The 288,358-nt window shown below is 40.8% G+C and overlaps 4 protein-coding genes and 2 non-coding genes across 17 annotated transcripts; 2 read left to right on the top strand and 4 right to left on the bottom strand.

Moving 5' to 3' along the window:
* Positions 1-72,050: 72,050 nt before the first annotated feature.
* Positions 72,051-72,157, bottom strand: LOC132016993 (U6 spliceosomal RNA). The gene has a single exon (XR_009404083.1). It is a non-coding gene; the product is annotated as a U6 spliceosomal RNA (small nuclear RNA).
* A 32,884-nt stretch (positions 72,158-105,041) lies between these two features.
* ADRA2A (adrenoceptor alpha 2A) lies at positions 105,042-107,916 on the bottom strand. The gene has a single exon (XM_059398566.1). It carries the CDS (start codon positions 107,826-107,828, stop codon positions 106,431-106,433), a length of 1,398 nt encoding a protein of 465 aa, XP_059254549.1. The 5' UTR covers positions 107,829-107,916; the 3' UTR covers positions 105,042-106,430.
* A 30,747-nt stretch (positions 107,917-138,663) lies between these two features.
* SHOC2 (SHOC2 leucine rich repeat scaffold protein) lies at positions 138,664-233,511 on the bottom strand. 2 transcript variants are annotated; one of them, XM_059398550.1, is made up of 9 exons: positions 233,423-233,511; positions 191,057-192,001; positions 166,755-166,892; positions 154,488-154,618; positions 149,992-150,180; positions 145,521-145,643; positions 142,727-142,864; positions 142,293-142,410; positions 138,664-140,754 (listed from the first exon to the last, which is right to left on the bottom strand). In XM_059398550.1, exons 2-9 carry the CDS (start codon positions 191,757-191,759, stop codon positions 140,546-140,548), a joined length of 1,749 nt encoding a protein of 582 aa, XP_059254533.1. In that variant the 5' UTR covers positions 191,760-192,001; positions 233,423-233,511; the 3' UTR covers positions 138,664-140,545. The 2 variants fall into 2 exon arrangements, with proteins under 2 accessions (XP_059254533.1, XP_059254534.1); XM_059398551.1 differs by lacking the exon at positions 233,423-233,511 and adding an exon at positions 232,713-232,797.
* LOC132016989 (U6 spliceosomal RNA) lies at positions 143,206-143,312 on the top strand. Its single transcript, XR_009404079.1, has one exon. It is a non-coding gene; the product is annotated as a U6 spliceosomal RNA (small nuclear RNA).
* BBIP1 (BBSome interacting protein 1) lies at positions 233,124-276,838 on the top strand. 10 transcript variants are annotated; one of them, XM_059398560.1, is made up of 5 exons: positions 233,124-233,276; positions 234,201-234,297; positions 246,334-246,411; positions 247,184-247,353; positions 276,459-276,838. In XM_059398560.1, exons 3-4 carry the CDS (start codon positions 246,366-246,368, stop codon positions 247,348-247,350), a joined length of 213 nt encoding a protein of 70 aa, XP_059254543.1. In that variant the 5' UTR covers positions 233,124-233,276; positions 234,201-234,297; positions 246,334-246,365; the 3' UTR covers positions 247,351-247,353; positions 276,459-276,838. The 10 variants fall into 10 exon arrangements, with proteins under 10 accessions (XP_059254543.1, XP_059254542.1, XP_059254540.1 ...); XM_059398559.1 differs by lacking the exon at positions 276,459-276,838 and adding an exon at positions 260,403-260,423; XM_059398557.1 differs by lacking the exon at positions 276,459-276,838 and adding an exon at positions 253,643-254,028 and having other exon boundaries at positions 233,125-233,276.
* Positions 248,593-277,879, bottom strand: PDCD4 (programmed cell death 4). 2 transcript variants are annotated; one of them, XM_059398553.1, is made up of 12 exons: positions 277,790-277,879; positions 273,455-273,561; positions 267,491-267,793; positions 265,391-265,485; positions 262,272-262,385; positions 259,818-260,039; positions 258,115-258,212; positions 257,080-257,194; positions 252,846-252,953; positions 252,494-252,604; positions 251,292-251,431; positions 248,593-249,365 (listed from the first exon to the last, which is right to left on the bottom strand). In XM_059398553.1, exons 2-12 carry the CDS (start codon positions 273,495-273,497, stop codon positions 249,305-249,307), a joined length of 1,410 nt encoding a protein of 469 aa, XP_059254536.1. In that variant the 5' UTR covers positions 273,498-273,561; positions 277,790-277,879; the 3' UTR covers positions 248,593-249,304. The 2 variants fall into 2 exon arrangements, with proteins under 2 accessions (XP_059254536.1, XP_059254535.1); XM_059398552.1 differs by having other exon boundaries at positions 277,716-277,805.
* Positions 277,880-288,358: the final 10,479 nt, after the last annotated feature.

Below are 288,358 nucleotides of genomic sequence, written 5' to 3'. Positions count from 1 at the left end.
CACCCTCAAGCAATGACGTCTGCATGAGAAATGAGATCTCATGGCGGGGGGTGGGGGCACGCAGGGTCTGCCTCTCTCTCCAGCTTGAAAACGTCTAAGCAGCTCAGGAGCAAACCCTCCCAGATAATGTGCACGTCCAGCTGAGCCAAAAAAGGGGAGAGAGCTGTAAAACAGACACCCCGTGATCAACGGTGGGCTGCTTTTCTTCTTGAGGGGTTCCAAGCAGAGGCAGGAGACATAAAAACGAGACTTGCAATTTTCCAGAACCACTGAAATGCGTGACAGGTGTGAGTAATGAGCCATTAAGATAAGTAAGAAAGTCCAGGAAAGTTCACTCAACAGAAGAACAGACAGAATGAAGATGCTTCTTTCAAGGGGAAAGACAGAAGTAAAGACTATCTTCTGGTCCCATGAGCATTAGCAGAGGAAGGTAACATCTCTCTCCAGTGTCTACTGTGACTCCAAAAGACATGCTGGGATATGCAGCAAGAACCATGTCCAGGTTCTTCTCTTTTATCCAGAAATACCTTTCCAAAGATTTTTCTAAAGGAAATCAGTACTGAAACAGAAAGCATATTATATGGGGGGGAAAAAGGACATTTGTTAAAATATGGTTAACCTTTGAACAACACAGCTCCACTTATATGGGGATTTTGTTTTTTTAAATAAAATACAGTACTATAAAAGTATTTTCTCTTCCTTATGATTTTCTTAATAACATTTTCTTTTCTCTAGCTACCTTGATCATATATACAATATATAGTATATAATACATATAACATACAAAATATGTGTTAAGAAGCTATTTGTGGGGCATCTGGGTGGCTCAGTGGGTTAAAGCCTCTGCCTTCAGCTCAGGTCATGATCCCAGGGTCCTGAATCAAGCCCCGCATCGGGCTCTCTGCTGTGCAGAGAGCCTGCTTCCTCCTCTCTCTCTACCTCTCTGCCTACCTGTGATCTCTGTCTGTCAAATAAATAAAATTTTTTTAAAAAAAGGAGCTATTTGTGTCATCAATAAGGCTTCAAGTCAACAGTAGGCTGTCTGTAAAGTTTCTGGGGAGTCAAGGTTACATATGGATTTTTGATCACATGGGAGTTGGTGTCCCCAACCAAATGGAAGTTAGTCATAGTGGTTTGTATTTGCATTATAGACTATCATCCAGCCATAAAAATGACAGTTATGAAGATAACATAGAAATATGAAACAATGTTTATAATGCAGGTTAAGGCTGCTCTGAGCACTATGTTATGCGATGTACATGCATTTATCTCTCCTCATCCACACAGAACCTTATGGGTGGGGAGGGTACTACTACTATCCTCGCTGTAAAGATTAGAACATTGATACAAAGTTGCTTAGTAATTTTCCCAAGTTCACAGGAAAGCCAGGATTAAAACATAAGCTCTTATTAAAGCCATCTCTCCTCATCCAAAATGGCACACAAGCCCTAGAGGCCAAAAGATAATAAGGAAAAGTGGGAGGGGAAAGGGCTGAGGGAGAGGAAGAGAGAAACTCAAGCAGACTCTGCACTGAGCACAGAGCCTGACGTGGGCCTCATTCTTACAACCCTGAGATCACACCTCAGCGGAAACCAAGAATCAGACACTTAGCCAACTGTACCACCCAGACACCCTTCAAACTTATTAATATATGTTCACAACAAACAATGGGAAATTGAATTTCTAAATACCGTTACAACAGCATGAAAGAGAAGAAAGTACTTAAGAATTAAACCTAACAAAATATATGCAATATCTGTACCCTGAAAACTACAAACTTTACTACGATAAAAAAAAAAAAGACCTAAATACAGGAATTAGAAGACTCGATATTATGTAGATGTCATTTCTCAACAAATTAACCAAGAGATTAAATATCATGTCGATCCCAGTCATATTTTATGCCGTAAATGGCAAGCTGATTTTAAAATGTATAAGCAAATGCAAAGAAGCCAAAACAATTTTGAAAAAGAATAACAAGGTTGGAGGGTACCCATTAACAGACTGAAAGAACTTGTATAGAGTTACAGTCATCAAAACAGTATGTCAATGGCATAAGAATAAACATAAAAATGAATAAAACAAAGAGAAGCCACTTGATTTTCAATGAAGACCCCACAGTAATCCAATAAAGAAAGGAAAGTCTCTTCTCAACAAATGGTACTAGAATGACTGGGTATCTATAGGCAGGCAGACAGACAGACAGAAAGAAAGACGCCCTTATGTCACACCATCTACATAGACAATCAAGAACTAACACTACAATGTTTTTGAAATGTACCATTTTTTGAAGAAAGCAAAAAATTTTACAACTTTAGATTACTCAAGATTTCCTAGAAAGGGCAAGAAGCATGATCCTTAAAAAAAAGAGATATAATAAACTGGATTTCACCAAAATTTTTAACTTCTATTCTTCAAAATACTGTTAAGAAAATTAAAAGAACAAGATGGGGCGCCTGGGTGGCTCAGTGGGTTAAGCCGCTGCCTTCGGCTCAGGTCACAATCTCAGGGTCCTGGGATCGAGTCCCGCATCGGGCTCTCTGCTCAGCAGGGAGCCTGCTTCCCTCTCTCTCTCTCTGCCTGCCTCTCCGATTACTTGTGATTTCTCTCTGTCAAATAAATAAATAAAATCTTAAAAAAAAAGAAAGAAAAAAAAAGAAAATTAAAAGAACAAGAGCATACTGGGCAGAAAATGTTTGAAAAACACATATCTAATAAAAGATATGAATACAGAATACACAAAGAACTCTCACAACTCAATAATAAGGAAAAGAAGGCAATAAAAATGGTTAAGATGTATAAACATTTCACCAAAAAAAGATACCAATAGTCAATAAACTCATGAAATGATGCTCATAGCACTCACTTAGAGCTGAAATTAAAAGTCCAGCAACACCAAATGTTAATGAGGGTGTGGAGTAACAGAAATTCTCAGACAATACTGAGTAGGAATGCAAAAGTAGCCACTTCAAAAAACAATTTGGCAATTTCTTATAAAGTTCAACATACACATACTGCCCAACCCCGCTACAAAAATGTCCTTCTATTATTTACCTAAGAGACATGAAAATCTACATCTAAACAAAAACCCGTATGTAAATGCTCACAGCATTTATTTATAATAGCTGAAAACTGGGAACAACTGTCCTTCATCTAGCAAATGGATAAACAAATTTTACGATATCACTACAGTGGCGAACTAACCAGCAATTAAACAAAGAACTACTGATACATGCAATAGCACGGATAAATCTCCAAAACATTATGTGAAATGACACCAGGCATTGGAAGATTCCATGTATATGTTACAATCCACAAAAGGTAAAACTAGAGGGACAGAAAATAATGCCTGTGGTTATTGGGTCTCAGAATGTGAAGATGGGTCAGATTGCAGAGAGACACAGGGAATAAAAATTTTCTATATTTTTAGTGTTGCGGTGGCCATACAACTGTATACATCCATCAAAACTTACCAAATTGCACACTTTAAAATAATGAGTTTTATGTAAACGATGCTCCAATAAACCTGACATTTAAAAAAAGAGAGGGAGCCTGTCAGGCATATTAAATATAAATATCACTTTACTTAATGGCAAATAAAATGAAAATGAGAAGAGCTTTTCTTTTTTCTCCTACCTTGGAGCTCTCTTGAACCTTCTCAATCATGAACCTCTGGGCTAAACACTCACTTACCTTTGGGCAAAGGAGCTTGCTGCCTGCTGAAACCTTTCTGCCCTGCCTCCCAAAACAGGCTTTGCAGATCCTTATTTCTCTAAATGCCACCTACTAGTCTACAGAGTAATGTGGTGCCTAAATAAATCGCCAGCATGTAGACTGAAATGCCTCCTATCAAATGGAGACTGATACTTAAAAGGAGAGAAAAGAAAAAAAATGTGTGTCGCAAGGAAGTGTACAGAACTTATGTAGCAAGTGAACCATGAGCGAATGCTATGGGAGAACAACTGGACTGTTCCACAGAGCCCCTCGCCCTGCCTCTCAACTCACCCCAGATGAGAAGATGCCCATAGTGTTGAGCGGGGGGATGCTGACAGGAATGATATGATGACAGCAACGGCACAGCATCAGCACACCGTAAGCCTTCACTAAACTTTCACTCAAGAGTTTGACGTACATTCTCATTCAGACCACAAGACAACCCTATGAGTCATCGCTTTCATCATCCCACTTCATGGAAGAGGAGAACGAAGCACAAAGATGGTGACTAACTTGCTCAAGTTCATGCAGCTCCTAAATAACAGCATTGGTGTCATAGATTTTATAGATCAACTTGACTGGGCCAATGGCTGCCCTGATACTTGGTCAAACATTATTCTATGTGTGACTATGAGGATGTTTCTGGATGAGATTAACCCTTGAGTCAGGACAGAGGAAAGTAAGTTGCCCCCCATAATGTGGGTGGGCTTCAGCCTATCAATGGGAAAGCTGGACAGAACAAAAAGCCTAGGGAAGAGCAGACTTCTCCTGTGTGACAGACTGAGCTGGGATATTTCATCTTCTTCAGCTTTCAGACTCAGACTGAAACACTGGCTCTTCTTGGGTCTCAAGCCTCCCAGCCTCCAGCCCGGGACTACCATCATTGGCTCTACTGGGTCTCTTCTCGGTGTCCATAATTATGTGAGTCATCAACCTCCAATATAGGGTCTTATTAGAAGGCATTGACACACATGATTATGGAGGCCAAGATGTTCCAAGATAGGTAGGTAGATAGAAAGACAGACAGATAGACAGACAGAGAGCTGATAGACAGCCTATTGGTTCTGTTCCTCTGGAAAACTCTAAGTCAACTGGGCTTTGAATCCAAGCATCTCTGACTCCAAAGCAGGAACTCTTAGTAATGTTAACCATTCTTAAGTCATACTATATCAATGCAAAGTCAGTTCGCTTTCCTAAAAGTTGAATGCCTTCTGCAAGTTCTAGGAAGTCCCGAGTTTTGTTGTTATCTTACATCTATCCTTTACGCTCCACTGCTTCTAAGACTAAGACATAAAATACTCTGATCCTACCTGGCTGTCCTCAATCCTTTGGAACCATAATTTCTCATCCATTTGTAATCACTGCAAAGTTCTCCCTAAGTCCCAAGTCCTGAAAGAAATGAGGGCCTCTGGTTTAATTTGAACTTTTCATCAAAGCAAGCACATAATAGGAAATCAAATACTAAGACAAGGAGGCAAGTGATTAAGATCAAGGGCAATAAAATTAGAAAAGAACTTGAACAACAACTCCCATTCAGCCATCTCTGAGCTCTGTGATCTATAATCATACCCATCAATCTCCATCCTCCCCATCAGGATATATATGAAGGCAGGAGAAGAAAAGAGATTAGAAAATGTTCAGGAAGTGATCCAGAAAGATCACAAAGCTCAGTTTATCACCTGGGTCTCTGATCATGAAACATTTTCATCTCTTCCAGATCCCCCCAACGTGGTTCCTCCAACCAAGGAGGCCTCTCAGCTTTCAAGGGTGGGAATCTATTATTCGTGAATATGCCTGCCCCTTCGGAGAGGGCCTATTTCTGGACACTCCTACTCCTTAGGTCGTATGCTTCCTGTTGACTGGATAAGGCTGCACCTGATTTAAAATACCTTGAAAGAGCCACTGAATCTGTACAGTGCTTTACCGTTCTCATTTCTGTGTGCTCTTACTGCCTCTTCCCTGTGGCTGATGTGACCAGGTCTGGCCCATGATTTATAAACATAAAAGATGCACCATTTCCAGGCCAGAGCATTATACTGCTGGGCAGGACGTTCCACAGCTCTTCTGCCCTCTGCTAGGAAAACTACAGTGTTCCTGATGGGCTGTTCCATCAGCCTGAGTCTCAAGAAACATGGAACCAAGTTCCCAGAAGTTACATGCGATGTGAGTTGTTACAGCCATTAAGATTGGGTGGAGAGGGGATGTTATCAAAGCAAAAAAGAGTCTCTAGCTTAAATGGTACAAGTAGTTGCAACTATATGTTTTTATGCCTCAAAGGGTGTATTCAGAAATTAAATTAGCTAATCTATGTTGACTTTTCTGAACCATCCATGCATTGTAGGGATGGTTCCATTCCCTCTCAGCTTTGGTATTTCCAGTCTGAAGTACTGTGGCGTGAGAATCCATCCTGATTCCTCTGCCAATATCATGACTAGCACACTCACACATACATACACTCTCACACACACACACACACACACAAACACACACACACACATCCTACATCATTTGATTGTGCCAGCTTAGCAAGGGCCTGGCAACCCAGTACCTTCCTTGTTACATTGTTTGAAAGTCACTTCATAGCCCTACAGACGGGATCTAACAGAAAAGGAGTGACCTCCTGTTTTACAACTATGTGGCTAAAAAGGAGAGACCACGAAGATGGGGCATGGACTGCTGAATCCGATAAAGTGGACAAACTGTTGGAGGACGAAGAGGAGCCCCGGAGTCCAGGGAAGACACAGGACTACAGCTGTGGAAACTTGAACAAATTCCTAATTGGGAAAATCGTCCGTATTCCCACACCAGGCTGGCTGTCAGAAGCCCTAGCTAAAGCTGGTTAAAATGCAGACGCCAGGACCACATCCCTGATGTCTGGAATCCGGATCTCTAGGAATACACACAGGGAATGATAATCCATAGATTAGGGGAACTCTCAAGCCCTTTCTGATTGTGCAACCTCATAGTCTACAAGTAAAGCCGGGAATACAAGGAAATCAGTCTTCCCCCATGTGAACACAGGTGCTAGCTAGTCCGTGCTGTGGTGAACCCGCACTCACTAGATCCGCTAATGAGAGTAACAAAATCTTTGGAGACAGGGTAAGAAAAATGGCCTCTCTGAGCCCGGATTAGACATGAGGATGAACTTCCTGGTAGTGCAGATGGTCTAGCAGAAACGAAGTTAGGCTGTATGTGGTCAGAGCCCACATTCCCTCAATTAGCCGTCTTCTGTATGTCTAGGCAGGGCCGGCTTGATGTATGTAGGACCTGTGCAGGCAGAGAGGGACCCTCTCAGAAGGAGCCCAGGCTTAGTTTATGCTCTACCATTGCTGTCTTGAAATTCTTACGATTTTGTCTCTCCACGTGAGTTATGTAAGTGAAGTCTAAGGAGACAACCGAGCATGCATATGAGCAGAGAGGACTCACGGGGCTGCAATAATACACGCAGGCTCAGGGCTCCGGGTATAGCAGGCTGCGGCAGCCAGCACCAGAACCTAAGCCCAGGTGGGTGGCAGCAGTGGCCATGGCTGGTGGTGGTGGGGGCGGGGGCAGCCTGCCTGTCAGAGTCTGGAGCCCATCCCTGTTACATTTGCATAAATATGAACTCTCTGTCCTGGGAGCCAGGACAGAGACTGCTGGTGTTCAGGCAGTAAACTCTGTCAGTAAATTACTATGGAAGAAAAATGTGCCCAGGAACATTGCATTACAGCATATCCAGGAGCTATGAAGATTTGTTAAAGACTTTAGAATTTCCAGTTTTGAAATCTACTGCAAAAAAGCAGAGCAAAGATCCACAGGCTTAGAATTAGAAACTGAATTTAAAGGTTGCCACATGCAACATTAGAAAAGAGGACCATTTCATAATGAAATGCTAAGTGAACCACTTATGAGCAAAAAAGACAGTTTTAAGTAATCTCTATACCCAACATGGGGCTCGAACCTACAACCGTAAGATCAAGAGTTGTATGTTCCAACTAAGCTAGCTAGGTACCTCAAGAAAGATAATTTCTGGGGCACCTGGGTGGCTTAGTGGGTTAAAGCCTCTGCCTTTGGCTCAGGTCATGATCCCAGGGTCCTGGCATCGAGCCCCGCATCGGGCTCTCTGCTCAGCAGGGAGCCTGCTTCCCTTCCTCTCTCTGCCTGCCTCTCTGCCTACTTGTGATCTCTGTCTGTCAAATAAATAAATAAAATCTTAAAAAAAAAAAGAAAGACCATTTCTAAATTAATTTTTCCTTGTATGAAGAAACACACTGGACTACATAAACGAGCATTTTTAATTACATACAAATCACGAAGGTACTTTCAACTGCTCACAGGACTCATTCCCGGTTACAGGAAATGTCAGAGAAAACTTTCATTAAAATGCTCTTATTTAAAATTAAACTCAAACTTACACAAGACTGATTTGTATGAAAAGTTAAATCTTTTTTTTAATTAAATTTATTTATTTTCAGCATAACAGTATTCATTATTTTTTCACCATACCCAGTGGCTCCATGCAATCTGTGCCCTCTATAATACCCACCACCTGGTACCCCAACCTCCCACCCCCACCCCGCCACTTCAAACCCCTCAGATTGTTTTTCAGAGTCCACAGTCTCTCATGGTTCACCTCCCCTTCCAATTTCCCCCAACTCCCTTCTCCACCCCTTGTCCTCCATGCTATTTGTTATGCTCCACAAATAAGTGAAACCATATGATAATTGACTCTCTATGCTTGACTTATTTCACTCAGCATAATCTCTTCCAGTCCCGTCCATGTTGCTACAAAAGTTGGGTATTCATCCTTCCTGATGGAGGCATAATACTCCATAGTGTATATGGACCACATTTTCCTTATCCATTCGTCCGTTGACGGGCATCTTGGTTCTTTCCATAGTTTGGCTACCGTGGCCATTGCTGCTATAAACATTGGGGTACAGATGGCCCTTCTTTTCACTACATCTGTATCTTTGGGGTAAATACCCAGGAGTACAATTGCAGGGTCATAGGGAAGTTCTATTTTTAATTTCTTGAGGAATCTCCACACTGTTCTCGAAAGAGGCTGCACCAACCTGCATTCCCACCAACAGTGTAAGAGGGTTCCCCTTTCTCCACATCCCCTCCAACACATGTTGTTTCCTGTCTTGTTAATTTTGGACATTCTAACTGGTGTAAGATGATATCTCAATGTGGTTTTAATTTGAATCTCCCTGAGGACTAGTGATGATGAACATTTTTTCACGTGTCTGATAGCCATTTATATGTCTTGATTGGAGAAGTGTCTGTTCATATCTTCTGCCCATTTTTTGATATGATTGTCTGATTCATGTGTGTTGAGTTTGAGGAGTTCATTATAGATCCTGGATATCAACCTTTTGTCTGTACTGTCATTTGCAAATATCTTCTCCCATTCCGTGGGTTGCCTCTTTGTTTTTTTGACTGTTTCCTTTGCTGTGCAGAAGCTTTTGATTTTGATGAAGTCCCCAAAGTTCATTTTTGCTTTTGTTTTCTTTGCCTTTGGAGACATATCTTGAAAGAAATTGCTGTGGCTGATATCGAAGAGATTACTGCCTATGTTCTCCTCTAGGATTCTGATGGATTCCTGTCTCACGTTGAGGTCTTTTATCCATTTTGAGTTTATCTTTGTGTACGGTGTAAGAGAATGGTCGAATTTCATTCTTCTACATATAGCTGTCCAGTTTTCCTAGCACCATTTATTGAAGAGACTGTCTTTTTTCCACTGTATATTTTTTCCTGTTTTGTCAAAGATTAATTGACCATAGAGTTGAGAGCCCATATCTGGGCTCTCTACTCTGTTTCACTGGTCTATGTGTCTCTTTTTAAGTGCACGTGGAAACTTCTCAAAAATAGACCACATACTGGGTCACAAATCAGGACTCAACCAATACCAAAAGACTGAGATTATTCCCTGCATATTTTCAGATCACAATGCTTTGAAACTGGAGCTTAATCACAAGGAAAAGTTCAGAAGGAACTCAAACACCTGGAAGCTAAAGGCCACCTTGCTTAAGAATGCTTGGATCAACCAGGAGATCAAAGAAGAACTGAAACAATTCATGGAAACCAATGAGAATGAAGACACTTCTGTCCAAAAACCTATGGGATACAGCAAAGGTGGTCCTAAGAGGGAAATACATAGCCATCCAAGCCTCCCTCAAAAAAATTGAAAAATCCAGAACACAGCAGCTTTCTCTACACCTTAAAGAACTGGAGAATCAACAACAAATCAAAGCAACTCCACACATAAGAAGGGAAATCATCAAGATTAGAGCTGAGATCAATGAGGTAGAAACCAAAGATACAATAGGACATATCAATGAAACTAGAAGTTGGTTTTTTGAAAGAATCAATAAGATCGATAAGCCACTGGCCACACTAATTCAAAAGAAAAGAGAAAAAACCCAAATTCATAAAATTATGAATGAAAAGGGAGAGATCACAACTAACACCAAGGAAGTAGAAACAATCATCCGAAGTTATTATCAACAGTTATATGCCAATAAGCTTAGCAACCTTGATGAAATAAATGGATAAATGGATGCATTCCTGGAAAACTATAAACTCCCAAAATTGAACCAGGAAGAAATCAACAACCTGAATAGACTGATATCTAGTAACGAGATTGAAGCAGTGATCAAAAACCTCCCAAAAAACAAGAGCCCAGGACCTGATGGATTCCCTGGGGAATTCTACCAAACTTTCACAGAAGAAATAACACTATTCTCCTGAAGCTGTTTCAAAAATTTGAAGCAGAAGGAAAACTTCCAGACTCTTTCTATGAAGCCAGCATTACTCTGATCCCCAAACCAAGCAATGACCCTACCAAAAAGGAGAATTTCAGACCAATATCACTGATGAATATGGATGCTAAGATTCTCAACAAGATCCTAGCAAACAGGATCCAACAGCACATTAAAAAGATTATCCACCATGACCAGGTGAAATTCATCCCTGGGCTACAAGAATGGTTCAACATTCCCAAATCAATCAGTGTGATAGAACAAATTAATATGAGAAGAGAGAAGAACCACATGGTCCTCTCAATTGATGCAGAAAAAGCATTTGACAAAATCCAGCATCCGTTCCTGATTAAAACGCTTCAAAGTATAGGGATAGAGGGAACATTACTGAACTTCATCAAATCTATCTATGAAAGACCCACAGCAAATATCATCCTCAATGGGAAAAAGCTTGCAGCCTTCCCGTTGAGATCAGGAACAAGACAAGGATGCCCACTTTCACCACTCTTGTTCAACATAGTATTAGAAGTCCTAGCAACAGCAGTCAGACAACAAAAAGAAATAAAAGGTATCCAAATTGGCAATGAAGAAGTCAAACTCTCTCTCTTCGCAGATGACATGATTCTTTATATGGAAAACCCAAAAGACTCCACTCCCAAACTACTAGAACTCATACAGCAATTCAGCAACGTGGCAGGATACAAAGTCAATGTGCAGAAATCAGTGGCTTTCTTATACACTAACAATGAAAATACAGAAAGGGAAATTAGAGAATCGATTCCATTTACTATAGCACCAAGAACCATAAGATACCTGGGAATAAACCTAACCAAAGAGGTAAAGGATCTGTACTTGAGTTACTACAGAACACTCATGAAGGAAACTGAAGAAGACACAAAAAGATGGAAGACCATTACATGCTCTTGGATCAGAAGAATAAACATTGTTAAAATGTCGATACTGCCTAGAGCAATCTATACTTTTAATGTCATTCTGATCAAATTTCCACCAGTGTTCTTCAAAGAGCTGGAGCAAATAATCCAGAAATTTGTATGGAATCAGAAGAGACCCCAAATCACTAAGGAAATGTTGAAAAACAAAAATAAAACTGGGGGCATCATGTTACCTGATTGCAAGCTTTATTACAAAGCTGTGGTCACCAAGACAGCATGGTACTGGCATAAAAACAGAGTTAAATCTTTTTAGAAAAATGGTTAAACAAGAATCATTAGCCCTAGACTCCTGAAGTCTGTATTCCAAAATAAATTTTTTAAGAAATTTATCCTAAAGCTGTTATACCCAAAAGATACTCTTAAACTGCTATAACAATTCCAATAACCCCAGTAACTCAGCAGAAAGATCCTTCTCAAAATTAAAGTTATCGAAAATTATTTGTGATTTTGTACTTGCAAAGAGATCACTTTCAATTATATCAAATGAAAATGAAATTGCTGAGAGTATAAATTTTGATAATCTCAAAAATGAATTAGCAAAAAAGAGAGCCAGAAAAATCTTATAGCCAATCAAAATATTGCACTGATGAATTATTTTTATTATAGTATATAAAATTATGACCACAAACGTATTTTTTACTATTTATAATTTTTGTTATTCCTCTATCACAATTACTCCATTAATTTATAAGTAGTAAAATATTTTTTTTAATGTTTATAATTTAATATCTTTAACTATACTCTTTTGAACAAGCAACCCACATTTTCAATTTGCCCCGGGCCCTAACTGTCACATCCTGCTTAAAGGGTAACTTTGTTGGAAATCTCAGCACAGGTCTGTGATCCCCATCTTGCCCAAGATTTTTAGTGATTTTAGCAAGTCTAAGAGTCCAATGTATCCTATAACCCAGAGACCAGGAGTATTATAGCAGCTACCTTCTCAGTGTCTACATTCTTAGGAGTTCTGGGACATCCTTGACTTTGTGTTCCTCCTTTTGGACTAAGGCCCTCATCTCCTAAAACAGAAGGAACTATATTTCAAGCTTTCACCCAATGATTCATGAGTGCAAAATCTTTAAATAAAAACAGGGCAGGGAGGGGAGGGAGCATCAGACTTCTTTGAATTTGGGCCAGTGTTTCCAAATGCAAAATACTCAACAGCCAATTTCCCCTGGCTTTGTAGATAAACAACAAGATGACCTTTTATGTCAGAAAGGAGCAATGAAATTTCCATTTCCTTGTGGAATGTCGGGTTTGGAACCAACTTTTTCTGTATTTCTTCTCAAGATAACAACCCACAAAATGCCCCCAATAAATGCAAATTATGTGACTCTGTTGCCAATTCAGATGTTCAAACAAATGATCTTGTCTCCTTTCCAAAGAAAATATCATAAACACATCTTTAGGAACTTTTCCGTGCAGGAGTGGAAATCTCCCCTTTCCCTGTAATGTTGCATCCTCAGGCTCCTGGGAAAGGATGCTCTGGTACTCCGGTAACTGAGTACTGTGAAAGCAAGGCATAACTCCTCCCCACCCCATTCTCCTACCAGTCATTGCAGAAGGAACTGAGACCATTTTCCTGAATCCCTTTGGGGACAGGCTGGGGTGAGACGGTGGGTGTGGTGAGCCAGTCTCCCAGTGGAAAAAAATGAAGCCAATAAAGCCATCATCCATTCTTCACAGAACTTTTGATCCACTTTCTCCTCTTTCACTATTCCCAAAGTTCCCTAAGAATAAAGTTGTTTCCCAGGATCCACCAGTCTGGAGATAAAACCAGGATGGCTGTAAGAGTCATGTTCCCAGCCTCTTTTAAGAAATCTGCTGCCCCTGCTGACTCCAACTTTCAGGGGCTTCTGATTATTCTTTTTACAAGGTTGCTTTAAATAACAACTCTTTGGAGTGAACCTAAAATAGAACTTGAGTTACAAAATGTTGGTTTACATGCAATCTTTCAAGACTGGATCGGTACATGCTAGGAGGTCCACTTAATGATCACTTTGCTTTTAAACTCCTGTAAAACATTTAGTTCAATAATACAGTATGAAGAAAAAAATACTTTTCAGAACCTTTTTGTGCTTCTGTTTAATTTGCCTTTAAAATATCCCTGGTATAAATGCTCTTTATCAGAGCTGAAAACACAAGGAAGATCTCTGCCAAATTATCCAACGGGGAGAGAAAGAGAGAGAGGAGGGAAAAGATCTTGACCTTGACCTTGGGAATATGAGGAGAAATGGATAAAAGTAGACTAAGTGGCTGTGTGACTTTCTCTGACTCCACAAAGGAGTGGTGATCTTGACATTCATTCTATCTGCATCATCAAGATCAACATTCCTTGCAAACCACTGGACCAAAAACCTTCTACGACCCTCCCATCGTTAACACACGAGCAGTGATTCAGGTACTACTGGAAGGACAATGCCCATCTGTGGAATTGCCAGAGGTAAGTGGACTCTAGATGAGCAACAGGCATTGCTGTGACGTGATCTCCATGTGACCAGATGGGAACAGTGCTTGGCCCGGAGCAGCTCCAGAGTATCTACTCATAGGGTGAATGAGTGGGTAGAATTTTAAAGAGTTTACCATCTAGTTGAACATGGACAAACTCCTCCCAACATTTAGATTCAAAGACCAACAGATGAGTGGGTCAGACAAGAGCTGTGTCAGCTCAAGGAAAATAGAACTTGGAAGACGTTTCAGAAGGACGAAGCCCAGGGGCAGTTCCAGACCACCTTCACTTGCCTTCTTGTCACACAGAGAAGAAGGATAGAGAGTATCCCTGAGGATTGCAGTGAGGTAAGTCTCTTGGGTGGCCATATTTATCAATGCCAAACAAATTGCTCTGTTGGTGAAAGTGACCCCAGCATTTTAGTTCCCTGTTCACTTTTGGTGCCTGTGTAGAACTGTCTGAACTGGACCATTCTCTTACACCATACACAAAGATAAATGCAAAGTGAATGAAAGACCTTAATGTGAGACAGGAACCCATCAGAATTCTAGAGGATAACATAGGCAGTAACCTGTTCAACATCGACCCCAGCAACTTCTTTCAAGACATGTCTCTGAAGGCAAGGGAAATAAAAGCAAAAATGAACTACTGGGACTTCTTCAAGATAAAAAGCTTCTGTACAGCAAAGGAAACAGTCAACAAAACAAAGAGGCAACCCATGGAATGGGAGAATATATTTGCAAATGATATTACAGATAAAGGGCTCATATTCAAGATCTATAACGAACTTCTCAAACTCCACATTAGAAAAACCCAGTCCCCAAAAATGGGCAGAAGATATGAACAGAAATTTCTCCAAAGAAGACGTACAAATGGCCAACAGACACATGAAAAAATGTTCAACATCACTAGCCATCAGGGAAATACAAATCAAAACCACAATGAGATGCCACCTCACACCAGTTAGAATGGCAAAAATTAACAAGTCAGGAAACAACAAATGTGGGCAAGGATAAGGAAAAAGGGGAACTCTCTTACACTGTTGGTAGGAATGCAAGTTGGTACAGCCCTGCTGGAAAACAGTATGGAGGGTTCTCAAGATGTTAAGTATAGAGCTACCCTATGACCCAGCAATTGCACTCCTGGGTATTTATCCCACAGATACAGATGTAGTGAAAAGAAGGGGCACCTGCACCCCAATGTTCACAGCAGCAATGTCCACAATAGCCAAACTGTGGAAGGAGCTGAGATGCCCTTCAACAGGTGAATGGATAAAGGAGATGTGGTCCATATACACAATGGAATATTACTCAGCCATCAGAAAGGATGAACACCCACCATCTGCATCAACATGGAAGGAACTGGAGGGGATTATGTTAAATGAAGTAAGCCAAGCAGAGAAAGACAATTACCATATGGCTTCACTCATATGTGGAACATAAGCAACAGTATAGAGGACCATAGGGGGAGGGAGGGAAATCTGAAGGGGGAGAAATCAGAGAAGGAGATGAACCATGAGAGACTGTGGATCCCAGGAAACAAACTGAGAGTTTCAGAGGGATGGGGGTGGAGGTATGGGGAAACAGGGTGATGGGTACTAGAGAGGGCACGTGTTGTGATGAGCACTGAGTGTTTTACGTAACTCATGAATCATCAAACACTACATCAAAAACTAATGTTGTAGCATACAGTGGATAACTAAACATTAAAAAAAAAAAAAGCACTGTCTGAATCTTCTAATGCCCAGAAGTAGCAACAACAACCACTCCAACTGTGAAAATCTGGAGAACATACAAAACATAGAAAACGATCTTCAGAACCAGCATTCTGGCTGCCCCCCCCAATGGTAGAAAGAGGAGGCCTAAAGGAAAGAGCCTTCCTTCCCAACCTCAACTGAGCAAAGTACCCTACACAACCAGCTGCCCAGACACATCTGTGCACAGCTACAGGATGAGCTTGCCGAATTGGCCTATTCTGAGGATGGGCTGCTTTTTTAGCCAGAAAATGGTCCTAAGAGTTCAGGGGGGAAAAAAATTCAGGCGTTCCCATGAAATTTTTTCTGCCTGCCTAACTGCCACTTACCTGTTTGCAGTGCTGCGTCATCTCCCTCTTTGTGAAAACAGATGACATTTCAGTATCTCTAAGGACATAAAATCATAGGGTTTTAGAATGAGAAGACCCCGAGGGACCCTCTAAGGCTGATCATTCACTCTCTTAAAAGGATCAGCCATGGGGGTCCCTTAAAATGACAAGCTCATCATGTGCCTTGAAAGTGGAATTCCATTACAAAAATTAAGTCCACACAGACACGCTCATGTCTCCAGGAACGTGACCACCACATATCAGGAGTTGGACCCATAACACTATTTGATTTGGGTTGATCTTGTAAGAGCTAAAAATGCCAAAGAATAAACTCCAAAACAGAAGTTCTGGGGTCACCTTCTCATTTAGAGAAACTATAGTGGTTATTGTTACCAAGCCTGCTCCCACCCCAGGGCCTTTTCCCTGCCATTCCTCCAGCCCCAAATACATTTTTCCCCAGATGTATGAATCACCGACCCTTCCCTCCATCCAGGTCTCTGTCCAAATGCTCTCAGAGAAAGTTTCCCTGCTCCCTCGAGCTCAAGCACTTCCTCCCGCCTCACCTATCCCAAATGCTGCTTTATCTCTGTTCATCCTGCTTCCCACCCTGTGGCTTAGCAAGTCTCTTCAGCCGTTAGCAGCTGCCCTGACTAAAGTATATGCTCCATAAAGACAGGCTTTTTTTTTTTTTCTGTTTTGTTCACTAGTTTCATTTCTAGTCTCTATAACAGAGTCTGGCACGTACAGGTCAGTAAATACTGAGCAGATGAGTGAAGGAAGGAACAAGCAGGCACATGAGTCCTTGGCCGTGTCTCACACACGTTCTGGAGAACTTTCAGAATCTTGTCCTGCCCCCCATCTGTGGCTAACTCCAGTGTGACGCTCCTGTCGTGTGAAGAGCTCTCTCCTTTGGCAAGCCTCTCCGGGATGGCATTGGGGACGGAACCGGTTGTGTAATCCCTCCAACCCCTGCTGCATGCCAGATACCACGCGTGAACAAACATGGAATGACTAGACAGTGTAAGAGTGAAGGTGAGAGCAAATGGCAAACGTGACCCCACGAGGGCCACAGTCTAAAGGATGAATCAGAGTAGCCAGACTGGGATGAAGAGAGGGGCATTCCAGGAGGAGAAACCAAAACACATGGAGGTCTTAAAACAACAGAAATGACGGAAGGATCAGGAAGGAAACTAGCTAAAAGAAAAGGCAAAAAGAACGCTGAATGAAACGTGAGGTTCTCGAATGAACGAAAAGCCTCCCGTGAACAGTCTCGCGTCCCCCATTGCCTACAGCCCAGACTCTGCCACGAGCCCCACTGGCCTATTACAGGCAGCATCCGCTGCAGCCTGTCCAAGGAACAGCCGCCGGCAGCCCTCGTGGGAAGGCTGGAGGGCGGTCCCGCCACGGCTGCCGGCGAGCAAGGGACAGAGACAGCTGCCAGTGCAGCCAGTCCTGAAATTGTCAGATGGAAATAAGCCTCACCTGGCAGAGTCACTAGACTTTCACAACCATGAATTTGATGATAACCTTGGTAGAGATCATCTGCCTAGTTTCATTTTCTGGTTTGTAAGCAAAGAGAGACAAGAACTGATAGAGAGAGTCACTTGAGCATTCAAGGTCCCCCTGCACTCACTTCAGACCTGGACACATCCAGCCCATCGTTTTATACTTGATTTTTTTAAAGAAACCCAAAGCCAACTAGAGGAAACCTATCGCGTATCAGACATGATACCCATACTCTTGAAAATATTATCCCCATCGGACTGAATGATAGCCCTGAGAGGCCATTATACACATTCTCCATCTTACAAGCGAGCAGACGGAGGCTCTGAAGAGGTACCGTGACTTTCCCAAGAGCGTAGACCTACTGAGTAAAGCTAAGCCTTAAGCTAAACATGTCTGACCTCCAAAGACCCAACTCATATCCACTGATATCCAGCTACCTGGATGTAAGAAACTCATCCACGGGTGGAGGTATTTATTGGATCAAACGCAAACTCAAGCCATGATTTGAGAGAATGGATGAAAGTGCCCTTGTAATGGAGAACTTTCCACAGCCCTATTCCCCCTATCTGCCAATGCCTTGTCAAGACCAAGGTCAAGTTCCAGGGCCTGAATCTATCCCTTGCTTTGTTCTTCAGTCAAAATATACAGGGCTCTTAAGTGGCTCAGTCGGTTAAGCATTTGCCTTTGGCTCAAGTCATGATCCCAGGCTCCAGGGATGGAACCCCGCATCGGGCTCCCTGATCAGCCCGGAGCCTGCTTCCCTTCCTCTCTCTCTGCCTTTCTCTCTGCCTACTTGGGATATCTCTCTCTCTCTCTCTCTCCTTTCTGTTAAATAAATAAATAAATAAATAAAATATTTTTTAAAAAATAAAACAATGTTCCTAAGGAGTTTTGAATGTTGAGAAAAATGTTTTTGAAATAAAGTAAGAGAAAAAAAGCAGATTCGAAAATCTAGACACCATGGTTCTTAACTGTATCAGGACAAACAGGTATGCCATGACAGCATAACTGGGAATGCACAGTCCACGTACTATAGCAACTAGAAAATAAAAATAAAACTACACCAACAATGGTTTCTGAATACTGAGCAGCAAACAGTCATTGTAGGACTATGATTTCTGGAAAAAAAAAAAAAAAAAAAAGGAGACATGGTAAGCCTTATTTTTGCCCTAACTGTTGCCTGAACGAAACTTACACACCGTCGGCAGGGAGAAGAATCCCAAGCAAGTTGGCCATCTTGCTGGTTAAGATACAGAGCTCTGATCTTGAGAAGGCCGAGACAGTCAGACTTCGTGGGGGCAAAATTCCAAAGAAAGACCTATACTGAGAAAGCGCTTCAGAAAATTCATCAGAGTCCCCTTGAGCTTGTTGCCAAGTACGAAGGGTGAAGCCCCGCAAAGCCAAGAAGGTAATGGCTAGGGATCTGTAAGCTGAGCACTCTCCAGGACTGAAGGGGCTGAGAGGTATTTAAGTTTTGACCAGACAGCGTAGTGACTCATCATTGATCACTGAGATCATTCAGTATGGAATCTAGAAGGGCCACACCCTGGTCGTGGGGCTAAATTCGAGCCGGGGTAAAGACTACCACAGAATGACCCCAATGAAACAGGAAACAAGCCCTCAAAGGAATAGGCTGGTCCTCAAGGAGCACAACTCCCTGCCAGGACAAAGCCTGGCACTTCTTAAAGGAAAAAACAAAACAAAAAGCAAAACGTCAATGTTACAGACAGAACTGTTTCATCCAAATTTACGTGTTGAAACCCTAATCTCCAAGTGACTATATTTGGAGATAGAGGTTTTTTAAAGGTAATTAAGGTTAAATGAGACCATAAACCCTAATCCAATATTATTAGGGTCCTTATTAGAAAAAGAAGCTACATCAATGAAGCATGTACACAAAGGAAAGGCCATGTGACTCAACTGGAGAAAAATCAATCAAGTGAAACACATCCAGAAATGATGAAAATGGCAGATAAGAATTTTAAAAACATGGGGCTCCTGGGTGGCTCAGTGGGTTAAAGCCTCTGCCTTTGGTTTAGGTCATGATCCCAGGGTGCTGGGATAGAGCCCCACATCGGGCTCTCTGCCCTGCAGGGAGCCTCCTTCCTCCTCTCTCTCTGCCTGCCTCTCTGCCTACTTGTGATCTCTGTCAAGCAAATAAATAAATAAAATCTTTAAAAAAAAGAATTTTAAAAACATCTCTTATAAACATGATCAAGAATAAAGAACAATATGAACAGAAGTGCAGATATTTAAATGACATGAAGAAAAGAACCAAATAGAACTTTAAGGCATGAAAGTTATATCAAAAATGAAAAAATTACCAAATGTAACTGTATTAGTGTTCTCCAGAGTCACAGAACCAATAAGATATATATTAAGAGAGGGAGTTTTGGGTTGTGTGTTTTTTGGCTTGTTTGTTTTTTATGTAGGCTCCACACTGGGCATGGACTCCAACTCAGGGCTTGAACTCACCACCCTGAGATCAAGACCTAAGCTGAATCAGATGCTTAAGAGTCAGATGCTTAATCAACTAAGCCACCCAGGCACCCTGAGAGAGATTTATTTTAAAGAACTGCTTACGAGTGCCTGCATGGCTCAGTTCATGGTGTCAGGGTCTTGGAATTAAGCTCTGCGTTGGTCTCCCTGCTCAGCAGGGAGTCTGCTTCTCCCTCTGCCTCTCTGCCTTCCTCATGCTCTCTCTGTTTGAATCAAATAAACAAAATCTTAAAAAAAAAAAAAAAAGAAAGAAAGAAAAGAAAAAGAATTGCTTCACATGAGTGTGGAGGCTGGCAAGTCCAAAATCTGCAGGGTAGGCAGGCAGCTTGGAGACCCAAGGAAGAGCCAATATTATAAATCATGGATAGGGTTCTCTCATGGAAGAATTCCTTCTAGCTCAGGGGAGGTCAGTCTTTGTTCTGTTAAGGTTTTCAACTGATGGGATGAGGTCCACCTTCATTATGGAGGACAATCTGTCCTTCTCAAACCTCATCACTTCTTCACCATTATATCAAGAAGACATAATCCTTAATGTATATGTACCCAATAAGAAAGATTCAAATTACATGAAGCTTCAAATAACTTAAAGAGACCAAAAGGAGAAATAGACAAATCTAGAATTATAGTCAGAGATATTAACACTCGCCTCTCATTAAAGTAGCAAAAAAAAAAAAAAAAAAAATCAGGAAGGCTACAGAAGATTTGAACACTTTGAACCAACTTGAGCTAATTGACAGTTATAGAGACTACCCAATAACAACAACAAAATACTCATTGTTTCCAAGTGCTCATGGAAATTTTACTGAGATAGGTCATCTTCTGGGCCATAAAATAAATTTCAATAAGTTTAAAGGAATTGAAATCATGCAGAGTATGTTTTCTGACCACACTGAAGTCAGTAATAAATAAGAGAAAATATCTGGAAAATCTTCAAATATTTAGAAATTAAACAAAGACACTTCTAAATAACTCACGGGCCAAAGAAGAAATTACCAAGGAAACTAGAAAATATTTTGAACTAAATGAAAAGAAAAACCAACATATCAAAAACTGTAAGATATTGCGGCAGCCATGCTTAGAGAATTTATCATTTTAAATATGTAGACAAGAAAAGAAGAGCAATTTTAAATCAAAGACCCCAAACTTCTGCATTAAAAGTTAGAAAAGGAAATGATAAGTGCACAATAAATGGAAGAAGTGAGAAGCAATATGAAAATTAATAAAAAAGTAATGTAAAAAATAGAGAAAATCAATGAAACCAAAGTCTAGTTCTTTGAAAAGATACAAATAAATTAATATTTTAAAAGGAATATTCAAAAAATCCTAATATGTGTTTTTCTTGGTTAGATTATAATTGTTTAATTTTATTATTTATATTTCATAGTTCCTAAATCTTTTTAATGAGCACAAAATCAGATTCTAATCAGAAAACCAAGGCACTATTTTTTTGAACTGCCACTCCTGTGTTAATTTCAGAAGCTCTACAGTGATATGTCCTCTAAGGAAGGATGCTTGTCCTTCTTCAAGTCTGTTGAGTAAGTAATGTAACTATTTGAAAGAGAGCACCTCCCACCCAAGTTTCCACTGAAAAGAAGAGAGCGGTACTCCTTTCTAGATGGCTCCAGACCCAGAATGAGCACTCCTGTTTCTGACCACAACACACTTTAACCTTCTGGAGAGCCTGAAATCCAAGGGGTCCACGTAACCCATTGGTCCTTTAGCGTAGAACTGATTTCCTTCTCTGCCTTGCCCTTCTCCCTCCTATACCTTACTCTCTGAATCAAGTCTGCTTTCTTCCTTACCTGAATAGGCCCTTCCTCACCTTCCCCTCCCTGTACCCCCACTGCAGGTAAGACCTGCTGTTTTCCACCTCTGCCTCCGAGCACTTGTGAAATTGCACCTGATAGGAAGATGCCCCACTGGGTGCTCCAACTCATCTTCATCAGTATCAAACATGAGACTATGATCTAATTCCCATTGGGCAACTTGTGTCTATTTCCAGTTGGTTAGAATCTTGAGAAAAGGAGAGGCCTTAGCCTACTCTCCCTTTCAATATATTGCTGCATCCATAATCTGTTTCTATGAGATAACATAAGCCTTTTCCTGATTAAGCCATACACATGTGACAAATGCACCCAACTGTGTTACAAATGAATGACATGACCTCTGTGATAGGGCTGGAGAAGAAAGGAACAGATCTAAATCACCCTGGAAAACAAGATTTTATCTAGATGCTGTAAAGTTAAAGCCATAAAACCTGTCAAAAACACAATATTCTGGTTGGTAAATTTGTTTTCTCACAGGAACACAGGTTAGATGCCTACCTATACTAGGATTGGACAATAAATATATTGCACATAATGACAGCCAGGTTTTTCACCATGAAAGAAAGAAGAAATGAAAGAAACATCTAAAATGAGCTCTCTGAAAACTACAGAACACTTATGAAAGAAACTAAAGAAGACACAAAGAAATGGAAAAACATTCATGCTCACAGATTGGAGGAACAAATATTGTGAAAATGTCCATGCTACCCAGAGCTATCTACACATCAATGCAGTCCCTGTCAAAATACCATCAGCCTTTTTCACAGAGCTGGAACAAACAATCCTAAAATTTGTATGGAACCAGAAAAGACCCCAAATAGCTAACGAAATATTGAAAAAGAAACCAAAGCTGGAGGCATCACAATTTCAAACTTCAAGCTCTATTACAAAGCTGTAATCATCAAGACAGTACGGTACTGGCACAAAAACAGACATGTAAATCAATGGAACAGAATAGAGAGCCCAGAAATGGACCCTCAACTCTGTGGTCAACTAATCTTTGACAAAGCAGGAAGAATATCTAATGGAAAAAAAAGTCTTTTCAACAGAGAGTGTTGGGAAAATTGGACAACCAAATGCAAAAGAATGAAACTGTACCACTTTCTTACACCACATACAAAAATAAACTCAAAATTGTGAGATACCACCTCACACCTGTCAGAATGGCTAAAATTAACCAGACAGGAAATAACAGGTGTTGGCAAGGATGTGGAGAAAGGGGAATGCTCCTACATTGTTGGTTGGAATGCAAGCTGCTGCAACTACTCTTGAAAACAGCATAGAGGTTCCTCAGAAAGTTGAAAATAGGGCACCTGGGTGACTCAGTGAGTTAAAGCCCCTGCCTTCAGCTCAGGTCGTGGTCTCAGGGTCCTGGGATCAAGCTCCGCATCCAGCTCTCTGCTCAGCAGGGAGCCTGCTTCTCCCCACCCCCCCCCCCACCTGCCTCTCTGCCTACTTGTGATCTCTGTCAAATAAGTAAATAAAAATCTTTTAAAAAAAAAAGTTTAAAATACAGCTACCCTACAACCCAGTGATTGCACTACTGGGTATTTACCCTAAAGATACAAATGTAGTGATCTGAAGGAGCACATGAACCTAAATATTTACAGCAGCAATGTCCACAATAGCCAAACTATGGAAGGAGCCTAGATGTCCATCAACAGATGAACAGATGAAGAAAATGTGGTATATATATATATATATATATATATATATACACACACACACACACACACACAATGGAATACTACGTAGCCATCAGAAAATAATATCTCGGGACGCCTGGGTGGCTCAGTTGGTTGAGCCGCTGCCTTCGGCTCAGGTCATGATTCCAGGGTCCTGGGATCGAGTCGAGTCCCACATCAGGCTCCTTGCTCGGCGGGGAGCCTGCTTCTCTCGTCACTGCCTCTGCCTGCCTCTCTGCCTGCTTGTGTGTACTCTCTCTCTCTGTCTCTGGCAAATAAATAAAATCTTTAAAGAATAAAAAAAATTTAAAAAAAAGAAAAGAATATCTCATCATTTGGAACTAGAAGGTATTATGCTAAGCAAAATAAGTCAATCAGAGAAAGATAATTATCAGATGCTCTCTCTGATATGAGGAATTTGAGAGGCAGAGCAAGGGGTTGTTGGGGGAAGGGAGAAAAAAATGAACCGAGGTGGGACCAGGGAGGGAGACAAACCATAAAAGACTCTTACTCTTGGGAAATAGATGGAGGGTTGCTGGAGGGGAGGGGGGTGGAAGGGATAGGGTAGCTGGGTTATGGACATTGGGGAGGGTATGTGCTATGGTGAGTGCTGTGACTTGCATAAGACTGATGATTCACAGACCTGTACCCCTGAAATAAATAATACATTATATGTTAATAGAAAAATAAAATAAAATAAAATAAACTCAAAATGGATGAAAGACCTCAACATGAGACAGGAAGCCATCAAAATCATAGAGGAGAACACAGGCAGCAACCTCTTTGACCTCAGCTATGGCAACTTCTTGTTAGAAACATCTCCAAAGGCAAGGGAAACAAAACCAAAAATGAACTTTTGGGACTTCATCAGGATAAAAAGCTTTTGCAAGGTAAAGGAAACAATCAACAAAACCAAAAGGCAACCCACAGAACGGGAGAAGATATTCACAAATGACATATTGGATTAAGGGCTAATATTAAAAAAAAATCTATAAAAGATTTATCAAACTCAAGAGCCAAAAAACAAATAATCCAATCAAGAAATGGGCAGAAGACATGAACAGACATTTCTCCAAAGAAATGGGTTAACAGACACATGAAAAAAAATGCTTCCCCCCCAAAATGCCCAACATCACTCAGCATCAGGGAAATATAAATCAAAACCACGATGAGATACCAACTCACATCAGTCAGAATGGCTAAAGTTAACAACACAGGAAACAACAGATGTTGGCGAGGATGCGGAGAAAGGGGAACCCTCCTATGGTGTTGCTGGGAACGCAAGCTGGAGCAGCCACTCTGGAAAAAAGTATGGAGGTTCCTCAAAAAGTTAAAAATAGAACTACCTTATGACTGAGCAATTGCACTACTAGGTATTTATCCAAAAAATACAAACATAGTGATTCAAAGAGGCACCTGCACCCCAATGTTTATAGCAGCAACATCCACTATAGCCAAACTAAGGAAAGAGCTCAGATGTCCATCAACAGGTGAATGGATAAAGATGTGGTATATATATATATATATACAATGGAATATTAGTCATCAAAAAGAATGAAATCTTGCCATTTGCAATGACATGGATGGAACTAGAGGATATTATACTAATGAAAACGAGTCAGAGAAAAACAAATACCATATTATTTCACTCATACACAGAATTTAGGAAACAAAACAGATGAATATGATAGAGGAAGAGAAAGAAAAATAAAATGAGATAAAAACAGAGAGGGAAGAAAACCATAAGAGACCCTGAACTATAGGAAACAAAGTGAGGTGGTAACAAAGAAAGCAAGGGGATGGGGGGTAGGGTGACTGGGTGATGGGCATTAAGGACAACACTTGATGTAATGAGAACTGGGGATTATATGCAATTGATGAGGCACTAAGTTCTACCCCTAACACTAATAATACAGTGTATGTTAACTAAATCAAATTTAAATTAAAAATTTATCAAAAAATTAAAAATAATAAAATGAGCCCCGTGGCACTAGATTTGAGTCAGGGATATCAGTAGAAATACATTTTATTCAAACATCGATACAAATGGATACATAAATGAATCTAGATATGGATTCTTACAAGTGTATACATGTGTATGCTGTGTAATTCCTCAGCTATGTCTACTGAGAAGGCCTAGAAGCTGTGACATCCCAAGAGCAGTGAACACAAATAATACCCAGATCTTGATTTCTAAATACCATTTCCCAATAAAAAGAAATGGTTGAATTTAGGTCTGAAATCTAAAAGATCTCATAGTGCCAGAAAATAAGAGAGTACTTAAATTTAAAAAAGCATCTGAAAAAAAGCATCTGAAAAAAAGTAAAAAAAAAAAAAAGCGCCAGACCTAAGGCAAATATTACCTGATTCCACTTATATGAAGTATCTTAAATAGTCAAGTTCATAGACTCAAAGAATCGAACGGCGGTTGCCAGCGGCAAGGCGAGCAGGAAATGAGGACTTACTAATTATCAGGCATAAAGTTTCAGTCAAGCCAAGATAAATAAGCTCTAAAGGTCTGTTGTACAATCTTGTGTCCATAGTTAACAATACATTATTGTAGACTTAAAAAAAAAAATGTTCAAATGGTAGATCTCGTGTTAAGTTCTTACTACGATTTAGAAAAATGAAAAGCATGTCGAGGGACACAGGAATGTACCTGAAAGAGCTCCCAGTACCCAAGCTTGAAAAATATGAGCAACAAAATAAGTAACAATAGTATGGGACTATAATCCAAAGAATAAAGATTCATTTTTCCATACTGATTTAAATAAATAATACAAATCTTTTTATAAAAGAATTCTAAGCAAAAAAAAGCAGAAGGAAAGACAGAAACAGAAAAACACTATGAGAAACCACAGGGATAACTGCTACAGCCAATATCCACTAAAGAATGCTAAAATTAGGGGTGCCTGGGTGGCTCAGTGGGTTGGGCCTCTGCCTTGGGCTCGGGTCGTGATCTCGGGGGTCCTGGGATCGAGTCCCACATCTGGCTCTCTGCTCAGTGGGGGGGGCCTGCTTCCTCCTCTCTCTCTGCCTGCCTCTCTGCATACTTGTGATCTCTGTCAAATAAATAAATAAAATCTTAAAAAAAAAAAAAAGAATGCTAAAATTAAGGGGTAACCCTTGAAGGACAAACAGGATATTTGTAGGGCCTCAAAGTATGTTCCCTAAAATATATATTAATTACTGTGGAGGTTTTAAGATGTCCACATAGCCTCTGATACTTCTCCCTCCGGGAGGTGGAGCTTTCTTTTCCTTACCTGAGCGACAGCTGGACTGAGTGACTGACTTCTGAGGACAGAGTATGGAAAGGGGAAAACCGCAGTGGAGAATACTGGGCAGACACTGCCTTCACTGAGTGATGAAAACCACTATCCACAGTCCTACTTCCCACTGATCTGTGGAAATGTGTGATAGCATGTAATGAGGAGGTGCCACCTCTGTGACATTCTTCCCCAGTATCCATAACCTCAAGCTAAGGATGAGAAAATAGCCCCAACTCCAAACCGAGAGGCACTCTCCACAATTCCCGACAGCACGCATCAAAAGTGGCAAAGTCATCGAAGACAAAGACAAGAGGCAATAGGAATATTCAAACTACATGGGCATCTGGGTGGCTCAGTCAGTGAAGCATCTGACTTTGGCTCAGGTCATGATCTCAGGGTCCTGGGATCGAGCCCCCGGACAGGCTTTCTACTGGGAATCTGTTTGTCCTTCTGCCTCTCCCTGCTCAATCTCTCTCTCTCTCTTTAAAAGATAATCTTTAAAAAAAAAAAAAAAAAAAAAAAAGAATGTTCCAACTACAAATAAATGTATAACAGATGAATGTCATAAACATGCTATTGAGCCAAATAAACCAGGGGCGCCTGGGTGGCTCAGTGGGTGAAAGCCTCTGCCTTCGGCTCAGGTCCTGATCCCGGAGTCCTGGGATGGATCAAGCCCCACATCAGGGTCTCTGCCCAGCAGGGAGCCTGCTTCCCAACCCCCCTTCTCTCTCTGCCTACCTCTCTGCCTACTTGTGATCTCAGTCGAATAAATAAATAAAATGTTTTTAGAAAAAAGTATAATTCCATTTATATAAAGTTCAAAAATGGGCAAAACTGCTCTAAGGCATTAGAAGTGAGAAGAGTGGGTTTCCCGTGGTAGAGGGGGTGGACGAGGGAAGGGCGGATGTTGACTGAGGGAGGCTTCTGGCTGCTGCTCTCCTGCGTTTTGATCTGAGTGTTGATTAGACCAGTGTGTTGTTTGTGAATATTCATCAAGTGATACAGGATTTGTGTACTTTCTAAATGTATGTTATACATAACAATAAGTTTCCAGGGAGGGGAGAGAGCTACATACATGCCTCTAAAAGGTCCTTGAGGAGGACTGTGGGGGAAGAAACAGATCAACAAGAGAGATGTAAGCCCCCTCCGGGATACACTTTCCTGATCAAAGGGCAGCCCAGAGGCTGTGGAGGGAGCCAGCCAGTGGTAGAAAACAGAAATTCCCAATCAGCCCGGATGCAGATCTCTGGCTAGGTGCAGCTCCTTTTAGGCTTGAGTCCTTGGCTCCGTTCCCATCAACATTCTCATTTCTCTCACTCCTTTTCCCTCCCTAGCTCAAGAGCACCAGAACAGAACTGGAGAGAGACTGCTCACGCTGGACTCTGCCTTGAACTGTATCTCTTAACCACCTCACCAAGTCAGGCTGCCAAGGTCTCACAAGAAATTCATGGGGAAAGGCAGCAACAGGAACGCCATCTCTAAAGGCTGGAGAACATGGAGGCTGGCCACGAATGTGTCCACAAGAGCTGTTCCTGGGACGAACGAATGTGAGGACATCAGGAAAACACAAAGTTCTTTTTGTCAGCAAGAAACTTGACGCTGTGTCCTTCACCTTGCTATCAATCAAAGGATCTTGGTGATTTCATCTCTAGATAAATACTCATTCCAGTGACACTTGTGTCTTGTCTCCGACCATAAAGTCAAGATTTAAGAACCATGTGATGCGGGAAGCTTAAGGATTAATTAGGATTGTCTAGAATTTGTCCTTAGATCACCAGCTAAGTTCTGATTTAATGCCAATTTTTTTCAAGTGTGGGGGGACGCCCTGAACCATGTGACTCGTCTGTAGTAAACTTGAGTTGACCCTCTGTGCCTCCCTTAGACCATCTGTCTTTAAAATGTCCCCTGCCCCGTCTGGCCTCCCATGGCATTTCATGAGTCAGAGTGTCCAAAGGCCTGAGCTACTTCCCAAATTACCAACACGCTGGTGACCATGTCAAATCATGCCTTGGCACTTGTTGACACAGTGCCTGGCCATTCTGTATATCCTTCCAGATCATGCTGGAAGGGAAGAATTCACCTTCTCTATTACCCCTTCCCTCACCCTGCCCTAACTCAAGAGTCCCGACACCCTTTCCACATGTCCCTACACACAGTTCTGCCATTGCAGCGTTCACATGGTGGTATAATTCCTTCCGTGGCTTTTTCCCCTACTAGACCTTGACCTTTACAAAGGTGGGAACTGTTAACTTATGCATCATGCTATCCACAGCTCCCTACACAGCGCTTAATATCTTTATTGCTTTTTCTGATAATGTATGTAATACAAGGCAATAAATTCAGATAACACAATAAAGTTCAAACATCACAGAAATACAAAGTGTAGACAATGAAACTGCCCCCAGAATCTTCAGTCATAAGACAACCATTGCCAGTATGATGTATATTCTGTCAACAATTTGTGTATAAAAAATATATTAATTATTAGCATTACAATTTTTCCTGAAGAGGAAATCACTGCCTATATGTTGTTTTGCAACTTGCTTTCACCACTAAGCAGCATAAGCAGCAGCATACTTCCTTGATGAAGCACGTGGCCTTACATAAGTTCATTTTAACAGCTGCATAATGTTCCACTGTGGGGAGATACCATCATTTATATACCCACTCTTCTATGGAAGGACTTTTGTATTACATTCACTTTCCTTGCTATACAAACAATAGCACCATGCATCTTTTTTATACATATCTCCTTGCATCCATGAGGAAGTCTTTTTCTGGGATAGCTTCTAGAAGTTGAAATGCTGGGTCCTTACCACCTTTGTCTCCCTCTGCAGAGAACCAATGTGGTATCTATAATCAAGAGTGCCTCCAAAATGATTGTTGACTGGCTGAACAATGGGAGTTGATAAAAGAAATGCTCTTAAAAAGGCAGGTTCTATTTCTTGTGTAAATAGCTTTAGCAAACTACCTGGCCCCTTAGGTAAGAATTCTGACACTACAGTCTTCCCCACTAGGCTGAAGGCAAAGTTCATGTCTAATTTGTATTGGTTCAGTTCACCAAATATTTTCTGAGTCCACCCTAAGCTAGAAGCAGGGGTGAAATTATCAGCAGTAATTTCTGGTAAAAAGATGATTTCTCCTGATGAAATACAGAACATCCTTTATTAGTTAATTTCCCTTTATGTCTTCTCCGCCAGGAAGTTCAACACTCAGTGCTGATAAGAGCTCTCCTCTTTGGGTTTCTATTTACAATCAGCCTTCTTAGAATTCCATTCCATTGTTTGTTACTTTTTTTTTTTAAGATTTTATTTATTTATCGGGGGGGGGGGGGGGCATAGAGCAAGCACAGGCAGACAGAGAGGCAGGCAGAGGCAGAGGGAGAAGCAGGCTCCCCGCCAAGCAAGGAGCCCGATGCGGGACTCGATCCCAAGACGCTGGGATCATGACCTGAGCCGAAGGCAGCTGCTTAACCAACTGAGCCACCCAGGCATCCCTACTTTTTTTTTAACCTAAAGTTCTACTGCAGGTGTATTTTGTTGCTAACTACCTCAAACTAACGTTAAGGGTAATTACAGTTACTAGTTTCTTTATACGGAATTTACAAGTGTTGTTTAATTTAATCTTTTTTTTTTATGGTGTAATGAAGGTAAGACAAGGATAATCACTGTCATCTCAAAGTTTTGGCAAACTGAGGATCAGAAAAATTAAGTGATTCACTCATAACAACACAGCCAGGAAAACAATGATTTGAGACTCTAAGTGGGGTCTCAGGATTATATCATGGGAAAAAAAATGAAAATTAAAATGAACTATGCACTGAGTCAAATGAACACCTAACTTCTTCCTTCTCCCTCTATAGTTAAATATACTCATTTTCACCCAGACACCCCCATCCTCAAAGTAAACAAAAAAGGAAGTTCTTGAGGGAAGGGCAGGTGAAGCAGAATCTTACCTCGGTAACAGGTGTGTCAAGATTAACAGAGTCACCCAACCAGGACCACCATAAATGTCACTGTCTTCAACCTTCATTTCTCACTTTGCTCCAAGACACAACTATTTCCCTTATGTCTATTATGATTCCTGCATAATTTTTCCAGGATCTTCCAGAAGTGTTGAATCACATGACAGAGGGAGTGAGGAAGAAGGGCGGTTGGGTGAGGAGAATATGTGTAGGGAAGGTGGGGAGAGAGAGAAAGAGGGAGGAACAGGGAGAGAGAGACAGAAATGTTAACTGTTGAATAGATTAAGCCCGTGAAAGACCCTTTCCAGTGTCCAGTAAAAGCGCTCCCTTTTCTTCCTAGCTTTGCTTTGCTTTTCTATCCTTCCTAGGGTGGGGAGGACTGTTGCAAAACAAGTAGAACCATAAGCTCCATTTTACCATTTATGTAGTGATTTCAAGTCATTTGGAGTTGTCTTAGAGTTCCAACAGCTACAGTTTTTTTTTCCCCCTCTGGGGAGAGCCTGAGAGGCAAAGACCCTACACCCTTCCCAACACCACCTATTTATGACCCATACCCTGGGCATTTCACAGGTTAGTTTGTAGCGATTCTCCACACCAGCTTCTCTGAACACCGGATTCAGGGCTTTCTCCCTGCTCATTCCTGGTGTCACTGAGATGACTTTGGGAACCCATGGGTCATTCTCTAGCTGAGACCTTCAAGTGTGTTGTCCCCATTGGCTTCCTAGCCCATGACAAGCTGTGGTACCACAGTGCCTTATGATCACTGCTTGATGCCCCGCTCTACGGACACTAGTTAGTATCTGATGGTGATGGCTCATTTTTTACATCAGCTACACTGGGCTAAGGGATACTCACATAGCTGATAAAATTCGATTTCTGAGTGTGACTGCGAGCGTGTATCCAGAAGAGATTAGCATTTGAATCAGGAGACTAAGTAAGTAAAGAAGATACTCCCTCATCAAGAACGTGGGCAACATTCAGTCCCTGGAGCCCAGACTAGAACAAAAAGGCGGAGGAAGGGCAAATTCACGCTCTCCCTACCTGAACTGAGATAGCCATCTTCTCTTACCCTCAGACATTGGGACTCTGGCTTGGGGGCTCTTAGACTGAGACCAGGACTCACACCTTGGCCTCCTGATTCAAGCCTTTGGACCCAGAATGAATTACACCACCAGCTTTCTTGGATCTCTAGCTTGCTTCTTGGCCTCCATGTTTGCATGGGCCAATTCCTAAAATAAATCTCCTCATCTCGATCTGTATCTCTACCATCTACATCAACTATGTCATTATTTATCTGTGTCTCTAGCTTTTTGGCTCTGTTTCCTCCAAGAACCCTAATACACTGACTGGCCAACAGGAGGGGCGGGAAAAGAACAATGTTAAAAGGTCTCCACTCTGAAGGGGTTTCAGACTCCTGTTATTCAAAGTCCGGGGAGGTGGAACAAGTGTGTGGCGCCTTGTAAATCCTGCACAGCAGCTGAAGGGGTCACGTTCTTCAAGCAAGGGACACTCAGAGTCAAGAAAAATCTGTGCTACCAAATCGTGGAATTTCAAAACCGTCTCTCTCTGGAACAGATCTGTGTTCTGAACACCAGCGCCACACCTCACCTGCCTTCTTGGTGACTCCATCCACACGGCTCAGGCAGCTTCAGCTTCCCAAGTACAAAACTGAAGCCACCATATTCCCCGTCCCCGCCCTCTCCAGGTTTCCCATCCCGGGCAGTTCCGCGTGTTCCAAGAAGAAAGGCTAGAGCCATGCTGACATCTCCATCTCCTCAACCATTGACAGGTTTGCCTCCTGGGGATTTCTCCCATATATTCCCCACAGCTCTGCTACCACCACCCTGCCCATGATTTTGTGACCAGGCTAACTCCTTACTCTTGACTGTGTTCAATCAGCTTCAACAGGAGAGTAAGTTTTAAGAACACAAACCATGGTACAAACAATGGCTTCCTATTGCTTTCAGAATTAAGTACACACACTTGGCTTTGGCTCATGGAGACCTGCACAGGTCTGACCCCTGCAAGTCTCTCCAGCCTCATCTCTCACCAGTCTATACCATACTAGCTTTCTTTTGGTTGCTCAAAGGCACTGTGTCCTTCCCTGCCCCACAGTTTTTGCACACGCCGCTCGTCAGTGTCTACATGGAAACCTGGGTACCTGCTCATCTTCACTTGGCCAACTCGTGATCCCCCAGGGCTTGGCTTTAATGGCACCTTCTCAAGGAAGCCTTCCTGACCCTCGGTAATGAGCTCTAGATCATCCTGTGTTTTAGTCACAGTATTTAGGATAATGGTAATAAATTATTTTTTAATTATTTATTAAATGTCCATCTCCCCTTCCCTCACCCCCATCTCCAAACCAGAAGTCCAGTGAGGGCAGAGAGGACGATCTACATCCTTAGATGATCTATGGCATTCTCAGTCTGCAACTGCGAAATGCTCAGTGAGGGTCTGTGGTAGGGCAAATGGAAATAAGTGGGGAAAAGAGGAGGACAGGACAGTTAATTCGTTCTTTTCTGAACTGATTTCTCCTGGTGTTTGGAACAGAGGGAACAATAGTTTCCTAGAAGATTTAAAGGAAAGTGGTTTTTGAAAAAGTATGTGCATAGGTGTATGTATAAATATATTTTCTTCTTTCCTGACTACTTTAATAAGGAAAGAAGCCTAGGCTTCCACATAAACCTTGACAACAGTGGAACCATTTGAAGAAAATGTGTCAGTTATAAATGAAGACTGTGTATGGAAAACTCAACTCAGTATGGCCAACCACCATTTTCCTGGATTCCAAATAACTGGAATGTGTGATAATCTTCTTTTAATAACATTTTTTGCCTCTTTCCAAAAGTTACACAGGTCCCTTGGGAATATTAAGGATTTTCAACGTCTTTGGCAGAAACAGTACAGTTCTAGAATCCATTGCTCTGGGAAACCACCAAATCTGTCAACTATCGATGAGAAATGCCTGAATCCAGCCACCAGACTTGAAAGTTTGAGCAACAGGGTTCGGCACAGTACCCGCCCTGCAACGGCAGTCCCAACCTTCCTGGGTTCATGGTTGCTGTGGGCCATGAAGCTATATGACAAGCCCACCCACCCCACAAATAGCATCCCTCCCAAAGCTGTCATCCTAGGAGGTCATACCCTTATTCCTAACACCAAGCTGCCACCCAAACTAGTTCTGTAACTACTTCTACATATCTGCAGTCAGGGCTACTTCTACCTGGTGAGGTTCAAAGAATGAGGGGTTTGGGAAGTGTCTAAGAGACATGTGGGGTCACGCTTGGTGCATAAATGGAAAATCAAGCTGAATACTTTTTTTTTGGTGGGCAGGGGGACTTCACAACACCTTCTACATATTATCCAGGACATAGAAAGCTTCATGTCATTTGGCTTTTTTATAGGCACTTCCCAAAGAACTATCTTGAGTGGACCACCATGTAAGAAAATTGTACTTATGTCTTCAGTGAAAGTACGGATCACCTACATTAGAATTGCAGAGTCTGGGGAGCTTGTTAAATGGCAGATCAGAGCCCCATCCTGAACCTGTGAGGAAATTAAACTGAACCCTCTGGTGGAGAATAATGAGCGAGATTGGCAAGACCTCTGACAAGACCCACAGTGTAAGAGGAGCCAAAATGGGAGACGCAGCAGGCAAGAAATTGAACCCAGGAAGACTCTGCCATGGGGCCATGCTTCAGGGACCAGAAAGGAAACCTTGGTGGCAGAAGCCCCGGGAGTGAGGCAGAGACCACAGGAGATGGGGTGGAAGGGGCAGGCTTCCCCGGGATGGGGAGTCCCTGAAGAATCTTAAGCAGTCGAGTCCCCGGGGTGACTGGTGTTCTCTGAAGACTGCTCTGATGCCGTGTGGAGAAGATATTCGGCAAGGCAAGGAAGGAAATCAGAAGACCACTTGGCATTGGACTAGGTCAGTAAAAGTGACAACGGAGAGATGTGCAAGTCTGAGGTACACCACAGAAGTGGGCTCACGGGCTGAATGAAAGCCGAGGGGAGAGCGACTCTGGGATGGCGCTGGGGGAAAATGGGGAGTCAAAAAACCCCCTTGGACATGATCTGCTTGGGAGTCTGATCTATAAAGTGGAGATAACTCCACCAGCCTCCATGGCTTTTATGATTAGAAATAATATATGCAAAGCACCTCAAGAAACGTAGTAGCAACCCAATGAGTGGTATCTATACTCTTATCTTGTGATTATCAAACTTAAGAATATTCGTTGCTACACTGCACACATTTAAGCTGCCACGTCTTCCCTTTTTCCTCCTGAAAACGCCATTTATCGAAGCTGGACTGAACAAGGCCCACCACACAAGCCCAGCCTCAGAGATTTACCCAGAGGTTGGCTCTCCTCCGCCGAACACCAACACTTGATCCACTTTGCACCGCTCGCCTGACAGGAAATATCCAGAACCATAAGGATTGTGTTCCCAAGGATGCATATGTGGGGCAATTTGTACGTGTTCAGTCCCCAGGCCACTGCTTATTCCCCTCTTTGGTCTCACTCTGCCCCCTTCAAGCCTGTGAGTAGAGAAGATGCAAAGAAAATCAATCCTGCCTGAAAATCAGCAAGCCCAAAGAGATTCCCCTGGCGATGAGAGGAAGTGAGGGGATGGCCAGGAGCTCAAATCCCCAAAGTACATTCTAATGCCTTAATGTGATCAAGAATACAGCCCTGTTGTCACTAGGAGCATTCTGAGGGACTCTGAGGAATTAAGTGATTCCAAAAATGTCTGCAGGAGGAATCTGAAGAGACTTAGGGAGCAAGCAAAACACCACTCTGAGTAAACTGTCCCCGACACCAGGTGACAGCTGGCCCGCTGCAGCCACCCGGCGGGTTCGGGAAGTGAGGCTTGACGTCAAAAGTCTTTTGCTGCCAGAAGAGCAGGAAGGTAATGATTGTGGCTGACGGGGCAAGGAAGGCCAGAAAGGGAAACAATATGATTGGGGTCAGAGACTGGGAGCTCATCATACCAGCCTCGCAAGGAACAATCAAGAGTGTCTACTCCAGGGCCACAATCAGATGGGGCAGGGGGCCGGCCACAAGCCCGTGGCACTCTCAGGAGCTGGAGAGCTCAACCTGAAGGAGGGGCCGGTCCCACCAAGTGGTCCCACCATTTACGATCCAGCCAGGATACAGCCAGGGAGGTGGGCGAAGGGTCAGAGCGGGCAATTAAGAAGGTGCTAAAGGGGGTGCCAGCCCCCCCCCACCCTAATGGCGGCAGACTCCCCAGCTTCCCAGGTAGACCGCCTGCATGCTGGCCTCTCTAATCAGGGAAGAGGCAATCGTCAGGCTCAAACAACCTCCAGCATTGCTGGGACTGGTACAAATGTTTATCTCAGAGGGTAGTCACTTGTCAAATACCATCCTTCTCTTTCTAAAACTTCCCCCACAGGGCATTGAATCCCAGCCCTGGCCCACAGTGTTGCCTCACCAGCACTGGGCTAGACAGAAGGATATCATCCCAGTGATAAAATACCTTCCAGCCACAAGCTATTGGAGCACGTGGTCACCCTGATTATCCACCCCCCGGCAGGATCTCGGCTGAGGAGGGAGAGGAGCGTGCAAGCGAGGAACAGGGGGACAAGGCTTTCCATCGCACGGCCATCGCCAAAGAGCAGGCCAAAGGAGCAGGCCTTGCGTCTTCTCAGATGAAGTTTAAAAGAGGCAGGAGTTGAGGCGTTTTTTTGTTTTTGGGGTTTTTTTAGGTTTTAAAAAATTTATTTTTAAAAGTTAACATGTGCATAAAAGGAAACTGAAAGCAAAGAGCGAAGTCATCCATAATCACAAGCAGTGTACAGTTTGACTTTTAGGTCCCATATGTTATCTACAAAAGTCAGCATTTTAATGTAATTGAGATCATAGTTATATGTCAGGCTTTTTTTATACACCATGAGTATTTATCATTTCAAAATCCCCAAACTATGAGTATCTTTATATCCAAGAATACACTACACCAACTCCATCTGAAAGAAAAAAAATGTAATCCTGCCATTCTTGGTGACAAAAATTTCATAAAAGACAAAAATGGCAACAGGCCTCTAGATAAAGGTATTGGCAGGCTTACAATTAAAATACTTCATTCCCTTAATGTTCAATTAAAACTGAGACATAAAGGGGGTGCCTGGGTGGCTCAGTGGATTAAAGCCTCTGCCCTTGGCTCAGGTCATGATCTCAGGGTCCTGGGATCGAGCCCCGCATCGGGCTCTGTGCTCAGCGGGGAGCCTGCTTCCCCCTCTCTCTCTGCCTGCCTCTCTGCCTACTTGTGATCTCTGTCTGTCAGACAAATAAATAAATAAAATCCTTTTAAAAAACTGAGACATAAAGTAAGAGTATACAATGTATTATGCTTCTAAACGAGTTCATTTTCCAACCTATACTATTCAAATATTAGCAAGGAGGCATGATTCCATTGAATCACTTAATGTATTCCTATAGTACAGCCAAAGAGACACACACGAGACACACACACGCAAAACAGTTATCATCACAGTGTAAGTATGAACACATCCACATCCATCTCTCCCTCTGTACTTCCTTCTGCCCCCCACTGCCAACCTAGTAAGTCCTGACATTTCTCAGAGAAAGCGTAACAATTCCACGTCCAAGATGCTTCTTTCTTATCAATGATAACAAAAAGAAACTTATAAATTGGCTAATTCACTAGCTGTACATTTTATCATATATTGTCACTTCAGGACAACCAAAAAGCTCAGAAGTTACAAAATGATGAAACGTGTCCACAACAAACACAGGTACTTCATAAAAATGCACATACGGACCTATGGTTATAACCTAAAACAGTCTTCTAGATGTGGAGAGAGTAGCAAGAAGCCTTCCCTTCACCCCTCCTCTGCTCCCTCCACCATTTTAATGACTAAGTACAGGACCACATCTAGCTCTAAAAGATGGATTGACAGACACTCCCAGAACCGACCTTCCTAAAAACGAACAAAAGGGCGTTCATAAAGGGAGTATTTGACTATCTCTACTTTTAATATATTTTGGGTATTCGGACTTGTTTATACTTTGACACCCAGCAATATTAACTAAAATGCACATACAGAACTTTAAGGACTCATGGGCACAGAACCCTTCTCTCCTCCCTTCCCTACCCCTGCCCCGGTCCCCTAGTGAACCCAGAGAACACTCAGCATAATCTCCAAGACATCAAGTTTAACTCCATTCGCAAAATACAAACATTCCCATGATATAACAATAGTTAAAATGTGTTGTTACTCTATCTACTTCTAACGTGTTGTTCACTTCCAAACATCCAGAAGACTAGATTTTTCAAGTCAGGATTTATTTAAAATTTGCCCACTACATACATAGTAGCACTGAAAGAATACTCTGGCTTAGAACCCTCCCTCTTCTCATCTTTGTTAGTCTACTGGGAGTACAAGCATCTGCAATGCTTAGAGGGGATTGTAACAATTTCACTTCCTCTGGTTATTTTCAGAATAGACTTTCCTATGAATTTAAACACAAAGTAAACACAATGTACTTGTTTACTAACTACTTTGGTATACACTGGTAACCTCCTGGACATCTAGAAAGACTAGATGTTGTAAATTAGGACTCATTTATCCTTTATATACACAGCTAAGTAAAACAAAATGCAGACATACAGGACAATGGTTAATCCCACCTAACTAGAAACATACTGGTATAAAGCCCTTTGTGCTTTCTTCTCCTTCCTCCCTGAACCAGTACAAACATCATATAATGTGCACTGCTCTGAGAGGTGGTTTGATTACTTTGATCATTCCATTTTCAAAAGACAATATATCATATGAATTCTAACAAAAGGATTATCGACAAAATGTATTAATATTACTACCTCTACTTTTTTTTTTTTAAGATTTTATGTATTTATTTGACAAAGAGAGATCACAAGTAAGCAAAGAGGCAGGCAGAGAGAGAGGAAGGGAAGCAAGCTCCCTGCCAAGCAGAGAGCCCGATGCGGGACTCGATCCCAGGACCCTGAGATCATGACCTGAGCCGAAGGCAGCGGCGTAACCCACTGAGCTACCCAGGCGCCCACTACCTCTACTTTTAACATACTTTGTGCATTTCTAAACATCTAGAAAGGCTAGATGTTTCAAATAAGGACTTAAATCTGTCCACTATGTACACAGTAGTGTTGAGTAAACCACACACATGTAACAATGGGTTACATCTGTAAGTGTATTCTGCATGGGAACATTCCAGTCTAGAACCCCTCATTTCTCACAACTCTTCTCTACCACCAACCCAGTGGATGAGTGCAAATAGGCACGTGTCACTTAGATTTGACTACAATGTCATCTCTATAGGTCCTTTTCAGAAGACAGCTTTCAATGAATTTTAACACAAAGTGTGCAGAAAATTGGTTAGTTTACGAACTCTACTTTTTGTCATACATTGGCAACCTCTTTAATATCTAGAGACTAGATATTATAAAATTAGGACATACTTGTCCAGTATATATACAATATATTCAGTCAAGTTAAATGCACAAAACATACAGGGCAATGGATAAGCTGAAATCCCCTAGCACATAGAGCAAAGCATCTTCTGCAATTTCTTTCCTCCCACCTCCCTCAAACCAAGGAACACATATATTGTTCATAAGGGTCGTGTAGCAATTCCATTTCCAAAGATAATATTTCCCATCCGTTTTTAAAAGCTATGCATAAGAAGCATTACTCCACTTCTACCTCTAAATACATCAAGCATTTCTAAATATTGAGAAAAACTAGATGTTTCGTGTAAGTACTTGTCCACTATGTACACAACAGCACGGTTAAATGAAATTGCACGCACCTAACAATGGGTGTAACCTGAGGTATCTTCTAAAGATGCCTTCCGTCACTTCCTTCTCTCCACCACCAACCCAGCAGATAAACACAGGCAAGTATAATGCTTAAAGGTGGTTGAACAAATTCATATCCAAAATTCATTTACAGAAGAAAAGCTTTCCTTTGAATTTCAGCACAGTGGGTACAGAATGTGCTAATTTTACTACTTTGGCATACGCTGGCAACCTCTTTAACACCTAGACACTAGATGTTGCAAAACTAGGATTCACTTGTCCATTATATACACGATATACACAGCAAAACAAAATGTACAGAACATACAAAAAATGGTATTGTCTGAAAATGTTGAAGCATGAACACACCAGCATATTATCTTCTGCAATTTTTTTCCCTTCCACCTCCTTCAAGCCACTGAACAAAAGATACATGACAGGATACTGCTCAGACAGGACACTGCTCAAATTGTTGGTTAACAATTCCAACCCCAAGATGGTTATTTCCTATGAATTTTAGCAAAAAGATATTTATTTTCCTACCTCTACATGTAACAAACATTGAGTACTTTTAAACATCTAGACAGACTGGATGTTTTAAATAAGGACATAATTTGTCCACTATACACACAGCAGTCTTGAATAAACTCCACACATATAACAGTTATAATCTGAAAGTGTCTTCAAAATATGAACATTCTTGCCTAAGACGAACCCTTCTCTTCTCTCCTTCTTCCACCAACCCAGTAGGCTCTAAGTAGGCTCTATGAGGTTCAAATTTCAGAAGACAATCCTTCTAGGAATTTTAACACAAAATGTACACAATGTATTAGTTTACTAACTCTATTTTTGTCATATACTGGCAAGCTCTTGAACATCTAGAAAGACTAGATGTTAAAAATCAGGACTCATTTGTCCAGTATATACAGTATATACACAGCTAAGTAAACCAAAATGCAGGTACACAAAGGACAATGGTTAATCTTCCCTCGGTATAAACACACTGGCAGAGCTCTCTGCACTTTCTTCTCCTTCCTCCTCCTTTGAACCAGCGCGCAAACACAATGTGCACTACTCAAAGAGGTGGTTTGGCCATTCCCCCTTAATTACACAGCATTTCATATGAATGTTAACCAAAAGATTTTTACAAGAATGTCTTTTTACTACCTCTATTTTTTTCCTTAGCATGCTTTATTTTTTTTTCTTTATTTTTCCAGTGTTCCAAGATTCATTGTTTATCCACCACACCCAGTGCTCCATGCAATACGTGACCTCCTTAACACCAACCACCAGGCTCATCCATCCCCTTACCCCCTCTCCTCCAAAACCCTCAGTTTGTCTCTCAGAGTCCAGAGTCTCTCATGGTTTATCTCCCCCTATGATTTCCCCCAACTCACTTCTCCTCTCTAACTCCCAATGTCCTCCATGTTCTTCCTTACGCTCCACAAGTAAGTGAAACCATATGATAATTGACTCTCTCTGCTTGATTTATTTCACTCAGCATAATCTCCTCCAGTCCCATCCATGTTAATACAAAAGTTGGGTATTCATCCTTTCTGATGGCTGTGTAATATTCCACTGTAGGTATGGACCATATCTTCTTTATCCATTCATTTGTTGAAGGGCATCTTGGCTCCTTCCACAGTGGACATTGCTGCTATTACTCCCTCTATTTTTAAGATTTTATTTATTTATTTGACAGAAATCACAAGTAGGCAGAGAGGCAGGCAGAGAGAGAGGAAGGGAAGCAGGCCCCCTGCTGAGCAAAGAGCCCCACATGGGACTCAATCCCAGGACCCTGAGATCATGACCTGAGCCGAAGGCAGCGGCTTAACCCACTGAGCCACCCAGGCGCCCACTACCTCTATTTTTAACATGTATCAGGCACTGTAGAACATCTAGAAAGACTAGATATTTCAAAAAAGTACTTAGCATTGTCAATTATATATACAGTAGTTGAGGGATAAAATGCAGACACAAAACAATGGTTATAATATGAAAATGTCTTTCAAATATGACCAGTCTGGCACAAAACCTTCTTTTCTTCCTCCACAAGGTCATCTACTTCATGTCCTCTTACCCAATGAACAAACGTGGATGCATGTCGCTCCTGATATCCCTTCTAGAGGTGGTCTAACAACTTCATTTCAAAGTCATTTCCAGGGGCACCTGGGTGGCTCAGAGGGTTAAGCTGCTGCCTTCGGCTCAGGTCATGATCCCAGGGTCCTGGGATCAAGTCCTGCATCAGGCTCTCTGCTCAGTGGGGAGCCTGCTTTCCCCTCTCTCTCTGCCTGCCTCTGTCTACTTGTCATTTCTCTCTGTCAAATAAATAAATAAAATCTTAAAAAAAAATTAAAAAAAAAACAAAGTCATTTCCAAAACACATTTCTTTTCTATGATTTAAAAAATGAAAAAGCAAATAGGCATTTGCAAGACGTGTGATTTTACTAACTCTACTTTATTTATCATATGTTGGCAACCTCTTTACATCTACAAGGTCTAGATGTGGCAAAAGTCTTTTGAAAGGTTGGGGGGGGAAGCTGAGAGCTGCTTTTTCATATCATATACACAGGCCTTCTAAAAATGGCCACTAAGTCTTCCCAAAGGATGGTCTTCTTATTGACCAAATGTGGTACTTAATTCTCCCATTTCGATCTTCCAACATTAAGGTCTGGTGGAACGAAGACCAACCGCCTATGGCTCATTAAACATTCCACCTGTCGTCCACCGGGGCTTTCCTCACCTTCTGGGCCCGCTAGGGCCTCTGTCCACAATTCTCCATAGAAGGTGAGGTTTCGTCCAGTGGGGATGGAGCAGTGATCCCAGGGCCGGACCTGCAGGGCTCTAAGGCCCAAGGGTGGCCGAGCTCATGTCCAGGCAGACCCACCTTCTTGGCCCTCAGCGGCCCCAACAGCCATCCATAGCATTCACGTGGCTGCCATTCTTCTCACCCGCCACACCCAATGTCCAAAGGCACCACATGACAGCTGCCTGGGCAGGGCTTGGTGGAGGCCCCGCGGAGCTGGGCTGGGGGAGTGGGCAGCAGGCGAGGTCTGGGCTCCAAGAGGCGAGTGCCAGTGGCACCAAGGTGGCGCTCAGGGTGGGGGTGGGGATAGAGAGAAGCTTACAGCTTCACAGTCTGGGCCTAACCGGTGGGCAGCCGCGGCGAGGGCACCAGGTCTCTGCAGGTCAGAGCCCGCAACCTGCCCCCGAGACCCCCAGTTCACCCACTGGCCTCAGGTCAGAGGGCCAGGAGGGCCCCAGGACAGACAGCCACACTGCATTTCTCGCCTCGCTCTCTGCGGGAACTGAGTTGAGGAGTTTTTAATGTATTTTTCATTTTAGTTGTTGAGACACAGCAGGATGTAATCAGCTTATGAGTTAGAGACATCTGCCTGTTTCTACCTGAGATCTCCCAGCTTGCAGTACATGGCCCCGAATGCTTTTGAATAAAGCAACAGGATAAAGATACATAAACACGTACACACAGAAATGCAGAGTGCAGCCAGTTCCTTTCCACAGCCCTCCCACGCCTCCCCTAGGTCAAGGATTCCCTGGCCCCTAAGAGTAGGCGCCTTGCGTTCTCCCAACAGGTGAGACCGGCCGGGCTGCCCATAGCCAAACTTCATCTAAATGTCATGGCAGCTACAGGGGCACCTTCTGGAGAAAACAAAAAAGTCCTTCCAGACTGAGGTGTTCCCCATACTGCCCTGGTTATGGATTCCCAATCCTGCTGCCACCGCTGGACACAGACGACCTGGAAAAAGCACTCAGTGGGTCACGCAACAGTGATTCCCTGAGCACCTCCTTTGTGCTTAGCAGGCAGAAGACAAAACAGGACAGATCGCAAAGTTATGCGCAAAAGGGAGGAGGAAGAAAAGCACACGCATGAGCGAGAGCTGAATGCGGAAGGTGAAGGGCCGTGAGGAAGATACGGAGGGCCGGGGAAGACAGGGCCGGCGGGGCAGTGCGTTTGCTGCAATAGCCAGGGAGGGTAAATCTGAGGACATGGCACCGGGTCGCAACCTGGAGGTGATGGAGAAGGCAGATGCCAGCAAAGGGAGCAGAGACTGTCACCACGGCACCAGCAGGCTCGACGACGAAGCCAGTTCCAGCCACGCGAGGTGAAGAGAGAAAAGCAGCGAATGTAGGAACCACGCACAAGGCAGCTGATGGTTCTCACACACACACACACACACACACACACACACACACACACACACCTGTGTGTACTTGCACACAAGACACCCCATGTTCCACCCACCGCCGGAGGGCCTGTCTGGCTTTCCTCAGCAGGCCCCAGGCACAGCCAGGAAGTGGAAATGAAGGGCCAGAGGGACACATCAAGCCAGTCTGAAGGCCATGGGAAGCCACCCCGCACCTGCCATCAGGGTCACCTGTTTGCTCCAAACGGAGCTTCCCCAGCTCCTCCTCCGCGCTCTTAGGGAAACCTGTGGTCACCACTGGAAGAGAGGCACGTTTCCCCCCAGACGGTCTGGACCAGACAGAGCTCCCTTACATTTCATGACAAACTCAGGCCTGAATTTATGCCAGGTCATTTTGTTCCATTAAGGTTGCCATGGTTACGCCTGGCCTGGGGTACCTGGACTTCAGATGTTCTGGATGCAGGGGCGACAGCGGCTCTGCCGCTCCTGCGATTTACCAGGAAAGCAGCTGCCTTGGGAGAAGCTGTCCCGGCCACTCTGCGCTGGATAGGACCCCAGAGTTCAGAGAAACTGCAGGCAGGAAAAACGCACCACTCACCCTCAAACACTAAGGTTCTTTCCTAAATCCAATAGCCTGTGAGCTCCAGCCGGGTAAGGACCCAGACTGATCACCCCTGGTGTCCCCCAGCACCTGGTACATAATGTCCCCATAGATGTGACTGGTTCATTTTGTGGAAAGTGGGGGGAAAGATCACAAAAGAATTCAAATAAAGAACCCATCTTAGGTTCTGACCTCTTTAGAAGTCAAGGGGTAACGAGGAGATGACAAGAACTGTGCCCCTCTCGTGGTAAACTGGAGACCACAGGGTGACTCAAATGTGAGAAGAGAAGCTTAAGTCAGTCCCCCAAGAAACAGATGCCAAGATAGCATTAGACAGGGAAGAGAGGTGTTTGGGGAAAATGCCTATAAAGGAGAAAGGGGGAAGGAAGTGGGAGACCACACTGTAGGTCTAACACTCATAAAGGGAGGAAGGGGAGAAGGAAGATTGGGTAGGAAGAGCCTCGGACTCCAGGGAAGCTCTGGAAAAGTCTCAGCCAAGTGAATGGAGAGCCTCCGGGCAAAGTTAGAGGAGTCCCACACGGAGCAGAAATGGCCAAGCCTAGTGTCCCCACTGCACCCAGTCATGGTCTGGGCAGGGTCCAGGAGAAGGGTGATCTTGACATTTCTATAATGGGAAATTCAAAGGTAGGCAGCTGAGGCCATCCAGCAGATGTCCGCCCCCTCCCATCCCCAGCAAGGAGACCTGGGCAGGGCACCTTCACTGCCATTCAGGGTGGGGGTGTTTGGAGAGGGTGTCAGGGAGGAGAAGACGCCCCCCAGGAGGGTAGAGGCTGGCACCCGCGCGGCTGGACATACGGGCCACGTCTTCGGGTCACAGAGACAAAAACGGGAAATGGCTGGGAGGCTGATTACCTACTTAGTGTCTGCCCTGCCGTTCCTGCGCCAGGACAGAGCCAACGTAGGTTCCCTTGCAGCGAGGGATGGCCACGTAACCCCCGCTTGGCTGGTGAGGCGGAAGCATGGCAGGAGAAAGCTGCGGGATGTTCCTGATAGAAAGGGCCTGGCTCCCCTGGCCTTTGCCTCCTGGCTCCTGGGAAGGCGGGCCTGAAGCCTGCAGGGGCAGCAATCCTCTTGCCGGCGTGAGAGGATCACCCTGAGGACGAAGACCACACAGCAGAGCCTGTGGGGCACAAAGGACCCTGACAACGCGGGGGGGCACTGCCCGGGGGGCGCCCAGCTCCAGAATTCTGGTTACATGAGAACAATGAGCCCTCATGGGATGAAGCTGTGAACGTCAATCTGGCGTTCCACGTTGTCAAACCCAAACCCAATGCAATCCAGAGGAGATTCAGATGGAGGCTGCTCTGAGGTGAGCAGGGGGACTCCCCTCCCCGTCTCTGTATAAGACGTTTGAACAGCTTCGTGAGGAGGGGAGGGTCGGGCGGGGGGCCCCCCGGGGGAGGTGGGCATGACAAAGATATTCTGTGTTCAGAGCCTGCCACAGGACAAGAGAAGAGGCTGTCCGAAAGAAACAGTCACCTACGTTATGAACGGACGAGTCCTAAATTCTACCCTCAAGCAGCTTACAATCTCACTGAAAAAACAAAGCAGAGAAATTCTACCTTCATCCACATAGCAAGCCTCTGTGCCACAGCTCAGTCACTGCCAGCCGGCTCTTCTGCCCATGCCCACCAGCCATGACAGACATCAGGGACAGTCAGGTCACTCTCTCCCCAAGTCCCGGCCCCCTCCCTGCCCCTGGGCAGCCCCCACCACTCAGGTGCGGTCGGCTGCTGGAAGGAACCTGATTTACCTCTCTCGATGTCATCATCTGCAAACCTAAAGATCGTAGGCCGCAGAAGAGAGAGTTGAAATACACTTTTTCTCTCATCTTGATACGACTTAAATGAAACAGTTTTCCCCTAGGGAGCCCCAGAATATATGTGCCGCCCAGGTACCAGGGAACATGAAACAGGCACCCCAACCTGCTCTCTCACTCTGGCCAAGGTTCACAAGTGGCTCGTCCGGTCCAACAGAGGGAACTCCTACTTGCGAACCTCGGGGAGGAGGACTGGCCCAGAGCAATTGCCCTGACAAACTTGGTGCAGTGAGGCGGCAGAGGAGAGAGCTCCAGGTCACACTTCACTTGTCAGCACGCCAACCTCAGAGTGTCAGCAGGAACCGACGCTTACCACCACCGCTCCACGGGCCAAGCGCGGGACAGCGGATCAACCCTCCATGCTCCATGAAGGCAAGGCACACGGTCCAGAAAATTAATTAAAGCCTCTAAAGGAAACAGAAAATTCCGGTCTTTAGAAAGTGAACCAACCCCCCCTCTTCCCTTCTCATCCCCAAGAGACTTGCACAAAGTCAATCTTCTCATGTAAGCACAAGTCCCATAACCTTTTCTAACGGCCTTAATGAGAGAAAGTTCCCCATGGACCACTTCCGCTATTCCTTCAATCTGGAGAAAATACATTTGATTAATAATCATGTAATTACATTTCCAATTCAGTGACCATTCTCACTGGATGTAGATCAAGATGAAGTCCATCAGTAACTCCAACAGCAAAGTCTTCATCAGAGTGGGGTCATTGGCGATGGCAAGGAGGCTTTGCAAGGACCGCAGTCACCATGTCCTTAAATGATTGGACTCTGACCTTTCTGCGGACTTTGTCTAAAAACAGACCTCTGCTAAGTCCAACAGATGAAATTAGGAAGATAAAGACACACAGAAGCGGGTCCCTTAGGAAACGTGCCTAAGAGGAGGCAGCGGAAGGCGGACCACTGGGTTCTGCCTACCCAACCCCATTTCCTGCCCTAATACCAACCCCCGCCCCCAAGATTGCTAACACATCCTCAGCAAATCTAGGAAGCCACACTCCCGGTCCTTGAACCCCCAACTCCGTCGCTCAGGACCCATCATCCCAGCCATTTGCCTCATTTCTGTGGCTCAGGTGTGCCAACTGCCCATCACCTGCTTATCTCTTACACACCTGATCTCACCTGGGTGGGGCGAGCTAGCTTTTTCAACAGATCTTTGGCTACAAATCTCCTCCTGCCACTGTTTATTTGGTTGAACCCTGACTGATAAAGCTAAGATACATATAATTTAGAATGTTCTCTCTCAAGCACTCACCTTTTTTTACTAAAATAAATAATATTTTGCACACAGAAGTTGTATCTCTACCATAAGTAGGAAACTCATACCACCTGCCTGAATGGAAGGAAACCATGAAGACAAATACAATTTTAAAAACCCAGTGATGCCATGCAATTCCAGCTGGATATCATCGCCTGCCAAAGGCTCTGAGCATGAGGTCTGCCCTGGCAGCGTTAAAAAGATGAGAGAGTTGATTTGATGCTGCGGTGTGTCTCCATCAGGGACAAAAGTCTCAGGGAGACGCTGATTGGAAAGAGAGATTGCTAGAGAACTGAGAAGGGAATCCATTTCTCACCCCCGTGCTCCCTGTGATTTAATGCTATGTCTGTGCACGTCTGTCTGAAATCCTATCCTGTGCAACCAGAAGTTTCCATCCAGCACTTGCAGACCCAACACAGCAGGGCTGTGAAGAGAAGCCTGGGAGCATACAGAAGGAGTTCCTTCATGGTGGTTACTTGGGGTCCAAAGCAACTGGTCTTGGTTTAACCACAGGAATTGCCAAAACCGGTCAAGAGGACAGTGGAGTCTATCCATGGATTTCATCTTTCATATGGGCTCTGAAAAGAGGGCCCTGCAGAAGGCTCCCTAGTGATGTATTAGGGTGACAAGGTCAGACCCCTTCTCAGTAATAAAAGCAGCAGAAGCCACAGTAATACTGTCCCTTCCCCCAAGGAGGCATCACCCCCAGATTCTCAGGTGTGACTGCTGGGGTTCCCTGTGCCAAAGGGAAAAGTTCCTAGGCCCCAGGAAGCAGTGTTGAGTGGGAAGAGGCTCTTGGTGACCCCTCAGCTCCCTATGGAACTCGCTCTGTGCCTACCCCAGTGCTACCATCCTTCGGGTCCCACCAAGCACATAAGTAACCAAATTCATAACACAAAGAGGAGCTCTTTCCAAATCCCCCACCTGTGTCCCTGGCTCGCTTCCTGTTTGACAATAGGCTTCCTTTGTTCACAAGTAGCCTGTCGGACTCTCAGCCTACAGAAAGACAAAACAGGCACTCTTGAAACAGGACAGACCCAAAACGGGCTAAATAATGCAAAGAAGATGAGGTCAGGATTCAAATTTCAACTCTGGTACTCCCCAGTGGTAAGATCTTGGAGCAAATTACATAATTCTGTGACCCTCAATCTCTTCATCTATGAAATGGACCCAAGAATAGAACTGGAATAGACGTCTTTTTTTTTTTTTTTCCTTTGGATTAAGGAATCCTGATTTTCTTTGGGAATGCCATCCCTCCCACTCACAGTCCATGGGCTGTCAGTGGGTGGACCTTGATCCCTCCCCCTAAGCACCTGCAGGACATACATGACCTGGCTCTTGCCAACCAACCCAGTCCACCTTTCTGGTTCAGGAATGAGAATGCAAGCAAAGGTAGTCCAGTGAGGCAAAGCCCATTCTTTCCACTTGGCTGTCGAGGCTGCAAGGACTATAATATAACATAATCCTTGGGGTCCATGAGGAGTCTATACCAATTAGAACTTTCCAGTCAGGCAAAATCTGGAATATAAGCCAGAGCTACTGGTGGCCATCTTTGCCATGTCACAAAGAGTTCCTGGTGAGAACAAAGTCAGTATAAAGGAAGGCAAGGCAGTATGAGAAGAGACAGAGACAGAGAGAGGCAGAGAGGCCCATCATATTATCTGAGCACCTGGGTTCTGCCAGGCCTAAAGCTATTACGATTTATCCCAAAGACTTTTTTTCAGTTTCATCCTCCAATGACACTAGCCGGGACATCCATGGAAGCTGAATCAAGTGAACTATTACTTGTATCCTCGCTAGGCATCTACATCTCATAGGATGATATGAAGAGTGAACGAGAATGCCATAAATAGTAGGTGCTCAATAAACACTAGCAGTCATGCGGTGGGGGGGGGGGGGCTCCCTGAAATAATGCCACCCACTTCTCCAGCTGCTTACACTGGGTGAGCACTCATTCAATACATGACAGTCATTACTTCTCTCCGTGGCAGCAGTGGTAAAAGCCAATGCATTCACCCAGCAGCCAAAACAAGTAAGAAAATTCTTGCAAAGCTCCTGGTGGCCACAGCTCCGTGCTGTGTAGCTTCGTGGACCTTAGCAAAGCTCTTCAAACAGAAAAATCATTTTGCTACTGGTCAAGTTGGACAAGCTCTGAGAAGTCATCATTATATGCTGCCACAGAAGCTGAACTTTCTTGAAAGGAAAAATGGTAGGGGTGAGAGAAAAATTCATCTTGCTTCAAAAATCCAGATTTAGATGCTGCCAAGAGTTACGCATGACACACAACCCCACTACATCTTGATGACAAGAAAGATTTAATAATTACTTTTTTTAAAGGTTGACATACTTAAGCATTCTTCCAAAAATACCAACAGAGAGGGGAGGGGGAAGAAACAGATGGAAAGTGACAAAAATGCATCAATTGCCCACACCATTTCTTAACACCAGCAGTCAGAAGGAGAAGTCAGTCAGCAAGTGATCAAACTGCCATCTTTAGATCCAGCTGCCACTGGCAGATTTCATTTGTACCTGCTGCAGATAAGCCCCAGCCTCTAAAACACACAAACACACACACACACACACACACACACACACAAATATATATACACATATATATATAGAAGGGATGTTGCTGGATAAACTCTTTAAAAAATGATTTTTTTAAAAGATTTTGCTTTATTTATTCAACAGACAGGGATCACAAGTAGGCAGAGAAGCAGTCAGAGAGAGGGGGAAGCAGGCTCCCCGCTGTGCAGAGAGCCCTATGTGGGGCTCGATCCCAGGACCCTGAGATCATGACCCGAGCTGAAGGCAGAGGCTTAACCCACTGAGCCATCCAGGCGCCCCTAAAAAATGATCTTTTAACGGTTCTGAAATCTTCCAAGGTCAGTGTCATGGACAGGCAACTTATGACATGGGTTTTATCCTGTTGGGGTCAGGGCAAGAGGGCGGTAAGAAATAAACTTATTGAGTGGCCACTGTATGGGTTCCCTTTTAATCCTCATCCTCATTCCATAAGATGCTTAATTAGTAACCCCACTGTACAGATCTTGAGTTTGAAATGATTAAGCAATATACTTAAATTCACACTAGCAATGACAAAGGACGGGTCTGCATACTCTAAAACTTACATGCCAAATACCACTGCCCACCCTATGAGTCCTTCCTTTCTCTCTCCCTCTCCCAGTTTTTATTGTGTTTCTCCTTTTATTCCCTCTCTATAAGAACTGGAGCTTGGGGAGTATATGGACCAGGTCTATCCTGTTTACTTAATTTACTACATGACAGTTATTATTCTCCATGTAACCATCTTATGCACTGGTTCATTTATCCAGCAGCCCAAGATGCTACTTTCACTCTAGGCAGGTATAATCTGTTCAAAAAAAAATTTGAGGAAGGACCCAGGAAAGAAGGAAGGAGAGTTGGTCTAGCCAGGTACCTTCTGACCCTCAAAGAAGCTCAAAAGCTAGATAGAAGTAATGGTAACCACTATTTGAATGGCTTTCCTCTGTTCTGGTCTTTCAATCCCTTTGGGGTCCATGAGGAGTCTATATCAATTAGAACTTTCCAATCAGGCAAAATCTAAGAAACAGGAGGAGGCACTTGAGGTCACAATATAATTGCTAAGATTTTTTTACCTATGTCCTTCCCATCTGACTGACCTCCTTTTAATCATTTCATTTACATTACCTCAGAGACTCCACAGCAATGCTGTGAGCTACTGTCATCCCTTGCACTTTCACCCAAAGAGGCGAAGCCGTGTGACCAAGATCAGCCAGCTGATAGATCGTACAAACCAAAGCATCTGGCTCTGGAGCCCGTGCGGGAATCTACCACACTGGTCCTCAGTGGGGAAGCGTGACCCATCACCTATGTGTCTCCTCGGTTTCAGGCACATCTGCACAAGAGGACTTTGCCTGAAGAAACAAGGAGTCCAGGGAACAACGGACGTGGAGCTGTCCAAGTCCTCCCCAAACATAAGAAGCCAGTGTCAGGATGAGGAAGGAGTTTCAGACCATCTCCCAACCCAGCCCCCAAAGACTCAGAGGACCTTGGCAGTCGAAGGCAGAATAACAGAGGCAGTAACATGAAAAGTGCTGGGTCCCTGAGTGGATTCAGTGGCTACTGGAGGCAGCCCCCAGACACAGACACAGTCCTCCTCCTGGGTGACGCTCAGCGGGGCACAGAGCAGACATCAGGAGCTGCCACAGGCCTGGAGACAGAGCGGCGGCTGTCGGCATCCCCCCAGCCAGGAACAGCAGAGCAGGAGAGCCAGCAGATGTGGCAGGTTACCCAGAAGAGAGCAGACATGATCACGACAAGTTTGAGGGGAGCTGGCATTTTCATAGATCACATGGCGTAGAGACAGAGAAACTTCATCTGTCTCTATCATCAAGACCCTACTTTTACCTCAGTCTGGTTATCATCTGGAAAGTGCAATGATCTTCATCCAGGAAAAAAAAAAAAAAAAACAATAAATCAACCATCAGATGGGTATATACGTATATATACACACACACGGATTTTGTATGTGGGTATATGTACGGACAGTTGTGTACTCACACTTTCTTCATTTATAATTTTAACAAGTGTGTATATTTTCTTCTTCCCTAAGTCACTGAGTCATTTGAAAACATAGAGAAGTCATACTTAACTCTTGTAGTGATTTCTTCAGTTTACCTGAATGAAGAACTTCTTAGAAGACCTATTTGGAGCAAACATCTGGAATTCAACTCATAAAACACAGTTGCCTATTTTTAAGACCCAACAACAGCAATGAGCAATGACCTTCATTCCCACAGCCCTCTTCCTCCATACCACACATGCTGCTCCTTCAGATCTCGGGGCACCTGCTACACCTCCTCAGCCTGCTTTTAAATCCCTTTGGCCAAGAACTGGCTCCCCCACCTCTCTCCCTCCCATCCCAGGGCCCAGAGAACAGCGGTGAGCCCTGCAACTCTCCACTCAACATGAGGAAGTAGAGATTTGAGAAGCAGAGCCCCTGGAATCAGCTCTCCCTGTGCCATCCTGCCTTCTTGGGAAAGCCACAGTCTCCAGTTCTGGAATGACCCATAGAGACGGAGTGGGATGTAGACCAAGCCAAGAAGCAGTGCTGAAAAGGTACCATGGAGGTTTCTCAGTCCCCCATTCATCCAACAAATGTTAACTGAGCATTTACAGGACGACGAGCAACTTCTAAATCCTGACAGAAGGAGTACAGGTCAGCTTATTTCCGCAGCTGTCAATCTCTTCTTCTGCTATACAACTCCAAATCATTAGAAATTCTACTCACATACTGTATCAAAATCTGCCACCCCAAAACTTACCTCTTCGGATTTAGGTGTCAGTTTAAACTGCATCGTAACTAAACTATGAGGATTTAAATGTAAAAACAAAACCCAAAGGGTATTGGGGAAAAAATATAGAGAAACATGTAATCTTAGATCAGGAGAGATTTTTCTAGATGCGACACCAAGAGAGAATTAAATAAAAATTTTTGACAGATTAAAAATTAAGGATAATTTTTGATGGATTTGCTAATAGATATACCCCAAATCCGTATACACCAAATCAAGGACAAGAAAGAAACTGAAAAGAAACATTTGTAACCTAGATGGCAGGTGGAGGCTAAGAAGCTGAATATTAAAAACTTATAAAGTCACTAAGAAAAATATAATACAGGCAGGGAAAAGTGGACAAAAGATGCAAATAGGCAATGCATAAGAAGATACACAGGTATGAAAAAAAAGACACTTAACCTCACTAATAACCAAAACATGCAAATTAAGTCAAGATGCCCCATTTTACTCACCAATCTGGCAAGATATTTTAAGATCCTAATACCCAGTACCAGGGAGGATGTGGGGAGACAGGTGCTCACAGGTAGAGCTGCCTGGGGAACCATGTGGCCACACATACCAAAGAAAAAAAAATGAAATATCTTAAAATGTTCATGATCCAGGATGCCCGGATGACTCAGTCAGTTAAGCCACTGCCTTCAGCTCAAGTCATGATCCCAGGGTCCTGGGATCGAGTCCCACAGCAGGCTTCTTGCTTATCGAGGAGTCTGCTTCTCTCTCTACATCTGCCTGCCACTCTGCCTGCTTGAACTCACTCTCTCTCTCTCTCTCTCTCTCTCTCTCTCTCTCTGACAAATAAGTAAATAAAGTCTTTTAAAAAAATGTTCATGATCCTTCACACGTCAAGGACTTTATATTAAAGAAGTACTCAAGGGTATGCACAAACTATATTCCCAATGCCATTCATCCCAGCATTTGCTGTATTAGATAAAAATTGAGGGGGGAACATATAAAAGAGAATCTTATAAATAAGTCATGATCAATCTCTGAAGTAGATACTTTGCAACACTTGAAAATGGTATTGTGGAAAAATATTTAATGACTTTTAAAGTTACTTAAAATATTTTGTTGTAAAAAATATTTAGTTGTAAATATATTTATAAATATAGCTTTATATATACGTGCGTGTGTATGTATATACATATAGTTTTCAAAATATGTTCTTTCAAAAATGGTACCCTCATGTATACAGGATGTGTATTTGCCTAGAAAAAATAATAGGTTATAACCCAATGGGTTCACTGATAATTGTGAAAGAGGGGACTCACTCTCTCTCTTCTCTTTCTCATTTCTTTGTAATTTTCCAATATTTTGGCAACGAGTATCAGCTTCATTTCTACTAGTAAAAGTCTGCATTGTAAGCTAAGATTACATCTAGTGTTTTAAGAAGCTCTACCATACAACGTGTTCATGTTTAATCTTTCATTAAAAAAAAAGAAAAAGCCAAGGGACATTTTTTCCCCTGATGTTACCTAGTTGATTTTTTAAATCAAAATGCCTTTTTTTTCTTTCTTTTTTTTTTTTTTTTTTTTTTTGGCATTTATGCCTGCAGAATGTCACCATGTTGCCTGGGACTCTGACTTCCAGTCTGCTGGGGTCCTCTGTACTCCTGTTTCTTTCATGGACACCTTAGCTGCCTGGCTCTGCACCTTTGGGAGATTGAATGAGTGTGCCTTCTTCTCCCTCCTGCAGTCCCCCTGCGTACAGAATCAAGGAGGGGCCACTGTGAGGTCATCCTCCCCATCGAATCCTGCATGGGCAGCAGATCAGGAAGAAGCAGAGAGCAAGACTTGCCATATCAACCCTTTGGACGCAGGAGCAGAATGGCAGAGAGGAAAATAGCATCAAAACAGAGACATTCTATGAAGGAGCCACAGAAAAACATTCGGCCTCCAATCTGATTACAGAGCCAAAGAAGTAAGACCTCCGGGGCCAGCTCTCCTGGCTGCTGCCTCGTCCGCAGACCCAGGCACTGTGGCTGACCCACTCGGCATCACTCACTTAAATGGCAACGACATCTGACAGACAGAGCATCGAGCCATGGCCCCGTGTGTCCCTAATGTGGTTAGAGCTGGAGAAATTATTCATCAGAGAATATGCTAAAGTGTTTAGTGTCCCCTGGATGCATTAGGGGCGGGTTCTGTCAGCCTCTGCGCATCACCTCTGTGTGTTTATCCTGAAAACCCCTGAGCTGGCTCCACGCTGCCCTCATTACTCATCTCCAGAAGCCCAGCCAGTCTCCGTGACTCAGCCAGGTGGCCCCATCATGGCCCCTTTTCTCTCTTCATTTCCTTCCAGGTCTCTTCTGGGTCACTTGCCTCCCTCTTTCCGAGAAGCCACTGTCCCCAGCCAAGCCATCAAGGGCTCCCACTTGATGTCCTCACCGTCAGCCGCCCATGCCCACCCCCACCCCCACGGCCCCCAACTGTTCCCTGCTCCCCAGCGTTCCTGCCTACCCTTCCTGAGCTTCAGGGCCTGGCAAAGGCCACACCTTCTCCTGAAGTCTTCTCAGCTCTTCTTAGCCAGAATTAGGAGCGTTCTCAAGTGCCTGCAGAGAACTCTTATTTCTCTCCAGCACTTCCGAAGCAAGCATCGAAGGACAGGAGGAGAGGTGGGGGGCTATCGTAAGAGAGATGGTCAGCTCCTACAGAGAGGAGAGACCACCACCTCCTGAGCTTTTACACTTTTCATACAGCATGAAACCAAGCATGTGGGCTTCTCCTACTATATAGACCACATTATACTCCATTATACTCTCCCCGTATAGAGAGAATACATTATACTCTACTATCCCTATGCTCTGATTTCCTGTGAAAAAGAAGGGCTTACCATCATTCCCAAGGACCATCATCACAGAAACACCTGCCTAATATTCTGAAGTCTGAGTTTAGGAAAAGATGTTTACTTTACAGAAGCAACTCATTACAATTACAACATTGTTATTTTTGCTGCCATTGTTAATCACCTTCATTTATTACACAGCTTTTATGAACCACGTCCTGTTCTATGTGTTCTGCACATGCTGTTTCTAATCATTACAATATTACCACAAGGTAAGTCCTAACGCCACTATCATCATCAAGATCATTAAGATTCCAGCAATACTGCCCATGTGACCAAGAAAACTGAAGACCTCCGTGAAGGATTTTCTTGCCCTGTTCTCCTACATAACCCATGTCAATCAACAGACTTTTCTCAAGTCTCAGATATAACTCCCTTCCTTCTGCAGTCAGTGCGCTAACCACATAATAGCAAAAGCACAAAGACCATTCAAAGGCTGACCTACTGCTCTTGCAGGAACACATAAGCCTACGTCCACAGACATAGCACACAGTAGGTACTTGCTAAATATCTGCAACATGATGAGTATTTATGGTGGAGGCAGCTCTCCTGCGGTGCCAGCTTGACAGTCAACCATCCACACTGCTCTGATTCGATCACCTAGTTATAAAGGAACAGGTGGTAGGTATTACAAGGAAGAAAAGCACTTAGTCAGAAGACCCAGGTTTAAGTCCTAGCTCTGCTGCTTAGAAGCTGGGTGACTTTGGGCAAATCACTTGCCTCTCTGGGAAACAATTTCCTCATCCATAAAAAGGGGATAATTTGCCTTGCCTTATTGTGGGAACTCCATATAATCAATGCATGAAAACTACCTAACACAGGCCTGATGTGGTGGTTCGTGGACATCTGTAGGATATGAACTTGTTTCTGTAGTTTTGCTAGGCTTCTTTCCTGACCCTCAACCTCAGGACCCAGAATTTTATTTGTATCCATCTTACCAGCATCCTAACTAAGAGGAAGGAAGAGTAGAAAACAGAAATGAAAAAGTGACTCCTTGGGAGAAATGGGTGCCTTATCCAATTGGACTAGGGGTGGGGCTGAGGGAAAGCATGAGAGGAAACCATCACAACACACACACACACACACACACACACACACACACACACGTATGCAACCAGATGCTGAGTATGATAATGTGGAAAAACTTCTTTATTTTAGCTATATAAAACTTGACCAAGTATACTCCTTTATGGGAACCACTTACTATTTCTGCCCAACTGTATCCTTTGCACATTCTGAAATATATTTGGTTTCCCGTGGCTATATGCATGCCAGCATCGTCACCAGTGTGTTAACTATTTGTTGGAGTCAGACAGCTACTGTTTGTAAAAACTTAAAGAATACGTTGCCTCTTATTCTTGTGACCAAGAAAAGAGCAACTTAAAAGAACATATATGGACGGAACCATTAGAATGCAATTACCAACAACAATAAAATGGAAAATGACAAGTGTTGGTGAGGATGAGGCGAAACACAGAGAAACTAAAAGCCTGTGCTAGTGGGACTTTAAAATGGTGCAGCCACTGAGGAAAACAGTATGGTGGTTCCTCAAAAAATCAAACATAGAAATACCGTGTAATCTAACAATTCCGCTTCTGGATTTCTACTCAGAAGAAGGAAGAGCAGAGACTGGGGGATATTTATCCAACACTATTCACGGCAGCATTATTTATAATAGACAAAAGGTGGGAACAACCCAAATGTCTACCAAAACATGAATGAGGAAACAAACACATACAAGGAGATACTCCCCAGCCTTAACAAGAAAGGGGATTCTGATATAACACTACAAATGGACAGACCTTGAAGACGTTATACGTAAAAGACATAAAAGGACAAATACTGCATGATTCTACTTATATGAAGGAACTAGAAGAGGCAAATTCATACAGACAGAAAGTAGAGTGGTGGTCAACAGGAGCTGGGGGGAAGGAGTCATGGAGAGTTGTTTAATGGGTACAGAAATGATGCTTGAAAACATTGTCATTGTACTTAATACTGCTGAATTCTACACTTAAAAGTGGTTAAAATGGCAAAGATTATGCTGTGTTATATTACAATTAAAAATTATATACAATAGAGGCACCCGGGTGGCTCAGTGGGTTAAAGCCTCTGCCTTTGGCTCAGGTCATGATCCCAGGGTCCTGGGATCGAGCCCCCCACCCCCCCCACATCAGGCTCTCTGCTCAGCGGGGAGCCTGCTTTCCCCTTTCTCTCTGCCTGCCTCTCTGCCTACTTGTGATCTCTGTCTGTCAAATAAATAAAATCTTTTTTTAAAAATTATATATAATATATAGAGAATTATTATAATATATAATCTGTAATTATAATATATGGAATTATATGTTATAATATGTAATAATATATATGGAATTATTGTGTATATATTATATATGAATACAATACACACATATATACATATATGTATTAATATGCATATATATTTTATGTATCCAATTTTATGTATACATGTATACATTTATATATATAATATATATAATATATATATTATTTATATATATATATATATATATATAAATATATATATATATATATATATAATGCATTTCTCTGGCATGGTGTTCGGGTTGGTTCTCAATTTCTCCTTAACTGTTCCAGCATAATAACTGGCAAACTGGCAATGGAGGAAGTATCCCAAGCTGGCCAACTTCAGTTCCTTTCTGGAGACCGGCATTTGGAAGAATCCTGAAGGAACACAATTTTCAATTCTTCCTCTTGAGTGTCCAAAACCCCGCCAACAGGGCTGGCAAAATGCTGAACTAGGCCACTCTCCTTCCGGAGCCTGGGACTCCCTGGCAGAACCTTGACTGAGAACAACCCCACCTAGAGTCCTGTGCTGGGCTTCTGTACCCAGTCCCCAAAATGACCTGCCGGGGCTTCCCAGGAACCACTTAAGTAACCAGAACTAATTCAAGAATCTGGTGTTAGAGACTCAATAGCTTAGCAGGCAGCCTCTCCCAGAGAACATATTTGCATTTTCCCTGGGGTTATCTGGACACCATCATTTAAATCAAAGAAGCAGATAAAAATCCATTCTCTCAACAAATACTTGTGGGTTCTAGGACACACAGCTACACAATATTTGTCCTTTCAAGGATATGCAGGTAGCATCAGGGAAGACCAGAGTTCACCCCCCACACCCATCCCCCCCACCCCTTCTACCCTCCCCCAGGGCCTCCTACCACCACTACCATCACCACCCCCACCCCAGACCACCCCACCCCACCCAGTGGAAAGAACAGAACGCTGAGCCCGGGCAGAGAACCATGGTCTCCCCTCCGTTTTGCGGGGGTCTCAGCCTATTATAGTGATCCTGTAGGCTCAAAAGGCCTGAGAGCTACAGCCCTGGGTCCAAGTTCCCTGCAACCAATGCGGTGGCAGGACCAGCCCTTGTGGTTCTTTTTACGATTGTGAGAAGCTCTCAAAAATAACCGCCTGGAAACTTTGGAAAACAACACTTAGTACTCACAGGTCCTGGGAAGTACACAGCACAGCCCGGGCCGCGCAGCGAGGTCATGGGTAGAGAGAGAGGGCACACAGTCCTGAGGTTCTGCTTTTATAAGGGTCAAGAGTAGAGGACGTGGGTTTTGCAGATTCACTCTTTATTGGTGAATAAAACATTTAATTCTCACCTTTAAAACATAAAGGTGAGAATTTAAACACAAGAAGAAGTGGGGCAGGGAGAGGGGAGTAGTCAACAGGTCAATTCTCTAAGTCAACCAAAGACTTCTAAAAACCGCTGAGGTTGGAGCAAAGGGCAGCCTGGATCTTTACTGGGTGGCTGGCCGGGTTGTTACTGAGAGAGCTGTCTCTGAATGGCTGCCCCAGCGATCAAAGCTTAAATCAGGCACTTGAATTACAAAAAGCAAAACCAACTGTCCAAGCTCACCCCATACTCTACGCATGGGTCCCCTCATTTAAAAAGGAGATTCTGGGCTGCTTCTCTCTCTCAGGGCCAGTCTGTTTCTAAATGACACAATCACGCTCAGCTCCAGCCACACCAGCCTCTCCGGTTACTCACCTGAGCCACACCCCCAACCCTAGGGCTTGGTAAACGGGTAACAATGCCTTCCTACCCAGTTAAGCCTATGGGTCACCTGAACAGGGCCAGGCCAACAGCAGCCTTTATCCTCAGCGCTTGTGGTTATTGGATCACCCCCCACGTTTCCAGCTAAATTCCTTTAACTTGAAGCTTTACTTTTTTTTTTTTTTTTTTTCCTTAAGAGAGGGTAAATGAAGGAGGAGCAAAAGGAAAGGGAGACAGTGAATCTAAAGCAGACATGGGGCCCGATCTCATAACCCCGAGATTATGACCTGAGCTGAAATCAAGAGTCTTAACGGATTGAGCCACCCAGGCACCCCTCAGGATTTATTTTCCAAGAGTTATTTATTTGAGAGAGAGAGAGCACGCACGAGTGTGGGGTCGTGGGGGACAGAGGGAGACAGAATTTCAAGCAGACTCCTGAGCATGAAGCCTGATGCGGGGCTCGATCTTGGGACCCTGAGATCATGACCTGAGCAGAAATCAAGAGTGGGACATGCAATCGATGGAGCCACTCAGGCACCCCTCAAAGCTTTACTTTTGAACCAGACTGACATTTGTTCCCAAATGAGCAGGGACAAGGCCCCAGAGACTACCTTGTTCTCTCCCACAATGAGTCCTCCAGACCGGCTCTCAGTCCACAGGGGTAAGGGGCTCATAGTTTAGTGTCTCTGAAGGAGGCAAGCAGGAGCAGGAGCCCCCTGCGGAGGAGGAGCCGTGCCACCCGTCCCTCCTCTCGCCGGCCCTCCAGGTAGCTCAGGCCAAGCCATCCTCAAAGGGCAATTCTAGCCGGAAGGGGTCAGGACTCTTGGTGGGAAGCATGGAGGAGAGGACGGAAGGGAACAGTGGGCTCAGGGCCTGCCTCCCCCCGAGCCCTCCGCGGACGGACTAACCCCGCTCAACAGCGTCAGCAGCAGCCGCTCACGATGGAGCCCGTGTGCACTGTACAGTGTATGGGCGTGTGTGACCTTCAGGTGACACAAACTGTTATCTCTTCTGTATAAATGGTGGGACTGACTTTACAGGAAAGCAAATCTGTAGCTCCCCTTGGCTCCTCATGGCAAACCTTTTGCCCCCTCTCTGTTAAGACTCCTCATTTCCTCAGGGAGAGGTAGACGCTTCTCCGTGGCCCCCCAACCTGGGACAGCCCTTTCCCCTGCCTCTGTCCTTAGAAACAGTCATGAACATCCGCCGCGCTCTGCGCTGGAGGGTCAGGCTCGAGCCTCGTCCATCTTGGATCCCAGCTGAGCGGACATGACACCCATGTGGGTTGACACAGGAGGAAACCCTAGGAACCTGGCTGTCTTCCAAGGCCTTCCAGGGATGCTGACTTTGAAAAGACCATGAGACACCCTGTTCCCATCCTCCAGGACCGAGGGACACCACGCTGACTCTTGCCTATGGTCTACAAGTAATAGCAACGCCAGAATTTGCAGTATTTTCTCAGTCTTAAGGAGTCATTTCTTCAAAAATACCCAACAGCTGTGCATGCCACAGTCGACTGTCCATTAATCATGCATCACGGGGGAACAGGCCGTCGCTGCTTCCAAATCTCCTGTGAACACCCAGACGGGCACCCAGTTTCTAAGCCGCCAGGGAATAGAGACAGGCCTCTAAATTCCAGCTGGCCCTCTCTGAGTGCTGTAAAGCCCCAGACATCTGGCTAGAAAGATTGGCAAGTGTGCAGTCCGTTGGCAGTGGAGCACATGGTTATTATATAAGGGTTTGAGCACCATTTGGTAAAGTCACATTCACTCTCTCCAGCCCTGCGATGGTCTGAGATACCACCTCAGCTCACGCCTTTTCCTTCTCCCTCTCTGTCTCTCTCTTTCTCTCTCTCTCTCTCTCAGCAGTTCAGGGCAATGCATGTTAGAAATAATTAGATTCACAATATTAATTTAATAACAATGAAGCCATTGTATTTGCTGAAGGCCTACTGTGTGCCAGGCAGGGCCCCAAGCCTCATGCATTCCCTGCAGGCTGGGCCGAATCATCCCCATCTGCAAAGGAGGCAACCCGAGCCAACGGAGATGGAGATACTTCCACACGTCACACAGCCGGGAAGTGGCAGAGCCAGGATTCAATCCCTGATCTGGCTGATGCCCTCAGCGCATTTTCTCTTCTTTCCCACAATCCTGTAGGGCCCTCCTGCAATCTCTGTTACCTGGTCAGGATCCCGAAGCCCAGAAATGAAAAATGATTCACCAGTGAGGCCCGGGCAGCTCAGGGCAGGTCAGGGGCCAGGAGGGAGAAGGGGAAGGAGGAAGGTGTGGGAGCGGAAGCCGCCGAAGAGGGAGACGCTGCAGAAGGAAAACTGTTTGTTGTGAAACGTTTAATTATTGCACTTGGGGGTAATTTATTATCAGGGAAATTAAGTGATTCCATTAGCCTCCTGTCGCTTTCCAAAATAAATCTGTCAGAGTGGGATGAGGGGGAAAGGAGATGAGAGCTGCTCTGTTTTAATTTGTTTTTCTGTCGATTGCCAAATGGAGGTCCAGACTCCATTTATCTATGGGAAGGGAGTTGGCGGCCCTCCTGTGTGAGCCTCTATGCTACATTCAGCCCCTCTGCAGCCGCATTTCCATATCAGAACAACAAAAAAGAGCCCAGCTTGGAAAAATGGGGCAAGTGCCCAGTCAGCACAGGAAGAGACAAGAGGCCTGAGAGCTGGAGCCAGCCCTGCCCCCCCTCCAAGACCTTGAGCAATGCGGTCCCCAGCTCAGAAATGAGATTCTCCAGTGGTAATGCCCCTTCTCCCCCCCCCCACCAACATCCCCTGAGCATGAGCTGATGCCAGCTTCCAGGCACTGTCCTGCCTCAGTCCCACAATCAACTTCTAACAAGGACTCGGTCGATGCAGGGCTCTCCTTCGCCCGCCCACTGGGTACCGCCACTCTCTGGATCCAACAGGTACCGCTCTGAGGGAACCAGAACCCGGGTCTGAGCCTCAGCCTCGACCAGTGCTCTAAGCCACTGGCCTGCACGGCCACCTGACTCCACGGGGGCGTAGGGAATGTTCTTCATGCACGAGCGGAGCAACACCTGCCCAGACTGTGAGCGATGGAAGACAAGGCGCTATTGTTTGCTTCTGTGTGTCGGAATGACTCCAGCGCCTAAGCAAATCAGAAGTGCTTTGTTATTCTTCGTATTCTCAGGGCCTGGTACTCAGCGGGTACCCGATATATACTTGTTGAATTAATCGATCTCCCTGTGATATAAAATCTCTCACTTAGCTGAATGGATAACCAGATCTTAACCAAGGGGGAGGAAATTGCAGTTTTTTTTTTATTATGATTACAGAAAATCTAGCTATCTGGAGAGAGACGAGCTGAGAGCAATCTAGTAATTCCAAAGGGGAGAAGCCAAAGTTTGCTGCTCCGCCCCAAGAGCTCTGATTTCCTCACCAACTCCACTGTGGCTCCGTGAAGATAAATGTCCCCCACAGAGAACGGTGCCAGAGGCCACTGGCTGAAGGAATCTGCTGTTCGCAGATGCCTCTCCCTGGTCATGGACCCGGGGAGCTGCAGACTTCCTCCTGGCCCAGGTCCCTGGCTCACTTCCTCATCTAGAACGTGACAACAGAGCAGCATCACCCAACCCCTGAAGACAGGGCCAGGAAAGCCAGGCTACCAAGATTGTGTTTAGGCCATTGGCAGACCCAGGCACTGAATGAGCCCTTCTGGAAGGTTCAGCGCCTGGGAGTCAGACCATTTCATGGTCAAGGCAGGCACCAAGCTCAAAGCCAAGGGGGCCCAACACTGCCATTTCACAGAGGCACCAGGACATGGGGCTGCCCCTATCAAAGAATTGTTCCAGCTCCCGGGTCACAGATCATGTATTGGAAGTGAGGCTTCCCCACCACGGATACTGCGTGGGACCTCACCCCAGCCCACCACCGGTGTTCACTCAGTGGTCCACTGAGCTGGAAGGAACACACACACAAGCCCTCACACACATTCTAGGTTTCCAGAGGAAGAAACAGCTGTGGTTGAAGATGTGAAGCCAGTGAATGCAGGCTGGGGGAGAGACCCAGGTCCCTGACCTAAGTGCCCTATGTCCCTGTCCCCACCTCCTCGTGTCGGGGGTTGGGGGAAGAACCACCCCGTCTCCTCAACGATGACTGCCTAGGTCCCTTATTCGTATCTTCCATAAGCTAGCTAATGTCAAGCAAGTTGCCCAGATCTGTGGGTCCTGAGCTTTAATGCACACATGAATCAACTGGAGACACAGGTTTTAGTATATCAGGATAAGGCAAGGGCCTGAAATCCTGCATTTTTAGCAAGCTCTCGGGTGATGCTCAAGCTCCTGGTCTGCAGACCACGCTTAGAGCGGCAATGCCCTAACCTCCTGCATCCTCCATTTCATCTGTAAAATGGGGCTCACACTAGCTACCTTCCAAGTTAGAGAGACTAAACCTCATCACATCTGTGAAGTGCCCAGCAGAGCGTCTGGCATATAACGGGCGGTATAAGCAATAGGAGTTTCGCCTTCCCTGTACTTCCACATCTTTCTAGCTCACCCCCGAGCCAGTGGCTCTTGCCCTTGTTTGGCCAACGGGTCCTTCTGAGACCCTCATGAAAACTAAAGGTTCTTGAGCAGCCATGAGCTAGACTGTGTTGTGATAATGAAAAGTCCCAAATCTCCATGGCGTAACTCAACCAAAGCGTATTCCATGCTCCTGCTACACGTCCAACTTGACTCAGGTTGGGCTGTGCTCCCTATCGTCATTCAAAGACCCTGATGACAGAACCTGCATGTCCACATATTAGTGCCTGTTCCGGCTCTGACACTGACTGTAACACCACCTGCTCAGAAGGAACCTGTGGCACTTCTCCTTTTTCAGAGACCAAGACAAGTTCCTGCACAATGCTTCATTTCAAAGGAGCCGAGGACGTGCAGGTCTGCCCTTGCCTGGAAGATGGAGATCCAGAAATATGTGGTGAAGAATGCTCATGATTACCCCCCACCTGCTTCCCAGGGAAGAGCATGCAGTATGGAAGCTTGCTCATAATTCCAGGAGGCCCACAGACCTCCCAAGCCCAGTCCACCCTTTATACGTTTTGAGCATGTTCGAAGGAAACCAGGGAGGAGGAGGGCTCATCCAATAAATGTTTTGAGCATGTTCGAAGGAAACCAGGGAGGAGGAGGGCTCATCCAATAAATGTTAATTGAGCATCTACAATATCAGGCACATTCTGGGAGGGAAACAAGGTAGAACTGGTCCATGCTCTCATGGGTCTCATCCTCGAGAGGGGATAAACACACAATAAGGGGGGAATGACAGCAGGTAGTAAGTACTATCGAGGTAATGAACAAGAATGGGCTGTAACAGAGTAACCAGAAGGTTGGGAGAGACCTACTTTAGATGGAGAGGTCAGGGAAGGCCCCCTCTGTGAGCTAAGAGCTGAAACCAAAATAGAAGAACCAGAAGAAGCCAGACGTGTGGCCGGGTACAAGAAATGCATTCCGGGTAGAGGAAGCCACAAGTGCAAAGGCCATGTTTCTGGAAGAGATCAGTCTGCTGGGTGGACGGACAGAAGGCCAGTGCGGGGCAGTCTTCGTGAGTGAAGTGGGCAGCGGTAGAAGTTGAAGTGGGACAAAGAGTCAGGGAGCTCAGCAGGGGCCAGATCACAGGAGCCCTGGCTATGGCTCATGCCGCCTAACCTCAGTCCTGGGAATCCTTCCCCCATTACAAGGGGAGCTGGCGAGAACCTGAAGGCCAAAAGTGGAGTCAGCTAGAACCTCAGGACAAGACAGCTCAGTCCAGGGCCTACAGGACAGATGGTCCTCGTGGTAAGTCCAGGAGCCTAGACAACAAGACCCTCCGCTAAAACGCTCCCAGTCCAGTCTTCTCTCTCCCTGCAGCAGGACCCAGCTTGAGGGCTTCCTTCTAGAACTCAACACATCTCCCTTTGCTCTTGTACAAAGACCCATGCTGCCCTCCTCTCCTGTCCTCAGCTGTACCCGGCAGGCCTCCCTGACTCCAGAACAAGTCTCCTGCATTCCTACTTCCAAGATGTTATGATATTCCTTCCTTAAAATGCTATGTAATGTCCTCTGTACCTGAAGAATGGTCCTCTCGGCAGAGGGCCATTCTTCCTTCAGAAAACAGCTTAAATCCCACCTTCTTACTGACAGCTCTAGGGACCACGCACACGATGGAGCCGCTGACCTCTTCTTAAATTCTTTAAGCTGCAGTGAATCGGCCTCATCGCACAGTCACTATTTCACACGTAATTCTCCTCTCTCAGGAAACTACGAGCCAGCAAAGAGCAAGAATGACGTCATCCCGTTGCTGCTCCTCATCTCCCACAGCTGGTACTCGGGAAACCGTTTGACTTAAGACAGAGGTAGTGGACTGGGAAACGTGCCAACATCGCCCTCTTGACCCAGGCCTCCTGGAGAACAGGGATGGGCCCACGGCTTGCTCATCTCGGCCTCCCGGTGCCCTAACGCAGGACCTGGAGCTGGCCAGCACTCAGGGGATGTTTGTGAAATAAACCACGGGACTCAGTTAGGCTGGGGATTTTGAATCAGTGACTTGCCATAGCTCAGCCTTGGTTTCCTTATCACTAAGCGAGGGATGATGAATTCCTTCCACATCAGCTTGTTGTAAAGACCAGGTGAAACGTAAGAGGGAGAGTGGAGTCCTCACGTATTACGAGGGGCTAAGTGGCTCCCTGGTCAACAGACTTGGGTCACTCCCAGGGAGCACCACACCCAACAGAGAAGGATGTGAACCAGAAGATTGACTGATATGTCCTGTTTCCTACGAAAGCAGGCCAGACCAAAAGCAAAGAACGAGGGGCGCCTGGGTGGCTCTTTGGGTTAAAGCCTCTGCCTTTGGCTCAGGTCATGATCCCAGGGTCCTGGGATGGAGCCCCGAGTTGGGCTCTCTGCTCAGCCTCTCTGTCTACTTGTAATCTCTGTTAAATGAAAAAAATAAAATTAAAAAAGCAAAGAACGACAAGGTTGTGTTTCAAGGGAGAGCATCAGTGCTTTGCAAGATAAGGATCTTCTCCCCCACCCTGTCTGGTATCAACTCTGCTTACCCTCTGATTCCCTCTCTTGGCTTGTGGGGAGAGCAGAGGGGAGCTTGGGCAGCCGGGTGTTATAATCATGTTCTTGGTCTCCAGGCTCCCCTTTATTTGCTTCTCGGGGGGCTGGTTGGAGTTGGGTTGCCCTCCAGAGGTCTGCTCTGGCTTCCCACACATTCCATACAACAAAACAGTCTCTTGGGAGCAGCAGCAAAAGTCAGTGAGTCTATGAGATGTGCAGACAAAAGGTTTAGATCCCACTAAGCAGTGAATGAGGCAGATCGGAGGGCCAAGACCACTTTCAGCCCCTGCACACCCAGCTAAGGTTTCACAGGCAGACAGGGCTGAGTGGAATTCTGGCTTCCCATGTATAGCTGTGTGACCTTGGACAAGTCCCCGAAGCCTTCAAGATTCACTTTCCTCCTGGTACCTACTTCAGAAGGCTTTAGTAAGATGGCATCTGGATAATGTTTAATAAAGAGCCTGGTCAAGAGCCACACTTGGGGATCTCCTCTGTGGCTCGGGCACCCCCCTGACACTCTCAGAGACGAAGGTGTCTGAGCCTTGTGAGCTTCTGCTGGACAACACAGGCAGAACAAACTGGAAAGTGTCTATGCTGGCAAGGTCCCAGAACATGATCATTCACAGAAGGACCACATGTCAAAATTCTCCTTTGGATTATGAAGCAAGAGAACTGGCAGAAGGCTGAGCTCTCGAACATTCCTTTATCAAAGCCATGCCAAGGCAGGGCACACAGTACCACCGGGGATGTCTCACCTTGTCAACTAGTGGATGGGGAAGGAAGTTTCCCTCCCCACCGCTCCCCCCCCCGGGGCAGGGAAGTGATGTGGCGTGGGTCACCGACCTGCCTTGTTCGCCTCACCCATTTCTGAATTTCTCAAAGGCAGAGATAAGCCTATACATCTTTAGAGGGCCAACACCTGACAAAGGGCATGCACCCAATAAATGCTTGCTTAATTCAACTGAGAGGAGAGAATCCTTTTTCTCTGCCCACAGGTGCAGAGAGCAACCAGCCTGACCTAAGGAGGTAGCTTCCAGAGAACTCCACCAGTGTTCCTGGAGCAGACGCACATCCAGCCTGGTGACCCACCTTCCCTGCACCATACCGGCATTTCAGTCTTGGGCTTTTGTTACCAGTGGACATCTGCCCCTCTACCTGAACATATGAGCTTCTGAAGAGTAGAGACACTCTGTCTTCTGGTGCAGAGGGGGGACAAGCATTATTAGTATGATATGCTGGCTACTCTTCATTTGCCCATCCAAGTCCTTCCTCCACTTTTTTCTGCTGTATTCTGTGTCATGGGAGGCTGAACTCCATGAACTGCATCAACAAGGTTTCCTGGTAGCTGGCTTCCAGATGGTTTCAGTCAATGGGAGGCACTAACAGATGATCAAAAGTTGAAAGGAGAGCACAGGGTATTTATTTCCCCCAAAAAACCTCCCTGATGGACTGTGGCTCGGCTAGTGGCTCTACTCCCTTATGCAAGTCCACGGCTTCTGTTGGGTGCTCCTCTCCTGCACTATTGCTCTCTCCAGGTTCCATAACTGGTTCCATCCTTCCCTTGAGCCCTTCAGAGGCAGGTGGAAATGGCATTCTGCTGTTACTGACCCTGGGGTCCTTCATCATCCTTGTCGGTGCCCCCTGAACCCCGCCCATTGCTTTATAAACAGTCCCCTCATTGAATTCCCCCTCATGACTAGCCTAACTGTGACATCTGCTTCCTAAAGTTCAACAGATAGGCCTGGAAATCCCAGAGGAGGGAAGCTCCAGTCCTGGCAAGTGGGACAAGTGACCACAGGCCTTTGGTAAGGCCCCGCCCCTTCTGGGTTTCAGTCTTTCCCTCTGAATGATGGAGGATGATTTGACTAAGTGTCTCTAAGTCCCCTTTATTTTACAAATTGTTCCCATGTATTCTCGCAGGATCCCTGGGACAGTACGGTGCAGAGCTGGTTAGGAAACTACTTGATGGAAGGTTGCCAAGGTGAGGAAGAGAGAGAGTAGATGGGGGAGGGCAGGGACATAGGGGAAGGTGATTGAGACAGAGATTAACGTCAATACGATGCTGTTCGTTGACAGAAAGGTGAACAGTCTGCAGCAGAGGAAACTGGTTTCCTGTGACCTGGGTTTTGTGCTTTATGTGGCTGCAATGGCCAGTGAGGAACAACGAGATTTGGCTCAGGGGAAGTGTGTAGAAACAGAGCAACTAATGTAGAAGCATCCAGCATGGGATGAGAGAAAAGCGTCCTGAATTCAGGTCTCAACTGTGCCATTTCCCAGCTCTGCAGCCATACTCGTTCCACCCTCTAACCTTCCATCCCTTTCCTTAGAGTGAGGATTATATGAACAACTTCCTCAAGGAACAGATGTGAGAGTGAGAAATGCATGTGTAGCATTTGTCGCAGTGCCTGGAACGCAGTGCTCAATAAACATCACCTATCCCAATAGACAGCACCTATCCTGTGACCGATCAGCCGGACTGGGAAGCGGGTACCATCCAGTATGAAAACCAACAAGGCCGTAGAACACATTCACCCCAACAGCCAAGCTAGGAGACAGGGAGTGACACCCAAACTATCTTAGGGGGCAAGTCAGAAGAAACAAGATAAGAGCCTGTAAATACCCCTACTCTCTTTCTAGCGACGATTTCCCAATTTTGATGCCATGAACTTGAATCTAAACAGAGCATGTCAGTTTCAGTAAGCTTAAGCAGCAGAGACTAGACTCCAAGACAGCAGAAGACGCTGACATCTGCAGGACAGGGTGCACACATGCGGGATGAGCCTATCTAGTCCTGACCAGACAGTGACTGCTGCAGGTTCAAAGGCTGAAGAGACATATGAGCTGAAGAGTGCTGGGGGACACTAGAGCTCTGACCCAGTCAGAGGGCGAAGAGCTCTCAGATTCCTTGTTAACATGCCATGCACCCAGATGAAACACCAGCATTCAAGGACTTAAAGGAAAATATTGCCTTAATAAATGCACAGATGGGGAATCTCATAAGGAAGAAAAATAAAAAGTATTTAAATAAAGAATCAAATACAAATTATACAACTGAAAATTAGCACTGCTGAAGGGTGCTTAGGTGGCTCAGTTAGTTCATCGTCTGCCTTTGGCTCCGGTCATAATCCCAGGTTCCTCCCGGCATCAGGCTCCATGCTCAGCAGGGAGTCTGCTTCTCCCTCTCCCTCTGCCCCTCCCCCCCAACTCATGCTCTGCCACTGGCTCTCGCTCTATCTCAAATAAATAAGTAAAACCTTAAAAAAAAGAAAATTATCACTGCGGAAATGAAAGTTTCACTAGATACGCTTAACTTGAGATAGCAGAAGAGTCAGTAAACAAAAAGACAGACATACAGAGATTATTAATCTGAAGCATAAAGAGACAAGAGATCAAGGAAAAGTAGAGCTTCAAAGATCAATAGGGCAAAATCATATGGCTTCACATATCTGTAATTTCAGTGCTAAAAGAGAAAATAATGAGATACGGTTAAAAAAAAAAAAAAGTTAAGAAATAACAGGAAAGGGATACCTGGGTGGCTCAGTGGGTTAAGCCTCTGCTTTTGGCTCAGGTCATGATCTCAGGGTCCTGGGATTGAGCCCCATGTCAGGCTCTCTAATTCCCCCTCTCTCTCTCTGCCTGCCTCTCTACTGGCCTGTGATCTCTGTCTCTCTGTCAAATAAATACAATAAAATTTTAAAATCTTCAAAAAAAAAAAAAAAGAAAGAAAGAATAGGAAAAAAATTCCAAATCTGATGAAAACATACCAACTTAGAGAACCAAGGAGCACAACCCGATGCGTGATAGTCTCATTTGCCTCTCTCCTGTCCTGGCCCTTCTCCCTCTTTAACGAGTCTGACTTGAACACTGGTCTAACATCAGATCTTCCCAGATTGAGAAGACAGAGTCAAGGGGGAAGCATCCTTGAGTTGGTCAACCAAAGAAAAAGGGGGCTCAGGAGGATGTAGAACCATGGACCCAGAAGGCACGAGTGTAGGAGCTGAAGTGTGACTACCCAGCCAATGTGTGGGTCCAGATTTGTGCCCTGGCTACACTCCACAAAGTGGAACACAGAGTGAACTATATGGTGAGGAACATCTCACTATTTTCTACCGAAATAACCATCTCCTGGACAAACAGCCAGGATCTCCCTTTGCCTGTATCCATCTCTACTGAAATGTAGAGCCAAGTCTTCCCCACACTCTGAATCCTCGCTCCCCAGATGAGAAAAAGAACGTGCTGTATCTGCCCAGGGTAGCTCATGGCTTTAAAAGCAGGACTTCTCAGCGTTTATGGCTGGAAGTTCCCTGAGATCTAGCAGCAAAGAGAGGACCCTGAATCCTCCTCCCAAAAGGTATTTTTCAGATATGTTAGGAGATGCAATCCTGCTAGGAGATGTCAAGTTGAGCATCAAAGTTAAAGCATAACCACCTAGTTCAGGCCTTGTGTCTGAGCAGCCCAGAGGCTCAGTGGGGCCAAAGCTTCCAGAGAAGAAGACTTCATACCTCCGTGCCCTCCTGCTGCTTGCTGCCTGAGGCACCCGAATCAAAGAGGAAGTGGGAGGGTAGAGCTGAGGGTGAAGGTCAAGCTCACTTGTAAGACCAGAGAAGAGATCAGGTTAACCCAGGCAGCTGGCCAGGAGCTGCTCTGGAATTTCTGAGTAGGAAGCACTCAGGAGCAGCAGTCACATGGAACCCGCCCCTGGGAACATGTCACTGCGCATCAAAGACGGGGAGGTTGATGGGACTAGTCTCCAAGGGCCACCTAATGCCACTCGCCCTCTTGGCACTGAATCCAGAGACTGTGGCTGAAAGGGGGAAAGTTAGGGGGGCTTTTCCCCAGATGGTTTAGAGACTAGACAGACCCCCCAAAACTAGCTGCTCACAGTGGTGTTTCAGGCATCAGTAAGAGAGTCTGTGGGAGGACAGGGAACATTCTCTAACTCTTCAACTCACACTGCCTGTTGTACCCACTATCAAAGCAGGCCCTGGCTCTGGGTTCAGCTTGGGGAAGAGAGAGCAACATAATCAGAGGACCTGACTGGGTCCTTGGCTCTCTGTGTCAGTCAGAGTTCTCTGAAGACACAGAACCAAGAAAACACACTGTGTGTGGAGACGGACAGACAGAAAGACTGATTGATTTTATGCCTCTGGTGGGTCCAGCGAGACTCAGCTCTGCAGCGAAGGCCGGCGGGCTGGAGGCCCAGGGAAGAGCTGAGCCCGTGGTCTCAGTCAGAAAGCCGACTTCTGCAGAAATTCCTCTTCTTTGGTCTTTTTTACTCGGGAGGAAGCCAGTCGTTTTGGGGTTTTTTTTTCTGTTTTTTGTTGGTTTCTGTTTGTTTGTTGTTGTTGTTGTTGTTGTTTTTATGGAACCCTTCACGAATTTGTGTGTCATCCTTGCGCAGGGGCCAGGCTCATCTTCTCTGTATCGTTCCAATTTTAGTACATGTGCTGCGGAAGCGAGCACAAGGCCAGTCATTTTTATTAAGGCCTTAGGCGGACAGGATGCAGCCCAATCCCATTGGAGGGAGGAGCTAATCTGCTTTACTCAATATCTATTGATTCAAGTGCTTATCTCATCAAAAACCTTCACAGCAACACTCAGAATCATGTTTCACCAAACACCTGGGTCCTATAGCCTAGCCAAGTTGACACAAAATTAACCATCACACCATCATTCTGACAAGCGGCACCTGCTCCGGGAAGGACCTGTGCAGGACGCAGATGAGCCTGAGGACAAGGTCAACCAGGGCCGACGGGGGACTGAGACTACCAGATGTGACTGTTCTCTTAGACAGCAGCCATAGAAGTCACGGGACCGTTTCCTTTCAGGGAGGCTAGACCAGAGCATCTCCAATTTGAATGTGCAAGTCAGTCACTCAGGGATCCCAGGATCTTGACATTCAGCATTTCCCATGAGGCCTGAGCGACTGACTGCCTGCAGGTCTGTGGGCCACACCTAGGGTCAGGAGCACAGGCCCGGAGCTAGACTTCCAGGTCCAGTCCCAGATCCACCCCCTCACACGCTGTGTTAAATTTGAACAAGGGAAGTACTTACCCTGCTTGAATCTCATCTATAAAGGTGGGTTGGGGGTGGGGGGAGGGGAACCAACAGTATGAACTTCAGGAGGTCTTTGTGAAATTAAAGAGAAAATAAACAGGATGTATTGGGGCAAACAGTTCAATCTCAATAAATGCTCTTGGCTACTACATTAATATGCGTAGAAGATTTTAAAAGAATCCATGTCAGGTAAGATAAATAAATCTTATATCCATTGATTAGCTTGGTAAAAGGACCTAGACATAAAAACCACAGGAAGAACAGTTAATAAAATTGAGAACATTCTCCCTAGAGAAGAATGGATGTCGGGAGGAGGCAGGAGAGTGGAGGCACTGAACATCCTTGAACTAGAGTATCCATGAAAACAAAACGAGAATGACCCTACAAAGCTCTACTAGGTTAAACTTCTGAGGAAGTCAAGATGCAATCAGTAATAGGACCTGGGAGCCATCGAAGTTATCCAAATGTGAAGCATGCTGTGAGGACCGAGTCATCTGTCCCCTATCTGGAAGACAGCCCAACCAGCAAGACAGTCAGAGACAAGATATTGGTGCCACAAATGCACGTGACAATTCCCCCAACCCTCCAAGCCCTTCTAGAACTCAGAGCAGCTTATATCGCTGGCTCCCCCTGGGGATGGTCTCCACCCTGCAGTCCTGGCGCTCCAGACCTGTTGTCCAAGGACCTCTCCTGGGGGATACTTGGCAACCTGCAAGCTTAGTCATGATGCATCAAGCAATTCATTCAGATTTCTCCAATTCCATTACCCGGCCCTTTGGGAGCCAGATGGGAAAAAGAATCCGTTCATGTGAGGGCCAGAGAAGCAGCTGTGTCCAAACAGCCTTGCTCCCATGAAAACACTAGCCTGTCCTCCTGCAGCCTCCCAGACCCGAGCTGCCATGGTGCCAGAACATTCCGACAACCACCCTGCGGGGTCATATGTCAACCACTTGGCACACCCATGGAGACAGTTCTCCCCATACCCTCTACCCCAGACCCTACCCCATGACCCACTGGATTGCTCCACAGTCTAGGGACCCAAACTTAAAACCTGGCTCAACAGGGGCCTGGGTCTTCCCAACATCCAGTCACCAGCTGTGCAATATGTTGACATCACCCCATACATTCTAGCCATGCCCCCCAGGACCCAGCAGTCGGGTGCTCCTTGCTTCTTGCCTGTGTCTGAGAGTTCCTTCCAACCTGAGCAGAGGCTCCCCCGGAGCTAGAAGGACAAGGGAAACCACTGCTTCCCCAAACACACCTAAATTTGTGTGCTCTTCCATGCCCCCCATCACCTTCCCCTTGCAAGAGAAGAGAGCCTAGAAGAGAAACAGAATAAAGAGGGAAGACCCAGGCTTGGATGAGAGTACCCGGGCCTAGCTATTAAGTTAGGTGGTTGGACCATCGGCGGGCAGGGGCGGGGTACTCTTTGCCTCTACATTGGAAGAACCAGCCTGCTTTGTCCTCCAAGCCCCTGAGAATGGAGAGTATATTTGTTCTTCCTGCAGGAACAGTGAGGTCATCAAGAACAAGACAGATGTGACAGTCAAGCAGACAGACCTGACCTCAAATCCTGGGCCTGTCACTCACTACCTATGTATTGTGGGGTAACTGCCTCTCTTAGACTCTCCATTTCTCTATCTGTAAAAGGGAGATGAGAATAAAAACAGTGCCTGCCTCACAGGGCTATCATGAGGTTAAAAGAGATTAAAGCCCATAAAACACTTAGTCTGCTCTTGGCTTTCAGTACTGAATAAATGTGGGAGTTAGATCTCATTAGAGACACCCCTGCCCCCAAGTGTGGTCCCAAATCTGACAACACTCATCAAACTGAGTAGAATTGGGGTCCATCAGGCATACTCGCCAGCTCCCAGGTCCATCTGCATGTGGGCTCTGGGGTGGACGCAGCTGTCTCCCAGCACCCCCTCACCTCACCTGTCAGCAGGAGCCAAGGTCAAGGAGATGGGGGTCTCCCCGTCTAAGGTCTACCAAGGGAGACAAGAGCTCTGCAGAGTTCAAAGAGCCCAACGCTCGTGCTGTGGAGGTGCTTCAAAGTCATAGTTCCTTCAGCAGAAAGGCAGGGGGTGGGCAGGAATGAGGAGGGAGAGGTAGGACCCCCCACCCAGGAGGCCTTGCTCCCATCTCTACCAGGCCCAAGCAGCTTTAGCCGGAACAGTCTAGCTTCTCTCTGCCAGATATCCTCCCCGCCCCTCCTCCACAGGGGCTTCTTACTCTAAATCTAGAAGGGAGTTGGACCCACATCTGGCACCAGCAGCCTCCCCTGAGAGCGGGACAACCAGAGACAGGCCGACAGGGAGGCTGTGGCCTTGGATGCTCACCCCCAGGCAGCCGAGGTTCTGGAGGTGAGCCTATCCTGATAACTCAGTGAACAGTGGGGCATCTGTTGGGTGCCAGCCTCTGTGCTCCTTAGAGGGGAAAATGAGGCATTCCATCTGCGGAGGGAGCGGGGAGGGGGATGGCTGCCCCAATGCCCATTGACTAAGGCAAAGGGCCACGGGGATCTAGCTACCTCTCACAGGGGCTTCCGTGGGGACGCAGGACCAGCGGCTTGTCCTTCAGAGAGAGGCTTACAGACCAATAAGGAAGTGCCCAGGGGCCGAGGACAAAGACCACAAGAGAACGTGGGTCATATCCATTGAGGTGGGGTCACAGAAAAGCAGGGAGGAACACCTGAAGCAGAGGGACAGGAGAAGGTCTCCCACCTGGGATCTGAAATTAGCACTCCCAGGGACAATGGGAGAAACACTGACTGGGAAGAAACACACCTGCAGAGGTCAGTGGTCAGGGGTCCAAGGAGAAGACCCTGGAAGCTGCTCTCAGGCCACGTTGTCCCCCACCCATAGAGCAGGGGGAGATCTCCGACCCTGGAGAACCCCAAGTAGCCTGGGTACCCACTCCCTTCTCTGTAGCAAGGCTTCTGAAGAGGCCAAGCCCCAAGAGGCGGGTCTGATTGGCTTCAGCCAATCATGGTGGTCCCTTGGTCACAGATGTGTGATTCTGGCCAACGAGATACAAGCCTGCTGGAGGGGCGCTGGTCAAAAGTTCCTCACAGGGAAGCAATGGGCGCCAGATGCAACTATATGGATGTGGCACCTGGAGATAGTGCAACCATCTTGTGACCATGAGGAGCGCCAACATGAAGGCCAAGCTGAGAGAACCTCAGAGCAGGCAGAGCTGGAGCTCATGGGACTCCCTGCATCTGGACTCATGACCAATAGCAAATCCCCTTACTGCCCAAGCCCATCTATCCACTCGGGGTTTTGTTAGCTGTGGGCCTTCTAAGAGATTTAGAGACCCCATTTTCTCTCTTCTCCCCACATGCTGCTTGAGAACTATCCAGAGCTTAGGGTTGCTGAAGGAAACTAAGGTTAACAAATAAAAATACAGGGCACCAGTTAACTGAAACTTCAGGTAAACTAGAAGTAATTTTTCCAGGATAAGCGTTGTATGCCGTATTTGGGACTCACACTAAAATATATATATAAATATCCATTGCTTATGTGAAACCTAAATTTAACTGGTCATCCTATATTTTATCTGACAAACTATTCCAAATCCCCCGTTTTCTCTCACTCAGTAGTAAATTATCCTCCAAAATGGCTTCCCCACCCTGAGGGGCTTCTGGGACAGCCGCAGTACACCCCCTCACAGAGTCTCACACACCACCCTGCATCCCCCTCTTCCCTGCCAGATCCTAACAAATGGTGACAGAGGAATGAGAAGGAGGGGGACCAAAATACCGCCTCCATGACTGAGAAAGCTGTTGTGGGGGAATCTGGCCAAGAGCGGCAAGCAACTGGGCTCCTAATACTGAGTCCCAGAACAAGACAGAACCCCTACCCAGTCCCAGGCAGCCTGGGACTCTCCCAATCCTACTATGGGTAGGGTTGGGGCCATCCCCCAAGTAGCCCCATGACCAGAAACAATGGAGACTCGGGCAGAGGTCTAAGCTTTGCGCTGGCGGAGACCTTGCTTCCAATCCTGACACCCCACTTAGTGGCCATGTGACCCTGGGCAAGTTGCTTTCCCTTCCTGCAATCCCTTCAGATTGAAATACGTCCCTATTATGAGATATATTATTTACTTTAAAATACTTAAGTAGAAACAATGTGATGTAAATGCATATGTGCATATTAATTTATTTTCAACTTCACCCTAAGGCAATTATTAATCACTATAGTTCCCTATCAGGGATCCACATTCTAGTAAGTACTACTAAGGGCTTCAAATATCCTTATCTAAATTTGTACCCCAAGGTCAGTAGCCTAACCTCCTGAAGGTCAGACATACTGGTCATGGGTGAAATGACAGAGGAAACCGGGCAGCTGGAAAGACTGTGCAGCCTTCTAACCTTCGCATGAACAGGGTTCAAGAATCCAAAACCCCAGCCGCCTAGCCCAGTGCTGGCACTCAAGTTCCTTTGGTCCCGTGTGCCCCACCTCTGACTTCATGGAGGGGTCTGTCATCTGATCTGCCTCGAAAGGTGGCAGGTGCTACCATCAAAATACCATTTCCTCCCCATGGAGCGGTTTTTATGCACAGAGCTTGTCCAAGTGCCAAGGTCAACGCCGGGAGCATGCTGAACTTGTAGGAACAGGTGTGCCGAGTTAGCCATCACTTACCTGCAGCTCTTCACGTGGCAGAATCTGAGACTCACGCTCATTGCCATGCACATCCAAGCAGCAAGAAGGTGCAGAATTCCAGCCCAGGGGTGATCCCTGGAAGCTGTGTGCTAACAAAACAAAACAAAACCCTGAGAGTTGCTACATGGCCAAGTTGATTTAGACTTCCTCCCCGCTTCTCCTTCTGGCTCGTTGGGAGGATTCCTGATAAGAACATGAAACACGTGAAATACAAAATTGATATACTCATCATTCTTTTTCTTATTCCAGCCTCCCTCTTCTTTAGTCAAAGAACCTCTCTCTGTCCTGGGGAGATGGACTGAGAAGAGGAGGGAGGAGGGAAGACTGTTTGCTGAGATTTAAAAGACCACAGAGCACGTCCCGCCAACATGTCCCCCGAGGTCGCACTGCCAGCAATCTCAGGGCACGTGGGGCTCGAAGAGGCTCTCTCATTGGTGACAAGAGCCCACGCAGGGTCCTCTGCAACCAACGTCATGAATTCGCATCACTCTAATCTCGTGGTCTCGTGTGAGCGGCTGGAGCCCGCGACCCTCCCACATCGGCCAGTGACACATGACTCTGAGACACAGCTATCTTGATGTGGGCACATTTTGTCATGGAGATATTTTGATGATTATCATAATAACATCAGAAATAACTATCGTATTGTACCTAGCACATAGTAAGAGAAACAATGCTAGCTGAGTTCTTCATGTGAATGTTCTCATAACACAATACCTTATGAAGTCTACAACAGGGAAGGCGAAACTTTAAAAAAATTCCCAAACTCCTGGAGTAAAGGGTAATTGGGATTTTAACTCGAGTGGTCTCATTCTGAACCTGTATCCCGAACCACTGGTTTACAGAAAACACACAGGATTGGGGGCAGAAGGTACAGAAGTAGAAAATCACATCCTAAAGTTCAGAAAGAGCCCTAAACAAACTAAAATATCCATGGAAGCTCCGAAAAAGATGATCTATGAAGAATATGCTATATATTCCCCAAAATTAAATCAGTGTGTCATGGCATATGTGCAGACAAATATCCCAATCAAACAAAAGAAAATGCAAGAAGCAGACCCCACGATGTATGGAATTGAGTACGTGATCAATGTGATGTCTCGGATCAGGGAGGGAAATAGCGATGATCGATAAGTGATAAGGGGCCAACTGGTGACCATCTGCAGAAAAAGAAAGTCAGCTCCACGCTCCACACCGTATACAAAGACAAGGTTCAAAGTGATCAAAGATTTAGATTGAGGGGCACCTGCCTGGCTCAGTGAGCTAAGCATCTGACTCCTGGTTTTGGCTCAGGTCATGAACTTGGGATCATAAGATAGAGCCTCGCATCAGGCACTGTGCTCAGCGGGGAGTTTGCTTGAGGTGTTCTTCCTCCCTCTGCCCCTCCCTTCTAATTTGCTCTCTCCCAAATGAATAAATAAACCTTAAAAAAAAAAAAAAAGACTTGGGGCACCTGGGTGGCTCAGTGGGTTAAAGCCTCTGCCTTTGGCTCAGGTCATGATCCCAGGGTCCTGGGATCGAGCCCCATGTCGGGCTCTCTGCTCTGCTGGGAGCCTGCTTCCTCCTCTCTCTCTCTGCCTGCCTCTCTGCCTACTTGTGATCTTTGTCTGTCAAATAAATAAAATCTTAAAAAAAATAAAAATAAAAATAAAAAAGACTTAAGAAAACATGAAATCACAAACTGACTGGAAGAAAAAAGAATTTCTATACAGCCTGGTGTAAAACCCTCTAACCAAGACTCAAATTTCAGAAGTCATAAAAGACAGACCAATTTGACTAATACAAATTAAAACTTCTGCATGGAAAAAATGATAAGCAATAAAATTCTGGGAAGAAATATTTATAACTCATATCACAGATAGAGGGCAGTTCTCTCTAAAATGTGCAAACTCTTACAAGCTGCTAAGGAAAGACACCACTAATGGATATGCGTAGAGCGTTCATAGAAAAGGAAACAAAAATGGCCCTTAAATATATGAAAAGGTGGGGCGCCTGCGTGGCTCAGTTGCTTAAGTGTCTGCCTTTGGCTCAGGTCATGATCTCAGGGTCCTGGGATGGAGCCGTTCTTGGACTTTCTGCTCAGCAGGGAGTCTGCTTCTCCCTCTGCCTCTCCCTCCCCACACTCGTGTTCTCTTTCTCAAATAAACAGAATCTTATGTATATACATATGTTTATATATACACATACATATGTATGTATATATATGAAAAGATGCCCCACCTTCTTCATAATAAAAAAAATGTGAAGGAAAACTTGAGATAATACTGTTTATCTAGCAAGCTGGCCAAAACCCAAACATGTAACTCTCTGCTCTGTTGGAGAGCCCATGGAGAGATAAGCTCCCTCACACATTACTTACAGGAGAACCCCCTTGGAGGGCAATTTGGCAACATCTGTCAAAATTATGAATGCATGGACCCCTTCACCAATAATCTCACCTCTGGGAATGTATCCCACACACAGACTTGCAAATGTGAACTAATGTACTCACAAGGTTATTCACTGAAACATAATTTGTTATAGTAGGAAAAGATGGAAAACAGTCAAATGCTCGTCAGTAGGGAATGGCCAAGAAAATCATGACATTACGGTATATCCACCCAATGATGTGTTGTGCCGCTGTTTGGAAAGAAAGAAGAATGAGGAAGCTCTTTATGTCCTGATACAAAAGGAACTCCAGGATATGTAGTGACTGGAGGAAAGTGCAGAACAATGTTTGTAGTATGCTACTTTTGGTGTAAAAAAATGGGAAGGGAGTATTTTCTTAAATTCACTTATATTTTCAAAATAAACTAAAATTTACAAAAGAAACAAGAATGATCCTGCATTAAAGGTAGAGGGCAGGAACTGCGCACAGAGGAGGGCTGAGGCGGGAGGGAGAATTTGCACCCTCAACCTTTCCTTGAACCATGCGAGTATATATGCCCTACTTCAAAAATCAACATTTGTAGAAATTTTAATGTTACATTTTCAGCTTTTTTCATGATTTACCAAGTGCTATTTGAAAAGAGACATCCTCCCCTACTCCCTTGAATGAGGCTCAGGGACCATTTAAATAACTGCTGGGTGTGTTCCTTGGAAATTAAAACAGCGGTTTTGCATTTTGATGAGACTATCAACATGCCCCACATCCGGTCACACAGGTAGAAGGCTGCAGAGAGCACTGTGGACACTGGGACTTCCAGAGCCCCTAATGAGTCCCATACGTGCACCGGAGAGGAAGCCATCACATGGAGAAGTGCCCTGCAGGAGGTCCAGCCTCACACTTGGCCTTTCTCCTCGGACTGGCACAAAGGAATCAGAACTGACTTCCAGGCTCAGCCTGGCACGGTGCCACTGGACAGGTCCCCCAGACCCTCTGGGCCTCCCTCTCCTCACGGCCCAATGGGGAGTCATACCTATGACATGGGCTTTCTGTGGTACAACTTGTAGACCAACAGACGTCATCTGGAGCAAATAAACCGGACCCCGTGACTCAAACCAGCGAGTAAGGCAATGCCTGGGAAGTGGGAAGTCCTCCCGCACCTCTAACATTTTCTCTCAGGTGGCTTCTTGGCCATGGAGGCATTAAAAGTCCTAGAGAGCCAGAGGGCAGGGACCAGGAGACAAAGGCTTAGCAGGAACGACCACCGAGGTGGACAGAGGAGCCAAGTTTAAGGAAAGTTGCTTTCTTGAGGGCTTCAGACAATGGTCCACACAGGTATGTGGAAGAGAAGGAACCGCATGTGAGGTGCTCAGAGTATGGGGCCCGTGGGGAGTACAGGTGCCCTGGAGTGGATCCCATGGCCAGTTTCTCTCTCTCACCCTCTTCGTTCCAAGCCAGGGTCAGGGTCCCTTTCAGACCCAGAACCTCAACTGATACTGATTCCAGGAAGGCACATGTACCAAAAGCTTTCCGACCCTTTGTGTGTATGACCTCCAGGTACTCCTATCATCCCCACTGCACAAAGGAGGAAACAGAGACACAGAGAAGGAGTCTGCCCCGCATCACTTGCTGAAGGCTTTTAGTCTCAGCCCCCCAACACCCTCACCGCTCCTGGGATGTGCTGTAGGCGCAAAATGCACTGTGGTTTAATGTACCAGGAAAACAATGTAAAATACCTCATTAACAATTTTTTTAATAAATATATTTGTTGAGAGGAGAGAGAGAGAGCACAAGCAGGGGGAGCAGCAGGCAGAGGGAGAAGCAGGTCCCCAGCAGAGCAAAGAGCCTGAAGCAGGACTCGATCCCAGGACCCTGGCATCACGACCTGAGCCGAAGGCAGAGGCTTAACCAACTGAACCACCCAGGTGTCCCCTTGTTAACAATTTTTATATTTTTTATACTTTGGATAGTGTTGTGATATGTTGGATAGTATTGGGATATGTTGTAAAAATACATTTAAATGTATTAAAATTAATTTCAACTTTTTTATGTTTTTAATGTGATCACTAGAAATTTTCCAATTACATGTACGGCTCCCGCTATATTTCTATGCAGCTGCGCTGCTTCGGGACCTAAGTGGGGGGAACAGGGCAAGGCAAACATTATTTATGAGCGACACTCGTTTCACATAACTTTCTGAGGGCATACCTGTCTCCCAGCCGGCTTCAGGCCGTATCCAAACTGTGTCTCAGTTGACTCCCACTGTGGGTCCCTTCTCGGTCCTGAGCACCGAGCGCTCAGAGGGCAGGCCCTCGGGGCGAATGCCGGAGCACGGTGCCAGGTGCCTAGTGTGGCCTCGGGCAGGGTCGGCGCAGGAAGATGATGGCAATGAGGCAAGTGAAATCCACACCGGGCCCCCGCGGCTGGACGAGGTGGGAGGCCCCGGGCCGCTCAGCCGGGTGAGGCAGATGAAGGAAGGGTCCCCGGCACACACGTGGTGCTCCAGCTCCTTCTCTCTACTCCGCTCCCGGGGACCCCCAGGCCTCCCTGGCTACACTCCTCTGAGCCCGCCGCCCTGCTCTCGATAGAACAGGTGACGGGCTAGGACGGTGGCTTTGGGAGAGCTTGCCCTGCCTCCCTGCCCTTCCAGTTCATCGGAGAAGCTGAGTGTGAGAATGACATGGGGCCTGAGCCCCCTCACCTCCAAAAGACGCCGCGTGTCACCCAGACAGACACACAGGAAGCCAACAGGCCCCCAGGGAAAGAAACATCAGCAGGCCACGGAACAGCCCACCGTGTTCCCCACAGTGGCCACACTGCACTGGGCACAGCGGGGACTCAGCTTCCCGGAGGCGGGTGTCAGGCAGAGAAGGAATGACGGTGCCCCTGCTCAGCGCTGAGCTCCGGCTGGCTGACCGGCTGGCTGACCGTCTGTGCACAGGGCCCCACAGGCCGCACGTGCTCTTCCTTGCCTGGAACAGCCTCATCACCTGGCACACCTTCCACTCTTCCGTCAACGTCTTGGCTCCGGCCTCTCCTCTGTGACACCGCCCCTGACCCCCCCACCCCCGTGACAACGGCACCTCCCACCTCTGTCCCACTGCCACCCCTGGCACTGCCCTCACCAGGGCGCCCCGCGTGGTGCCAGCGCCCCCCCTGCACCGCCCGCACCCGGGGAGGATTAAAGACACAGGCCCTGCTGGCACAGCCAGCCCCGCGGTGTCCCCCACGACACCAGACAAGCACTGTTTTATCTCCACCTTCCCCTTTTTATTCCGAACACGAAAGAGAGAAGTTTTATCAAGCACATTTAATCACCGCTCTTCCTCCTCTCCTCTCATGACAAGGAGGGTGACTTAAGCTGTGTCCTTGGCAGGCTGGAACAAACAGGGATAAAAATTCAAGTCACTTCCCGTCACATCCCAGAGTTCTTCCTCCCCATGTCGGCTCATTCCAGAAACCTTCCCCCAGATGCTCCGGGAGCCAGGGACAGCACCACACTGCCGTCACACGGTGGTCCCCAGCCACGGAGGTGGACAGGCTAATGGAAGGGACAGCCTGCTGTGTCTCCAAGCTGTTGGAGCGTCTGTTTCTACACACTCTTCTAGAGCAGGAGATGAACAGAATGCTATGGGGAAGCAGGCGATGGAGGGGCAGAATCTGTCTGAGGAGCAGGGAAGACTGGCCAGAGGAAGGGACATGTTAGCTGCGTCTTAAAGGATGACAAGGGGAGAGATGTCCCGGGCAAAGGCAACAGCATGTGCAAATGCCAAGAGAAATGAAAGTACACGTGCTGCTGAGCCCAGGGAAGAGAGCTGGGCCCAGAGCTTGGAGGGCCACCTGTGTTGCTGTAGGCCATGGGGAGCCACAGGGGTCTAATCTGTAGGAAGTTCACGGTGGAAGCTAAGTGGAGGCCAGACCATTCTGGAGCATGTGCTGGGCACGGCGTGTTCAACTCTTGTATAACAGAACAACTGACCTGTTATTTTAAAGGTCTTAGGACTACAGACTGGCCAGGTAGGGGGAGAGGAAATTTAATAGAATTCCCAAACACGGGATAACACAAGTGCCACCACTCCTCTGTCCCTGGCAGGCATGGCTAATCAATCACAGCCTCGTCTTCATCGTACAACCAAGGAACCAGGAAGAGGCGGAAAGGCAGGCCCAGGGCCCCGCCACGCAGGAGGTTACAGAGCCAGGGCTGGCGTCCACACACAGCGGGGTAGGCCCTGACGGGCCACGGATTCAGACAAACATCGGTGTGTATCCAGGTTTTTCCATCTGCTGGATGAGTGTCTGCATGGTCACTCACCCTCCCTGTGCCTCAGTCTCCTCAGCTGTAACGTGGGGATAATAATACCCCTTCACAGGGGATGACAAAGGCCAAGTGTGAGTTCAGAGCTGGGCATGTACTAAGTGCTCGAGGAATGGCAACTCTTAGTCGTGTTAATCACACTGTTATTTCTCACGCCTACCATGCCATCTTTCTCTAGGTCTTGCCCAACGATCCCCCGGCTCCCATCTTTTCTTTCAACAAGTTGCCAAGGAAGTGGAGTGGGAGGTTCTCGAAACAGTCATGGCACAGATGTGAGCCTGATCTGGCCTCTATGCTTTGCTCTGGATGGACTGAGAGACGAGCCTCCGGCCTTTCAGCAATGAAGGGAGACGAGGAAAGCAGCTGCCATGGGCTGGTGCTGCCCATGTGTCGTCTGGGCCACCACTTGGGTTTCTAGGAAGGGAATTATCTCGAACCTTCACAATATTAACACGGGGCTGCCAGGAGCCCCACCCATACGACCGGACTCCAGAAACTCCCCTGGAAATTTAATATGATGAGACATATTTCAAAGGGTTGCTTTCAGGGAAAGTCCAAGGATCTTGGAAGATTTTTCTGGACAGGCTCTTTAGGCTATGGAACGTTCTCTCTGGTGTATGCTGAAAACATGAGATGGTCCCTACATGCGATGGAGACAACTCTCTGATGAGCCTTCAAGCTGCTGGTACATTTGGGACCAGAGCTAAGTGGTTCAGGGCAGGGGAGGAAAGGCTGAGGGTCTTCCCTGATCTCCTCTGCATTCTGGAGGAATTCTTTATATATATATATATATTTTAAGATTTTACTTATTTGACAGACAGAGATCACAAGTAGGCAGAGAGGCAGGCAGAGAGAGAGAAAGGGAAGCAGACTCCAGGTTGAGCAGAGAGCCCGATGTGGGGCTCGATCCCAGGACCCTGGAATCATGACCTGAGCCGAAGGCAGAGGCTTTAACCTACTGAGCCACCCACGCACCTCATCTGGAGGAATTCATTTTTAAAGGCTACTGAGATATCTGCCAGCCTGGGGTAACTACATTTTTTGGCCAGCACAGGCCTCAGGGACAAAGGGACCACTGCAGAAACCCAGAAACCCCTTCCCAAGGGGTACAGGGGTCTCTGTCTGGAGTCCGGACAGAAGCAGGAACACTGGAAAGAGGAAAGTGGAGAGGTGCCAGCCATGCAATTCTCCTGCGATGCTGCCACTGAGAGTGTCCAGCACCAGCCTGTACCAGGCAGATGCAGGTATCAGGCAGATATTGCCGGAACTGCTGGACCTGACCTGGGCACACCAAGATAGGAGCAGACCCATCGGGATATCAGAAGGGCCAGGGAACTGGGTCAGATAGGGTGTGTCAGGCCACTGACCCTGAGGCAAAGTCTGGAGAGAGCTGAACTAATTTTTTTCCCGGGATCTGCTTACAGTTCCACAGACCTGAGGGGGGACCATGGGCTGAAAAGTTGGCCTGGCATTGGCCCCTCCACGTGCAAAAGCTACACACTTCCCACTGGAACAGCCGGCTCGCATTGCATATGGTCTTTAATCTTTGGGCTATGCCTGCAAAGTCAGTAGCCTTTTCACAGAGGAAGAAACTGAGGTTCGGGTTCAGGACTCAGCCTCAGGTTGGCCAGGGACCCTGCCCTGGTCTGGAAAGGGCTTCCCGTGGGTGTCCCACCGATACACCGGTGATGGCAGATGAGCTTTCTAGTCTGCGGCGTGGCCCTGGACTGCGGGGTCCCGGCAGGGTCTGCAAGAGTCCACCCTTCCATGGGTCAGAGAAAGAGCATGGGTCCTAAGCCCAGCCAGGTGATGGGTTCTTGACCTGTTAGTGACCCAGTGGGGCTTTGTACATCCGGGTGAAAGGGAAGCAAATACGTGGTTCTTGGCAGTGCCCAGCAAGGAAAGTGGATGGGTCCCCTGCACTCAGCACCTTGCAGCTGGTCTAGTCTAGAAACACCAGGACCAATATCTCTCCTTCTGCTTCTTAGGGTGAGGTGGGGGAAGTGGGAGGAGGTAAGGCAGGCCCTGGGCAAGGGTCAAGCACAGAGAAGGGAGGATCAAAAGGCCAACATGGTATTTGCTTGTTCCAGATGCTTGCCAAAGGCCACAGGTAGCTGACTGACAGCTGGAGCACAAAGCCCAAATCTTCCTCAGGACTTGAGCATTCTGGAATTCTCCAGTGGGAAAAGGTAGGGGGGAAGGCCTCAGATGGGTTCTCAACTCTTTCCTAGCCAAGGGAAGAGTGGGCTTCTTGAGCCAGACAAGGAATCCAGCTACCCTGCCCCAGCACCCCTGAGAACCCCAACTAGATGGTTTCTTGTTTAAATCAGACTTTGCAACTCCCTTCTCCTTCTGCAGGCAAAAGTGGAAATTGGAAGGCAAGACCTGTGATGGCAAGGACTTGAAAACTGTTTATAATTTCCAAGTGTGTGGTAGAGAGAGTGACAGGTGCATGATGATTACTGTGTGATTCCATCACTTTGTAGGAAAGTTAATCCCGAGGTACTTTTTTTTCAAAGTCCTTTCCCAAGGTTTTGAACTTGATTCTTCTCCACCAGTCCCTTGGGTTTATTTTGAATACTTCCTTCTTGGGAACTTCTACAATAAGCTCTTCTCGCTGGTGCCACTTGTTCTAGACTAATGTCAACGTTCGGTTTTATTTTTCCTGGGACGAGAATGGCAAACATGCTTCGTTTCAAGTGCCACGTAAGCCAAATAGTGGCGGCTACCTGGAGCTCAGCCTTGGGAAGAAATCTGTGGCCAAGACCAGACTCAGCAGGAAATTATGCTATGATTGATTAGTAATATGTACCAGGGACATGGGACAGAGGAGAGGTAATTCCTGAGCTATCCCCTATGTGGAGATTAAATTAAATTTCCTCCCCTCTACCCAGCCATAAGACCGTTAAAATGAAAAGTTATACAAGAGTCCAATATACTGTGCCCAGCACAGGGCCCTACCTGTTCCAGAATGGTCTAGCTTCCACTCAGCTTCCGCTGTGAACTTCCTACAAAGTAGTCACCAACAGCTCCCCATGGCCTACACCAATGCAGGTGGTCCTTCAAATTCTGGGCCCAATTTTCCTCCCTGGGTTCACCAACACGTGTCCATTTGCGCCTCCTTGCCTTTGCCTGGAACATGTCTCCCTTTCTTGTTATCCTTTCAGACACGGCCAACATGGCCGTCCCACTGTCCAGTCTTCCTTGTTCCCCAGACGGACTCTGCCCCTCCGTGGTCTGTTTCCCCCACAGCGTTCTGTCCATTTCCCCGTTCGAGTAATAGACCAATAAACAGCACCAAAAAAGCATTCATAAACTGCAAAGGATTACAGCCACCGAGCATCTCGGTGCTTGTGGAGCGAGAGTGAATTCTTCTGAGGGAGAAAGGCACCCTTTGACTCCTCGGAGCCTGGAAGGTCCTGGTTCCTCCTCTTCCCCTTGGAAACGCTTAATGAAATAAACAAGCTCCAGGTCAAGCCCCAGCCACGCCAGCTTCAGGCTCCTCGAACCCTACGTCCTGACGCTCCCTCGTTCATGTCTGCCCCGATGTGACTCAGCACGATCACGTGCCTCCCCGCGAAGCCAGGTTGCACGGGGCCCCCACACGGGGAGATGGCTGGCTTTTTCCCATGTGAACAAGTAATACAAGATATGAAAATAGAAATGGACGGAGGAACTCCACCCGACTGCTGATTGGTCTCACTGAGCTAAAAAGGAGAATGGGGTTTTAAGACCCGGGCAAAATCAACAATGAATTGGCTTGTGGGGAGGAAAAGAGATGGCATTTTCTTGAGCTAAAGAGACTAAAAATAGTGTAAGGTTTTCCAAGAGGCTGCAGTGGCCCTTCAGGATATGACTGTGAAGCGTTTATTCCAACAGTTATTGGCACACGCAAAGTCAAAGCCGTTGGCGGGCCGTCTGGTCGCCAGGCCCTGGGAGGAGAGGGTTGCCTCTTGAACGTCAGGCCTCAGCTCTCAGCAGAGCTCCCGCCCAGAATGCCAGCCTTGTCCCCACATGGAGTCCAGATGCCCCATGCCCTGGTTCCAGCCACTCCCCTGAACTGCATTTCTCAAAGTTTCTCGCTAACGCACCCCCAAGAGTGGCAGAGAAATTACAACGCGGGGAGAGTCAGATCTGAGCCAATAGAGGCTACCCTAAGCATAAAACTTCCTCCAAATCTCAGATATATCCTGAGAATTCATGAAAACTATCTCATTCTACTAAAAATAAATAAATAAATAAATAAATAAATAAATAAATAAATAAATAAATAAAAGTCCCAGTTTGTGTGAGTGTTTAAAAATCAGTTAGTTCGGGCGCCTGGATGGCTCAGTGGTTAAGCCTCTGCCTTCAGCTCAGGTCATGGTCTCAGGGTCCTGGGATCGAGCCCCGCATCGGGCTCTCTGCTCAGCAGGGAGCCTGCTTCCTCTCTCTCTCTGCCTGCCTCTCTGCCTACTTGTGATCTCTGTCTGTCAAATAAATAAATAAAATCTTAAAAAAAAAAATCAGTTTGTTCTCCAATCTCACAATTACATCATCGTTCCAGAAAGGAAGGTGGTGTTTATCCTGGGACATCAGGAGCTCCCCAGCCCACCACTGCCTGTGCCTGGCACCCCACAGTGACATAAAAGAAGCTCTCACTGAGGACCTCAGTCTCAGAGCTCCTTCAGCCATCAAAGGGAATCACTCATTCACCCATCAGTCCATTCATTTATTCACTCAACAGGTATTTACTGGGTTCCTTTAATGGCCCAGAACTTGGGATGAGGCGAGGAGGATCCCAGCCCTCCAGGAACTGTCGCCGAGGGAGAAACAGACCGGAACATGAGGCATCACACAGCTCCTCGATGAATGTTCCAGCAGGGAATAACCACCACGGCCCTTCCACGGAAAGCACAAACCAGACTACTCCAGCCTAGCAGTCAAGACACGTGGGTGTCCCTGGGCACACCAGTTAACCTCTCAGTTTCCTCATCCATGAAATGGGTACAACAGCTTCACACAGGTTTCACGGGGATTACAGTAGTTATGTAATGCAACGTGATTCAGGCTAAGGTTCGATAAATATTATCTGTTGAACGGAGAGCCGAGGAGTGGATGGAGCTGGGATGCCGGGGGGGAGGGGAGGGGTGATGGGGGCAGAGACAGAGGAGGAGGGAGGGCAAAAGCGTGTTCCAGACAGAGCGAACACCATGTTTAAGGACAGAAACTCAATAAATATTTGTTGAATGAATAAATTCTTTAACGGAAGTGAGAGCAATGCAACCTGAGCGAGCCACACCCTTTATCTCTCGTTTCCTGGTAGGTGTGTGTGGAGGTGGACAAGAGAGGCCCCTCAGCCAGGCACCTGCAGGCAAGCCTGCTGCATTTTTCTAACCAGCATGTCAAACACTTCAGGGCCAAGACTGAGTCCTTCTCTTCTCCCAGACCCAGAGCCCTGAGCCGGTAACCCCTTAGGGGTGACCAATTCCCCTCTCTCTTCCCTCTTTCGGCTATTTCACCGTCATCTCCACCCTGGGGAAAGGACTTAACCAAGATTATTGGAGAGAGCTCATGCGTGACCGGAGAAAAGCAAACAGGGGCAGGGGTTGGACAAGGAGCCCTGAACCTGTGGTCAGAGGCCCTGGATTCAAGTCCTTGTTCTGCCAGCCGGCAGCCCTAAGACCGGTGACCTTGGGCGAGTCGCCTAGGACACCAGTCCCAAAAGCCCACGGGGCTCCCATGATGAGCAGGTTTGGGGAGGGAGAGGGGTGAGCAGTAGGGTCACCAAGCATCCTGGTTTTCATGGGACTGAGAGATTTCCTGAGATTTAGGGCTTTCAGTGCCCAAACCAGGAAAGTCTCAAGCCAACAGGGGTGACCTGGTCACCTGAAGCCTTGCCTCTCCCCTGCCATGTTCGGCCCCCTCTGCTTCCCTAGACCTGCATCACAAGTCAGCACAGAGCAGCACAGAGCCCTTTGGCTCCAAGGCTGAGCCATGGGGCCATGTCTATGCGGAAGGAGGGAAGAAGAGGAAGAACAAAGCTTTGATGATGCCACCATGATGTTTCTCCACTGGACACTGGCTGCGATTCACTAAGGTGGCCCGCTGTTTGTGGGTCGGGCCAGAGTTGCTCAGAGATTCAACGTAGGGCAAAAACCAGGCTAGCCGGGGACTGGGGGCACAGACGGAGGGCTGGTCTGTGCTGCTCTCCAACGGGTTGGGGTGATGGAATTTATGACCCTGGTGGCCCTGAGCCCATCGCTCGTCCCCACAAGAGCTAACTGGGCTGGTCAGCCCCATGTTGACCCGCCAGCCAAAAAGTAGGCAAGAGGCTGCAGGCAGGTGCTCTCAGCTGAATGGCCCTTCTCAGGATGGGCTCCACCCCATCCACGCTGGTTACACGGGGACAGCCTCCTGGGACCTCTGCTCAGAACCCCATTGCGGGCCCTGCCGTGGAGATCACAGCGGGCTCCCTGCCATCCCGTTGGAGAGACAGCTTGTGTTTTCAATTACCAGTCCCCGTTTCCACCCTGCTTTGGGCTCGGATGCCAGGCTATATTAGGGCATGCCGAGACAGGCCTGTGGGGCTTTCTCATTAGCCACAGCACATCGTATTTTTAGGGGCGGCCAAAACAGAGACAATGCCAGAGGGCTGCCTGTCTCCCTGATTCCCTGAGCGCTATCTCCAAGAACATACCACACTCGAAGATCCGAGGGCCCCCATGGTTCCCACTGCAGCCTGGAAAGGAGTCAGCTCTGAGAAAGGGGCGAGTGATGGGATGAATCAGAGGCAACAAGGAACATGGCCCCTCTGCCTGTTTCTCCACCCACTCAAGCCACCTACACTCAGCTGGCCCCAGGCCCTACCGAGCTCCTGGTATCTTATGGCCCCAGGCAGAAGGATAAAGATTCAAGACGCATGTGGGGACCAAACTGTCTTCCTCAGAGCCACCTTCCTGTCCCTCTGGTCCCTCCAGAGGGACCAGAGCAGCGCGGGGGGCCTACCACCCTCTTGTCTGTTCCGTCCATCGTCACTGCAGCAGGAACCTCACAGTTTCCAAAGTGCCGCCCCACTCATGGGAGCATCAGACCCACCCACGGGGCTTGCTGTGGGACACCTGTTCCGCAGCTGAGACCATAAAAAGGGAGTTGATGGGCCCAGGTCCTGGAGACAGTACATGCGGACTTCGGGGCCTCAGTCGAAGTGGCTGAGAAGCCAAGGCCCAGCCGCCCGGTGAAGCCGCACTCTTGGTCAGCGAGGAGGAGCTGTCAGGAGTGGGATTCCTTCCCCGAAGACCCTGATCACCTGCTCACGGTGGACGCAGCAAGTCCTGCACGTGCCGGAGCCCTCGGTACTTCTCTCCTGTCCCAGCCGTCGTCTCGAGCCGGGACAGTCACCCTCATGGGCGTGGACAGTGCTCCCCATGACTTTCCACCTACCTCTGGTCCCTATTCCTGTTCCACCTTAAATCAGCCTCTCTGGCTCGCTCTCTGACTCTCACACACAACATACACAGATGGGCACACATGTGCACTTGCCCGCGGTGACTCTGGGATGAGAAGAAAACCCCCCATCCCCCAGGCCAGCTCGGGGTGCAGGAGGAAGACAAGGCTATTCCTCCTGTTCTTCCCCAGTTCACAACCGAGCACAGTGCCACTGTACAGGGCCTTGGGCTGAAGGATGGCTCCCAGAGCGGGGCTATGGTCATACTGGGGCAGAGGTAGCAGAGCCAAAGTCCCACTTCAATGCAGCGGCTTTGGAAACAGGGCTGGGATCTTCAAGATCTCTGTGTCCATGAGATCCTTACAATAAGGCCGCAGACAGAAGGCAGGGACCCTTTCCAGATGCTTCCACACTCTCTTCCAGAGAAAGGAAAGGGCAAGCCCTTTGCCTAGTGCTCTGTGGCCGCCAGCCCTTCCATGCCAGGCATGCGTCATGGGGTCAACTTCTTTCTTTCATTGACCACTTCCTCCAACATCTGGCCACCCCACCTACACCTCCCTTCCCACATCTAACTTCTGCTCTTTCCTCACACCCACTGGCTGCCTCCTATCCCCACGGCAGCAAAGATCCTAAGATCGACAAAGCCCTATCAGATACCCTGTATCTGCAGGGCACAAGAGTAGGCGAGGTTGGTTTGTAGAGAAGGAAGGCATAGTCTCAACCCACCCAGCAGTTTCAGGTTAGTTAGAGAGAAGGGAAAAGCTTACATAGACCCCACCACCACCACCAAAAAAAGATGACAATATGACAAGATAAAAAGATCCAGGATTCATCCCCCTAGGTGGTGGAATTAAGCACTCTGGAAAGATCAGAAGGTCAGCCTTGGGGGGGGGACACCAGGAAGAGGAATTGGTAGAGTTGATGACAGCCCAGTTTGTCTTGGAAAGACAAGACAAATGTGGACTTCAGGCATCTCTCTCTTTCTGGTACCACATAACTTAGAAGGAACGCAGGTCTGCAGATCCCAGAGCCCAGACTCTTGACCTCAATGTTCTTTCATTTTCCCTGGACTCACGTCACACAGAGCTGATTTACAACCATAACTGACACTTAGAAGATTCATGCCCAATCACCACTGCACAGTTTCAAAGGCTGGGATCCATATGCATGTGTAAAGAAGCAGAATGTAAGTGCAGAAAGCTGGAAACCCAAATGGCCCAGGCGCTTAGCCCATATGGTTTCATTTTGCCAACGAGATCAAAGAAGAATATTCCAAAAACTCAATAAACACGCAAAAAAAAATGCATACACATTTCAACAACCTCTAAATCCCATTCCTGGAAGGTCTGGCCATGAAATCAATCACTGGGTGACAACAGCTCCTGTTTGGGGACAGTCAGGATTTGAGCCATAAACTCGATTTCTTCTGGTAATGAAGACAGTGTTGGACTATTTGCTCAGCCAGGAAACTGCTGTGAGAACAACTGTTCTGTCCTCTTTAAAAACACATTAAAAGTAAACTCGACCCTGGAAGTGGAAATCTGGATGACCAGGAACCTCACACCTCCCACCCACAGCTTCGAAGAATTCCAAGAACCAATGGATGACCGCTAGTTCCTCCCAACTCTTCCAAGCAGTTGTACCAACTATGCCTGTAAACATGGTCTGTAGGCTCCCACAACGTGTGCGTGGCTTAGGGGTTTCTAATATTGGAATGATGGCCTCCAGACAAGTTCAAAGAACTATTTAAGGCCATTGGAAACCAAGAACAGTGTTGACACAGTTTAAATAAGAGAATGGGCCCTAACACTAGGACCAAGTGCCACTGGCTGACGTACAACTATACTCACCTCAAGGTCATGCAGCCTTTCAGGTAATTTTGACCCAAAGATCACAGGGCTGTACCCACTGGGATTTTCTTGGTTTTAAGTGACAGAAAACCCAACTGAACCGGCTTAAATAAATGGAAGGGAATTTATCAACTCGTGAATTTTTCTTTTTTAAGTCTAGACGTAGGTCTTACTTCATGCACATCTGAATTAGGGACTAAACTGATGTCATCGAGACTCCATCTCTTTCTCAGCTCTGCTCTCCACCATGGTCACCCCAGGTGATAGCTGGACCTAGCAGGTCCAGTCAAAAAGCATACCTGCCTCTCTCCCAACAGTTCCAGCAAAGTCTTCTGGGATCTCATTGGTTCTGACTAAGTCAGGGATGGATCCATGACTGCTATGGCCTGAATGTTTATATTCACCCACAAAATTTGTATTTTGAAACCCTTAACCTGCAATGTGATGGCCTTAGGACATAGGGATATGGGAGGTGCTCAGGTCCTGACAGTAGAGTCCTCATGGATGAGATTCATATTCTTATAAAAGAAACCCCAGAGAATTCTTTGCCCCACCTGCCATACAAGGATAAAACAAAGTCTTTAACAGGGAAGAGGGTCCTCACCCAATTACGCTCGCACCCTACTCTTGGACTTTCTAGCCCCAAGAACTGTGAGAAATGAACCTCTGTTGTTTATAAGTCACCCAGTGTGTGATATCATGGTCTGTGTAACAGGGGACTGAAGGGACTAAGACAATGACCTGGTCACTATGGTCAGGGTGGGACATACACTATGGCCTTCATGTCTGGGCTTAGCTCATATGACCATCTTGGAGCCCAAGAAGAGCCCATATGACGACCATCCTGGAGCCTACCCCGACCACAGGGGCTGACAGTAGTAAGAGGAAAGTGTCCAAACACAGACAGGGGCGGGAGGAGAGAGAGAAGGGAGTGGGATCTCTGGAGGCAAACCACAAATGTTCACCTCCTTATACCAAATGAATCCATTTTCACATGTGGATATCGTCATACACATGACCTTGATGAGCTCCAGATAGATACCATCACCTCTGTTCTCTCTGTCCCAGGGCAGGAAGATTCCTGGAAATGCTTTGGGAAAGCCAGGGAGAAAAAGAACAAAGCCCAGGAAGAGTTTAGAGGTGACCCCTTAGCAAAGTGCATGGTAGATCTCCTGCCTCTTTCCACTTTGCTCCCATGGTCCTCTGCCCATGAGAGCCGTGTAGGCCCTATCTGCAAAGCTGCAATCAAGGGAGTGTGAGTCATCCCTGCCCCCTCACAGTAGGGCCCCCGGGACCGGGTCAGAGAGGCATGTCCAAGACAATCTCCACACGTTGCTGGGACAGAGAGCAGGCGGTGCCATTACTGAACAAGTAACGTCCAAGGCTCAGAAGACGGCAGCAGGAGCCAGATCCAAAACAAAAAAAATTTAACACAAGCACACAAGTGACCACATTGGTCACCAGCACAGTCAAGAGCAAGCTATGACAGGTGCTGGGCAGGGGAATTATGGTGAGTGGTTCTGGACCAGTCCCATGAACAGGGATTACATCCCAGGGCTGCCTGAAGATCTGTGAAAGGGGTGGGAAGACCCAGGCCCTGCTGGGTCCGGGCCACATCACAGAGAACCCAGAAGCAGCTACTAATGCACAAAGTTTTCCTGGCTTGAGGCTCCCCCCTCGCAGTCTCCATGAGGAGTGACATAGAGGAGCAGAGTCACCCAGAAAGTAAAATAGAGGGTGGGGTGTGTTGTTGTCCCCCAGGGGGCCACCATGATTGTGATGGTGAAGCTGTGAATCATACAAACTGATTGCTTCTGACCCCTTTCTTGTCCTTCCCCATGGAGTCAGGGCCAGGCTTAATGAGCTGAAACCACCTTTTGTACATGGACTGAAAGCTGGAACAGGAACACTTGTCCCCAACCCCCAACTCCACTGCTCTGAGTACAAACATCTAGATCAGAGTTCTGTTTCAAACCCATCTGGGATGGTTAGTTTTATGCGTCAGATTTGGCTAGTCCCAGATACTTAGTCAAATGTTATTCGAGATATTTCTGTGAAGGCATTTTTAGAGGAGATTCACATTTAGATCAGCAGACTCTGAGTATAGCAGTTAGCTCCCTGTGGTGGTGGTGGGCCTCGCCTAGTCAGCTGAGGGCCTCCACGGAGAGACTGACCTTCCCCAAGCAGGAGGAAATTCTGCTAGCAAACTAGCTTTGGACTCAAACTGCAGTTCTTCCTGGGCCTCCAGCCCACCCGCCTATCCTGCAGGTGTTGGAGGTGTTGTTCTAGCCTCCACTATTGTGTGAACCACTTCTCTAAAGTAAATCCACATGGTAAATGATGATGATGATGATGGATAGGTGGATGGATGGATGTGTAGACAGAGGCATAGACAGGTATGTGCATATGTTGGAGAGACAGAGTTAGAAATGGCTGAGAGAGAAAGACAATGGAAAGAGAGAGAGAAATGTATACATACATACATCCTGTGGTTCTGTTCCTCTGCAGAACCCTGATTAATATACCAGCTGTCTGGGTTTAAACCTGAAACCCTTTCCACATCCCCACACACTCATCCCACTGTCGTAGGAGATGAATATGTAGCCTATCTACCGTATCCCATATATATTTTTATCACATATACTATATACCATACACACACACACACACACAAACACACACACGCCCCTCCACCCCTCCAGGCTCTGCAGAAAGGTGTGCTCTCTGGGGATCCCTCCATGATCCTCAGGCTCCAAGGTCTACAGCCTGCAGGTCAGTCCACACACCTGGGAGCACCTGCCTTCATTTCTAGTCATTTCAGGCACCAAGGAACAGCAGAACCACAGCTCATGAAGGTCAGAAGAGCCAGAGATGTCAGCGGCTTCCACCAAAGCCCAGAGAAAAGCCGTTTTACTAGACCCACCACTGGTCTTGGAGAAAAACCTTTAGGAGAGGGCCCTTATCAAGCCGGAGGAAGGCTCTCCCCCGCCATAGATTGCTCTGTCTGGTCCCCGAGAATAGAATCTGCTCCGCCCCACCCAGTGGGCATGCGTATGCAGGGAGTGTCCCACAGCATGTGCCTGTTTCACACTTGACACAATGTATTCTCCTGTGTGCCTGCCATTCTGTGTCTGAGCGTGGTTCCCGAAGGTCCCATCTACCGAGTGGGGTGCCCTCTGTCACATCACATGTCATTCACCCATTCATCCGACAAAGGCTCAGTGGACACCTACTGGGGGCTGGAGGTGCCTGGGTCTCAGCAGGAAACAAAGCCCTGCCCTGCGTGGAATGGACACTCCCGTAGGTAGAACACGATAAGCACACAGGTATGACACGATAACCACGCAGCCAGGACGCTGTGGAAAAAGATAAGATCTTACCCAATTTTTCAGAGAAGGACAGTGAAACTCCAGAAAAGGAAACAACTTGTCCAAGGTCACAGAGACAGCCAGAAATGAGGCCACAGAGCCGCCCATGTCTGTCTAACACCAGCACCCGAGCTCCCCTTCCCCGGGTGCCGGAGAGCGTGGGAGAACATGCCGGCGACCAGTGGCTGGAAGGCAAGATGGCTTTCCGAAGGCAGAGTATCTGCATTTCTCATGCTCTCCTCGCCTTTACATCTCCAGCTTGCCTGACCAAAAGTTCCCTATGATGTGGGCACAGTGGATCTGGCGAAGATGCCAGGCCCTGGCTCGAAAACCACATGAGCAAGAAGAGCGGCGGTGAGCAGACCCTCCCGCAGAGCTCCAGAAGACTCCAGAGGCAGTCCCGTTCGGGCATCGGCTGCCTTCAGGGACCGCGAGGGAAGTTGGCAGGGAGTCAGACCCATGTTCTAAGCCCTGGGAAACTTAATGCCAAACCTCGGCTCCTTTCCTCCATTAAAATTAAAAAGTACTGCGGTGAAGCTTGGCTTTGCAGTTTGGGTGTGATTTCCTGAGGCAGCTGGGGAAGACTGTGCGTGGTGTTCCCAGTGCAGGACAGCTTGGGCAGTTATGGAGGAAGAAACGAGGGAGCTGGGATCAGGAGACAGTAAAACCCACCTGCGGGGAACAAGGCAGCAAAGAGCAGGATCCTGGGTGCCGGGAGACCTTGGTTTCAGGGCTGCTGCTCTGGAGACCACTGTGGTCATCATGGGTCTTAGACAGGCTTCAGCGTTCATCCACTCCCACTTTCTCGCTCTACTGAAGAACACAAGGTCTTTCTTTCATCAGGCTGGAAATGAGAAAGCCAAGAGCCTAAGAGGTCACATCCCTGTCACAGATCACCCCGAAACAATGGCTCTATGGGCATGCTGTTGGCCGCCCCCAACTGGCCAGCCCAGCTTCATGAACAGACCCCAGCCTCCAGCTCTCAGGCTGGGGTTGAAAGTTCCTGCCCTCTGCTGAGCACTGCCCTGGGGAACCCACCAAAACGCTAGCAACTATGACCAAGTCACAGTGAGGAAACAGGCTTGGTCACCTTCTTGAGGTCACAATCAAAGCCTCGGGACAGATCCAGGATGGGAATCCCAGCTTTCCAACCCCAGTGTCTTACCAGGAACACCAGCCATTCCCTCCAAGACCTGGGACGCTCCGGGAATGCCTCAGAGAGGAGGATCTCTCTCAAGCAAGCAAATGTTGAAAGTGTAACGACGATTGGGTTTCAAGTCAACAAACAAGTGGAGAATGACAGAAACAGACCCCCCAGGAACCATGAGCCGGCTGCTCGGAGCTCCAGGGGCAGGCAGAGCAGACAGGCGTGTCAAGCCCCAGGCTCCCCACACTCCTGGCAAGCAGAAGGCTTTTCCCGAGGAGGGGCCTGGACAGGCCTGGTACAGCAGTGAGCAGGGAGAGTCCCCGTGTTGGGGCTTATCAGGTATCTCTCGGCTCCGAGCAGGAGCTCTGGGGTGCTGAGTGTTTGTAAACGCTCATCCGCCCCTGCGTGGCCCCCCAGTCTTCAGCCGCTCGGCCTGCTTGGGTTCCTCCCCGGCCTGTGGTAGACACAACCACCGAGGCTGGGAGATGGAAGCGTGTCAGGCCAGGTTGGACCTACACAGTGCCAAGGCCAACCAAGTCACCTGCCCAAGGGGATGAGTGCATGGAAACCTGCCCGGGAAGCTCTGAGTCCAGGAACCACTAAGGATGGAAATCCACGATGGGGGCGGCAGGGGTACAGTATTTCACGGCAAGGGTGCCTCTGAAATCCCAGAGACTGGGTCAGCATAGGGAGGGACTGACACTGCCCTTGGGTGACCCTAGGGACAGTAGGAGCCGTGGCTTCCTGAGGGTCATGTCAGCACCCTGGCCAGGCCACGGTCAGCTCTGGGTTACTGCTCTCAACTCCACCCAGCTAGCCTCCAGCCACAGCCAGAGTGACCTATGAACTGTGCTCCCACCCCCAAAAGCTCTGCAGTAGCTCCCCATTGCCCTCGAGACAAAGCTTTCCAGGTGGCTGTGTGACAGGCCCTGCCCCCTCCCCCCCCCCCCCCGCCTTTCAGCTTCTCACGCCCCGACCCACCAAAGTGGGCTCTGCTGAGTTGCTTGAACAGACGAAACCCCCCCCCCCCCCAACCCCCACGGTCCTTGCCAGACCCTTTCCCACCCAACCCTCTGTTCTCATCTGGCTGTCACTTGGGAGGATCCTGCCCAGTGCCTGAGCCCAGGCCAGGCCCCCTGGCAGTGAGTCCCCACTGCCCACGGTACCCCCCATCCTCCTGCTTACTACTCCATGGTGCCCACTTACTATCTGTCTCCCTCTGAAAGGTGTGTGGCAAGACAAAGCCCCTCGGTATCTTGTTAACCACTCTGTCCCCAGCACTGAGCACAGAGCAAGATCAGTGATCTTAGTTTGGGGACAGTTCCCAAAAAGAACTGTTGAATGAATGAATGGATTCATCATTCGTTTAAAACTCCTGAGGCCAAGGCATAAAAAAGGAACTTTAAGGTGAGGATCTGCTGAAAAAAAAAAAAAAAGGCTACGAGGTACACACAGGTGCTAAGGAAGGAACCCCAGAATCCCCAGCCTACCCTGGGGACTGGTGGGGTCACTGACCCGGGCAAGTCCTCACCACTCCTCACCAAGCCCCAGCTTCGTGGGTCACCACCCGGCATCTCCTAAGCTGGAACCAAGCCACAGGCATGGGGAGAACCTGGAGAGCTTTGATCAAGAGCCCAGCCCATGGTTCCCTGGGCTCTCTCTCACCTGACTCACCAGCGGGCAGGGAGGACGGTCCGTGTGTCTGAGTCCACTTATGTCCGTGTGTCTATGTCTCTGTACGCAGGCGCACTCTGCCATTACCCACCACAGAGTGGATGGAAGGAGGGTCTGTTTTTCTTCTACAGCTGCCCAGTGACCCACGCAACTGGCTTGTGGACAAACGGAAGGAACCACACCGCCTGCCTCCCCCCAGCTGTCCCCCAAAGTGGTAGCACCTGGCCGCTCTCGAGCACTGGGTCCTACCCTGGCTGTTCCTGACCTGCCCTTCTGGCCAAAGCCTCTGCCTTGGTCCATCCTGTTCCAAGTCCCAGAAGGCTGTCCCCAGGAGCCGATGCCTCACCCTGACTCTCTCCGGCGCTCACTGCACTCTAAGGGCAGCCCTCTGGTGCGGGACTGAGAGTGAAGGCACTGATTCTCTGGGTTGCCCCGTCCAGGCACGGTCTGACAGTGGCTGCAGTGGCCCTCTGCCCACAGCGCCCACCAGGCTCCCCTCCCACAGCTGCAATTCTAACAGTTTTGGTAACAGCTCCTTCCCTCACCCTCTCAGGCTGAGGGTGCTCACAGCCCCCACTGTGCAACCCCAAGGGGCTTCACCACCATTTGTGGGCTCCCCTTCAGCTTGCCTGCACCCTCTCAGTAGTCCCCTTTTTAATCTCTCTTGACTAGCCGTTTTAGGATGCCATCTTGTTTTTTCAGATACAGATTCTAGAGAGGCCCCAAGTTCCTGCCCTTGACGGATGGAGAGAGACTTAAAGTCCAGTCCAGCTTGGCCTCCCAAACCATCATGAACGCTCTGGAATCACATAAATTCCCTCTTCCATGGAGAGTGGCTGCTAAAAAAAAAACACCTGCTGGAGAACCAGCGTTGGCCTCTCCAAAATGTCCACAGTCCATCCTCCTGTCCTCCTCCTAGGAAGCTCTAGTAAGCTCTGTTATCATGGTAGGGAACGGGGATCCCAGCCTTGGGGGTGAGGAGGAGCCAAAGCTGGAGAGGGGCCAAGTGTGATGAGAATCAAGGACACAATACCGCAGTCCCCTTTAATTCCCTTTGTGACCTCTTCCTCTAGGACACACACATTTGCCCTCAACTCCCCTGATGCTTCTACCCCAGGTCCTGGTGAGCAAAATATCCCCATGAAAGAGGTCTTGAACCTGTTTGCACATGGAGAGACATGTGCACACGCATACACGTTCACATACATTCTCACACATGTACATGTAGCCCTTCACACACGTGAGCACATACACTTATTCACATGTACACACATACATAAAGGTAAAACCCACATTTGAAAAACACACCGAACTTCCACCCAGATTTTCAGTGAGGCTCATGACTCTTTAAGCCACTTATTCCCAAGGACAACCTCTGGCCCTGCCCAGTGGCTTACCTGAAGCAGAGACACAAGGAGAAAGCAGAGTCAGTCTTTCATAGAATCTTAAAACGGATCAACAGAAAGGCCCAGTGAGATTTCTTAGCCCAACATTACCCAACAAGTGTTCCAGTGAATGTGAGTCTCTGAGCTGCTCTATGAAAAATAAAATTCCGCAGTCCAGGCAGTTTGGGAAACAGGCCGACATATTATCCCCTCTCAGAGAATCCCAAGGCTCTGTGAGGTCCTGAAGAAAAGGTTCCTGCTAAAGGTCATTTCACACAGCATTTCAGTGGTAGATGATAGGTAGACAGATGGACCAAGAGACAGATAGTACATATGTGAAGAGGAGGAAAGAGAGTGGGAAACTGAGATTGATTTTGAAGTTAAACTCTATGTACACATGTTTAAATAACATTGACATAGACCAACCATTTTCATAATTAATAGAGGCTCAGAAAGGGCTTTGCCCAAGGTCACTAGCTAGTAAAAGGCAAAGGTGGGACTAGAACTCAGGCCTCCTAATGCCCACACTTCTTCCAACAGGCTCTGTTCCTTTTTTTTTTTTTTTTTTTTAAATTTAATTCTAACCCCCAGGATCTCTGGGAATCGAAGAGATCAATGCTCTTTTCAAAACAAACCCTGGTGTTTGTGACTGTCCTTGGTGACCTCACAAGGCTTCCCTCACAGACACACCCTCTGCTGAGGAAGACGCCCCCTCCTGCATTCCCGTCTCCCAGGGTGGCAGGGCCCAGGGCGGAGGCCTGAGGGCTAGGTCTGATGAGGAGTCCTGGCTCTGGCAAGGCCAGGGGCCTGGATACTGGGTCCTGCTACTCTACTTGAGGTGGGGAGGGAGGCTTCCTGACTGGTGAACCCAAATGGCACAGCGCTCACAGTGCCATCCCCAGGGATGGGGTTGGAGAAATGAAAGCCGAGGTCTGAGGCCTGGGTGTGCCTCCTCGGCCTGGCACTCCTTCTACAGGGCTCAGCTACTAGAACTAGAGCTCTCTTCCCACCCCTCCTCCCTCAGCCAAGGTCCTGGCACCCTGCCTCCCATGTCCTATCCCCTGAGCTCCCAGCCACAGTGACCTCTCCCTCACTGCACACTCATGGCCCAGAGAAATGCCCAATGCCCTCAGTGGGCCTGGACCTCCACTGCCCCTCACCCCTCCCCCACCCCCGCCACACAGTCACCGGGGTTTGGCTACTTAATTAAGTCTTCCTCCAGCACCTCCTGTCTCCCCACGCAGCATGGAGGCTTCCAAAGCCCAGGGCAGGCCCTAATTTCAGCTACCTCCCGCAGAGCAAGTGCCAGGCCCTGCAGGCGCATACACAGACGAAGAGAACCTTCTCGCGGTGCCCGGCGTGGTGTTTGGCACACAGCAGGCACAGAGGGGGGCCTGGGTTTATGGGCAACTTCCTCACCCAACAGCAAAATAGAATTCATTTTGGAGCTCCGTCACAGGACAGAGGAACCAGAAGGAGGAGGCTTCTGGAGCGCTTCTGGGATGCCACACCACCCATTGGCCTATGAGGGTCTCAGGTCCCTGAACAGCACCATGTCAGGGCAGAAGACATGTGTGGGCATTTCTGGCCCTTGACTCTGATTTGGTTATAGACTCACAGAAAGGGAAAGGCCAAGTGCTTCCCATGCTCCCCTGCAGGTCTTGAGCACAGCTGAGCTGAACAGAGAGAATTACAGGGAGAAGGCCGTGCTCGCGGCTGGGCGCAAACGGGGCACTAGCCCTCTCCAGCTCAAGGTGCCTCCCAGGAGTAAATCTGGCAAGACATGCTTCACACCCAAAAGCCAGTGGCTTTTGATACCTCAACCGAAGTTCCATAAAACAGGAGGTTCAGCTGCAAAGACAGATTCTCCTGGCCTACACACTCAGGAGGAGATGAGGACAGAAAGGTGTGGGGAAAATCTTATCTCCTGATCCTGAGGCAAAGATCCCCAGGGGGCCACTTCTCCTCAAATCTCCCCCCTGCCCCGCACAGCCCCCCCACCCCCGCCCCTGCAGGCTGTTGCTTGAGCCCTCCGTGGAGCAAGCAGTGATGACCACTGTGAACTCAGAAACCCAACCCTCACTCTTCCACCTTCCCCCGCCCCATCCATCTCTGAGGCTTCTCTGCTGCTGGCATGGGGGAGGGGGGTGCCCACCAGAGGCCTGCACTGTGTGCCACCATTGCTCATACTTGTCTCTTTCCCAAGCAGCAAGGGCCTCTGGGGGCGAGGGCAAGGCCAACACCTCCCAGGCAGACAGAACAGAACAGAGAGAGTCAACAACAGCAGTGTTTGTATCTGCTCCTTTGTCTGGGACACACAGCCCAGTTCCTGGGGGCTTGCCAGGATGGCCTATTGTCTGGCAGTGTTTGCCTTTGGGGCGAGAGGTGCCCTGGAGTGGGAAGTGGGTGGGGGGAGGGAAAGCAGGGCCCGGCACCACACCAGGCAGCCCGCCTGGGTGCCAGAGGCCATGGCTCATGAAGCCCCTGGGCGAGGAGCCAAGGGCCTGCCCACTCTTCTGTCTGCAGGCTCAGATGACCAGTGACGGCAGGAACTCCCCCCCACACAGAGCCCCCTCAGAGCCCCCCCCCCCCCCCCCCCCCCCAGGCCCCTTCCTGGCTCTTCACTCTCCCACCCCTGCACACCTACCCTCACTCCCAACTCAAGGAAGGTAAGAGACACTGGATAGTACTGCCCAGAGGGGACAGAAACAGCTCAGGGAGAGCCGAGGACCTGCTTCTGGGGGGATGTCCAGCGTCGGTCTGCGCATGTGTTAGAGGTAGCTGACCTTACCGTTCAGCCTTCCCCAAACCACTGCCTGTGCCTTGATTGCCCTCAAACCCAGCTCCTGCATGAGCAGCTCTCTTCCATCAGGGCCACACGTCCATCAGCTGCTGCTAAACTGAACGAGGCAGCATGTCCCCGGAGCTGTAGGACCCTTCGCAAGTCAGTTCCTCTCTGACTAGGAGGGGCTGGATTTCTGGGTCTCTCAAGGCCCTTTCAGCTTCAAAGTCACAGAACCAGAACCACAGGGCAAGGGTCTGAAGCCATCCTAGACATCAGAGCGGAAACGGATACTACAGGAACGCAACAGGAAGGATCCGGGCCTTCGGCCCGAGACCATTCAAGCCACCAACGAAGACACGGTTCTGTGCAGGTGTCTCCAGCACACACTGTGCAGAGACCACGCCCTGAGCTGTATACCGCAGGCTGCAGATCCTCACACTGTAAGGAGTCATGCACACTTTGAAGTATACTGCACACTTCGGGGTCTACGCACACTTTGAGGTGTATACACACTTCGGGGCACACAGACACTTTGCAGCATGTAACACTTTGTAGATCTACACACTTGAGCGGTATCCCATACTTTGTGTATCTACCACACTCTGCATAGAGACTTCCCTGCTGGGAGCACTCGCTAGTGTGAATGACTCTGGCAGGGCTCTGAGGCTCAGCCTGCAGACCGGGAACCAGACAAAGCTGGGTGGGATGCCTTTCCGCCATTTGTTAACCTTGAGCAAATCACTTGCCCTCTGAGACTCAGTATCTTCACCTGTACTAGGGAGATAATAATAGTACCTACCTCATGGGGCTTGAGGGCAAGATTAAATGAAGCTGAGCCTACAATGGGCTCACGATAGCGTCCAGCGCACAGAGACCCCTGGTAAAGGGTGCCTGGGTGCCTTGGTCAGTTAAGCTTCAGACTCTTGTCTGCCAAGGTCACGATAGCAGGGTCGTGAGCTCCCACTTGGGTGGGGAGCCCTTCGTGGAGCCCCCTCCTCCCATTCCTCTTGGAGCCCTGGGTTGGCCTTCCTGGGATTTCAGCTTCTTTTCCTCTCCTTTCGCCCCTCCCCCACCCCCCATTGCACGCATGCGCACTCTCCTGCCCTAAAGCGAATCTTAAAAAAAAAGAAACAAACAAACAAACACTTGGTAAATGGTAGCCTTGCCTTTGCTCACACTTTCAAAGTTGAGTTGTTTTATAATGTACTCTACTGTTTAATTTAAAAATTTTAATTGAAGAAAAATATATATATATATATAATAGGATGCTCCCAGGGTCGTGAAGCTTTGGAAACTCAGATAACAGACAGAACCATTTAATTCATATTTATTTCACATTTGATCTGTAAACTTTTTATTAAAAAAAATCCACTGTCATTAGCAACGAGTGCTGCCGTTAGTTTATCTTTAGTGAAATAAGAGCGCAGGCCTTAAAGAGTCTCTGTCTAAAACGTGTAGAAACTTCGATGTAAACACGAGGTGTCCGCCCTCCTCCCTTGATTTTGGGAGTTCGTCAATGACATGATCTCAACCAGAAAAGCAAGGGGGAAAGGACAGCACTTTGATACCTAAGAGCTCCCGGGGCAGGAACTGCACGGTTTGGCAGGCTCATTTGTCTTTTTGAACTGTTTACCTTGGGCAAATTGTATCAGGTTTGCTTCTTCCACATAATTTCCACTCCTCCATCTAAAAACAGTAGCTAAAAGATTTCTTGCAGTCAGCACTTTCAGAGAAGGAGGGGCAGGTGCACAAACATACAAGAGAGAAACATACATATTCTTCAAGCAGTGGCCCTGGAGAGAGGGAAGGTGGGACAGAGGGAGGGAAGGACCCAGGAAAGAAAGACTTTTAAAGTGAGTTACTGGGGCGAAGGGTGCATCAGAGGATAATGGCTTTATACACAGGGCTGCTGCAAGGCAAAAAGGTTCGTTTCCTTCTGTCTTGGTCCCTCCTTGTAATATTTACATAGGAAAAGGCAATTATGCTGTTAGGCACAGGGGAAAAAAATGGACAGAAAGCTTTTCCCCCTCAGGGAATCTCAAAGCAGGTCCAGCCCCAAGGGGCAGTCACCAGAAAGGGACTTGCATTGCAAAGGGGCCGGGCCTGAACCTAAGATCATGTGTCTGCCTCAATGGCATCTCCAACAGCATCACAAGCCCAGACACTGGGGACCTTAGCGTGTACTATCAAAAATAGTGTTTATTTACAGTGGGGGGAAGGGCGGATGGGCAGGGCTGCCCTGAGCATTTTTTTAAAAACAGAGTTGGGGGGAAAGAGAGAGCAATTAGCTAGGACGGGTAACCCCCATCCCTTAATCCTTCGTGAACCATACCCTCTGGGGTCCATTCAGTGCTTTTTTGCTGTGATCTGCACTGACAGCTGGACTCAAGGGAGGTGAAAATACCTTTAGGAAACAATACTGTTTAGGGGACGCCCAGGAACCAAGGAGGATCGCTCCAAGTCATAAGCGACCCTAACAACAACTGGGGGGCCTCCGGTCCCCCCAGCCAGTTCTTTTCCCTGGGGGGAGGGGAGTAGGGAAGAGTAGAGGCCCACAGGAGCCGCAGGGCAAGGCCGGGCCAGGAAAACACCGAGTAGGCAGGACCCGGGTTTCAGTGTGCTGGGACTGCATAGATGCGCCCCTCGATCCCCGCCGACTACAGCGGGCGCCAGTCTGTTCGCGGGCCGCGCACCCGGCGCTCACACGATCCGTTTCCTGTCCCCCCGGCAGAGGATCTTCTTGAAGGCCCGGCGGAAATCGTGGTTGAAGATGGTGTAGATGACCGGGTTCAACGAGCTGTTGCAGTAGCCGAACCAGAAGAAGAACTTGAAAAGCGTGCGCGGCACGGAGCAGCCCACGGCCGTGAGCGTGTACGTGAAGAAGAAGGGGAACCAGCACACCACGAACACGCCGATGACCACGGCCAGCACGAACGTGAAGCGCTTCTCGCGGTTCTGCCGCCCGCGCCAGCGCGACGCCTTGGCGCCCCCGCCACGCTCCTCCCCTGGCCCCGCCGCCGACGCCCCGAGCCCCGTGGCCCCCGGCCCGCGCCGCGGCAGGCTGTCCCCGGGCTTCACCTGGCTCGCCCGGGCCTTGCCCTTGGCCCGGGGACCGCGCTCGGACCTGCGGGGCCCCGGGGGCCGCTCGGCGTGCTCGGACGACGAGCTCTCCTCCAGGTCCAGCGCGTCCGCGTCGCGCGGCCCGGCCGGCGCGGGCTCCCCGGGGGCGCCGTTGAGCTGCGCGGGCAGAGGCTCGGCCTCGGCGCCCACGGGACCCACGCCGCGCTCCGGGCCCAGGCCGTTGGGCCTGCGCTCGGCGCCCCCCGGCGGCGCGGCGGCGGCGTCCGGGCCCCGGCGGCTGGGCGGCACGCGAGTGCGGCGCTTGGCGATCTGGTAGATGCGCACGTAGACCAGGATCATGATGAGGCAGGGCGCGAAGAAGGAGCCGATGCACGACGAGATTACGTACCACTTCTGGTCGTTGATCTCGCAGCGCGGCTCGGCCGGCTGCGGGCCGCCGCCGCCGCCCTTCTTCTCGATGGAGATGAGCGGCGGGAAGGAGATGACGGCCGAGATGACCCACACGGTGACGATGATGGCCTTGATGCGGCGCGGCGTGCGCTTCAGGTTGTACTCGATGGCCTGCGTGATGGACCAGTAGCGATCCAGGCTGATGGCGCACAGGTGCACGATGGACGAGGTGCAGAAGAGCACGTCGAGCGCCAGGTAGATCTCACACCACGCCTTGCCGAAATACCAGTAGCCCATGACCTCGTTGGCCAGCGAGAAAGGGATGACGAGCGTGGCCACCAGGATGTCGGCCGAGGCCAGAGACACCAGGAAGAGGTTCTGGGGCGCCTTCAGCGCGCGGCTTGTGAACACCGCGATGATGACAAGCACGTTGCCGAACACCGTGAGCAGCATGAGCAGGCCGGCCAGGCACACCAGAGTCAGCGTCACCTGCAGGGAGTAAGGGGTGGCCCGGGCGCCGCCCCCTGGCGCCTCGGTCCCGTTCCAGCTCGCGTTGCCCGCGTCCGGCTGCAGGGAGCCCATGGGCGCGAAGCTGCCCTCGGCCAGCGGCTGCTCCTGGCGGAACATGAACGCGGGTGCCCGCTTGCCTGGGTCTGCTGCCAGCTGCCTTCCGGCCCGGCGCCCGTGGGTCCTCCTCTTCCTCCCGCGCCCCGATCGCCCTGCGGCGCCTCACATGGGGAGGGGGCCGCGGGGACGCCGGCCTGAGCTGGGGGGCGGCTAGCAGCCCATGGACCCGGCTCCCGCGAACGGCGCCCGGCCCGCGCTGCTGGCGCTCGTGGGGGGCGACTTCTCCTTCCCAGCTCCGCACAAGTTTTATTTCTAAGCGGCGGGAGAGAGTAGGTCGAGCCGATGGGGAAAGGGAGATTTGTTCTTCAAGAAGGGAGAACAGAAATCATCGGTGGCCTGATCGCTTGGAGGGATGACAGAAAATTTAAAATCTAGCTCTATCTTGACTCTCGAGCCTGAGCGAAAGCAAGAGGTCTTACCGTGTGCGGGGCCCGCCCCCACCCCGGGAGGCAACCGAGGGGCGCCGATGCGGGCCTGGGGTCCTATGTCTGTCTTCTCACATCCCCGAAGCGATTACCGACTCTCTCGCTGCCCCCAGAAGCGGCGATGCCGGCCGGGCCCGGGCTGGGGCCAGGGTGCGGACTCTGCCGCCTCTCTCCGAGCGCCGCCGGACTTCCAAAGTTGCGTGCCCAGCTGGGGCTGGGGCTGGGCGCGCGGAGCTCGGGGGCGGCGACGGCGGCGGGGTGAGCCTTGTGCCGGCCGCATGAAGACGCCCCCGTCCTCAGGTGGGCCGGGGCAGGTGGCCGATGGACCCTCCGAGAGCCGCGGCCGAGGCACACGGTCTCCTTGGGCGTTGGCCCGGCGACTGCGGGCGCTGGGGGCAGCCGAACCGGCCGGGGTCCGAGGGCAGCTTGAGTTGGGGCAGGAACGCGGGGCCAGGGGGAGAAGGTGCTGGGGGTGGCCGGGAGGCGGCGCGCCGGCTGCTGGGCGTCTGCAACGAAGCCGGAGCCGCTGCTGCTCCGCCGCGCTCACGGTGGACTGGTTTTATAGCCCCAGGATCAAGCCGGCGTTGCCGAGCAGCCGGCGTCAGCCCCCACGTGGGAAACCGACCCTCCCCCGCCCCTTGCGCCTCTCCTCCGCGGGTCTAGCGCCCTCGCCCCGCGTGGGACCTTGGGGAGCGCTGCTCCCCTGGTGGGACGGGCTCTTTGGAGAGGCGGGTACCTGGAGCGAGGGGTTTAAAGAGCCCGGGGAGTGGGAGCGGCCCCTGCTGGGAATTGGCCGAGCAGCTCCGGGCCGGCCCAGTCGAGGGCAGCTGGTACCGGGGAGTGCCCCCATCGAGCTGGGTCGGAGGAAAGAGAGTGGGGGACCCTGGCCCGAATCGGGAGCAGCACCCACCGGGACCAGCAGCACCCGAAGCAGCCTGGTCCTGGGCCGCGCCGCTCTCGCCCGCAAAGGCTCCTGGCGGTGAGGCGAGTGGGGTCCTGGTGAGAAAGGAAGGCTCGGGTTCGGATCGAACCCTTGGGGCGGAATGGGACGGACCCCCGGAGAGCGGGACCCGCCTGAGTCCAGAGCTCCGCTCTGGGGAGAGGAGGCCACGTGCGGTCTGAGCCTCTGAGCAGCCTGCGGGACGCCGGCGGCGGGAGGTGTCTGGACCGCGCCCCCTTACACAGCGGTGAGGAGGGGTCCTGGAGGCGGCGGCCAGGCGCCGCGACTGAGCGAGGGCGCACTGACACCTGCTGGCAGCTCTTCGTCACGGCCGCCACGCCGGGCGCTTTCTTCCGCCTCTGCAGTCCTTTGCCTACAGCGCCTTCTCCTTTTTCAAGACAAGTTTGGGTCCGAGCTCAGGAAGAGAGAACCCAGATTTTAAATGGCATTTTGTCACGTTGCAGAAATCTTCCTAAAGCATATACTTGGTGTGTCGGGAGTGGGAGTTCGCCTGAGAAAGTCACATTGGGAAGGGCTCAGCAGGCTTCAGGACCGGGACTGGCATCCCATCCTGGCCAAGGCACCGCCCGCCGTGCCCACAGATCCGAGATGCCTGCGGCGTACCCTAATGATTGCCCAGTTCTAGCCGGCCACCAACCATTTTGTGTTGGTGGAGGCAGGAGAGCTAGTCTCCTCCCCTTCCCCGCCCCCATCTCGGATGCTTGCCCACCGTCTTTTAGTTAAGGAGGAGGGGTGCTGGCCCAAAGAGGAGAGAATCATTTCCGTGTTCTCTCTGACCGGAATAGCCTGGAGCCAGGGGAAGGACTAGTTCTTCTCAGCCTGCTGGTTGCGGGACCTTAGATCTCAGCAGTTGCCCACGGACCAGCCTGAGTTGTGTTATCTCCGCTTTTCAGATCAGCAGGCAGTTTAAGGGTAAGCCCAGGAGGACAGGCTCTGTTAATGCTAGAGATTAAGAGAAAAGTTACCTAATTGAAGGACCTGATAAAGCAGAATGCCTTCTGGAATCCAGTAAGTTGGAATTTCAAGACCCAGCAGATCACCTCCCCCAACGGCAAGGTGCAGGTTAGGGGTGGGGAGGAATGCAAGGCCTGGAGCCTCACATTAGGTCCCAGATGATGTCTACATATCGCACCAGTGATACAGTGATTGAAACAGCATCTCTGGATGGACATAGTCAGGAAGTCTGTATCTTTTCAAAGCATTTCGCAGAGTCTCATTTGACTTTCATCTCCCAATCTCTGATCCAGTCGGAAGAACTCCTCTACTAGTCTTCATTCTGAGGAGCCAAAAAGCCCTTTTCTGGAGGATCTAAAGAAAGCTGAGAAGACAGAATTTCCTCCCTCTGTTGAGCCCATCACTCCCCACCCTCTACTCAAATCTCGGCTCTGAGTCTCCTAGCAGGATGCAGTAACATGGCACTAGGCTCAGCTGGCCAGGTGATACACTCATTTTTGCACAGCAACCAGGAGCCCTGAACTTCGAGTATGAATGATGAGAGACACAAAAACCCAAGGCCAAGGCATTCTGGGGCTCACGGTGCTATTGACAGAACTTGAGGAGGGCGTCCCGGACAGCCTCCGCTGCCCCTCTCCCGACCCCTGCGAACGCGCTGCCGTCCTCCGGTCTCATTTCAGAAGCAAGACAGAAAGTGAAAACGCAGGCTGAAGGACTTTCCTTTCTTGGTTCTCTGCGGCTAGCCTGTGTATGACCCCTCTTGCCACATTTTCTGAAGGCTTCCCAAACAGCCAGTCAGTTCCTTAATTCCTGGGTTTGGAGTCTTTTCTACTAAAATGAGAAGAGAGGTCTTTCAAGGCACTAAGGTCTGTGAGACCAGTCGCCAACATTTCCTAGCTTTGGCTAGTCCCGGGCTGTGTCCAGAGCCCCTCACCTGCAGAGTTCTCCCTCCTTCCTCTTGTACATGCCCCTTATCACCAGGCCCTTGGCCTCCTTTCTTTGACACACAGGGTCAGTCTAACTGAGCTTAAAAAGCTAAGTGGGCACCATTATTTTTTGCTAGAAGATTTAGTGCTGTGCAAGCTGAATGAGGCAACACTGAGCAGAGAGACATCCACAAAGACAATACTTCCTAACCAGGCTTATTTGTCAGCATTGCCCCGGAAGGTCAAACACACTTATCAGTGCTCCCCCCGCACTGTCATGATTTGTCAGGTCTGTGGTGGGAGGCAGCACGTGTATTTGAAAAGGTTGCTTGGCAGGTGCTAACCAGTGCGCTCAGGACTCAGTGGCCTAAGGGAGACAGGTTGGGTGGGGAGCAGGGAGGGAGCAACCAAACACCCTGAGGACTTTCAGCCAGTCAACCTTAACTACAGCGAAGGTGTTCCAGATTAGGAATCACTGCCCTGGCGGCCAGTGGGACAGCCAGGGGGCTATCCCAGGCCTCAGGGATCTGAGGCAGAACAGGTAAGAGCCACTGCAATATGGAGGTTGACTTCTGTGGCTCAAGAAGTCACCTCTGGGCATCCAAGTGGGGGTCCACCGCTATTGTTAGTATTAATAAAAATAAATACTATTTGTTAGCACTGACCCCATACCAGGCATGATGCTAAGCAGTTTATGTATTCCATGTATTGTGTATGATCCCCCAAAACAACCCTATAATGTATATACTACCTATCTTTGCAGATGGGAAAAACAAGACTCAGAGAGGAAAACCGGCTAAGTAGAAAGTTCATCTAATAAGTAGCAGGGTCAGATCTGTCCTGATTTTAAGCCCACTGAGCTTTCTAACTGCCTTTCTGTGGGTGCTGTCCTCTACCACACTGACAATAGGAAACCTGCAAGAGAATCCTCAGAAATACGAGTGTGGACGAGCTGTCAGTTGGTCCCTGTATCCTCTCCGTTCTAGTCCATCGTGTGGCCGCCAGAGCAGGGCAGTGCGGGGCCAGACGCGTCCCTTCACTCCACATCTGACGCTGCCACACGAGAGGAAGCATCGAGCGTCCTCCCCACAAGACTGAGCACTTGATGGAGAGCCAGCACCAAAACACCGCTTACACAACCACGGAGTTGTGACAGAAGTCACAACCCCACTCTCCTGGGCGCCCATACGTACTCCCTTAATGGCTCGGGTGACCTTTTATTGCACCTGCTCACCTGTTCGTTCATACGGTAGTATAGTAAGAGGGAAGGACTGTTCTGTTCATCTTTGTATGCCAAGAACTTACATAAACCAGGCTTTCTGGAAATCAAGTTTCTGGAACCTACCCCTTGGAGATTCAACAAGACTGTGGTAGGACTTGTATTATTAACAAGTTCCTGGGTAATCCAATAAATACCAAATGTAAGACGCGCTGGCATAGATAACGGTTAAATGCGTGGGTGATGACTGCATCAAAGAATTAGGGAATGGATGGATACCACTTTCCATTAAGGTTTCCAAGAGGGAAGAGGCCCACAAGAAGGTGCCTACGATGGCTAGCACTTCATTCCAAAGTCAGGAATTAGTTGAGGTATCTTAAGTAGTTCGGGGACTTGAGTATAGGATTCTCTCATAGTCTATCTATCTATCTCTGTCTTTTATTATGTCTCTATAGATTTTTTCCTAAAAAAAAAAAAAAGGAAAAAATATAAGTAATGAGAGATGTTCTATTTATAACTATCAGCTAGGTAATTTGCCAGTAAATGAAAGCTGCTTAAACTCCATAATCTGTTTGTCCTGGAATTCCATTTGTAACTAAAGGGTCAGTCAACACCAAATTATACCTTGCCTTTGTCTGAAGGGAGCGAGGGAACTGGGTAGGAGGTATTATTAATTGCTTAATTTCTTTCTTCTTGAAGGCTTGACTAAGGGAAAAAAAAAAAAAAACAAAAAAACCCAACAAACTCATGCCTCATTAGCCTGGGCTCCTAGGCTGTGACATAACCCTCAGGAACAGGAGTGCAGACACACAAACATAGGGCACACACCCACGCACGCAGACGGTACTCAACACACATTGTCATCCATCCGAACACCAGGAGCAGGTGGGGAACGCCGTGTCCCCACCGCTGCCCCCGCCACGTGCACAGCTGGCACGGAATGCTGCCCCGAACCAGGGACATCTGTCAAATCCCTGCCACAGGGGTGGTGGGAGGGCAGTCACTAGGAAAAAAATCCTGTTGCTCCCTCTGAGCCATTGTTTAATTCCTGCATTTTCTTGTAACCCGTGCCAGAGCCCTTCGGGGTCCCACCATAAGGGACGGAGGGTGAGTGTAAGTGCAGAGAAAGGCCAGGATGAGAGCTGTTGTTCGGTGCTGCCTGATCTCCCCCTTCCTGCGTGCGTCTCATCACAAGCTGCCTGCTGCCGGGTTGTCTCGCTGTGCTCACAAAAACAAGTGAGACGTCCTGCCGCTGCCTCCTGCTTTTTCTCGAGAGCACTGGCCCTTCTCACCCATATCCCTGAGAGAGGAAGGTGGGTGTCTTCTGCCACCACCAGCCCCAGACCAAGAAGAGAGCCCTGTGCCAGGATGGGCGATCCCTCCCGGGTGCAAGAACAGGCTGGGCTCCTCTCTGGCCCCTCGCGGCAGCCCTGGACATGGACGTGTTTGTGTTTCCACAACCCTGGGACCGGGGAGGGCCGTGTGTGCCCACACAGGAACCTTGTCGTCACTTCCTGCAGCTCTGCAGGGCAGTCCCCATAAATAAGTGCCCTTTCCCATCACGTCCAGGCGATTATCTTGCCTGTTCCGTCCAGAAGCGTAAGGAAAAGCAAACCTCGAATCAGTTACATCAGGTGATGGCTGTTCATTCTCAGGTGTGATAGGAGCTGCTCCTGGGGGTAAAGGAGATAGTGGTCACCGATGTTAATAACTCTTAAACTAACATTCATTCATCTGGATAGGTAAGGTGAATTCACTCTTCACATTTACTCAAAGAAACCATGGAGACACGGTGCCTGAAACATAACACACACACACACACACGCACGCATGCATGTGCACACACACCCATGCACACACGCACACAACGTAAAATGTGGTCTGGCTCTCAACGCTCCCTGGAAATGATTTCACAAACTCCAGAAGAAATCCATCTTTCTAACCAAGAAACACAGAAAGGGTGTGTTTGCTACAAGTGATAGCGTCAGGGGAACCCCGAGAGAAGGGAGCAGGGGTCCTCGCAGCAGTAAACCCCAGCTCACCTGGGAGCTGTGCCTGTGTGTGACCGACAGATTGCAGCAGAGCAGACACTTCGAACACTCTACTTTGGCAACAGTGGCCATAAAAGGAAAGACAAAACCTGTGGTCCGAAACCAGCCTGAGCACTGCTATGTATTTGCTCAGTCTTATAATGTGTATAAAATAGTTTCAGCACTGCTTCTTCAGCTATGCCACTACAAAAAAAAAAAAAAAAGAAAAAAATCAAGCTACTAAAAGGAGTTCAGAGACTACAGTATGCTAAGGGAAAGAGACCAGACACAGAAGTCATGTACTGTAGGATTGCATTTACACACAAGATTCCAAATTGGCAAATCCAGGAAGGCAGAAAGCAGATTTGTCCTTGCCGGGGCTATTTAAGAAGGTGAAGGGGGAGCAAGCATTTTTGGGGTGTGAGGATTGTTGTGGGGGTGATGAAAAAATGTTTTGGAACTAGGTAGAGGTGACAGTTGCTCAGCATTATGAAATAATCACTTTAAAATGGCTCATTAAAAAAATAAAATGGGTAATTTTGTGTCATCTGAATTTTATCTAAAAATTTTTAAAGATTTTATTTATTTATTTGAGAGAGAGATCACAAGCAGGGGTTTCTGCAGAGGGAGAGGGAGAAGCAGGCTCCCTACTGAGTAAGGAGCCCAATGTGGGACTCCATCCCAGGACCCTGGGATCATGACCTGAGCCAAAGGCAGGCGATTAGCCGACTGAGCCACCCAGGCACCCCTCACCTAAACTTTTTTTTAAAGAGTTCAGAAATTGTAAGCAGTTCTCCTCTACCTTGCACCCGACTGAAGAAATATAATTCCCTCAGGACAGTCAAATACAGTTTTATATGTTTGTTTGCTTCCAGTGTTTTTTTGGTTTTTTTTTTTTTTTTAAGTTTCCCCTTCTGATTTACTTTACATTATGAATATGCAAAATATGCTTCCAAAAGTCAAAACTATACAAAACAGAAAAGTGTCATCGCATCGTGATGCCTCCCACCACCTCCCCACTTAAACCAGTTTCATTGTCTTCCTTCTGTGAAGATAAGCAAACAACATATCTCCTGTAAATCACTCCATATCAGTTCGTATCGACCTTATTTTCATCTTTTTTTTAATAGCTGCATAGCATTCCATGGTGTGTACATATCATTGCTTATTCAACCAATTTCCTATGCTTGGACATCTTGGTGATTCCAGTACTTTGCCATTATAAATGATGCTGGGACGGGTAACTCGTGCATGCGCACTCTCCTTTTGTTGGAAACATAGCTTGAGCTTACATTCCTAGGAGTGAGACTGCTGGGTTAAAAGGCAAATGCATGTGATATTGCTGCGTTTCCCTCCACAGGGCTTGCACCATTTTGCATTCTCTCGGGTCACATATTCAAGGGCTCATTTCCCCAAGTCTTGTAAATGGAGCATATCATATTGTCAAACTTTCAAATTTTGCAAACCTGATGGGTGAAAAATAGTATCTCATTGTAGCCTTAGTATGCATTTCTCTTATGAGTACAGCTAAGCATCCTTTCCAGACCTATATTGGTCAAGTTTACATCTTTTTGTCAATGGTCTATATTTTTAGCTTATTTTTTCTATATTTAGCTATTTTGGTCATAGTTAGAAAGGTTTTCTCACCTATGTTTTCCTCCAGTTACTTGTATAGTTTTAATTTTTACATTTAGATCTCTTAATCTTAGTAATAATAATAAAAGAATAAAAGCTTTAATTTTTTTCAGTATTATTTTATTATTTGTCTGATAAGACTAGTCCCCTCTCTGAGTGCTTCCATTTCAGTGCTCTTGTTGGTATTCTTGAATATTCATTTTTTCATAAAAACTTTAACATTGACTTGTTTTCCTCCATACAAACTCATAGGTATTTTTTTCACTAAAATCTTTTAAATTCTTTATTTAAATTCAGTTCAGCTGACATACACTGTCGTATTAGTTTCAGGGGTAGAATTGAGTGATTCACCAGTTGCATATAACACCCAGTGCTCATTATATCAAGTCCCCTCCTTAATGCCCGTCACCCAGTTACCCCATCCTCACACCATCCCCCCCTCCAGCAACCCTGTTTGTTTCCTAGAGTTTAACATCTCTTCTAGTTTGCCTCCCTCTCTATTTTCATCTTACTTTATTTCTCCTTCCCTTCCCTTATGTTCATTTGTTTTGTTTCTTAAATACTGCATAGGAGTGAAATCATATATGATTTGCTTTCTCGGACTTATTTTATTTAGTATAATACCCTCTAGCTCCATCCACACTATTGCAAAAGGCACGATTTCATTCTTTTTGATAGCTGAGTAATATCCTATTATATTCATATATACACAGTATGTATGAGAAGATATATATACAGAAGATAGACTATATATATATCTTATTATACATACTGTGTATATAATGAAATATATATATATATACTGTATATAGTATGTATATACTGTATTTTCTTTATCCATTCATCAGTCAATGGACATCTGGGATCTTCCTGTATTTGGGCTATTGTGTACATTGCTATTAATTTAGGGAGAATCAATATCTGGATGATGCTGTGATATCCTATTTGAGAAGAAGAAATGTCTTTCAAATTGTTCAAGTCTCCTCTGTTTTTTAGGAGTGTTTTTTACAATATGTATTTTTATATGTTTTTTACTGTATGTATTAATATCTACATCTGTATCTATGCTTTTGAACATTTCTTATTATTTCTTATTTATTATTATTTTATTTTTCTTCTTCCTAATGTAAATGGGATTTTCTCATCCATTTTATCTACTGGTTATTATTCATGTATATCATACATTCTCAATGAGTCAATAGCATACAGTATATTGTGTTAAGTTTTGGTCTCATTTTTGTCATAGTATCTTATCTTAAAATTCTGTATTATATTAATTGTGTTCTCTATTTTTTCCTTTCTTGATTTAACAGAAATTAGGTAGGAAGGCTTGTCTTTTTCTTCTAGTGGTTATCTTTGAATTAATATGTTTTTTAATAATGCCTAGGTTTTTTTTTTTCTTACTAACCTTTCATTATATGGTATATTGCTTTTCAGTGGTATCTTTCAGCTGTCATCTACACAAAAATTACCTCTATTTTCCTCTCTCTCCCTTTTCAACAATTTCATCAAGATATAATTCATATACCACAATTCATCCACCTAAACAATTCAATGATTCTTAGTATATTCTCAGAATTGTACAAGCACCCCCACAATCAGTTATAGGAAACTGTCATCACTCCAAAAAGGAATAGTGTACCAATTAGAAATCACTTTCCATTTCCCACACTTCTCCCAGCCCGGGCAACCATTTATCTACTTTCAGTCTCTATAGTTTTCTCTCTACTGACATTTTGTGTAGATGAAATCATGTAATTTGTGGCATTTTGTGACTGGATTGTTTCATTTAGCATGTTTCCAGTGTTTATCCATATTGTAATATAATCAGTATTCCTCTTTTTTATTGACAAATACTATTCCATTCTGTGGGTATATCACATTCTATTTATTCATTAATCGATGATTAGTTGACTATTTCCACTTTTAGCTATTATTAATAATGCTGAACGAATATTAATGTACACGTTTTTACGTAGACACATGTTTTCATTTCCCTTGGATGTATATCTAGGAGTTGGGTCATCTATAGGTCTGTGTTAATATTTTGGAACTTCCAGACTCTTTTCCAAAGCATCTGCACCACTTTACATTTCCACCAGTAATCTGAGCATTCCAGTTTCTTCACGTCCTTACCAATGTGTGGTATTAGCTTTCTTTTTTATTATAGCCATCCTAGTGGGCATTAAGTGGTACCTCATTATGGTGTTAATTGGTATCCCTTCTCCCCTTTTTTGGATTGCATCCTTCCTACTTTGCCAGAATATTTAGTAACTGCATATTCTTCTTTACCCTCACTCCATCCTTATTTTGGTTTTTGTTTGATTGTTTAAATTTCTAATATAAGCTGGAAATTTACTTTAAGACTCTTGGCACTTTTGAAACACACAGGCCTGTATTTGAATCAGTTTCCCCTACTTACCCTGTGCCCACACAGATATCACTTAACCTCTGTGAACCTCAGTTTCAGCATCTGTAACCTGGGAATAATAGAACTTATTTCCTGTGGCAGGAATTAAATGAGATGATGCATATTAAGTACTCGACAATACTGCCTACCATATACTAATGGCTAATTCATGATATGTATCATTACTAATATTGCTAATTATTTCCTACTCTCTTCTACATAAGTAGTATATAGGATGTAATAACACAAGAGAGGCCACAAAGGAGAAAGAGACCTCACCTCAAAAAAGATGTTTTGTGGGCGCCTGGGTGGCTCAGTGGGTTAAAGCCTCTGCCTTCAGCTCAAGTCATGATCTCACGGTCCTGAGATCGAGTCCCGCATCAGGCTCTCTGCTCGGCAGGGAGCCTGCTTCCCTTCGTCTCTCTCTGCCTGCCTCTCTGCCTACTTGTGATCTCTGTCAAATAAATAAATGAAATCTTTAAAAGAAAAAAAAAAGATGTTTTGTGAAAGATAGCTTGGTAATGATGCATGTTTAAGGGGACTGTGTTCTAAAACTCTAGAAGAGTCTAAGGGTCCTCACCTAACCCTAGCATGAATCGTAGCACAGAGTCCTAGGGAGCACTGTTCATGAGTAGTGGAGAACCATATTGGAATGTCTAGGCAGCTGTGGATAGAGACCAGGCTAGAAAATGCATTTCTAATAAATCTCAGATAGCATTAGCCTAGGTAATCCAGAGATCTGAAGAAAACAGTGGAAGCAACACAAGATTTGCCAGACCAACTCAGACAAACTCTAATGTCTTTTTCACCAACACCTTAATATCCTCCCTAGTTGATGATAAGACTTCACTACATTTTTTTCTATTTTTACAATATTTTTTCAGATCACTAAAATATTTATTTCTTGTTTTTCTCCACATTAGAATGCAATGAATCAGAAGAATGTTACTGGCGAGGAAAAGAAGCGAACATTTAAAAATAGGAAATTCATACTGAAGAAATGCAGAAATGCCATTTTAAGATTATATTTTGGCGAAGGCAATTAATTAGCTTTTAACAGACGTTATCCAAACAAAATAAACTTTAAAAAACAACATGATTTTGACAATATTGATTGCAAAATGAAATTGACTTTTTTTTAATGTGCTAAAGAGGGACTAACCATGTTCACTATTAGTGTGGTAAGAGTCAATATGCAGTATCTGGGAATGTTAGCATGTTATCAAGGCCAACTCTGAGAGTTGCACAATAACTCCATGCTAGGGCTTGTAAGTCACTTGTACAGCCAGGAGTAAAACAGTACAAAATCATAAAGAAATGATACTTTGAGGCTGCTTTTTACCACTTGGGGCATCAGAGTACTGCCATAATTTCTTGGAGAAAGTACAAGAGTCAATTTAATACCAAAGAAGTAACAACTAGAATATTTCTGAGAAAAATGGTGTTTCAAAATTTGAGAGACTAACTATAAACATACCAGAATGGCTAAAATAAAAACAGTAATACTAAGTGTCAGACAAAATGTGGACCTATTGGAATTCTCACACTTTTACTGGTAAATATGTAAATTAATTCAAACACTTTGGAAAATTGTTCAGCAGTATATTTTAAAGCTGAACATATGTATATTCTATAATAATTTCACTCTTAGGTATATATTAAACAGACATGCATATGTCTGTTTATTAAGAGACACGTTTAAAAATATCCATAGAAACTCAAAATTGGAAACAATTTTATTATCTATCAAAATGGTAGAATGGTTAAAAAAAATGTGGTATATTTCCAGGATGAAACGTTATACAGCAATGCAAATCACTAAACTACAACTAGATGCAACACTATGAATCTAATTTGTAATTTGTGTGCTCTGTCTTCCCATCCTTCACATTTTTTGACTTTTTTAAATTAACATATAATGTATTATTAGCCCCAGGGGTACAGGTCTATGAATTGCCAGGTTTACACACTTCTCAGCACTCACCATAGCACATACCCTCCCCAATGTCCATAACCCCACCCCCCTCTCCCTACCCCCCTCCCCACCGGCAAACCTTTGTTTTGTGAGATTAAGAGTCTCTGATGGTTTGTCTTCCTCCTGATCCCATCTTGTTTCAAATGAAACAATTCTTTTCCTACCCCCCAAACCCCCCTGGTTGCATCTCCACTTCCTCATATCAGGGAGATCATATGAGAATTGCCTTTCTCTGATTGACTTATTTCACTCAGCATAATATCTAATTCCATCCACATCTAAACTTTATTTTTTTAGAGCAGTTTTAGGTTCATGAAATTGAGTGGAAAATAGTTTTCCCATATATATCCTCCCTCCTACCAACACACACACACACACACACACACACACACACACAAATACACACACTCTCCAAACATCAGTATACTGTACTACAGTGGTACATTTGTTACAACTGATGAACTAACCTTGACACGCCATTATCACAAAAATCCACAGTTTATCCTAGGGCTCACTCTTGGTGGTATATTCTATGGATATAGATGTAAAAGAACATGTATCCCCCATCATAGATCATACAGAATATTTGACTGTCCTAAAAAATGTGCAGAATAGTTTCACTGTCTTAAAATTCCCATGCTCCTTCCAATCATCCCCACAAAGCCCTTGGCAACTACTGATATTTTCACTGTCTTGTTTTGCCTTTTTCCAGAATGTGATACAGTTGGAATCTTACAATATATAACCTTCTCAGATTAGCTTTTTCACTTAATAATATGCATTTAGGGTTCCTGCATGTCTTTCATGTCTTTTCATGCCTTGATAGCTTATTTTTAGCACAGAATATTTCATTGCCTAGAAGTACCACAAATTATCCATTCACCTACTGCAGGACATCTTACTTGCTTCCAAGTTTTGGCGATTATAAATAAACCCTCACAGACATCTGAATGTGTGGCCATGTTTTCAGCTCATTTGCTAAATACCTAGGAGCATGATTGCAAGTGTATGTCTAGTTTTGTAAGGAACTGCCAAAGGTCTTCAAAAGTGTCTGTACTGTTTTGCATTCCTGCCATTAATGAATGAGCATTCCTATCACTCCACATTCTCACATTTGTTATCAGGGTTTTGGATTCTAGCTATTCTAATGGGAGTGCAGTGGTATCTCTTTGTTTTATATTTTCAATTCCCTAATGATGTATGATGTTGAGCATCACCTCATATATTTATTTACCCTCTGTTTATCTTCTTAGGTGAGATGTGTTTCGATCTCTTGACCACTTTTTAAATGGGATGGGGTTTTTTACATTGAATTCTAAGAGTTCCTTGCAAAAAATTTTGTAAGTCCTTTATCAGAAGTCTAACGCAAATATTTTCTCCCAGTCATGGCTTATCTTCTCATTCTTTTACCAGAGTACTTCAAAGAACAGAATTTTAAAATTTTAATGAGACCCTACTTATTTCATAGATCATAACTTCAGTATTATACTTACAAGGTCAATACCAGATCTAAGATCATCTAAACTTTCTCCTGTATTATTGTCTATGTGTTTTATAGTTTTGCATTTTATACTTAAGTATATGGTTCATTTTGAGTCAATTTTTGTGGAAGTTTTAAGGTTTGGATTTTTTTTTTTTTTTTTAATGTGAATATCTAGTTGCTGGCCCACAATTTGTTGAAAAGACTACCCTTTCTCCATTGCATTGTCTTTGCTCCTTTTTGAAAGATCAGTTGACTATATTCATGTCGGTTTATTTCTGAGGCCTCTATTCTGCTCTATTGACTTGTCTGTTCTTTCACCAATACCGCACTGTCTTGATTATTCGTTTTTCAAGCATTATTCAAGTCTTGAAATTAGGTAGCATTAGTCCTCAACTCTGTCTTTCTCCTTCAATATTGTTTCAGGATTTCTGAGTCTTTTGCCCTTCCTTACAGATTTTAGAATCAGTTTGTCAATATCCACAAAATTTTCTAGAATTTTGTTTGGGATTATGTTGAATCTATAGATCAAGTTAAGGAAGAACTGGCATCTTGACTGTTGATTGATTTCCTATGAATGAACATAGAATCACTCTCCATTTTATTTAGCATTGGTTTCTTTCACCAAGAATTGTATTTTTCATCATGTAGATCTTATACATATTTTGTTAGATTTATACCAAAGTATTTCATTGTTTGGATGCTAATGTTAAATGGTATGGTTTTAATTTCAAATTTCTATTCTTTGCTAGTATATAGGAAGGCAATTGACTTTTGTATATGAACCTTGAATCCTTCAACCTTACTACAATCACTTATTATCTAGGGGTTTGTCAATTCTTTTGGATTTTTTACATAGATGATCACATCATCTACAAAGACAGTTTTATTTTTTCCTTCCCTTTTACTTATCTTCTGTTATTGCATTAGCTAGTACTTCTAGTATGTTTGAAAAAGAAGAAATGAGAAGAGACATCCTTGCCTTCTGTTTTTAATTGAAAAGCTTCTAGTTTCTATTTACTATGCTGTTAGCTGTAGGGGTTTTTTGTTTTGTTTTGTTTTGTTTTGCTTTGTTATAAAGATTTTTATTTATTTATTTGACAGACAGAGATCACAAATAGGCAGAGAGGCAGACAGAGAGAGAAGAAGAAGCAGGCTCCCTGCTGAGTAGAGAGCCTGATATGGGATTTGATCTCAGGACCCTGAGATCATGACCTGAGCAAAAGGCAGGGCTTTAACCCACTAAGCCACCCAGGCACCCCAGGGTTTGTTTTTTGTAGATATTCTTTATCAAGTTGAGGAAGTTACACTCTATTTCTAGTTTTCTGAGATTTTTCATAAATGGATGTTGTTTTTTCAAATGCTTTTTTCACAACTTATATGATTCTGTGATTCTTCTTTAGTCTGTTGATATGATGGATTATATTTATTTAGGAAAATTAAAATGGCCTTGCACATCTGGAATACATCCCACTTGGTCCTTGTGTATATTTCTTTTCATACATTTTTTGATTCAAATTGCTAATATTTTGCTGAAGATTTTTGCATCAATGTTTGTGAGAGATACTGGTCTGCAGTTTTCTTATAATGGCTTTGTCTGGTTTTGATATTAAGGGGATGATGGCCTCACAGAATGACTTACAAAGTATTCCCTCTGCTCCTAGCTTTTGGAAGAAATTATAGAGAACTGGTATCAAATCTTCCTTAAATGATTGGTAGAATTCCCCAGTAAAAACATTTGGCCCTGGCACTCTATTTTGGAAGGTTATTAATTAGTGCTTCAATTTCTTTACTAGAATTGGGCCTATTCAGACTCTTTCCTATATGAGTTTTGGCAGACTGTGTCTTTTGAGGAACTGGTATATTTTATCTAGGTTATCAAATTTGTGGGCATAAAATTGTTCACAATATTCCTTTATTATCTCCTTAATATCCATGGATACTCTGGTGATTGCCTGTTTTTTATTTCTTCTATTTCTAATTCATGTCTTCTTTTTCTAGTTAGCCTGGCTAGAGTGCTCTCAATTTTTTTTTCTTTCTTTCTTTTTTTTTTTTTTTTTTTTAAGATTTTATTTATTTGACAGAGAGATCACAAGCAGGCAGAGAGGCAGGCAGAGAGAGAGAGGGGAAAGCAGGCTCCCTGCTGAGCAAAGCGCCTGATGCAGGGCTCAATCCCAGGACCCTGGGATGATGACCTGAGCCGAAGACAGAGGCTTTTACCCACTGAGCCACCCAGGCGCCCCAATGCTCTCAATTTTTCTGATCTTTTTAAACTAGCTTTTGGTTTTGCTTTTCTTTTTTCTATTGATTTCCTGTTTTTAATTTTTTAAAATTTTTCTCTTACCCACTTTGGATTTAATTTGGTCTGCTTTCCCCCTATTTTCCAAAGTTGAAAGCTAGATTGATTTTAGATCTTTTCTCTAGTAAATGCAATCAATACTATACATTTCCTTCCAGGCACAGCTTACAACCCACAAATTTTGATGTTCTATTTTCATTCTATTTTGTTCAGAATATTTTAAAGTTTTTATTGGAAGTACTTTCAATATTTAGAAATGCATTAAATGCACAGTACTTTCATATTTTCTAACTATCTTTGTTATTGGATTGTAGCTTAATTCCACTGTAGCTTAATTCCATTCCAAATATGAAAACATATCTGTATGCTTTCTTTTAAATTTAAGTGTATTTTATGGTCTGTAATTTATGGCCCATGTTTTGATGATTTTTCCGTGTGAGCTTAAGAAAAATGTGCATTCTGGGACGCCTGGGTGGCTCAGTTGGTTGAGTGGCTGCTTTTGGCTCAGGTCATGATCCCAGCGTCCTGTGATGTGTATTCTGCTATTGAAATTACTGATATGTCAATTACATCCAATTGATTGGTGCTAATGAGTTCAACTATGTTCTGATTTTCTGACAGCTGAATCTGTCCATTATAGAGGGATATAATAGTGGATTGTTTTATTTCTCTGTATATGTTAGCTCAGTTTTTGCCTCACATATTTTGATGCTGAATTGTTAAGCACCTACACGTTGTTACATCTTATTACTGATGATTTTCCTTGTTCCAAAGCTTGCTTTTTCTGAAATTAATATACTACTCTTTGATTAGTGTTAGCATGGTATATCTTTCTCCATCCTTTTGTTTTTAATGTGTCTACTGTGATACTTTAATTGGTGCATTTAAACCACTGATGCTTAAAGTGATTATTCATATAGTTGGATTAATATCAAACTTCTGTTCATTGCCCTTGCTTTGTCTTTGTGTCTGAGTTGAGCATTTTATGATTCTTTCCATTTTCTCTCTTCTCTTAATGTATCAACCATATATATATATTTTTTTTTTGGGGGGGGGTTAGTGGTTGTCCTCGAGTTTACAATATACATATACAACTAATCTAAGTCCACTTTCAAATCACACTTATGTCACCGCATTGGTAAAGCAAGCACTTTATAACAGTATTTTCAATTCACCCCCCATCTGTTACACAGTTGTTATTCATTTCACTTATCTATAATCTATAGTTGCCAAATACATTGTTGCTGTTATTTGGAACAAACTGTTATCTTTAGACCAATTAAGATGATTTTACCTTAATTCTTTGATGCTCTTCCTTTATTTAGATTAAGTTTCTGACCTAGGTCATTTCCCTTCTCTTAAGAACTTCAAGGAATTCTTGTAAAGTAGGTTTACTGGTGACAAATTCTCTAAATTTTAGTGTGACAAAGTAGTTCTCCTTTGGAAGAATAATTTCACAAGGTACAGAACTCTAGGGTGGTGGGGGCTCCCCCACTTCCAACATTTAAAATACTTCACTCTTTTCTTACGTGGTTTCAAAAGCAAGTCAGATTAATTTTCTTGTTCCTCTGTGGGTAAGATATTTTTACCTTCTGATTTCTGTCAAGATTTTTTTATCTTTGACTTTTCTGTCATTTGAATATGATATGCTTATGGATTTGAGTGCATTTATTCTGCTTGATATGCTCTGAGATCCCTCGATCTACAGTTTGTTGTCTGACATTAAAGTTAAGAAATTCTGTCATTTTTGCTCAAGTATTGTTCTCCTTCTAGTATTCCCATTACATGTATATCTTCTGTAGCTGCCCCGTAGTTTTGGGGTACTTTTGTAGTTTGTCTCCTTGTTTTTCATTTGGATAGTTTCTACTGACCTTCAAGCTCAGATTCCTTCTTCAACTGTGTCACTTGCTAATGAGCCCATCAAAGGCATTTTTTTTTTTTTAAGATTTTATTTGACACAGAGAGCGAGCGAGTGAGAGTGGGAATACAAGCAGGGGGAGTGGGAGAGGAAGAAGCAGGCTTCCCGCTGAGCAGGGAGCCCAATGTGTTGCTTGATCCAGGATCCTGGGATCAAGACCTGAGCAAAGACAGACACTAAACAACCGAGCCACCCAGGTACCCCCATTCCTCGTTTCTATGTTTTTATTTCTAGCATTTTAAAATTCATTCTTAAAATGAATTCTTAGAATTTCAATCTCTCTGGTTACATTACTCCATTTCTGCATGTTGTCCACTTTTTCCCATTTGAGCCCTTATTAATCAGTTATCTTAAATTCCTGGTCTGACAGTTCAAAAACCCCCGTGTTAGATATCATAGTCTGGTTCTGATGTTGTCTCTGTCTTTCAAAAAATTTTTTTTCTTTTAATATGCTTTGCAACTTTTTGTTGAAAGCCAAATATGATGTATTGAGTAAAAGGAACTGATACAAATAGGTCTTGGTGTTGGGGGAAGGAAAAGTGTTCCATTGTCCTGAGTAGGTCTTTTAGTGAGCCTGTGCTTCTGGGCTGTGACGAGAAAACAAATACTTCTTAGTCCTCCCCTCCTTCACCCCCACCATTGCAGTGGAACAGGAAGGCTACACTTGGATATTTCTACTCCCCCACATGAAAAGCTAGAGGAGTCTGTAGTTGGGTGTTTCTCTTCCCCCAGATCACTTAGGCTCTGATAAAACCTCAGCAGGTTACTGTCTGGTAATATAATTTTTCTTAAGGAAGGACAGGGCTTGTTAAGAACAGAAATGTTCTCAGTATATTTCAAAATGGCTCCCTTTCCTCTCCCCATGCTGGAAGAATGAGGAAATTATTCTCCAATCTTCACTGTAAGAACCTGCCAGGGCTTCTAGAGATAAAAACTTTAAATAAAAGTGTGGGGGCCCACTTTAGACTGGGCTACTAGGATATTTTAACCCTGAGACTTGCCCACACTGAGCCATCAGCAATTCATGCATTACGGTTTAGGTTTTCCTAACTCAACACTGGATTCCAGAAAGATTTATACTTACGGGTATCTGCTCTGGGTATCTCTTCTGGTAATTGTGATTTTCCATACCCACCCATTTTTCCACTTTGAAGAGCACCAGTTGCCCTGTGGCCTCAATTCTCCTATAAATCTAAGAATTGTTGGCTTTCAGTTTGTTTAACTGTCTTTATTGTTAGGACAGAGTGAGAACGTCCAAACTCCTTACATGCTGTGCCAGAAACTACAAATTTTTGCTTTTCAATAACATTTATCGACCTTGAATAGACTACAAAATTTACTTACTGATTACCATTGGCCTTGCCTCTCTAGAATGTAAATTTCACTTACTATGGTCTGTTTTGTTCACTAATATATCCTACACCTAGACAGGTGCCTGGCATGTTACTGAGTGCTCAAGTACTTGCTGAATGAATATGCACCATTTCTTCATGCTTAAGTTTTGGATATAAAAAAAAAATGAAATAGAATGCAGAATTCTCTATCAGCCAAGTCTCAAGAGGCAACTATGAGAACTTTAATTTGGATTTATACCGTATAGGCCACCTGGTTTTTATAGTTTTGGAAGTAAATGCAATCTGGTTGTAAGACTTGTCACTCCATTGTTCCCTTGGATTCGTTTAAACTGGTCGGGATGGCTAGCCAAGAGGCCCCCTTTTTAAATTACTACTCAAAGAGCTCCAAACATCTCTCTCCCAAAGCTAAACCTTTAGAAAATGCATTCACAGCAAAGCATACAATATTACAAAATCAACATGATAAAGTCAAAAGAACAGTCAGCTAGTAGAGGTAGTCCTCACTACCACTGTACTACTTATTAGCTAGTTGACTTAACAAGTCTTTGGATTTGATTATCTTTATCTTAAAATGTCTTATTCTACCTGAAAGACAGGGATGGTCCATGTAATTTATTTGAACCCCCAAACCTAAAACCATTGATCTTTGACTTTATCCAAAACAAAAATTTTATTAGCAAATATTTCCACCTTTAATCAACATAAAAGATTACTCAACCACACAAAAATAGTAGCAGTTAAGAATATAAATTATACATTGTAGATAGACTTAAGTCAAACACTTTGCTTATAACTTATACCTTGCATTTGGTTTAAAAGGATGCAAAGGAATGAGGTGTGGAACTATTTAAATTGTTCAAATTTATGGTTGTTATACGGTTTTTCAAATTAGTAGATTCTTAATGGAGGAAAAGTGTTGTTTGATTTGGCTTTCACCTAGTTAGTCAGTTTCACCCCTGGCAGTATATATGATATGAGTGGGGAGGCTACAATGAAGTAATAGGTATACTAAGGAGTCAGACGACTCGGGCTCTAATTTCAATGCTGACATGATACTGCGTCAATGTATAACTCATTCAATTATCCTGGCTATTCCTTCATCTTGAATATAAAGACAATGAAGATTTACATAAAAGTCAAAAGAACAGCATGGGAAAAACAGAATTAATATACAAATGATCCTTAAAAACAAACAAACAAACAAACAAAAAAACCCTCAAGTTATAACCTAAACCAATTAAGTGGAAAAAATGATTATCAAGGCTGTCAAGTTTTTAAAGGTTCAAAATACCTGAACAATCCTCAGTGGAATTCCAGTAATCCAAATTATTTTAAAATTCAGTCTTAGACAAATAATAGTACATTGTATATTGTAGAAAAAAGTTATATAATAACTGCCAAAGCACACAGGTACAAGAAAACTCTTATTGAACCTAGAACTTGTTTTAAAGAGTTTCCTGGGTAGAAAAGTTTGTGTATTTTATTTTTTTAAGATTTTATTTAATAGGGAGAGAGCGAGCAAGCACAAGCAGGGGAAGCAGCAGACAGAGGATGAAGCAGGCTTCCTGCTGAGCAAGAAGCCGGATGCAGGACTCAATCCCAGAACCTAGGATCATGATCTGAGCCGAAGGCAGACACTTAGCAGACTGAGTCACCCAGGTGTCTTGTATATTTTAGAATCATGCATGTTTTGTTTTGTTTTGTTTTTTTGAAGATCTTATTTATTTGACAGAGAGGGAGATCACAAGTAGGCAGAGAGTCAGGCAGAGAGAGAGGGGTAAGCAGGCTCCCCGCTGAGCAGAGAGCCCGATGTGGGGCTCAATCCCAGGACCCTGAGATCCTGACCTGAGCCGAAGGCAGAGGCTTAATCCACTGAGCCACCCAGGCGCCCTCATGCATGTCTTTTTAAAGTTGGCATTAACTATGTGGTATTCAAATGTGTGTTAAAAAAAAAAAAAGTGGTGTTCTCCATGAAGTGTGTGTATGGGTGTATGTATATGAAATGAAAAAAATAAATGCTAATACTCAGATCTCTAATCTATAATTAAAACTAAATGAATGTGTTAAGACTAATTATGCCCTGGGGAAAGTAACAATAAGTTATTACTGTACAAAAGCAGAAAACTAGAAAAATTTTGCTTTTAGTTTTCATCTACAATCTGAATTAATTAGGGGTTAAAAAATTCTTGACTATACAGTGTTCTTTTGAAGTTGACATCAAAGGCCACAATGTGTAAATTACTTGCATCTATGCTGATGTTCACAGAAGGAAAAAATAAATCACCAAACATTTTAGAAGAAAATGGTAATCATTCCAAACCCAGGATCATCCATAATTCTTCATGTTAACATTTTATTCTCTATAAACCAAAGTCTATTGGTGCTTTTTAAATGGCAATCAATGCTCTCAATTGCCTCAGGATGCCTTTCTTAAGCAGTAATGAGAGGTGCTTTGAAGGTTAGAAAAATTGAATGAAATCAACAATTCCCAATTTTTAAAAGTAGATTACTCAAAATATGTGTGAAATCCATTACATTGTGACCTCCTCAATGGTGAAAATTTCTGTCTGTAATGTGTATTTGACAAGATATATAATGAGGGGCGCCTGGGTGGCTCAGTGGGTTAGCCAGCCCACTTTGGCTTAACAGAAGCTGCTGCCTTCGGCTCAGGTCATGATCCCAGGGTCCTGGGATCGAGTCCCGCATCGGGCTCTCTGCTCAGCAGGGAGCCTGCTTTCCTCTCTCTCTGCCTGCCTCTCTGTCTACTTGTGATCTCTGTCTGTCAAATAAACAAATAAAATCTTTAAAAAAAAAAAAGATATATAATGAACATTATTCTGCGCCAAGAACAGTGCTAGTTAAAAATGCATGGAATCTCCAGTAAGTAAAATTCAGCAAAACATGACCCTCCAACAAAACTCTCCACCCAAGTTAAAACAAAGTTGACTTCATTTATGTTTTCATTATGCTTTTACTCTTTCATATTCATATAGATGTACTCACATAAACATATGGCATGTATCTTCATACTTCAGAAATTAAAAAGCTAACTCCAAGCATTCTGCTACTTCTACAATAAGAAATATGGCCATTCAGATGCTTAAACAGTGAGCATTAAAACTCCCTCCCTAATAAACAAATTACATTAAAATTAGGCTTCCTAATTTTCAAAGCTAGCAATAAAAACAAACAAACAAAAAATCCAAACATTCATTTTCTTACCAGAGGAAGGAATTTTAGTAACCAGACACTTAAATCCAATAAAGTGAAATATGTTAAAAGACTTGGGACATTCACAATGCCTAATTTTGAAGGTAATATTTATAATATATATACTTTCTCATTAGGCACTTTCCACTTATAATTCAAAGGAGAAATTAATACCCAACTTTTAAAAATCTCAGTTAAAAACAACAGTTTTAGAGTTGACAGTTTCATTGCTCTGTTTGTGAGAATGCAAACTGGTGCAGCCATTCTGGAAAACAGTATGGAGACTCCTCAGAAAGTTAAAAATAGAACTGCCCTATGATCCAGCAATAGCACTACTAGGTGTTAGTTGAAAGTGTACAAAAAATACAGATTCAAAGGGATACATGCACCCTGATATTCAATAATAGTAAACTATGGAGAGAGGCCAAATGTCCATCAACTGATGAATGGATGTATATAATGGAATATCACTCAGCCATCAGAAAATTGAAACCTCGCCATTTGCAACGGAATTGGGTAGAGCTAGAGTGTATTATCCCAAGGGAAATAAGTCAATCAGAGAAAGATAAATTTCATAGGGCCTCACTCACATGTGGAATTTCATAAGGAAAACAGGCAAACATATGGGAAAGTAGGGGGAGGAGAGAGGGACACAAGCCATAAGAGACGCCTAACAATAGAGAACAAACTAGGGGTTGATGGAGGGAGGGAGGTGGGGGAAGGGCTAGATGAGTGATGGATATTGAGGAGGACACTTACTATGGTAAGCACTGGGTGTTGTATGTAAGTGATGAATCAATGAATTGTACTCCAGAAACCAATATTGCACTATAAGTTAACTACCTAAAATTGAAATGAAAATAAATGAATAATAGAGTTTCATTGCAGAAGTCATTGAAGAATCAATTATTTTTTTCATCTTTTTTTTTTTATAAAGATATAATGTATTTTTATCCCTAGGGATACAGGTCTGTGAATCACCAGGTTTACACACTTCACAGCACTCACCATAGCACATACCCTCCCCAATGTCCACAACCCCAGCCACCTCTTCATCCCCCCACTCCCCCCAGCAACCCTCAGTTTGTTTTGTGAGATTAAGAGTCACTTATGGTTTGTCTCCCTCCCGATCCCATCTTAAGAACCAATAATCTAATCACTTAAATTTAATTTAAGTATTTTTTTATTTTATAAAGGTAGATTTTTCAAGTCCGAATCTTTTGATATGCATTTTAAAATTGTGCCCCTCCCAAATACAGACAGTCTCTTCCTGGGCCTGATTTTTTGCAAGCAGTATTAAGACCATGAAAATCTTGTTTTTTAGCTAGACTAGGTAAGCAGGTCTTGATCAAAGAAGAGTAAAAAAAAAAAAAATGTACACGGGCACCTGTGTGGCTCAGTCAGTTGAGTGTCTGCCTTTGGCTCAGGTCATGATCCCAGGGTCCTGGGATTGAGCATTTTATCAGGCTCCCTGCTTCTCTCTTTCCCCACCCCCCCAACTCATGCTCTTTCAAATAAATAAAATCTTTATAAAAAACGTATACATTTGGCCAGTTATCTCACGTTTAATCTATTGCAGAAGATTAACTCCGAAGAATTAAATAGGAAAGGGAGAATACCCACCATACGCAGGTTGACTAAGTAGCATGTGGGAAAGAACGGTCATTTTTTAAATGAAGAAAAACAGGTTAAATCTTTAGGTGACATTTCTAGAGATAAGACTTAGGAATCAAATTTAACTATCTTCATCTTCTTAATCTATCTTAATCATCTTCATGGAAAGACCATGAAGAATTGCCCTTAACATTCCTTATCTGGCACCCTCCACCCAATTCTTTGGGGAGAAAATACTGTACACAGGCTCAATCTTCAGAACAAGCAGTTGGTATAATTTACCTACTAGCTTCTATTTATAAGGTTCAGGACTGAAAACTAATTATGAAGAGAGTTCTGTATTTGTACTAATACAGTAGTCAGCAGTCACTTATGGTTATTGAGAACTTCGTATGTGACTATGGTGACTAAGGAAAGCTAAGTATTCAATTTTAATTACTCTAAATTTAAACAGTCACATTTGCCTGGTAAATAGCAATGGTTTGGGACAGTACAGAGTCCTGGAAAAACTGGTATGGAAATTATATGATACTGAGAAGTTAGAAAAAGTGAACTCTGAATGGAACTGGCTACTACTTCCTAAAGACCATATCCCTTGTTTCCTTTACAGTTCTACTACAGCTACTTCAATTATTTATTTTTGACACACTGCACATGAGCGGGGGTAGGGGGGCAGAGGGAGAGAGAGAATCTCAAGCTCAGAAAGGAGTCAGACCTAGGACTTGATGTCACAACCCTGGGATCATGACCTGAGTCCAACACAAGAGTCAGATGCTTAACCAACTGAGCCACCCAGGCACCCCCTATATGTAAAAGCTAAATGTTTGAGTTTCCCAGGATTCCATCCTGGAGGATTCTTATCCTCTTTTCATTCAACATGTGCTCCCTAGGAAATAATTATCATCGATATGCTGAATGTTGTTTCCAAGTCTAACCTTCTAAGCAGCAGACTTAATTATCCAAATGCTTACCTGACATCTCCATTTGAGGTCCCACAGGTAGTAGAACACATCCTCTCCCTACCCGTGAACAAACTAAAAAAACCTGGTGGTCCTGCAAAGTTCCACACTTTAGTAAATACACCCAGATGCTTAAGGCCATAATTCTAGAAGTAAACTTTTATTTTTTTTTTCTCTCAAATAAATCATGAAGTCTTACTAATATGTCTTCTACTACTCCCTTAAATGTTTCTTTTTCTATCCCCACCACTACAATCCCAAAGTCATTGTCATCTCTCATTTTTATTACTCTAACAGTCTCCCATTTGGCCACTTGGAATCTAGTTTTTACTCCCTTCATCCACTCCTCTCAAAGTAGCCAGAGTGTTTTTTTGAAATACACATCCAAGAAGGTTAAGAGGAAAGATGACAGTTAATCACATTGTGCCTATGACTAATATTTGTGATCTTCCCTGATAACTTCTTTTCAGCCAATTACAGTTTCTACTGGGTAAGGTCTCCTTTACCCTTAGGGATTTTGTTCTCATGAAACACTTAAAAACACAATTTAAATAATGTTCTTTATTAGCTAATATCCCAACTATTTTTCTAGGAATCTCGTGCTCAATTTTCACCTTTAGTTACTAAGCTATCCTAAATGGTAGAGCAGACTTCCTTCGGAAAGCTTAAAAAACAAAAGACATTGTCTCAGAAAGACTCAGAGAATGAGGGAATTACCTCTAATAATTCAATGTCTCCATGATATATTCATTATAGACTCTAATAGAAAAATAAAGCAGGAAAAAAAAAAACCAAAACATATAGTTTGTGGCTTTATAAAGAGTAAACATAAATAACTATACTGACGTTAACTCTTGACCACATAAAAGGCTTTGTTGCATTTTTTTGTGCACCTGTTTTTGTATACCTTATAGATGCCATTTGCTGTTTTATAGTTTTCCAGAAGATTAAATGGTAGTGAAGACTCACTTCTCTGTTCCACATTTTTGTGGTTTGATGACACTGCAAAGATTGATTTCAATGTCCAATTTCAGTTACATGTAGCACTGGAAATTTTTTAAAAGACTCATCTGGAAAACATTTACAAATACTTTATTTATATTTACTACATTAATGCAGAATGACTGACCCAAAAATTAAGATAATTTTTATGTGGTCAAAAAATCAACAATAGAATTCAGGTGAAAAGCACACTTTCTGAAGGCTGCTTTATAGCTTCTGATCTTGAATCGTAATTCAGAGTAGCTAAGTTTTCACCACAGCATGAGCCCTGTGAAACATCAGTGGAAGCCTGAGCTTTACTAGGAGAAAAGTCAGAATTGTTAAATATTGTTTTCAGATAATATCATTTTTGCAGTGTTCTATCTTGCAACTGTGTTCTAATACCTTATAAGCTCTGTACTGTGCAAATTATCATGTACCTAATTAAAAACAAGTTCTGAGGGGTGCCTGGGTGGCTCAGTGGGTTAAAGCCTCTGCCTTCAGCTCAGGTCATGATCCCAGGGTCCTGGGATCGAGCATTGCGTCCAGCTCTCTCCTCTCTCTGCCAGCCTCTCTGCCTACTTGTGATCTGTCAAATAAATAAATAAAATATTTTTTTAAAAAGACAAGTTTTGACATGCAGGTTAAAATATAATCAAAGGACACTATTAATCTATTCATCCTGCAAAATACTTGTTAGTCTTATTTAGCAATTACAAGACAATGTGGTGAACTCTGTTAAAAAATGAGTTTTGAAGTGAGAAAAGTAAAACACTAAACAAGGAAAAATTATGTATTAGTATACTTTTCTATTAAAGGCAAGTATTTTTAAAAAAAGATTCAAGCCACATATAACATTCCCTTTAGTACTGGGCACTAGGTTTTAAGTGCTAACTAGCTAGAGAGATTTACTGAATAATTTCTAAAAAAATTATTTTAAAAAAATGGTATAGACAACTGAAGCAAATGTTTATTTGTATATCAAGCTGACTAAACCAATGTAAGATTAAATCCTCCATATAAATAATATCAGTAATGATAAAAGGTAACTTAATAACATATGAAATCCAATTAATAATGGTCATTGATAAAGCCCCTCTTAGATTTTCCAAAACCATTTTTATTAGCACCTAGGACATATAAAATCCTTATAATGTCATTTAAGTATTATTCAATTATTATTAGGATTTTAGAACAGAGCTCTAATAATCTGTACTTAAGAATGAATCTCCCCACTAGCCCACTTAGTCCAAAATGCTCCTTCCTCAAGATTCTTTACTTTGATCTGTCAGAAATTTGACATAATATACTGATTTTGTTAGAACAAGGCACTTTACTGCCATCTGCTGAAAAACTGTCATAATATACAAATCTATGATGTGACTATATCCCCCAACATGTAGCACTGTTGCACACTGCACAGCCTGCAAAGCCTACTCGTAGTAGGTAGTAATATGTAGTAATATGGCCCTGACCATATTACTCTTAATGATCCAGACACTAATAGTATGGACATTAATCTTCCTGTCAAACTTTAAAAGTCCCCAATCTAAAAAACCATAAATTACTATCCAGCTCAAGTCCTGATCATTAACAAGTATTTACATTCTAAACAGTTTATATCTAGAATGTGTATGTCAGCAGGATAGTTAACAAGGATATAAAGTTTTTTTAAGGGTAATAATGACCCAACTTCAGTTTTAAGAGTCTTAAAATCTCCCAAAAAAACGTTACTTATATTTTAACTTATATTTCAAAGTTAAAAATAAATCTTACATTGTTGGTGGGAATGCAGGTTGGTGCAGCCACTTTAGAAAAGTGTGGAGATTTCTTAAGAAATTAAATATAGAGCTACCCTATGACCCTGCAATTGCACTACTGGGTATTTACCCCAAAGATACTGATGTAGTGAAAAGAGGGGCCATATGTACCCCAATGTTCATAGCAGCAATGGCCACAGTTGCCAAACTGTGGAAAGAACAAAGATGTCCTTCAATGGACGAATGGATAAGGAAGATGTGGTCCATATATACTATGGAGTATTATGCCTCCATCAGAAAGGATGAATACCCAACTTTTCTATCAACATGGACAGGACTGGAAGAAATTATGCTGAGTGAAATAAGTCAAGCATAGAGTGTCAATTATCATACAGTTGCGCTTACTTGTGGAGCATTAAGGAATAAGATGGAGGACATGGGGAGTTGGAGAGAAGTGAGTTGGGGGAAATTAGAGTGGGAGACGAACCATAAGAGACTGTGGACTCCAAACTGAGGGTTTTGGAGGGGTGGGGGGTGGGAGGTTGGGTGAGCCTGGTGGTGGGTATTGTGGAGGGCACGTATTGCATGGAGCACTGGGTGTGGTGCATAAACAATGAATTCTGGAACACTGAAAAGAAATTTAAAAAAAAAAATTTTTTTTTTTCACAAGGATGCCTGGGTGGCTCAGTCAGTTAAGTGTCCGAATCTTGATTTCGGTCATGAATGATCTTGATTTAGGTCATTAATGATCTCAGGGTGGTAGGATGTAGCCCCAGCTAGGGCTCAGCACTGGGGTGTGGAACTGGCTTGAGATTCTTTCTCTTCCTCTGCCCCTCCCCACCCCGCTCACTCTTACACTCTCAAAAAACAAACAAACCCACGTTTCCTTAGAATTAGTGTTACCAGGTTAATAAGGCATTCTAATCAATAACAAAGTACTGGTACCTATTTTATAAAACATCTTAATACTTTCATTATATAGCAACACTCAAGATATCCTCTTATATAGCAAATCAACATCACAATTCTTATATATTCAAATTCTCGGAGATGTGAAAATCAACCAAACGTGGCTACATCTCTTCCAATTGTCCAAAATAGCTCTTAAAAGTTAAACTAACTAAAAGAATCAAAAGAATAGAGCAAGAGAAAAGTTTTAGCAAAGATAGTTGGTATGCCATCTTTCTATCCTCTGGTATAGGCAGAAGGAAGACTTTCTTTCTTTCTTTTTTAAAAGATTTTATTTATTTATTTGACAGAGAGAGATCACAAGTGGGCAGAGAGGCAGGCAGAGAGGGAGGGGGAAGCAGCCTCCCTGCTGAGCAGAGAGTCCGATGTGGGGCTCGATCCCAGGACCCTGGGATCATGACCTGAGCCGAAGGCAAAAGCTTAACCTACTGAGCCACCCAGGTGCCCCAAAGGAAGACTTTCTTCATAAGGTGTTCATTTTAGGTAAATTTGAAAATTTCAGGAATTTACTTTCCTGCTTATTTATAAACTCTGCTATTTGTTTTTGTCTAATTTTAATCATATAAGAATAACCATATAACCTTGGTTTTCCAGAGGCAGTTCTGATGTATGGCTGTTTTGCCCAACATAATGACTGTTAATGCTCCTTTTCCATTTCAAAATGTCCCATTTTATACATTTTAACCACAGCCCAATACAGCTGATTGTTAACAATTATAATTTTGTGATCTGAAATTTGGACTCAGTATGCATGGCCTAGCAATAACTGATATGAAAAGCAAAAGTTGTAACAAAAGTTATCACAAAGACTACATAAATTGTGACGCATAACCATTTATCTATTTTAAATGACTAAGGCCTTACAATGAGATAAATTAGAAATAGGCAATTACATTTTTGGAGCTCATTCCAATTTATCATCCACTTTTGAATGTAAGTACAAATAAATGTTTTATGCGTATATTCCTCCTTCAAGAGTTTCTATCTTGTTTTCACATGTATCCATTAAGTCCATAAATTATGTAGCATCTCCCCCCTTCTTTCTGTATGAAATAATCAGGATTTAAAAAGTACTATATGACCACAGAAGGACTGTAACATTGTCTTTGTGGTTTTGATACCATGATATATTAACAAAAGCGAAGTTTAGAGCAATTTTCCAATGTAACATTCTACAACACTGCCTTTTTTTTTGTAATTTATTGAGCCTTATTTATTGAGCGACTATACCTGATTTCTTCAAAAGAAAGGAAAATGTCTGGATATGCCAATTAGTCCTACAGTTTGAGGAAAAGCATTAGCTCACAGTCATTCAACAATATCCCTTAATATATTCAAACCCTGTTTAAATATTAAATTTCTTTATTTCACAAGGATATCCCAATTAAGAGTCCATTTTAGTTTCTTACTAGAAGTAATGAAATTCAAGGGCTTTTACAAGGTGGCAGCCATAAAAAGGACATATGTTTTATACTTCTTTAAAAATTTTACAGTCCTCAGCTATATACGGTTTGCTTGTAAAATGACCTGTTACGAGTGTGATCCTTCTGCATTTCTGTTGCAGACTAATATAAATGAAGGTAGGGGAACCAAAATGTTTCAAAAACTAAATCTATTTTCATTTTTAAGAAACAATAACCTTTTTTTCTCACAAAAAAAAATTAGTTTACTGCTTTGAAAGTTCAAGTTCTATCATTTTTATATATAAACACAACTGGATATGATATTTAAAAAAAACACATACACATAGATATATAGAGCTGTAATAAACAAATTCCTTTTATAAACAAAATTTTAACTGAAAAGCCACAGTAGACAGAAAAAAAGAAGAAAGGATATTACTTGGTAAAATCCAGTGACATCTACAATAGTTTTACAGCACATTTAAGCATTCTAGGGTTTTATATCTTCACCTGCCTTCCATTTCTTACTTGCTCCTTAAAAAATTGCCAATTACGAATCCAGGTTTGACCTCAAACTAAGTCCTGATTGTGAGTGCCAGAAAAAGGAAAACACTCCAAATTTCCATTTTAATAGAGCTTCAATTCAAAAATGGTTTTATTAAAACACAATGCCGACCCAAAGAGAGGGGAAAAAAAAGAAAACCAAGCAGCAATACTTAATTACACATAACATTCATTATATGGGAAATGTTTTTTAGGATGGTATCTAGAATGTACTTGCTCTGTCTCTTTAATAATTAATGGACTTAGAATGACACTACCAAAAGTAAGATTACTGTCTAACGGGCACACACTTACGGTACTGCTAGCCTTAAAAGCAGTAAAGCAAAAGAAAACATATCAAATAGCACATGCACATCTTACAGAATTTCCACTGAACTATCAATGGCTTCTATACAATGTGCCTCTTTTCCGTAATTGTATTAACAGCTACCAAGAAAGGAAAGATGAGATTAAAATCAATGGTACTGAACTGAATTGTTTGAAGCCAGTGCCCCAAATGTGGGGAAAAGTGCATTTAGTTCAGCAGCAATATAGCACAGTGTGAAGATATTGTGCTTAGACGCAGATATTCCAGAACTGAGAGATGTACAAGGCAAGTCAAGATATAAAACCATAGTACACTGTTAAATAACCTTGAAACATACATATATTGCAGTGTTCAAAGAAAAACATTCATTTCATTGTACAAGGCTAGGGAGAAATCCTTAAAGTTACCTATTGTAGTTTATGATATAATAAATACATATCTATATAGCATTGTATATACATATATAGAATGTGTGTGTGTTTATGTGGGTTTTTGTTTTGTTTTTGTTTTTGTTTTCGAAATTATTCTGTTAGTTTTTGTCATTCTGCAACTTTCAGGAGTGAAAACTCTTCCATACTATAAGTTTCTGTTGCCCCAAACTTAAGAAAAGATATTTGTACTAGAAAAGATCTCAATACCCTCCCCCAACCTAAAGACTCACTTCATGTATTTTGCTTTACAATTGATCAGAGAAACACAATTAAAAGAATTCTAGAATTTTTGACTGTATCTTTTCACTTGCCAGTTGTTTCAACAAGCAAATACCTTTTAATATTTAAACCAGCTGATGCAAATTCTTTAGCAGAGGATATAAACTAGATTTCACTGATTAAAACAGAGCAAATCAAACAAACAAACAAACAAAATCCAGTGATTTACTCTGACTGTAAACAATATATAAAATTTAAATCTCAAATTTCAAAATAAGTTAAAGAAAAATTCTACCTTTAGGGCCTATAATACTACAATGATCTGGCAACTGGTAAGGGGAAAATGTATATAAAAAGTTGCAACAAAATTGTCCATTATTTTTGCTAAGAGAAAGTATATCTAACTATACTACCTCTGGCCCTTAAATTTAATAACTTCATAATTTGTTGGCAAATGTTTTTAGCAAACTGGCGTATCATATTACACAACAGAAAAACATCCATCAAGTTCAGCAAAGAAAACTTATATAAGCCTTTTGTACAGAATTAAAAAAAATCTAAATGGCTATGATTCCTCTATTAGCAGAAACACATAATGCAGTCTTTATAAATCTGCCAAATATATCAATATCTACATAAATAGATACAGATATAGATATGAAACATTAATGGCAGTCTATTTTTGAACAGTGTGTGGGACCAGCAGATTTGTATCAGACCATGGCACGATATGGACCCTGCATCTTTAGAAACTGAATGATAAAAGAAGGACCCCCAGCAACAATCTGAGGTGGAAGGTGACTGAGTGGACAGTTCTCAATACTCATGATTGAAAGCTTGCTGCAAAGAGCCAGCTCAAAGGGAAGGCTATGTAGATTGGGGTTGTCATTCAAATATAGTTCTTCTAGGTTCTCCAGTGTACCTGTTTAAAAAAAAAATCAAATCAATTACTATTTTTTAAAAAAATCAGTTACTATTTTAGAATTTCAGTTGGGCATGATACTATCCTGGGCATTATATATACTGAATACACATTGACTCTTATTTTCTTCTCTTCATTTTAAAACTCTACAATTATGGATCTCCCAATTTTATTGCATATTCAAATCAAGTGAGGCTGATCTAAAGAACTCTGATGTCCAGGTCATGTTCCATACCAATTAAATTGGTATTTCTTCCTTTATGGTCAGTTTTCAAGTTTCAGGTTTTTTTTAAATACACATGCTACATGTCCAAAGATTTTGTTTGGGATAGCTTGGCATTGGTATGTATTTTTTCAAAACTCCGTAAGTATGTTTATTGTAAACTGGTTCCTACAATCACTTTCCTGTTACAAACAATGTGATGATCTCTTTTTTAAATAAATTTCTCATATGGAAAGATTTCTGTTACTTCGTATAAATCTTTCACTGAGAGAGTTAGCACTATTTGGCAATAAGCCAAAAATCAACTTATGTAATAATCTTAAAAAATTATCTTAGACTGTCTCAGGATATTCACACTTTCTAGGCAATGTCTCCTGCAATCAAATGAGGCCAGATGAATAAACATACTAGAAATGAAGGTGCCTTCCATGTTTTTTAATTTTTAAACTTCAAAACTTGTGATATTTGATACTGGTATGCAGAAGACTAATGAAAATAATGGCTATCAGATAATGGATGTTTACATTTAAGATTTTAACTATGAGAAGTTACTATTATTATTCTTACTTTACACAAGTAGAAAACTTGGAAGTTTAGGGAGTTTCCATATGTTACCCCAAGCCATAAAGCCAATAAGCAGCACGGCCAGATTTTGAATTATATATCTTACCCCAAAACCGTTTTTTTTAAAATTAAAGTATAACTTACATTGTAACTCTAAACCCATTCTTAACCACTAATATAAAGGGTCTCTGAAACCGCATAAGAACACAATATATGGAATTACTAATTTAAAACTACAATGTAACCTCAATTGGTAATTCTCTTTGCAAAATGGGGTTACAACCTGCATCAACTAAAATTCAAGGTAGTCACATTAATTATATGAAACACTGAAAACATTTCAAGATACTGTTAAATAGTAATTTAATCAAATAGTAAAATTAATCCTAAAACCTCAAGAAGAAATATTCTTTTGGCATAAGACATTACTAGTTTAATTCAAGCTTGTGTAATTTTTAAACGGAAGAAATATAAAATAACTCATCTAAAATAAGGTTAAACATATTGGAAATGGAAGTAGGTCAAAATATTCTCAAATGCAATATTAACTATACCATCCTATGAGGAAACCTACCCAAAACCAACCATCTGACCAACAAAATACTGGGAGCTCTATTTAAAAGAGAGAAAGAGAATCTTGACCCTGAGGTAATATCAGGTGATAAAAACAGATTTGTCCTATTTATCTGAAATACTTATTGAACACGCAAGAGCAAATTAGTACAGAGTCAAGCATCCAAATGGTTCATACCAATTTCTTCAGGAAGATGAGTGAGTAGGTTCTCTCCAAGGCCTAGATGTGTGAGATTGGTAAGGTGACCAATGCCTCTGGGAAGGGTGGTCAACTGGTTGTTTGTCAAGACTAATTTCTAAAAGATTAACAAAATAAAAGATAGTTACACATGGATTTCCACTACTGATATAAATTTAAAATAATATATCTACTAAGCTGATAAGATAAATTAATAGGTAAATTAGATTAGGTAAGAATCACTCAATAAATTTTACTTTCAAAGTATATCGTTTGTTAGCAAGTGAAAAGTAAACATAAAACTCAGCTCTACTGCTATAATAAAAATCTCTAATTAAAGAATTATATCAAATTCTTAAGAAAAATGTGCAGTTTGGAATGTACCCCCAAAACTTTAGTCATATAACTATAAAATCACCAGGATAATGTTTTACCTGTAAATCCTTAAGGTAAGCAATTTCATTTGGCAAGGATTCCAATTTGTTCTCCTCTAGATCCAATTCTCTTAACTTCCTAAGGTTTCCAAGACCATGGGGAAGCTTCTTTAGAAGATTGTTTGATAATATTAGAACCTAAGAGAAATTATTGATAGTGTTTGGTAATTCATGAAATGGAATTATATATTACCATTAGGTGGCTTAAATTTTATTAAACTGCTAATTTTCCAAAGAGTGAATATATATATTTTTTAAGATGTTATTTATTTATTTGACAGAGAGAGAGAGAGAGAGATCCTAAGTAGGCAGAGAGGCAGGCAGAGGGAGGGGGAAAAGATGCTCTCTCATCTGAGCAGAGAGCCTGATGTGGGGCTGGATCCCAGGACCCTGAGATCATGACCTGAGCTGAAGGCAGAGGCCTAACCCACTGAGCCACCCAGGCGCCCCCACAAATAGTGAATATTAAGATCAATGTTGTGCTCGTTTCGGCAGCACATATACTAAAATTGGAACGATACAGAGAAGATTAGCATGGCCCCTGTGCAAGGATGACACGCAAAATCGTGAAGCGTTCCATATTTAAAAAAAAAAAAAAAAGAGCAATGTTCACTATATAACATAAAACATTCAACTTACTATTCTTAAAAAAATCACCATAGCTATTGGAAATAAAAGATTTAACTAAAGTCAAAACTAATGAAAGCAAAAGTTTAATTTTACCCGTAACAAATAAAATGTAAAATTAACCACTTGTATTAAAATTCATATAGTTAATGTATTTTGATACTGAGTGGTTACCAAATGTGCATCTGATAGGAAATCACTTATTTATTCAAAACCTCTTACAAACCATCACTTTTAGGGAGGTGATGATTTCTAAACTGCCTATTTTAATACGCAATAATTATTATTTATGGTATATTTATTATATTGCAAACCATCCTCTAATATACTGAAGAGGGGAAAAAAGTACTTGAGAAAGACAGTCCCTGTTTCCAGAGAAATTACGGTGGTGGTGGCCGTATTAGGAAGATAACACCGAGTATGGGATAGTGGAAAAGAGCACTGAATGGAAAGACCTACATAAGATTCTGGTTGATGTTTTATGCCCACTTTTTTCCCTGCAAAGTGATACTACCTATAATAAAGTAAGCATACATAATAAAACCAGAAAAACCCAGTAGCTATTGAGTTTACCACTTGCAAGGCACTAAATGCATTGTCTGCATTTTCACATTTAATCCTAACTCCAATCTTCTGAGGAAAATACTATCATTTTCATTTCACAGCGGAGGAAACAGAAGCTTGGTCGAGTTAAATCCATAGAGATAAAAGTGGAATTGTACCCAGATCTGTCTTCATTCAGAATTCATGCTTTTAACCACTACATATACTATTTGACCTTACTAAATAAAATAATTTTAAAAAGAAATTAGATTTTAAGAAAACATGGGATACAGAGGAAACTTTTAAAAATATGTATTTAGGTTGCCTAGGTGGCTCAGCTGGGTTAAGTAACTTGCGTTTAGCTCAGGTCATGATCCCAGAGTCCTGGGATCAAGTCCTGCATCAGGCTCTCAGCTCTGCCAGGAGTCTGCTTCTCCCTCTGACCCTCTCTGCTCTCATGTTCTCTCTCACTCTTTCTCACTCTCAAATAAATAAATAAAATCTTAAAAAAAAAACAAACCATAAAAATATATATTAGTAGTAAGCTTTTTCATAAAGAGGACAAACATTCCAGCGACTCAGAAGCTGGAGAATTCATCCTTCACTAAGGAGGGGACAATAAGATGGATCTTTAATTATGGAAAATAATTTAAAAGGAAAAAAAGGAATGAGAAAAGGATACCGTAGATACTGAGAATAGTAAAACTAAATGTTCAGCAGTGCCTGGGTGGCTCAGTCGGTTGAGCGTAGGCCTTGGCTCAGGTCATAATCCAGGCATCCTGGGATGGAGCACTACATCGGGCTCCCTGCCCAGTTGGGAAGCTTACTTTTCCTTCTCCCTATGCCTGCTGCTGCTCCCCCTGCTTGTGCTCCCTTCTCCCTCTCTGCCAAATAAATAAATAAAATCTTAAAACAAAAGATTAAACATATACAGAGCTAGAAACATGCACAAATTCCCAGCAAAGAAAATATCTAATTGGTTAAATAAGAGTATACTAGGTAATTAGGATGTAAAAGTGGGCCAGAATCATACGAAAGGTCCTCATTGCCAGTCTAAGGACACCATAATCATTCTGGTAGACATTAGTGCAAGATTCCTAAATAGAGTTAAGGGAAAAACTATGTTCTAAAAGACGCTAAATTTTAAAGACATTTCTTTTAAAGACACTTTGTAGTACTCAAACCTACCAACTTTTAATGGACAAGAGTAATTCAGAAGCACTGAGCCCAGATTAAGTAAATACCTCATCATCCTAATACAGTTTTATGTTTAAGAGAGCTCTAACATTTCTGGGGCACCTGGGTGGCTCAGTGGGTTAAAGCCTCTGCCTAGGGCTCAGGTCATGATCCCAGGGTCCTGGGATCGAGCCTCGCACAGGGCTCTCTGCTCAGCAGGGAGCCTGCTTCCTCCTCTCTCTCTCTCTCTCTCTGTCTGCTTCTCTGGCTACGTGTGATCTCTGTCAAATAAATAAATAAAATCTTAAAAAAAAAAAAAAGAGAACTCTAACATTTCTAATTATGATCTTCCTCCAGTAGAAATTGCTTATTTTAACTGGAAACTTTATAAGCAAGATGAATGCAGAAGGATCTAAGGAGTTCTAAATAAATGCTCTTTTATACTCACCTCAAGAGAAACAAGACCAGACACATCCTCAGGAATCTTTGTGAGCTGATTGGTGGCTAAATTCAACTCTACCATACTGGTCCAAGTTCCAAAATCCAAGGGAAGTGATGTCAACTGATTGTCCTGGCAAAGACAAAAAGAAGTAACCAAAGTAGAATGATAAATGAAAAAGCACCATATACATATACCTCTCTTTGGAAAGAAAATTCTTATTTAAACAAAAAACCCAATTCCCCTTTTTGATACCCAAATAAATAATGAAAAAGCAATGAAAAATCTAAACCTCCAAAGTAGTTTAACCTTTTTATTTTGAAGTTAAATTAGAAGTTTGTTCCTTATGTGACTATCTGTATTAGATACAGAAAAATATACTATATAGACCAACAATTGAGATTTCAAAGGTCCTGATGAAAAATAGGTTTTTCCCATTTCACAATAATATACAGAAATCATGGAATAAAATGTGGGTGCTCATGAGCACAATGGAAGAAGAAATACTGAATTACAGCCCATGAGGAAATCAGAGAAACATAGCAATTCTGGAGACACTGAGCAATAAAGGAGGAGAGGAAAAAAATCTTACGAAGATAGCAAATTAAATCATTAAAACACTAACTGATAGTATCGCCAATTTTACTTTAAAAATCCATAAGAGGGGCACCTGGGTGTCTCAGTGGGTTAAAGCCCCTGCTTTCAGCTCAGGTCATGATCCCGGGGTCCTGGGATCGAGCCCCGCATCGGGCTCTCTGCTCCGCGGAGAGCCTGCTTCCTTCTCTCTTTCCCTGCCTGCCTCTCTTTCCTACTTGTGACCTCTGTCAAATAAATAAATAAAGTCTTTGAAAAAAAAAATTTAAAAATTTAAAAAATAAAAATCCATAAGATATGGCAAAAATACATTTCTCATTGAATAATAAAAACAGATGATGAAACAATATGATCCAATTTTGCTTAAAAATTAAATATAGCTACATGCAGAAAAAACTGTGAACTATATACCAGTGACTGACTATTTTTCTTCCTGCTTCCTTAAATCTACATATAAAATACATTTTCATCAATCACAACTCTTACCACAGTGTATTTGTTGGGAGCTATTTGTATCAAGAGAGAACCATCAGTACCCCTGATGCATGCCAATGTGTTAACAGTGAGGCTACCTCAAGAGGTAGGATTATTTTATGTCCTTCTTGTTAATTTGTATTTTAAATTTTTCTGCAATACACATGAATTACTTGTCTCATTTTGCACAAAATAATTGGTAAGATTAATTCCAAGTAGCAAACATCCATTTGAAAACCAAGTTTTTCTTTTATTATAATATTTACATTTACTACCTATTCATTATAACACAAACTTATTAACTCTAGTAGCTTGATAAAGCATTTTCATTAAAAAAAAATTTACTACTGGTGTTTATAAGGAGGAAAGTATCAGGTTTCATTTTGACTTCTTTCAAAAAAAATTTTATTAAACAGCTGTCATGCTATTGAAGAAAAATTAAGGCAAAGCTCTAGGCAAAGTGTTATTTCACTGAAAACAAGCCTTTCCAAGCTAATGTTAAAGTAAAATCATATCCATAAAAATGTATCACCAAACGCAGAAAACTAATGAACACCTGGACTACTGTGTTCCAAGACTCTTATTACAAAGAGAACATTCAGAATAAATACGATTACCACTACTAAATCTCATTTAAGTGAAACAATAAACAATAATTTTATACCTGTTTAAGATTATGTAAGATTATCTTGAATTCCCACTAGCTTACTTATTACATAACTCTAAGGAATTATCATAAAAGATACATATATTTACAAGTATACAGAGAATCAATAAATTCTACATTTAGACTATAGTTCATAAAGACCCACAATTATGTTGAAATAGTTCATCAAAGATAAAAGCCTGTAGTATAATACAATAGAACACTTACACCTGGAAGCAGGAAATCTATGTCCCCTGGATTCCTACACCTCAGCGACAAATTAGCTATATGGCCAATTTACTTTTTACCTCTGGGCCTAAAGTTTGTTCACTATAAACAAATCACTGGAAAAAAATCAGGCTTCATTTCTTTCTTCCTCTTTCTTTCTTTCATTTCTTTCCTTTTTTTATTACAAATGTGAAACTCATTCACTGTAGAGAATACAGATATGCAAGAAGAAACTAAAGATCACCCATCAGAAGAAAACATTTGTAAATTATATACCTGATAAGGGGTTAATATCCAAAATATATGAAGAACTCCTATAACTCAACAGCACATACTATGCAGCCATCAAAAAACCCCCGAAATCTTGCCATTTGCAACAATGGGGATAGAACTAGAGGGCATTAAGCTAAGTAAAATAAGTCAATCAGAGGAAGACAATTATCATATGCTCTCTCTGGTATGAGGAATTTGAGAGGCAGGGTGAGGAGTTGTGGGGGAAGGGAGGGGAAAAAAATGAAACGAGATGGGACTGGGAAGGGAGACAAAACATAAGAGACAATCTCAGGAAACAAACTGAGGGTTGCTGGGTGGGGTGGGGGTAGGGATAAGGTGGCTGGGTAATGGACATTGGGGAAGGTTTGCGCTGAGTACTGTGAATTGTGTTAAGACTGATGATTCACAGAGCTGTACCCCTGAAGCAAATACATTATATGTTAGTAAAATAAAAAATAGGCAGAGGATGCAAACAGACTTTTCCCCAAAGATGACATACAGATAAATGGCAACAAGCACATGAAAAGATGCTTAACATCACTAATCATCAGGGAAATGCAAATCAAAACCACAATGAGCTATCACCTCATACCTGTCAGAATGGCTATTCTCTAAAGGCAAGAAATAACAAGTGCTGGTGATACTAAAAAAAAAAAAAGAGGGGGGACCTTTGCGCACTATTGGTGGGGATGTAAATGGGTGCAGCCACTATAGAAAACCATATAAAGGTTCCTCAAAATATTAAAAACAGAACTAGCATACAATTCAGCAATCCCACTCTTTGGTATTTACCTGAAGAAAATGAAAACACTAACTCAAAAACATATATGCACCCCCATGTTCATCACAGCATTATTTAAAACAGCCAAGATATGGAAATATGGAAGCAACCTAAGTGTTCACGGATGAATGAAGAGATAAAGAAATTTCAGCACACACACACACACACACACACACACACACACACACACGACAGTATTAAGCCATAAAAAAGAATGACATCTTGTTTGTGACAATGGGAATGGACTATCAGAGCAGCATGCTCAGTGAAATAAGTCAGATGGAGAAAGACAAATACCTCTTATTTATGGAATCAAAACAAACACCAAGCTCAAAGATAAAAAGAAAAGATTGATGGTTGCCAGAGGTAAAGGTTAGGAGGTGGCAAACTGGGTAAAGGGAATCCAATGGTATAAACTTTCCAGATTAAGTCAGTCATGGGGATGTAAGATACAGCATGGCAACTATAGTTAATAATATTGTATTACGTATCTAGAAGTTGTTAGGAAAGTAAATCTTAAATTGTCATCACAGAAAAAATATTCTGTAACAACGTATGGTGATGAATATTAACTAGACTTAGTGTGGTGATCATTTTCCAATATACAAATATTGAATATTATGTTGTACAACTAAAACTAATATAATGTTATATCAATTATTCCTCAATAAAAAAGATCATCCTTAAAGTAATTATGGTATTTAAAGAAACATATTTTAATAAATTCTGGCTATAGGGGCACCTGGGTGGCTCAGTGGGTTAAAGCCTCTGCCTTCCGCTCAGGTCATGATCCCGGAGTCCTGGGATCAAGCCCCACGTCGGGCTCTCTGCTCAGCAGGGAGCCTGCTTCCTCCTCTCTCTCTGCCTGCCTCTCTGCCTCCTTGTGATCTCTGTCCATCAAATAAATAAATAAATATTAAAAAAAATAAATTCTGGCTATATACACATATAAATCTATAGATACTTAATATATTTAAGCACATTAAGAACAGTTTTTAAAAACTGTATGGATGCTTTAACAATTTTGACTGCTTTAACTTTTTCCTACTAAATAGAGAATGTTTCAACTGGTATTAATATTCTTCTAATTGAGTATTAATTCAACTGGTATTAATATTCTTCTAATCTTGAGTATTATTTTTAATGACTTCATAGTATTAACAGTGTATCAAAGATACACTATTACAACATGAAAGCTTTGTTAGGTTGGTACCAATTAAATAGAAAATTCTACAGTAAATATCCCTACAACTATGCTTTCATGGATATTTATGATTATTTCTTTCAGATAAAGTGCTAAGAGTATGCAAGGCTCTAAGATAATTTGTTATCTAATACAAATTGTCCTGATGTATCATTATCAGTTTAGACTCCATCAGCAAGTAACAAGTAAGTGTTATCCATACTAATAAAGAAAGCACAAATATTAGTATAAGTACTAATAATAGCAGCTTTTCTCCCCCTCAAAACAAAGAGAGGCTTACCTTCATATTCAGCTTACTTAATACTTTTGCTCTGGAGAAAATTCCAAATGGGATTTTGTTGATTCGATTGTGTTCCATGTTCAGGGAATAGATGGTGGAAAACTGAGATGGACCACCTACTGGGTATAACTGGAAGCAATTTCTAGCCAAGGTCAAACTATTCAGTTTCACAAGACTTGATAAAAGACTCTGTAAACAAAATAAACATACAAATTAGAATTGTAACAAGATTATTCCATAGAATACAGAGCAGCAGTCACAAATGCCTCCAAGGGCCTTCATGTAACAAATGACAGAGACTCCTTGTTGGGCTAGCTCTGTGATACCTTAGAGGGAGGACAATCACTACTCAGCTCTAGCTAACTATTGCCTTATAGGAATATGGAACAAACAGATTTCCAGATTTTACAGGAAACAGAAAAACTCATATAAAATCTGATTTTTATTCCTTGGCTTTAGCTTATATAGAACACTATAAAGAAGGGGGACCTGGGTGGCTTAGTCAGTTAAGTGTCTCTTTTGATTTTGGCTCAGGTCATGACTTCAGGGTCATGAGACTGAGCCATGTTGACTGTGGAGCGTGCTTGGGATTCTTTCTCTCTCCTTCTGCCCCTCCCTCACCTCCCCCCTCTAAAAAACAAAGCACCAAAAAAACCCCACTCTATAAAGAAAATATGTCTGAGGGTAAGAGGTATCTCAAGTGGTCAGTTTGAGAACCTTATAGAGCATAATCTCTGACATCACACGGTCCTGAGTCTGAGTCCTGGCTCTGCCACTTGCTATGAGACCAACCCTATTCAGGTCCGAGTTAATTATCCTCTAAATTATTATTAAGATTAACATAATACTGACTCAGAGTAAGTTGTTATTCAGTAATTTAATGGCTCCTTTAAAGAATACTAAATTCAGAAGATAACACTTCCTGATATTATGTGTTTTTCCATATGGTAAGATTTCAGAGGGAAATATGCATCTATCAAACAAGTATTTACTACAGATACTACCCCCAAATCCCCTCACTTCAGCCTCCCACCATGTAACCGCAGTGCTAGAGTTTAGGTATTACAAAAGAAACTCTGCCATTAAAATGACTAAAACCTATTTAGAGAAATAAAGCACAAAGATGGGGAAAAGAAAACAACACATAACTTATATAATCAATAATAAATTATATGTAATATAATCATATTATCTTGCTTTCTAAGTCTGCTTGAAGGAAGAACATCAGCTTGTTAGAAATGTAGACCTTTCAGTGCTATTCCTACCAAATTGATATGAATCTTAAGATTCCCAAGTGATTTGTATGCACACTAATGTTTGAGAAACACTGGTATAGGCTATAAAACAACTCTGAATCCTAGATCTATTTTTCAGTGGCTTGTGACTTTGGGCAAACTATTTCTCCAAACCTTAATCTGTTCATTTGTAAAATGATGATGCCTTGTTTTGTTAAACTGTAGTGAAGACATTTTAAAGAGATAAAATACATAAATAGCTTTACAATCTCTAGCTTATAGTAAGTGCTTAAATTTTAAGTCCCTTCTCTAAATTTAAAGAAAAGAAGAAATACTAGAGTAACTGGAAAAGCAGGAAGGAGACTGAGAGTGAGCTAGATCTTGAAGGATGAAAAAAAAATTAAAATATTAGGAGAAGTAGTAGAAACATTCTGGATTGAAGTAAAGACCCAATCAGAGAGGAAACAAGCCGTGTGAGGTATGTATGTGTGTATATTTTAAACAATGTTCAAATATCAGCTGTATACCAGGAGGAAACTGAAGACTTAGTACTTGAGGTGTCAGTAGGATCAGCTGAAAGAATGAAATAACTATGTAATTGAAGGTATAATTATATGGTGAACTGAAACTTGTTCTTTATGCTAAACGTTAAGAAGCTTTCAACATTTGTCTACTGATGTACACAGATAAAAGGAAAAGCTCAGGTAAGAGTGCTGAGAACTATTTTGCATGGCAGTCAATTCTGGGAAAATGCCTATATCCTACTTTACTGAAAGTACATGAAATTCGGAGTCTCATGGTAAAAACTTTTTTCATTATTCTTATACGTAGCTAACTTTACTGACATTCTTTGAAAAAAACTGCAGAAATCTGAAAAGAGGCAACAACAAGGCAACTCTCCAACCTTTCGCTCTTAGGGCATATAATGAAGTTGCTTATCAATTCCTTAAAGTCAGACACATCTGGATCCCCATCCTAGGTCTTCCACTTACCAGTTACGTGGCCTTTGGTGAATTAGGCAATCAGTATATTTCTTACAGTACTCTCAGGAAAATAAGGTACAAATCAGGCTAAAAACGTAACTTAAGTCTTATTACCCTTCCTGTTTGATAATACCCCAATAATTACTACAATTACAGTGAAGACTCAAATGGGATAACCCATGTAGAATCCCTAGCCTTACACCTTGACCATATGTACTTAGATTTAATAAGTTCCTTTTCCTTCTACATTAAAACTAGTCCATTTTCAGATAGTCATCAAAAAACCAAAAAACTATATGGTCATTTTGCCAGTTCTGATTTCAGCAATGAACCCCAATTGAAAACCACTTTCCTGATTGTGCATGCCTCACCCAGCTTGAATGTCTAGTTAAGTGCTGTCTAATGGATTTTGTTGTTTTCTTTATTGTGCTTATTATAAATGCAGATAATTACATATTTGCATTAGGAATATGGTGTTTCCAACGCACACAGACTCCTTTTAAATAAGACTTAATCCTTTCCCAGATTTGGACAGGACCAATCATCAAGGGCTTCCCTCATAGCTTCTCCATCTGAAAAAAAGGCCACCTTAAATATGTGCATGTGGGAATGAAAACGCATAAATATTGTGTACACACACACAGAGACACTTCTTCCACAGCCAGACTGAAGAGAGCTGTCTTCTTTCTAATTCTTTTACTAAAAGTAAATCTTGACTAATTTTAGTCACAAAATATTATATATGAAACTTTGTGTCCTAAGAGGTACCAAATAACTATTAGTTTTCCTTCACTGATAATTAGATATAAAAATAAATTTTAAATTTTCTCACTTCTTGAAATTTAATATACACCCAATCTTTATGTTCAGCCTGACACTGTAAAAGCAGTCAATTTTACTGAAACTCACAAATCACACCTAAAAAAATCCCAGTGAGGTCTAATTATTGTAATTACTGTTAGAAAAAGAGGTGACTTTAAACAATAGAACCCCACCCATCACCATTCTAAATTACCACTAGGGAGAAAGACAAAAATCCAGACAGTCTAGTTGTCAGGGCTATCTCTACAATCTGTGGATTCTATTCTTAATCCCGTTTAAACTGCAGGTGAGATACCTTCACAGCAGTTTTAGTGAACTGGTCCATCTTAGCAAATACAATCCTGAAAAACTGATATTTGTATTCTGATCAAAGGTTTTCTAAAAACCCAAACACCCAGAATAAGAGAAGCAAAATTAATAGGTACTTTTTTCTGTATCCCTATAGAAACAAATCAATCATATACATTTATTTTATAAACTGTTACAAGCCTATAGCTTTATATACTCAAACTGTTCTTTATAAATCATATCTAAAAACATTTGTCCAACATACCTTTATTTTTTTTCCTTTTAGTATCTTTATTAATATATAATGTATTATTAGCCCCAGGGGTACAGGTCTGTGAATCGCCAAGCACCTTTATTTTTAATTCAAATACACACATACACACACACAGAAAAACTAGAAATAAAGAGTCACTTATAAAAAGCATTTTTAACTATTAGGACAAAAGGTGTTTTGCAAAGCTTAATCAGTAAGCCACAAGTCAATTCTTTTGTTAGAATAATACAGTAAGACATAATGCTTGAATAACCGTAAGCAAACATACAAGTTGTGGGTATGCTAAAATAATAATACATAGCAAAAGAATAAAATAAAAGAGTACTGCATTCTGCCCAAAATAAACAAAAATATTTTTTCATAGAACAAAACCCAAATTAAAAATAATGTGTTAAGAAGTAACAAAATTTGGTGACTGGTATATGCTAAAAAAGCTTTAATATTATTGTATAAACAGGGTAATAATCTGGATCATGGAAGTGTTACAGCTAATATTAACATGACTAATAAATAGTGTGTTCTATATAGCTTATTCTTTTCATGAACCGTATTTTCTATAGCACTTTTTAAAATAACCGAATTGGGTGGGGTAAGTTGAGTTTTAAAACCAACCATACAACTTTTCCTTAATAGCTGCTACTGTCAGTTCCAAAATGATGTGAGAAAAATTTACATGATGATTACAATGTGAATGTAGCAAACTGATTTCTCACTCTGGTTTCTCCCTTCTATATAGAAAAAAGAAAAAATTAGTATGTTCCTATAATCATACCTATTCTTTTTTCTCTGGAGTATTTATTTTAGTGGTGGCTAAATGTCTGTAGCATACTCATTATTTAAACAATCTCAATAATCAAATTATCCACCCAGCTGTAAAGATTTACCACCTCTCACCTCTGGTAGAGCAGAAATGTTATTGTTCTCTAAATTTAGCTCTTCAAGGGCACTGCATTTTGCCAGTGATCTGGGTATTGCTGACAGTCTGTTGTATCTCAGACCAAGACGACTTAAACTGGACAGGTTTCCTGTGAATAAAAAAAAGAATTTTTTTTTAATCTGATAAACCTGTTAAATTCCTTTCTGACTTCAAATTTCAACTGCTGGTATCAGGTTTAAATGTCACATGTAGTGTAGCCAGCCTCTAGTTTTAAATTAAACAATATTACCAGCGTTAAAGAATTATGGATGTAGATGCTTGTGTCACACTTAACTTTTGGAGACAAATATTGTGATGTCTTTTAACTTTCATCATCTTTTTTTCTTTTTTTAAAGATTTTATTTATTTATTGAATACAGAGAGAGAGAGAGAGATCACAAGTAGGCAGAGAGGCAGGCAGAGAGAGAGGGGGAAGCAGGCTCCCCCCTGAGAAGACAGCTGGACCTGAGCCAAAGGTAGAGGCTTAACCTACTGAGCCACACAGGCACCCCAACTTTCTGAAGTGTGCTCATTTCTTTATTTTTGCTTTGATCATTTTTCAAAAAGTTGCTGAATAACCTTCTTTCTTAGAGGTAGCACCATTACAATACTTACAGAAAACATTTATTAGCTTACAGCATAAATTAAGCTTTGAAACCCTAGGAGGGCAGTCACTATGCCTCATAATTCTATCTAGTTATCATTCATCTGCATTTTTCCCTCTTGCTGAAGAAATCAGTGATTCAAGTTATAAGAAACCACTATATCAAGCTAATTTTTACTCTTTACATCTTCAAGGGAAAAACTCATCATTGATAATGAAAATATTCTGATAATTAAATACTGTTAAGTATAGCCAGCTATAATGCAGAAAAACTTGGCAAACATTTCAATTCCTGTAGGAATTGTAATTGGAATTATTCCAGAGGTATACTATTTTAATTTATTTTACTTTCTTATAATAGTGTCTGGAAACTGGGCCAAGAGTTTGCTGGTTCTGTTTAAGTAAGACTCCATTAGGCAGAAAACTGAATTTAAAGGCAACAATAAAAATTATCACTTAGCAAAGACAAGTTAATTTTGTGTTTAAAATGCTTTCTAAACTGCGGTGCTGGGGTGGCTCAGTCAGTTAAGCGGCTGCCTTTGGCTCAGGTCATGATCCCAGGGTCCTGGGATCGAGCCCCACGTTGGGCTCCCTCCTCAGTGGAGAGTCTGGTTCTCCCTCTTCCTCTGCCTGCCACTCTGCCTACTTGCGCTTGCTTGCTCTGTCAAATAAATAAAATCTTAAAAAAAAAAAAGAAAAAAAGGGGCACCTGGGTGGCTCAGTGGGTTAAAGCCTCTGCCTTCAGCTCAGGTCATGATCCTAGGGTTCTGGGATCAAGCCCCACGTCGGGCTCTCTACTCCTCGGGGAGCCTGGCTTCCCCCTCTCTCTCTGCCTGCCTCTCTGCCTACTTGGGATCTCTCTCTGTGTGTCAAATAAGTAAATAAAATCTTTAAGAAAAAAGAAAAAAATACTTTCTAAATTAGTGAAGGATGTTTCTTTCACTAAATCTTTCTAATGAAATCCTGGTAAGATATGTCAATTTCGCAGTGAGGGAAAAACAAGCTGAGGATTAGATGACTTTCCAAAGCCCCGAAGAATTTAGAGATTAGAAGTAAGGGCAAGAACACTGTTATCACTGCACTATGACACTGAATATGATACAAATGTTTCTCAAAAGTTGGGTCTGCAGAAAATAAAATAATCTGCTTTGTGGTGAAGTATAATTATATTCATATTTGTAGTGGCAAAAAAAAAAACAGGGACAACCCTTTTATTCAAGGATATATGAAGAATTATTTAAACTGGAGACACCACAGTGTCAGAGACAAGAATTCTGTGTTATCTATGTGACTCGGGGCAAGTTACTTAACTGAATCTATTTCCTCATCTATAAAGTGGGGATACCAAATACTTGATAGGGTTGTCTAAAGGTTAAATACAACATGTGTAAGATATGTAGCACAATGACCAGTACATACATTCAAACATGACTTTATTCTGTACTATATTTTATACCTATAAAATTATGTTACAAAAAAATTTTAAGATGTCAAAGACTATGATGTTAGGTGCATACAAAATTATGTATTTTGTATGATCTCAACAATGTAAAAAAAACAAGTAGAAAAGAATGGAAAGAAAACATTCAAACTAAGTCCATTTAAAAACATTTTGATAAAGAAAAAGCGTAATTATGAAGTCATTTTAATTTAAAAGACTGCAATATCTTTATACCATTCATTCATTTGAATGAATATTTTACATCATGGAGACATTTTATACTAACGTAGAGGTAAGAACATTCAGACATTTTACATTGTGAGGCTTATCTTCTCCATAAAGTGTAGATATGAGCTAAATTATGAAAAAACAGAGCACAGTGGTTTGAATTCTTAAACAAGCACCCTGATTAAAAAAAGAGATGAAAAAACACCTAAGAAGCAGCTTATTATAAGTTTCTTATAAGAAGAGCCATCTGAACGTAAGATAATGTGGAGAGACTTATCAAAGCCACCACCTAGAGTTAGTGGCAAAACTAGGATCGAACTCAGCTGGCTCCCTGCAACAAGTAATCATTCTTCAAGATTTTCACAAACTGTGCTCCAGTTAGCTTGCCACCTCTTGACACAGAAGCGTATGTTCATTCTTACTCCCAGGCTATTTGTCCATACTACTGTGCTGATGGAAAGCATTTTTATTCCATTCTGAGTCCAACACACTTCTTCGTGAAGCCTTCCCTGGCCATTCTATCAAGATTTCATGGATCTCCCCATAAATCGGACTCATGACTGCATATTGTTTTCACTATAAAATGGCATCTAATTATACTTGTTTTTATGTTGTCAGTCATTTCATGGATTAGAAACCTTCCCCCAACAGGCTGAAAACCCTTTAAGTAAGAAGCCTTATATATTTCCATCTCCCCAGAGAATGTTTCAGTGCTAATAAGCCCAGAGCAGGCATTCATTCATATTTTCTTAATTAACTGCAGAAGCTAAAGCATTTTCACTATTTATCCTTCTCTCCATTAGGAACAAAATGTTTAATCTTAAAACTGTATGAGGTGCTTTTCTTTGACCCGTTCTCATTTTAAAAGAGGGAGGGAAGGAAGGAATCAGTATTTTATCATTTGCCTATCCCATGCCCACTATAGCTACAACAAGGCCGGTAATGGTGGACATTTTACTACAAGCAGTAATAATATCTGATTTTAAAGAATTTCAAAAATCTTATGGTAAAATTTTAATTTGCTGTATGAAGTTGAAGACAGAAAAGGCAGTCAACCTTAGTGGGGGGGGGGGGGGACAATGGAAGACAGACCATCCCTTTCTTTCCTTCATACCACCGCTTACCCTATGGAAGAAGCCTGGTTCGATGTAAAATGGCTGAAGCATTTACCAAGGAGTCTCTGCAATCTGCCAGAAGAGTAACACAAAGACCCCATATTTTTGCTCGAACTGACATCTCTCATTCAGTCACGGTTTAGAGCAGAGCAGCACACAAATTGAGTTTTTTTTTTTTTTAAAGATTTTATTTATTTATTTGACAGAGAGAAATCACAAGTAGATGGAGAGGCAGGCAGAGAGAGAGAGGGAGGGATGCAAGCTCCCTGCTGAGCAGAGAGCCCGATGCGGGACTCGATCCCAGGACCCCGAGATCATGACCTGAGCCAAAGGCAGCGGCTTAACCCACTGAGCCACCCAGGTGCCCCACAAATAGAGTATTTTAAACACGATTTATTCTCATTAAAACCTAAAAGCTTTCTCTAATAACAAAGATGAGTATAACAAATTCTAAATACTTATCGACTCAAAAGCCCAATAGAACCAGATTCCCAAAATTTCTCTTCGAAAAGCAAAATAACTCTTGAACTTCTCACTTTTAAAATCAGAACAGGTTTCTAGAATTTAAAAATGACATGAAAATAATGTAATGAAACTGCCACATGACTTTATCTAGTACTAAAATTAGTGGTTATTTAAACAAAAATAGTACTTCCATCTTTACTAAACCTTTTCTTTCCTTTTTTTCCCCTTTCCCCCACCTTTTTTGTTGGTGTAGTAGAAATTGAACTTTAAAAAATGCAACCTAGGAAAATATGCTATTCTGATGAGAAACTCATGTGTGCAAAGCTCTTATCACTTTACTGAGAGCATGGCACGTTAAGTCATCCACATTTTGCCAAAATCCATGACTCTCAACAAAATAAAAGAGGTGAAAAAAATTAAGGATAAAATACCCAAATTCTCTTGTGCAAGGAAAAAAGCTGGACATCAGAAGTGTGACATTTTCTTTCAGTGATTGGTTTTACCATAAACTGAACTGCAACCTAGAAATCAAGCCATGGCTTGCTTTATTGTTGAGCTACGTGACTAAGAAATAAAATCAACATTGCTGAGCTTCTGTGTATAAATGTAGGCTGATCACTGCCACTCACTGGCATTTAGCTTTTAAGTGCTTAACTTTGACTGTAAGTTGTTCTGTGCTCTGCTCTGACAGCTTGCTTTCTTAGGCTGTCAGATTTTTAAATTACAGCAACATCAAATGGCTATGAATTAAAATTAGATGCTTTCAATTTCAGCAAATATAATCAGCATCTTTAGGTTAATTCAGTATAACTTGAGTGAAACTCAACTCAAATGATCTTAATTTTATTTTAACAAAGTAGCAAAAAAAAAAAAAAAAATCAACAGAACAGGCACACAGCTCTAACAATGAAAATAATGGTTTTTTTTTCCAGGAACACTGAACCAAAAAACTGAAAGCAAACTGAAAAGCAAACAATATATTCTTAAATGTCAAAAACCCAAAAGAATGCCACCATTAAAAAGAAAACTAGGGGCGCCTGGGTGGCTCAGTGGTGTAAGCCGCTGCCTTCGGCTCAGGTCATGATCTCAGGTCCTGGGATCGAGTCCCGTGCTTCCCCCTCTCTCTCTCTCTCTGCCTGCCTCTCCATCTACTCGTGATTTCTCTCTGTCAAATAAATAAATAAAATCTTTAAAAAAAAAAAAAAAAAAAAGAAAAGAAAACTAGTCGGGCGCCTGGGTGGCTCAGTGGGTTAAGCCGCTGCCTTCGGCTCAGGTCATGATCTCAGGGTCCTGAGATCGAGTCCCACATCGGGCTCTCTGCTCAGCAGGGAGCCTGCTTCCTCCTCTCTTTCTCTCTGCCTGCCTCTCTGCCTACTTGTTCTCTCTCTCTCTCTCTGTCAAATAAATAAATAAATAAAATCTTTAAAAAAAAAGAAAACTAGTAAAGTTGTTATATGAATCCGAACTGTAATTACCTAAAACCTAATTACTTAAACTCTACTTGTTGATATAACCATACTGTATCACTTCTTCAGAGCCCAGTGCAATAAAAGACCTCTGTGAATTGTTCTGTGCTCCAGCCTTGAAGGCAAGTTCTTGTTGCAGATTTCTCTCTTCATCTCATTTGAGAAGAAATAGAAAACAAAAAGTTTTTCCTACTTGAGACCTCTAACCCCCCCCCCTCTCACCCATAGTTTCATAAAATCACCACAGATCACAGGAGATTTAACATACCAACTTCACAGTTTGAAACAAAATGACTGCTGTAATGAAGTTTAATATTTTTCTTTCGTTCATAACTGACTCTTGAATTAGAAAATATTTACATGAAAGAGAATATACATTTTATTCAACAGGGTAGACTAACGGTTAAGAAAGAGAAACTATAAATATATTTTGAAGTACTCTCTCACTTAACTACAACCAGCTGTCCCCTCCCTACTTCCTTCTGCCGCTTCTCCACATCCTGTGAGCTGTCAGTGATCCTAGCGCTGCTCAGCCTGGATGTCAATGGCAGGGAGTACTGCGCCAAGGAGTGAGAAACTACTCTAGGAGTGTTTGTGTTAAATAAAGAAAGGGGTAAAAACATCTCGGTCTACTTATAAGAAAAAAGAAAAGGCAAGGAAATAAAGTGATTTTTGGAAAACTTGATTATCAGGTGACAGTTAAAAGATCTCATTTCAGTTGTGAGTTTACAGCAAGTTTCTTTAAGTCCAGGGAAAGGCAAGTAGGGTAGCTGCTGCAGGACTTACATCAACTGTGCAGGATAGATGTGGATTTTTTTTTTTTAAGTTATACTTTTCAAGAAGTAAAACAGGAAAAGACAGGAAAAATATCAAGAGAATTATATTCCAATAAAGTTTACAACTAAATGTTTTGGGTGAATTTCTCTTCTCTGATAAATGAGAGGGAGAATCTCAAAGGTCAATCAATTAAGACATGATTTGTAACAGACTAAGACCCAAATGTTTGAATTTCTCACCAAATCTCAACCTTCTGCTATACAATCAAAATACTGGGGATAAGAGAGATGGAAAAGGCAAAAGAATTTTTAATATACATGGTATATAATAACTAACAATATTATAAAAAATTTCAATAAGTATTACTCACTGCCATTATTTGGATTAACAGCTATAAATACTCCATTTGTTGACAACTATCCAAAGCATGTACAAATAAATATTTACAATTTTCTTATTGTTAATGTTTCAGTCCTTATTGATTTCCAATACAAATTTGTAATCTGATCATGCAGAATGTTCTAGAAGCCAGGCATTTATGTTATTCTGAGATAACACCTTAACCACAACAGATTAATAATGAAGCTAAATGCTTTCATATTAATAAACATACTGAAAATACAGTAATTCTGGCAGGAAAGATACATAAAATTAAGAAGCCAGGAGAAAGAAGAATACATGGAAAAGTGACCCTTTGTCAGAGGAAGTGTGACCCTAGTCCTCATAAATGGAAGATCTTTATCACCCACAACCACCATCTATGCTTCTCTGTTTGCCAGGGCTATTCACTTTTGCACTCTATTTTCATCTCCATTTCATTATTATTTGACACAACACAAATACAGACACATGCATAAAACATTAAACAAAATACTGCTGGACTATTTGAAAGAAAGAACAGTGCTGACTAATAACGATGCCCTGTATATATCCATTTGATCAGCTGAAAGAATACAGAAAATTATGTGGGTATTTAGAAGAAAGAGTCCTGAGCAGAGAGACCAAAAAGAATAAAGGCCCTGAAGCTAGAACTTTGCTGATACACTTAAGGAGCAATAAAGTGTTCCCCATCAATCATATCCTAACAAATACACAGTGACTAAGCACTGGTGACAGGGATAAGAATATTAACTTTATCACATTTCAAGCATCTTTAATTTTGGTTCCGTCTGATTTGTAGTAAACAAACTTTATTTTTCTTTCTAAAACTTCTGCTCAGCAAGGAGCCTGCTTCCCTTCCTCTCTCTCTCTGCCTGCCTCTCTGCCTACTCGTGATCTCTGTCAAATAAATAAATGAAATCTTTTTTAAAAAATGATGTTTCTATAAAAAAAAAAGACTATGCATTATTCTTTTCCCTTTACTGTTGCAACTAGTTGGTTATCAAAATAAGCAAACTTACAGACATATCTTGCAATGTAAGAACATACAACAGAAGCTAAGTGTGTCTATGTAATTCAAGAAAACTATAAAAAGTATATAAACTATGTAAAACTATCAAAATTAAACCTATATTTTGATTGGCTCAGAGTATCCCAGGGAAATGGACTCCGAAAAATCAACACTGAGAAACATAATGGAGTTCTTAAATTTCAGAAATAAAGTACTCTGGGTGGCCAGGCAAAAAGATTAAGTCACAATGGGAAAAAATTGGACTGGCTTCATACTTTTGTACATTTAATGCCAGAAGATAGTACAACCACGTCTTAGTTTTACTAAGATGCTTAAGGAAACAAAGCTGGACCCAATGATTTTTATATCCACCCAAACTGTTCAAGTATAAAAGTTACAAACATTCTATAACTAGGGAACTATTTATTTATGAACCATTTCTGAGAAAAGTACTGTAAGACTGACTTGAGCCTATCCAGAGATGACTGGGGCAACTCTGACTACATAGGACTGTTGATGAACATTAAGAAGAAAAACAGGGATGCCTGGGTGGCTCAGTGGGTTAAGCCTCTCCCTTCGGCTCAGGTCATGATCTCAGGGTCCTAGGATCGAGCCCCACATTGGGCTCTCTGCTCAGCGGAGAGCCTGCTTCCCCCTCTCTCTCTGTCTGCCTCTCTGCCTACTTGTGATCTCTCTCTCTGTCAAATAAACGGATAAAATCTTTAAAAAAAAAAAAAAAAGAAGAAGAAGAAGAAGAAAAAAAACAACTACAGATCAGCATAACAAGATATACCATAAATGTTGTATGTCCCAACAACTGTCATCTGACAAAAATTAGGAGGGGAAAAAAAAGACAAAAAAGGACAGGTAGTAGAATAAATGCCCTGGTTGCCTCACCTATGTCACTCTACTCAACAAAAGAAAAGTAAATTAGAAAGTATTCTGAACAGAAGAAAAACACAGTTTATCAGGATTGGTGAAATGCTACTAAAGCAGTACATAAGGGGAAACTTATAGCACTAAATGCACACATGACATAAAATCTTCAATGTAAGAACATACAACACAAACTATATTGGTATGTCATTCAAGAAAACTCATGAAAAAACAAAAAATTCACATCAATGACCTCTAAGCTTCCTCCATAAGAAACTAATAAATAAAACTCAAAACACATAAAGGGAAAAAATAAAGGTCAAAGTGGAAATCAATGAAATAAAAGTCAGAGAAATAATATAGAAAATCAGTAAAATTTAGAGATAATCAATTAAATTGACACAACTCTAATCAAACAGTTAAAAAAAAATCTAAGTTACTGATACCAGGAATGAGAGAAGTGACATTACAACAGATTCTATAGATATCAAAATAATAAGGGAATATTATAAACAATTTTATGCCTATAAATGTGACAAATGTGACAAATGAAATGGACCCATTCCTTGAAAAACATAAATGATTAAGTTTGCTCAAGAATAAGGGGGGGGGGCCTGCGTGGCTCAGTAGGTTAAGCCTCTGCCTTCAGCTTGGGTCATGATCCCAGGGTCCTGGGATCGAGCCCCACATTGGGCTTTCTGCTCAGTGGGGAGCCTGCTTCCCCCTCTCTCTCCGCCTGCCTCTCTGCCTAACTTGTGATTTCTCTGTCAAATAAATAAATAGATTCTTAAAAAAAAAAAAAAGAAAGAATAAAATGAGGGTCGGGGCTCCTGGTAGCTGAAAGCGTCCGCCTTCAGCTCATGATCCCAGGGTGCTGGGATAGAACCCCAGATCGGGCTCCTTGCTTGAGGGGAGGCCTGCTTTTCCCTCACCCATTCCCCCTGCTTGTGTTCCCTTCTTTAGCTGTCAAGTAAATAAATAAAAATATCTTAAAAAAACAAAAAGGAAGAAAGAGAAGAAAAAGAATAAAGTGAGGGGCAACTAGGTGGCACAGTTGGTTAAGCCTCTGACTCTTGATTTCAGCTCAGGTGGCGATCTAAGGGTTGTGAGGTGGAATCTCATGGAAGGCTCCGCGCGAAGTGCAGTCTGCTTAAGACTCTCCCTCTCCCTCTCTCTCTCTCTGCCCCTCCACCTCCTCTCTAAAATTAATCTTTAAAAAATAAAAAAGTGACAATCTAAATAGATCTGTATCTATTAAAGAAATTGAAAATTTTTTTTAAATTTTTTATTTATTTTAGAGAGAGAGCGCAGTGGAAGGAACAGAGAACCCTCAAGCAGACTCTGACCAACACAGGGTTCGATCCCAGGACCATGAGACATCATGACTAGCTGCAAAATCCAGTCTGCCGCCCAAAAGGCGCCCCAAAATTGAAAATGTTTTTTTAAAAGCATACCTATAAAGAAAAACCCTGGCCCCACTGACTTCACTGATAAATCTTACCACATATTAAAGGAAGAAATAATGCCAATTTTATACAAATTGTTTCCCCAAACTGAAGAGTACGAAACACATTCCTCCTTACTGTATGTGGCCAGCATTACCCAGAAACTGAAACTAGACAAAGAACAGGTTTTATAACATTATATGTCACTATATGGTACATCCAAAGCAATTAAGTAAATCTAATTTTTAAAACTTCTACCAGAATGTATCTTTTTCATTATGTCTTCTTGAACATCAATCACATTATCTGGGTTTTTGTCAAGTTCAGGGAAAGACTGTAGAATTATATTTCACTTAGTTTCTTTATTATATTAGCTCTATTCTCTTTCTAGAACTTCTAGTCCATTCTCTCATGACTCCTCATCACTTACTTTGTATCCTTCTTCCTTTTTGTTCTAGATTCTAATGGACTTCTTACACTTACCCTACACATCTCTATTTTGGTCTTTGGATGTGTTCATTCTATTACACAGTTATTTCCCATTAAATTGAACTTTATATGGCAAAGGTATTTCTAAGGAATGTATTATTTCTTTTTTTTTTGCACCAGTCTGATCATGTTTTATAAATGCAATAAATATCTTTTCTATGCTCTTTATCTTCTAGGTTCACTTTTCTTTGTTCATTCTGGCCATTTCAACAGATTTTAAAATAGAAAAGCAAGGGGGCGCTTGGGTGGCTCAGTCCTTAAATGTATGCCTTCTGCTCAGGTCATGATCCCAGGGTCCTGAGATTGAGCCCCACATCAGGCTCCTGCTCAGCAGGAAGCCTGCTTCTCCCTCTCCCACTCCCCCTGCTTGTGTTCCCTCTCTCTGTCAAATAAATAAATAAAATCTTAAAAAAAATAAAAAAGAAAAGAAAAGCAAGAAATAATTAGGTGCAGTCTCTACTGATCCAGAAATCAGTTTTTTTTTTTTTATTTATATAGGAAATCTGGTAAAATTCTTAAGAATATAGTAGAATAGTTCACTGTAAGTTGTACACTATCTTGCCCTTCAGAAATAAATCTAATGCAGGTAACTAGATAACTAGAATACTTAGTCTGTTGCTACTACAAACAGTAATGTGATATAAAGAACACTGAGCCAAGAATCAGGAAGATGTAGGTTCTAATGGATAGCTACTATAACCTAAAGAAGTCTCAGATTAGTTGTCCTGCAACCTAGAACAGTTTATTGTAACATATTAAAAAACTCCTTAATAACTGCTTCTGTTTCAAGTAATGATAGACTAGCTAATTCAGATAAACCCTCCCACCAAAAAAAGTTAAATATGCTTCCAAAACAAAAATCAGAGAGCTAACAAGATAATGACTAATTACCAGGCCAGATACCGGCTGGAAACCCAAGAAATAAGCACATAATGGAGAAAATTTTGTCCTAAGGAGTGCTTCTCTAACTGGAAGACACAGCTGATAAGGCATGTTTTTCTGCCTAGAGTAAAAATCTACAACCAGCCAAGGGTGGGAAGTCTAGAAATCAGTACCAACTGGGATACTACAGGGTTCTCTACCCAGCACTAAGGGTAAACCAGAGGTAAAATAGTCCTCCAATCAGTCTACAGACTACCTGGGAATGACCAGAAAAATTTCAAACCTTAGGATACAAATGGATTCAAGTGGTCACTTAGGTACCTGACAGAAACAAACAAAAATCCTTCTGGAGAAAGATATCACCGTTCTAGGCCTCTTATGATATAGTAAAAACCTCATAAATGTTCATTACTGCAATTACAAAAATTAAGTCCAGGTGTAATTTTCCTAAATAAACATTACAGTATCCTGTAACACACCAGTAACTAAAAAGGTGTCCGAACTTTTAAAAAGTTGCTTTACTGTTTGTATAAATTTATGGACATTTAGAAAAATAAAACTGTGTAAATACAGAACATTTCACAGTAGGACACTTCAATTTTTTGAGTCTGGCTAAGTCTTGGAAACACATTTTCTACTTCAAGGCATCTCTTCTCTTAGACCTTTCAACAGTGGAAATGAACAAGCTTTAAGTTACACTGCCCATATTTTAAAGACTAAACAGCAGTGGTTTTATTTTTTCAGTATGTTTGCTTTAGCAAAGAAGGGACCACACCCTATATAATAGCATGCAACATTCTGAAATAAGCAAAAAAACAAAAATGCACCCATTCTGCAATTAAACAGTTATAATAAAATATATACTCAATATTCAATACTTCCAAATTCTGTCTTCTTTATAATCTGATCAAATTCATTTCCTAAAACTAACTTAGAAATGGAAATAAAAAGTCTTGCTATTTTGACAATAGTGAATTTTAATCTTTTAACTTTTATTATAGAAATGTACCAAAAATAGTCTTTTTAATGTTCAGGTAGCTATAAATGACTATCAATATAATCCATACCTATAGTATCTGGGAGGTCTAGCAGTTCATTGTGCTGCAAGTCAAGGTTGGTTATCTGTGTGCAGTTTCCAATCTCCTTTGGGAGGTGTTCAAGTTGATTGTGAGCTACATCCAGCGTAATGAGGTTACATAATTCACCTGTAAAATTGGCCAACATAAAAACTTAACAAGAATTTTTCAAGAATACATTAAGTAATACTGAAGGAAAGAAAAAAAAAAAACAACTCTTCATTTTCTTTATCATAATTATACCTTTCTGGAAAATGTAAAAATCAAACACAAGCTCTAAAACTTATTAGAAAAGGACATCTTAAAATATTGAATCATTATGTTGTATGCCTAGAACTAATGTAATCTGTCAATTATACTTCAATAAAAAAGGAAGAAAATGACATCTGATAAAGTTAAAAATATAAATGACCGCCAACTAATACTACATATGTAGTTTTAAATAACCAATTCAGCCACATTTATGTTTGTGTATTCCATACTTTTAAGTAGCGCTCACTAATTTTTTTAACCAAATTCAACACAGTAATATATTAGATTCATCTTGAATTCAATTTGACAGTCACCTGCTACCTCAAAATATATATATATAAAATCTCAAATAGGCATATGTTCTGATTTTATATAAATATACAAAGTGAGATAATAAATCAAAAACTGCTTCTAGATTTTAATAGTACTCCACAAGGATAGAAAATAAGGTATATTTCTCCACATTCTAGTTGAAAGAGGTGTACTGGCAATTTCGATTATTCTTAGTGTTATTCTGCAACACTCTTCCTTGCAGAATTCTTTATTTGAACATATGTGAACTTTGTAATTTGTAACAGCTACATTGGTTCTCTCATGACTTCCCTTTTTTTCCAAAGGCATTAGTTATAAATATTGAAAAAGTAAGATAAGCAAATAAAGCACATGTTACTGAAAAAAAAAATGCGTCTAGGGCACATTATTAAGCCGTATTACTATAAACACAGGCAACAAAGAAAAAACAGGTAAAATGAATTTCATCCAAATTAAAAACATATGTTCATCAAAGGACACTATCAAAAGAATGAAAAGGCAACCCACAGAAGGGAGAAAATATTTACAAATCCTGTATCTACTAAAGGATTAATGTCCAAAATAAAAGAACTCTTACAATTCAACAAGTCCCCAATTTATAAATGGTTAAAGAACTTCAATAGACATTTCTCCAAAAAAATATACAAATGGCCACTGAATACATGAAAAGATGCTCGACATCACTAACCATTATAATAATCAAATCAAAACCACAATGAGATACCACTTCACACCCACTAGAATGGCTATAATCAAAAAAACAGAAAATAACAAATGTTGGCAAGGACGTGGAGAAATTAGACCCTTGTGCTTTACCACCCAGGTTCTCAGGGTGAAGACAGAAGAAAAATCCTTTCCTGTTTTTCCCTAGGCATTGCATATTCAAACTGCAGAAAATCAAAGGCAAGGACAAAATTTTGGAAGAAGTTAGAGGATAAAAGCACCTTACTTTTGGAGAAACAAGGATAAAAACCATATATTCAGACTTGTCTTCAGAAAAGCATGTAAGCAAACAGAGAATGCAATGAAATATTTAAAGTCTTGAAAGAAAAGAAAACACAACCCAACCAACCTAAAGTCTGTATCCAATGAAATTATCCTTCCAAGTAAAAGAAAAATAGACTTTCTCAGACAAACAAAAATTGACGGAGTTTGTCACCAGCAGACCTGGCTTACAAGAATACTAAAAGAAGTTCTTCAAAAAGAAGGAAAATGATATAGGTTAGAAACTTGGATCTATATAAAAGAAGAGCATTGGAGAAGTAATAAAGGTAAAATAATTTCTCACTTTTTATTTTTTTAAAGACTTATATATTTTTGCTAGAGAGAGAGCAGCGAGGGAGCACACTCGGGGGAGGAAGGAGCAGAGGAAGAAGCAGACTCTCCTTTGAGCAGGAAACCCAATGCGGGACTTGATCCCAGGACCCCAGCTGGGATTATGACCTGAGCTAAAGGCAGACGCTTAACGGACTGAGCTACACGGGTGCCCCAAATATTTTCTTACTCTTAATTAATCTAAAAGATATTGGTTTGTTCAAAGTATTAGTAGCAACAATATATTAGATGATTACAGATTAAGGATAAATGAATGACAGCAATGTTATAAGGGACAAAAGGGAGGAACTGGGAATATTCTGTTTTAAGGTAACCACACTACCCATATGAACTGTACAGCATTATGTGAAAGCGGACTTATAATCAGCTACAAATGCATACTGTAAATACCAGGATGACCACATATATACAAATAAAATTAAAAGAAATATAAGCAATATGTTAAGAGAGAAAATGAATAAAATGCTCAATTAAAACCAGATAAGGCAAAAAAAAAAAAGATGAACAATAAAAAGAAGTTCAGCTAATAATAATAGTTACAAATATAACTGATATTTATCCAACTCATCAGTAAACACTGTAAATGTAAATAATCTAAATGCACCAAATAAAAAACAAGAGACTGTCAGAGAGGATCAAAGAAAAAAGACTCATGTTGTTTTAAAAAAACTCACTTTAAATTACACAATGGTAAATGGAACAATTCTCCAAGAAAACATAACAATCATTAAAGTTTATATACCTATTTATCTCTGTATCTAGTACAGTGCTTAGTACATAGCATCATGTTAACTTAAAGAATAAAAGAAGATAACTGGGGAAGATAAAATTTGGATTTAATACTCTTCAAGCCAGAGGGAATAAAATACTTTTTTAAATTTGCCATCATCTTTTCTAATAAAAAATATTTGAAATTTAGTACCTACGAAAATAACTTCCACTACTCTAAAGAAAGATACACAAGCCCAAAAGTGTACAGAATTGAGGCAAGTAAATAAAACAAACTGGAAGAAGACTATGACTAACTTTACCCATTTGGAAGAGCTAGGATTCAACTCAGATCCATTACCACTATATTGCAGGACTTTCAACTTCAGTACAATGACATTTTGGACTGGGTAATTCTTTGCTAAATGAGGCTGTCGGGGTTATGAATAAGCAGCACCCCAGCCTTTACTCATTAGATGCCAATAGCACCTCCCAAATAATAACAATCAAAACTGTCTCTAGACATTAACAAATGTCCTCTGTCACAACACTGCAAAAATTGCTCTGAGTTGAGAATCACTGCTACGTTGGAATAAGAAAGTTCAATACTGTCCAATCCTCACATTTTTCAAACGAAGCTGGAAATCTAGATCTTCAAATAAAATCTTCAAATGCTAAAATGCTAACAACTAGTTCTTAGGTTAAAACAGAACAAAACACTGTGTTACTGAACGTGTTTGTGGGCTTTTTTCAGTATTCAGGATTCCAGTTTGACATCTCTGAACATAAAAACAAATTAGTTACTAACATTTTAGGACAGAAATTTGCATATGACTACCTAATACTAAAACTAAGAAGTGTTTTTAAAAAGCAAAATATAATCATCGAGACTCAATTAAGTTAAACTTTGATTTGTGTAAATCACCCCATGGCAACTGGATTATTTTAAACATATATTCTCTCCTGAAAGTCATCCTCCAGCAATACAACTCTCTGCAAGTCAGGATATCATGGTAATAGTGACACATTAGGAATAGCATCACCTAATAACACTAATACTTCTTTCTCACAATTTAGTAATCCCTAAATATTCTGAAAATGCTTAAAACTCAGGAAATGTGATTTAATTTTTTTAATAGCACAGAAAAAAATAACAGGATTTTAAAATCTGGTTAGTCCCTGAAATACAGTACACTTAAAATGAAATTACATATATTATTGGGAGTAAAATCTGAAAGTTATTTTAGGCTTTCCCCAAAATCTACATATAAATTTTAGGAACCACGAAGAACATTTTCAGAATAGATTTTGTTCAGTCCAAAGAAAAAGTCTAAGAAACTTCAGGGAAGTTTATAATTTATACACAGTTCCCATAAAAATCTAAAATATTTTCAAAACTAATCCAAAACTTTGTATTTAATGCAATAAACAAAACATTTTTAATGTTGGTGGAGGGAAGTGTTTAAGATCTCTTTTCTTTGGAGTTAATACTTAAAACTGCCCAAGCTCCTCTTGTCCATAGTCAAATAATTAGAAACATTTGAAAATTGTGAATATATGACAAATTCTGTACTAGACATTGTGTCAGATAAGAGCCTACATTATAATTTGTAAGTAATTTAAATATTAAATATATAAGCAGTTCATGAAATACTTATACACAACTTGTTATTTCTATACTCTGTCCAGCTACATAGTACTTTTAAACATGTTTCACCACATATGATTCAAACATGATAAAACAAAACAATATGTAAATCCATCCCAAATGGTTCTCAAAGACAGTAACTAAGGTTTAAAAGTGACTTGCCTCTGAATGGGTTTAACAGTGGTTTTTATTTCCTACTTTATACATTTATATTTTGTATTTTGTATATACATTTGTATTTTGTATTTGTATTTTGTATTTTCCTTCATTTTGTACATTTTTTTTAAAGATTTTTATTTATTTATTTGATAGAGAGAGATCACAAGCAGGTGGGGGGGGGAGCAGGCTCCCCACTGAGCAGAGAGCCCGATGTGGGGCTCGATCCCAGGACCCTGAGATCATGACCTGAGCCGAAGGCAGAGGCTTAAACCACTGAGCCACCCAGGCGTCCCTGTACATTTTTTTATTCAAAGAGAAAAAAGGGAGATTTAAAGAGTAACACTAGCAGTCTCTCCTACACTGTTCACAGAAGAGCATTTTCTGACCCATAACAGAAGTTCCCCATCTATGGAGCAGATACATCTTTTAGTGAAAACCAATGCATCATACTATCATACTGTTAACATCAGCCATTAATATTACGCATCTTATGACTCATATTCCACACTCAATAAGCAATCTTTTGATTTTATATTTGACTTTCCACACATTTGCCTACAGAGAGAACATAGATTCATTCATTTATCCACTCTACAAATGCTTATGAAACACTTACTAGACACTATCCCAGAGGATGAGGATACAGTAAGAGAAAAAAAAAAGATAAAATGCCTGCCTTCATAGAACTTGTATTTTAATAAGGAAAAAAACAAATTAACAAGTAATCAAGCGAGGAAGTATTAAGAGCTATCAAAGAAAATAAAGCAAGATAAAAATAAAAAAGTGTCATGGGAAAAGAGAGTGAAGGTATTGGTAATAAGTAAAAGGGAAAGAAATGCTGATGAAGTACCATTTGCAAACAGACCTGTGCTTCAGGATTCTCTCTCCCTCTCCCTGTCCCTCTGACCCTTCCCCTGCTCCTACATGCTCGCGCACTCTCAAACTCCTGTGTGTTTCTCATTCATTCTCTGTCTGGAATAAATAAATCAGAAAGAAAAGAAAGAAAGAAAGGAAGGAAGGAAGGAAGGAAGAAAGGAAAGAAGGAAAGAAAAGAAAGAAAGAAAGAAAGAAGAAAAGAAAAGAAAGAAAGAAGAAAAGAAAATGTACCTAAATAATGGGAGAGGGAAGAAACAATGAGAATTCTCAGGGAAGAATGTTCCAGGCTGAGTGAAGAACAAGCACAAAGACTATGAGGCAATAGAGTTCAAAATGCAACAGAAGGTCAATGTGGCTAGAATCATGATTAAGGAATCAGGCAGTAGGAGATAAAGTAGCCCTGGATCAGATCCACTTAAAGTATTGTAGGCTAAGATGAAGAGTTCAGCTTTGACTAAGAAATAAGTGGTAATTGTAATAAGAGTGTTTATTATTGTTTTTATAGTAGTTCCAGGTTTACAGAAAAACTACCCAGAAAGTACAGAGAGATCCCCTAGATCCTTTTCGCTGCACACAGTTTCCCCTATTAACATCTTCCATTAAGTGGTACATTGTTACAATTGATAAATTAATATATTAACTGAAAGTTCATATTTTATATTAGCATTTACTCTTTGTGTTGCCCAATTCTAGGGGCCTTGATAAATATATAATATGGTGTACCCATCATTACAGGTATCATATAGAAGGGGCACCTGGGTGACTCAGTCAGTTATGCATCCAACTCTGGTTTCAGCTCAGGTCATGATCTCATGGGGGATCTAGCCCCACATTGAGCTTTGTGCTCAGTGCAGAGCCTGCTTCAGATTTTCTCACCCTCTCCCTCACTCTTTCCCTCAAATAAATAAAGTCTTAAAAAAAAAAAAAAAAAACTAGCCTAAAAATCCTGTGTTCCACCTACACATTCACCACTCTTTCCCCCTCCCAGAGCCCCTAGCCACCACTGATCTTTTACTTTTGCCTTTGTCAGAATGTTAATAAATAGCTGGAATCACATAAGATGTAGACTTTTTCAGATTGGCTTCTTACATTCAACAACATGCACTTAAGGTTCCTCTATGTCTTTTAGTAGCTTGATAGTTCATTTATCACTGAACAATATTCCATTGTATGGTTGTACCACAGTTTGTTTACCCATTCATTTACTGAATGATATCTTGGCTGCTTTCAATTTTTAACAATTATGAATAAAACTGCTAAAAACATTTTGTGTTCAGTTTTTTGTATGGACATGTTTTCAACTCATTTGGGTAAATAACTAGGAGCATGACTGAAGGACTGTAATGGTAAGACTACATTTAGCTTTGAAAGAATTTGCCAACTGTCTTCCAAGTGTCTATACCATTGTGCATTCTCACCAGTGACAAGAGTTTGCATCTACATTTAGTGTTGTCAGTGTTTTGGATTTTAGCCATTCTAATAGGATGTAGTGATGGTAGTGGTATTTTGAAAGAATCTTACAGGATATAAGGGAGCCTAATGGAAAAGCAATAATAATGTGATAATGTTTTCCCTCAAAAAACAAACTCTATCCTGGAAAATTAAGATCTACATAAAAACATATACAAGTAGGATCCTGTAACATAAAGTAGGAAGGATATAGGGACACCTGGGTGGCTTGTCAGTTAAACATCTGACTCTTGATCTCAGCTCAAGGCTTAATCTCAGAGTCATGAGTTTGTGGAGTTTACTTAGAAAAAAAAAATTTTAAAGTAGGCGGTATAAACATATACACAAAGTAATGGGTAGGGAGCACCTGGCTGGCTATCACTGGAGCATGCAAGTCTTGATTTCAAGGTTGTAGGTTCAAGCCCCAAACTGGATATAGAGATTACTTAAAAAAAAAAAAAGAAAGAAAGAAAAAAAGAAAAAGAAAAAGTGATGGGCAAATAGAGAAGGAAGATTCTGGCTGGGTGGATTAGGAAAAGCTAGATTTAAAAAGATGGTCAGAAACAAAGACAAGAAGATGGAAGGAAAGAAAGGAAGGAAGGGAGGGACAGAGGAAGAGAGAGAGAAAAAGAAAGAAGAAGGAAGAAGGAGAAGAAATAATAATAAGAGGTAATCAGGGAGGCAAGAAAATCATAGACTCCAATTCTTTTGTTAGGGATATATTCAACAGAAATGAGTCCATATATTTACCAAGAGACTTATATAACAGTAACACAGTAGCACTATTTATATTAGCTCCAAATTACAAAGTACCAAACAACAGGGCCCCTGGGTGGCTCAGTGGGTTAAGCCGCTGCCTTCAGCTCAGGTCATGATCTCAGGGTCCTGGGATCAAGTCCCACATCGGCCTCTCTGCTCAGCAGGGAGCCTGCTTCCCTTCTTCTCTCTCTGCCTGCCTCTCTGCCTACTTGTGATCTCTGTCAAATAAATAAATAAAAATCTTAAAAAAAAAAAAAGTACCAAACAACAGAATGGATAAGTAAATAGTGGCATACTCACACAATGAGGATTTTATGCAATAACAAGAATAAACTATCTCTAACTACATACACAATTATGATGAATAATGCCAAGAGGAGAATTCAAACACAAAAACATATACAGATTAAGGATCCATTTATATAAAAACAAAGAAAATTAACTGTTAGTAGAAGTCTGTATGCTAAGTTTACTCTTCATGGGAATAGTGACTGATAGAGGGACCTCATGGGTGGTCTTACTGTTCTACTTTTTTAATTTGGATACTGATACTATACAGTTTACAAACAGTCTTCAGTTGTACATTTATGATGTATCAATAAAAAGATTAAAAAAAAAGTCTCTGGCCCAAGCTCCTGCTTTGGACATACCTTAAACTAAACCATGGCATAAAACCAGAAAAAGCCATTACTTAAATTTGTGTTAGATGGATAATCTTCAACATATCTTAGTAAAATGTTGGTTTTTTTCCTCTATGGAAGTTTCTAAAGTCTAAATTAATTCCACTTTGAAAAACTTATTCTCTTTTTGCCTTGTCTTTAGAGGAGGCAAAGGTTGCACACTATAGCCAAGACTTTTTAAGCATGATGTTACCCTATATCCAGACAATGAGGCGAACTGGACATACTCCTTCTCAAAGGTGACAACACTGTCTAGACTCTTGTTGGGATTCTTCCTGCTATTTCTCTGAGCAATATAGCCTGCCAGGTTACTCTTATATATTAAACCCATTTTCATTTTGTAATACAGGAAGTGTTACACATGCAAAAAGAAGTGGGACACAGGATGCCTGATATCTAGAAGTCAGTTGAGATATAAAACTAATGTTCATCAAACAACAGAAGAGTGATTCTGGGAGGAGGGAAAAAAAATTTCCCCTTCTGGAAACTGCAAGTTATTAAAATGCATTTAAGTACGAAATTCCTGAGGAATATTTGGAACTTTTCTAAGTTTCCACTTTTTCCACATCTTATTTTAGAAAGATCAGTAACCGTTAAAAATATTTTATATGTGGCTTTGCTCAGAATAGCTTAACAAATACTCGATTAAATAAGTGACAAACTAAATGTGTGGGGTTTAACCAGAACAAAGAGACAGTACTATACAAACATCTGAATACACTATTGTCCCTAAAACATAACAGAAAATAAATTACTGCTCTAAGAGCATTAATTCAATCAGTCTGAAAAAAATTCCTATGTTTATGTTCTCTTTACCAGGCACAATACTAGGCCCTGAAGATACAAAAAGAGTACAAGACACTAAATAACCTGATCCCGTGAAACTTAAAATTAGTAGGAGACAACACGTGATTTGATGGAATCCAAAGAGGGCTCTGCTTATGAAATTTTACATTAAGAAGCCATTCTTTAAAGATATTCAAGGCCTTTCATTATCAAAGTTCTTTATCTTTAGGGTGACCATCTCATTCACTTCATCACTCAACAAAAATTTACTGTGTATCTACTAGAAATTAAGCAGTGAACAAAATAAAGAAGTCTATTCTCAAGGAGCTTACTTACATTCTAGTATGCACCAAAGGAAGCATCAGAAAATAAGGAAAGTGCTGTAATTGTTAATAACACTGAAAGTGTTAAGTGCTGTAAACAAAAGTAAAGCAAGGAAAGACAGCTGGAAATAAGAGTGTCTGAAGGGGCAAGGAGGAACTATGTGCATATGTGAACTGAAACACAGGACACATTAGAGGGAGAAAGGAAAAGAAAACACATCTGGAATCCTAAATATCAAACTAAGGAATATGGACCTTTTTGATCAGTAATAAGGTACAATTTAAAGTTTCTGAGCAAGCAGAACATTGTTCTAAAAGTCTATTTTCTCACAGATTTGAAGGAATAGATTGGAGAAGGCAGAATTAGGAAGCACAGTCTATTAGGAAGCTATTGCAATTAGCCTGAATAATACAATATGAGGGCCTACAGTGAATAATCGAAAGCAGTTGAATGAACAGGCCCCTACACAAGCAACTGAGAGACATGGAAATAGCAATAGGGATGTGGTAAATTATATACAATAGAGGGGTTTTGTTTTATTCACAGGTGGTTGTGGACCTACATTCTGTAAAACACAAAATTGCATTTTGGACGTTCCAGCAATGTCACATTGTTGATACAAGATTCTATTTTTTTTTTTTTTTTTGATACAAGATTCTAAATGCTTACTTTTGATTTGTTGTTAACTTGTGACAAACTGGTGACAAAAAAAAAAACTGGTCGGCCAGCAACCTGTCTGGTTATTAGGCCACATCTGACACGATCTAGAATACAGGAAAAAGAGTCCTAATTCCAAGATCTTGAACAGAGAAAATAATGATGTAATTAAAACAGAACCCAAAAGGAAGAGAAGTGTTTGGTAAGGAGTTATATATTGATCATGCTGAATTTAAGATATCAGTGAGACATATAGGTAAAAATTTTTGGTTAATTAGGGGAAAAAAATAAACAGGTAAAAAAATATTGTCATCATAGAACATTTTTGTCCCAACTAGAACATTTTTGTCCCAAGAGGGAGTTGGGGTTAAGAACTAAAGAGTCAAATATTGGTCTTTTGTCTAATGGTATTAATGGAGTACTAAATAAATTATTTTTTTTTTAAATTTTATTTATTTGAGAGTGAGAGAGAGCATAAGGTAGGGGAGGGTAAGAAGAAGAAGCAGACTCCCCACTGAGCAGGGAGCCCAATGTGGGACTCAATCCTGGGACTCCAGGATCATGACCTGAGCCAAAGGCAGTTGCTTAACTGACTGAGCCACCCAGGCACCCTGGATAAATTACTTGAATAACACTATACAAAAGTATGCGGAGAGACTCAAAGCAAAAACTAGAACAAATTCAACTCCTGCAAAAAGGGAACTGTGGTAAGCAGACTTTTAAGATGGTCCCAGTAACCCTATCTCATATATAACTGTATACACTGCATAATTAACACTCCCCTGAGTGTGCACTGAACTCAGTGACATGTTTCTAATGAAGAGAATATAAGAACAGTGAGGAGATGTCACATCTGTGGTTAGGTTCTTACCTTGCTACCACTCTCTCTACTGCCTTCTCAGCTTGCATTCTTTGATAAAGCAAGCTGCCATGCTGGAGAGATCCATGTGGCAAAGAAGTTAGGGCAGTTTCCAGCCAACAGACAGCAGCTGAAGCCCTTAGTTCAACACCCTGCAAGCAAATGAATCCTAAAACCAACCACATGGGCTCAGATGTGGAGCCTTTTCCAGAGAAGCCTTCAAGATGGCACCCCAGCCCTGGCTACGACCTTGAGTAAGAGATCTTGGGAGGAAACCCTGAATCAGATGATCTACCTAAGTTGTGCCTGATTCTGAACAAAGACAGTAGTAAATGCGTGATTTTTAAGAGCTATGCTTCACAGTAATTTCTTATGAACAGTAGATAATTTACATAAAAAATTACACTGGCTATGATCCACATTTGTTAATAAGGCTTTTACCATGAAGTTACTCACAAATCTGGCAGCAGAAAATAAATCGCAAGTAGAAAAGTTAAGAGTCCTACTGACCTGAGAAGCCAGAGGGCAAGGTCTAGGATCTATGACAATGGCTGAAATTCAAGGTTGCATATCCTGGAAAGGAGGAAACCACAAAGACTAGAGTACCAAAATCTGCATACACATACCACTCAAATTTTTGACTGACTCCAAAAGTACACTTCTGGGAGAGAAGACTGCAAGGAGCCCAGGGGAAAAACAGCAGCTAGAAGCTAAAAGAGCCAAGCAGAGATTTTGACAACTGCCATCTATAGTGGATAAGTTTTTGGAATTTCAGTCTTGCCAAGTTAGAAGAATCAGAAAAGAATATCTCAAAAGAGCCATATTATAAAAATAAAGACCATATAATAAGACTAAATCTCAAAAAACGACAGTATCTCAAATTAAAATTTCATGTGCGTGGCATTAACAATAGATTTAGACACTGAAAAAGAAATTATATAGCACTAAAAAAAAAGCAATAGGAAATAATCTAAAACACACATAAAAAATGAATACAACATTAATGACCTGAAAGGTAACATAAAGAGATACAATATACATGTAGTTAGAAATCCACAGAATAAAAAAACAAAGGGGCCAAAATCAAGAAAATTTCAAGAAATAATGGTTTAAATCTCTCCAGCTTTGATGAAAACCATAAACCCACAGATCCAAGAAGCTCATAAACTCCAAGCAGCTGGAAACCAGGGACAAAGAAAAATATTTTGTAAATATACAGAGAAATATAAGACATAGAAACAAAGATAAGAATAATAGCAAAACTGTTGCCCAAAGGTAAGCAAGCCAGAAAAAAAAAAAAAACCCACAAAGAAAACCAAATAAAACCCAGAGACACAGGAGAAGGAAGTTTAAAATACAGGAAAAAGGTAAAAAAGAAAAGGAAAGCTGTCAAACTAGAATTCTATACTAAGAAAAATAGCTTTCAAAAATAAAATCAAAAGGCTTTGAGACAAACAAAAGCCTGGAGAATTCATTATGAGCATACATACACTACAATATATATATAGGAAGTTCTTCGGGAAAAAAGAAAACAGAAATTCAGATTTACATATAAAGGACGTTAAGTACTAGAAATGGTAAATTCATGGGTAACTATGAAAGAGGTTTTTTGTTTTGTTTTACATTTTGTAATATCTTTAAAAGATATAAAGAAGGATGATGGCATGGCGAAGGCACAGGAACCAACCTAAAAGAGTCCAGAGTAACCAAAGGTGGAACTGGGCAATAAAATAATAAGAATCATACTAAATTGGAACCCAAAGAATAGAATAAATGATATAAATCAAGTAATGGAACAAATAAATATATGAGGGAGAGAAAGGACAGCTCCTCCCTATAGAAGAATATTACATAATGAAAAAGAAATGAGAGAAATTTTTTAAAAATCACCATTAGAATACAGTACTAATTGTTTCAGGGAAGATCAAGAACCATCCATGAATGCTAAAATCAGGGAGCAAAAGATTAAGGAAAAACAAGATACTGGCATAAACTAAAACCAGCATTCCTTAGGGTAATTATTAAGAAGAAAAAATTAGGGGCGCCTGGGTGGCTCAGTGGGTTAAAGCCTCTGCCTTCAACTCAGGTCATGGTCTCAGGGTCCTGGGATCGAGCCCTGCGTCAGGCTCTCTGCTCAGAGGGGAGTCTGCTTCCCTCTCTCTCTCTGCCTCCCTCTCTGCCTACTTGTGATCTCTGTCAAATAAATAAATTCTTAAAAAAATAAAATTTAAAAAAAAAGAAGAAAAAATTAACTTTAAAGTAGAGCAGCACAGCAAAAATCACATAACCAAGGTAAAAATCACCAGCAATGAGACATATCAACATCACGTAGCTCTTGATGTGACTCAAGGGGAAAGCACCATAATCACCTCAGTGGCATTCTTGCCAAACACATAATCTCAAACTAGTTATGAGAAAATATAAACCAAAAAATGAGTGATCTATTGCATAATACCTGAGCAGTACTCTTCACAAGTATCAATATCAGAAAAGAAAAGGAAAGACTTTCAAATATCTTTCTACAGGTTGGAGGAGAATACAGACATAGACCATTAAAGGTAAGTGGGATTCTGGGGCAGAAAAAGGACATTACTGGAAAAACTGGTGAAATCTAAATAAAATTCATAGTTCACAGTATTATACCAATGTAATTTTTTAAAAATTTATTTATTTGACAGACAGAGATCATAAGCAGGCAGAGAGAGAGGAGGAAGCAAACTCCCTGCTGAGCAGAGAGCCCGATGTGGGCTCGATCCCAGGATGCTGGGATCATGACCTGAGCCGAAAGCAGAGGCTTCAACCCACTGAGCCACCCAGGCGCCCCCCAATGTAATTTATAATGGTTATATAGAATGTTAGTAACAGAGGAAGCTGGGTAAAGGGTATATGAGAACCCTGTGTACTGGTTTTACAACTTTTCCGTAAGTCTCAAATTTGTTCAAAGTGAAAAGCTTAAAAAAGATAAAATTTAAAGCAAGAATAAGAGCAATGAATTATTATGGGATTTATAATATATGAATAAAAAGGTATGACAATAACTGCACAAAAAATGAAAGAAGTAAAAGTCCTCTATGTGATGTTCCTAGGGCATACAAGAAGTGGTATAATATTATTTGAATGCAGACGGCTATGATATGTACTGTAAATACTAGAGCAGATACTAAAAGCAAAGTAACAAAGACATATATAACTAATATGCCAACAACTGAGAAAAATGGAACTTATAAAAATAGTCAATCTAAAAGAAGGCATGAAGTAAGAGGAAAAGAATAACATATGGTACAAACAGAAAATAGATGGCTGATTTAATCCAATCATATTAGAAACTATATAATGTAAATGGTCCAGACCCTTCAAGCAAGACACAAACTTCTAGGATTAACAGGATCTCACCCATATGTGGAATTTAAGAAAGACAACAGATGAACATATGGGAAGGGGTTGAAGAAAAAAAGGAGAGGGCGCCTGGGTGGCTCAGTTGGTTCAGCAACTGCCTCAGCTCAGGTCATGATCTTGGAGTCCGGGGATCCAGTTCCGCATAGGACTCCCGGCTCCACCGGAGTCTGCTGCTCCCTCTGACCTTCTCCCCTCTCATGCTTTCTTCAATAAATAAATAAAATCTTAAGAAAGAAAAAAAGAGAGAGAGAGAAAAGGAGGGAAACAAGCCATAAAAGACTGTTAACAAGACAGAACAAACTGAGGGTTGATAAAGGGAGGTGGGTGTGGGATGGACTATAGATGGGTAATAGGAATTACAAAGGACACATGTTATGATGAACACTGGGTGTTTTAATTAAGTGATGAATCACTGAATTGTACTCCAGAAACCCATACTGTACTGTATGTTAACTACCTAAAAAATGTTTTTAAATACTTTATTTGACCGAGATCACAAGTAGGCAGAGGCTGGCAGAGGGGGTGGGAAGGAGGCTCCCCACTGAGCAGAGAGCCAGATGCAGGGCTCAATCCCAGGATCTTGGGATCACAATTTGAGCCGAAGGCGGAGGCTTAACCCACTGAGCCATCCAAGCGCCCCTAACTACCTAAAATTTAAATTAAAAAATATTTTTAAACTGCCAGGATTAAAAACAAGATCTACATGCTGTGGATAAGAAACCATTTTAAAATGTAAAGATGCAAAAAGGTAAAAGAATGGCGAAAGATATACAATGTAAGTAACAATTAACAAGGAAGCTGTATAAAATAGGATTCATTAAAAAAAAAAAATTACCAGGAATGTTACAACAGAAAAAAGACAGATATTTCATAATGATAAGTAATCTCATCAGGAAAAAAATATCCTAGGTATATCTACAAGTAATAACAGTTTCAAAATATAAGCAGCAAAAATAGCACTAGTGTTGAGAAAAATCTATTAGTATGGTTGGCGGCTATTTCAACACTTATTTTCTCATTAATTGAAAAAAACAGTGGATAGAAAATTGATGGTGGTATAGAATAAATGAATAATATCAACTAATGTGACCTTGTGCCAAAAAACCCGAACACAATGCATATATAACATTTAGTAAGACAGGCCATATTTTGGGGCACCTGGGTGGCTCAGTGGGTTAAAGCCTCTGCCCTCGGCTCGGGTCATGATCCCAGGGTCCTGGGCTAGAGCCCCACATCGGGCTCTCTGCTTGGCGAGGAGCCTGCTTCCTCCTCTCTCTCTGCCTGCTTCTCTGCCTACTTGTGATCACTTTCTGTCAAATAAATAAATAAAATCTTTAAAAAAAAAAAAAGGCCATATTTTATAAATCAATAACAAAATTATCAGAAAACATCTCTTGAATGCTTGAAAACTGAACAATTCACTTCTAAATAATCCATGGGTTACAGAACAATAAGAGATATTTATTTTTTTTAAGATTTTTTTTTTTTAATTTATTTGTCAGAGACAGAGGGAGAGAGAGTGAGCGAGCACAGGCAGACAGAGAGGCAGGCAGAGGGAGAAGCAGGCTCCCTGCTGAGCAAGGAGCCCAATGTGGGACTCGATCCCAGGACCCTGGGATCATGACCTGAGCCGAAGGCAGCTGCTTAACCAACTGAGCCACCCAGGCGTCCAGAGATATTTAGAAAATATTTAAAATAAATAATGAAAATATTACATCAAAATTTGGATGCAGCTGCTCAAATAGTACTTGGGGGGATTTATAATGAAATGCTTATATAATGAAAAGAAAGGTCTGAAATCAATCTAACAACTTAAAGTAGACAAAGAAGAGCATATTAAACCTAAAGTAAAAATAAATGAGCAGAAAACAAACAAACAAAAAGATTTTAAAAGACCCCAAAGATAACAGGACAAAAAACAAAACCAAAAGCTTTTTTTAAAGACCAATAAAATTGATAGATCTCTAATTAGACTGATCAAAGAAGACCAAATTACCAATATGAGGAATGAAAGAGAGACATGATTACAAAGTATGCTGATGACATTAAAAGAATAATACAGAACTATTATAAACTTTATGCCAAAAATGCAACAAATTATACAAAACAGACAAATGCTTTGACAGATTCAAACTACCAAAATTTAACTGAGAAGTAGAAAACTCAGGTAACTCTGTATCTTTATTAACTAAATTAAATTAGATCAGTAAATAAAAACCTTTCTACAAAGAAAACATCTGTCTCAGATTGTATAACTGGTAAATTCTTCTGAACATTTAAGGAAATACTACTAATTCTATACAAACTCTTAGAACATAAAAGAGGAATACTTCCCAACTCATTCTATGATATGAAGCCAGCATTACTCTTATGGCAAACCATTATTTAAAACGAGAGAGAGAGAATTACAGATCAACAGCCATGATGAATACGAACATAAACTCCTTAATAAAATTTTTGTAGGGTTTAAATTAAAATCTAGCAAAATACAAAAAGGCCCTAGGTAAAATGCATACAGTAGGTACCCAAAGACTGGTAAACAATTAGGTTTCATAACTTGTCACCTACCCTGTGAAGTCATATGACCTGTCCTTTTGAGTCTTATCAAAGATGCTTATATTTTATTTTATATATTACTTATTTTTTTTAGAGGGAGAGAAGGGCAGAAGGAGAGGGAATGATAGAATCTTAAGCTCCATACCCAGCTTCGTACCCAGCATGGAGCCCCATTTGGGGCATCTCATGACCCTGAGATCATGATCTGAGCTGAAACCAAGAGTCAGTTGTTTAACCAACTGTACCACCCAGGCACCCCAAAGATGTTTATATTTTTAAAATAATTATTGTTCTTTGGGGCATCTGAGTGGCACAGTTGGTTAAGTGACCAACTCTTGGTTTTGGCTCAGGTCACAACCTCAGGGTCATGTGGAGCTCTGAGTTGGGCAGGGTATGGAACCTGACTTAAGATACTGTCCTCCCCTCTCTCTCTCAAATAAATCTTTAAAAAAATTTCAACTCTTGTTCCTGAACTTATAGGAATACTTTCAAATATTCAGCGACTCCCTGTATAAAAAAAAGAATGTAATAATTTGACAAACTACATAATTAACAAAAGCTGGAAATACCTATCTATCACACATGCTTGAACAGATTTAAGATCTTAACATCAGAATTTCTACCATTACTTGAGTCTTAGAGGCTTAGTGTTCCCTTTCACTGCAAAGATTTCAGGAGCTCTTCTAATCAAGGACATCTGCAACTAGGCAGCATGGATGAGAGTGTCTATTTTCCTTTGATTGGGTGACTTCAGGACGGTGAAAGTCAATTGCATTCTCTTTCTGATCTTATCAAACTCTTCTAACATGGCTTTAGCAATAACAACTTTTACATGCTTTTGTTGTTCAGTGAAACACCCTACAATCTGATGACAATAAACTACGTAAATTAACAGTTCATCTCCAAGTGTCTAGAATCTCTTGAGGATTCCCAATCAAAAGGAGTTATTTATGTACAACCATGAATTCCCTTTCCTAATTTCTTTTTCCTGCCAAACCAAGTAACTCATTAGCACTTGTAATGAGATCAAAACACTCAAATGAGATCCATTAAATGATATTACCTGGACCATGAGAACAATTTTATCACTCCCGGCAGTCCTGGGAGAATTTCAAGAATTTTAGGGACAAAGGGTTAAAATTTCAGTTAATAGTGAAAAATGGGTGATAGTACTTGGCTTCATTAAATTCCCTTCAAGCCCCATTTATTGAAAACCTATAATTTATTAACTACAAAAATTCACAAAAAATTAATAGGAAATTAAAATCTCTGAGTTCCTTCAACTTTTAAAAAAAAACTGCTGGTTCAGTCCTTAGTATTTTTATACAGATATTACTGGTATATATTCTCTATGTTGATTATATCACTTAACTTATAACAGCAGGACTTCAGTATGGTAGGAATTCTGTTTTCAATAACTTACTGTGTCAAATGGATAAAAAATTCTTCCTGATTCTAATTTCTTATAGATCTGAATGTTGTAGAGAGTTCTTTAAAATAGGTAAAAATAATATGGATTCCCAAAAAGCATACATTTTAACATACCATTTCATTCTCATAAGCAAAATGAGTTATTCTGACAAATTCATATGAAATTGTGTATTATATATAAATGTAGCATTTTATTGGTTATACAATGTAGGAAAAATAAATGGGTTTTAGAGCAGAGGGGGTTGGGGGATGGGTGAGCCTGGTGGTGGGTGTTAAGGAGGGCACGTACTGCATGGAGCATTGGGTGTGGTGCATAAACAATGAATCTTGAAACACTAAAAAAATAAAACTAAATTTAAAAATATATTTTTGAAAAAATTCCTTCTAACTTAGCTATTTTTATAAAGAAAAAAAAGGGTTCATGTTTAAATAAAGAAATCCTAGGGGCGCCTGGGTGGCCCAGTCGGTTAAGCGACAGCCTTCAGCTCAGGTCCTGGGATAGAGCCTGGGATCAGGCTCCCTGCTCAGGGGGAAGCCTGGTTCTCCCTCTCCCACTCCCTTGTTTGTGTTCCCTCTTTCGCTCTGTCTCTTTCTCTCTGTCAAATAAATAAAATTGTTAAATTTTTTAAAAATTTAAAAATAAAAATAAATAAAAATTAAAAAAATAAAGAAATCCTATACTAGCCCATAATTCAATGAAGGAAAACTAGGAATATTCCAAAGAGATAAAGATGGAGTGTCTTCTGATTTCAAAGAGCAACCATTTCCTTCCCTAGAAGAATAAAATCCTTTAAAACTTCATTTTCCAGAATTCCCTAAATTAATTATTCAAACTGTCTTCCTGATGACCTTAACTCTAATCTACCCAGGCACCCCCCCAAAAAAAATTTACAAAAGCTTATCTTTAATACTCAACAGAACCAGTACAGTACAGGTTACAGCAAGGGGGAGTGATTATTTCCTGTTTTCCCCTCTCACAACACAACTTCTTGACTGTCTTGGTATACAGTGAAGGGTCTCTTTAAGGATTACAAATGGTAAAAGAAGGTAAGGGAAGAAGGATGGAGCACTGATCTGTAAAAGAAAGCAACCACTAAGTCCCACCTACTTCTTAACACAAAAAGACAGGACATTTACTTTAATGTGTCCATGCCTTCTCACACAAAAAGAAAGGTAAGTATTACTAAATGAAGAGTTTTCTTGGCTACTCTGGTGTGTTATCTCTGGCTCTTCACAGGAATACATTTACTGTCCTTTTAGTATTCTTTTACTGTTTTCTGCCAGTGTTCACCCATGTGAATATGTTAACACTGGTATGAAATCACACAGCATTAATAAAAATGCCATTAATGCTGAGACAGATAGATGTTTTGATTTTAATATAGTTACAGAAAGGTATAGTTATAGAAAGCAAAGCAGCTTGTGTAGTGGTTAAATTCCAAATATATTATTTAAACTAAATAATAGGCTATATTTCAAGAACTTCTAATTTCTCATACTCCTCAAATATATTGCTAGATGGCATGACCGAAAATGGTGTACTCTTATTACTATAAGCATTTAATATACTATACATTTAATACATTTAATATACTATAAATCTAATATATATCTATAATAATGCGAATCTAATACATAGAAAGTTTAACAAAATGATTAATTAGCATATTATTTTGAATTGTAAATTCCTATTATGGGTTGCAGCAGTAAGTCAAACTATGGTAAAGGAATATGACACTTTTGAGCATCTGGGTGGACCAGTCAGTTAAGCATCTGACTCTTGATTTCGGCTCAGGTCATGATCTCAGGGTTGTGACAGCAAGCCCTATGCTTAAGATCCTCTTTTTCCCTCTCCTTCTGCCACTCCCCAACCTCAAAAAAAAGGGGGGGGTGTATAGAACACTGTAAAAAATGTCAAATTTCCACTTTACCTGATCTTTGCCCATGGGTCTTATTTGTACACATTCTCAAAGGAGCTCAGGATTTTATTTTTTGTCATTAAAAAAAGCAGTAAACTGGGGCACCTGTGTGGCTCAGGCCATGATCCCAGGGTCCTGGAATTGAGTCCTGCACTGGGCTCCCTGTTCAGTGGGGAGTCCATTTCTCCCTCTCCATCTGCCCCTCCTCTTGCCTGTGTAATTTCTCTATCAAATAAACTCTTTTTTAAAAAAGCAGTAAAGCAAGATCTGCACCACAAAAAACTATTTGTCTTTCCTTTATAATAAAAGACAGCTCTCAAAAATTAAAAACAAATCTATAGTCATCAAAACACTGCAAATCAAAACCACATAATACCACTTCTTACTCATGGAATACTATAATAAAAAGATGATAGCAACGATGTTGAGGATGTCGAGAAACCAGAACCTTCATACACTATGGTGGGAACAGAAAAAGGTGCAGTGATAAGAAACCAGTCTAGGAGTTCCTCAAAAGTTTAAATATAGAGTTACCGTATGACTCAGTAATGCCATGTTTAGGTATATAACCCAAGAGAAATGAAAACAAATGTCCACACAAAAACTTGGGACACATGTTCATAGTAATTTTATTTGCAACAGCAAAAAAATGGAAACAACCCAAATGTTCAACTCACAAATGGGTAAATAAAATGTGGTATATTCATAGAATGGAGTATTATTCAGCAGCAAGAAAGAATGAGGCGCACCTGGGTGGGTCCTTTGGCTTCTTCCACTCAGGTCACGATCCCAGCATCCTGGGAGTAAATCCACATCAGGCTCCCTGCTTCCTGAGAAGCCCGCTTCTCCCTCCCCCGCTCCCCCTACTTGTATGCTTGTATTCCCTCTTCCACACTCTCTCTGTCAAAGAAATAAAATCTCAAAAAAAAAAAAAAAGTAAAATAGTGTCTGCCTAGGGCTAAGGGGTTTCAAGAAAACAGAGGAGGGGTAACTGCTAAAGTGTACAGTTTCTTTTTAGAGTGATAAAAATTTTCTAAGATTGTGATGGCTGCACAACTGTGTAGCTGGAACCCACTGAACTGTACACTTCAAATGTATGAACTGTATGGTATGTGAATTGTATCTTCATTAAGCTGCTAACATCCTCCTTCCTCAAAAAAAACCCAAAAACAAAAAACAAAAAACTAATGCTATGGCTTTTAACTGCAGCTACAGATACAGTAAGAGAGCTTATTTTTTAGAAGTACATACCCTTTGCACTTGCCACACTAAGTCATAAACTATGGGAGTGGGACCCACTCTTCTAGACTAGTGGGGGTAGTACAGTAAGACCCAAGTTCAAATCCTGACTCTTAACTTCCTAGCTGCATGACTTTTTAAAAAACACTTTATTTATTTGAAAGAGATAAAGAAATAGTGAGAGAGAGCAGAGCAAGAGGGAGGGGCACGAGACAGAAGCTGCTCATGTAGGGCTCATCCTAGGACCCTGCGATCATGACCTGAGCCAAGGGCAGACACTTAAACTACTAAGCCACCCAGGTGCCCCCATCCCCAGCTACATTTGACGTTTAGTAAATTATCTAATCTCTCTACATTTTCAGTTCCTACTTCATTACAATGGAGGAAGAAGTGTCTATTAAAATTGGCTTTCTGTAAGAACTTAATAAGTTAAAATATGCAAAGTATACCATATGACATACTGTGCTCAAAACAGCAGCTATTATTATTATTACAATTATGTTGTTTTTACTGGACATCTTCTTGTTCTTTACAGGGAAAAGTTAATGCAGACTTCTGCAATGTCTGCCCCAAATTCACGCATCTAAGTTTATTTATTTCACAAAGAGAGAGATCACAAGTAGGCAGGCAGAGGGAAGTGGGGGGTGGGCGGGGGGTGTTGGGGGGGGGGGAGGAGAGCAGGCTCCCTGCTGAGCAGAGAGCCCACCGGATGCTGGGCTCATCCCAGGACTCTGAGATCATGACCTGAGCTGAAGGCAGGGCTTAACCCACTGAGCCACCCAGGTGCCCCAAACCTTATATATCTTAACCCCTTTTACGAAATATTAACTTTTATCTTTAAAGGCAGTTTATTCTCTAATGCCCTGCTTGGAATAAAATAACATTTATGAAGTTACTATTCTTATAGAAATACAAAAATTACAAGAACACAAACTTTAATAATGCCACTAATTGTGGCATTAAACAAATTAAACAAATTCAAAGGTTATTTTTTTTAAATTACAAACTTAGGAATAAAGGTCAAAAGATTAGGCAGACACAAACCATTTAATTAAATAAAATTTGCCAATTTTTAAAAATACATTCACGGGACGCCTGGGTGGCTCAGTTGGTTAAGCAGCTGCCTTCGGCTCAGGTCATGATCCCAGCGTCCTGGGATCGAGTCCCACATCGGGCTCCTTGCTCCGAAGGGAGCCTGCTTCTGCCTCTGCCTCTGCTCGCTCTCTCCCCCTCTCTCTCTCTCTGATAAATAAATAAAATCTTTAAAAAAAAAAAAATACATTCACTTAAGTAAAAATGCTGATCTATATGCTAAGAACAAACTGAAGTACATTTAAAATCTTGTAATTTCGGGGCACCTGGGTGGCTCAGTCGGCTGAGTGACTGCCGTCTGCTCAGGTCATGATCCTAGAGTCCCAGGATTGAGTCCCACATCAGGCTCCCTGCTCAGTGGGCAGTCTGCTTCTCCCTCTGACCCTCCCTACTCTCGTATTCTCTCTCTCTCTCTCTCAAATAAATAAATAAAATTTTTAAAAAATAATAAAACCCTATAATTTCTTACATAAGAAACTTTTGTTCTTAATTCCTAAGTAATTTGGTAACATCTCTACGGAAAGACATTCTTAATAGGACTCTCATGAATGAAAGCCAACATATTCAGATGGAGGATAACACATACACAAAATAATAAGAACAAAACCAGGAAATAACATTTGATATTTCAACATTTGAAATTTATATTTATATAATTTATATCAAACAACATTTGATATAAAAATTTAGCATTTCTTTTTTCTTTAGCAATTCCATTTCAGAATGAACCACCTATACTGGTGAGATTTTAACTGAATCTGGTATGAAATCAAAAGTCAATCAACGAGCACACTTCTATCTGAAAACATGAAAAGGAGTATTTCCTTTCAGATTCCTGAAGATATTTTAATACCTGATAAGTAAGTCATACTTTCAAAAAGTACAGTTCACTTCTTGGGAAAATCTATCATGGATTAGAAAACGCATTTAATGAAACCAAAATTAAAATGGGATTTTGTGTCTGGTGAGAGTTAAATGTAGAAAAATGCCATACCTAAAACTTAAACCGTATCTTTTTCAAAGCTAAATAAATTTTTAAACACACCTACAGAAAAGTATCTCTCTACAAAGCTGTAGTGCCTTGCTTCCTTTGTCACCCACTCACCCAATGCTCAAGCAACAATATTTTTAAATCACCTATTTTATTCAGCATATATCTGCCTTTCATAAGAAAACCTTCCTTAGAAAGTTAAATAATTCACTTTTATGTCAATTTTTTTAATGTTATAAAAGGAGCCCACAAATACCTTTGTCAACTTCTCAGAACTAAGTCAATGTTTACTATACTCCCTAATTAAAAAATTAAAATATTTTTACTGACTTTTTTACATATATATTTACTACTTTTTATACTATTACCGTTCTTTTGCTTTTTTTTTTTTTTAACATGGCTCTGATATGCCAATCTTTTGTAGAAAATTAGGAATTTACACAAACATTTTTCAGATAAGGAAGGAAAAGTGAAAACTAGAAAATGTAGCCTAAGTGAATCTACTATACTTTTAAAATATTTTTAAAATACGTGGTAACAAGTTAAAAATTCAGGAAACATCTTTTTATTGCTACAAGTTCACCTCTTCTCCAGGGAAAATGAAAGCAGATTAAGTTTATGTGAAACAGGCCCAACTACATCTATATTCTAACTCACTTTTTAAAAATCTGCAAAATAAGCTCACAGCATACACTAAAATTGCTAAAATTAAGTAACTGAAGTAAAACATAAAGAAGAAATTTAGAAACCAGCTGTTTTTAGGCAAGGATCAGATATTTTGATATAGAAAAGCACTTGACATATTATGCGGCATAACAATTATCTGGCATAACAAATAACCACAAATAGTAGTAAGATCTCTTACCAATTTCAGCAGGTAGTTGTTTGATTTTGTTCTCTCGAATGCTAAGCATGCTGAGTTTTGACAGATTTTTGATGTCCTTTTCCACAGTAGTTATACGATTAAAGCGAAGGTAAAGAGTTGTGAGAGAATCTAGCCTATACACCACTGAAGGAATTTCTCTCAGTTTATTATGCCGTAAATCAAGCATCCGCAGTTTCTTCAAGTTATCAAGAGAGTCAGGCAAACTGGTAAGTGAGTTTTCATTTAGAGCCAGTGTCATGAGATTTACTAGACAGCCCACCTCAGCTGGGAGGGACTGCAATTTGTTGCTATATAAATAAAGTTCTGTTAACTGAGTCAACTCTTTGATTGATGATGGCAATATATGTATAGACCTCTTGGATAAGTCCAAACGCATTGAATTCTCTTCCCGGCATTTGTTGAGCTCTTTAATCACCTCTGCATTGCTAGATTTTTTTCTAGTCCCAGGTGCTGGATTTGGCCGTTTGATCGTATTGTCAACTGAAAAAGCCACCCCTGGCTGGGCAGTACTGGAGTCCTTCTTTCCATCTTTGGCATCTTTCCCTTTGGTCTTAGGTTCTTTTTCTTTGCTCTCTTTCCCAAAACCTCCAGAGGCTTTTGCCTCCTTTTCTCTTTCCTTGGCTGATGGCACTTTGGAATCTTTCTCTTTAGAGTCTTTTTCTTTTCCTAAACTACTACTCATGGTGACTCAAGCTTGGGCAAAAACTACATGAACTCCTTTGTTTTATTTGCCAACAACAGTAACTGGAATTCGAAGATGAAGAGACAAAGATCCTACACAATCACAAAAGGTGTTGGCTTGAAGAAGTAATCACCATGGAGGAACAGCCACCTGTTACATGTTGGATCTAAAAGCACTATGCCCATTTCTGGTAACTTGCTCCAACTGGTGAAATGGTGATGGTCAATGGTTCATTAGAATTCCTGAAATACAATACAAAAAAAAAAAAATTAAATTATTTTCTATTATAATTTATATTAAGTAAATGGGCTCTGAAAAACAATGTTACTGAAAATTTGGCCATTTTCCTATGATTTGATGTAGTAAATATTTATTGAACACTTTCTACTATGCAAAATCCATTGAAAAACTATAAAAATAGTTAAGGCAGGCCCCTATCTTCAATGACTTTATAATCTAAGAAGCAGAAGTAAGGTAAGTATACAAGTTACTGATAAGTTTGTAAGAACTGAAAAGTGGAAGAAAATCATAATAGCAGCTAATGTTTGAATACTTTCTATGTACAAGCACTACTGTAAGAAACTTACAAATATTAACTTAATACATACAGCAGCCCAAAAGATCAACTCTTGTCCCTATTTTTTAAATAGGGACAGCAAGGCACAGAAATACTTTTAAGTAACTAGCCCTGTGATCTTGGAAAAGCAACAGAGTTGAGATTCTAATGTATATATCCACAGCCTGTGTTCCTAAACACTACACTAAAACTGCTCTATCTGCAACTAATTGCCAGACAGCTTTAGGAATCAGAAAGAACTTCAAAGAGTGTAATGATGAACTCAAGAGCAGTCTCATAAAAGAACAAAAGAATAAGGTGAAATATGTATGGAGCACAGCAAATAGTTTAGGGAAAAGGACATTAAGAATCTGTACTTTAGGGACAACTGGTGGCTCTGTCGTTAAATGCCTGTCTTCGGCTCACATGATCCCAGGATCCTGGAATCCAGCCCCACATCCGGCTCCCTGAGCAATGGGGATCCTTCTCCCTGTACCACTCCCTGTGCTTCTGTTCCTTCTCTCCCCATGTATCTCTCTGTTAAATAAATAAATAAATAAAATCTTAAAAGGAAAAAAAAAAAAAAAGAATCTGTACTTGAATAAGCCTTCTAGGTGATTCCAATGCAGGTAGACCTAGGGAACCACCTTGAGAAACAGTAACAAAGAGCAATCTCCAATGAAATCTATAAACTAGAAACTGAATGGTGATAAGGGTTCTAAAAAGTAGAAAAAACTGGTAAAATGACTGACCAAAAGGAACTACAAAGGCTGAATAGATGAGTAAAATGTTTGTGAAAGAGTTAGTCCTCCCTAAGCATTTTGAAATTTAAAATATAAGTTTGTATCCTGTGGCTCTGTTATTTTTATAAGTAACTGATCTTTATGTGGTAGTAGGGCTTAAAGATGAAAGATAAAATAATCATTTACCTGATCAGCTTAAGAGGTTAAAAAAAAAAAAGCTAAAATTTTATGAAACCACCAAAAGTACTTGATAGTCTAAGTGCACAGGGTCATGCTAAGAATTTCTATACAGAGGATGTGAGCCTTACCCTATACAAGGTACAGTTTAATTAGATAGCCAAAACACTCACATATAATTAAACGTAAGATAGCACAGTAAATCTTCAGACAATGACATATGCTATTGCTCTTATGAGAAAACTGTCATCAGTGAAAATGGCTGAGAAAGGTTGTGTACAGAAGTACAAGCAAGTAAAGTCAAGGTGGCAAATCAGTCCAGGTAGATACAGTGAAAGGGTAACTTAAGCCAAGAATACCAAATGATCTTAGTTTGCCATAGGAAAATGAAAAGGTGGAACTTTGCTGAAGCAAAATCTCAAGGGTGCAGTAATAATAGGAGGTGGATAGAAGACTAATGATCTGTAAATTCCAGACTAGAGTTTGAACTTCACAGCTTGTAAGATTCTACAGTTAAACAAACACGCAATTTTTGCTAGTGTGTCAGGAAAGTTACTATCTCCCCACTATTCACCACCCCTTCAAAAAGAGAAAATAATGATTTTTGAGCTACAATGGAGAAAAACTAAGAAACCTTCAGAGGTACTGATTGAGAAAGCGATGCTATTAAGCCAAAATGAAAGTACATTTATTAAAATGATACAACGGTGAATAATGGGAGTATATACACAGATGACGGAATACAGACATCACTTATCAATTCAGATGTTAAGAAAGGTCATTTATACCAAGTTTCTGAAAATCAAATTTCTATTTGGCAAGATATGTATGTACCGAATTTCAAGTAAGATGCAGATAGAATAAAAAAGATGTTACATATTAAAGAACAAATCTAGCATCTCACAAAGTATACTAGCAAAACTTTAATGCTTCTGCTTAATAATCAGATTCAAAAACGTTTTTATGAGTAAAAAGTAACACTTTTCTAAACATACACTGGCATTTTTAAAGACGGAATCCTTGGTCTCCTATTCTGATGTTTCCCAAACTTCAATAAATAAAATAAAATAAACCAGGAATATTGGTTTAAGAAAAATAAATTTCCAGGCTCTGTCTTAAACCACTGAACTGGAATCTTCAGGAAGAGCAATCTAGGAAACATCTGTTTTAATAAGAAATGTTTCAGGGCGCCTTGGTGGCTCAGTGGGTTAAGCCTCTGCCTTCTGCTCAGGTCATATCAGGGTTCTGGGATCCCAGCATCACATCAGGCTCTCTGCTCAGCATGGAGCCCGCTTCCCCGCCCCCATCTCTGCCTGCCTCTCTGCCTACTTGTGATCTCTGTCCATCAAATAAATAAATAAAATATTTTTAAAAATGTTTCAGCAAATGCTTATCAAGTTTGGAAATAGAGGATATAACGAAATCTGAACACTGAAGATCTGAACATGGGTATATTTACTACTGTATTTCTTAAATATTATTCTAAAAATGACTATTGAGGGGGTGGCTGGCTGGCTCAGAATGACTGTATGTCATTCTTGATCTCGGGGTTATGCGTTCAAGCCCTACAACGGATATAGAGATTACTTAAGAAAATAAAATGAAAACCAAAAAACTAAAATATTTTTATGTTACATACATGATACTACTACAAATGTTAAAAATGGATCCATAAAAAATTAAAATAAAAATTAAAATTAAGGATTAAGGAGTGGGTCAGGAAAGAAATTGCATTAATGACAAAACAAGTTACTAATAATTTCAAGTTTCCACTGAAGTTTGAAAAAAGACCTCCCATTACATATAATTACCATAATCTATCTGAAGTTCATCCTAGAGATACCTGAGCTGTTTGATGGTTTCCCTGCTATAGTGATGGATTTGAACTGACCCCAGATACCCATCCTATCTATAATTCTTGTACCTACTGAGATTTATTGGGATACAGTTCAGGCACTGTTCTCGTAAAAATGTAACTAGTTAGAACAGAATTTGGACTTTGACATCACCATACTGAAAGGAATTTACTAACCAGGCCTGACTATTAACTAAAAATTTTTCATATCCAGTAAAAATATATGTTGTCTAAGACAACTAACGAATGAGTTGAAAGTCCCAAATTAAGTTCTGGTCTAATCCAGATCTGAATCAGGTGACACCACTAGATTTTTTTGGAGAAGAAAAAAAGTATTGGCAGTAATCCTTCATGTTTCTTGGAAATAAACTAGCCAATAGATTTCTTAGAAACTGGGGCACCTGGGTGGCTCAGTAGGTTAAGCTTCCCCCTCCAGCTCAGGTCATGATCTCAGGGTCTTGGGATTGAGCCCTGCATCGGGCTCAGCAGGGAGCCTGCCTCCCCCTCGCTCTCTCTGCCTGCCTCTGCCTACTTGTGATCTCTGTCTGTCAAAGAAATAAATAAAAATCTTAAAAAAAAAAAAAATTTCTTAAAAATCCCTTTATAACGTTGTGGGAGATGGTTACATTTGCACAATTTGACTCCTGCACCCACTTATGTAACAGAAAGTGACAGTACCCATTCTAAAAATGCTTAAAATCTAGTGAAAAAGCATAAAATTGCACCAATTACTAATCTGAGGCTAGCAATGGTGTTTCTATATTGGGGTCTTTATCACTCCAGAAGATTCCTCTATTCCTGACCACCTAATAACTATCATAAATAGAGCACTTGACATGACCTTTTAATCTTATTTCAAATTCTCACAACAACATCAAGGAAGATACTAAAAGTGTCTCCACTTGGTTTTTTGAGTCCCTTTTATCATTTAACCAAAAATGAAAGCAAATATTACCAATGCTATCTGTTGGCAGAGGTCTCAGTTGATCAAACTTTTCTAGGGTACTTAGTTATGTTCCAAATTACAAAAATTCTTAACTTCAAGTTCCTAAGTAGAAGAGTTCCTCTATTTCCAATTTATAGATAAGAAAATTGAGGCATTATAGTCAGATACCTGGACATAAAGAAAAATTCAAAACCAAGTCTAACGGATTCTAAGACCATGTATGTTCTTTCCACTATACCATGCTGTATTTCAAAGACAGCTATCCAAATCATAATTGTATTTGGATGCTAATTACAATATTTTAGGCCTCAATACATTCTAAGACAGGGGTCAGCAAACTTTTCCTGTAAAGGGCCGCATATTAAATGCTTTAGGCTTTGTGGGCTAGATGTTCTATTACAGGTGCTCTGTTCCATCACTTTAACATGAAAATAGCTGTAGACACTTGTAAGTGACTAGATGAGACTATGTTTCAATAAAAGTTTACCAAAAGAGGCCACATACTGAATTTGGCCCCTAGCCAACAGTTTTACAGATCAGAACTATATTTTGTATGCAAACTTGATGTTAAGAAGTAAAAAAAATAATCTCCTTGTTCTTATAATACACTCAACATTACTTTTAGCTATTTCTAAAATAACTACCACATCAATAAGCCACATATACTAAATATATTCCCTAGTCTTACCTTAAATGTGGGTATGAGAGCTTTACAATATTGGACCCTGAATTACAATGTAAATGACTTCTGGCTCCAAAGAAGATGGAATAAGCCCACCTTACCATTTCTCCCATTAATTACAACCTAAAACCCTGGACAAAATACATAAAGCAACTAGCAGAAGTTTCTGAAAAGTAGAGAAAAGAAGGTACAGTGGCTAGGGACTCTGGCTGAAGGATTATTCTACTGGTGAGTTCTCTGTGGCTTTTGTTGTTGTTGTTTCCTACATATCCTGGCTTGGCAGTAGAGAAGCTCATAATCCAAAAACACCAGTAAGTACCTACCAAAAAAAAAAGGGTCCAAGCAATGTTCTCTCTCTCTACTCAGAGGTCTGTGAAGAGAATGAAAAGCTACAGTCTAGAAGAAAATGTATCCAGAACATACAAAGAAGTCCTTTAAATAGTAAGAAAACAATCAATCTAAATAGAAAAGGGGTGAAAGACTTACAGAGACACTCCACTAAAGACACATAAGATGTTCAATCACTAGTCATTAGGGAGATACAAACATAACTGCACGTCTTTGAGAAGAGCTAAAATAAAAAATATGGATGATACCAAGTGCTGGTGAAAATGTGGACAAATTGGATCAATCACTCATTGCTGATGAGAATGTAAACTGGTACAGCCACTTGGAAAACAATTTGGCAATTTCTCATAAACATACAACCCAGAAATGGTACTCACAGGTGTTTATCCTAGAGAAATGAAAACTTATGCTGACACAAAAACATGTACACAAACATACATAGCAGCTTTATTTGTAATGCCCCAAAGGTAGAAACAACTGAAAAACTGGTACATCTATACAACAGAACACTGTTCAACAATAAAAAGGAAAAGGAACAAACCACCCTTGCAGACAAAAACTGGGATGGATCTCAAGGGCACTAGGCTGAATGAAAAAGTATCAAATAGTTGATATGTATGATTCTGTATGATTATGTTCATACAGTATTTTTAAACAACAAAATTATACTTAGGGAGAACAGATCAGTGGTTGCTATGGCTTAGGGTTGGGTGAGAGTATGACTATAACGGGGTAGCATGTGCAAGCTTCTTTGAACTGATGAAACAGTTGTGTACTTTGTGTGGTAGTTTTAAGAATCTGTACATGTTTTCAGGGTGCCTGGGTGGCTCAGTTGGTTGAGCATCCAACTACTGGTTTCGGCTCAGGTCATGATCTCAGGTTCATGGGATTAAGCCCCATGTCAGGCTCTGCATTCAGCAGGGATCCTGCTTGGTTGGGATTCTCATTCTCTCTCTACCCCTGCTCCTCTGCCTCCCTGTTCGCACTCTCTAAATAAATAAATAATCTTAAAAAAATTTTTAAAAAAAGAATCTGTGAAGTTTTCAAATTTCATGGGACTATCAACATCCCCCCTCCAAAACAAGATTGCATAGAAAAACTGGTAAAATCCAAGATTGTAGTTTATTTAATAGTATTACCAATGTCAATTTCCTGATTTTGATAATTATACTATAGTTACTTAAGATATTATTGGTGGAAAATAAATAAAAAGTACAAGGGACCTCTCTGTACTATTTTTATAAATTCTATCAGTGTAAAATTATTCCAAAAGAAAAATGTAAACAATAAAATACAATAGTTAATACAAATCTACCATACATAAATTATTAAAAAAGCACACTGAGTTTTTTCAATACAGTGGAAGTTTAAAAACCACATTGAAAAAAGTATTTTAAATAACAATTTTTAAAAAATAAATGAGTAACAATTCATAGCGGCTATGAAAAGATTTTTCTCAATCTTTTTCAATATCAGATAAAAAAATATACCCATTCACAGATACCATTCAATTTGGGAAGGTAGATATTTCATAAACATTACCAGGAAAAAAAAGATTCCTTCTTTTAAGTATAAATACATTTAAATACAATTTAATTAATGCAATTATCATTCATAAAATAATGGTGAGTAAATCAGGAACACCCTAATCATACATTCCCCTCTTTCTTCTAGATAAAATTACTAAATAATTTAACTAGAATTAGTTTAAAAGCTTGGCTATTATACATCAAAATACTCAGTAACTCCAGTTTTACTTGTCATAGCTAATGTTAACTGACCTTTTAGTAAAAAAAAAAAAAAAAGAAAGAAAAGAAAGAAAGAAAAATTAAATGGAATGTAATGAGGAAAAATATCCGCAATGTTATCAGACATGCTACCATAAATCTGAGGTATAACCCACCAATATCCAGTAAACAGTGTTGTGATGTCACACCACTGCTCTTAGAATTTGAGGGTCAAATTAAAAGGACAGTTCCAATAGTTCATTGGAAATAAATAATTTCATTATTTTGTAATCCATCTGGTAAGATTTAAACATAAGTGACATAATTGACATCTACTACAGAATCAAAGGTGAACATTATTGTAGAAAAATAAAAGGTTAAAAAAAAAAAAGAAAGAAAAAGAAAAGGTAAATGAGTTGTAACTATATTAGGTCCAAGAGGCAGGGAGCCAGAGACTATACTAGAGCACAGTTCTGGCAATATGGTAAAGAACCAATGCACAGAAAATTTACTTACTCGGGCATTTTTAGAAATGATATATGTACGGAAGATGAATACTAGTAAGACATAAATAAGCAGTTCCTAAATGGCAGTCCAACGACGACTTCAAGCAAAAGAAATACTACAATAACCTCATATAAGCATTTAACAAAATATTTACTGAACTCCTCCATGTGCTAGGCATCATGCTAAGTGCTAAATAAATCAAACAGACATGGTTCCTGTCCTCAAAGTGCTTACAGTCAGGTAGAAAAAAGAAACAAAAAAAGCATTTCATAAATAGAATATAAGATGTAAAGGCTGAGATATGCAAGAACATCATGAGACAGAGGAGTGAAATGGAAGCCATTTCACTGATATGAGATCAGACTGAAGTTTATGCAGGATTTTGTAACAGATCTTCTATACCATTCAACGGTTTTAAGAGAGTAACATGGTATGTTTTTAATCTCTCTCACAATATTGTACAGAGAATGGATTTTGAGGAAAAGTGTAGAAGCAGGAAAGTGATTAGGATTATTACAGCAACTAGTAACTATTAACTAATAACTATTAACTAATAACTATTACAGCAACTAGGTGAGACTTGATCTTACACTAAAATATTACACAACAGATAAAGTGGGTACATTCAAGAAATCTTTAGTAGGAAAAATTAACAAACTTGGTGATACATTCTATGTGGACAAAGAGGTTGAGGAAGAGAATCCTAGAGCTAAGAGTTTTGAGATAAAACCATGTGGAAGTTATCAGCATATTGATAGCCCATAAGACCATGATCAGCATGAACAATACAAAAAGGGGGGTGATGAGTTCAGGGCTAGACTCAGGTCATCTGTAACAAAGACCCTGATCCTAGGCAATGACAAAATTTACAGATAAGGTATAAAAGGTTTCTTCCTGAGGACAAAAGATGGGCTAGAGTGGTAGGAAGCAAAATAAAAAAAAATATATATATATATATGGTATCCTGATTATACCAAGTATTAACAAGAATGTGGAACAACTGGAATTCTAACTCACTGCTGATGGGATTATAAAAGTTTTCCAATTTTTAAAACAGTTTGCTACTCTATTAACAAGAATAAACTCTCATCATGTCAAAGTAGACCTATAAAATTACAACTGATTATATTCTTTCAGTACACTGTGTAAAAATTAACCTTCAGTACCTGCCATGTAAATATTATATGATCCATTATATCTAATATCATTTACTTCAGTATTATGCCAATATAGTTGACCTGCATAGCCACCATGATAAAAAATATGCATGTCTTATTTTAGATTAAAAGCTACATAGTACATAAATAAGAATTAAAAAGGTAAACTATACACATACTTTCTTGGTAAAAGAAATTATCAATCATATTCACATCATCAATACTGAAACTAGAAAAACCTATGAGATCATCTAATACAAACCCATCATCCTTTCAATCACCCACTCATTCATCAAGCACCTATGAGTCAGGTACTATACTGTTATCTGGGGCTAAAAAAGCCAATCAAACAAAAAATCTTTGCCTTCAGTGACGTTACAAAGAGAGGGAAACAGACAAGTTATAAACTTTGGGAAAGGTAATGTGAGAACACAGTGATGAAGGAGGGGCAGAAAGAAGACTGTGATGAGACTGTAACTGAATCCTCAAAGTTGAAGAGGTTCACAAATTCATTCTATGGGGATGGGTAGATACTGTGTACACAGGAAATGGCATGAGAAAATTATCCAGACCCAGGAACCACAAGCAGTTTTTCTACGTTGGAGTTCAGGCCCCAAAATAAGGTTGGAAATCCAGACTAATTTTGAAAGTTTAAGTATTCAAATTTAGTAATTTGGACTTTACTCTGCAGCACCACAATTTCAAACCCTAATATTCCAGAAGGGTACTTTCTGGAGAAATATGAAGAGCCATTAAAGGATTCCCAAAGAGGGGCGCCTGGGTGGCTCAGTGGGTTAAAGCCTCTGCCTTTGGCTCAGGTAGTGATCTCAGGGTCCTGGGATGGAGCCTGGTATCAAGCCCTGCAACGGGCTCTCTGCTCAGCAAGGAGCCTGCTTCCCCCTCTCTCTGCCTGCCTCTCTCCCTACTTGTGATTTCTGTCTATCAAATAAATAAATACAATCTTTAAAAAAAGAAAAAAAGAAAGAAAGAAAGAAAGGATTCCCAAAGAAGAGGGCATATCATGGAACTATTTTTGAAAACTTATCTGATACTGTTCCACGTGATTTTAAAAGATCAGGGATTCAAAAGTAAGACAAAATCTACTAAGAGGGCTACTACGAACTTTAATGACTGATTTTCAAATGCTCTCAAATCAGTGCTAGAAGTGTTCCAGAAGAATTATTTGGGGAGCTTAGAAATCCTAAACCCAAGAAACCTACCAAAGTAAGTATCTAGGGTAGGAAACAGCAATCTATATGTTCAAAGAGTTTTCCAGGTGATTACAATGCAGGACCAAATTTAGAAACCATGCAATAAAGCCATATAAAACATGATAATGGTAAACTCAACCATTTTTCTTTTTTAAAGATTTATTTGAGAAAGTCAGAGAAATCGAGCCTGGGGGTGCAGGGAGAGGGCAGCATGGGAGGGAGAGGGAGGTAAGCAGCAAACTCCCACTGAGGGCAGACCCCCGAAGTGCAGGGCTTGATCCCTTGACCCATGAGATCATGACCTGAGCTGAAATTAAGAGTCAGATGCTTAACCAACTGAGCCACCCACGCTTCCCTCAACCCCTTTTCCTGAGAGTATTTTTGAATTTCTGGCTCCTTTTTAGGTTGTCTCAATGTTTAGGGAAGTGCTGCCAGCATTTAATGGACAGGGGCTAGAGGCATGAAGAACAATCCCTGCATGCTGCACAATCCTTAAATGACCATCGGATATATAACTAGTTGAAATATCTATTTATAATTCTGAATACTTAGACCCTAACACCATTTTCTTAAGTAATCTCTATGCCCAAAGTGGGGCTCAAACTCATGACCACAAAGATCAAGAGTTGCATGTTCTACCAACGGAGGCAGCCGCATTCTAGGTTCTAATGCAGCTAGAACCTAGCTCCATTTTACATATGAAGTCCAATTATTTTTGCACTTTTCAGGAAATATAAACAACATCCACATTCTAGAAGGGAAGGCTACTTTGTTTAGATTGTACTTCAGAAATTAGTATTATTATTTTTTTTATTCATGACTCTGACAATCACAGACACCCATACAGATCCTGGCATCTGAGTCACCAACACAACATACCTATGTAAGTCTGCATTTGCAACCATTATGATGGTATTATGTACAAGCCTTGGTCTTCATTATTTTCTAGTATTGTGCCTGAGCATTTTCATATTGACAAACAAAATGTATATCGTATTTTTCCTTTCAATTAGCCAGTGTATTATATAATTTCAGTGTAAATCATTGTTTCAGAAGAGTAAAAGGGTTTTACAAAGTAATTTGTTATATAAACAGGGTATTAGGTCTGAGGCACTTAAAGAACCACTGGTTCATTCATTCATTAATTTTAAAGATTCTATTTATTTATTTGACAGAGAGAGACACAGTAAGAGAAGGAACACAGGCAGGGGGAGTGGGAGAGGAAGAAGCAGACTTCTATTGAGCAGGGAGCCCAAGGCAGGGCTCAATCCCAGGACCCTGGGATCAAGACCTGAGCTGAAGGCAGACACTTAACCACTGAGCCACCCAGGTGCCCAAGAACCACTGGTTTTAAATTACAAACTGATGTTAACAATACTGGGTAAGAATAATTCAAGAGACATTTTAGAGACAGAATCAAAGTAGTTGGAGATGAATGGGATTAAGGAGAAGAGATCCAGAATAATGTCAAACTGCTGGCTTGAACAACTAGATAGATGTAATATGGATTATTCAAGTTAGGGAACCAGAAAGGGGAAAAACTGTAAAATTTTGGACAAGCTTCTATCGAGGTTCCAATGAAAACACCAGGCTATCCTATTCTAGTCTACACTTGAAAAACAGGATTTGGAGAGACGCCTAGATGGCTCAGGACAGGATCTCAGGGTGCTGGGATCAAGTTTTATAGGGCTCGGTGCTCAGGAAGGAGTCTGCTTGTCCCTCTCCCTCTCCTCCCCCTCGCCACTTGTACACTTACTTGCTTTCTCTCAAATAAATAAAATCCATTTATAACTCTATCATATCCTCAATTTTAACTTTAAGTTGTCTGGGGATTTGGGAGCACATCTAAACATGGAGGCCTTTCAGTATAAGATATCAAAGCCCAAGGGGAGAGAACATCAGAGAAAACAGCACAAAAATTTACTCCTCCACAAAAGCAATGGAAAACTGGCAAAACTCATTGTAATAGTTTATCAGAACTATCAAAACTAACCAAAAGCTTGCACCCATGGTGCATTTAGAAAGGAAGGAAATTAGGACTGAATCTCAGTAAGTGATATTTTTGATATTTTAACTTGTCCTAGTCCCAGTCCCTGCTTTCCAGATCGATGGTAGCCTTGAAAAATTATAGCCCAAATTCCCAGTACAGCCTAGCAGCCCCTAGAGGGAGAAAAACAAAGCTGGAGCTCTCTGAAAGCTTCACTGCCCCCAAATTATTACTATTAGACCTGTCTGGTAGATCCCAGAAAAAAAGTCCCCTTAAAATTCTATTCATATTTGACCTGACTGAGTTGTTTATCCATTGCAAAATAAATTTTCAGGGAAAGGTTTGCTGAAAACAATTAAAGACAAGTGTTTTATACTCACAGCTGCTTGAGGTGGTGGCCAATATTTGTACTAAACAACAGGCTAATCAAAAAGTTTTAAAAACAACAACAAAAGAACTAGGAATGAGATACCATACAGACTTCGAAAAGTTCCAACACATCCCTGGGAAACTAGACGCTCATGTACATACTTAAGGCAGTATGCATGCCCGAGGTATATATGCTCAGGAAAAACCTGAGAATGCCCCAAACTCTTATTTTTAACCATGTGGCCCTGCACAAGCAGGAACAAAGGACTAAGGCAGAACTGTCAGATGCCTGGTTGAGTGCTTGAAGATATATCCCCACAACAGAGTTCTTTAGCAAAGACTAGGAGATTTATTAGTCCCAGGCATTTAAATACATCTGTCCAATCATTAGCTAATCACTAAGCTAAACAAGTAGAGACTTCGGAGGCCACACACAACAGAATTAGTTCAGAAAAGTCACTAAATCAACAACCACCACAAGCAGCAAAAACAACACACCCTGGGGAAAGGGCAAAATCTCCATAGTTGCCCTGTTATTTAAAATATTGTTCTTTAGGGATGCCTGGGTGGCTCAGTCAGTTAAGCAGCTGCCTTCGGCTCGGGCCATGATCCCAGTGTCCTGAGATCGAGTCCTACATAGGGGCTCCTTGCTCAGCAGGGAGCCTGCTTCTCCCTCTGCCTCTGCCTGTCACTCTGCCTGCCTGTGCACACGTGTGCTCTCTCTCTCTCTGAAAAATAAATAAAAATAAAATCCTTTTTAAAAATATTGTTCTTTAAACAATTTTATTATTCAAAATGTCCATATTATTGGGCACCTGGGTGGCTCCATTGGTTAAGTAACTGCCTTTGGCTCAGGTCATGATACTAGGGTCCTGGGATCTAGCCCTGCATCAGGCTCCCTGCTTAGTGGGGGGCCTGCTTCTCCACCCCCCTGCATGTGCTCTCTCTCTGTTAATATAAATAAATAAAATCTTAAAAAACAAAATAAAATGTCCAAATGTAATTTTTCAACAGACTGTCTCATCAAATACAGACCATGGATAAAACATAAAAATTATTTGGGGATGGGGTGCCTGGGTGGCTCAGTTAGGTGTCCATCTCTTGACTTCAGACCAGGTCATGATCCTCAGGGTCCTAAGATTGAACCCCACATCAGGCTCCACACTCAGCGCAGTCTTCTTGGGATTCTCTCTTTTCCTCGGCCCCGCCCCTTGCTCATGTTATCTCTCTCTAAAATAAATAAATAAAAATTTTAACAACAAAAAGTTATTTGGGGAAAAAAATCCAACAGATAGTCTGATGTTGAAAATACAATAACTGGGGGCACCTGGGTGGTTCAGTCAGTTAAGTGTCTGCCTTTGGCCCAGGTCATGATCCCAGGGTCCTGGGATCAGAGTCCCACATCGGACCCCCTGCTTGGTGGGGAGTCTGCTTCTCCTTCTACTCCTCCCCCCTGCCTGTGTGTATGCGTGCACTCTCTCTCTCTCTCTCACACACACACACACATACTCACTCTCACACTTTCTCTCAAATAAGTGACATCTCAAAATTTAAAAGGAGTACAATAACAAATGAAAAAGTCACTAGAAAGGTTCAACAAGTATAAGCACAGAAAAAAAAACAGTGAACTTCAAGATAGGTCAACTGAGATTATTAAGCCTGAGGAAAAGAAACAGAAAAAAAATGATGAAAAATGAAAAGAGTTATCAGAAATTAGTGGCACATCATCAAGGGAACCCAACATATATAATAATGGAAGATCCAGAAAAAGACAAGGGGCCTATATTAGAAGAAATAATGGCCAAAACGTTCCTTTACAATTTTGAAGAAACACATTAATCTACACTCCCAAGAAGCTGAACAAACTCCCAGTAGGATAAATTCAGAGAAATCTACACATAGGCGTCACTACCAAACTGCTAAATAACAAAGATGACAAGGAAAATCTTGAGCAGAGCAAGAGAACTGACTCACCATGTGTAAGAGATAAAAAGGTTAACAGATTTCTCATCAGAAAATATGGAGGCCAGAAGGCAGTGGGAGGACATATTCAAAGTTCTGAAAGAAATAGAACTGTCAATCAAGAATTCTGTATCCAGCATTATTCTTCAGTGAAGGTGAACTTAAAACTTTCCCAGATAAAAATGAAAGAATTTATTGCTGAAATGCCCAATAAGAAATAGTAAAGTAATTCCTTTGGGCTGAAAGGAGAAAACATTAGACAGTACTTCAAATACAAATGGAGAAATAAAAATCATGAATAAAATTAACTACAAAATAAATATAAAGAACAGTATACATGTATTTCTTACTTACAAGCTTTTTTTCTCTTATTCAATGTAAAAGAAAATTCCAAAGAGTGCTGTATGGAAATGCTGAATCACTATATTGTACATCTGAAACTAATAACTATACTGTATGTCAACTGGAACTTAAATAGAAACTAAATAAATGTAGTTCTACTCTCCAACCCACACACACATACACACACAAGAGAAAAGAAAAAGAAAAGAAAGAAAGAAAAAAAGGGAAAGAATGAAAACTGCATAAAGCAATAATTATACATCTCTGTTGATGGACACAATGTAAAAGATGTAATGTGCATGACAATAAACAGCAAAATGAGGGGGCGGAGCTACATAGGCACGAAGTTTTGTACACTATTGAAATTAACTTGATATTAATCAGAACTAGACCGTTATGATTTAAGGTGTTAATTCTGTAGGGCAATCTCTAAGAAATCACAAAGAAAATAGTACTCTAAGAAAATATTTAACACAAAAGATGACAGCAATGGAAGAATAGAAAAACAAAAAAGAACATAGAAAACAAATAGAAAAGTGGCAGGTGTAAATTCTACCTTATCAGTAACTACATTAAATGTAAATGGGTTAAACTCTCAAAAGGCAAAAGTTGGTAGAAGAGATGGAAAAAAAGGTGAACCAACTAAAGGCTGTCAATAAAAAACATATTATAGATTATAAAACAAAAACAGATTAAAACGAAAAAGGTATACCATGCCAATAGTAATCGAAAGAGAGCTGAAGTAGCTATACTACTATCAGATAAAATAGATTTTAAGACAAAAATTACTACAGACAACATTTTATAATAGATGAGTAAACCCATCAAAAGATAAGACAATTATATACAAATATGTACTTAACAGAGCATCAAAATATATCAAAAACTGACAGAAGTAAGAAATAGATGATTCAACAATAATAGTGATTTCAATACTCTACCCAATAACAGAACAACTAGACAGGAGTAAAGCAAGGAAACAGACTTGAATGCCACTAGAAGCCAACTACACCTGAGGAAATTTATCAACACTCCACCCAACAACAGCAGAATATACACACTCTTCTTAAGTGAACATGAAACATTCTCCAGAACAAACCATATGGTATAGAACACAAAACTTTAAGTATCAATAAATAATAAGTATACTGTCCAAGCACAATGGGATATAATAAAAAAATCAACAACAGAAGGAAATGTGAAACATTTACAAGTATGTAGAAATTAAAAGCCACACTCCTAAATACTCTACGGGTCAGAGAAGAAACCGCAACAGAAATTAGAAGCCCAAATAGATGAAAAGAGTGTCACAAGAGAGGCAGTTCAATTCTGGCAAAGCAAGTCAGAGCCTGAGCAGGCCAAGAAGGATGTTATTACAGGGAAGTGACCTAGCATGGACTAACAAAACTTGAGCAGAGTAAGAATGTGTAGTCCTTCAGATGGGTATTTAACAGAGATCTTTCTGGAAAATGAAATAAGTTGGTCTATCACTTCACAGAAAACTGAGTATACTTGTATCCAGTGATAAAATTCGACTTTAAAACAAAAAATAAAGCTTTGAAAGTATGTATTCTCCACCAAGAATCTCAAAAACTACTCTATTTAAAGACCTTTCTTTAAAAAAGTGACCTTATTAACAAATGTGAATTTCTTAAATATTGCAAAATAAAATGTGTCAACATTTAGAAAATCTACATAACTCAGGAAACCAGTATTGTACACTTGATTATTTAAAAATCAAATATGGGTACAAGATAGATCAATGAATCTCATTTTAACAGAATGAAACGTTCATTAGATGGTACTAGAAAATTTGGACATCCACAAGAGAAGTAAAAAAGGAACTTCAACCTAAATCTCACACTGTATAAAAAAAATTAATTCAAGTGGCACCTGAGTGGCTTGGTTGGTTAAGTGTCCAACTTTTTATTTCGGCTCAGGTAATGATCTCAGGGCCATGAGATTGAGTCCCATATTGGGCTCCATGCTCAGTGAGGAGTCTACTCCAGATTTTCTCTCCCTTTTCTCTGCCTTTCCTCCCACTCTTTCTCTCTAAAATAAATAAATCTTTCTTAAAAATTTAATAATTTAATCCAAAATCATGAATAGTAAAATAAACCTATTAACCTTTGAGAGATAAATGAGAAAATCTTTGGGATCTACAGTCAGATGAAATTTCATAAGTGTAACACCAAAAGCACAATTCATGAAAGAGAAATACTCATAAATCCCAATTCACTAAAATTTTAAAATCTCACATGGGAAAGATCTTGTTAAGAGGATGGAAAGACAAGGTATGGGAGAAAACATCTGCAAACCACATAGTCAATCTTTGCTGACTTATATCTAAACACATAAAGAATGCTCAAAACTCAATCTTAAGAAAACAAACAACCAATTAGAAAATGCACAAAGATATAAGAAAACCTTTCACTAAAGAGGAAATACAGACAGCAAAATGGCAAAAAATAGATGTTTGATATAACTGGTCATTAGGGAAATGAAAATTAAAACCAATGAATTATCACAACACACCTATCAGAGCAGCAGTGGTAATATCAAATGCTAATCAGGATGCAGAGAAACCAGGTATCTCCTGATCACCAGTAGGAAGGTAAAAACAGAGGTGGGTATGGCCTCTCTGACAAAATAGTTTAGTGATTACTTATAAAGTTAACCATATACTTACCACATATTACCCAGAATTTCACTCTTGCATTTACCCCTAGAAAAGTGAAAATTTATGTTTATCAAAAAAAACCCGTACACCAAATGTCCATAATATCTATTCGTAATGGGCGGGGGTGGGGGAATCAACCCTTGATTGATGTCCTTCAAGTAGTGAAGTGATATTGTCAACACAATGTAACACTGCTCAGCAACAAAAAGGAATGAACTATTGATACATTCAACAACCTGGATGAACCTCAAGGGTATTTTGCTTAGTGAAAAAGTCAATCTCAAAAGGTTACATACTTTGTAATTCTATTTATACATTTCTGAAATGATGAAAACTATATGGATGGGGAACAGAGTAGTAACTGCCATGTTAGGACAAGGTGGAGAGGGAGAGTTCCTTTGTGATAATGAAACCAATCTGTATCTGGACTGTGGTTATATGAATCTACACATGGAATTAGCACAGAATTACAGACACACCCAAATGAATATCTAAAAAAGGGCAAAAAACTAGGGTACCTGGGCAGCTCAGTCGGTTAAGCGTCTGATTCTATTTTGACTCAGGTCATGATCTCAGGGTCATGAGATCAAGCCCCAAGCCCCTATAGGACTCCTCGATCATTGCTTAGTCTGCTTTAGATACTTTCCTCCTCGCCCTCTTTCCCCCTCAGCTCCTCCCTATGCTTGCCCTCTCTCAAATAAATCAATATTTAAATTTTTAAAAATGGCAAAAAACTAAGTAAGGTCTATGGTCTAGTTAACGATATTACACCAATGTCAATCTCCTGGCTTCGATAAAGCACTATAATTATATAAAATGCCAACACTGGGGAAAGCAGAGTAAAGTACTATTCTTGCAACTTCCTATGAGTCTATCATTTCTAAATGAAAAGTTAGAGGAGAAAAAGTTCAATAATATAGTTTTAGATTTTATACTGCAATTAAACTTTTAAGAAATTTGTGTCATTTGAAGCAGTAGCAGTGAATATATACAATTATGTGAAAAGGCTCCTACCCTTTCCAACTACATATCTGTATGAGGCCTAATTTTCTTCATATTCTTCAGCCAAAGTAATATACTATATAACAGACCAAAGCAATTCTGAGAATTCAGCCATTATCTACTTAGACATTAAAGAAACTTACAAAGATGTGAAACAAATTCACTTGATTTGAAAAGTAATTTTCCCCCCAAAAATACTGCAGGTTAACATGTAATGAGTTTGTTTTAAAAATAAATGATAGGGCGCCTGGGTGGGTCCTGGGATCAAGCCCCGCCATTGGGCTCTCTGCTCAGCAGGGAGCCTGTTTCTGCCTCTCTCTCTCTGCCTGCCTCTCAGCCTACTTGTGATCTCTGTCAAATAAATAAATAAAATCTTTTTTATAAAAAGTTTTTTTAAAAAATAAGTGATATTTTAAAATTTCTTAGTTTTAAGTACTAATATAATAAATATGAATAAATATAACCCATATATAGAAGCTCTCTGGTGCTCTAAATAATTTTTTAAGACTGTGAAGCTGTCCTAAGGCCAGAAAGTTAGAGAACTACTACACGGTAAGTATTCAGGGATGAAGAAGAATCAGATGGACAATTTACTCTCAAGTAGAGGTGAAAGATGTTATGTTACTAAACTCCAAATGTCTAAGTTTATGATCATTTAATAATTTTTAAGGTTAATTAGAAAACAGGGGTGCCTGGGTGGTATAGTCAGGTGGGCACTGGACTCTCGGTTCCACCTCAGGTGATCTCATGGTCCTGGAACAGAGCCCCAAATCAGCAGGGTGAGTCTGCTTTGAGATTTTCTCTCTCTAGTCCTCTCACCTTCCCACTCATGAGCCCTCTTTCAAGTAAGTAAAATCTTAAAAATATAAAATAAAACAAAAAAATACAAAAGAATAGACAAACCATAAGTGACTCAATCTCACAAAACAAACTGAGGGTTATTTGGGGGTGTGGGGGGTACAGAGAGGGTGGCTGGGTTATAGACACTGGGGGTGCGGTATGTGATATGCTGAGTGCTGTGAAATGTGTAAGCCTGACGAGATTCACAGACCTGTACCCCTGGGACAAATACTACATTACATGTTAATAAAAATAATTAATAAAAAAATACAAAAGAACATGCTACAGACTAGGACTAGATCTTTGTAACTCATACTTCTAAAACAGGATTTGTATCCAGGAAATATAAAGAAACACAATAAATTGCTAAGAAAAAGAAATACTGTGCTAAAAAATGAGGATGCAATTCACAAAAGAAAATTCTTTTTTTTTTTTTTTGAAGATTTTATTTATTTATTTGACAGAGAGAGATCACAAGGAGGCAGAGAGGCAGGCAGAGAAAGAAAGGGAGAATCAGGCTCTCCGCTGAGCAGAGAGCCCGATGTGGGGCTCGATCCCAGAACCCTGTGATCATGGCCCAAGCCAAGGCAGAGGCTTTAACCCACTGAGCCACCCAGGCGCCACCACAGAAGAAAATTCTTAAAAGGCCAATAAACACTGTTTGAAAACTAATTATTACCACCAATAATTAAGGAAATATGAAGAGATATTACTGGCATCAGACTAGCAAGTGAAAAAGTCTGATAAAACCAACTTGTTGGAGAATGTAAAGCCATGAGAACTCAATGCTGGTAAATGTCCCAACTCTTAAAGCTACTTTGGAGAGCAATTTGGCAAAAATCTGATTAATTTGAAAATGCCTGTATCTACCCATCCAATCAATCAATCCTATTTCTAGGTATTTACAGTATGAAAACTTTTACACACTCGCACAAGAAGCTATTGCGGCAAGGTTACACTTCACAAAGATAAAAATCAATGACGACACCTAGAGGAAGCAATATGGACAAATCTCAGAAACAAAAGTGAACAAGAACGAAGAAACATACAAGCTGCAGAATGATAAAGAATGGTTCCATTTGTATAAAGTTCTAAAACATACAAAATTATATACTGTCAATACGTAAGTCTGAGACAAATGCCAAATTTAGAGCAGTGGTTTCTAAGCTATGTCTGAAGGTAAACAGAAGGTGAGATAATACTATTCCAAACCAATGTTTGATAAATCGTTTAATACACTGTTTACAGAGTTCAAATTTACATTTCCATTTTGAAGCAAATGCTTAAATCAATTCTGAGTTCTACCTTTGTCTGTATGAAAGATCTAGAAAGATAACATCACTAGTCATTAGAAGAACCTTTATTTAAAAACACAATGAGAGATAATATTGTATCTATCAAATTGATGAAAATATAAAACAGTGCTGGTAAGGATACAAAGAAACGGACACCTTATGAACAGCTGATGGGCATATGATTCAAGTAATGCTTTTCCAAAAATGTGGCTTCTTCATAATATAATTTGGGAGTTTTTGTTTGTTAGAAGACATTTTGTAAATGTATGTGAGAGATATATTTACAGAAGATTACAAAAATATATCCCAAACTGTTCATCTAAGTGCTTATCCCTCAGGAGTTGGGAGAGACATAAGGGGTGCGGAGTAGAGGGGCGGGAAGGGCATAGCAGGGAATAAGGTAAAGAAATAGATACTGAAACCAAATCTTAAAGAGCAATGAACAGTGAGCCAGGAGTTTGGATTCTGCCACAGATTCTTCATCTAGATCTTTTATGGAAGACACTGATGAGACACATATGAATTCTGGGTCGGACTGACCTGGGAAGGAAGTTATGTGTCCACATGTACTTGAGTTTGCCAGTACTAAAGAAGACAGATGTGTCTTGAAGCCCTCAGCTAAATCCTTTCCCAAAAAGCAGATCTCCATTCCCTCTGCTTTACCTGCCAGATTCCTAATGGTCTAAGACTTGTTAGCTCAGCTCAGACAGGTTTGAGTTTATAAACTGCTATCACATAATTACATTTGATTTCCAAAATAACCCTGTGAAGTAGGTAACCAAACTAGTATTCTTCCCATTAACAGATAAGTTAACCAAGACTTATGGAAGTGAAATTATTTGCTCAATAGTATGGAGTGAATCTGACAATAACATCACAAGCAGCAACAGATATTTACTGAGTATTATATGCCAGGCACTGTGCTAAGTGCTTTTAGCTATCATTTCATTAAGTCCTTGCAACAATTCTAAGGCAATTTAGTCTCCATTTATAGATAAGGAAAGGAAACAGGCTCAAGAGCAATCAAGTGACTTGTTAAAGATTACACAGACCATAAAGCAAAGTAATTAGACTAACCTAGTTCTGATTCTAAAACCCATGTCTTAAAACCTATGTCTATACTATTTCAGAACACATTAAATAGGTATAAATGATGATATAAACAATCAGGATTGACACATGAACCAAGGAAAATCTAAGTTTAAGGAAATGTTGGCTTAAAGACCAACAAAATCTAAGTATCTGTAAAGATACTTAGATACTTAGATTACAGAAAATCTAAGTATCTTTAAAAAATTATCTCCGTCTCATCTAAAACCTAATTCTAGAGACAACACTAGTACATTCTGGCACTTCAAAGATAAATTTATCCAATAATGTTATTATATGTCTTAATGCATAATTCATGTAACACTGAGTTCAATTACTTTCTACTAAATGGTATCTTCTTGAAAAGTGTGACAAAAACAATGTATTTTGTAACTTAAACTCAGTATGTTAGACCTTAATTCTATAATCATGTGGGTCCACTCTTCTACTAATAGGATATATAAATAATTATTTACATAACTGACCACTAGAAATTATGATGCAGCTCAATTTAGAAGAGAACCTGACTCATACATGACTGACTCACGCACCAATTACTGAAAACTAGTATTAGGGGTACCTGGGTGGCTCAGTCGGTTGAGTGACCAACACTGGGGTTTCTGGCTCAGGTCATGATCTCATGGGTCGAAAGACTAAGCGCCAAGTGACGCTCCATGCTCAGTAGGGAGTCCACTTGAAGAGTCTCTTCCTCTGCCCCTCCCCTCACTGACAGCTGCATTCACTCTCTCTAAAATAAGTAAATCTTAAAAACAAAAACAAAACAAAACAAAACAAAAAACCACTAGCACTAACTATTCCTTATTAGTAATATTAAGAATACATGCATATTGGGGCGCCTGGGTGGCTCAGTGGGTTAAAGCTTCTGCCTTCAGCTCAGGTCATGATCCCAGGATCCTGGGATCCAGCCCCGCATTGGGCTCTCTGCTCAGTGGGGAGCCTGCTTCCCTTCCTCTCTCTCTGCCTGCCTCTCTGCCTACCTGTGATCCCTGTCTGTCAAATAAATAAATAAAAACTTAAAAAAAAAATACATGCTTATTTTAAAACTATTTTTCTCTTAACTAAAAGAAAGAGAATAATTCAGACATGTGAAGGGACACCTAGACATCCACAGATTTACTTGGGAAGTACTAAATTAAATTTATATTAAATATGATGCACCTTATAACTTAACTCAATCTCTACCCTAAATTCTCATGTTAAATGGATCTATCTCCTTCCCCATTTCTATTTCAAAAGGAATGTGATTAAAAGTAATATACTGAAAAGAAAATACAGTAAAAAACAGACCAAAAGAGCTGGAGCTGTACATTTTGGGCTCCAAATTCCCTGATAAACTGCAATGTGACCTTGAACACAGCTATACTTTAAAGGCCTGTTTTTAAATTTTTTGTTTAACTTTTTTTAAAGATTTTTCAAAAGATTCCATTTATTTATTTATTTGAGAGAGAGAGGGCAGGGGAGGCAGGGAGCAGAGGGGGAGAAACAAGCAGACTCTGGTCGAGGATGTAGCCCATCATAGGGGTCAATCCCACGACCCTGAGATCATGGCGGAGACACAACCAAGAGTCAGACATCAAACTGACTGAACCAGCCAGGTGCTGCAAAGACCTGTTTTTTATCCGAAAAATGAGTTTAGGGGCTCCCTGATCTCATAGGTACCTTAAGGCTCTAAAATTCCTAAGTCTTAGCAGAAAGTAGTTCTAAGGACCAATATTGGGTGTTTAAGACACAGTAGTACTTGAGAAGTGCTTTCAGACTTAGAGACCAATTCTAACCAAACGTCCAGGTCAAAAAACAAACCCTTAGAATTATAGCAAAGATATTATCATAATTGTGTTGGGTCAGTTCACAAACCGGGATACTAATTACCATTTATCCACATTAAAAGCTTATTAGGTCCCCATAACTATAGATAACTCTAATTGTCATGCAAACAGACGTTTTGGAATACCCTAACATGTTTACCTGAAAATGTTCTGTAATACATTCTCAGCATTTCCCAAAATGTACTTCTACAACATCTACTTCCATAGTTAAACAAGTTTATAGTTAGGAAGAGATGTTTTTCAAACATAATTATACTGTGTTTTTATAGCAGAAATTATCCTTTTTTGATATAATAATGTACTCTGTGATGAGGACAGAATATACAAGATTTCCCAATACATTTGGATCAAAAAGCTTTTTCTAAGGAATATCTATAAAATTTCGTAGAGTTTCAAGTGCTCTAAGTGCAAATATTCAGTAATAAACATAGGTCAGCATGAGAGAAAGTAGAACACTCATAGAATTTTATGAAACTTTACTAATTTGAAATTTTAAAAAACAGTGGAGTAATCAATGATTAGAGTAATAGGGGCTCCTAAATGGCTCAGTTGATTAAGCTGCCTTCGGCTCAGGTCCTGATCCCCGGGTTCTAGGATCGAGTCCCTTATCAGGCTCACTGCTTGGTGGGGAGCCTACTTCTCCCTCTCTCTCTGCCACTCCCCCTACTTTGCTCCCTCACTCTGTCTTTCACTCTCTCTCTTAAATAAAACCTTCAAGAAAAACAAAAAAAGTTATTAAAAAATAATTGGAATAACAAAGACTTAACACTGAAATCTCCAATGATCTAAAAGGCATTAACATTTTCTGTGAGGCTACTAGAATGTACTTGTATTTGAGGCTAACAAAGTAATATATTCCATCATACAGAAGGAATGGGATGGAAAAAAATAACTTGTTTCTCTGAGCAGTCACCCTGCTCTTGCTAATAGACAAAGGACAGGTAAAACACAACTAGATCAAGTGAATAAAAGATTATCTTCATATCAGAAAAGAAGAAAGCTTGCCCACCAGCTACCAAGATTTTTTTGGAGTATTTCTTTTAATAGAGCCATTAAGAAAATAAATTGACATTTCTCTTGAAAAAAAATAAGATGGCATTCAGAATACCAGACTATGGGACGCCTGGGTGGCTCAGTTGGTTAAGTGACTGCCTTCAGCTCAGGTCATGATCCGGGAGTCCCGGGATCAAGACCCACATCAGGCTCTCTGCTCGCCAGGGAGTCTGTTTCTCCCACTGACCTCTCTCCTCTCATGCTCTCTCATTTTCTCTTTCTCAGATAGAATCTGGGGGGAAAAAAAGAAAAAGGAAGAAAAGAAAGAAAGAAAGAGTATCAGATTACTCCAGAGCTAAAATGTATTACGCCAAAGGACTTAAAATTTAAAAAAATCTAGTGTGTATATATTTCAAAAGTTCAATTTTCAGGGCTGCCTGGCTGGCTCAGCCAGTAAAATATGCGACTCTTGATTTGAGGGCCATACATTCAAGACCCACATTGGGGAGTACAGCCTACTTAAAAAAAAGAAGAAGAAGAAGAAAGGTTAATTTTCAAATCCAACTGAAAAAGGAATCAACACCTAATATTAAAGAACTAATGAGCACTCTAACTAGAGGCATTTGTTTTTAGTTTCATTCTTGATGCTTTGTAATGTACAAGGCTTCATAAATACAAATTAAATGATATAATCAAACTCAAATGTTACACTGCGATTTTTAAAAGATTTTATTTATTTCTTTGACAGAGAGAGTGCACAAGCAGGGGAAGGGGTAGGCAGAGGGTGAAGGAGAAGCATGCTCCCCACTGAGCAGAGAGCTCATGGGACATGGGCCTCCATCCCAGGCCCATGGGATCATGACTTGAGCTGAAGGCAGAAGCTTAATGAACTGAGTCACCCAGGCACCCCGTGACTGTTTCAATTAAAATATTTGCTTGAAAAGAACCTCTATAAATGAACTGGTTTTGGCTTTCAGAAAACTTTATCAACATACATTTTATTCCTTATACTTATAAATGATTTTAATCTTGATAAAACCAGGCCTACAGAGTTTATAATTTCCAGTGAATATGGCAATGTAAAGATGGTGTAGCCCCTTTCTCCTCTTGAAAAATCTCAAAACAACTAGAAGAATGAGAAACAGAAGCAAAATCTACATCCCTAACCAAGAGACATCCCTAACCATGTATATAAGAAAGGCTGCCTATACAGTGAAGGAAAAGAGGGATGCTGGAAGATCTCAAGCAAGAGAGAGGTCTGCATCTTCACATCTCAAAAGTATCACACCTCAGTTCTCTAACCTGTACAAGGCACAGCCAGAAGGATAAGCCCCACCCCGTTTGGCACATCTGAAGGTTTCAAAGACATCATCTGACTAATAACACAGAAGAGTCAGAACTGATCAAGAAAAGGGGTCCATCTTTTCCTAAGAAAATAATTAATGTACTTTAAAGAGAGTTTTTGTGAGGCACCAGGCTGGCTTGGTCCACAGGGCATGCAACTTTTTTCTTTTTAGAGGTCATTCTTGATCGCAGGGTTGTGAGCTCAAGGCCCACACTAGGCGTAGAAATTACTTAAAAACAAGTACATAAATAAGTAAATAGAATTATTTGAGAACCTAGGCAAAACATCAGTACCCAAAAAAAATGGAGTGCAGAAGGACTCAATGCTAAAAACAGTACATCAATACCTATAAGAACTTCAAGGGAAAAAAGTATGACTCAAGAAAATATATCCAGTCTAACAATACAGTTCAGCAATAAAAGCAATAGTTAAATAGCACTGAGTATGAAAGAACTCAAGGAATACTGTTTCTATGAACTGCTCTTGGAAAAAAATACTAGATGACAAAATTCAACTATCGAAAGGATCAAAAGAAAAACCATGAAAAAAGGACAAGGTCTGAGCATAAAGGCCATTTAATTATTGGCCTTACACACAAAACTGGTACTGGTTTCCCAGAAAAGGAAACAATGCAGAAGAGGCTGCAGAGTGAAAGATGTGCTTTACACTTCTGTATCTTTTAGATTTCGTTCCTAAGCATGTAATCACTAGATAAAAATTACTACTTAAATTTAAAAACTCTAAAGAATTTAAGTTCACTGAAACAATGCTACTTTTCTGGTTAGTTCTCCGACTACTATGCCTGAGGTAAATTTACTCAGATCAGAGGTCCTAAATTACATTCTCAGAGACAAATATACTTCCCCAAAGCATCTGTAAGAGTTCAGATATTTAATGTTGTAATATAAAATACAAAAATTTATCTTTGGAGACAACACTACAAAGACATTTGCAAAAAAGTGTTCAGAGCAATGTGCATATACATAGCACGACATAGGAAATGACCTACATGTACATCAATAGTCTCAATAAAGTACAGTGCCACACAAGAGAATATCCTACAGACATTCAAAATGACAGCATACAAGCATAATACAAATTTATGTATAAAACTGTCCATTTTGCGTTAAATGGTAAACAGTAAATTATGGGCTCTTTCCATATAAGAATACAGATCTACTTCATTTCTTTCCATTGCTCCGACTTATCATGCTATAACCATACCACAATTTACTTAATTATTCTCGTATCAACTGACATTTGTTTTTTACTTTCTTCATTTACTTTTTTAAATCAGAAAGATCTGAGAGTGCGCGCGCCGCACTAGAGGGTGGAGGGGCAGGGAGGCACAGAGAATTCCAAGGAGACTCCCTGGTGAACGTAGAACCCAACACAGGGCTCAATCCCATAAGCCCAATATCATGAGCTGAGCCAAAATCAAAAGCTGGACACTTAACCGAGAGAGCCAATCAGGCACCCCTTCATTTATTTAAATTAAAAAAAATACACACACACACACACACACACACACACACACATAATTTTTTGGCCAGTAAATAGTGTTTGTTGAGCGTAAGTCTTCACATATAGGAACTAATACTTCTGTAAGGCAGATTCCTGAAAGTGAAAGTATTTAGTCAAAACTAATATGCATTTTAAAGATTTGCAGGTAGTACCAACTGGTCTCTTTGAAAGAGACTGCATCAATTTATACTCTCCCAATCTTGCCATTATTTTCAATCTTTTTCATTTCCATCAACCTGATATATGAAAAATGATATATTTTAATCTACATTTTCTTGGTTAGTGAGGGCAAACAGATTTTTCAAAGATTTTTATTTATTTGAGAGAAAGAGAGAGTCAGCAAGCACAAGCAGGGGAGGAGCAAAAGGAAAGGCAGAAGCAGATTCCCTGGTGAGCAGGGAGCCCCAGGTGGGACTCAATCACATCCCTGCGACTCTGGGAACATGACCCCAGCCAAAGGCAGACACTCAACCGCCAAATACTTTCATTCTTCCACTGTTTGTGGTTCTAACAAAACACAGACCATGGCTGCTACATATAACAAACATAGTTTTAATTTTTCATTTGACAGTATTTAATAATTGGGAACTTCACTACAATCTAGACCTTTACTTCTCATTGAAAATTTAAAAAGAACAAAACAAAACAAAACCCCTCAAAACAAAAAAACCTTGGAAAAAACTGGGCACCACTGGGCCAACATTTCTTAAAATCAACTGGCACTGACTGAACAGAAGTTGTGCCCTCCAACTTAACCTTAATGTATTCACTCATTTATGTTACCTGTCCGGTCTGCTATAGGAATTTAAGTTGAAGACCCCATTTCTATGGAGTTATTTGGTTATATACTAATTATCATTCTTCATATGAAGAATATTTAATACCTTTTCTTACATATTATGCCATAAAGATTTCTTCTCTGTGGATGGTTTTTGACTTAATTATAGCATTCATAAATATATATAAAATCTTAAAAGTCTACATTACCCATCAAATGATAGTAATATTTATCCTTGGGTATTAAGATGTTTGTCACTTTTCTTTATCTCTTTTTTAAAAATGTATAAAATAAGCATTGATTCCTTTTATAACCAGGGAGGGGGGAGAACTATTTTCATTTGACACAAAAAATTCTAACAGTGATAGTTTGGTTACGTTGACTTTTAAACTGACAAAGGATAAAGCTAATTAAAAATTCATTTATAAAGAAAACCTGAATGTGTACTACAAGAGGAGGTTAACATAATAATCAAAGTCTGTATGTATTATTTTATGATAGCACTTCAGATTTGAATTATAACATTTTTACAAAAGATATTCAAAAGTGCATGAACTGATCCGATTCACACTGAAGTTATAAATTAAGTTTTTGGATACTGATACTTCAGAGAAACACGTTTGTTCTCCAGCTGGAAATATAAAAACTGTATTCTCGGTCTTGGTCAGTTAAGGGTCCGACTCTTGATCTCAGCTCAGGTCTTGATCACAGGGTCCCAAGTTCAAGCCCCATGTTGGGCTCCATGCCCAAAAAAGCTGTATTTTCATTCAGATACTTTATTTAATACATACTAAGTGTTATACACTGTGCAAGGTGCTAAGTAGGCAATAAAGCTTATAAATAAGTGAAAAAGGCAAGAACACAGTGTAGTAAGAGCCGCTGAGGCACAAAGAAAAGGAATTTAAACCAGTCTTGGAGATTGGAGAAATAAGGAAAGGCTTCTTAAAGATATACCATCTTAGGAGAAATCAACTAAGAAGGGTAAGAGGGGGGCAGGAATCCTGCAGTCACCCTGACTCTTCTCTCTCCGATTCTCATATCCTAACAATCACCACTCCTATCTATCCATCCTTCTAAAATTTCTCCTGACTCTCTTTCTTTATTCTCACTGTCACTACCCTGCTTCAGGGTATACCAAATTCACTCCTCTAACAGCTTTGTAACTGGTCTCCTCACCACATCAACCCCACCAGCCAGCTCCTAACCTAATCACTACACTGTAATTACAGTGATCTGTCAAATACTCATTCAGGCTACTGTCCAAATTAAAACACTTGGGGGAGAGTGGGTAGTCCCCACAAACCTAGCCCTCAGGATAAAATCCAAAGTTCTTACCAAGCCCTTCAATACCTGGCCCCCACTTACTTCTGCTACAACCCTAGTATTTCCCACAAGAACTTCTTTCAGATCCCCTACCAGGTCCTGCTATCTCCATTGCCAGGAATTTACATAAGCTATTTCCTCCTGTCAGAAACATAGGTTCTTCACTAACTCTCATGTATTCTTCAGATCTCAGCTTAGAAGTCTGGAAAGACTTTTGTGATCACTCAGAAGCCTTTCTCAATACACCCTTCCGAGCTTGCTCCCACTTAAAACTGCCCTATCACAATATTTATCACACTGTACAAGCGCCAGGTTAGCTATCTTGACTCCCTCACTTAAAGTAATGGGAAAACAGGGAAACTTTTGTCTTTTTCACAGTTGCGTTCTAGTATTTAGAAACAGTACCTAGTATATACAGTAGTTATATTTACTAAAATAATTATAAATATCTGTTACCTTGGCTTTATCTACCCAACTAGACAGCAAGCAGGCACTTTACACAAAGAAGCAATTTTTACTCTACAAAGCACTCTGCAACTTCAAAGATATTATGAACTTCTTATTAAGTACACAGTAAGTGTTCAGTAAACACCTGTTAAATGAAGATAGTCGAACAATAGACAAAACCCTTGTTCCATGCAGTTTCCCTAAATTCTACTTAAAAGTAACTCTAAGTCACTCTGATTTTGATATAAACACCTAAAAATGACAAGATTTCAATTGAAGTTTTTTTGTTTATAAAGATCTGAAATGCTCCTTACTTTTTAAAATAGTTTAAAGGACAAAAATTAACTATTCTCCTCTCCAATTCACATAAAGCTATATATTTTTTATAGTTCAAGAGTTAAAAAGGAATCTTGAGAACTGGAAGACTAAAGATCAAAAAAGCATCCAAAAGTAACATGCCCAAAGGAATGTTGTTATTCATACAAAAATGGAAAATATACATTCTTAAATAGCATGAATGAAGCTGCGATAAGGGTAGTTTTCATGGAGGATAAAAGAAATAACTGAAAAAATAAAATGCTCTATACTAGCCCATGTTAATAAGAATTATGTAAGAGTATGGAATTACAGAACCATCAAATTTACTTAACCTTTTTCCCCTTTAGTGAGGAGGTAAGATGAATTGTTTAGACTGGCATGGAGAGATAGGACTAATTTATTTTACATAGTAGCAAATATATAAAGAGTTTTTAGGGAAATCTACATTTCTTCTTACGGAAAAGCCTAAGATTATAAAATTTTGATTCTGGGCAAAGTTTTGAGTGAAGAACTATAAATTCCTGTTTACCCAACCCACAATATAAGCCATGACTGGGAATACACCTCTCCTGGACAACACTTCAATTCACTGTCTATAAAAATCGTAAGATTCTACAGCAAAGCCTCAAAATAAAAGGCAGGGGTGGGGTAGCAGGGATTTAAATATCTCAATGGACCTAAGATACAACAGTAAACATCAAGTATCTTGGCCAAACATTCTCTTAAAAGCTCTTATGCCACCCAAACAACTCTCCTAAAGACTGACCTGTGAATGTTTGCTTTAACTGCCTTTTTTGCCAAAGAACTCAAAACATGTCACACACACCTTAAGTATTCTCCAAACACAGGTTACATTTCATTTACCACGTGCAAACGGGCATTAAAGAAAAAAGCTGACTAATTATCAGTGAAAAGCAAAAAGAGAAAATGTAATTGCTATCTTAATTTATATGCACTAAGATGACTACTGCATTCAATCAAGTGTTGTCAACCTAAAAAAAAAAATGTTTTTCAGCATTTTTAAGCTAAACAAGTTAACTTTCTCTAACTGCTTCATTTTTATAAGTATATACTCACATTCCTTCACTAGTTCTTAACTGATTATAAATCCTTTCCATTATGCCCTCTATAAATTATTTATCAGAAACTGTCAGAAAAAATGTAAACAAAAATAAATGTATTACACAAAGCAAGATTAGAGGATGTGTGGTCTCAAGGTATCTTACATTTAAGAATCAGTATTTGGCAAGTTGCCACTGTTATAGAGCCTATTTATGCCTGGGTGGCTCAGTTGGCAGAGCACTTGACTTCATCTAGGGGTCTTGAGTTCAAGCCCCATATTTGGTGTGGAGCCTACTTTAAAAAAGAGAGCAAACAGACTTTCACACATTTATAGAGACAATTTTTGTGACTATTCAGATGACGACCCTATGCTCAACTAATTATTTTATTTATCTACTTATCCTGTCAGTTAAAATAGGATTTACAGAATGCATTTTGGGCTTTAAAAGATATAATCTCATTATCTCTGTATTGTGTTTTTTTAAATACCCCAAAACAAAAATATTCCCCAAACAAGATCAAAAGAAATATACTGAGTAGCCAAGCCCAACTTAAGGTTAAAAAGGAATTTCTCCCATCAAAATACTGAACTCAAAATATTGAAAGGCAGCTCTTGCTTACATTTTTTGAATATACAAAAAAGGAAATTATTTTTGAAGTTAACACATTAACACATTAAACCCAACCAGTCCCCAACTAGTATGTACTATATTGTGACTATAATCCCAAAATGATTCTCACATAGCTTACAGAAATTTTGACATAAAAAAAATTCTGATACCACAAAGATGTAAATCATTTAGTAATTTGCAGGTAGCAAGTGATAGGATATTTAAATCATGCCAGAAAGAAAAAACACATTATCTGGCAATACTTAATTTTACTCTTGGAAGCAATGCAAATATTATCACATTGTTAGTTATAAAAACTGGATAATGATAGAGACAGGAAAGAGATGAGTTAACAAATTATTTTATTTTAGCACATGACTCTACCACTTGTGGATTATCAATTTTTAAAGAATCTGAATATAATCAAATATAGCAAAACCTGAATTTTATTAATTTCAACTTTCTTTGATGAAACAAAAATCTTTGAGATCTTGCCACAGGATCATTATTATTTTATCAATTATCATTAAATGCACACACACACACACACACACACACACGAAAATGTCAGGTATAATTGTGTTCCAGCAGAGAAAAGACCAGATAAATTCCTTTTTTTTTTTTTTTAAAGATTTTATTTGAGAGAGAGAGTGAGTGCGAGCAATCAGGGGGAGCAGCAAGCAGGGGAGAAGCAGGCTCCCCACTGAGCAAAGAGCCCAATGCCAGGCTGGATCCCAGGCCCAAGGATCCAAAGGCAGCCACTTAACCAAACGCACAACCCAGGCACCCCAATTCTTTATATTTTTATATACAACTAGTTTGCATTAAGGCATTACTCACAGAGCTAACTCAACAAGAATTACATAGCCAACTTTTAAAGTATATTCTTTCCTTTTTTGGATCATAAAAATCTTTAAACTGAAACATTTAACTAAATATCCATCTGCATGCATGCAAATCAACTCAATCCTTCAATTAATAAAATAAGATGACAAAGCTATGTTTTATCGAATGCCTTTACAAACATACTTTCCTGAACAATGAGTATGAACTAGATTTCATTCTTCATAGTTAGTAGCTAATCAGTTTCAGTATCTGGTTCTCATAGGCTGACATAATGCTGCAATGTTTCCGTTGCACAACATTCTGGGGGAAATGTTTAGAATTATTTCCACTGAAATTTTTAAGTCCTGTACACAAGCATCATGGAAATGTTTAAATCAGAGCTATCAAACTTCTTAAATAAGAATTCTAATTAAATTCTTAAATAAGAATTCTAATTAAATTCTTAAAAATTTTGTTTTCTCACAAATAGTGACTGTTTTTTAAAAGTCATTTTTCTCAAGTCCCCCCCAAATTGCTTTTTCCTGCCTTATTTGCAACCTAAAATATCCACCTGAAGTGTGTCATTCACTCATTATTATATTTGATCACCTTTTAGCTTCTAACTACTCAACAGAAAACCTGACAATCTCACATGTTTTGGGGACTTCAATACACTTTGTTCTTGTCCCAAATACTCATGTTCTGTGTATACTACTATAAGCTATTATATAACAGGGGGTGGGAAAAATTAAAAAATACTGCAGCACTACAAGCCATTTAGCATGCTGAGTTCCCACAGTTGCTTAGTGGGTGTTCTGAAACTAGGCCATATTTCTAGTATTAAGAATTTCAAATCACTACTTCCAAAGTACAGAAATAAATGTCTTCAAGATTAAATCATAAAACCTTACTATTTTAAGCTGCCTAGTATATAAGTATCCTATTTCTCTGAGTTTAAAATGGTAATTAACACACGGTAGGTAAACCAGTATTTGTTTTAGCAACAATAAATAACCAGCTTTTCTACCTATAGTTACAGAATCATAGACTTCAATAGATTACAATATTAAGATAACGTGCAAGTTTATCTGAATAAGAACTAAAGCCCTTAGGTGAAATTTTGAATTCCTTACCCCAAAGGATATATAAACAAAATTGGAATTAAATATAATCTCTTTCAGGTCACTCAATCTGTTAGACTCCACATGCTTATAACAAAGAAGTAATTACAACCCCCCATCTAATTTTTCCAGTCCCGGTTACCAAGAAATACCAAAAAGATAAAGCTTACTCTTTTTAAAAGAATGAAAGATGCAGAAATACTTAGGTCATTTTGTCATATCATTGCAACAGGTGTGTTTTTATTCAAAACTAACAAGGAAAAACACATTACTCAATTTTACATATTTCATAGCTAAGGAAAGAAAGAAACAACATGGTAGGTATAAAATCCACGTCTACAAACTGTAAAGTACTTATACTGCAGTGATTCAGTACTTTCAGATAATTATTTGCTTTAACTTAATTTTAATCAGTACTTACGGTGCCTACTATGTCTCACCTCATTAAGCAAATCTTTCTAATAAAAAATTTTGACATGGTAATTTTTTTTAAAGATTTATTTATTTATTTGAGAGAGATAGAGATCACAAGTAGGCAGAGAGGCTGGCAGAGAGAGAGAGAGAGGAGGAAGCAGGCTCCCTGCCAAGGAGAGAGCCCAAAACGGGGCTCGATCCCAGGACTCTGAGATCATAACCTGAGCCAAAGGCAGAGGCTTAACCCACTGAGCCACCCAGGCGCCCGACGTTGTAATGTTTTAATTGCATCATTTTAGATAAAAACCTCTCCCAAATACAACACATGGGCCTGTGTAATCTTGAACAAAACTAACAGCAGTTAATCACTTCTTCATGATCTATCAGCATTACTGTTATACTCTTCTATATGTAAAACAAATGGTGCTTTGATTCTATTTTTATGTTCAGATTCTATGTTTATTTTGTTTATATTAAGCTGCCTTAAAAACCCATTTTTAAAAAAATGTTCTGTATCTGATTTTTAAATGTCCCCCTTCCCCCGTCCATGTTCAACTCTCTTATGATCTCTAGGAGATATTTCAGTCCTTTTTACATTTGGTTACTAAACTTTTTAAAATTGTACATTATGAAGGGGGGAAAAAAGCCTTCAATTAAGACCTGAGGGGGGTATAAAGGCAGAAAATATGTTTAAGACCAAAAGCACTATGACATCTCTTTGTCCTTTTCGGTGGTCTGTTTGTTTTGGGGCTCAAGACTACTAATTTTAGTAATTTTTTTTATTAGGACCCTATAGTCTAGGCATTAGATACTGGAGAAATGGTAGTAAAGACAGACATACTTGATGCTATCATGAAGCTTACAATCTAGCAAAAGAGACAGACATTAAAAACATCATTATGAAAATAATCAAAAAGAGTGAGTACAGGTGCCAAAGAACCTTAGAACAAGAGAATCTAAGGATCAAAGAAGGCCTCCCAGAGGACGTCATACAGAGGCCAGAGGGTGACTGGGTTAGCAGCCAGGTGAGAATGCACGGGCTTGTATCTATCCAAGGAGATGAAACCAGAAAACTTTAGTTTCCTAATAAATAACCTTGAAATAAATGAGGTGACATATAATTTATAATGTAGGGGCACCTGGATGGCTCAGTTGGTTAAGCATCTGACTCTTCATTTCATCTCAGGCCATAATCTCTTGGGACTGTGGGATCAAGCTTGGTATCAGGCTCCTCCCTCAGCTGGGAGTCTGCTCAGAAAGATTTTCTCCCTCTGCCCTTCCCCACCCCACCCTGGCTTGCTCTTGCTCACTCTCACTCTCAAAATAATTAAATAAAACTTTTTTTAAATGTATAATGTAATTGCTAAATGGTGAAAATTTTAAAAAGGAATTTGAGTTTTATAACAAAAATAAATGGAAGGATCAAAAGCAACAATAAAAAGCAATATGAGAATCTTTTAAAATGAGAAACCATGGCACTCTGAGGGAACAAAGTTTGGAATGGCAAAAAAATGGCCTCTATGGAGTATCAAATCATACTATATGGAAAATCACTTAATATTCAAATTTAGAGAACTTTTAAATCATGTAAGCCACACACAGACTTCTACCAGATTATAACTGCTGCTGATATAGTCTGACTTACCCAAAGGAAAGAGTGGCACTTTGAAGCAAGTATGAAAACAGGTGGTTTTAATGCTCCCAGTAGAGTGAATCTTGTTTTTTTTAATTTATTTTTAGTAATCTCTACACCCAAGGAGGGGGTCAAACTTATGACCCTGAGATCAAGAGGGGCACGCTCTTTCAAATGAGCCAGCAGGTGCCCCAATAAGAGTTAGTTTTAAATGTTTGTACAGTAAGCACCACTGAGTTCTAAAGAGATTCATAAATGTTACTCTTAACATGATGCATCAATGTTGAGAAAAAGATATTTAAACGTGACTGAAAAATAATTATCAAAGGTCTAAACCTAGGGATTATTCCACAACAGGCTAATAAGTTCTTTTTGTATTTAATTAAAATATTAACGAAAAATATACTTAGTTAAGAGATTTAAAATCTCCAACATTCATGCAGATCCACAATCCAAGGCCCAAATTAAACACAAGAAATAACAATCTCTAAAAATATATGCTTTCATGAATCCCTACTAAAATACTAAATCATACATAGAATCCAAATTGCTATTCACCTGCAATTCTCCAAATGGAGCTTAAGTTCTATGCTTTTTCTGTCCACTCTACCCTACTTATCCCTCAAGAGTTAATTCATGTCCTATTCTCCAGCAAGCACTGCTGGTTATATATACAATCTGTGTCTTAACCCATCTGAGTTCTTCAACACATACTGACACTGCTATCAAAGCACTTGTCAACATTGTAAAACAATTTACTATTGACTTGCACAGTTCATGCAACATACTATGAACTTTCTGAAAGCAGAAAACATAATGTTATCTATGTATCTTAGAGTCTGGGACATGCATGGCACTTAGTAGAAGGTCAATAACATTATGAATATGAAATTATAGTTAATAAGAAATATATACAAAACAAAATTTTAAACTTAAGGACTATTTACAAAACTGACAGTTTTGAAAGCAGGAAGAAGTGTTGTACAACACAAAACTGGAAACTGAGAAAGGGCAAATTTAACTGATTAATATCTAAAACTTGGAGTTAATTTCACTGTCAGAACAAGTAATTTCTTGTCTGCCAAGACATCAGAATTTCCAAGACATTAGAAAAAACAAAAGAAAAAAAGAGCTCTCTTTATCAACTATGAAATTACTTAATTAAAATTGTACAATTTACAAATAGTATTTGAGGGCAAATAAAGTACTTAACTTTTAAGTGTTCACAACGCTGTAAAACTTAGAAGATATACAAGTCAAAATACTTCATAATTCATAAAGTCTTTCAAGTTCATTTCACATAGGGACCAATTATACCCACTTTTAAGGTCTCCTTTAATGTTTTAGCTTCAAGCAGTATGTTCATTCTTTCCAATAAAAGAACCCTTACCTTTTACAGCATGCACTACTTTTTGCAATCAGTTCTGATCTTTAGAGAAGTTGGAATGAGATATATAGTGTGAAATCTAATTAGTTCTTTTAAATCTTGATAATGGAACTTCATACTTTCTCAGAAAGCACATATGTTACCAACATCTCAAAAGCTAAAGAGCCTTTTGTAATTAGAAAATTCTTTTCATGTATTACAACTTTGTTTTGCAGAATTAAAGATGCTGTGCTAAAAAGATGGGAATCAGGAGAAAGTACCAAAGAATGAGCATTAGTTTACCTCAAAAATAATGCAATTACCTATTTTAGAACATAAATCAGTTTTTCCAACTCATTCTTGTTTCTTTCAACCTTCACTGACTGCAATTACATTTCAGAACACTATATAAAGTTCAAGCATTCCATAGGTCACCTTGTGACTTAGAAATTTTTCAGATCTTAAAAGTCAGTGTAAACAGAGCTAGAAAAATACAAAACTTTAACTAGTATAATGTCAGAGAAAATATTTTCAGGAAGATTTACATAGCCTAACTTTGATGTGGTATAACTAGCAGACAAAACAAAATTCAAAATTCAAAAAACAAAATTTTTATAATTCAGCCTATGGAAGATTTAGCCTTAAATTATAATATGCTAATACAGAATATAAAATGCATGAAGCAAAGTCTAACAATAAGCAAAAAAACAACCAATTTAATATCTGCAGTTTCTCAAGTACATGAAAGTACTTAAAATAACACTCTGCTGTGAAATTACAGCTAATTTCTAATTTATGTACAATAAAATATTTACCAATTCCTTACTAGTCTTATTAGGAAATGTCAAAGTGTTTATTCTATATCTAAATTTCCTCTCCTAACGGAAGTGATATTTTATAAAGTAATTCAAGAACACTTCCACCAAGGCCAAAACATAAACCTCAGAACTCACTGTAGGATTTATGGGTCAATCTGTTTGGTTTTACTGTGTTTTGTTGTGGGGGGAGGCGAGCTACTTTTGTTTTGTTTTGTTTTTTATTATAAACACAGATTTTATGTTTGCATACATGAATGATACGTAAATGATACATGAATAATATAGTAAACTGAGTTCTAAAGATATATTCTTTCGACCTCCAAAAAATTACTCATCTTTCTATCTACACAGAGAAGTTAAGGAATATTTTTAATCAATAATACAACAGTTTATTTTTATATTTAAATATCTCACTAGGAAATAAATCTAAAAATTAAATTGTTTAAAGCACAAAAGTCTTACTGAAATATTAAATTACACAACATATATTGATAATCCAGCATATTTTCAAAACAAATAGGACTGCCTGGATAACAAAGAAATTCAGTATTATTTACCTTTCCCCTACATGGGTAAGGCATGTCAAAAAATATACCAGCAGAGGGGGCGCCTGGCTGGCTCAGTCAGAAGAGCATGCAACTCTTGGAGTTTTGAGTTCAAGCCCCATGCTGGGTATAGAGATTACTTTAAAAAAATCAAATTAAATTAAATTAAACACACACACGCACGCGCACACACACATCCCCCAGCAACTATTCAGAAGGCATCTTTGGAAGATCCTACACAGAATTCTAGTTTATGACTCTCTAACATGGGACAAGCCCTGTCCCAAGTTATTAAAGAAACAGTAATACTTTAAACGCACAATTCCGTCAATATAACACAAGAATTTATAATTTTGAAGTACTTTTTGTTTCAAATTTCTGACTGGTCTTTAATTCCCAAGTTGTTGCACATGTCTGGCTACAATTATCAAAACACAGCTCTCATCGACTTTCTGAATATGGTAGTTTAAAAACTTTTTAAAAATCTAGCTGCAAGCTATTAATGTATCTCTTAATATCATTCTTATTCCCAACAACTTTTAACAAGAGAAAAACACTTGAAAACTGTATTAACAATGAGAGATTAATAAGCAAATGCCAACCTTAGAGTAATGTGTTGTTTCTTCAAAAACTAAACAAACACCCTAAGAAAAAGTAGTCATCTTAGACAGGCTAGGTCCACCTCTCCAAACTCTGTGGCATTTCAAGAATATAGTGTTAGGTTAGGTTTGTATTATACTTAAGCCATTTGAAAGTTACAAACCTTAAGGCCTTTACTTGTCTAAGATCTATTATTCAAATGTATATTCATAATTAAATAAAAGCTTCAGTGTACCTTATGTCAAATAGGTAGTTAGAAGATTTGTTATATTCAATCTAAATTCCATAGGTAGGGAATGGTTTTATTATATATATATATATATATACACACACACACACACACACGATATATATGTAATTTCTAAAAATTCTTGTCACTGTCACACAGAAAGTCTTCAGCACTTGACATATTCAAAATATAAATGTATGAATGTTACAGATTGTACCCAATAGCTAAGTTTCTTCAAATACATATTAACAGTTTTAAGAGCTATGGCATGGAAGGGCCAGGGTAGAAATCAGTACACTAATAAACTGAGGTCTTTAAATTAAGATAATTTTTCAGTGTTAATGCTACATTTAAATACAAAAATATTTGGTTACACAAGTATACCCTAGGATTCTGGAAAACAAAAACTTTAAGTTTTAGATACAGTAATCCCTCTCAGTAGATACCAGAAGCTGACATTTATGAAGAAGTATACAAAATTGCACAGGTGAAAGCTATAGACTGAAGCAAATACTATACAGTACATATCTACAACCCAATTTTGCTTCAGCATCCCCAGAGACTTAAAAAATATTTCTTTGGGTAGGTTGCAAAACATTGCTTCCTCTTTTATTCTCATCACCCCCATTATGATACAAAGCGACAGACAAGAAAATCAAATCACCAACTGTAAGGGCTGAAAGCTTCGAAACACATAAAAAAGCATCTTCTTTCCAACTCCCGAATCGGTATTCATTCCACCTGTTTGTAAATCCATACAAACACAATAACACAATACCTCTGCTGATTTAAAAACGGGGGGGGGGGGGGGGGGGGAATAAAGGGTTTGAAGTCATTCTTCTTCTACCTAGGCTGGGGCGGGGGAGGGGGATGGTACAAAACAATGGATACTGAGGAGCTGGGGGAAAATCGCTTGCTCCCGAAGCCTCCAGCGTTAAAAGCTTGGGGGGTGGATGGGGGGCGGGGGGAGGAGGGGAGGAGATAGAGTACTTTTCCTCTATTCCTAAAAGCTACCGCGGAAACAGGCTGCCACCAAGCAAGTCCAACAGGGCGGTCCTGGATGCCCACAACTCGCCTCACCAGGCAACAGACCCAAAGCCAACTCGCCACTCTCCACCGAAACGACAGGAGGGGAGAGAGTGGTGGGCTTTGGGGAAGGGCGAGGAAATACCCCACCCCGCACCACTAGCACTGCGCCAAGGCCCCGGCCAACGATTTACACGCCTCCCGGACGCCCACGGGGCGCCCCGCAGCCTGAGCCAGGTGCCCCCGAGGGCAGAGCGGAGCAGGGCCATCCACCGGGCGCCCCCGGCCCGCGCCCTCTCCCCGACTCGCCCCCGCCCACGAACTGCCCCGGCCGCCCGCCGCCACCGCAGGCCCGGCCCCGGCCGCTGTCAGAGCCGCCCGGCTCACTCTCGGAGACCGACTGCGGGCCCCGCACGAGAGCCGGCTCCGAGGGCCGGGCCCTCCCTGCGACAGGACCCAGGAAAGAGGCGGCGGCGGCGGCGCCTCCCAGGGCCCCAGCTCCTCGGGCCTCGCCCCGGCCCGGCTGGCTCTATCCCCTCAGGGCGCGCGGGGCCTCCCCCAATCGACAGCCAGCTGGACCGCCCGACGGGTAGGAACGAAAGCAGGAAGAACCGACCAGCCACCACCCTCCCGCCTCAGCGGCCCGGGGTTACCGTCAGGAGCCCCAACTCCGCCATCCTCCTCGCTCGCCCTCCTTCCTCCTCCTCCTTAGAAGCGACGCTGCCCAACCGCCGCCCCCCGCCCGCCCCTCCCCCACTTGCCCCGCCCCGCCCCGCCCGCCCCTCCACACACTCTCACTCCTACGGCCCCGCCCCACCCCTCCGGCTCAGGCCCGTCACTCGCCGGAGAAGAAAAACAGGCGGAGCCAAGCATACTGACGCTGCCCAATCAGAGTGAGGCGCTGGCGCCAAAGACGCTGCCCAATCAGAGTGAGACATTGCAGCCAGCTTCCCTCGCTCCGCCCTTTTCCTCTACACGGCTGCTCTACGCCCTCTCCCGCCCACTGGACGCCGCAGGCAAGCGGAGCCACAGAGTAAGCCTCCAACAGGGTAGAGTGACAACTTGCAATCGGAAGTTACTGTTGAAGCCAAAGCAGCCATAACTGATAATGGCAGGGAGTTTCCTGGCCTCCCGTCTCCTGTGTGACGTAGTTTTCCCTTCGCCCAAATCTCACCGTTGCCCTGGGCAACAGTCGAGCCGTCTGGGAAGATAAATCTGTAAGTAGGCCCGGTAAAGGACCAAAGGTGACCAGACATCCCAGGTTAGACAACTTAATTCATATTTAGAACTACCTGCCCGGGATGGGGAAGAGGAAGGAGCAGGTTTCCTGACCCTTATTTTGCTGGGACGTCTGGTCACTTACCTAGGTGGACAAAAGGTTAGGGTTCCGAAAATCCCTGTCCTGCCCGGAAGTTGCATTTGGCACTTCTGAATGGGGTCACGGCGGAAGGGTGGGAATAGCCAGAGACCCCAGCATCACCGGGAGTGCCCATTCCAGCTGGAGTCGCAAAGTGAGATGTGGGTCCGTCTGCCTTGTCCGGTGAGGCAGCCCACAGCTAGACGGCCGGTAGGAGACGGAGAGCGAGGGGTGAGCAGGGCTCACAGCCGCTTCCGCTGGAAGAAGGTTTTCTTTCCGGGCTGGCCTGCCCGCTCTACCCCCGCCCCTCTGAGATTCCCTGTGGGGCGAGGCCGCTCCATCGGTCCCTCGCGCCCGGGGGCAGCCAGCCGGGTGGGGAGGGGGCTTAGGCGCGCACCGCGGGGCACTCGCGCAAGATGGAGCTCCTGACCTCAGCCCCTTAAGTTCCTATTAAGTGCTTGCGCCCTGATCTTTGGAGGACAGAGAATTCTGGAGCTTGAGGAAATCGTTTTGCATTACCGCCTAGAAAGGAAGGAGGTGGTTGCAGCGGCCACACTTCTAAGTCTTACTTCCCCGCCTCTTGTCTTAACATTACGTTATTCCTTTTGTTTCTCCTCCTTTGGGGGCTTAAAACCAATGACTGCGGTGCTGGGTGAAGCTCTACCGTCCTAATCCTCCACGCCTACGTTGTATTAAATAACTTAATGCTTGTGAATATTCATAAAAATACCGTAAGTCTTTTATATGGTTCTTTTCAAGAGTTGTTACACTTTATCTCATGTAGTTCCTTCTGTAGGCTTGAGTCAAGAACTGTAAGTCATCTTGGTCATACTGGGTTGGATGCCTAACGTTGCCAGAAAAAAGACCAGGAGAACTTTCAGGTAAATTGAAAATTGTATTTACCCAGCCAGTCAACAAGGGTGCAAACCTAACTTCTTTACTTAATTTCTTTCTACTTCCATACTACTCATGCTGTAGCCAAAATGAACTATTCTTGTTTCTTCCAAGATTAATCATTGAAGCACTAACCTTTCATGACTCTTGTTTCCATGTCCTAGTTATCCTTGGAGATGTGTTTCCAGATTCTCTCCAACAGGAAGTAATTTCCTCTGTGCTTACCTAGCACTTTTTGTACTTCTTTTATGACAACCACTATTTTATATAACAGCTGCTTATGTTCTTAGCTTTACTATGTTTACATCTAAATAGAATGGTTTGCCTATTAGATGGATCTATTCTCCCTATCATGTTATTCTGCTCTTGATATTATTTTGGTAAATACTTCTTAAAAAACTGAATATATTTGGTGTTTCCCAGGTGCCTGAGACATTGCCAGCTTCAGTTGATTAAATTCAGTGTAGTTCTTGTTACTCAACCTTTTCTTAGATTTCCCCTCTGAAGTCTTTCCAACATGATTTCTTCCCTCAATAAAAAAAAAAAATCATACATAAAAAAGTCAAAATAATACAAAAAACATTCATATACCCTTCACCTAGATCCAGCATTTTGTCATATTTATTTCATCCCTTTTCATGCCTTTTTCATTGTCACTAAACTATTCGGTAACAGGTTAGACACTTATTAAGCAAACACCCCTAAAATTTCCAAAATGGCTTCACCAAGAATTATAAACTTCTCCTGCAAAACATAGTATCATTATCACAACTAAAGAAATTACTAATTCTGTGTTATTTAAAATCTAGTCTGAAGGTGTATTCTCTCATTTGACCCAAGATTATCTTTTATACCTTTTCCCCTGCTGCTCCAACAAAATTTAGGATCCAGTCAATGTTTATGTTATTGTCATTTTAAAGAGTTCAGGCCAGAAGTATTTTCAGTGTTTCCTTTTTTCTTATTCCTTATAAGTCTTAATGTATTTTGCAAGAATATTCACAGCATTCATACTTAGCCAATCATGATTACGTCATCTCAAAAATAACTATAACTACCATTGTCATGTGTTGTTAGCTAAATCCATCCCACTTCTCTGCACACACAGCCTTCTGTGGTATCCTACAACGGAGAGTTTAATATTTAATCCTCCCGTCTGTGGAGAGGAAGTGCCAGTGTCCTGGACTGATTGTAAAGTGTTGCTGCTACTTCGCCAGCACTTGGAGCTGATGTGATATAATCTGCAACAGTGTACTGATGTCAGCACAGTTTCAGGAGTGTCAACTCCTGGCACCCTGAGGACTGTTGATGAAAGATGTGTGGGCCCTGCAATTTAAATACAGATGAATCTTGATGTTATCAAAGCAGATACCAAGGCAACTGCTGGCCATCTGGTATTTTGTGTGAGTAGGATGTGTCATTTTCTATTAACTTAATAGTAGTGTCTGCTGGTGAAGTATACCAGAACCGGTGGCATCATCCAAATTCATCCAAGAAGAACAGTTCCTGTTCTTAGGCCTAGGCACAGTTCAGAAGCTAGACACTGCACATTTTATTCACATGAGTCTAAATTAATTAGCCAAATTGGACATGTTGCAACATTTTTCTGCTAGCAGATGCCAGATAGCAAAACAGAATAGAACTACTATAGTTTCTAGCCACATGACATATAATGCTATTTGGCATCTCCAGATGAATATTATCGGTCCAAATTAAGCTCAGCTAGCATGTGGGCAGCCACTTGAGTGAGAATGAATATTACTACTTTATGTCTGCTGAAAAACACTTTCTTTTTAGGCCCCCTCTTTCACCTTTTCTTCATGTTAGTTTGCATTCAGAAAGCTAATACACATTTGAAAATTCACCTGTCAATCCTAAGTCTTGAATAAAACAAATAAAATGTTTCATATTTTTCCTACCATTCCTGCCACCCCCATCCACAACCTGTAATAGGCAGATTGAATTTACTTAAAAGGATCTAAATTAGTAAATACTCACCAAAAAATATCCTTTGTTGTTCTTTACATAAACAGATTGCTTCTAGTACCTCCCTTAGTTTTCAAAGATTGTATTTTTGTTTCTTAATACCTATTAATGATAAAATTTGGCATTTGGTGTGTTATAGTGGTTCTGTATTCTACTTACGTCGTGAAGTCAAGGGTCTTTAGCAGTGGGAATAGTAGGGGAAAAGGAGCAATAGGCAGTAAAGGGGACTACACAACTCCCCATGTTCATCTAAATGGGACATTACTTCCCACCTCTAGCCAGATTTTTGCCATGCAAGAATATGGGCCCAGTGTTGCCAGGTCTGTCAAGAGGAGCAAATTTGGACTTTATGTGAAACCTTCCCATTTTAAAACACTGGTTCAAATACTTTTTAAACATTTAGCAAGCCAGCAAAACTTTAGCTGCATAGGACGAAGGGCCAGAAGTTTATCACCTGTGTTTCTTATGTGAAAATAGCATTGATACTTAGATTAGAATCTGAAAATGCGTTTTTTTCCCCCCCAGAATGTGTTTTTTGCAATATTTCAGGTGCATTTATTTTCCTAGGTTAGGCAACAAGCCATTTGTCACCTCCATCAAAAATTCAAAATATATTCTTATGTACACTAAGCTTCCATTCCCTCAATTAGAATTTTAAACATCTTTACTCTTTACCACCAGCTTAAAAACTTATCCACATTTTCTCAGCCTTGAATTATATTGTGAAATAGACTTGCTTTATCATATTTTCTTAGAAATATATTTAAGAGGGTTAGTCAAACATCCAACTCTTGATTCAGCTGGACTTGTGAGATTGAGCCCCCACATCAGTCCCCACACTCAGAGAGGAGTCTGCTTAAGATTCTCTTCTGCAGGGGCGCCTGGGTGGCTCAGTCAGTTAAGCATCTGCCTTCAGGTCATAATCCCAGAGTCCTGGGATCGAGCCCCATGTTGGGCTCTCTGCTCAGTGGAAGCCTGCTGCTCCCCCTGCTTGTACTCTCACTCTCTAATAAATAAATAAAATCTTTAAAAAAAAAAAAAGATTACCTTCTCCTTCTGCCCCTCCCTACCTCCATGCATGTGTGTGTACTCCCTCTCTTTCAAATAAATAAATATTTTAAAAGCGTATTTTTCAAGAGCACAGTTTGGCAGCACATGCTTTTTAAAAGTAAATAAATTGACAGGTTTTTAAAGGAAAACATCTTTCAATGGCTCATGCTATCTTACAGGTACTATAATGTTGATAAGGAGTCAAAGAATTTTTAGAGCCAAAGGTACTTAATGGGAAATCTAGAACAGTCTGTCATATCCTTATTTTATTTTTTTAAAGATTTTATTTATTTATTTCACACAGAGAGATAACAAGTAGGCAAAGAAGCAGGCAGAGGGGGAGGGGAAGCAGACCCCCTGCTGAGCATAGAGCCAGATGTGGGGCTTGATCCCAAGATCCTGGGATTACGACCTGAGCCAAAGGCAGAGGCTTAACCCACTGAGCCACCCAGGAGCCCGTCATATCCTTATTTTATAGTGATACGAAAATTAAACCTGGAATAATAAATGTCACACTATATTTCTAAGCATTTTTACATCTACTTTTTACTTGAAATTTGCAATCCAGGACAGATTACAAAACGTTGTTTTTATGAGAAAATCAAACCTGGGATTGGTTAAGAATTGTGTTCAGGGTCATGCTAGCTAGCAATAGAGCTAGAGTACAGCCCTGTATCCCATTTCAAGTATTATGTGAAATAGATGGATCCAAAAAGAAAAAGAAAAAAACAACCCTCCAATACAAGTTTCTCTTTTAAATCATTAATTAGATTTTACTATCACAGCTTGTTTAAAATACTTGGAAGCTTAGAATACTCTGAAGCATTCAATTTCAAATTTTAAAAATGGAGGTTTGTACAATTAGAATAAGCTGATAAGTTTAATATAAATCGGGGTGCCTGGGTGACTCAGTTGGTTAAGCAACTGCTTTCGGCTCAGGTCATGATTTCAGGGTCCTAGGATAGAGTACCACATTGGGTTCGCTTCTCCCCTGGGAATCTACTTCTCCCTCTGCCCTCCACCCCGCTTGTGTGTGCTTGCTTTCTCAATCTTACTCTGCTCTCTCTCCCTAAAATAAATACATAAAATCTCTCTCTCTCTCTCTCTTTTTTTAAGTTTAAGATAAATTAGTGGAGGGGAAAAAGAATTATGGTCAAGAGCTAATAGCAAATTAGGAGTGGTAGGCACATATGGAAGATAACCACACTGACCCACAAAATGACTCCGTGGGGCTTCTAACAAAGATCAAATACTGGATTAAGACTTTAGTATGACCTAGGAGGACAGTTTTAAAAACATCCAAATCCTGTCCCAAACATTTTTAGAAACAAAGACTTGGCATTGACATTCACAGTATGTTTCATTTTGATACTTTCTTTTAATTTGTATTTTTATAAGTAATCTCTATACTCAGTGTGGGGCTCAAACTCAAAACTCCAAGACCAAGAGTTGCATGCTCTAATTACTGAGCCAGCCAGGTGCCCCTCATTTTGATACTTCTTATCCATATGTCTATGCTTTGAGTTACCATGAATGCAATTTGGATTTTAGTAATCTATCCCCCTTCTCTGTCTGTCCCCTCTAAGATTATAGCCTATGTTTTCCAGATGGCTAGATGAAAATAGTGTACCATCTAAAGCTAACAGTCTTTTTCGGCTGTTTGACCCACAATATTGGTCTTATCAATGTTCTCATATCTAATCTGTGGGAGGAAAAAATGCAAAACTTGTAAACTTTTAAAGTGTTGTGTATTTCTAATTAAGCTTGAGATTTGAAAGTTCCAATGGCATCCTCTTTTAAAGATAAGACTAATGCTATAACAAAATCCACAGACAAAAAGCAGTATTTTTTCCTAAGAGATTTCCTTCAGAATGGTATCAAACATGACAACTGGAATGCTGAATCCTCAAATTAAGGAGAAAGAAATTGAGAGATAGAAAACCATGTTGGTTAAAGCTATGGTAAAGAGGAAAAAATGTGGTGCTTTAGTCAGTATGCTGCACTTACATGTTTATCCTGAGGTTTACTCTTTGACTAATATTTTATGTTCCTCCTCCTTTGCAGAAGCCATTTGTGACTTTAAACTCCCCCATTTCAGTAGAAACTGAAGATGCCATGTTTAAATTTCATTGGCTTCTACATACCATTATATACTATCCTCTTATCTAACATATTCTGAGATGTTCATATTCCTTCAGTGGGGCTCCATACTCAATCCATCTAGGGTCTTTAGGCCATTCCTACAGATGCAGCACAGAGAAAACTGAAGAGACCAAGGCTTTGGAGTAAGGCAGATGTGAACTCAAATCCTGTCTCTTCACTTACCAACTATGTGATGTTTGACAAAATAATTTTTCCTAGACCTGGTCTTACTTAAATTTAGTATAAATTTAGGAGATGCAATGGGAGGTGGGTAAATGGCTAATTCAATTCTAAAATCACCTCTTATGGTGAAAGTTAATTTATTTTCAGAATTACTATAGAAAAATCCCTTAAAATGTCTGTGTAGTTAAAATAGATGATTTTGTACTAAAACACTGCTGTTACTGTTACTCTTAAGCAAACAAATTTAAGAGCCACTATGCTAAGAGAAAGAAGCTAGAGTACATTTCTGGGCATTGAAACTGTACTTCCTTTAAGAAGACCTATAAGGCAGGGCGCCTGGGTGGCTCAGTGGGTTAAGCCGCTGCCTTCGGCTCAGGTCATGATCTCAGGGTCCTGGGATCGAGTCCCGCATCGGGCTCTCTGCTCAGCAGGGAGCCTGCTTCCTCCTCTCTCTCTGCCTGCCTCTCTGTCTACTTGTGATCTCTCTCTGTCAAATAAATAAATAAAATCTTAAAAAAAAAAAAAAAGAAGACCTATAAGGCAATACAGATGCAAAAGGGATAGGTGGAGAATTCTAAGTGTTCTTGCTCACCTGTAAGCTCTTCTCCACTCTGTTCTAATCATAAGCCTCTATAATTCTAATACATGTCAACAGACTTATTTTTTCTAAGAATCTAATTTTATGACAATATTGCCATGGTTTAAGAATCACTAACATCCACTGAGCTCTTACCAGGTGGTAGGGATTGATAATGAATTATGAGTTAGGCCATTTAATATACTGTCTGAAGTCAATGCCATTACAAGCTTTATTTAACAGATGAAACTAAGGCTTAGAAAATTAATTTGTGGGGCGCCTGGGTGGCTCAGTGGGTTAAGCCTCTGCTTTTGGCTCAGGTCACGATCTCAGGGTCCTGGGATAGAGCCCCACGTCAGGCTCTCTGCTTGGCGGGGAGCCTGCTTCCTCCTCTCTCTCTGCCTGCCTCTCTGCCCACTTGTGATCTCTGTTTGTCAAATAAATAAAAATCTTAAAAAAAAAAAAAAAGAAAATTAATTTGTTTAAATAACTAAGATGATCCGGATCCTTCTCTCACCCACTACATGCATACTCTTCTCTTTTTACCCCCTCTCCTATCACCATCTGCCATCTTTCCATATCCTTCTTAGGTGATTATATCCACTTCTGTAGCTTATACTACTATACCATTGGCTCTCTGGGCATCCAGTCCTTTTTGCCTTCCTATTGGACTTCCATACCCAGTGTACCTGATTCATGGTCTTTACCCTTCCCTCCTTAACCTGTACTTTGTCTGTGTCCTCAACTTCAGTTAGTAGCTGCATTAACTCAAAGATGTTAGCTTGAAATCTCAGTCATCCTTTCTCATTTATCACCCAGAGGTTATGGGGAGGAGGGGAATAATGGGGGATACTTGAATCTCAACTTCTTATATCCTTGAATACCTCTTGTATCTTCTCTTGATGCTTGTTATCACTGCTTTTGTTCATACCCTTATCATCTTACCTAAATAATTATAGTTCCTTACTTACCTCCTTGCCTCTTGTAGCTCCTGTTTTTCCTTTTTGTCTAGAATGTGTTTCCAAAAAACTAATCACATACCCACTCAGAGCCATCCAATTACCTCCCTTTTCTCTGTAGGATATTAAGCCCAAACCCATGACATTTAAGGCTGAGTATGAACTGGCCTCCACTTTGTTAGTCCCGCTACAGTACATATACTGTATGTGCACTGTACTCTCTAGCCATTTGCCTAGATTTTTTTTTTCTTTTACTGACTCTGAGCATATTGTTCACTTTGTCTAAAACACTGTCCCCTTGCTTCTCTGCAGCCTCTTCTCTGCATAGTAAACCCCCATTCGTCCTTGTGGGGCTAATTCTAATATCACATTTAGTAGTTCTTCAAAGACCAGCCACTGTCACCTTTCCTAAACCAACCAAGTTATTTACGGGTTTGGTTTCTTAAGGCACAGTACACATGCTTTTATTAAAGTAGGTTGTATTCAACTGTAATTTATTTACATGTGTGTCTCTCTCCCCTACCCACCTATCCCAAGTTCCTCAAAGAGAACTCGTTCTTATCCACTCTAGCTCCTTTATTTAGCTGTGGCTGGCACATTATGGACATTTGGTATGTTTGTTAAAAGAAAAAATGTTTGGAAAGGAACATATGATCCCAAATTCCTTATATGTTTTTTTTTTTCCCCCCATTCTGAAAGAGTAATTCCCTTGTCCTGAAAAGAGCATCCTTTCTACTCCAGTCTTTACTGTCCGTATTTACTTTAAAAGCTCTGTCCTTATTAACATATATAGCCGTTAACTTTATTCTTCATCTTATTTTATCCATGTGTATATAACTTGTTTGATTAGTTTTTTTTTACTAGTAATTGTAGTAACTCAATGCAGAATATCTTAGTTTTTCATTTAAATTCATATGTTTGATTAGTTTTTTTTTTTTACTAGTAATTATAGTAACTCAATGCAGAATATCTTAGTTTTTCATTTAAATTCATAAACATTTCTGGAGTGCCTGGGTGTCTCATTTGGTTGAGTGTCTGACTCCTGAGCTCAGTTCAGGTCTTGATCTCAGGGTCATGAGTTCAGGCCTCAAGTTGGGTTCCACAGTGGGTATGAAGCCTACTTTTAAAAAATAAAAAAATAATAAATTTATAACATTTCTAGAGAAATATGGTAGGAAAATTAACCATTAAAATATGTTCAAGCATGAAAATGTATTACATTATAATAAAGTTAAGTGGAATGGTAATAGAAGTCTAGGTAGGAAAAAAATAAAATTTCTGACTTAGAGAATTCTTCATTCTTTTTATTAATGGATGGTAATAGCTGTCAAATTTTTATGGTATTTATATTATATTGGATAGGTTTTTAAAAGACTGATGTAACAGTATTTTTAAATATGTTGGAAATTCTATCTTTGTAACTATGAACTTTATGATAAATTTATATGTCAATTTAGAAAGGTTTAAAAGGGTACTTAGTTTTTCTATCTAGTTTTTTAAAATCCCTGTGGGTGTTATATAAGCATAAAATCTGAGGACTACTGACCTATATTCTCAGGGTTTAGAAGTACACTTTAGTATTCTTGTCCAGTCCCACACATAATTTAGATAAGGTATCAAACTAAATCACCCCAGAAATGTTTAACTTGTCCAAGTTGTAATATTAATTTATGTTATCAATATGGGCATGATTGATTAAAGTAGTAATCCTTCCTAACTCAAGTGTCTTTCAGCTCCCACTCCCACAGTTAGTAAATATTTCATGACAAAGACTTGGTTTCCCTCCAAGTTCTTCTGCATTAATTTGAGGCATCCAGCTCAATGCCTATAACAGCTATGCTTACTTCATCATGATTTTGAAATGTACTATGTATGAAAACCATTATCTCTGGGACAGATTACAAACTAAAGAAACCATGGGGGAAAAGAAAGTGGATTATTTTCCAATTACCCAGACCAAGAGCCTCAAAAAGTAACTGACATCGTATTCTCTAAGCATTAAAAAGTTTGGGTTCTATTAGTGTAAGAATTTTACTTCTGCAATTGAGTATGTTTACTCTTAAAATATACCTTGATAAATTTATCATTTTAAAATCTGACATAGTAGTCCATTATATGGTTCTGTCATAATTTATTTAATCGTTGATATACTTAACATTTTACTATACAAAGCAATGCTTTAATGAGCGTTCTTGTTCTTAGATCTTTGTACACTGGTGCATTATTTTCTTTGGGGCTCATTACTAGAAGTAATACATTTAGGTCAAAGAAAATGTGCATATTTTGTATTAGTACATAATACAAAATATTAAGATACTACAAAATACCCTTTAAAAAATTTGTACCCCATGCAAGGCTCCATAGCTCAAGGGTTAGAGCACTGGTCTCATAAAAAAATTGTACCCCAAAAACCCACCCACCAACAGAAAATGCCCATTTCCCTGTTCTTTCTCTAACTCTGGATACTATCAGACTTTTGACTTTTTTGCAAATTCAAAAAATTTAACATGCACACCAAAATGAGGTCACAGTGATTTTCACCTTCTTAATGAGTCCATGATCATTTCCCTACTTAAACTGCAGTACTCCACTCAGCACTCCTAAATCCCCCTAAACTATTTTGTATTCTATAGACGTACTACTTTACAAAATTCTATTATTTATTTCTCTCCCCTTACTCTATAGAGTATAGGCTCCAAAAAGTTTTGGGTTTTATCTGTCTTGTTCACTAATGAACAGTGCTTTCCACATGACAGACACATTTTTAATATTTTATTTTTAAGTAATTTATACCCAACATGGGACTCAGACTCATAACCCTGAGATCAAGAGTTGCATGCTCTTCTGACTGAACGAGCTAGGCTCTCAGACACTCACATATTTATTGAACTGAATGATATGGCACTTATATGATACACACGAATTTCAGTCATGGTTGGTATGTTTCTTCTTTGACCCCTATGTCCCTAGTGTTACATACATCTTACCTTATCATAATAAGATAGTACCTTTAGGAGCAACAACTCCTTAGGGCACACTACACCAGACAAAACACCATGTTTGGCTATTAGCAGGCCAGTGGGTAAAGGAAAAAAATGCTCCTTGCTTCTGTGGACTCCTTGGGCAGCTGATCAAGACAGTGCAGCCTTGCCAATGAGGGCCATCCAACCACCACCTTGCTTATTTTAGCCCTTCCCTTCCTGTTTCTCTCCTGCAAATGCCTGGGGTGGGGTGGGGGGGGGAGCCTAGGAACAATAACCAACCCTAGTAAAGCAGACACTCCACCCAGGCAAGTGACTGCCAGCACTCATCTTCCCCACACCAGACCCAACCCACTCCCTACCAGGCCTTTGGCCCCACACCCTTTGCAGTAACAATGGCAGCTTTAGTGAGAGAGAGAACTAAGGTTTGGTAGAGCACCAAGTTTCATTGTTTTCCTGGAGCCAGATTTTGGATGTGAGATATAGGAGAGAGCAAGCAAAGGATAGTGACAGATCTGAGTAGCTGCAGCTGCTACTCTATAAAACATTTAAGTATTCATCCACTGTTTTGCTGGTAAGAAATTCTGTGATACAAAAATTCTTAGCTGTTACTTCCCTCATATTTGTCAACATCTGTAGTATCTATTCTCCCTTTTGGCAGCATATCCTATCAGAACTACACCAAATAAGGACCTATTGAATATTTTCATTGTGATATTTTAATGGAGAGGCTGTTTTCTATTATAGCAGTATTCAGACTAATGAGGGATTTGCAATGCTATTAGCCTTCAACATAATCCGGGGGGAAAAAAAGGAAATGATCACTGGGTACCTCTGGCAAGCCTAAGTAACAAGTAAAGAATGTGGCAGAAGTAGTGTGTTCTAAGGAAACTGCCTATTGCACTTATCTCAGATTCCAGTTAGTGATGAGATGCTTTATTCCTAGTCCATTCCCTATTTCATTTTCACTCCTGAAAAGAGCAGTTGTAGGAGTAAATTTTGATGACAAGAGTTCTGGAAAACGGATAGAGTTTCCTCAGGAATTTAGATATTCCGGAATAGGGATTTGAACAAGAGACCTGGTGGATAGAGTAGGAAAATTTTATTACAAATGTCAAAGTGTAGTAGAGTGGGAATAACTGAGACCAGAAGCAGCTTCACTTGATTAATTTGCAGTGGGCGGTAAAGACAGGCACCACGCCAGCATCACCACTTTGTAATAATAAATCTTTCTTCTCTGGTGATGTTGTGAAAGGTACATGGTAAGGTTGCATCACTATGGTGAAATATCACAAAAGGGGTGGGACTGTCTAGAGTAGCATCTGTGTTTGGAGAAGGATCATGCTACAAATTACAGTCCAGAACACCCTGAATATACAGCACAGCAGTAATTTGGAATGTAACACTGGAAACAAATGTCATCAGCCAGTTGGTATATGCTGGTATCTTAACAAAATATTCAAGATAAGATGTTTGCTGGCACTTTAGCATATATTATCCCTGTTATTAGAGGATAGTAGTAAACTCAAAGCAAACTTCTCACTTCTGTTCAAGAGCCAGTTTCGCCCATTTGTGTTGCTTCCTTACAAATATCAGCTGTGTAGCCAGGTAACTGATCCTTAGGATGCTTTTTGTCATTAAAGCAAAGCGATGTTAGCTATTGAGGAGTGGGAATGTCAGGGAAACATTTACCTACTTCCTCCTTTTTCCTAACTACCTGCCTTACCCCACACTTCCCAAATGGCAATTTTTGTAACTCATCCACTTTTTAGGAGATGCTATCAGTGAACCAAACAGCCACACATAAATGCTTCTGGTTTTTCTCAGCGATATCTATTAGGTGATTATGTCTAAAAAAATGAAGTCCTACCTAACTTTTCAGAAGGGGAAAAATATAGAACATGTAGCCTTACAAATTAACACCTCCATTGATTAAAGAATGTTGACAAGATCTAGATGCTTACGTGAACTCCCTCAACTTTGTTTCAGTGAAAAGACGCACAAGAAATTAATGGGATAATTATGCAAGGATTGAATAGTTCGTTCTTTATAGAAATTATTTTTGTTCTTAACCTACAATGGAAATACCTCCAGCAATATGCTTTGTAAATTCATTCTTGAATATTAATAACTGATTTCTCATTGAAGGAAAAAACTTAGCTGTATCCAACAATTCAGATATGGCGGAAGTGAAGTCAATGTTCCGGGAAGTTCTTCCAAAACAAGGTATCTAAATCATAATACTTAGGTCACAGACTGTTATAGGGACCAAAATAAAAAGTAGTAGGCGTGGCATATAACTGGCTCAATACTAAGTATTGGTAACTATTTTGTATCCTGTATGCCACATTTACTGTGCACTTATCATTACTATGTTTCTCTTAGGAATAGGTTATAAAGAATTCATCCATTGCTTCCCCCCACCCCAGTAAAAAGATGACAAATGAAGCACTGTTTCTTAGACCTAGAAATCCAGTTGTACTCAGATTTGCAGATAAAAACATGAAATTGTCAGTGAAAAAAAAAAAAGTGTAATTCACTAATGTTAAATAAGGTCTGAAAGTGGGGGAAAAGAAACCTAAGTCAAGCAACTGTTAAATGCTGATGGCGTAATTTAAACATTTATATTAATATTTGAATATTCATATTAATTATATATTTATATGCTTATGTTATATATTAACAAATATTAATATTAATACCATGCTTTTACTATGTAAGTATTTGTATGCACTATGTATTTCTCCCAAATCTTTTTGCAAATTAAACATCTGATACAAAATGTTGTATGTCTCATAGGTAACTTAGAATGTTAGGTAGGACGTTTAAAATGTCATCCTTATAAACTCCCTAGAATTAAATGTTGATATATTTGAAATAACTAAAACAAGAGTTTTCACTGACAATGGATTAAGTCGTTAGATGCTCATTCTAGCTGCCAATCCAAACCACCATACAACTGGGTCATCTCACTAAATCATTTCTTTTTTAAACTTAGGGCAGTTGTCAGTGGAAGATATAACCACAATGGTGCTGTGTAAACCTAAACTTTTGCCCTTAAAATCTCTGACTCTGGAAAAACTGGAGAAAATGCAGCAAGCAGCCCAGGATACAATTCGCCAACAAGAAGTGGCAGAGAAGGAACAGCAGCAAATAACTCACTGAATGGTAACTTAGCACTTCTACAGGATATTCTACAGCATATACTATTAACAATAGCTAAATAATAATTTGCATCTGTATGCTAAAGATGGTGTGTTTAATAAAATTGATAGTGCTTATAAAATAAAAATACCCAAGACTAACGAAACTTGTGAATTTAGACCCTCTGGTTTGTACTGAACATGAGCAATTAAAAAACTGAACCCAAATTTTATAGTTTTTTTTTCTTTTAACCAAGTTTTTAGAACTATAAATTACGATTTCACTATTCCTATGACTGTGAGTCTTACAGATAACATTCATAGGTACAAGTGACTAAGTGAAACTTTTATATTCAGGTAATCTTTACATGTTTATTAAAAACTGAATTAAAGATACATTCTAATCTCGTACAAAACGTTTTTGGTGCTTTTACATCATCATCTAATTTTAGAACTTGTTTATGAATTTTGTGTTTCATATTTAAGGCTATTTTGCCTGATCAACTGGTCCTCCTGGCAATGACAAAACTGTATTTCTTAAATCTGATTTTTAAGAAACCTTCACTTATAAAGTAGTCCCCTGAGCTTTTAATGATACTGACTTTAAGGACTAAATTACTGTGCTACCTTTATTCATCCAGGTATCAAACACAATTAAAACCCTAAAAATAGAAAAAATATATGGACTTGAAAGAGCCCATGAGATAAATATGAACATTAAATTTGGGGTTTTAGTGCTAAAAGACTGCCTTAACTATAATGGGTGTATTCCTAAGAATGTATTTGTAAATCTGAATATAATTCTTGGCTGGTTGCTACAATCAATAATAGACAATTTAAATTAGCACAGACCTTGAGGCCTTGCTGAGTTTTGCTCTGCAAAAGAGGTCAGAAATGTGATCATTCTTTAGAGAACTATTATCTTCTATCTATTAACTACTATCTTCTTAGACACTGGATAAATGTAAAAATTTTTGAGTTTCTGAAGAATAATTTTTTATAACACAAACACTGGTAACAGAACTTAAGGATGATGAAGGTATTATATTTTAGAAATTTCACTGGGCTTTAAAGAAGATCAAAAAACCAAGTATGTATGCATTTCCACAGAGAGTATTTAAAGAATTTACTATTATACTTTTGATTTAAAAGTTTGCAAAGAACAAAGTTAAATGCACTAGGTTCAAATACACTCTCTTATAGGATTTAAAATTTGCTGTGTAAAATAAGTTTTTAAAAAGACCTAAGATATAGGTACTCCCAATAAAGAATCAACACTGCTTCACATGTTTTATTTTGTCATACATTCTTTTAGAACCGGGTTCATTTTTCCAGTTTTGTAGAAAAATAGATGTTCCAGCCACCATTTATTTAACTGTCTAGTCTTTAAGACCAATCAATATGTTCCCTGGAAAAATGAATAAGTCTTATGACTAACTCATTTTCTTAAAGTTCTTTAAGACAAAGAAATAACTTTTTTTTTTTTTACTCCCAAAGCATAGTATTCCAACAGCAGCAGTCAACATGGGGTTTTAGCAGCTTAACTTCACCCCCTAAATAAAGCTTTGTATAAACCAGTGATTTTACTACAAAAACACTGTCCTTGAAAGAAAGGAGTGGCAGTCAGACATCAATGCAAAACTTGGAATGATTAGGTCATAAACATGGCACTTACAAAAGGTAGCTTATGAGAATATTCCACTTAAGAAATGGTTACTCTTCTGTCCCTCCTTTAGACCCTCAAAAAAAAAAAAAAAAAGAAGAAGAAGAAGAAAAGATAAAAAGGAAAACACTTCCTTAAAAATTCCCCTTTAAATTTTAAGTTTATAAAATTTCAGAAATGCCTTGTACCCAAAACAAGTGCTTCAAAAAAAAAAATAGTAATAAAACAACAAAAAACCTGTGCTAACAACTCTTACAATTCAGATATATTTATATTTTTTTAATAACATCTAAGACTGTAAGAGTTCTTATATTCAGTAGCTCTCTGGCTTAAGACGACCTCCGTCTCCTTCACTTACAAAACGTTTTCTGCCCCTGTAATGAAAAGAACACAAACATGAAAATAGATACCAATTCTGACTATAGATCAAAATCAAAAAAGCCTTGGGTTCTTTTGGCTAGTCATTAGGTTTTGAAGGGTTTTACTCTTTAAAAATTAAAAAAAAAAAAGTGAGCACACCTCTAATTCCTTTGAGAAAGACACTTTCCCTACTATATACCTTAGGATATAACAAATCAAATGAACTGCTAATCTAAGCAGTTTTTAGTTAAATAAAAGCTTAATTATTGAAGTAAGTTCATTATCCAAATGGAGTCATGTTGATATGTTAAAATATAAAGCAAACATGCTATTTAGAATTTTAATATTTACTCCTACTACGTTATTAGTATTATTTGAAAACTGCACATTGAGCCAAAGAAACACTAACATAATTTGGAATTATGTAAACTAGAGCTACAGAACCTATGAAAATGTCCATTTTTTAAAAGTTTTTTAAGTTTCTTCTCAAATGTAGAAAAGCCATAACCTGTACATGGAAAACCAAATCAGAATCCAATTAATTCCAGTCTATGCTCCATTTGGAATTCCTATTATTTCAAACTCAAGACACCTTGCTTCAACCCAGGAGGAATAGTTGACCAGCAGCCTAAAGCAGTAAGTGGAAACAGAGTTTGCTCAGGATTAGCCCTCTTTCTCTAACATGCACAAGCACTCAAGACCTCACACAAATGTGTACTTCACCCAAATAAGCTAATGGGTAGAGGATAAAAAGTCACTTCAATGGCAAACAAAGTACTTTTAGGTATCTCCTCAACTGATCCTTGAGAGTAAAGTCACAAGAGAAATGACCAGTTAGGTTTCTGAACAGAGGCTGAAAAATTTTAAAAGCTAGTGCCTTTTCATATTAAGTCTAAGTAGAAATCAGCTACATTTTTCTGAATATAAAGGCTTCAGACTATAGTATTAGGAGACTGAGATGGGGAACAAAGTAGTAAGTAAGAACCCTTACCAAAGTTGTCAGTATTTACTGATGTATACCACTTGCACAAGAGTGATGCCATCACCAAGCAAAGGTCTATATATATATTTTTAGAGATCTGTATTTTCAAACTTTTTTTTTATCAAAGTCATTAAACCCTATCTTCCTCCTCCTCTATCCATGGCTTTTAAACTTTCCAGAGAGACAGTACCAGCAACTATTTTTTCTGAGATTTCTCACAATCGACTTCAATAAAAATAGACAAAGCTTTGCAATTTTTTCAGATTAAAAATTATGAAGACTTAAAATGTATATAAAGCAGACATACACAAATTTATCTATTACTAACATTTAGACCTATTTATAATCTTCATTATAAGCTTTATTTTAACCACAAAAAAACTCATCAACTCCTAAAGAGTCAGATCCCAGTAGTACAAATATATTATCTCCAAAGAATCACACACATCCACTTTCCAATGAGGTAAGATTCAATTAGACTTAATTCTCCATTCCGTGAAGGAGAAAAAGGAAGCTACATGGAGTTCAGGAATGAGCCTAGATCTTTGAGCCAGGGAAGGTCTAGATTCATCCTTGGCCTCTATTAATGTGTGACTTTAGGAAAAGTATACCACACACTTTCTTAAACCTCAATTTTCTTATCTAACTGGTGTTAATATCTACTCTAAAATAATATTTCAAGTACATAGAACACAGCCTCGTACACAGAACTACTACACAAAGTTAGATTCCTTCCAGTGAACAAGGGCTTCATGAAGTAGGCATGTATAGTTTTGCAAAATAAGTTTTGCCCATTTTTCCATAAACTCAAAACAGATGATTTTCACTCCTAAGTAGCTTTAGGGGAGATGTTATTTTTCTGACAGAATTCCAGAATTCTTCTGGAATGACAGAAAATTAGCTAAGCCTTCCAAGCACTTAGCCAGTATCTTATGTAAAAGAAGTAATAAAGTATTACCTTGAAGGACAAAGATCTCTGAGTTGTTTGGAAATTATTCCAGCCTGAAAACATTCTTCTACAAATCGCTCAAGCACAGAGTATGAATGTGGAACATCCAGATTAATGTCTGGAATTTCATTGTAAATTCTCTCATAACCCTAAAACAAAATTATATATAGAATGTTAGCCCATATGAAATACATAATGCCATACCTATCACTGTCATCAAGCTACATTTAAGGCCTTAACTCTTCACAAAATTAGACTGAAATCAGATCTGATCCTTGGAAAGTACAGACAGCAGGTATGTTTGTTATAGAATGTTTTCTCTAAAATTGTTCTCTCAAGAGAGTTTAGGCAGATATCAGACACTGGACACATTTCTTCATCTACTTCTTTATATACATTTATTACTTTTTAAAAATACAAGGCAAGGGGCGCCTGGGTGACTCAGTCATTAAGCATCTGCCTTGGGCTCAGGTCGTGATCCCAGGGTCCTGGGATTGAGCCCCACACAGGCAGGAAGCCTGCTTCTTCCTCTCCCTCTGCCCCTGCCTGTGTTCCCTCTCTCACCGCATTTCTGTCAAATAAATAAATAAAATATTTTTTAGAAAAAATACAAGGTAAGTAAGAACTTCACTATTTTAAATAGGAATAAATGAAAGTGTATTTGTTAAAAGATCATGTTCATGTTGTTTCTAGATATAAAACAGAACTTCTCATATCTTAAAAGCAGAACTCTTGGGACGCCTGGGTGGCTCAGTTGGTTAAGCAGCTGCCTTCAGCTCGGGCCATGATCCTAGGGTCCTGGGATCGAGTCCCACATCGGGCTCCTTGCTCGGCAGGGAGCCTGCTTCTCCCTCTGCCTCTGCCTGCCTTTCTCTGTCTGCCTGTGCTCGCTCGCTCTCTCTCCCTCTGTCTCTGACAAATAAATAAATAAAATCTTAAGAGAAAAAAAAAAAGTAGAACTCTTGAGTAAGAACAATCGCATCTTTAAAAAACCCACTGAAGAGATACTTTCAAGAAATGGCTACAACGGGTCAAACATAATCACAACCATTTAAAAAAACAAAACAAAAAAAAACAACTACAGGCATAGTATTATTAAACATACCTGAAAGAAAATTTCATGGACAATTCATAATCTTTATTCAATCATTATACATTTAAAGTATTATATATTTAAGCCTAAAAATTATGCAAAATAATGTTATACTTACTCTTTTCATTTGGTCCAGAGTAATGGTAGAAGATTTCCAAAGAGATTTTAATAAATCCAAAATCATCTTAAATGTACTTTCTCCAGTTGACTCTAAAACCATTACAATGGCCTAAAAATTGAATGAATGAATGAATCTTTGGTCATTAATTCATATAAAGAAACTGCTCCTAAAATATATCAGATTCCTTTTGTCTGACATGTAATTATAATCACTATAAGAAATTAAAAACAACTTACTCCCTTAATATTAAAATTTAGAAAAAAAGATATGCTATTGAAGAAGCATTAAGTTACTATAGTGCAAAAAGGAACACTTAATAATTCTCTGTGGAATGTCAAAGTAATCTTACTTCATATACAAGCTCATGGTGAAAATGAGGTACTTCCAGTTCCTTAAGGCAATGTTCAGCTTCAGATATGTCTCCAGAGAGTAAATACTCTTTCAGCAGCATATCAATCTATTAAATTTAAAAATTGAGATATGTTAGAATTCTTAGTTTTTATTTACTTCTTAAAGATTTTATTCATTCATTTTTTAGAGAGAGCACACATGTGTGCGCAGAGGGGGAGGGAGAGAGATGAAGATTCTGAAGCAGACTCCACACCAACCAAGCACGGAGCCCGAGGTGGGGCTCCATCACACAACTGCCAGAGCAGGACCTGAGCCAAAACCAAGAGTCTGACTTGACTTAACTGACTTAACTGACTGAGCAACCAAGGTGCCCCTAGAATTCCTAATTTAAGAAAAAAAAAAAATCTGTGCTTTTTGTCTATAGGATTTACTTATTCTCAAAGCAGGTCACAAATAGCTGTGTAAGAACATATAGACTCGAAACAACACTATCATGACAATTTTTTTTTAATAATTAAAAAGTAAACCCCTGATGGCAGCCACCTGGTCCTCTGGGCCAGCTGCTCCAAAAACCGTGGCCACCTGGCTCCTATGTGTCCTGTGGTTCATGTCAGTCACCAGTCACCACAGGACCTTGGAGAGCTGCTGCCATCGCCACCACCAGTATGGAGGAGACACTTAAGTGCAAGAACCTCAAACTGGAGTAATGTATTAATAAAGATCCAAAACTAAATGATGCTACACAAGTACCAGTTTACTGTACAAACTACACAGCTCATGTTCCTTGTTTTCCAGCACCCAACATAACTTGTAAGAATTTTGGTGGCAGTGAAACACGTTTTACTGGAAATGAAGTTGGTTTTCTCAAGCCTGTATCTTGCCGAAATGTAGTCCTTTCCATTCAGCCAGCAGATGGGAAAGAGGAAAAGGAATCCCAGAAATGGCTATTCATACAAGGTAGCAGTTGCACCGTCTCTTTTCCTCGGATGGTTGGGAGCAGACTGATTTTACCTTGGATACCCTGCCTTGGGATTTGGGCTTCTTTGATTTCAATAGAGCACTCTCAGTATGTGAATTTCCAGATTTTCCTTTTTCTTCTTCAAATACCACCTCGTGGATTCTGTGTAACTCTGTTTTATTTTGTTTTGTTGTTTTACTTAAAAGCATATTATTTAATTGGACTTTGAGAGCTGTGTGATAACTGAGTCTTATTACTGTCTCTATGAGACCGAAAGCTTATTACCCCAATATTCTTTAATGCCTTTTCCAAAGGCAAGTAGCCCCTTGTCATTTTCACTTCTGAAAATTAAAAGTATGACTTATTCACACACAAAAAAAATACACCCTCAATTTTTAAGTAGTTCATAATTATAAAGAAAATGCAGTACTTTAGTGTGTCTTAATAATCACTGAGATCTAGGAATAGACTCAAGATGTACATGGCCTGAGTTGGGACCATAATGCTTCAATGTTCACTGTAAAACAAGGGATGTTAAAGACCACTAGAGGGCACTGACTGAAAGTCTCAAGATGGGATTTTTAATGAACTATCACAAACTTTCACTTCCATCAGGATGACCTTAGTAGTGCACTGGCAGCCAAAAAATAAGTGATGATAATAGTGCTTTACGAGACGGAGCAAAATGTATATACTCTCTCTTTTCTCTACAGCTAAAGATTTGAAACCAATTATCTAAAACATTCATCAGTAATTCAGCTTCTAGTGGTAGCTAAAGCAGCAAGACTTGACTTTCTTGTTTAAATAAATCTCTATGACTCCAGAGAGAAGGAGGAAAAGTTTACCAGCAAAAGAACTTCAACAAGAATGTTCTTCCCTATACACTGCCTTTTAAAATCACTTTTGCACCTAGTACAAAATCAATGAATATTGACTGACTGAATTAAATAATCTCATTTAAGTATCTTTGACTGCAACTTCTGTAATGTACTTTCATGAAAGGTCAAGTAAAATTTGATCAATAGAATACATCCTAATGAATAATTCCTATTATCCTGCTTTAGAAAAGTAAATATTTAAAGCATGGCATTTGAAGTGTTTTTACTTTATAAATGTAAATTAATATATTTAATAGATTGTATCATTTAGAGTTTTGTAACTTTGTTATGCAACTTTAAGTATTTAAATGTTTCCCATTATGTTCAATGCATTTTTTTGAGAATGATAAATTATAAACATGTGTATACATTTCTAAAAGTCCTCTTTGTCCAACTCATCCTTCCAGGTAAAAATAAATGAATATCCAAATAATGCAATCCTGAAACTCATATTGGCAGTTTTACTTTGGTTTTTATCTTGAAAGTTTTTTGCTTGAGATAATTCATATAAAATAGTTTGACAGTTTCTCAAAATAATGATTTTAGGGTAGTATTACCATCTTTTTTTTTTTTTTTTTAAGTAATCTCTACCCCAACATGAGGCTCAGACTCACAACCCTGAGATCAAGAATTGCAAGTTCCTCCAAATGAGAAAGCCAGGTGCCCTCAGTATTACCATCTTAACAATCTTACATCTTTCAATCCATAAATATAGGTTATCTGGATAGCTTTTTATTTATTTAGGTCTTAATTTATTGCAACAATGTTTTATAGTTGTTGGTATATAAGAATAATATTTCTCTTGTTAAATCTATTCCTAAGTATATTAATATTTTTTATTCTATTGTAAAAGCAATTGTTTCCTAATTTCACTTCATATCATTCATTGCTAGTGTACAGAACTAGAACTGAATACTGTATATTGATCTTATACCCTACAACCCTGCTGAATTCATTTATTAGTTGACAGTTGGTTTTTTGTTTTTTTATAGATTCATTCAGATTTCCTATATATAGATATAGATCATGTTATCTGGGAATAGAGATAGTTTTATTTCTTCCTCTCCCACTTAGATGCCTTTTATGTCATTTTCTTGTCAAAATGTTTTGGTATCTTGACTGCGTTTACAGCTCAATCTTTCCAACTTGAAAAAATTTTTAAAAGCAGATGTTGCAGTCATGACATTACAAACCCCAACTTGCCTACTTTAAGATATATAAAAGCAAACTGGTCAAAAATCTGTACTTTCAGCTCCTTAAACCCCAAACTAGGTACACATATCATTAAAAGATTAAATACCGAAACTATAGTCACATGAAAAGATTATACTAAAAAATCAGAAGCACATGAGCTATAAATCTTCTAATTTTCTTAACCATCTGCAAGTAAGATTAAATACTTTTTCTGGCTTACAGTTATAGAACATTACTTTATTACCAGAAAAAAAAGATCCATAGAGGGGCACCTGGGTGGCTCAGTGGGTTAAGCCTCTGCCTTCAGCCCAGGTCATGATCCCAGGATCCTGGGATTGAGCCCCACATCGGGCTTTCTGCTCAGCAGGGAGCCTGCTTCTGCCTCTCTCTCTCTCTCTCTCTGCCTGCTTGGGATCTCTCTCTCTCTCTCTCCCTGTGTCAAATAAATAAATAAAATCTTTAAAAAAAAAAAAGATCCATAGAGAATAAATCTGGCATCTCAATTATTTTTACTTTTAAAGCATGCATATAGGTAGTGACCTTCCTTAGAAAAATCCACCACTCTGTTCTACTCTAGTGTTCATAACTCATAACTTATGATCTGACGGTATTCAGTTTCAAGCCACTCATTTAAAAATGTAGTTATTTACTGAATAACTAAATTCACAGTATTTGAAAAATTTTAAAAACCAATATAAGACTTCAGGCATTCCTTTGAGGTTCAAACATAGCCTTCTTATGAAAGCCCTTTTAACTTAACTCAGTCTTATTTTTAAGTTAGGGAAACCTTAAAAATTTAATAATGAATTATATAATTCATGTATAATTTAAAGCACCAGAGTATAAAGCCAAATATATAAAGGTTATCCAATTTTCCATTTGTAGCTTCAAGACTGAACTTAATTTTTTTTTCTAAGATTTTATTTATTTATTTGACAGAGATCATAGGTAGGCAGAGAGGCAGGCAGAAAGAGAGAGAAAGGTAAGCAGGCTCCCTGCTGAGCAGAGAGCCCAATGCAGGGCTCGATCCCAAGACCTTGGGATCATGACCTGAGCCGAAGGCAGAGGCTTTAACCCACTGAGCCACCCAAGTGCCCCTGAACTTAATTTTTGTCTGCAAAAATACCAGCTAGAGGGTATAGTTTACTCCCCTAGAGAAATACATGTAAATTAAATTAAAGACAATACCCAGTAGTTGTTACCTCTTTAACAAGGTGATTAACAGACTGCTGCCCACCTCCAGAACCCCACACACTGTCTTTGCGCTTTCCACCTTTAGACATACTCAGGAGTACAGTAGCCTTGTCCAGAGCAGCTCTACCAAAAAAAAAATAATAATAATAACAACAATAAATAACTTTGGCAACTTGGACATGATTGAGGCTGACCTAAAAGCTTTCACGTAACCTAAAAGAAACCTAAAATTCAAAAGTCTTTTTAAAAAACTACTTTTTAAAATAAAAAGTTGGGAGCAAAAAAAAAGAAAATTTGCTTTTCATGTTAATATTCTCATACTTTTTTTCTTTTCTAGTCAAAAGAAATCTAACCTTATTACAAAATAATTCATCTAACTGAAGAGAAACATTTTGCATAAAACTTAACCTCTATGGATCTATGCATTTCCACCAGGGAAACCACTCCACTCTGATCTGAGTAGTCCTAGGAAAATTAACACCTACACCTGAGAAAACCTAACACATGGCTAAGACCAAATCGAAGTTTCCAGAAAGTTATAAAAATCATACAGGATGACTCCCAAATATTACATTTAATTTAAAATTAATTATACCAAAGAACAAGAATAAAAAACATTTCCTAATATTGCTGTAGCAAATAAATATAAAATAAAATTGAAAATGGGCTCCTTTGTTAATACCGTCCATTTTACTAGAGTATTAAATAGTTACAGAATGCAATTCCTGAATGAAAACTTGGGCAGATCTTAAACATTCTCAGTCCAATCCCTCCATTTTATAAATAAGGAAACTGAGGCCCAGAGAAGAGTGGTGTGTGACATAAAGGTAGCTAAGTGGTTTAGCTAAAATCCCCAACTTCTACATTATAGTACTGTCCTCTTCCTGTTATAGCTGTCAACAATCTCAATTTTGTTTTAGCAGCAGAGAATGCACACAAATGACAGAGATCTGCAATGTCTGAGTAATTCAAATGTCATTTCAATAAAATCCTGCAGAATTTTCCCCTTTCAAAATTCTAAGTAGAAAAATTAATTTACTTACCTAGCCTGTACACAATCTACAGTTCCTTTGTAACTATCAATATAGGTATTACATAAAATTCCATCTCCAACAGCTCTAGCAATAAACTGGCCCACCAACTACAATAAGAAAAAAAAATCTATATAAAAAAATCTAAAATGAACCTTTACAGGACACAATTTCTAAACACATAAATGATGAAGAATGGCTGAACTACATAGTCAATATCTAAGATATATGGGAATATTCAAAGACATCTACTTAGCACCTGCTAGTTATGCTCAGCATACACTCCCACATCTTACCCTTCAAGATGAGTACTATGGGCAGGGGCACATTGCTCCATTCTAATCCCCCAACACCTTTGCACACTGCCTGAAAACAGTGTATCATCAAAATTACTTGTTAAGCCAATGGCCTAAATTCAAGAGAACAAACCAAAAAAATGGGACTAGGTGTTCTCAAAAACTGATTAAAAGAATTTATTATATGGTGGAAACTTTGTGTAGAAATTTCTGTCTGAAAGTATTTCATAGCATTACTTATTTTTGTTGCTGTTTTTGTTAAAGCAGGCTCCACACTCAATGTGGGGGCCTGAACTCATGACCCTGAGACCAAGAGTCTTATGCTCCACAGACGGAACCAGCAAAGTACTCCTTTTCATAGCATTATTTCTTAAAAAATTGGAAACGACTTTAGTGTCCAAGAATAAAGGATAGATACATAAGATGGTACATTATATGGCCATTAGGAAATGCGTTTACATTTTATGGTTTTAAGAAAAATCAAGTTTATAAATTAGAATATACAATGTAATTCATTAAAATGCAAGGATATAAAAAAAAATACATTGATATATACCCATAGAAAGTAAAAGAGATTTAACACCAAAATGTTAAAAGTTGTTATTTTTGCCGGCCTTGCTTCCTTTTGACATTTATTTTTCAAAAATGCCATAATATGTATTTAAGTAATCATTTCTTAAATATAAGAGTACTGCTACAAAAAGAAAAAAAAGTCCACGTCTGAATAACTGCTCAATACCTTATAAAGACTACTGTCCGTCAAAGAAAAGTGTAACAGAAAAAGCAGTTAGAAATTAAACTACCTATACTCTATTCCTAAATTAACATTTAAGTAAAGTGCTCCTACCTTGATTTAAAAGTTGTTTAAGTAAATACCAACGATTTCACACATTTTCAATTTCAAACCAGAAAGTCACATTATAGTATCAGCATGTATTAAATCTAATAAAAGTATAAGACTTTGAGGACAAAATCTAAACAGAAACATAAATCATTAATTTTCTAATTGTTTACCCACAAAACTACAAAAGGGAACAGAAAATATCAGTTAAGCCAATTCAATCTTCAATTACAACAATCTACATATTTTTAAAATCCCAGCTCATATAACAGCTTAACCACATGTAACAGAAAATATACAGACAGCAAAAACAAAATGACCTATAAACTATACAGAGCATGGGTGGAAAGTGGGATATAAAATTACAGTATGATGAAAACTACATTTGAAAAAGAAAAAGAAAAGGAAGAACAGCTAGACAAAAATACACTAAAATGTCAGAGGGTTATTTTTGTGTGGTAAAAAATATGGGCCATTTCGTCCTCTTTATCTACTAAAATTTCCTAGGAGCATGTATTATGTCTGTAATTGGAAGTGTAGTGGGGGAGAGAATGAATAAAAAGAAGAGTCATACAAACCTGTGGTGCTCTAGGAGTATCCAATGCCAATTCAGGTAGATCCTTCAATAATTTGTCAAATGATTTTTCTACATCATTTGTGCTCATTACTGTCCCACAAAGGTCAGAAAGAAGCTTAGATGTCATTTCTCTATGACTAGCCTTTCCCTCCAATGCCAAGGACACTGCCAACACTGGTACTCCACTTTTCATTTCACCGAGATTTAAATCTCTCAGCATTTCCTATTTAAAAAACAAAAAAACAAAAAAACAAAACAAAAAAAACTAAAAAGTATATATCACTGCCTTTAATTCAATATAACTTTAGTTTCAAAAATTCAACATTTTATCCATATATCCTTACCTTTTTCCCCTTTGGAAATAGTAAGATAAGCAGTCAAATTTTGTAGGCTAGAACAAACACATCTTTCTGTGCATATAAAATTAGATATTGATTAACTCTGTCAAGCTTTTACTATCTGAACATCACTGAACGAAGAATGTGAATTATACTTAAAACAATTAAACTATACATTGCAAATAAGTTTGTTGTTAGGAATTAATTAACCCTGCATCTTATAATTTTTTAAATTTTTTCTATTTAAGTAATCTCTATACCCAACATGGGACTCAAACTGAGGACCCCAAGATCAAGAGTCACGTACCCTTCCAACTGAGCCTATCAGATGTTCCTAATTTTCAGGAATATTCGTCTATGAATATTTTTGGTGAGATTCATTTTACATTATCATAAATTGTTTATACTCTACTTTCACTCAGTTTTCTCTTCCCACCATAGTTTATACTGTTCATATAAAGTTTAAAAGGAGATCTTAAACTACTGTTTTTAAGTGGAATTATTTCTTTAAATGCTGGGATTAAGTTGAAATTTCCTATTAAAAATGTAATAGCAGCTGCTAATACTAACTACTGTATATAATGTAGCAAGCATTTTAAAAGCCACTTTAGTTTTTATTATCTTATTTAAGACTCAACCCTTTCAGGGAGGTATTGTCATCATACCCAAAGCAAAATTAAGTATTTACTGAGGACGTAACTGGAGTGGCCAAGTTGAAAGTGAAATAGTCAGTTGACCCTACAAGCTAACTTCTAACTCAGTTACTTAGAGAACCTTTCTTTTTACTTACAGGATGCCAGGTTTAAATACTCAGTAGTATAAACCATGTTATACTACTAAAAGGGTGCCAAACTATTTTCATAGCCACCTAACTGGTGTCTTTGTTAGCAGTCTCTTCCCACTGAATTTCCTCTTTCCTGGACAGTGCTTGAACAACTCATTGCTTTTATTTATTATTTTTAAGGAAGATTTATTTATTTGACAGAGAGAGACACAGCGAGAGAGGGAACACAGGCAGGGGGAGTGGGAGAGGGAGAAGCAGGCTTCCCACCAAGTAAGGAGCCCCACGTGGGGCTCACGTGGGGCTCATGACCTGAGCCCAAGGCAGACGCTTAACAACTGTGCCACCCAGACACCACTAACTCACTGCTTTTAAATAAGATACTTCTCTCTGGAAAACTCTTCAACCATCTTGCCCTGTCAAGCTTCTAGTCATTCTTATATAAACTCAGAATCATCTTTTCTATTACTCTCTATTTTATGTTTCCCTAACACTCTGCTTATAGTACTACTCAGTTAATAAATACATAGTATACGTCTAGTCCCATGCTAGGTAGATAGGATTTTAATAGTCTACCCTTACAGGACTGAAGCTCTTCCTCTACAACAGAAGGCTTCACGTTATATATATCACTTCCCTGACTAAGCTTCATAAAGGAATCACCTATTACAAATTCCTTCACATGGTATGCACTGAACAAATATTTGTTTTATATTTAAGTCCTACAAATCTAAGTATATCAGACCTCATGGTATCAGACAAACCAAGAAAGCCAGTCTGAAGTATAAGAGTCTAAATGTAAAAGCCTTTTAAAGAGTTGCAATTTTAAAAAAAGAGAAAGATTCCTTTTGGCTCTCTTGGTTTCTGTATACATTCTTATTCAAATCTTTATATCTGTGTTCTCTTTCTTGGACATAACACAAAGATAAATTTTATCTTAATCCTGAGCATGGAAATAAACATCCAAAACACAGAACTAAATCAGACATTTTTTAACCAAGATCCCTGAAGAGGTTTGAAAAAATCCATAGATGCTAAAAACTATTATAATTTTATATAATTTAATTACAAAAATATATAATTACAAAAATTATTAAAATATTACTGTGCCATTTCTCAGGGAAAGAAATGGCATATAGTCTTCATCACATCCCAAATAGGAAAGAACTAATCTGTATTAAGGAAATTTTACTCCATGTCTTAGAAATTCATTTATACCAAAGAAAATGCTGAAACTTAATTCAGTGATCCAAGATCATTTTGGATCTGATGTTCTGCTTTTAACAGTGTTTTCTTTCCTATATTAAATAAATCATACTTGTAATTTTAAACCTACCGCAACTTCATTAGTATCTCCATGCTCAAAATATTCCTGTATGATTGGTGTTAAAGTCTTCTCAAATGCTGTTTCATCCAAAGGCAAAACTACAGTTTCATAAACACAGTTCTCCTAGAAGGGAAAGGAGATAAAGAGTTTATAGATTAATGAACAAAATATTCATAAGAACTGAATTTTTCTTTTTTTTCAGAGAGTAAGCAAGCACGGGATGGGGAGAGGGGAGGGAGGGTCAGAGAGGGGCAGAGAGAGGAATCTTAAGTAGGCTCCATGCCCAGCAAGACCATGATGTAGGCCTGATCTCATAACCGTGAGATCATGACCTGAGCCGAAATCAAGAGTTGGACATTTAACTGACTAAGCCACCCAGGTGCCCCTAAAATTCTGTATTTTTAATTTTATATTCTGACTTATAATTTAAATATAAATTACATATTTTTATATTCCAACTTAAAAATTAACTATAAAATATAATTTTATGTTTTTAATTTTGTATTCTGACTTTATACTCCAACCAATTTTATTTTTTATATATATTTTTTTAAGATTTTATTATCTATTTGACAGAGAGAGAGAGAGATCACAAGTAGGCAGAGAGGCAGACAGAGAGAGAGGGGGAAGCAGGGGGCTCGATCACGACCTTGGGATCATGACCCAAGCCGCAGGCAGAGGCTTTAACCCACTGAGCCACCCAGGTGCCCCTCCAACCAATTTTTTATTCCACCCTCATTCAGGGCAAGAAAAAGATATGTTACATGTTTTGATCACTGATACTAAAACAGAATCTATGTCACTCTTCTTTTACAAGTTTGAATAAATGAATAACAGAGATTAGAACCATTAACCACAGCAAATATGACTTGCTCCCAAACTCTGATATTTTGTTAATTTTTTATCTCTCTCACAAAACCAATCCTTCACTGACCAAAAAGCTTTAACATGGCTTCCTATAGGTCATACCTAGTATTCTCATTAAAACCTCACTTTAAAAAAAAAATGGACGGTGGTACCTGGGTGGATCAGTTGGTTGAGTGTGTCTACCTTCAGCTCCGATCGTGATCTCATGACCTCGGGGTCCTCGGAATCAAACCCCGCATCTGGCTCCCTGCTCAATGGAGAGATGGCTTCTCCCTCTCAATTTGTTCCCCCCATCTCCCTGCTTGTGTTCTCTCTCAAGTTCTCTTTCGGCTCAGGTCATGATCCCAGCCAGGGTCCTGGGATCAAGTCCCACATCAGGCAATAAGCCTGCTTCTCCCTCTCTCCTCCCCACTCATGTTCTCTCTCTCACTCTCAAGTAAATAAATAAAAGTATTTTTTAAAAATTTTTAAAAAATAAATTAAAAAATCTCTAAAGAAAAGCAATATTCAACTAAAATTTCAAAAATGGAAGATTACTCTCAATTTTCTATCCCTTTGTCCTCTGCAAAAACACCCAGAAGGGGTTATATGCACCTTGTGATTAGTTTCTAACAACATACACTTAAAAGACCATATGTTAAGATTAGAGTATTTTGCAATCATTCTATAGTACCTGAATCCTACATTTTTTCCTGTTCTCGGGAGTACTTCCATGTCCAACAATTAGCTAAAATAGGTAAGTATATACAATCAAATGGAATAAAAACAATATAACATACACCCTGATAATTTCCTGTCTAAAATTCTCATCACCATGTACTATCTCTTGCAAGACAGTACTTTAAAAAATATGTCATAATGTCCAGGATTTGTTTCAAAATAATCGGGGAGGGAGTTGTGCATGTAGAGTGATACAAAAGAAAAAATAAATGGAGGTACAGGATTAAACAAGATTGACCATTACTGAAGTTGGTAAAGCTGGGAGAGGAGTACAAGCATGTTCATTACACTATCCCACTTTTGTATAAATTAAAAATTTTCCATTAAAAAATAAATATATATATGTTCACTATAAAATCTATTAAAAATTTACATTCTCATGGATGAGCCTAAGTGAAATAAGACTGAGGAAGACAAATACCAGATAATTTCACTCATGTGGAATCGAATAAAAAAACAAATAAAAAAGAATCAGACCTGTAAACACAGAGAACAAACTGAAAGTTACCAGAGGGGAGGGGCAAGACTGGTGAAGGGGAGTAGGAGATATAGGCTTCCAGTTATGGAATGTGTAAGTCATTGGAATAAAAGGTACAGCATAAGAAAAACAAAATTTACATTATTAACATTGAAAAAAGAGGCATGTTCCCAAAATAAAATTTACCACAGAGTTACCATCCTAAATAGTAGTATTTTAAAAGGAGCCTAATATCTACTAACTCTTTAATGATATTCAAAAGAATATATATTCTTCTCAATTATCATTACTATAGAAACTATATTAACAGAATTTATTGAAAAACAGTCTACTGAGGGGTGCCTAAGTGGCTCAGTCAGTTAAGCATCTGACTCAATTTTAGCTCAGGTCATGCTCTCATAGGTCTTGAGTTTGAGTCCCATGGTGGGCTCTGCACTCAGGGAGCCTGCTTGAAGATTCTCTCCCTCTGCTCCTTTCCCAGTCTCTCCCTCTCTCTCTCACAAATAAATATTTTTTAAAAAAACAGTCAACTTGGGGCACCTCAGTGGCTTAGTTGGTTAAGCATCTGCCTTTAGCTTGGGTAATGATCCCAGGGGCCTGAGATCAAGACCACATTGGGCTCCCCGCTCAGCAGGGAATTGGCTTCTCCCTCTGCCCCCACCCCCAACTCTGCCTCAAATAAATAAAACCTAAAAAAAAAAAAACTTTAAAATTCAATCATCCTAAATCTGTAAAGACTATTTTTGACTCATTTCAGAAATGAAATGAAAATTACACATATATCATCATCAGTTAATTTGATTTCCTAATCCTAAATTTACCTTAAAGTCCAAAAGGAGCGAGTATATGTATGATTTAGACATAGATACTAATGTTTATATATACATACACACATGTTATGTGTATATCTATATACACACACACATGCTATAAATCATATATACATGATTTGACAGGCACGGAGTATAGATATAGAATGTATAATTTGACAAATGTATGAGTAAACTACAGACAAGAAGTCAAAAAACTTACAGACTAAAAAAATAAAGTAAAACATTGATACCTGGTCATCATCATAGTTAGGATCTTTCACATCTACCTCCTCCACATCATAGACCTGTCCAGGTGTACCCCAGACACCTTTGCCTCCTGCACCACCTGAAAAAGTTTAGAATTGAGAAAAAACACAAAGTTCAGTTCATAAATTTTAACTGAATTTAGATATTCAGATATTAATTAAGTAAGTTAAAAAACTGCATTCAATTTCTATGCCAGCTTTTTTTTCCAGTTGAATTATACTTTAAACCTCATTTTTTTTTTTGGATCACTGCTTTTTCAGTAGTGATTAGATATTATATATTTTACAACCCATTTCTAAAACATCAAGTTGAAATAGCTTATAAAGTTAAAACTAAAAAGGCAGATGCTTTAAAATGAAAGCAGAAACAAAACAAGATCAGAAAAATATGTGTATCAGGGACTCCAAGGGGTGTGTTAATGTAGCTGAGCTCTAAATTTTATTTGACATTTCATAATACCAAAACAAAAAGACGTATTTTGAACCAATAAGATGTGGTATAGGAAAGTCAGTAAGGGAGAAATTACTTAACAAAGAAGCACAGTTTCCACTCTAAGTGTTTCAAAGTCAAATACCCTTTAAATAGAATAGTACACATTAAACTATACTTGACAACTGGCAATATGCTACAAATAACTAAGCTATTTAAGCATTACCTGCACTCTGTTTACAGAGTGTACCTGTTTACAAACTAACCAGCCCAAGTTTAACAATTCCAACTTTCAAAGTGGTTTTTCTACATAAAACTTACTGAAATATTTGTGTAATGCTTAATACATTACATTATTTTTAAGGAACTCCTCAGTATCACCAATTTTTTTGAGAGTTTTTTCTATCAAGACTAGAGCAAAGCAGAATCTGATTATTAGGATTCATTTTGATGTAACCAATGGTTATAAAGCCATTCAACAAAGTAACAGTTTTTGACTGACCACAAAAACATTTAACAAGAATCCTAGGCTATAAATTGAAGTTCACACCATTCAGAAGCTGTGAAATCTTCAAATTATATCAAAATCCTACCACAGACCAAAGCTAACATTCCTCATCAACAAATACTTAAGTATCTACAACTGCTAGTCATTACTCTGATATAGCAGTGAAAAAATAGACCATTACTGGGGTGCCTCGGTTAAGTGTCTACCTTCAGTCAGGTCATGATCCTGGAGTCCTGGGACATCCAGGTCCTCAATGAGCAGGGAGTCTGCTCAAGGATTCTTTCTCCCTCTGCCTCTCCCTCTACTCATGCTCTCTCTCTCTCAAAATAAATAAATATAATCTTAAGAAAAAAAAAAAAAAAAACAGGATCATTCCACTCCAGTATCCAAGAAAGAATGGGAGAGTACTTGGGGGGCTCCTCACTGGCTTACTTGGTAAAGCATGCAACTCTTGATCTCAGGGTTGCAAGTTTTAGCCCCATGTTAGGTATAGAGATTACTTAAAAAATAAAATCTTTTAATTAAATTGAATGAATGAATGAATGAATGGAAAGAAAGAAAGAAACGAACAAAAGAACACACGAACTCGGAACCATCTATGAAATCATTAAAATTCTGATTCACTTATTACCAATCCAATATATATTTATCCTATATTTTTAACAAAGAGCATAATTACATTCATTAGATAATACATATAATGCATTGTTTTAAACTTTTATTTATTAAGTAATCTCTACCTGCCATATGGGGCTCAAACTCATGACTCCAAGATCAAGAGTGACATACTCCACTGACTGAGCCAGCCAGGTCCCCCAGGTAGGATGAATTTCTGACCCTACTTTCAAGCAAAGAGAATACAATGCACAATTCACAACTGTACAAAAAATTCACGTGTATTTGGCTGAAAATAATAAAGTTCTGCTCAAGAAATCTGGAGGAGAAAAATCTCCTCCAGAAAAAAAGCTCAACTTAAAGAAAAAGTGGGATGGTCCTCAGATTATTACTTTGTAAATATATATACAAATCATAAAATCTTACATTATCAATGTTTAAATTTCTCACATTCCTAGAACAAGGAAACCATAGTTTAAGTATCATGCCATATTGTATTCTATTTGCTTCTTTGTACTTGGAATACACCAACCTTTCTTTGGTAGTCCCCTTCCTTTGCCAGATCTGGATCGCCTATCTAGCAACCTTCCCTTTGGACTGGTTGGTACAGTTACTCCACTTCTAAGGGCTTCACTTCCATTATCACTGACTGAATCGCCTCTGCCAGAGTCCCGGGATGAGTTTTTCCTCAGGCGCCTTTTTGCCTTGGCATTAATTCTAGCTTCATTAATGGAGGATGCGGAAATCCAATTTCCATTTATCTCATTTTTTATTTCTTCAGTCCCAGCATTTTCTTCATCACCAGAAAAGAGAGAGTCGCTTAAATTATCAGGATCTTAAAGAGGAAAATGAAGAAAGAAAATTCTACATAAGTACTTTATGTTATACCAGTTATCATCATGTTATATTAGGCTGAATCGCATGAAATTACTATTTTTTAGGTAACAGTGACATACTGATAATTTATATGATTTGATCTAATAAATGACAACAAAACAATTATTTTCACATTATCACAGAAAGTAAACTAAGTTCATTTTGATGAGCGAAGTTTAATGAAAGCACGTAATCTCCTATGTTTAGAAATAAAATCTATGTTAATATACAACCACAGACGAAACCTTTAGACTTTTATGATCAAAGAGAGTTAAGCAATTGGAAATAGTAAGAAAATACTAACAATCTTGAACAGAAGAAAGATAAACTAATATTTACAGAATTCCTACTTTTATTTCTCTGGCACTGTGCTGGATGTTTTGTCATTTACCCACAAGTTTGAGATCTATTTACTACATAAAAAGATCATTAATACAGATAAGGAAACTAAGGCTGATAGTGTTTAAATAACTTGCCAAAAAACTCATTAATTAATTATAGACACTTAGGAAATATTACTAATCCAAAGAGCCTGAAAGGTATTTGACAAATAAATGATCACATATGATTACTGAGCTTAACTGCTAAGGATTCACTGCTTTCAAATGTAAAGCCTGGGGGGGAGAGGGATAAAGCTTGCTCTCAAAGCTCTAATTCACTTATCCAAACAACTCATATTGCATATCACCTTCTGACAATCTTTCAGACTATGTAAGATTTATACATTATTCCCTGAAAGACAGCAACACATTTGGAGTTTCCAATGGTCCCATTGTATCCTTTAGGATATACTCAAGTTTTATTTCCTCCATAAAAACTTTTCTAACAATTCTAGCCACAATACTACTAATGCCCACACACAGTTCATTTACCACGTAAGAAACAAACCACTTTGTTATTTCTAATTTATGTAGTAGTCTTGCTTTTCCAAGTAAGTCATAAGTCTCAAAAGAGGAACCATGCCTTTATCTGTACTTCTCTGTACCCTCAGCACCCAACAGAGCATAATTCATACTATCAACTCAAATGTCCGTGGAGATCAATGGCATGAATACAGCTGGCTTTGCTCGTAAAACTTCTTAAGTCAGTAAACTGCTGAAATTAGTTCCCCTTGGGCCACAGTTTCGTTCATTATGGCTAATTCAAGTCAGAACTGAATCCCTCAAATGGTTTTACATTTCCTACATGTAATTAAACTGTGTCAAGTCTATGTGTATAGGCTTTAACTTGTTTTAAGATAATATGCTGAAACTGAAAATTTATTAAAACAACCTGTAAGAAAGAGATGTGTTGAAATCTTTGTAATTCTTGACAAAAAGTCTAAAAGTTAAGAACATTGTGGTAATCAAAAAACAAACATTAAGTAGAGTCCAATTACATCATTAGTCTCCTAAATAGTCTTTGTGCCTTCAATCTTCAAACCATTCTCCAAACTGCATGAAAACTGATTTTCTAAAACATGCCTCCATGTTCCCATTGGGTCAAAAGAAAGTTTAAAACTCATTACCTTGTAACTTAAGAGCCTTCATAATCTTGCTCCTGTTTACCTCATCAGAGTAACTGCTGACCACTCACATTCAAAGGGTCAGAGCTTAGGTTTGTATCACAGGTAGTAATGAAAGGATTAGTTTAGCATAGAAATACAGAATATATTAGGAAAAAAAGAAAGTATAAAATAAAGACCAGCGAAGAAAATGTTACAATAATTTATTCACTAACTGAAAAGATCAAGGGTAAAATTTTGGGGTAAATAAGCAAGCAACACTCAAAAAATAAAGAGCTTTTAAACAGAAGCAGCATGAAATGTAGTCTTAAAAATGTAGTCTTAAAAAGTTTTTAGACTAAGGAAGTTAGAGGGTGAGTTTGACACATCATCACAACCATCATCATAAATATACTACAACTACTAGTAGCAGTAACTGTCATAGCAGGAGTGCAACTTCCTTTGTCATTACCATCATTGTTGTTACTACTGGATACCAGGTTCTGTGCCAGGCACTTTACATACATGGTCTTTATCTCTATTTTCACAAAGCTTTATCTTCACAAAGCTCTATAATAAAGCTGTTTATCCTCAATTTACAGAGAGAAATGTTTCATGGAAAAATTACATTATCTAAAATGGACTGTGGCCAGGATTCAAATCCACAATTAAATCTCTGATGATTATAACTGTAAAAAATACAGAGCTAGAGCAGAGTAGTGACAGCTAAAGAGACAGGACATGGGAATGATCATAAAGAGAGAAAAGCGGAAGAGTAAGAGGAAGGAGAAAAAAAAAGACCAGAGATCAGACAAGTCAGATGTAATTTCAAGAGCAGGCAGTTGAAGAAAACATTAAACATCTACCTGTAACATACTGCTTTCATTATTCTATAATTACGGAAAACCACTAAACTCACCCAGATGATAAAGGACTGCAAATTACAATAAAATGCTTTATACTATCACTTGGAGTACTGAAGTATTCAATTTCAATATATTTTTCACAACTGAGTTTCAGCTATTTTAATATCCTTTCAAATATGTTTGTATGACTGCAGCAGAACATATCTAGGTATATTTTATCTATTAGACCTTAAATTTTTAACCCATGTTTCCATCAACTATTTTGTATTTTGCTGTTCATATTTACCTAGTCTTTTTTTTTTTTTAAGACTCATTTGAGAGAAACAAAGTGTACACACTAGTAGGGGGTGCAAGATGGAAAAGGGGGAGAGATCGTCAAGCAGACTCCCCACTAGCAGAGAGCCCAATGTGGAGCTCAATCCCAGGACCCTGAGATCATGACCTGAGCTGAAATCAAAAGTTGGCCACTTAACCGACTAAGCCATCTAGGTGCCCCATATTTGCTCAGGTTTCAGGTTTCCATAACCACCACTGATCGGACTTTAAGAAAACCAAAATACAAAAGATAAAAAACTTGAGTACATAATGTGGCGACTTCAAAATTGTTTTCCACTGTGTACTAATTCCCCTTCTAAATTCTCTGGCATCTCAGTAGTAACCACTGTAACTCCCAGTATCACAGTAGCATTCAAATTTTCAACTAATGGTCCACTGCCTGACATAATCAAAATTGACAATATTAGCACATTTTCATTTGTTACATACAAAGTAAGTGCTACGAGCATGACATACATATACTATAATCTCATTTAATCCTACTGATAAACCTATAGAGAGGGCATTTATACCCCAGTTTAACACAACCTGAGAAAACTGAAGGTCAGAACAAATAACCTATTTCTCCAAAGAAACAGAGCTGGTCTAAGTAGAAGTTGAAATTAATACACTGGTCTGACTTGAACTATTTGATTCAGGAAGAATTTATAGCAAAGGTCTGTTTAAGGCCCATCCAAGTATTAAAGAACCAGTCCTTTATATTAAGGCAGTTTTAGCCAGAGGCATCATGTCTGTGAGTCATGCTGTCTCACAGAAATATAACGCAAGCCAAACAAGTAATTTTAAAGTTCCTAATATCCATATTAAAAAGAAACAGGAGAAATTAATTTTAATATATTTGATTTAATCTACTGTTCAAGATCTGTTATAGATTTTGAACACAGAGTAGTCAATATAAAATTTAATGAGGTTATTTCATTCATCCTAAGTCTCAAAATCTGGATGCATCTGCACCTACAGTATATCTCATTTCAGACAAGTCACATTTCCAGCGCTCAGTAGTCACACATGGTTAGTAGCTATCACACTGGGCTGTACAGAAAAGAAGCAATTATATGTTAAATATATTCTTAAAATATATTCTTACCAACCCCACTTCAATGAAGCAGGGATATAATGCCCATTTATAACCCTAAAAACAAGTATTCACATAGCTATTGTATACAGCAGCACCAAAATAATCATTAATTATTGCAATAATTTTTTTCAACTATAATTTTCTAGCACACTTTAAATCAGGTGTATAAATACAAAATGGCAAAGAGGTTTCAATTTCAAAGTGTCTGTTCAGATCAAAGAAAACTATATAATTTGTACACAATGAATTAGTCATTGAAAAAATAATACTATTACAGTGTTAAAAAATGAAATATGGGGGCACCCGGGTGGTTCAGTGGGGTAAATCCTCTGCTTTCGGATCAGGTCATGATCCCAGGGTCCTGGGATTGAGCCCCGCATTGGGCTCTCTGCTCAACAGGGAGCCTGCTTCCTCCTCTCTCTCTGCCTGCCTCTCCGCCTACTTAAGATCTGTGTCTGTGGATCTACTTAAGATCTGTATCTGTCAAATAAATAAATAAAATCTTTTAAAAAATGAAATATGATAAAATATACCAATAGGAAAAGCTCTCCCCATTCAGGATACTTCAAAATCCTATATAAGATTTTTCTGAAAGTTATAAATACATTTTAAGTTTTCTTAAGTTACTCAACATTTAAACCTCTATTCCACAGAATTTGTTTTGTTTTTTTTTTTAAGATTTATTTGACAGAGATCATAAGTAGGCAGAGAGAGAGGAAGGGAAGCAGGCTAGCAGGAAGCCTGATGTGGGGCTTGATCCCAGGACCCTGGGATCATGACCTGAGCCGAAGGCAGAGGGTTTAACTCACTGAGCCACCCAGATGCTCCCCACGAAACTATTTTTATGATAAGGTGCTAACTGAAGGACCATGGAAAATCAAGAAAAATACTATAGATAATATAACATGTAAATTATTAATTATGAAGGAGATCGATCTCTTTCCTAATTAATGGCTCATGGGTTAAGCCTCTGCCTTCGGCTCAGGTCATGATCTCAGGGTCCTGGGATCGAGCCCCGCATCGGGCTCAGCAGGGATCTTGCTTCCTCCTCTCTCTCTGCCTGCCTCTGCCTACTTGTGATCGCTGTCAAATAAATAAAATCTTAAAAAAAAAAAAAAAGGAAAGAGATTTAAACACCAGTAATAGTTTGTATTATAGAAATCACTAGCTCATTTGAAAATATCAGTGAACAGGTTTACTATTCTTCTCCATTCTGTACCTTACAGTTTATTATAAAAAATGGAGAATAAGAGTGTATGGAATGTGAAAGGATGGGCAGAAAGATAAGGACATGTGAAGAATTTCCATAAAAATAAGAACCACAGGAGCACCTGAGTGGCTCAGGTCATGCAAGAGCCCAGGGTCCTGGGATGAAGCCCCACATCGGGCTCCTTCTTCAGCAAGGAGTCTGCTTCTCCCTCTTCCTCTGCCCCCTCCCCCAGCTTGTTCTCTCCCTCTCAAGTAAATAAATATTTAAATAAAAAAAAATCCCAAACTTGATTTTAAAAATAATATAACTCACTTTCTTGTAGCATGAATAAGATGGTTTGGGGTTTTTTTTTTAAGGTTTTATTTATTTGACAGACAGAGATCACAAGTAGGCAGAGAGGCAGGCAGAGAGAGAGGAGGAAGCAGGCCCCCTGCCGAGCAGATGCGGTACTCGATGCGGGACTCAATCCCAGGACCCTGAGATCATGACCTGAGCAGAAGGCAACAGCTCAACCCACTGAGCCACCCAGGTGCCCAATAAGATGGTTTTAAAGTAAAAAGCTGGTTTTAATACTATGTTTTCATAAAATTTTGTAGGACCTCACATATGCTCATAATACAGTCAAGGTTCAAAATAGTCTTGCTTACCTGAGGGGTTTACATTCAGTATTTGCTCATTTTCTACATCCATAGTTCCTTAATGTCACGTGCACTGATTATATTACTAATGGAAGTCTTCCCTTGGGATCTATTTCCTTAAAAAGAAAAAAGTTTCAGTATCTTCCAAACTGATATAATTAATAAATTGAATTTACTTAATCACTGTAAAAAAAAATCAGCACATAATTTCATTTTTTGAAAAAGAATTCTCTTTATTTTGAAAAATAGTTTACCACTATTAATATTTGGCTTCAATCTTCCTGACAAGTGTACCTCTGTCAAAAAAAAAAAAAAAACAAACAAAACAAAACAAAACAAAAAACCATGTTTCTGAATGTGCCAAAGCATCCCTTTAACTTGGAAGTAAAATTAAAGCAGTATATACATACTCCAAATTTTTTAGGACTACCAGGCTTCATAATTAATCTGATATAAATTAATACTGGAAAATTCACTAAAAATGAATTTTAAGAACTACTACAAAATGCAAGCAACAGCTTTAATCAAGCATATGACATGACCGTGTTATTTTTTCACATTGTAACATATCTGAAGGAAGACAGGTCTGCCATTTCATTACCTAGGTGTCCATAATTATAGTTCTAAGACTTTGAGATTGGGAGAAATTTTTGTAAATGTTTTCTACAATGAGAATTATTATTTTCATAATCTAAAAAACCCACTTTTTTTTTAATTTAAAGAAAATCTGAAGATTTTATATTTGAGTAATCTCTACACCCAATATGGGGCTCAAATTTATAACCCTGATATCAGGAGTCGCATCCTCTACAAACTGAGCCAGCCAGATGCCTCCCCCATTCTCTTTAAAAAATAAAAAGTAAACAACAAAAAAACTTGCCTTCAAAAAATAAATAAGTACAATGACATTAGCATCTCAGTATTATAGACCTCAGTTCAAAAATGGCTTAAAAATTACTAATGTTGAAGGTTTTGATGAAATCAGTTACCTCTTATTTAACTTAGTGATATAAATCTGTTACTTGAAAGACTATCAAAATATATTTTCATGGAAACTATTACCAGAAAGTGTAACCAAATGATTTTAGAATCTCTCTGCAAGTATTTTTAAAATGGTGGCTTACAGTACTTAACCACTGATCTGTTCACATCATATAGGTTCTATATAAGCCTTCCCAATCATTTCACTAGCAATATGCTTTCAAGATCTAAAATGCACAAATTAATGAAAATGACTAATAAACTAATTGCAGAAAAGCATACCTTTCTCATAAAACAACCTATTTTTAAATGTCATTTCATTAATATCAATAAATATAAATAAATTATTAATATTTATTACATTAATACAAATTATAAATTAACAAAATTACTTACTAATAATAATAATAATATGTGATGCCTTCTGGGACTCAACTTTTTTTTTTTTTAAGTAAACTCTAGGCCCAATGTGGGCCTCAAACTCATGACTCTGAAATTGAGTCACATGCTCCACAGACTGAGCCAGCTAGGCACCCCTCACCTAACTTTTAAATTCCTTAATATTTACTATTTTAACATCTAAAAGGTTTATAGTCCTTTGATCCAGAAAAGGGTATTATTTTGTAAAACAAAAATACACACACCTTAATGCTAACCATGATAAAACTTAATAAGGCATAATCCTTAGGCTACCAGGATGCTATCATACCACTTCAGAAGTTAAGAAAATGGTGAGATTATTCTAATTCTACTTAAAATACACAGACTTATGTAATTCTATATAATGACTTTTCAATATCATAATTTCCATCAACTCTGGATTTAGGGGAAAAAATTACCGTTAAAGATATGCATATAGAGACTTATATAAATATATAAGCAAAAATAGTTTGGAAACCTAGGCACTTGGTGTTTTTCATGTCTGAAAATGCCATATGTTTCATTTTATATGAGTTACATATTTTAGGACAGTGAAAATGTCTTATGATGTGTGTATGAGCTTTTTAAACTAGAATTACATTGAAGTCTGTCAATACTTTCTGCAGAACCTAGCTACTAAAGGAAATGAAATTATTTTAACTGGTGTTTATAAAGCCTTTTATATTTTACAGAGAATTTTATAGGCATTATTTCATGTCCGTCTCAAAACAACCTTGACCTATTTACTCCACTCTGCACACAACTAAAATTCAGAGAAGGTAGATGATCTGTCCAAAGACAGTGCTCAGTGGAAAAACCAGAACCCAGACCTTCTCAATCCAGTACTGCTTGCACAAGTTCAATACAAGATTTTAATATCCCACAAGAAGATTCTGTTTTAGGGCTAACAGACAGAAGCTTATTAAAACAAAGACTCTTACTGTTATATCAAATCTTTAAATATTACATTCCAAACACTAAAAATAATATTTATTTTAAACTATTACACAAAAGACATTCAGTTGGGCAAAGAAAATTATTAAGTATGACTATTATCTAGAACTTACCATATTTGTTTTTATTTAGTAATCCTAACTGGGGAGGGGGTCTTGTCTGTGTCTTTAGGCAATGATAAAGCAATCAAGAACTCAGTCACACTTGATAGCAACACAGACATTTTAAGAATTTAGAGAAAGATAAAGACACATTGCATGTTTTTCCTTTCCTCAAAGTAGTGGAGCTTTTTTCCAGTTTACTCCACAATCCGTAAGATTTTTAGCCCACACTTAACTACATAAAGCAAAAATTCTAAATGCCACATCCTTGAAACGAAATAATAAAATTTTCCATAAGAAAACAAAAGCATTCATAGAAGTTTGACAAAATTAAGGCTAACATTAAACAGTTTTCATTTCTTCAGTGGGTTTTTACAGAAACCTACAACCAGAAACATTCAAATGCCATGACATTCCGCAGCAGATAGAACCGCCCCTTCCCACCAGCCCCCACCCCAAAAATCTGTTTCCTGAAATAGACCTCATAAACCACTCTGACAGTTTCTAGTCAAGTTTAGGCCGTATGTTAACCAGAAAATTATTTGTTTTCATTCCAGGGCTACAATACAGCTAATTAGCAACTTAAAAAGCAGCTGAAAGTATTCAGCCACGATGATGCAAAAGCTGCGCAGAAGACCTCAAAGTGTCATTTATTTTTGCACACCCAGCAACTATTTTTCTTTTCATTACTACAACAGGAGAACCAATCAAAATATAATTCAAAGATCGCTGCTGAAATAGTAAGGAATTTAAGAAACCTATAATGAAGGAAAGTTAAGGGCATAAATACCAATAATGGAACTTAAAACGCATGTGCAGTGCTCCCCTTTTAGAAAAGTATACGGTGGTTTCTAAGAAAACTTAAATTAGTAAGAACGCCAAAATTCTAAAACAGCAGTAAACATACAAGTAAAAACAGGCGGTGACTTTTTGTTCACACGAAGCTGCATTTTTGATCGTTTTAATCACTGCAGACACTGCCCGGCTGCTGGTCACGCAGCCAGTTCTCACAAGGGTATGCGCGACGCGAGAGACCGACTTCTGCAGTTTTCGAAGCTCGGGGCGGGGAGCGGGTGGGGGGTACAGGACCCCTCCCCGTGTGCACTGCAGCACCGAATCGACGGATGCAGCAGACGCGGCCTGCGTTTCACAGAGAGGGGGCTCCCTTCCTGTCTTTGTTGTCCCTGGGAGATTTTCAACCAAAAAGGCGACCCTTCGCCCGAAGTCCGCGCAGGGCCGGGGAGGCCGGCACGTGTCGGCCTCCCAGCGGCCCCTCCCGCGGCGGCGGGCCTTCCTCCCCGCCGCGGGCGCAGGCCGGGACCCCGCGGGCCCCAGTCCAGGCCGGCCCCGGGGGACGCCGGACCAGAGCGGCCGGGCCTGGGCTCCGGAGCGCGGGCCCGGGGTCTGGGAACGCTGGGCCGGGGTCCTCCAGGGAGAGCAGGAGGGCGGGGAGGGCGCGAACCTTCCTCACAGGATTTCAGTCTCGCCAGAAACACGCCTCCCAACGTCCCCCCTCCAAGTAAAAATGAGAACTCGGCCTTGGCGCGGATGAGGAGCAGCCCCTCGCTGGCGAGCGCCCCGCGCACCCTGCTCGGCCCCGAGAGGGTCCCGGAGGGGGCGGGCCCGCGCCGCCGCGCTCCGGGCCTCGGCCCGGGAGGGAACCGGAGCCCGCCCTCCGCATCCCGGGGCGTTGGGCAGCCGCGGCCCGCCTGCGGGGCTCCGAGGAGGAGGCCGGACCCCCGCCCACCCGGGGCCGGCCCCGACCCGACCCCGCCGCGGTCTCGGGCCCCCTCCCCCTCCCAACGTGCGGCTACCTCCGAGGAGAGACGGGGGCTGAGGGAGAGAGTGCAGTCGTTCTGAGCGTGCGAGCCGCCCCGCTGGTACTGACCCCTCGGGCCGCCGCCGTCGCCACTGCTCGCCCAGGTCCCCGGTCCGCCGGCCGAGACCCGCTGCTCAGCCTCTGCCGCCGCCTCAGAGCGTCTCAGCCCCCTCTCGCTCTGTTTGTTTTTGTTTTGTTCTACCCAGTAACACGGGGGCGAGAGAGCGGCGTTTATTGGCCGAAGTGGGGAGGCCCGCTGGCCAATCGCGGCGGTGGAGTGGGAGCTGAGGAGGAAAAAGGGAGGGAAGTGAAACGTGGAAAGCTGAGTAGGGGCGCCGGAAGGCGCATGCGCGTCGGGGTCCTGGAACTGGCTGGCGTGGGAGACCCGCGGGAAGCTGGGGGCGGGAGGTTGGGAGGCGTGGCGGGATGGAAGCGTCGGCTTAAGGACTGTGCTTTGGGGTGAGGACCGGGCTGAGGCTGCCTTGACCAGCTCACTCCCAACTCTCACAGAGCAGTCAGCGATCCCGGCTAAATGTTGGGCTTCTGGAGGGTCCCTTTCCTCCATTTCCAGATGCTCCTCCAGCGAACACCCTTAATCTCTACAGTTGCTTCTCCCGCGGGTCCTCTTCGCTCCTTGGCTCCTACTGTGTACACTAAGAACTTTATCTCGGTGAATGCCCACATCCCTTGAAGATAGAAATCACCCCCATTTCATATATGAAGAAACAAACACTCGAAAACTCTTTGAAGTCCCTGTGCTAATCATGACTAGTTAGGCTGCTGGGATTCCAACTCCCACAGCCCCGCGCTCCGGGGCCGGGGTTCTCAATCATGGCTGTAACTTCTTGATGGAAACCTGTATCCCGCCTGGCTGTTGTTGGTGTCTCTCCTCTTGGCTACATTCTCTTTGGCTTCTCTTGTGTTCTAATGCTTCCTCCTTCCCTATCCCCTGAGGAAATGACCAGAACCTTCTGCTGTCTGTTCTCTCGGGAAAGGGTTCAGCCATTATCTCTGGACAGATTTTTCTGATTGTCTGATGTGCAACACCTAAATGGTCTGTTGGTCTTTTGGCAACCAAACTGCCTCCACCCCCACCGGGGAGCTCCTTCCCCTGACTTAACCCCTTTCTGCCCGGTCACCCTGCCTGAAAGTCATCCCTAATGGTATTATTTCTCTGAACAACAACAAAAACCCCTTTCAGTAGCTTCCCGTTGCCTGCCTGGAGCCCCAGCGCCTCAGCCAGGCATTCAAGGCCCCATGGTGTGACTTTCTGGCCTTTCTGACTTTCAAGACTTTCTGGCCATGTCTCCACACTCCCCCAATCCACACACGTCCTTGGCAGGAACCCACTTGGACCTCTCACTGTTCCAAATGCTTCCCCACCTCCTGAGGGTTCTTTATCATATCACCTTGAAATGCCTCTCTATCCCCCATCTCTGCCTGGTACAATGCTAGCCATGCTTCGTGGCTCAACCCCACAGGCCTTCTTGAGCCTCCTGACTTCAGGTGAATTTCCTGTCTCCTGATTCCCCCCAGTAATGACTTTTACCTCTGGGGATATTGAAACATTCTGCCTAGCATTATGTTATTTGAGTCCCTGTCCTAACTCTCCTCCCCATTAAACTGTCACCTTGTCGAAGGCAAGATTCCTGTCTTACTCATCTGTTATCATAGTGGGTCTTAAGAAGGTGCCTTGCACATTTCCTGTACTGGTGCAATAAAGGTACCCTGATCTGAGTTCACAAAGTTTCTCAGCATTTCCTGCTTATTCCAACCTCCTGGGCAAGAGCCTCTTGGCATGTCCAGCATCTGAATTAGCCTTATGACTCACTTTTACTTTTTAAAAACAAAGCTTCCTGGTCACTCAGTTTTGTTTTGTTTTGTTTTTGTTTTCTCCATCACCTGCAGCTGTCTCCTTTCTTTTCTCTGCCAGGCCTCATGGCTCCCCCACTGAGCAGTAACTGCTGGCTCCTTTTTTTCACCCATCCCCCTTTCTCCACATTTTTTCCTTTTCTCACTCCTTTGCAATTCTTGATTCTTTCCTTCCTCCTCCCTGCCACCAACCTTCTCTGACTTTTGCTGAGTTCTTTCCTTCCTTCCTTCATTCATTAATACACTTATTAAGCACCTATGGCATATGCAGGCTGCAACGGGCAAGTACCCCAAGATCTATGAGATAATAAAAGAGTGGAATATGATTACCCATATTTAAAAGCAGCTAAAAGAACCTAAAGCTTTTAGCAAATTATCCCAAAAGAACCCATTATGGAGTAAAATGTTCATATCTTTTTTACCCATCTTCTTTATACATGATGTTTGGTGTTCCAGGACCCACCTTCGAGAATCCTCCTCTAGCTGGTTGTGGCTGACCAGTTTAAACCAGGCAAAAAAGAAATGGGATCCTAGTCCTAGTCCCCCCACTAGCTACCTGTAAGAACTTCAACCACTCTCAGGATCTCTGTTTTGTCACCAGTAAAATTCAAAAACCAGGTTCACTTAATAGTTCCCAAGGTATTTTCCAAAGAACATTAATTTTGTGGGACTTTAATGGATATCACGAGAAATACTGGAAGGGACGTAATCAAACCAACTTGGAAAGAAATTGTTTTAACAAAGTTAAAGCTGGTTTTGGTGGGGGGCAACTCTTCTCAGTATTTTTAATAACTAATGAGTCTTGAGCATCTTGAGAGACCAGAGTAGAAAGCTAAGTAACATTCCCCAACCTATTTAAACACAGAACTTTTTTTCCCCAAGATACCCCAGAAGCAGTGTTACTTAGAGACCAGTTTGGGAAATATAGATGACAGCCACTATCATCAACATTCCTTCCAGATGTATTAAACACTGGCCACCTGCGCCTTTGCTAAACATTAAAAAATAAGAAGCTGAAAAATGGAAAATTATCCAAGAGTCAGGCATTTTTCCTCATCAAATCAATCCGCAAATATTTATTATGTGCCTATTCTGTGAAAAACACAGAGCTGATCCAGCTGTGTTCTTGGCAAAAGTCATTATGTTCTACCTTAGGGTAAGTAGTATCTGTAGCTTCCCAGGCTTCTGGGCCACAATGGGCACTTTCATTTCACATTATTTGCTCACAACCCGACTTTCTGTTTCCTAAAGCCCTGTGCTTATGGGCTTATGTTAACTTAGGTGTTAGATGAGAGAAAAGGAGGAAGCCCTTCATCTTAACTCATTCTGTCCAGAATGATGGAAGTTCAACTTTTATTTCAAGAATGACCCATTCCAACTTAGGATAGGATGGGCCATCACTGTTGCCTAGGATGAGACAACTGTTCAGAGGTGGCAACAGAGGCTGTGCTGGGTGATCAGGTACACATACATGATGTCTCTCCTCTTCCCAGTACCCCTCAGGTTTAAGCATTATTGATTCCTCAAGGGACACCAAGAGTGTTTAATTTGTTAGGGTGTATGGAGGTGTGAGGGTGGAAAGTAGTTTCTAGTTTTTGTCTCTGAAGACGGGTTACTGTGTCTGTAGCTAGCTGTGTTGCCTTGGGTGTTTCACTTCCCCTCTGGGTGTATTGAATGCCTCAGTATTGCACCATCAAAGAAGGAGTTGGCCCCTGCAGCAAGTCTTTAAGGAGTCATTCCAGTTCTGACACCATGATGCTGGGCAAGGCCCTGGGAGGGCACCACTGGAGTCCTGGTAGCAGGGGACCAGACATGAGAGGGTTTGCCACTGGTAACAGGGAAGAACTAATCACCAGGTGTAGACAGAGGAAATGTCATTCTCAGCCCAGGGTCTTTCTCTAAATACAAAGCTCAGGTAATATCCCTTTCTGGCACCCCAAAGGCAACACTAAAGGCTGAAGTAGTGTTGGGAGTACCGATGAGTGAATGTCAGTGAAGACTTGGAAACACGCACGTGCTAGGCGAAAGACAAGCTCCTCAAATTGCCATTATTGCCCTTGGAACTTTCAAGGCTTTTTCATTCTCTGGGAAAACCCCTATCTGAGAACACAAGTTTGTTAGTAAACTCTGTTCATGCCCTTGCATAAGATCTCTAAGAAGCCATCTCTTTCTGGGGACCGATGGAAGCCTTAGCCCACTTCCTTAAGAAGAACTTTCAGATAGCACTGTCATTTGCAACATCTCCCTGCCTCCTAGTTCATCAAACCAAGGGCTGAATTTTGGGACTTCCTATAAGGCACTGGATTGTTCTTTAACAGAAATGGTAGAAGACTAGAGAAAGACAGGCTTCTACTCTGAAGAAAGAGAGTTGCATAAAGAATTCTAAGGATGATGATGATAACTGACATTTGTATTATGTTTTAAGGCTCACCAAGCTTTTCACATACACTTTTACCCCATCTTTATGAGTGGTCAAACAGATCTTACTGTCCCTGTTTTAAAGATGAGGAAAATGGGGCTTGAGTGGGTCACTGGTAATCAAAGGACTTTTATAATAAAGGAAATGTGTGTATCCCTAATCCAAAGCCTTCACTTACCAACAGAGACCCCAAGAACTTGTGAGTTGCTCAGAGCCACACAGCTAGTTAGTAGCAGAGCCAGAGTGTGAATGAGTTCTCAGTGTCAATTACACAGTACCTAGGCCTCTACTGGATTCTTTCTGCCACTCAACTTTGAGTCTCTCAAATGAAAGTTAAATGTCTTAGCCATTTCTGGTCCCCATCCCCCACAGAGCCTCCTACTATCATGGGAGTCCATTTAAGGTTGGAGAAGTGAAGAAGGAGGGGGAGTGGTGGTACAGGAGGCTTAGTATGATATTTAGAAGCTGTTGACGGGGTCATTTTCAAGACTCTCTTTTCTAGACTAAAAAAATATAGACTAATGTGAAGCATGGCACAAAGAAGTAGATGCAATATTTTTAAATAGTATGTACCAAGAAAAGCTAATAAGGTTTTACTTCCCCAATTCAAGTTTCAAGAGGTTTTCTTAGTGCATTCATCTCTGTGTCCTTCCCCCAACCCCCACCCCCAATCCCTACACCAAATCACTCCTGCCACCTTAGGGTATAGAAACAAGCTAAATTAGGGTCCAGGAACTGCAACAGATCATCTTTTCCCCCAAAAGCCCATGTATTTTGACACATCCCCAAACCCAGCCTGCATTCTAAGCCTATAGAAACTCCAGCTCCTCAGAATTTTGCAATCACAAGACCATTCAGCCAGATGCTTTTCCAGTAGTTCCTACAACTGTCACACCCTGCACCGACTTAATTGTGTTGAGTCAGTGTAGAGAAGCACCTCTCAATTGTATCTCCAGGGGCTTTATTCGAATTCTTCTGGAACCTGGGATCCTCAGCTAAGCTGCACACTTGTTGGAATTCATCCTCTTTTCTCCAGTGAGTGCTGAGCTCACAGAAGATGGCATTATGCCTTCCTCCTGTCTGTACTGCACTAGTTTCTGCTCATCTCCCAAAAGAGGCAGTAGAGCACAGGGGCCTCTTGTGGAAATGAAAGACTCTTCATACTGGAAAAAAAGGGGGCTGAATGATCATGAGTTGTGATTAAGAGAGCCTTAACCACAGGGAAACATAACCAGGGAAGGCTGGAGATGGGTGGAGGGTGGCTCAAGAGGCCAGTGTTGAGTAGACAGAGACACACATAGAAAAGGAAGCTACAGAGGGGAAATAATCAAACCTCTATTTTGGACAAAGTGAAATAAAAATAGTAGGGCAAGCCAAGGGAGATACTGTTTTGTACTATAAAATGTTTATAAGAAAAATGAAGTTGGCTTCATGGAAGGTCAGAGACAGAAGAAAATCCCTGGAGAGGGTCTAGTGAGGCCAACTTGCTTGAATAAGGATATAAAAACTGAAGCCCAGAGAGGAGCAGAGGTCTGGCTCCAGACAAGTTATAGAGAGCCACAGTACCTCTAACCTAGTATATGCAACTGCCTTCCTTTTTCTATATGGTGGTTCTCTGCATGCATCTCGCCCTTCAGCCTCCACTCGCTCCTCCCACTCTGTCTCTCTCTGTCTCTCTGTCTCTCTGTGTGTGTCTCTTTCCAAAAAGGGCAGCGTCCAGAAAGAAAAAGAGTGACATTTTACAGCAGCTCCAGGAAATCCCCAAACCCTGCATTTAAAGCAACAGGATAGGCAACCCTTCGGCCCCATTGACAAAGCCAGCATCAAAATAGGAAATAGTGGACAAGGCACCAAGGATCAGTAATTCAAAAGAAAGAGAAAAATAACTCCTGAGGGGCAATTAAAAGTCTTACCCTTACACATTTCTTGTGTGTGTGCATTTGTGTGCATTTTGTTTTTAGACAGTTCTCTTTGAGGGCAATGAATTAAAGGGTCAAGACCATCCTAAAATTTTATACAAATTGTACTGTGAATATGCATTTTCAGCAAAGGGGCATCTATAACTTTTTTTTAAATAGACCCCCTGAAAGAGTCATGTCCCGGAAAAAAATCAAGAACTTCTGGAATGCAGCATGTTACTATGTTTGGGCCCCTCTACAGAGTTAAGTTTTCCATCAAGAAAGACCAGCAGACTCCTCCGTATGTCAAACCAGGTGCAGAATCAAAATATCTTCAAAGCAACCACAACAGGGAAACAAAGCTAAACAAACTTGGTTTCTGGATAGCAGTCGTCTTAAAAATAGATAAAATGTTATCTTGGGACATCCCAATAGTCATTCCAGTCAGGTATGGCAGACCTTCCATTATGTTGACGTCAATGGGCCAGAAATATAGCTGAATCCTCCAACATTTCCTAAGCTAGAGTCATTATTCCAATAGCTATGAGCTTATCTGTTAAAAAAACCTCCAATTTATTTAAGAGACAAAACAGTATGTAGTGTCTCTCAAAACATGCTCTGCAGATATTCCATCACAAAAGGATTCTAGGATGAATTAACCTGGGGAAAACACCTCACCATCTCCCCTCTTGGAGGATCACTTAAGAAATGGTGTTTTATTTATTTTTTTTTAAGATTTTATTTATTTATTTGACAGACAGAGAGCACGAGTAGAGAAAGAGGAGGAAGCAGGCTCCCTGCTGAGCAGAGAGCCCGATGCGGGGCTTGATCTCAGGACCCTGAGATCATGACCTGAGCTGAATGCAGAGGCTTTAACCCACTGAGCCACCCAGGCACCCAAGAAATGGTGTTTTAAAGACTCTGAGAAATTTGTCATAAATGAATACATTTAATTCTCTTTAATCCAGTGTTTACTGGACTTACTTGACCATGGCACTCCTTTTTACATAACATTGATTCACATTTTATGAAATACACCCCAGAAAGCACTTCTGTAGTGGGATGGGACCTGAGCTAGAAGCCAAGAGGCCTGGATTATACTCCTAGTTCTGCTACTGGATTGTGTGATCAGAAATCTTCTGATTGCTCTGAGAGTGTAGAACGTAAAAGGCCTTCTAGATTCTGTGTTGTGATCTAGCCAATATGATCTCTGTCTGGGTTGGCTGCTGGCCTAAGATCCTGGTTATAACCTTTTTCTATGATTATACATATTTTTATTCAGGAGCCTGGACAGTACCTGCTACCCTAATAAGCCATTGTCTCTTAAGAATCCTTTTAAAGTGGGTGGTACAGGCTTCCAGTTATGGAACGAATAAGTTACAGGCATAAAAGACACAGCACAAGGAATAGGGTTGATGGTGTTGTAATAGCATTATATGGCAACAAATAGTAGCTACCCTCATGGTGAGCATGGTGTAGAGAAATGTTCAATCACTATGTTGTACACCTGAAACCAATGTAACATTAAGCATCAACCATACCTCAGTTTTTTAAAGAAAAGAATCCTTTAGAGAGATAAGGTAAATGTCTAGGTACTAGAACAGAATAGAACCAACATTACAAAGTTGGGTCAGTCATAGACCTTACGTAACACAAAGGCAGCTAACTAATGGCCATGTGTGTTTGGTGGGACTTTTTTTTTTTTATATTAAAACAGCTGTTAATTTGTTAATGTTACATAAGGAATTTAAGCAAGCTACACTATCTGAGAAAACACAAGTCACGTATTTTAATGTATTTCTTTCTGCCCTCACCTCCCTACTCCCATCTGCCTCATGAATTAAAAATCTAAGAGAAGAAGTTATCACAGAATCCTTCATCCAGAATGTCCAGAATGCTTACATGATGGTTAGATTAATATTGTCTTCTTACAAAATTTCTCTTTTCTATTTAAAAGAAATTTTTGTAGCATTGATTATTTATCACAAAAAAAAAAATCAGTAAAAAACTTCAGCATCTTGAAAAACGTTTTCCCCATTCTCCCAGCACTATTATATATAGCAAAGAATAAGCAAGAGTAGATTGCTAATCTATATTATAGATTATAACCAGACAGAGTGGTTTGTTTACTCTTCCCGCCCCTTCACATAAGAACTTAAAAAAACAAGCCCACACACAAAAATGTCAGGAAATTTGAGGGACCCTATCCAAACAGCACACAGTTTATTTCAGTGTCAATAATTCACATTTTGTAACAAAGTATATGGATATGATTTCATTTGTAGAACTTGCAGTGTCTAAAAGGAAATTAAGGCCATCAGATTTGCAGCTTAGAAATTCACATAAAAGAAATATGAAAATATGCTGGGCCTCTGAGAATGTTCTACACTGTATGTGGGTAAGGATTACCACACTTCTTTATTTTGAGGAAGGCAGTTGACTTGAGTTTACACAACTGCACAGCTTCTACTGGATGCTTTTGGGGCTCATTGCTGGTGGAAAGGCTCTTCCCTCTCTTCTTCAGTTATGTTTGAAAGACTGTACATTTTATTTTATTTTGTTTTGTTTTATTTTATTTATTTGAGTGACAGAGAGAGCATAAGCAGGGGAGAGGCGGAGGGAGAGGGAGAAGCAGACTCCTCATTGAACAGGGAGCCTGACATGGGGCTCGATCCCAGGACTCTGAGATCATGACCTGAACCAAAGGCAGTGATTTAACCAACTGAGCCACTCAGGTGCCCCAAGACTGCACTTCTTTGAGCAATACCCTGTCCCTGAGAATTTTTCAATATAACCTTTACATCTTCCCCAGTACCACAGTAGTTCTGGTGACAGGGCTGGGTTTTTTTTAGAAATTACCCGGCCTCTTTGAAGCCAGCAAGATTTTACTGAACAGGACCACATGACCTTAAGAGCAAATGCCTCTTTTCAAAGCTCCAAAGTTATTCCCACAGGCATTATTATCCTCTGGGAGAATCCTCTATCTCAGAGAAAAGGGGTGCTGACTCTAGCTCACTTTCAAAGACGTTTGAGTCTATAACAGCCCTGACGGCAAACTTTCCCAGGGAATACTAGAGGCCTGGGAGCACGTTAAGTACTACCTGTGAAGATCTCAAGCTCTTGCACAATTGGTGGAGAAGAATTAAGGCTACATGTGCGTTCTGCATCCTAGGCGCGGAAGCTCTATAAAAAATTTGCGGGCATCACACAGGGAAGATGTCATAAAAAGCAGAGGCCCAGAGCTGCAGGCAACAAAGCCAGAGATATGTTGGAACTTGTTCCCACGGAAGGGCTTTCCCCAACCACCGCTGTGACCGTGCGTGTGCCCTGGCCTCCAAGTGCGGCCACAGGATATCACTCCCAGGATATGCTTGTCTGGTCTCGTGCTGGTCTCCCAGCCTCTGTCTTCGTTTTCAAGGGGCTCCCCACTGGACTGTAGGCTCTAGAAGGGCAACAAGCCTGTTCCTGCCTCTGGTACTTAGTAGATGTTTGACAATAAATTCCTTGGTGAAGGCATAAAAATACTAATACCGTTTTTTTCTGTTCAAGAGCATGTCTGAGGCTGTCAGTAGGAGTTTCGTTTCCTGGCTTAGCCCAGCAGATGCCTGCCCATCCTTTGCTGGGTCCGCAGGGAGCTGCTCAGGAGGAAAAACTACAAGTGGCCTTCAGCGCCTGCAGCTGAAGCCTGACTTTGCTGCGAACGTGCCCAGGAGGGGACACTGCGGCCACTCGTAGGGGCCTCCAGGAATGGCGGGAAGCTGGAACTCTCCAGGGGCCCAGGCGCGCTGGGTCCCGGGCCGAATGTACAGATTGGCCCTCCAGCTGTCTCCGGAACACTCTGGCCCGACGGCTGAGGCAGGATGGATGTTTGTGCCTCAGCCCAGGGGCCAGGCCCGACACCCCCAGCTGTTTGTGTTCTCACGGAGCCTGCTTCACTGGGGTGAGGACTGGTTCAGAGGAAGAGCTGACAAAAATAAAACCAGAGTGGTGAAGGGCTGTGCAGGAAGTGGCAGGCCATGGAGCCAGCGCAGAGCTCAGGTACAAGGGTGCACGCCACAAGAAAGCTGCCTGAGATCAGACTCGAGAACGAAACGCTGGCTCTCCTCGTGTTGGAGGGGTGGGTTCTCTCAGGAGTCAGGTCAACGCTACTGCTAGTAACGTCGGGCAGATGGGGTCTAGGGTTAGCCTGTGCCACCGACCAGACAGCTGAGCTTAGACAACTGACCCCTCAGAGCCCCATGGTCCTCATCTGAGAGTCTTCAGGAGACCAAAGCAAAAAAGCACGTGTGGAAGGATTGAGCATTTATAATGAGTTTCTTTACTTCCTTTGCTGTTTAGCATCACTGAAGGTGAAGGACAAGGCCTCCGGGAAGCAGGTGAACTCCCACCGAAAGAGCTAACACACCCACCACACACAATATACTATACACATACACCCCACACACATAC

Source organism: Mustela nigripes, chromosome 4 (genome assembly GCF_022355385.1).
Source record: "Mustela nigripes isolate SB6536 chromosome 4, MUSNIG.SB6536, whole genome shotgun sequence".
In the NCBI taxonomy this organism is placed as follows: domain Eukaryota; kingdom Metazoa; phylum Chordata; class Mammalia; order Carnivora; family Mustelidae; genus Mustela; species Mustela nigripes.
The sequence above is the reverse complement of the archived record's forward strand: the minus strand, read 5'-3'. Positions and strand labels throughout refer to the sequence as shown.

Excerpts from the sequence above, each read along its gene's own strand:
- ADRA2A (XM_059398566.1), bottom strand. The coding sequence starts at position 107,828 with ATGTTCCGCCAGGAGCAGCCGCTGGCCGAGGGCAGCTTCGCGCCCATG.
- PDCD4 (XM_059398553.1), bottom strand. The coding sequence starts at position 273,497 with ATGGATGTAGAAAATGAGCAAATACTGAATGTAAACCCCTCAG. Across the intron at positions 260,040-262,271 it reads GAGATACTAATGAAGTTGCG|GAAATGCTGAGAGATTTAAA; the intron begins GTAGGTTTAAAA and ends TTTTTTAAATAG. Across the intron at positions 258,213-259,817 it reads ATACTCCTAGAGCACCACAG|TTGGTGGGCCAGTTTATTGC; the intron begins GTTTGTATGACT and ends TTCTTATTGTAG.
- BBIP1 (XM_059398560.1), top strand. The coding sequence starts at position 246,366 with ATGGCGGAAGTGAAGTCAATGTTCCGGGAAGTTCTTCCAAAACAAG. Across the intron at positions 246,412-247,183 it reads GGAAGTTCTTCCAAAACAAG|GGCAGTTGTCAGTGGAAGAT; the intron begins GTATCTAAATCA and ends TTTTAAACTTAG.
- SHOC2 (XM_059398550.1), bottom strand. The coding sequence starts at position 191,759 with ATGAGTAGTAGTTTAGGAAAAGAAAAAGACTCTAAAGAGAAAGATTCC. Across the intron at positions 150,181-154,487 it reads ACATTTCTGCTCTACCAGAG|AGTCTTTTATCAAGTCTTGT; the intron begins GTGAGAGGTGGT and ends TTTTGTTTACAG. Across the intron at positions 142,411-142,726 it reads CTTACCTTAAGGATTTACAG|AAATTAGTCTTGACAAACAA; the intron begins GTAAAACATTAT and ends TTAATCTTTTAG.